Source organism: Zootoca vivipara, chromosome 10 (genome assembly GCF_965207765.1).
Source record: "Zootoca vivipara chromosome 10, rZooViv2.hap1.1, whole genome shotgun sequence".
Taxonomy (NCBI): domain Eukaryota; kingdom Metazoa; phylum Chordata; class Lepidosauria; order Squamata; family Lacertidae; genus Zootoca; species Zootoca vivipara.
In genome coordinates, this window is record NC_142593.1 from 40,673,446 (window position 1) to 40,945,410 (window position 271,965).

A 271,965-nucleotide genomic window follows, 5' to 3' on the forward strand; every position below is an offset into this window, starting at 1 on the left:
GGTTCGAATCCCTGCGACGGGGTGAGCTCCCGTTGCTCGGTCCCAGCTCCTGCCAACCTAGCAGTTCAAAAGCACGTCAAAATGCAAGTAGATAAATAGGAACCGCTACAGCGGGAAGGTAAACGGTGTTTCCATGTGCTGCTCTGGTTTGCCAGAAGCGGCTTTGTCATGCTGGCCACATGACCTGGAAGCTATACGCCGGCTCCCTCGGCCAATAATGCGAGATGAGCGCGCAACCCCAGAGTCGGTCACGACTGGACCTAATGGTCAGGGGTCCCTTTACCTTTACCTTTATGTGTTCGCCTAGTACATTTATGAACATTTATTTATATATATATGTATATGTATATATATGTATATATAGCCTGGTGTGCTATGGTCCATGGGGTCACGAAGAATTGGACACGACTAAACGACTAAACAACAACAATTTATATATATGAGACCTTAGAATTCCTATAACAATATTATGCCTATATCGCAAGGGTGGGAATTAACAGTGGCATATAAAAACCCTGCGGCTGCAACATAGTTTGGCATTGTCATCTCCTTATTGTAAGCTGAATGGGGTGGACGCTGTGTCACATAGACAGCCTTGAAATATTCCAGTTTCTATCATAATTTCTAAGATGGTGGGGGCACTGACAGATAGCTGCTTACATTAAATACCTGTTAATGTAATAGAGTTTTTAATATCTTAGTGAAGATTGGGAGGGGGGATGCAACCATCTAGTATTGGGGGGTGCTGAAGTTGATAAGCTCACAACTCGGGGTGGGGTGGAGGAAGAGTCTTTTCAGAAATGTCCGACCTGTAATGGCGAAATACATCTCCGAAACCGGTCTCCAGTACAACCCTGCACATTTCCCACGTTATCAGGATTTCTTTCAGAGTTGTAGATGCATTTGGGAGCCTTGCGCAAGCTTTCGAGGATCGCAGGCCACTTTCGTGGTGATGTCCCAACGTGTGTGTGTGTGTGTGTGTGTGTGTGTGTGTGTGTGATGTGTGACAAACATCCGGGTGAAATAAAGCCTAGCTTCGCCCGTGTCTCCTGAAATCACCGCACAGGCGATACATGCATTGAAACCAGAGAACACGTCAGAAGAGATTCTGTTCCAAAACAACTCCAGATGGCAAATCTGGCAAGTCACTTTTGTGAGGAAAGGACTGGAAAATGCTAATCACAGTACAGTATCTGCCATCTGGCTCTCAAAATGAATGGGTTGCACACGCTTCGCCCCTTATACAGGAGCGCCGCCCTGCACTTCCACCCCTCTTAGCGGTGGGAAATAAGAGTCCTTAAACTCGAAAAGGGGAGCTGGCGTGTGTCACTCTTGGATTGTTATATCTCTGCGGCTGACCGGCTTAGCTCTATGAGCGCAGAGTGGGGGCCGCTCTATGTCGACATCTCTATGGTGGATCCCATGCTTCGGATCCCGTTCGTTTGGATAGCGGAAGTGCCGATGGAGGACTGAGGGAGTCTGCTCTATCGGTGCTGAGAGCAGCAAAAGTTCTTCCTGTTTACAGCTTTCGACTGGAAATGACTCAAGCGGGGCAGCCTCGTACCGGTGAATGGTGGCAGACCGAGATCAGGCGGAGCGGAGTCCAGGTACAGAATCTGCATTAGATTTCATTTAAACTTGTGTTAAATATATATATATATAACTCATAAATACACACACACACACACACGCCGAGCACCAGCCTTAGACTGCAGTCCCTGTGCATCCTTACCTAGGAGCAAGGTCCGCGGAACTCAGCGAGACTTGCTACTACTGAGTAAGAGCGCGAAGGGCTCAGTTGCTCGTGTGGTCAAGTGCCTGCCCTAATATAGCAGACCATTTGCAAATAAATGTGTTATCAGTTCTCAAAAGAAGGCAACGGCACTATTTAGCTAGAGAAAACAATATGAATGTTTGAATGATGAAGCATGCTTAAGTTTCATTTATTTCAATGGGGCAGTGTGGGATATATTTAACATTCTCCCGAAATTAGTGGGACGTAAAGATTCTTAACTTCCGGCTACACCATAGGCAGAGTTTTCAGTTCCCCTTGATAAATCTTTAACCGCATCAGCACGAACAGGCTGGCGTTGTCGCTATTGTGGAGGATTTACCACAAACAGATCCACGAACTTGCGATTTCAAACTTGGATTCTTCACCCATCCAAATAAAGGAGCGATTTTTCAAAACCTCTGTTGCGCTACCAAAATCCCGCAGTTCCCGCAAATCTGAGGAGACAGCAAGAAAGAGGCGGACTATTGTTTTCTCTAGTAGTTGACAGATGATTAGAATGTATTCAAAGTGAACATTATTAAATGCAAATCAGGAAGGGGTGTAATCAAAAAAAGACCTACGGGATATTGCAGCTAACAAGCTTAGAACTTGCAACTCCAAAATAACTCTATGCCTCCTCTCAATGAGATTTCCCAGGAAAAAAAACTGCTACTATACATTTTTATAGCTTTATATACAATTAGCTCAAGATCATGTAGCTTCCTAACTTTTGTGACTGGTAAACATCAGCATCAGTATTTGCATTGTTATCTTTTAACTTCCCATGACTGATTGAATCAGCTAGTTTCTCGGGGAGGGGATTCTTATCAGTTAAAAATATGCTGGAACTTTTCTGGAACATGGATTTCTATTTCCAGTCTTCCACTTCTCCTGTAAAAACAAAACACTGACACCTAACCTCTCCTGATACGGTAGTATGTTAAATTTTCACACTTTTTCAGTCATTAGGACTCATTTGTCCCACTTGAACATTTCCTACTTAGGCTACGATCCTGTGCACTCTTACCTGTGTAATCATGCACAGCATTGTTTGTTCAGAACTCCTGTGGTTTAATTTTTGAATGAAAAATAAACCAGTGTATTTTATAGCCCTGCCAATGGGGACTAAGCATATAAATTGTTCATTTAAAGCAGGCATGGGGAATCTCAGGCCTTCTAGTTGTTGCTGGACTTCCAGTTTACACCAGCCCCAACTCCTTCTGGTGGACCACAGTTTCTCCACCCCCGATTTAAAGCATTTAGCCAAAGAACTGTCAAAACATACATCTTAGATGCTTATTGAAAGGTTATCTATGCTACAGTTAGGCAATTTTAGACTCTGAGCTTAATAAACTTAAGGGAGGTCCTGTCTTCCTGAAGAAATAATATTTTGAGGAAATGTAGTGATGATCACTTGCAGTAACTTACTTATTTCACTTTCTTTAAGGTTAGAATAATTTACTGCATTTGGTAGAAGATCATTCTCCAGATATGGAAGAAGATACTAGTCCTCTTCTGGTCCCTGTTGGAGGTGATGAAAATGACATTGGAGCCCTCAATATTCAGTTTAACCCAGAAGACTTTAAGTACAAAAGGTGAGAGGAAATAAATACTTAAGATCTCTTTTACTGCTGTTCATTAGTATTTTTGGTCTGGTTTCATATTTTCTTCATTTTGATGCTACTTCCTGCAATTTATCCTCCAGCTCAGTAACCTCTTAACTTGAATGTTACTTATAGAATGGCTATAACAGACTAGTTGTGTTGCATCAGGATATCTGCTGGATTTAGGTAAAATGTACAGTATTATGATTTGAACTGAATAGGTGTCTTGCTGCTGTCCTCTGTAATCTAAACAAGTTCCTGAGTTTCCGACATGCCGTAGCAGTAGCACTGATTGGGAAAAAGTGTAAAGCAGGCACCCCCAACCTTCGGCTCTCCAGATGTTTTGGACTACAATTCCTATCATCCCTGACCACTGGTCCTGTTAGCTAGGGATCATGGGAGTTGTAGGCCAAAACATCTGGAGGGCCGCAGGTTGAGGATGCCTGGTCTAAAGGCATGTTTGAGTATTGCTAAACTTGTCCATAGACCCACAATTCAAAGTGTTGGTGCTGACCTTTAAAGCCCTAAACGGCCTCGGCCCAATATACCCGAAGGAGCGTCTCCACCCTCATCGTTCTGCCCTGACACTGAGGTCCAGTGCCGAGGGCCTTCTGGCGGTTCCTTCGCTGCGAGAAGCCAAATTACCGGGAACCAGGCAGAGGGCCTTTTTGGTAGTGGCACCCGCCCTGTGGAACGCCCTCCCACCTGATATCAAAGACAAAAACAACTACCAGACTTTTAGGAGACATCTGAAGGCAGCCCTGTTTAGGGAAGCTTTTAATGTTTAATAGATTATTGTATTTTAATATTCTGTTGGAAGCCGGCCAGAGTGGCTGGGGAAGCCCAGCCAGATGAACAGGGTATAAATATTATTATTATTACTATTATTATTATTAAGAGGGGGCAAGCTCCATCTCCCATTGTCCTGGTGTATGTTTCCTGACTGCTTAGTCAGGAGTACATTGAGCAGGGGAGGTCTGCAGCGTTTTTTTAATTTTTACTCTCATTCACCTGAACGTGAGTAAAACCCTTTGTGTGATCAATGATCCTGATAAAGCAGGTTCCCCTGATCTACTCACTCCCCTCACGGACCTTTATTGCTCAACACAAACAAGGTCAGGGGATGGGGCTTGCATGCATGTCCCCCCCCCCTACACAGATTCAGGCAAACACACCTAAAGCCTAGGAGCGTTGAAGAAGAAGAGTTTGGATGTGATATCCCGCTTTATCACTACCCGAAGGAGTCTCAAAGCGGCTAACAATCTCCTTTCCCTTCCTCCCCCACAACAAACACCCTGTGAGGTGGGTGGGGCTGAGAGACTTCAGAGAAGTGTGCCTAGCCCAAGGTGACCCAGCAGCTGCATGTGGAAGAGCGGGGACACGAACCTGGTTCCCCAGATTACAAATCTACCGCTCTTAACCACTACACCACACTGGCTCTCTGAACATGCCTTTAAGTTAAGTGGCATTGTGTTCTGTTCCAATCGCAGCTTGAGATGCAATTTGCAAAGTGCAATATTGAGGCATGTTGACCCTTCTCCGGTTCAAGCTCCACAAAGAAGACTTTGCAATCAGCTGTGATTGGGGTGGCTTGATGCAAAGAGAAGGCAGTGCTCCTGCACCTTTAATTGTTGTGCAGAAGAGGGAATTTAGGCGGGTGTAGCTTGCCAGAAGACCTGATAAATTATGTAAATATGTGTGTGAATCAGCTCTAAAAAGCAGCAGAGGTGGGGAATATGATTTTGTAGTCATAATTAGTTAGCAGTGTGTTTTTGTAAAATTAGGAAGCTTGTGGCCCAGCAGCTGATACTTTTTTAGAATACTTGTTCTTGTAGCCTTAGATTCATGTGTGCGTGGGGCATAATTTGCTATACGTTAAAAGAGCATACAGCCGAAGGGGGGAGGGCAGGTAATAGAAGTCTGCATTTGAGCCACTTAGTGCTGTCTCAATTTGGGAGGTCTTCAAGGTATTGTTTAATCCATATTGTTCAAATGTTGATAGTGTTCCCTTGGTTTCCTTAAGTAGAAGCTGCTCGAGTATATGTAAATTGCTGTTTGGGGGGGGGACAGTTTCATTTATATTTATTTAGTTAGCTAGCATGACACTGTTGTTGCTAAAAGAACAAAAGTGTGTGGTTTTTGTGGGCCTTTCCTTCCTTTAATTGATCACCATCTTTGTGGTTATGATGTGGTTCCATGCAACAGATGATACAGAGCAAGTGAGATTGTATCTTTTCAAATAGTAGGCCAACTGATTTCTAAAGATATAAGAGTCAACTCTTGTACTCTTTGTGCCTTTTAAAAAGTCACAAAGAGTACAAGAGTACTCTTTTAAAAAATACTTTTAAAAGTCTTCTAAAAACTTCTGAATTTGGTTTGTAAGCGATGTTGAGGTTTTCAATCAGTGTTGCTATATTTTAGGCAGGCTTCAAGCCTAGCCACATCCCTGAATTTTTTCGGTATACGTAGAGGAAATCTTTTCATACAGAGCTTGTGAAAGTTTAAAAAGGTAAAGGTAAAGGGACCCCTGACTACTAGGTCCAGTCACGGACAATTCTGGGGTTGCAGGTATACAGCTTCCGGGTCATGTGGCCAGCATGACTAAGCTGCTTCTGGCGAACCAGAGCAGTGCACGGAAACGCCGTTTACCTTCCTGCCGGAGCGGTACCTATTTATCTAATTGCACTTTGATGTGCTTTCAAACTGCTAGGTTGGCAGGAGCAGGGACCAAGCAACGGGAGCTCACTCCGTCGCGGGGATTCAAATCACCGACCTTCTGATTGGCAAGCCCTAGGCTCTGTGGTTTAACCCACAGCACCACCCGCATCCCGCCACCTGTGAAAGCTTAGGCCTTAGTAAATTTGTTCGGTGCTACAGAACTCTGTTATATTTGTATGAAGGGTATATTCAGCCATGTGAACCCCATTTGCATTCCCTCTAAATAAGCAGGTGGCTGGGAGTCCACCTGGATCCAGGGGCGTAGGAAGAGGGGGGCGATGGGAGCGCACCGCCCCTGGCTACACAATCCCGGTAGGGTGCCATCGTGGCTGCCCCCCTTCCCGCTCTGGGTGCCCCGCCCTCACAGACGGCAGTCCCCGCCCCCATGACGTGCGCCACGCCCCTGCGGGCAGTGCACTTTGCCCCCAGGACGCACACCAGCCCCACCCCCGCCTTCTCTCCGCCCTCAGTGCCAGAGCATGAAGCTCCGCCACAGCCTGGATCCAGCATTTCTGCTGGAGGCGTAAGTGACTGCTGCAGCTAGGAGTGCCTTTTCCTAGCTTTAGCTGGTACACCAGCTGTCGTCATTCCTGGCCATGGATAGTCTGGCTTTAATGATTCATGCATTAGATTACTGCAGTGTGGTCTATGAGGGGCTGCCCTTCAAAGCTGCTTTGGTAGTTGCAGCTAGTGCAGAATGTGGCAGCTAGATTGCTGGGTAGGAGAGAGTTTCATGATGCTACAACATAAATTTTGTTTTTTGTTTTTAAATTATGTCTTTATTGTTTTAAAATAAATACATATACCGCACAGTTACATATTTCTTATATAGTCTCTTTTTACATCCCTGCGAATTGGTCAATTACTTTTTATATGATACAAGGGTCAGTCTAGTTCTGCCAGGAGGTTTCCTTTAATACCATGGTTTTTTAAGTATTCTTTAAAAATTCTCCATTCCTTAGAGGCTATTTGTTTTGTTTGGCCTCTGAACCTTCCTGTTGCCTTTGCTAGCTGCAGGTATTCTACCATTAGGGTTTGCCAATCTGCTGTGCTAGGTATTGTTGTATTTTTCCAATTTCTTGCTACTAAAATTCTGGCTGCTGTTATCCTGTACATGAACACTGTACATGAAGAATGTTCTTTTCAATTTCCCTATTTCTTTTGGCAGTATGCTTAATAGAAATATTTCTGGCCTTTTTTTGAATGTAAATTTAAATAGTTTTTAAAGTTCTTCATATATATTATTCCAAAATACACAGATGTCTGTACAATTCCACCACATATGCAAGTAAGACCCAATTTCTCTATTACATCTCCAACATATAGATGATCTATTTTTATACATTTTAGCAAGTTTTTCTAGGGTGCCATCTGTACATCATCTTCATGGTTTTTCCCCATTGCTCCATGTAAATATTATAACCCAGGTCTTGTGCCCATCTCACCATTACTGCTTTCACTTGTTCTTCCTTTACTTCCCATTCTAATAGGAGATCATATACCCAAGAGATATATCTTCCTTTACTTTGTATCAATTCTTTTTCAAATTTTGATGTTTCTCTTGCAAAACCTGCTTTCTTATAAATGACTAATCTTTGATATTGTAATGGTGCTGTTGCAGCTACTCTTGAAGTAAACATGCCCAAGTCCGCTCTGTCTTTTAAGAGTTTTATTGTGCGTAGTATTTACAGTGCAGAGATAGAAAACATGACCACTCAGTCACTCGCAGAATCCGAGAGTGGACGTTTCCTGTTGCATGCCCAGCATAAGAGTTTGGGCACCCCGAAATGCCTCCTCCCGACCTTACGTTTGGTGGTGCGCATTAATTCGGGTGCCGGAAGGGGCTGCCTGTTCCCCTCCACCTGTTGGTCAGGGTATTGCAATGGCTCTCTAATATAGCCAAGCCCTGACTCCTCCATCCCACTAACTTCCTCATTCCCCCCCATCTGACCTGCTGCTGCTGCTCTTACTGGGCAAAGTGCTGGTCAACAGGAGAGGCGGAGGCTCCCTGTATGGAGGTCCCCTGACAGATATATTTGAAATTTTTGCAGCCAGGCTGTCAAGTGCCCTTTAATTTCTTCATATTTTTTCAGCGTGGACTCGTCCTGTTTTCTTTCTAATAATAATCGATATGTGGCCCATTCCCCTTCCGTATTCTTTTTCAGAGCTTCTGCAGGCGAGGTCCACAGGGGAATCCTGGCCTACAACCTCAATTTTGATGGGACTGCTCTGGCTGCCTGTGTGCTGGCAAGCAAAATTTAAGGTGTTTTTGTTAACCTAAAAGGCTCCATTCAACTTTAAGCAACTACTGTCCCAAACAGACCTGCTCACAAATTGAGATCTTCAGAAGAGGCCCCCCGGTGGTACAGCAGCCAGCTAAGCTTCATTATGGCATCAGCCTGAGTAGAGGAGGTTTCTTTGTGATGACACCTAAATTGTGCTTCCAGTATCAAAGGCAGTGTACTGGGGGACATGAGCAAGAAAATGCTATTTTACTCATGTCTGGCTCATAGGCTTTTGATAAGCATCTGGTTGGACATTGTGGGAACCAAATGCTGGGCTCTTTTGTTCCATTATCAACCTCTAATGTTAGTCTTCTGTTGATTATGGCTTTGAAGACTATTACGTTTTTTATTTCTCTTCCAGGCCATTCCATATAGAACCTACAAATATTGTTACTGTGAATGATGATACGCAGAGAATTACAGATGAAGCTTCAGCAATGAATAAGCGGATTCATTACTACAGCAGGCTCGCGTCGCCCTCAGATAGAGCACTGGTAAGGAAAAGACAAGTAATAATAATAATAATAATAATAATAATAATAATAATTTATTATTTATACCTCGCCCATCTGGCTGGGCCTCCCCAGCCACTCTGGGCGGCTTCCAACAGAAAAATAAAACACAGTGACCTATTAAACATTAAAAGCCTCCCTAAAAAGGGCTGCCTTCAGATGTCTTCTAAAAGTCTGGTAGTTGTTTTTCTCTTTGACATCTGATGGGAGGGCGTTCCACAGGGCAGGCGCCACTACCGAGAAGGCCCTCTGCCTAGTTCCCTGCAACTTGGCTTCTTTCAATGAGGGAACCGCCAGAAGGCCCTTGGTGCTGGACCTCGGTGTCCGGGCAGAACGATGGAGGTGGAGACGCTCCTTCAGGTATACTGGACTGAGGTCATTTAGGGCTTTAAAGGTCAGCACCAACACTTTGAATTGTGCTCGGAAACGAATTATACAACTCCCAGGTGTGGGAGCGCCAAACAAACCATGAGGTGTAACCAAGGTTTGCTCTTGGCTTACCACGCATGGCTTGTTTGGCCAAGCCCCAAGTTCAGGTTCACATAAAATACTAAGCTGGACTAAGTCCCAGTATTTAGTCCCCAGTAGTGCAGCAGGAACTAGGGACCCAGGTGGCGCTGTGGTTAAACCACTGAGCCTAGGGCTTGCCGATCAGAAGGTCGGCGGTTCAAATCCCTGTGACGGGGTGAGCTCCCATTGCTTGGTCCCAGCTCCTGCCAACCTAGCAGTTCAAAAGCACGTCAAAATGCAAGTAGATAAATAGGAACCGCTACAGCGGGAAGGTAAATGGCATTTCCATGTGCTGCTCTGGTTTGCCAGAAGCGGCTTTGTCATGCTGGCCACATGACCTGGAAGCTATACGCCGGCTCCCTAGGCCAATAATGCGAGATGAGCGCGCAACCCCAGAGTCGGTCACGACTGGACCTAATGGTCAGGGGTCCCTTTACCTTTACCTAGTGCAGCAGGATAGGGAGAGAAGCAAAGAGGGAGCAGCTTTTGTAATTGTACATCAGCCCTCTTACTCATTCACACTTAACCATGGTTTGGCTTATCACTGGGCTGATTAACACCATCCATTCAAAGCACATGGCGTTCTCCTCTCCCCAAAAAATAATTATGGGGACTGTAGTTCAAGACTGCTGTGAATTGTAGTTCTGTGAGAGGGTAAACTACAGTTCCCAAGCTGCTCTAGAAGAGACCATGTGCCTTAATTGTATAATATGGGAATGAGTCAATTGTCTTATTAAATTTTATAGCTTGGGCTTCCATATTATGGACCTAGGACAGGCATCCCCAAACTGCGGCCCTCCAGATGTTGTGGCCTACAACTCCCATGATCCCTAGCTAAGAGGACCAGTGGTCAGGGATGATGGGAATTGTAGTCCAAAACATCTGGAGGGTTGAAGTTTGGGGATGCCTAACCTAGGAGTAAGCTCCATTCATTTGGATTTTACTTTTAGGATTGCAAGTGTTGGACACTTAACATTTCTCTTTTTTTCATTCTTTTCCTTTTGCCAGGTTTTTTCCCCCTTTCAGTTTTTAAAAGCTCCCCTCCCACACAACATATAAGCTCAAGTATTAAATAACTTTTGCACTGTTGCATTTCAAGTAAGCTCTGTTGAACTCAATGGGCAGAACTTGCTTAATATTGGGATTGGAGTGCCTTCTTGAATTCTGCGAGTAGAGGAGTACTGTGTTGCAGCACCAGAGACTTACACTGTCACTAAGGCCTTGTCTTCTCATCTTTTGTTAGGTGGCTCCTGATCACGTACTTCCTGCTCCAGAAGAAATCTACGTGTATAGTCCATTAGGAACTGCTTACAAAATAGAGGGCTGTACGGATGGTTACGGCAAAAACTCAAGCATAGTAACCATGTATGTGAAATGCTTTCAAAGCATGGTAGATATGAAGTACATTATTTGTCACAAATTCATAATACGTAGAAAAAGCTTCCACAATCAGTTTTAGTTTCTCATATTTTTATGTGTGCGCATGTTTTCTCCCCTCAGATTTATGATCTGGAATACAATGATGGGTACGTCTATATTGAGTATTCCCTGGGGAATAAAACAGGTAAGGCAACTTACAGGTGTGTCAAGGTCAATCTTAATGTAGCGATGTGTGGGTGTAATTTGCATCAGTGTCACAATTTGCTAATGCTTTTTTTTCATTTTGAAAAAAACAGGCCGGATTTACTTCTGGAATCGTTATTATTTTGTTAATGGGAGTATTGACACTTTACTGTTGCTACAGAGTCGTGAAATCAAGGGCAATGATACGTAAGTATGAGTTTCAGTACTCTTTATCTGTGTGATTGTGGTGTTCTGCTACAGGGACTTACTTCCACATTGACTTTTGCAGTGTAAGCAGTGGGACATGTTCTATTGCGCGTGCTCAGTTCTCGTGATGCACCGATCCTAGAGCTATTTCGCCTAGGTGTGTATACCTGAAAGTGTGCATTAAAACACACAATTCCATTGTGGCTGTGCACAGCCAGGGAAGACTGCTCACTGCTTCTAGTGCTCTTTCAATAAGGAAAACATTCCTGGTATCCTGGAGTAGCTCTTAAACAGGTCTGGCATTGGCACATGACCCTCTTGGGCAGCTGCTGGCTTCTCAGCAGGGCCCACCATCCATTCACTAGAACCTGCCCTTGGTACCCTGTCTGGGAGCCATCATCTTAATGTATTACTGCGCCCAGGAGTTGAGGACATTGTACTTCTAAGCTCAGTGACTCTAAGCTGTTCCTGCCTGTTGCAGGATGGGTTCCATCAGACAGAGATTACTGAGAACTCCTTTTCATCGGGAGCAATTCAAGCTGAATAATGATAATGGAACACTTGCTGTGTGCGATGCCGCTTTGTTCTGAAAGCAAGCTATTAACCTTTTGCTATAAATGGCAATGAATAAGGGCTACTGTACGTGAGTAGGCTGTGTGGCAGGGACTTAGGAGTCTAATGCAACAGGGAGGAACCTTTGGCGCTCTAGGTGTTGCTGGACTCCAAATTTCCATCAACCCCAGCCAGCATTCTCAATGGCTAGGGTTGATGATGATAATAATAATAATAATAATAATTTATTATTTATACCCCGCCCATCTGGCCGGGTTCCCCCAGCCACTCTGGGCGGCTTCCAACAAAATATTAAAATACAGAAATCCATCAAACATTAAAAGCTTCCCTAAACAGGGCTGCCTTGAGATGCCTTCTAAAGGTCTGGTAATTGTTGTTCTCTTTGACCTCTGGTGGGAGGGCATTCCACAGGGTGGGTGCCACAACCGAGAAGGCCCTCTGCCTTGTTCCCCGTAACTTGGCTTCTTGTGGTGAGGGAACCGCCAGAAGGCCCTCGGCGCTGGACCTCATTGTCCGGGCAGAACAATGGGGGTGGAGACGCTCCTTCAGGTGGGAATTGTAGTCCAAGTTCCCCAATTGTGGTTTCGTAGACCTACGCAGAGTCACATTTCCTGTAACGTTGGCCAAAGGTTGTTGGTTTCCCATTTCTTGTCACATACTGCAGTGACAGGAAAAGCTACAACCGATCTCACAGTTGTATCTGTCCCCCATATTACTGTTAGTTCCTTACTGTTACTTTTTAAAGGTATCGCCTCCCTCATGTGCGTGGTTGCACCGTTTTTACTACCAAAGGATCCCCAGCCAGAGAATTAGGGTTGTATCCATGAGTAACTTAGGCCCATTAATTCCAGCACTATGCCTGCTCATCAGCTGGATACGATCCCCGAGTCTGCTATTGATGCATAGCTTTAATTTAATGCAATGTTTATTCGGTCTCTGGCGCTTAATAATGATTAACTTAGCAGAAACCTGACTTCTTGTTTCTCTGTGCCATTCCTGTGACCTTCACTTGGCAATCCTAAGCGCAGCCCACCCAATATCTTAAAATCAAATTCATAAAGCCCATCTATACACAAGGTTCAGTTCAGTGCTGTGCCTTTTCTGGGCAAAATTCTCCCGCCAGAGGAACCAAATAAGAACAATAAACATCTAGTCCAGCATCTATTCTCACCATGGGCAAACAGATGCTTGTGGGAAGCCTACAAACTGACCATGAGCTCAACAGCTCACTGCCCACCTGCGATTTCCAGCAGCTGGTACTCGGAGGGACATTACTCATCTCCCTTGTTTTTAGACGGCAAGTGAAAACATGCCTTTCTAATACGCCGGCGACTCTTCTTCTGTTTGCTGCTTGGTGGTTACTTAAAATGCTATACAGTAATTGTATTTTAGATGTTTTTGTTGCTATTTTAAAAATGTAAGCTGCCTTTATTAGTGCAAATAACTTTAAAAGCAATAGGCTTTTGTTTTACTTTGTTAGGATGTTCAGCATCAGTTGTTGAGAATCTGTGATATCTTAATGTTTAGGATGGATATAGAGATCTTCAGAATGCAAAGTATGTGTAAGCAGTAATGATTAGATTATTGAATTCTAGTATTAACTCTATGCTTGATGTCTCTCCCCCCTCCCCCAGCTTTAACGGATACCTCAACTTGGGAATTCCCAGATGTTTGCAAGTATTACTTTGGATCGTTTGGCCAATGGTCTAGCCTTTTGTTTTCGTTGGTATCTCTTATTGGAGCCATGGTGGTTTACTGGGTCCTCATGTCCAATTTCCTTTACAACACGGGGATATTTATTTATAGTAAGTGTGAACTTTTCTTTTAATTCCTTGCAGCGGGCCCTTGGTTTTTCCTACCTGACAAATACGATGTAGTAGTTCACAGCAGAACTCATGGCTGCATCTGTTAAAAGCCGTTTTGGTCTATGTTTCAGTGTGTGTAATTATGTGAGTGTTTATTGCAAGTCACTTTCAACACCGTCTGCTGTAGAAAAGTGGCATATACATAAAATAACTTGTAGTGCAATCCCGCACATGTCTTCTCAGGAGGAAGACTACTTATAAGTTTTCTTATTACTATTTTTTGTACTGGCCTTGCTTGCACATCGCTTTGAATAACAGCTGCCACATTACCAGGTGCTCAGCTATGTTTTGGTTTAGTGTTGTGTCTGAAAACAGACTTGTGGTTTGTCTCTCTCCAAACAAAGCATGAGTGGGCCAAGAACATAGTCTGGTTGCAGCTCGTGATTTGTCCGAAGAGAGACAAACTATGAGCCCAGGTATGGAAGTAGCACTAAGCCAAGCCATGCTTTAGCTCGAAGTAGCATGGCATCACGACAAATGGAGCAGCTGTGATTGTTTTCCTGTGCCCCAGAATGCTGTGCATTCACATTTAAATCATAGTTAAGGTTAACTGTGGTTTAAAACGACGTGCAAACCAAACCATCGTTGTTCATTTTTATAATCATCCTGAGAATATACTCAAAGGGCACTATAAAAATACTCTAAATAAAATTTCCCCTTAGAAAACCTGCTTATAAAACTCAAATATCACACTGAATAGACTATTGCAGTGTGTGTACAAAGATCTCTGTGAGAAAACAAACTTTTCTCTGTACAGTGGAACCTCGGTTTATGAACACCTCGGTTTATGAATTTTCGGTTTATGAACACCGCGGACCCATCTGGAACGGATTAATTCACTTTCCATTACTTTTAATGGGAAAGTTCGCTTCAGTTTATGAACGCTTCAGTTTATGAACAGACTTCCGGAACCAATTACACCCATGTTTCAGTTTATGAACGCTTCAGTTTAAGTACTTCGCGGACCCGTCTGGAACAGATTAATCCACTTTCCATTACTTTCAATGGGAAAGTTCACTTCAGTTTATGAACGGTTACTCCGCGGACCGTCTGGAACGGATTAATCCACTTTCCATTACTTTCAATGGGAAAGTTCGCTTCAGTTTATGAACGCTTCAGTTTATGAACAGACTTCCGGAACGAATTGTGTTCATAAACCGAGGTACCACTGTATAAACAAATGCACAATATTTGAAATAAATTATTACAGTAGTGCCCTTTATTAAGGATGCTGATTCCTAAGAAACTCTTCAACATTGCGCATTGTGGTGCCCTGGAACTAATTTAAAAGTTATGAAAACATGCAGGTCCTTATATTTTTTGGTCATCTTTTGAGATCTGGGCATCATTCTCAGGTGACCTTCCCCCACCTAGTGCTCTCCAGATGTTTTGGGTTACAGGCTGACTTGGGTTGCATTCCAAAACATCTGAAGGACACCAGTTTGGGGAAGCTTTTCAATGTTAACATTTTAATTTTAACTTGTTTAAACCACAGAGCCTAGGGCTTGCCAATCAGAAGGTTGGCAGTTCGAATCCCCGTGATGGGGTCCCTGCTCCTGCCAACCTAGCAGTTTGAAAGCACACAGTGCAAGTAGAAAAATATGTACCGCTACAGCGGGAAGGTAAACGGCGTTTCCGTGCGCTGCTCTGGTTCGCCAGAAGCAGCTTAGTCATGCTGGCCACATGATCCGGAAGCTGTATGCCGGCTCCCTCGGCCAGTAAAGCGAGATGATCGCCGCAACCCCAGAGTCGTCCGCAACTGGACTTAATGGTCAGCGGTCCCTTTACCTTTTATGCTTTTATATACAGTACATCTTAAATATGTTTCCATACTATCTCAGATGCATCATAGGAGTATTTTTTAGAAGGCTATCTAAATTGGTTTGCACTAATCCTAAACATGTAAGCAAGTCTTAATTCTGGCTTTTAGCAAATCGGAGTAGGCATAATTGGCCTCTAATATGTTTTAAAGTAGGGACCCAGGTGGCGCTGTGGGTTAAACCACAGAGCCTAGGGCTTGCTGATCAGAAGGTCGGTGGTTCGAATCCCTGTGACGGTGAGCTCCCGATGCTCGGTCCCAGCTCCTGCCAACCTAGCAGTTCGAAAGCACGTCAAAATGCAAGTAGATAAATAGGAACCGCTACAGCGGGAAGGTAAACGGCGTTTCCATGTGCTGCTCTGGTTTGCCAGAAGCGGCTTTGTCATGCTGGCCACATGACCTGGAAGCTATACGCAGGCTCCCTCGGCCAATAATGCGAGATGAGCACTGCAACCCCAGAGTTGGTCCACGACTGGACCTAATGGTCAGGGATCCCTTTACCTTTACCTTTACTATGCTTTAAAGTGGGCCACAGTCTTAATTGTGGTAACCACATTTATCCAGCAGGTGGCAATGTAGTTCACTATAGAAAGAAAAGTTAGCCAGGCTAAGTTGCAGAATCACAGGGTGTTTTTTTTAAAAAAGAATCCTCCTTGGACTCTTGTAAGTATCTTTAAATAGATTATGCTGTTGTTGTTTTTAAAAAAGTTATTGCTACCTAATGATTGCAGGGATATATTTGACAAAGTAATGACAAAAACACAAAAGGGTTTGGAACAAGCTTGCAAGTGAACAGAGGTCTAGACATAACCAGAGCCAGCAATGCAGCAAGATCAGGCTGCTGTCCAGGGCCCCCTGATCTAGGGCAAACCTGATAGAAATTCCTTACTGCTTTCCTGAAACTTGGAAGACAAGCAAGGAAGGATGAATTGAGGGTAATGGAACTGATGCAAATGACATATTCTTACGGGGAAAGAGGCTCATTGCCTGGACACAATTTTACTCTGAAAATACCAGATCTGGAAATTTTGCAGAGAGCTTGCAAGCATTAATTCTTTGGCTAGTTTATAATTTAAAAGTTGTATTTGATGTGAGACTTGAATGTTGTATTACAGTATAAGGTATGGGGAGAAGAGAGGTGAGGGGAGAGAAGGAGGGGTAGTTGGTTGGTTGCCTTCAGTGGACTGCAGTGAGTTTTGTTTGCTTTCCATCACTACACCACACTGGCTTGCAATTCCAGGTCCACCTGGGTGCCCCTTTTCCTGACCTGGAAGCTACCTCTCCCTATTATTTCATTGTGCTTACACAGAAGCAAGGGGGAATTGCTGTGCATTTGAACCTCTCACTTCATATGCCCAAGGGCATTGCAAACAAGGTCCAGTGGTGGTGGTGGTGGTGAACATTGGCACAAATTCAGTGCTGTAGATCAGGGATGGAGAACACGGTGCCCTCCAGATGTTGTTGAATTGAGTGGGTTTGTTGGGAGTTTAACAACATCTGGAGGAGTAGAACAGAACTGTGGGAAGGTTGTTTTTTGTTGTTAAAACCTAAAACGACACTGTAGCTTCAGAAATAGTAGTCCTCTGCATGTTGCTTTCAGCTTACATCCTGTTTGTTCCAAAATACACCTCGGAAGAAACTAGCTGCAGGGCCGAGATGTTCCTAAGTTGTTTGTCTTCCTTTCTCTTTTTAGATTATGCTCATGATATTAATGTAACGGATATTGTTCCTGGTACAAATGGGAGCACTAAAGGTAAGTTTCCAAACCCCCCCTCCCCTAATTCTCTCTCTCTCTTTCAATAGATAGTATTTATACTGAGATTCAAAGCATCTTTCAATATTTAAAGAACATTTTAAAATATAAAGTAATGAAAGCAAACTGCTTAAAAGTGATAGTTAAAAAAGAATAAAATACTTTTAGAATCAGGGGGATACATTTCCAAGAGATTTTATGCAGTAGTTAGGTCTATGCTGAATGACTTAACATTAACCAAAAATAAAATTGGCTGAAAATAGTAAAATATTGCAGAAGTTTCTTTCCCAGGTTCATTTAAAAACCACATTCTGATTGCAAAAAGTAACTTCCAAAAACATTATTTATAGGGTTCTGTGTTTGCGTCAAAACCTGTGTGACAAATAATAATCAGTTTGTCGCTCCCCTCCCCCTCATTCCAGAAAAGAGTTTCATGTGAATTACGGCAGTCCTGTCAACTTTCTCTCAAAAGAGTAACTATTATGCAGACAATGGAGAGTAAACAGACTTGCAAAAATAACACTGATGACTCGGTTGTGTCCATTGGCTTTTCTGAAACATGACCGAATCCTTTGTGCTTAAGGGCATTGTAACCGGCTTGGCATGCAGCCAGTGTGGGATGAAAAGATTTGCTCTAGGAAAATTCCACAGAATACTTAGTTAGACCATGCTCTGCACATAAATCACAGCTGTTTGCTACTGACAGCTGCTTGCATCAGACCCCAGAAATGGTAATCTTGCACTTCACAGGTCACTGACTAAGGTCACACAACAATAGCAAGTTAGAGTGCTTTAACCTTAATCTGAATCAATCACATCTAAAGTGGGTGGGGACAGATTGAATGAGCCAAAGGAATGTGCAGGTGAGCAGTACTGAAACCCCTCCCTGGTGTTTACCTCTGTATGCTTGGCATCCTGCTGTTTCAAGAGACCGTGGGGTGTGCCTCTGGGGCAGAAAGTCAAACCGCTGCATTAGCAGCACTGAAGTGACCTCCCCGAAGCGCAAGCCTGGGCATAGCCTCACGCAAAACACAAACCTGTTCAGGGTACCTATTGAGTCAGCATCTTAATTTTAAAAAGGCCCTTAAACTGTGTGTTGGCTCACTTTTTTTGGCATGTTCACATGTCAGCAATCCGTAGTCCAGGAAGAAATTACACTGACATGTGAATGCTGTATACCAATAGTTGCCAACTTTTTTGGGTCCAGGGGACATGTGGAATTTTGAGAATGGATGATGTCAGGGGTGTGTGGTTTAATGCAGTGGCATGTGGTCAGTGGACTAGCTATTCCCCTAATGTTGCTGGTAAATTAGTATTAAACCCTCCATCCCAAAGCCCAGGTAGCTTCTTAGGGAGCTGCTTAGGGAGCTACCTAAGCCCAGGAAGGCAGATGTGATGCTCACGTGTGCAACTTTGGGATGTCGCAATGTCACACGTGTTATGTCCCCTCCCCTCCCCAATTGCCCTCTCAAGTTGGCACCTCTGGCCCTAACTGTTCCCTTATGAAAAATTTCACGGCATGCTGCTGATTTAATGCAGAATGGCTGCCCCCCGCAGAAGAGCAGACTTTCTCTATGTCTTCTTAGAAAAGCAAAGTCCATAGATATTCCTTATATTGTTTTCTGCAAAGTGGTGAAGGTTGTGGGTGAGTGTGAAGAGACAACATGCAGCCAAAACGGCCAGCTGTTTCCCTAAATTACAGATGTGGAATCTGTGACACTCTAAATGCTGTTGGACTCGAGTTCCCATCAGCCCCAGGTAGCATAGCCAGTGGTCTGGGATGATGGGAACTGCAGTCCAAGATCTGGAGAGCCACTGGCTGCCTTAAATGGTGAACCCAAGTGGGTCGCTCTATTTATCCCTTAGTCACACCACAGTAGGCATCTTACTCATTTTGATGTATAGGCTCTGATTTCCCCTCCTTGTTATGCTTTCCTTGAAGTAAACCACTGCTTGTTTCCCTTTTGGTTCTACAGTAATCTGCCCAGGTGATGCGGGCAAGGAAGTGCCAGGAAACAGAACCTGGACGTTTGCTTCTACCGGTGATTCAGGATTTGAGGAATTTGAACAGCTGTGGAGCAAATCGAAAACGGTCCCTCTTTACTTGGGCATCCTTGTTCTGCTATTGAATTTCAAGTCTCCCTCTTTCTTTGCCAAATTCAATGTCTTAGGTAAGCAATGATTTGTACAGGCTGTGTCGGGGCAGAATGCCTCACAGTTACCACAAGACTGTTTTCACTTAATTGTTTAGTTAATATTTCATCATTTTCCCTGAACTGAGGGTCAGGCTACACATTACACAACAGATCTGTGATCAGATCTCTCCCAATGTCTTTTATAAAGTGTAAAACATGGGTGGGCAATCTTTTTTCTGTTGAGGGTTGTTTTCTGTCAGGGAGTGCATACTCATGGTGGGCAAGACTGAAGGCAGCAGTGGGCAGAGCCAATGCCAAAAGTAGGTAGGGTTACTCTTTCTCTTCGACCTGCCCTGCTAAATAGGCTGTTGGAAGAGGGGCACGTCGCTCTTCCAGTACCTTTTTAATGCAAGAAGCTTGTGTTTAATGGCAACCAGTTTTTTTTATTTATCCTTTGCTCTTCAGGAAATTCATTTCCCAGAACTTCAGGGTTTATAAATTTCATTCAGGAATTCTGTTATTTTCTCTAAATTCTCTCCAAATTTCTTAGATTTGGAGCAGCCATTAAAAAAAGAGAAATCAAGTAAACTTGCATTAACATGATTTTCTGACCCCCCCCCCCTCCTCCATGTATTCTCTTGTTTGAACCTGGCTGAATAATTTTATCTCGGTTGCATTAACCTCAAAGCTGATTTGCAAGTGAAAAACAAAACACAGAAGAGGGCAAGTGAAGAGGGAAGTATCGGAGGCAGGGGAGCTGTTTTGGGTTGGTCCAAGCTAGAGATCGAAAAACAACACTTCTGCCCCTACTTAATTTAAATGTATCTGAGTAACTTGTGGTTTCCCCCCCATCCCTTATTGCAGGTACCGTTTCAGTCATCTACCTAGTTATCCTCGTTACTGTGAAAGCTGCTCTCTTGGGATTCCATTTAGAATTTGACTGGTTTAAATCAACCACATATTTTGTACCAGGTAAATTTTATTTTATATATATTTATATATATATAAAACAGCCGTCAGTATTGTCAGGGAATGTTATACCGTGTTTCCCCCTTTTTAAGGCGTAGTCATAAAATAAGCCATAGCAGCATTTCTAAGCATTTGAGAAATATAAACCGTACCCCGAAAATAAGCCATAGTGATAGGCGCTGTGCGGAAGAGATCACTGAGCTCCCCGAGTCAGCAGCAGCAACGCCGGCCGCAGCAGTGTTTGCTGAGTCCTTTCTTGCTTTTGGGACTTGGTTACTGTGCTGGCTTGGGATGGTGTGTGTGCAATTGCTGTTGCTGCTTCGTGTTTTTCAGCTGGATTCTCTGGGTTCTAAGCACTTTCCCCCGTTTGTTTGTGAAGCAGCACTCGGCTGCAGCCCCTGCCTCTCCCGACGGCTGCATGAATGCGAGGCTGGATTTGATCGCTATCTCCTTTTCCATTTCTTTTGTCTTTGAGCACCCGGCCCCGCCCCCTCTCCCCTTCGTGGAATGAAGAACGGAGTTTTAGCAGCATTTCCTCATTATAAAAAAAAGGTCAGGAACTTTTACTTTAACCTCAAAAATGGGATATTTCCTCTCTCTAAAAACAACTCTGACCTGAACACCAATATAACGGGGGTAGATCACCTCCAGTTTATAAATCCGCAAGTAGATCGCAGTCTCCTAGAAGTTGGGCTCTATACTTTGGCTGATTGCAAGCCTTTGCATCTTTAAAAAACAAAAACCATGCGCTTCTCAGTCTTAATTTTCCTTTAATTCATCCCCCTATACCCTCCTCCAACCATTGCCTCCTTCCATTCCTTACCCCCCTCCCTCTCTCCCCACTTCCCTCACTCCTGTGCGATCTCATTTAGTCATATACTTGCTTTTTCTGTTGTGTTGTCTATTTTATATTTAATATTATTACCCTTTATGATGTTATTTTTCCCCTTGCGATAATTATTTATTTTTTATCTTTAACTAACTTTCCTTTCCATATTTTTCCATATATAACTCAACACTTTCCCATTCCTTCTTAACTCTTTGGATAGAGTGCCCCCCCATTATTGTTGTTAATTTTACAATTCCTGGATTTTTTATGGAACCGAACAGCTCGGGTGCTTCAGAATGTGCCTTCTGTTGCTACAGGGCTATGGGGCTTCACTATTTGACCCCCCCCCCAGGTTGGGATTTTTAAAGTAGTTCTGTGGGTCCCAGGGCACAGAATCACCCCCGATCCTTTCCTTTGTCTAAACAGACCTATTCCCCCCTGACTTTGGAAGGCTGTGCTTCAAGGGTGATACCAGGGGTTTTTTAAGACCTGCGCCTCTTAAGGATTGTTACAGTCCATAACTTCCATTGCTTTCTACAGGGTTGGGGGTTTAAAGCACTGCCACCCCCACCCCACCCTGCAGGCGCTCGGAACTGGCAGCGCCAACAACGCGCCCAGCAATGTGCAGAAGAGAGCACCGAGCATCCTGAGCCAGTGGGTCCCAGTTGTACCAGCACTTTTTTTTTAAAAAAAAGACACCCCCTGAAAATAAGCCACTGTGTGTTTTTTTGAGGGAAAAAAGTTATAAGACGGTGTCTTAAAAAAGGGGAAACACGGTAGCAGTGAACATTCCCTGACTATCGAAGTGGAGAGGCACCAAGGCTCAGACAGCATCCTAGAGCCGTTACTGCAATCTGAGACAGACACTCAGGGGGAGGGAGAAGTGTCCAGCGGGGAGATGGCCCGCCCTTTCAAGTTCGCGCCTGAATTGAGACATTCCAGAGCACGTAAACGTAAGGGGAGGAGGTTCAGAGTCCCACGGTTGTTATGCTGGGCCAAGGGCAGACAAGGGGCATTAGGGGAATCTTCGTCAGACTGAGCAGACATGTTTTCTTGAAACTGTATTGCACTGTATATATCAGGCACAATAAAAGTCTTAAAGACAGAATGACTTTGGAAATCGTTTCTCAAGAGTAGCCAGAAGCGACCTTGACAAGTATGGACTTTAAAACACTCCATTTTAATCATTTGATAAGATGAAAGTGGTTTCGAAAGTATTCTTTGGCCCCTGTATATGATTCCTCTTGAATCTGTTGGTTACCAGTACAGTGCAGGCTACTATATCACTTTTGGAATTAATTGCAAGAAATGTAGATTGAGTTGGAACAAAAGGTTGTAGGTGACCATTTATGCACTGGTCATTTGCAATTTATAAGAGCCATTAACCAAGGAGCAAAATACTCAAGCATGCCATGCAGTTTAAATATTTTAAATGAAGCCTTTAAATAAAATGGGGACGCTCCGGGTGTTGTTGGACTCCAACTCCCAACACCCAGGCCCTTGGCCATAGTGGCTGGAGGTGATGGAAATTGGAGTGCAGCAGTATTGGGACCACAGCTTTCCCATCCTTGATTATAATTTATTGGACCCAATATCATTCTGTGATGGCTGATCTCAAGAATAACAGTAGTAGTTAAGAATTTTTTTTTACACCTTTACCTAGTGCAATTCTTGTTGCATAATCCTTACAACAAGCCTGTCAGGTGGGCTGGTATGATCAACCCCTATTACAGGTGCAATAATTTTAGTGTAAGCAATTGAGGTTTGACTAAGGCCACCAAGCAAGTTTCATGACTGAAACTTCCCCTCCCACCATCAAGTGCTCTTTCATTTATGCTCCTAAGCACTTTGCTTGCACCAGCCCTGCAAACACCAGGCCACCAGAATCCCCCCCCCCAACAGGCCCCACCTGGTTTGCTCTCACACCTGCATCCGTATATGGCTTTTCCTCTCCTTCAGCTTTTCAGTTCTGCCAAAGGAGATGGAGGGGAGAGGGATTGACTACGGTCTTTGAATGGGTAGAGAATTCATTTCCTCATTTGACACAGTCTCAATTCAGGAAGGGCATCAGGTGGAACAAGGGCTGTCCTCTCCCCCTTTTCTGTGATCCAGGCCTCTAGCTGTGTGGGACCAACTAGCCCTATTAACCTTCTTGCCCATAGTGATGCCTAGGATGTAGGTGGATTGACTTTCCCAGCTTGCTAGCACCTGGAGCTTGCATTGGCACTAGTCAAAATGCTCTTGAGGCCATTAGCCTCTTTTTCTTCATCCAAAAGGCTTGTAATGAGGCATAAGGGAGGGCCTCCTTCCACCTTCACTAGGAGTCTCATTCCGCTGCCAAAAAAAGAGCTCCGAAGAACTTGTTTTCCTCACCTGGTGTCTGATTAGAATTAGGTACTCTTTTCGCCTGGGGAATCGTTATGTCAGTTGCTAACATTTAATTAATTCTTGCTAGGGGAAGTAGAAACACCCTTTCTACCCACTCCCCAATGAATTTCAAAGGGGTTCAGCCCCACCCCACCCCAGTAATGCATTTGCTTTAGAGAACAGTACAGCTCTTCTCCAAGTCACAGTAGATCATTTGTCATAAACCCAAAGAGAACTTTGGGCGACTGTTCCCAACACAGCTTTCCTCCACAGAAGAACAGATGTGGAAAATATCGTATAAGAAGTCCCAATCCATGTTCTAGTGAACGGAACTAATTCTGTTCCAACATCATCTCCCCGCAAATGCCATTGTCATAAGTTTGTTTATCTGTAAAACTTGCATCCTGTACTTCTGTCAAAACCACCTGCTGCAGATACATACATAAAGAATAAAATAATAATAAATAATAATAATAATAATAATAATAGTAATAATAAACATCACATATGTTGTCTTCTCACTACAGAGGCTAATATTGACGTCTTAAAAGCCTGCACAAAAAGCAGGTATTAGGGAGCGCCAAAAGCTATGCTGTGTATGGTGCACCAAATCACAATGAAGGGAAGGGCCATAGCTCAGTGAGAGAGAGCATGTGCTTTGAATGCAGAAGGTCCCTGGTTGAGTCCGTGGCATTTCCAGGTAGGGGTAGGGATGTGCCCTGTCTGAAACCCTAGAAAGCTGCTGCTAGTCAGTTAAGACATTACTAAGCTACATGGACTCGTCATCTGCCTTGGTTTGAGGAAGCTGGTGCCCTTCTAGTCTTCAGAGGAAGGGCATTCCACAACTGGGGTGCTCTTGCTAAGAAGGCAGAATGGGCAGTTGATCCTGAGACTAAGGAACTAAGGAACGTAAGGAACTACCAGCAGGATATCAAGTCATGGGTTAGATTATGTGTTTGGTTGAGGGGTGTGTGTGCATTTTTACAGATTTGAGCAAGTTCCCCCCCCCCCTTACAATTAGCAGTATAAAATTTTTGAGGTAAATAGCAGAGTTCCTCTAAGGAAGGGAGGAAAAGAGCTATGTTAATTTGAAAGGTATTATAGGAAGAAATGTTTTAAACAGGGCCACTTGGGGAAACCAGACTGTAGGTAAGGCTGGCTGTGAGCAAGGAGAGTTTCTTATCTTCTTAAGTGTGAGCCCCACACAAAACACCACATGAAATCTAGTTTTGAGATAGCTGATGGATAGGTACAGTTTGCTGTCTTATATTTTTGTCCTGCTCTTCTACCAAGTAACTCAGAGCGGCATATATGGTTTCCCCCCCCCCCAAATGCCCTTTTATCCTCAAAACAAACCTGTAAGGTAGGTTAGTCTGAGAGATGATGACTGGCCCATGCTCGCCTGGTAGGCTTCATGGCTGAGTGGGAATTTGAAGTTGTTTCCTCTGCTCCTATAATCCATTACTCTGCCCAATCTAGTCAGTATACTACACTGGGTCTCTCAGGAAAAAGAAAAGCCCTTTCCCCCCTCAACCCACTCTGTGATGGGATGGAATACATGAGGGAAATAATTCTCTCATATCCCCAGGTTGATTTCTCTTATCTCTCTCACACATATACTTTATTTATTTATTTATTTATTTATTTATTTATTTATTTATTTATTTCAGTGTTCTAAAGAGGGTAGAAATTAGTATATGAACATGTTCCACAAGTTATTTTTCTGGAGTCCTCCCACTCTGTTTACTTGGAGAGTGAGCCAGGACAGAAGCAGGCTAGCCCAACTCCCTGAAGGCCACGGGGCTGCAGCTGTTGAGGAGAGAGAGAAAGCACTGCATGCCTTTGTTCTATTATGTATAATCTTTAGCACAGTTAAAACACTATTTAACAAATGCTTTCTCTAATCTACTTTCAGTATTCTTGTTTCCCGCCTTTCTCTCTTGTGTGTCTCTCTCAATATAGGAAGGAATGCTAAGGGGCTGTCTTCACGCAGGCAGTTGCCCCATGGTGGCCAATTCAGAGGCAACCGTGTGCACATAGCAAGGTTAAATATGTGGCATTTATTATCCCACCAATACAACCGCCTCTTTTTATGGTTTCAGTTGATAGGGAGGCAGAAAGCTCACAATCGTTGTCCGTTAGGCAGTGCACTTGCAAGAGCTGATGTAATTTAGTGACCTCATAATGTGAGCTCCCAGCTCAAATGCTATGAACTCACTAAGCAACTCGCTTTCTTTCAGCCCCTCCCATTGAAATGGAAAGTTAAACTTCCAGTTATCATAAACTGCTCCCCCCCTGTGCGAAGCTCAGGGTGCAGCATAAATTAACCTGTCAAAAATACTTTCTCCTTTTCAGGAGAAACTTGAAATACTGATTTGTTGAGCTTACCATGTAGAAAAAAGGAGTTACAGTGACCCATTTTTTTTTGTCAGTCATGTCCTGTTTTATAATTTAAGTTGCACGATTTTGTAACATACCACCATTTAGAGAAATAGAGTATTACAAAACTGGGCCAGATTTATTACTGCCCCATGTAACAGTGAGTCCCGCAGCTTTAAGTGCTTCAGTACAGATGGCAGGACCTAATATGGTTCTGTATTCCTTTTTTGGTATATTTTTTATAGGCGATGGACAAAATTCATAAAGCTAAGGTCATTTCTCATGCAAAGAAAAAAAAAGAGTTCCTGCTTGCTATAATGCAAAGCATATGCAACTTTGTAAGGAGTCCACACCGAGATTCCGGATTTGTGGTTTGGAAAATGTTTCTCCCCTCATCTCCCATCCCTTATAATAGTGTAAATAATGGCGCTAAAAAAGGCCTCCTAGTCAATGGCTGATCTTTGTGGTAAACATCATTTCCCCTCCAAACAATGAAATACGAAGTGATTGAACTTTAATTTGACAGCAGGGATAGGAAAAACCATTTGCGCTGCTAGAGGGATGTGCACTCCTCTTGGTAAAGATCCAAATAGAAAAGATGCCTCAGGGACAAAACAGATAACAAATACAGTTGCAGACAAATAGCTCGTGCGGGCCACAGTTCTGTCTGGCATGCAAACTCCGTGGAGATGGTCCAGTTTGTGCCATATGCATATTCATACATGAGTGATTTCATTTTACCTGCGAGTGCAGCTGCATCGATTTCAGCTTAGCTTGATTTAGCATGCAGCACAAAGCTGTTCCCTGACAGGCCTCCAGATGTCCTTCGTCAGAAAACACTGCTCAGATTTTGCTGTTTACTGGCACACTTAATCTGTGAATGTTTATAGTCTGCATGGTTATCCAAACAGAGCAGGGTAGCGGGTGGAGGGAAGAGGGCTGGAGAGAACGATGCGGCTTTGATGAATTGTTTGTGAATTGGAGCAGATGTCAAGCAAGCAAACTGCATTTTGGTGAATCCAGATTTTTTTAAAAAAACTTTAATCAGACCAGTCCTACAAACTTTTGCAAGTTCACCCCTGGCATTCTGTTGGATCGTGGGTGGGCAAGGTGGCTCATCTTTCAACAGCCGTCCCTGAATCTGAAGCAGGCAAGGCAGTTACCTCATGTTTCTACCCATTTTTATGAAACGGAAAGAGCACACTGGACACAATCTGCACAGCCACTAGACTAGGGCAACAGTATATATAAAAAAGGGGGGCAGTTAGAATAGTAGTCTTGATGGCAGATTTTTCTGCGTAAATTTCCTAGCCCCCCCCCCAAATACAGGCATTTTGTTGGACAGTCTTTTAAAAATCGTATTTCTGGGTTGTTGTTGTTGTTGTTGTTGTTCTTGTTCTTTAATGTTTTAAACCATTTATTTAAATAACCCTGCAACCCATGGTACATCATTTTCACAATACAAATGTAGGGGGAGAACAATCTTGGTTCATTTCATGAGTAGAAAAACAATGCTTCTTACTTATTCCAGCAGGATCAGTCCACAGAGTCCCCTGGGTGGATGGTGGAATCCCATAACCACCTTGTCCATTGAAAAAAGTATACCATTGAGCTGCAAAATTGTCCTCACATTGAGCCATTCTCAAAGCTCGGGTTTGTTTACTGCAGGCATCCCCAAACTTCGGCCCTCCAGATGTTTTGGACTACAATTCCCATCTTCCCCGACCACTGCTCCTGTTAGCTAGGGATCATGGGAGTTGTAAGCCAAAACATCTGGAGGGCCGCAATTTGGGGATGCCTGGTTTACTGTATAAACTTGAGTATAAGCCTACTTTTTCAGCACAAAAAATGTGCTAAAAACCACCCTTGGCTTATACTCGAGTAAGGCAGGCGGGCGGCGGTGGAGAAAGGCACAGGACCGGGGGTCCTGAGAAGCACTGCGACTCGCCGAACCCCCGTCCTATGCCTGTTCTGTGCGAGGCGGCGGAGAGGGAGAAGTTTAATCCTTCCTTGCCGCTTCTCCCCCGCACCTCGACAGCCGGGAAAGGCATAGGACGGTATTTATTTTTATTTTTGAAATTTACCAGTAGCTGCTGCATTTCCCACCCTCGGCTTATACTCAAGTCAATAAGTTTTCCCAGTTTTTTGAGGTAAAATTAGGTATCTCGGCTTATATTCGGGTCGGCTTATACTTGAGTATATACTTAGTATTTCTGCCAAAACGCTTTCCAAGATGTAATAACTCTTCCCCCCACCCAAAAAAGCAAGTCTGCAAAATGGTTGTGGAGCTAGATGACCACTCCAGTGCCCAACTGGTACGGCAAGGAAACGTTTAGCTGCAAAATTAAATTTCTGTTACTCAACAGTAAAAAACATAATTTTTAAAAGGTACATAATATGAATTGGGTAGTGAGAAGAATAAACTACTTGGTGTTTTTGGCTGTTAAATGAGAAATGGAAAGGTGGCACTCACCAAGAAGCACAAAAAAACAAGGGGATTAAGATTATTGATGGTTAAAACATGAAACAGAACATCTGAACGTTAAAAATCCTTATTTAAAAATACATGTGCAAGTTGGGATTTTTTTTAAAAAAAAAGTTGATAAATTTGTGGCTGTTCAAGTGTTTAAAGCAGGGGTCAGCAAACTTTTTCAGCAGGGGGCCGGCTGTCCCTCAGACCTTGTGGAGTACCGGACTATCTATATTTTTTGTGGGGGGGGGGGATGAACAAATTCCTATGCCCCACAAATAACCCAGAGATGCATTTTAAATAAAAGGACACATTCTACTTATGTAAAAATGCGCTGATTCCCGGACCGTCCATGGACCAGATTTAGAAGGTCATTGGGCCGGATACGGCCCCCGGGCCTTAGTTTGCCTACCCATGGCTTAAAGTTCAGTAAACCTGTTGACATCTTTTCTCCATTGATCAGCATCCCCCTCTCAAAGCTTGCATTGGCCGTCACTAACCACTCATGCAGTCAAATTTCAACAACCATAACCATAGCAGAACACTCTTGCAGTGATGGAATCATATTTTCGCAACATGCAAGCTGGGTTTTCCTGGAGGAATGCTCTTTCCTTTTGATAGAAGTGCTTTGTTAAAAATAATAATAATTGTGCAGCAACTACATAATAATTTTGTTCCACCCATCCTCCATAGAGACCCTTACACTCAGGGTTAGTGTTTTGCTGTTGCCTACCGATTTCTGAACTTCAAAATTCCCATGCCTGAATTGGTGTCATTTTACAGGCGGTGGAGTGGGGAAGAATAATATGACGCAGACCGTAATGAGCGGTTACAAATCCATTTGGCTGATTCTTTTAGGACAGAAAAGTTGAATTTAAAGTAGGCTAAACGAAACATGTTTTCCCTGGTATGTGTTTGTTGGTAATCAAGAAGAAGGGAAAACTTCCAAGGGCAATTAGGAATACAGTGTCCTGGAGACAGATGTGCATTGTATTGTCTTAAGAGGAGCCATCTCCTTACAGTAATAAGTGCCAGGACAGAGCTTTATCGCATTTGAGCAAGGGCAGAGAAACAGCAGGAACTCTGAATCAAATGACCTTCTGCAGCTCACATCAAAAGCAGCAAGCTAATCCAATATAGGGCACAAATGCTTATTGGAAGGCATTTCTCTGGCGCCTCTCCCATTTGCCAAAACTGATTATATCCCATCCTGAACCCATTTGTTCAATCATGTAGATTGAACGGTGTGTTCAGAGTGGTAAATAGAATAGAGACAGTAAAGGGAATTATACTGAATATATGCTTTTTTAAAAATGCTGCCTTGGACCTCCATATTGGAGGAAGAATGTAAGTTAGACATTCTGCTTATACAGTGGTACCTCAGTTTACAAACACAATTGGTTCCGGAAGTCTGTACTTAACCTGAAGCGTACTTAACCTGAAGCGAACTTTCCCATTGAAAGTAATGGAAAGTGGATTAATCCGTTCCAGACGGCCCGTGGAGTACTTAACCTGAAGCGTACTTAACCTGAAGCGAACTTTCCCATTGAAAGTAATGGAAAGTGGATTAATCTGTTCCAGACGGGTCCGCGGAGTACTCAACCTGAAGCGTACTTAACCCGAGGTATGAAGTGTAATTGGTTCTGGAAGTCCGTACTTAACCTGAAGCGTACTTAACCTGAAGCGAACTTTCCCATTGAAAGTAATGGAAAGTGGATTAATCAGTTCCAGATGGTCCGTGGAGTACTTAAACTGAAGCGTACTTAAACTGAAGCGAACTTTTCCATTGAAAGTAATGGAAAGTGGATTAATCCATTCCAGACAGGTCCGCGGAGTACTTAAACTGAAAATACTCAAACCGAGGTGAACTTAAACCGAGGTATGACTGTAAAAGGAAATCAAGGCTTTATATTTAAATTATACAAAGTGTCAGGTCCATAAGAAATTTCCCCTTTCCTGTCACTAATTTAATAGAATCATAGAATTGTAGAGCTGGAAGGGACCACAAGGGTCATCTAGTCCAACCCCTGCAAAGCAAGAATCTTTTGCACTACGTGGGACTCAAACCCACGACCCTGAGATTAAGAGCCTCATGTTGTACCGACTCAGTTTGATGTTAATTACCAACACATTGTTGCAATGTCAGTGGATGGTATTCAAACGGGGGGGGGGGGGAGAGAATTGAACACAAAAGTCCTCCTCTGCCCAAGATCAGGAATTGACGTCGGTTCAATGCATTCTCTCCTCATTCATGTTCCCTTCATAACATACAGAAGGACATATGAGAAAACATGTGTACCAAAATACCATTATTGATCTCATGGCACAGAATTAAAGAATTCAGTTTTCTGGCATCCTTCAAGTCTTCGTTGCAATTCCTGAAAGTAGTTTTGAACACCACATCCTAAAAATTAGAACACTTTCAAGACTTTGTGCCAATACTGCTGCTGCTTTTTTGTACTATCTTAGCAATATACCCAACAAAAACAGTCATGTTAGAGCATTGGTATTGCACATGTGCTATACTAGACAGACAGACAGACACACACACACACACACACACACACACTTCATTCATAAAATTTTGTGAGACCTGACAATAAGCTTTCAAGTTATATTGAAAAGAAGTGCATTAATCCCTGCTTCAGTAGTTCCTTATTTTACTTCCTGCGCTACTGAATTCGGCGTTTCATTTTTCACTATACTGGAGATAACTTTATTTTAGACTTTCTCAACAGTCAGAGCAGATTCAGGCCTTGCTCAGATGCAGTGACAAAACAGGGTTTGTTTTGAGCCTCAAGGCTCCTTCCTTAACCCTAAAATAATTAAAGTACAGGTGTACCTTGCAAGTTGAACGGAATCCGTTCCGGAAGTCCATTTGACTTCCAAAAAAGGCGCGGCTTCTGATTTGCTGCAGGAGCGACCTGCAGCCAATTGGAAGCTGCGCCGGACAATCGGCTTCTGAAAATTATTCGAAAACCGGAACAATCACTTCCGGTTTTTGATCGTTCAGGAGCCAAAACGTTCAAGTTTACAGGCGTCTGGCTTCCGAGGTTCCACTGTACTCATTCCTGCCAGTGAGCTGCATCAACACTCAGCAAATGGGTGGTTTGCTCAAATGTGTTAAAGCAATTTGGTAAAGCTTCTTGTTTGATGTGTGTTTGGCTATTACCTTTCCTCTTCCTTTTACCATGCTCAGGGCCGGCTCGCCGTAGACCCCCGGTGGCGCAGGGCACCATGGCGCCGGCTCGCCAGGAGGGCACCGCGAGCTGTGCCCGCCCGCTGGCCGGCCGGTCTGCTGCGCAGCTGCGCGCGGCGCCCACCTGCCCACCGCGCTGGGAAACGGGGAGGGAGGGCGCCGGAGAGATTGCGCTGTGCCTGCCCGCGCGCCAGCCGCGCAGCAGCGCGGCGCCCACCCGCCCACCGCGCCAGGAAACGGGGCGGAAGGGCGCCGGAGAGATCTGGCGCACCATGGCGACAGGGGCGCTTAAGACGGTGCTGACCATGCTTCCCCTCCCCCCCTATTGAGTCAAGAAAGTGATTGAGGTTTCTCCTATACGGTGCAGCTGGAGCCTTAAAATTGGCCACAGAACCAGGCACAGGATTTCAGTAAAGTGGGAGAGCAGTGGTACCTATTATAGTGGTGTTGGCAGCCGTTTTGTTAATTATAATTTATTTTTGTTTCTCCAGAGTTCAGGACTCTGTTTCCTCAGCTTACAGGGGTGCTGACTCTGGCCTTCTTTATTCATAATTGTGTAATTACACTGCTTAAGAACAACAAGAACCAGGAAAGCAATGTAAGTACAGCACGAGGGATTTGTATCTACATATATTAAGCCACTCTTGTCTGAGCTGCTTTTGCATACTAGATGTGATGTGCACAGATATAAAAGAACTCTCATTCTTGGTCCTTTCCCCAAGATTCTGCCCTGCTCCATGCTCCGTCGCTTGTTCATATCTTAACAGTTGGCTGGGTGTATAGGTGGGGAGCTACATGCACGAACAACCTGTGCATACAGCAATTGGCTACTGTTGGGGTCAGATCCGCTGTACGGAATCAGATCCGCATCTGAATCCCGAAGTTAGAGCCGTGAGACAGGGAGTGGCAGCATGCATATTATTTAGGTGAACTGAATGCCTTGAAAGAATTTGAAACGTAGGTGGAACATGTCTTCTTTTCGCATGTCCTCTCGAATGGGCAAAATGGCAGCCCCCAAACTAAAATGCATGCGCTAAAATGGGTTGCAAACCATTGCCAGGGTTTAACAGGGGTGGCCAACTTCTTTTGCTGTGAGGGCTGCTCTCAATTTGTTCATTTGCATGAAACAAAGACATCCTGCATATTCTTTTCCTGGGAATGCAAGATAACTAATCTCCACTAATGCATGTGCAGTCTTCTCATTCTGAAATTATTATCCTCAAGTCTGGGAAAGTTAGTGTCACTTCTAAAGATAAGCTGATATAAACAGCCAAAGAGTTGAAAAAGCATTAGGAAATGGGGCTTTACTGCACTGGCCTTTTCCATATTTCAAGAGTATTTGTCCTTACGACTCTAAGTTTGTTTCTCCAACCATGAGTTTTAGACCATGGAGGGGAGGATTGAATTGGAGGCTCCAGTAAGATTCACAGAAATATCTCAGAAGGTCCAGGTTGTCTGCAGTGGTAGATCTGGTCTCCATTGTGAACTACATGATCTTTGAGCTGAAATCTCTAGCTCAGATCTCAACTCATCCATAATGTCCCCATATGACTTTATACAAGCCTGCGTCTCTCAGTCTGCCTCAAACCGCCACCACCACCCCTGCCCAAATCTGTAATGTGGGGATAATATTAGTGCTTAGTCCTTACGGCACTCGAAGTTGCTGTGTGTGACCTAATGTGATCCACTAGTTTGAAACCACCCTTCCCACCATCATCAGAAACATGTAGATAATAATATTAGCTTGAAGTTGTTATGAAGGCAGCAAAAGATAGTAGCTGCGATAATTGTGGAGCGTTTCCTGATCAGGCAGGGTTCCTTTTCTCCAGTGATGAAGTATGTTTGATTTTTATCATTTATATCAGGCTTCCTCAAACTCGCCCCCCCCAGATGTTTTTGGCCTACAACTCCCATGATCCCTAGCTAGCAGGACCAGTGGTCAGGGATGATGGGAATTGTAGTCTCAAAACATCTGGAGGGCCAAGTTTGAGGACGCCTGATTTATATTCTGAGCCAGCACCTGTTCTGATAGGTTAATTATGACTCTGGTTCCATTTGTTTTTGGTAATGCCCAATTCAGTTCCCCACAAAAATTAGCATGTTGGGGAAATGGCTAGGTTTCTTCCCCTGGAGGGTTTATATAGCAAACTGAGCCATAAAATAGCCTTTATCATCCTTCTCTGTGTGGGGTGAGTGGGGAAAGATTAATCAATATAACAACTGGAAGAGTATCCCGTTAACATGCTGCAAGTTTGATAAGTTCTATTGTGAAAGTCATAGTTGTGCTCTAAAGTTGCACTTTTCTACAGTTTCGTACAAGAGGATTTTATAACAATGATTTTGCTCTGTGCCAGTTTCTATGACATCATAATGCCTCTTGAGGACTGGAACTGGAAAAATGATTGAACTGAGCAACAAAAATAAGCAGGAGTATAGAATGCATAGCTGCCAAGTTTTTCCTTTTCTCGTGAGGAGGCCTATTCAGCATAAGGGAATTTCCCTTTAAAAAAGGGAGAACTTGGCAGCTATGATAGAATGCCTTCCATACGTGGTGAAGCAAAAAACCACTGGGGTCCTTGAACTTAGAAAATGAATGACTAAGAAGAGATTTGATAGAAGCATATAAACCTACTAATGGGTTGAAATGGATAAATAGGGAATGCAAGAGCTTGGTTTTTTGTTTTTTGGTTCGCTTCGCTTCATACTAGAATTAAAAGTCACCAAATGAGATTTATGTGCTGCCAGTTCCAACTTCTCCATCCTTTGACCACACTGGCTCTTCTAACACTTTCGCAAACTAATACTAACAATCAAATGACACAGTTCTTAATCTGTGACACGGTTCCAATTAAGCTAGTGTGGGACAATGGTCAGAGTTTTGGAATAGGATTAGTGAGACCCAGGTTCAAATCCAGGAATGAAAATTACTGGGTGACCTTTATGAAGCGTTCTGGGTGACTTGTTATAATCCGCTTCAGATGGTTGTTTTGAAGATTAAATTGGATAGGATCTTGCCATATATTCTGGCTTCTCCTGCCTTCCCTCCATGGAGTCCAGAAATGTAATAAACAAGCAGGCAGGCCCAAGCCTGTTTCCTCTGCCTTGTTCCTTACATTCCTTCATACCCTTTAGCGATTTTGGTCAAATCCTGGAAGCCGTTGGTTTACATCTAGTCTGTGAAGCTCTTCCGGTCAGAGTTTCCAACTGCGTCCACCTCTGAGGAAAACCTGTGTGGCTCATGCCAATTTCCCTCAGTTGTACTTGTCATGGGGATTGCAAACAGTGATTCACAGACCTTTACCAGCTACTTATTTCTCCTCCTCCTCCTCAAGACGATACCTTCATGCTCCCTCTTCCTGCCAGGCCCAAGAGCCCTGTTTGTGGGCTAAGGCATTAGGAGAATGTGTTCCATAACCGCTGCAGGAATTTAGTGGGAATCGTGCATTTTAAGGCTGCCTATGTATTCTTCACATTTCTATTCTCTTCCCCCTTCCCTTTCTTCCCTTCCATCTCCCAAAGAATGCTTACACAATGTCTTGGGCCAAAGCCAGGGTTTTATGATGTGTTTGTACAGTTCTTTGCATGGTGGGCTGCTGATCTGTGTCTGGCGTTCTAGACGGTGACACAATACATTGTAATAACAACAGCCAAGGTCTGGACACTCGGCAGGTTGACTCCTGTATCCTCCATCAGCCTTGTAATTTTAAACAGTTGCCTGTGGCGAAGAACAACGGCCTCCAGGCAATGAGGCACAGGCCCTCTTGCTTTCTCCACCCTGCCCCACTTTCCCCACCTGCATTTCCTTTTTGTTTCTCCCACTGCTCAGCTGGAAACGCAATGCTTGGGTGGCGTCAAGAGAGGTTTGGACAAATTCATGGAGCCTAAGGGCTATCAATGGCTGCTAGCCCCAACAGTGATGCTCGGTCAGAGGCAGTACAGTGGTACCTCTGGTTACGAACCTAATTCGTTCCGGAGGTCCGTTCTTAACCGGAAACCGTTCTTAACCTAAGGTACCACTTTAGCTAATGGGGCCTGCCGCCGCTGCTGCTGCCGCCACACAATTTCAGTTCTCATCCTGGGGCAAAGTTCTTAACCCGAGGTTCTACTTCCGGGTCTGTAACCTGAAGTGTTCGTAACCCAAGGTGTTTGTAACCCGAGGTACCACTCACCCCTTGCTTTTTCCTGCAAGACCAATTGTAGTCGTTAACAGTTGTTAAGTCGTCAACAGGTTTACCACTCCTATCAGCCAGTCACCCATTCCCACCACCCTTCTGAGTAATACCCCTCCCCACCCTCTGAATATACATAAGGGTCTGGTGCAGGCACCCCCAAACTTCGGCCCTCCAGATGTTTTGGACTACAATTCCCATCTTCCCTGACCACTGGTCCTGCTAGCTAGGGATCATGGGAGTTGTAGGCCAAAACATCTGGAGGGCCGCAGTTTGGGGATGCCTGGTCTGGTGACTTCTGTTTCAGTGTATCTGAAGAAGTGTGCATGCACACGAAAGCTCATACCTATGACAAACTTAGTTGGTCTCTACTCTAAGGTGCTACTGGAAGGAGTTTTGTTTTGTTTTGTTTTGTTCCGAGGTACCACTGTAATGCTTCTGAATACCAGTTGCTGGAAACCACAGGAGAGAAGAGTGCTCTTGCACTCAGATCTTGCTTTTGAGGATGCTGGACTAAATAAGTCCTTGGCCGCATCTTGTTATGTTCTTAATGTCAAGAGAGGAAAAGAATGCTCTGAGATTAGATATGTGCAGATTTTATATTTTTTAAAAATCGATTTCAGTTTATAATGTATATATTCTCTTACTGTTGATCTTATTCATACTTTTTTTAAAAAAAAACCAACTTATTTTAGCCTTGACCTTTATTAACTATTTAATGGGTATTTTAAATGTTTTGTAAATTCTGGTAAAACAAATGTTTTTTGACCCACCCTATTCATCTGATGGTAAATTGATTTTTTAGCTAATTTTAATATTGTATTTTTGTATTGTTTTGACCAGCCCTAGGAACATATGGTGAAGGGTGGATAAGAAATCCAATGAATAGTAGGAATAATATTTAGTAGAGCTAGTGGTAGGCAATCATACCTCTGAAAATATATTCGCTAGGGAGGAAATATACTGTGATTGTCTTATCAAGAGTGCAGGCCCATAGGTTAAGCTCTGCGTGCAGAAGGACTGAGGGTTGAACCCCTGGTGTCTCTAGTTAAAGGAACTCAGGTAAATGAATTCGGTCTAAGCCTGCTTCACTTACTTCCATAAACATGCTTGCATAGACAGGGCTGCTAACTGAAAACGTGTCTGAGGGTGAACTTTGACAGAATTTGACAGCTTTTACTAGACAGTAACAGACCCTGCTATCTTGTTTGATCTTTTGTTTAGTTTCTAGCCCTCATCATTGCAGAGGTATATTTAAAAACACGTAGGTGATGTTTAAAAAGGCATTTCTGTTTGGGGTTTTGGGGATGTATGCCATCTGTGGCTGTATATGTTTGTCCCTTGCCCACAGCCGCTAGTCAGTTTTTCCTAACTGTATACTCCTCTTCCCCATTATTGATCTGCGTTTTCTCTTGCTACTGCCCTGCTCATTGCTACAATAACAAAATCCACAATAAATGAAGCATTGAATACAGTTGGACCGGACTTCCAATTAAACATGCATGGGATTGTGGCCTCTGTATGTATCCATCTTAATGTAAACCATCCAAATGTAAAATAAGCACATTTGCTGCTATGAGGGTAGTTTCTTTAAAAAATGATTAAAATGCACTATTTGACTCCATCCAAAGAGGTTTTTGTGGCAAGATCTGTTTGTGTGGTGGGTGCTTTTAATTTATTTTGTTTTGTTTCCTGCACAGCAACTCTCTTGTACAACTGGGGAGCTATCTCTGTGTGTGTTTTAGTATTAGAAGCAGCTTCCAATAGGTTTAATATAAAAGTACAGACTCCCACCCCTCCAATACAACTCCTCCCATCTTGATTTAATTATTCTGTTAACATTTACCATTTCTTGTGGAGCTGTGCTCCTATTCTACAAATTACTGGAAAATGTTCTTTTCTCAAAGTACCGTCATTGCATTGTATCCTCATAATACTTAAAATTAAGATTGAAAACAATAAGTTCTGGTCCCATTTACCCGAATGGAAATGGGGATATTCAAATCATATGCTTTCATTAACTTTGGTGGGGGGGATAGTTAATTTGAGAAAGAAGCTTCATGTAACTAAGGTTCTGCCAAATTACGCCGTTTTGTCTTAGCTGATTTTCCCCTCTGCTTTTTTTTTTAACTACAGGTCAGAGATCTTTCCATTGCCTATTTTCTGGTGGGTTTAACTTATCTCTATGTTGGGATATTAATCTTTGCTGCTTTTCCATCTCCACCATTGTCCAAAGAATGCATAGAACAGGTAAGGAGGAACTTTATTGTATACGGACAATGTTGGACGGTGCATAGAATGGATATTGCTGCTTTCCTTGTTCTTTTTAGTTCCCTTTCTTTTCAATTGGTTCTGATCTCCTTAGCATAAACACTGCACATATTTGATGGCACTAAGCCAGAATTGTGGACAAGGGCGCACATAAAGCAACACTGGGTTTGTCTAGCAAAGGCTGCACTGATTTGGTGGGAAAACACGTTAGTGCAGAGACAACACTGGGTTAGTTTCATAAACTGTGAATTGGCATAAACTGGTGATTGGCTTAAGAAGCTGATATATGAACAAGCCTTTTCCTGGCGTGCGGTTAGTTACCAGCTTCAGAGAAGCCACAATCTTTTTTATCTTCTTTAAGTTATTTTTTCTTTGGTTTTTAAACAACAAAAACAAACTTCAGAACAGACATTCAATATTTTACTCTGATTAGCCTGCCAAAAATCCAGATTATAGCCCACATTCTATGCAAGCCAGGAACTTAAACCACGGTTTGAAGTTTGTTTAAGTTCCCAGTTCAGATGAAATGGGACAGCATGGCACATTAAGTAAGACCTTTGGTTTAATTGTGGCTCATGGGAAAGGGAGGCAAGCATGGGCAAAATATTCATTACATATCTCTGCCTGTTCAGGTGATATGATTGTCCAAACTGGCTCACTGCCTAAAGTGAGACAACAGTTCCTAGCAGTAGGTCGAGTTTTATATGGGCACCTGCAGCTGCATATCCAGGAACAAATCAAATAATCATAGAATTGGTAGGTACCACAAGGGTCGTCTAGTCCTACTGCCTGCAATGCAGGAATCCAAAAATGTCTCTGAAACTGAAAAAGTCAACAGAGGGAATATTATGGGGAAGCTCAAAATAGGAGGACTATTGCTAGTCACTATGTGATTTGCCGCAGCCAAGAAAATCCCTCCTCCTTCCTCTAAATAGAGTGTAAGACCTGAAGTCTGCAGCCTGCAGAAAATAAAGGGACCAAAATTCACTTGCATGGAATTAGCATAATCTAGCCAGACATTGTTGGACTCCAGCTCCCATCAGCCCCAGCCAGCATTGGCAGTGGCCAAGGATGATGGTAGGTGTAGTCCAAAATGTTTGGACGGCAAACTGATCTAGGGTTACAGAAGACTGGTCTAGCCATATCCATAGGTATGGCTTCAAACAAATATCTGAAGTGGTCAAGAATGGTTGGTTTGCTCTGGCATGGCTGCTGTTGTGTAAGCAAGATCATAACTTTCTGGCTTGTACCACGTTTACAAGGAATTTCAAAGCTGTCAATAGATAAGGATCTTGTTTTGAGTTAGAACAGCCTATTCTCACTAACACTCGTGGTGCCTAACAAATGGTCCTGAAAATAGCTGTTTATTTGAATCCCCCTGCCATCTAGAAAAAAATCAAGCGGCAATTTTCACTTTGTTTTTATTCATATGCAGTTGTGATGCATGTATAGAGAAGATGCAAGAAGAAGCATTGCAATGGTTGTGTCAATGTATATATGCTGTTTCTCACTGGGATCCTGATTTGTGTATTGGGAGCTAAAATGGCAACACCACTACATATATAAGTGCACTACATATGCCTCTTTAGCAGTTTAGTCATGCCAGCCACATGATCTGGAAAACTGTCTTTGGACAGATGCTGGCTCCTTCGGCCTGAAAAGCAAGATGAGTGCCGCGCCGCACCCCATTATTGCTTTTGACTGGACTTAACCATCCAGGGATCCTACTAAAAAAAACAAAAAAAAACCCCAAAAACTACATATGTACTGCTAGCATTGTGTATGATACACCACTAGGACATCTATGGGTCTCAGAATATAAGAATTTGCCCCAGGTAGTAATGGGATATTATGACCTTCTTATATATGGGCTCTATATTCACTTTTTAAATTCAGGGAACCAAACTACTGTGGCTAATTGGGTTATGTTTGGGGTGTATGTGAGTTCTGTTTGAGAGAGAGGGTTTTAGCTGGGGCATAACTATCTCCAGTACAGAAGACATAACATACATGGATGAGGCCATTGTAGCATAGCCTGTACAAATTGTATACAATGGTACCTCGTCTTCCGAAGGCTTCGACTTCCGAAGTCCGCTAACCCGGAAGTATTTCCACCACGGGCGGTCTGCGCATGTGCAAAATCGCTCTTTGCGCATGCGCAAAATGGACTCTTGGACTTCCAAAGGTTTCTACTTCCAAAGAGCGCCGCGGAACGGATCGCCTTTGGAAGTCGAGGTACCGTGTATATGATAATGACTGCTGTTGATTTAGAAAATCCGCATTTGCATAATTGTGGAAGCAGAAGAAGGTACACACTATAACTGTCATTGCTGCTATCTCATTAGCCATTTCTTCTGTCAGAATTTTTTAGACAACTTCCCCAGTAATGACATCATGTCATTTCTGGCAAGAATATTCCTGCTGTTCCAGATGGTGACTGTGTATCCACTGCTTGCATACTTGGCACGAGTTCAGCTATTTGGACACCTCTTTGGAAATGTTTACCCGAGGTAAAGACAGCCCTCTTTTGCATGCATCTGCCTCCTGCCTGACCGCGATCACTGCCGTTCCTGGACGTATCATTGCTTCTCACTTGCATCTTTCTGGGCAATCATTTGGTATCAAGTAATACTGGCTTCCTACTTGAAATCCTTCTGCAGCCCATGAGCTGCATCATGTTATGCAGGAATTCCAAAGAAGTAATCCGGTACCTGTTTAAACTTATCAATGGCTGTTTTTGAGCCCACCTTTCTGACACTTTAAGTGTGTCAAGTGACTGGCATCTAAACCTTCCGGGTACAATAAGATGCAGTTCCCTCTTTCAGAGACTGAAGCTGTTCAGTGTGGGACAGTTCTTGGTCCTACCCTACCCCGTCTGTCAAGTCTGCTTTAAAACGATGCAGCCATCTTCAGACTTCATTTGCTTGCCTTCAATGTTATGTAATGCAATGGACTCTGTAGTACATTTTCCTGTCTTCATCTTTGAACTCCAGCATACTTCCTGCAGGACAGTCTGCCCTGATTTTCATGGTCTTTGCAATTCAGAACCAACGTTTTCTTTTAATTCCCAGAACTTGCAGATGTGGAAACTGCTGTTTTATAGCTCCTGGCAACAGAACTCTAGAAAAGATGTATAAAAACCAGATAGCTACAATTTTGGAGTGAAAATGCAGTCTTTAACTTACCCCTATTTGGCAATAAGTTCAGAACCCATCTTAGTTATATCTAAGGAAGAATTAAGCAGTTTATCCACTGCTCAGTAACACATTACTGACAACTTAGTTTTGTTTAGAAACACATTGTTCCTGGTCTGTTTCCTAAGTGGGGTCTGTCAACTGTCCAAAAGTTTCAGCTTTATCGGATGCCAAATATAAGCGTGTACTTCCTGATGGGGATGGGATAACTGGAGTATATTACACCCATGTTTTGGCATCTATACAGGCATCGTAATGGTCTTCAGACTCAACTTAGACTAATGGGTATGGAGCCTTTAATGGCTTGGGCTCATTTTTCCTCCTCTACGTCCTAACCTAAATGCTAAGATCTACCTAGTGTACACTTATAACCAGGCATCCTAAAAGTGCCCCAGTCCCCTACTGTAGCGCGATAAGTAACTCACAATTAGCTACCTTTACATGGAACCCAGTATCTGTTGCTTGAGGCAGTCACAGTCTATGATGTGGTGCTATGGTTGGAGTGTAGGGGCAGTATTTATTTAAGTAGTTGCGCTACTACAAGGATTAGGGCTAGTACAATGGGATGTCCCCCTCTTCCCCTGTGCACACCCCACACCGCCTCCCAAGAACTAGAGACTACCTTTGCATTTTAAGATGGGAACAGCGGAGGGAGTCTGATTCTTTCTAAGTCTTAATACATTGCAGTATTCAAAAAAAGTGAAATTAACACCTTGGGAGGAAAGGTTTTTAAAGGATGTGTTTTCTCATGTTCTCAATTTGCAGAGACTTACAAAGCAACCGAGTAGATTTTATATATAAAGGTTTTTTTAAACTTTTATTTGAATATCAAAACATACCATTTTTAAGCACATGTCATTCTAGGTTTCCTGAAAGTTTCTGAATAAGTATTTCAAACAAGTTCATTGCTTTGCTTGCATTAAGAAATTGGTCTTGTTGAGAATGTGAAAATTCCTTCTAGTTAGAAAAAAAACCTTTCCAGTTAGAAAATTCTGAGGAGTACAATAAACCTTCCCATTTGTACCATAAGAGATCTAGTTTAATGAAAATTGTTCCTTTTCATGAACCTTGAAAAGCCAAACATTTATTTAATCTAAGAAGAAATGCTCAAGATTTGCTTGTGTAGATGCGTTTAGTGTAATGCTTTCCACTCTTCTGAAGATTCTTCCTCTGGTACTCATTAGTCTGCTTGCTCAGCTCAAATCATTTCCTGGATCGAAAGCACTGCTTTTCATGTGGGAGTTCTGTTCTAGATTCTTTGGGTTTGGAGTAGTTGCAGGGATTGTTTTCGTGTTTTGCTTTTTTATATATAAAAAAACAAAAAACCCACCACCGAACCCTTGGAGCACTGCATACTCCACAAGCTACATTGTTTTCAGAAGAATTGCCAAATCATACATACCCTATTTGGGAATGAGCTGGGAAGTCCAAGCATTCAAGAGAACCTTTTAGGATCTGGCACTCGGTGAATTCAGTAGATGTCAGGCTTGCTGCGGGTAAAATTAATTGCCTTTAGCATATGAGTCATAGAAATGGAAAGACTTTCACAAGCTTACTGAAGCGAGTAAAGAATGTTGTTCTTGCAGAAACACACAATGTAGATGACTTGATTTTCCCATTCTTTTGCAGTTTCCTACACGTGCTGGTTTTGAATATAGCCATGGTAGGAGTTGGAGTTGCGATGGCTATGCTTTACCCAAACATAGGAGGAATCATAAGGTACTCCTGTATTTTGCATTTGGTCATTATGCCATACAAATGGCTTCCTGAAGACAACATACAGCCTGTTGTTTAAAGTGCAGATTGTAAGTTTGTAATAGCAGCAGGCTAAGGCAGCATTTGTTCAGGGCAGCCTAAGAAAATAAAGAATCATCATGGCCTGTTGACAAATGCAGTAGAATGAGGAGGCAGAATTTTTAAGTACTAGAGTAAATTTACAATTTCAGTCCATTGGGAGATGGGGGTGCCATTTTTAATGCTCCATATCATGAAACTGGGACGCGGGTGGTGCTGTGGTGTAAACCACTGAGCCCAGGGCTTGCCAATCAGAAGGTCGGCGGTTCAAATCCCCGTGACGGGGTGAGCTCCTGTTGCTCGGTCCCAGCTCCTGCCAACCTAGCAGTTCGAAAACACGTCAAAGTGCAAATAGATAAATAGGTACCGCTCCAGCGGGAAGGTAAACGGCGTTTCCGTGCGCTGCTCTGGTTTCGCCAGAAGCAGCTTAGTCATGCTGGCCACATGACCTGGAAAAACTTCTGCAGACAAACGTCGGCTCCCTCAGCCAGTAAAGCGAGATGAGTGCCGCAACCCCAGAGTCATTCACGACTGGAATTTACTGTCAGGGGTCCTTTACCTTTACCTTTTATCATGAAATGAATAGTGCATTAGAGAGGCAGGGAGGGATGAAGGTTCTGTCCTTGCCATTTCCCTCTTGTGCTAATTTTCTACTTGCAAGGAGCTTTCCACATGCAGTAATTTTTAAAAGCCTGATTCAACTGCCTGCTGTCTGACATACAGGGACATTGTGGACTGAGGGCTGGGTTTTTTCCCCCTACAATAAAATTTCTAAGGCAGAAATCCTATGCCCACTTAACATGGGAATAATCCCCTGTAAACTGAGGGGGATTTACTTCTGAACAGACATCTAAAGGGTTGCACTGTAAAAAGGTCAAGATCAAACCTTTGGTTTTTCTCCCCCTCCTCAGGTATTCTGGAGCAGCTTGCGGCCTGGCCTTTGTATTTGTGTATCCTCCACTCATCTACATGATCTCTTTGCACCGGGAAAATCGGCTGACGTGGTTGGCTATAGTTATCCATAGTACGATAATCCTTCTGGGAGTGGCTAACTTAATTGCACAGTTCCTAATGTGAACATAAATCTTAAGGTCAGTTTCTTTTTCAAGAGAAGATTCAATAGGTTACCTTGAGCAACAGCATTGTAAAAGCTGTGGACTGCCTATCTCTGGGGGCTGAATCCTTTCAAAGAAAAGCTGTACTTTAAAACGAAACGTCTCTTCAATAAATGGATGGTATACATTGGAACACATGGTACAGCGTGGCAAACTGAACAGCCCCGGTGAATTTCTGATGAAACATCAAGTAGAAGTGCAATTGGGAGTAATTAAGCTTAAGTTCTTATTTTTTTTTCAAAGGGAAAAAGGCACATGATAAACTTTATATATAGAAACGGTTGGTTGACTTTTCTTGCAGCATAATAGAATTAAGGGACTCGTGCTGATCTTAAAAATTCTACACCGTATTTCACACAGTGGTGACATCAGTATTATATGTCGAAACAAGTGGTTTGAAATCCTTTGCAAGTGAAATGTAGCACAGATCAAATCAAAGAACATAACTTTTTTAAAAGCTGTAACGGTTGCCTTTTAGAAAATGTAATGTACATGGTTCTTGAAAATGTACTGTTGCTGTACTATACCTGGATATGCATAAGAATTCTTTTTTTGTTGTTGTTGTTTCGAGGCAAGTAGAAATATGTTTTACCTTTCCAACGTGGAAGGGGTTACTTGTAATACTTTCTAGTGTTTACGATTACAGTGGTACCTCGGTTTATGAACACAATTGGTTCCGGAAGTCTGTTCATAAACTGAAGCGTTCATAAACTGAAGCGAACTTTCCCATTGAAAGTAATGGAAAGTGGATTAATCCGTTCCAGACGGGTCCGCGAAGTACTTAAACTGAAGCGTTCATAAACTGAAACATGGGTGTAATTGGTTCCGGAAGTCTGTTCATAAACTGAAGCGTTCATAAACTGAAGCGAACTTTCCCATTGAAAGTAATGGAAAATGAATTAATCCGTTCCAGATGGGTCCGCGGCGTTCATAAACCGAAAATTCATAAACCGAGGTGTTCATAAACCGAGGTTCCACTGTAGTACTTGAAGGCTGTTTTTAGGAAAGTTGACCTTTTTGAGCCAAAATCTGAGAGTGGGTTGTAAGATCGGCATGCATGCATGCACAAAGATTGGTCACAATGTTCTTCATACATTTGCAGCCACAATTCAGAGTACTGGTTTGACTTTTTTAAAAACCTGTGCAATCCTATAGTTACCATACACTGAATCAAGAGACCTGCTGGCAGAATGGCCACTGCACCCCCAGTTTGCTCAGCCCGGCAGGGAAGGGAGTAAATACAGAAGAAGAATCTATATGAAAACAATGGAAAGTGGCGTACACAGCTGTACCAATCCCAGAAGCCTAACTGCAGCCTGTATCACCACTTGCATGCTACCTATACTCAGAGGCTGCCAAAGAAACTGCAGTGATCAGGGTGGATCCTATCAGCCTGCCTCCCTGCATCACAGCACTCAACACCAAAAGGCACCTACTCCAGAACCCTAGTGACCCATTGCCTAAGGCAGGGGCAGTTAACCTGGTCCCTACTGCCCACTAGTGGGCGTTTCAGGATTCCAGGTGGGCGGTAGGGGGTTCTACGCCACATGTTAGTGCAGCACTGGTGGGCGGTAAGGAATTTTTACCATCAAGAAAGATGCATTAGTGGGTGGTAGGTATAAAAAGGTTGACTACCCCTGCCCACCTAGCAGTTCGAAAGCACATCAAAGTGCAAGTAGATAAATAGGTACCGCTCCGGCGGGAAGGTAAACGGCGTTTCCGTGCACTACTCTGGCTCGCCAGAAGCAGCTTTGTCATGCTGGCCACATGACCCGGAAGCTGTCTGCGGACAAACGCCGGTTCCCTTGGCCTATAGAGCGAGATGAGCGCCGCAACCCCAGAGTCAGACACGACTGGACCTCATGTTCAGGGGCCCCTTTACCTTTACCTCTTTACCCCTGGCCTATGGCATGGGTTTGGGAAACAGGAGATGGGGAGTTTGAGCCTCACCAGGAGCTGACATTCCCCTGTTCACCTCTTGTACACCTGGTGGGAGGGAACCAAAGCAAATGTCAGGGGCAAAAGAGATGGAGACTAGCTAACTACTGCATTGAATAGTTAGGCTCCTTTTGCAGAGCTGTTGTGCAAGGAGCTGGGCACTCTGCTCACCCTTCTAATAGCTGCTGACGGGAAGGGAGCCCCACACAGCTGCTGCACAGTCCAGCTACTGTACTGGATTCCTCTGCCAAAGTGCCCCTAGAAGCTTACGTGCCTTGCCCTGCTGTCCAGGGCAGCAGATGATCACCCCAGGGAGCGCACAGAGAGAGGAGCAGGCTCCTAGGAGCCAGAGCGAAGAGGCACAATTTTTGCACCTCCTGGACCTGCACCCTCAGCGGGGGCCAATCTAACCAACCCCTAGGTATGCCCCTGCTTGGGGACAACCCTATTCTAGGAAGGGGAAGAAGGCCTAGCCTACTGTATCTGAACCAATCACCAAGAGTGTTGCATGAGCCAATAGCCTGCTCCCAGATGGGCCAACCAACCTTTCTAGCCCACCCTCAGCAAGCCGTGTGACCAATGCACTCCCAACACATGATGGTTGAATAGGAAAGCCATGCCAGGTAACACTTCCCAAATTCTCCCTCTTCATACAAAGTTTGGGTATTTAAGAGTCTCTACCCCCATAGCCCATCAAGTTCCCTGCCTTCCCCCCAAGTCCTAGCCTGAGACCAGCTGATGCCAGGCTGAATTGCTTCCTAAACAGGGTCTCTTTCCCCCTCTTATCTGTTTGAGGCTCTTCCATATTGACTATTGATAGATGGTGAGAGGGGAGGGGCAGTTTTGCCTGGCAACCAATTGGAAAGGACCTTGTACTTTTCTCTCTGTTCCTCTGCTGTGGGGCAGAATGGCTGGCAGCCGACACACAACCTTCACTGCCAAGAAGAGATGCTGATGAAGGCCACTAGCGACAGATAGCTTTAGGAAGAGATACAAATTAATGGAGAGAGAGAGTGGCTCTTTGTCATGATGACTACATGCAACTTTCAGGTTCAGCGGAAGTATGCTTCCAAATTAACTGCTGGAGGGTAGCAGCACGAGAGAACTGTTGTACTCATGTTCTGCTCATGGGGATCCAAGAGACCCCTGATGTGGCCACATTGGGGAACAAAATGCTGGTGATCCTTTGGTTCTGATCCAAAAGGACAGAATTATTTTATGCTCTTAACCAGAGCAAGGTATACTCAAAGCAACAAGAGTTGGCTGCAGTTATACTTCATATCTAGATTCCTCTTTCACAAAATCTGTTCTTTAAAGGACTCTGCTGGCAGAGGCCTTATTAGTTTCAATAGACCACCAGTGTCACATTTTCAGGGTCCACATGCCTGTCTTCTAGAGTAAATGTCAATGTGATTGTTTTTTTTCATAAGATCCGGACTTTTTAAAGTGTGCTTATGTTGGACACTTGTTGTGACATGATAGCATTGATGCACATCCTGGAAAGGTTCCATGATTTCCTGGATCACGGAATTCCCTAAAGTTGGGAAACGGCTTTTGTCACCACTCTATTCTCTCTCTATGCACTCTATTTAAATGTAATAGAACTCACATATACGCAGGTGGAAACTAGGGACAGAAGGTGTCTGAACAATTGCCAGGTGTTTTTTTTTGCTGGCACAATTGTGCTGTGCTCAGGAGGCAGTTGCTGCAACCTGGGACCTGATTTTCGTCTAGTCCTCAAGGAGGCCTTCAATTGAAGCAGAAAGCAAATTAGCCAGATTATTGCATAGCCTTGTGTGCACTAATCTAGGATTCCTAGGCAGTGCCAGCAAATGGGGACAAACTCCCTAGTGCAGGCATCACCAAACTCAGCCCTCCAGCTGTTTTGGGACTACAATTCCCATAATCCCTGACCGCTGGTCCTATTAGCTAGGGGTGATGGGAGTTGTAGTCCCAAAACAGTTGGGGGGCCGATTTTGGGGGTGCCTGCCCTAGTGCCACTGACGTTTGGTTCCTTGGTCTGGCATTTGTGTCTCTTCAAAGAAATGACATGAAACAAGAATGTGAGAAACTGTAAAGAAACAGACAATAAAATAAACTGGTGCTATTTTAATGGTTTAAAAGTGTACTTTTATCTTGCGTGCAGAATACAGAATACAGTTTTGATTTTGTCATGTAGAATGGAAGATGGATCACTTGCACCCTGTTGTTACATGTGCCTGCAAAAGATAAGGTCATGTGTACTTTGCCATTGTTGGAACACATTTTACGCATGTCCATTTTGAGAAGCTAAGCTACAAAAATTAATAATGAGGTTCTGTCTCAGAACTGTACTGAAGTCTCAACACAGCTGGGACAAACCATAATTAAAGGTTATCAAATTTTGGAGGATGCTCTTTCCATTTAACTTAACGTCTGCTGAGTCATTTTAGTGGGTGGGGGAAATGTCCTCAAACTTTGCCCATGCCTCTCACCCAAACTCTCATAATTGCCCTATTATAATTCCCCGAAAGGGGCATTTATTGCAAGTAATTAAACAGCAACCTCTAGGGTATAGATGCAAGCACTAATTGATGCTATTCCAGCCGGTCCTTGTACTGCAGCTTCTTTGTGATAGAGCAAAATGCTTTGCATCTTAATTTGACTGGGATAACCAGTTCCTCTTTGGGCCTAAGAATATGATCTACTGCCTATTTTGTTTAAGAGGTGCCATCTGCCTATAAAACCATGTGTCTTTTGTGCCCTTTACTGATTCTTTCAATGACTGGTGTTTCCTCAAAATTTGACTGACAAATACATGAACGTGGGAGAAGGCAATCTACTGTATATTTTGGGAAGTTGTTCCCAATGTCCTTGGTACTGGGACATTCCCAGGGGAATTGAAGGAGGCAGAGGTGCGCCTGCTCTTAAAGAAAACATCATTACAGTAGATCCTTTAGATCTATCCAATCACCGCCTGGTTTCAAATATTCTGTTCCTTGGTAAGGTAATTGAGAGAGCGGTTGCTGAACAACTTGGTGGATTTCTGGATGAAACATCAGCTCTGGATCCATTCCAGTCCAGCTTCCGCTCTAGTCATGGGACCGAGATGGCTCTGGTCGCCCTAACAGAAGATCTCCACAGGCAGCTGGATCAAGGCAGGTCTGGGCTGCTGAATCTTTGAGACCTGTCAGCAGCCTTCGACATGGTCGATCACGAACTTCTGGACCACCGCCTCACCCATGTGGGGATCCAGGGCACTGTCCTTCAATGGCTGCGCTCCTTACTATCTGGTTGGAGACAGAGGGTGGCGCTTGGGCGGGGGGAACTGTCGTCGCTCCACTCCTTGGTGTGTGGAGTGCCACAGGGTGCAATACTCTCCCCGATGCTTTTCAACATCTTTATGCGCCCCCTCGCCCAGCTTGTCCGGAGTTTTGGTTTGGGCTGCCATCAGTATGCTGATGACACCCAACTCTGTCTGTTAATGGACGGCCATCCTGACTCGGCCCCAGAAACACTGATCAGATGTTTGGAAGCTGTGGCTGGATGGTTATGTGGGAGCCGGTTGAAGTTAAATCCTTCAAAGGCAGGGGTCCTTTGGCTGGGTCGGGATGATATGGGATTGGGGGCCCGACTCCCATATATTGTGGGGGCACAATTAGTGGCCAGCGCCGTCCATTAAGAGTTTGGGTGTAATCTTCGACACCTCCCTTTCTATGGAGGCGCAGGTTGCAGCCATAACAAAGGCGGCATTTTTTCATTTCCGCCAAGCTAAGCAGTTGGCTCCCTACCTCTCTCACCCTGACCTAGCCACTGTGATCCATGTGATGGTCACCTCCAGGCTTGATTATTGTAACTCACTTATATGGGGCTGCCCTTGAGAGTGACCCAGAAACTCCAGCGGGAGCAGAATGCCGCGGTGAGACTCCTTACGGGTTCTTCGCCGCGGGAGCACATTCACCCAGTGCTACACCAGCTGCACTGGCTCCCGGTGGAGTACAGGATCAGGTTTAAGGTGTTGGTTTTAACCTTTAAAGCCCTATAATGCCTGGGACCCTCATATCTACAGGACCGCCTCTCCTGGTATGTCCCAAGGAGGACCTTACAGGCTTCAAATAAAAACATCTTGGAGATCCAGGCCACAGGGAGTTTAAGCTGGCCTTGACCAGAGCCAGGGCTCTTTCGACCAAGGCCCCAATCTGGTGGAACGCACTTTCACAAGAGACTAGGGCCCTGCGGGACTTGACATCTTTCTGCAGGGCCTGCAAGACAGAGCTGTTCCACCAGGCATTTGGCCAAGGCATAGTCTAACCCCTTCTCTCCTTCTGTAATCCTCAAAGAACTAGCCCAATGGTTGCAATTAATTTGATTCTGAATTGATTTTAGAATGTACATTATTTTAATTAATTGACTGATTTTATGTACACTGTACTATTTTTACTTGTTGTTAGCCACTCTGAGCCTGGCTTTGGCCAGGGAGGGCAGGATATAAATAAAATTTTTTACTGTATTATTATTATTATTATTATTATTATGCATTTGGAGACCTCTTAAGATAATTGTAACCAAGTTTAAACGGCTCCTCCCAAGATTGAAGAGCAGGTTTTTGTCTGTTTGGTTACCGTTGAATGCCACTTTGAATCAAGATGGCAAACTGAGTCCTTCAGAACTGCACTTCATTTTGTTGGTTTCTTAAAATTGCTGGTCAGTGTTGTACACAAGGCTGCTGGCTGACTATAACTGAAGCATAATGCTGCTTGCTTCTTATGCTGTATGTGTGCACATGTATATAGTATCATAACAAAATTTTCAGCCAGGATTGAGAATCCCTTAGGTGTGCTGGAGGGGCGATGCATCTGGTCTTTCAGGGGTGGAGTCTGGTCATTATTGTAGCATATATATATATATATGCACTCAAATCTATCATATATCAATTGAATAAAACAAAGTAAATCAAAAGTGCATAAACAGAAAAAAGTAAAAATACAACTAGGTTTTTTATATCACAAACAATTACAATTCCATATATGTTTGTCTAGTATATGGGTATGTAAGTGCTATTATCATCCCAATAACATATATGGTTGGTTATAACCTACATTTTTTTTAAAAAATAAACACATTCCAAATATACTCGTACCTTGGAAGTCAAATGAAATGAAACCCGTTCTGGAAGTCTGTTCGACTTCCAAAACGTTCAGAAACCAAAGCGCAGCTTCTGGCCACGGAAGCCCCATTTGTCACAGTCCGGTCGGCGGGCGTCAGGACCAGAGGCAAGATGGTGGTGAAGAAGCAGGAACAGGTGCAGGGCTGAGGGTCCAGCAGCAGGCAGTTGCAGGGTCAAGGAGCAAGGCAGAGGCGAAGGTCCAAGGAACAAGAAGCAAGGCGAAGGTCCAAGGAACAGGAAGCAAGGCGAAGGTCCAAGGAACAGGAAGCAAGGCGAAGGTCCAGGGAACAGGAAGCAAGGCGAAGGTCCAAGGGTCGAGGAGCAAGGCAAAGCAAGGGTCCCAGGAGCCAGGAGCAAGGCGAAGGATCAAGGAACAAGAAGCAAGGCGAAGGTCCAGGGAACAGGAAGCAAGGCGAAGGTCCAAGGGTCGAGGAGCAAGGCGAAGGCAAAGCAAGGGTCCCAGGAGCCAGGAGCAGGGCGAAGGATCAAGGAACAAGAAGCAAGGCGAAGGTCCAAGGGTCGAGGATTCAGGCGTCGGCAAGACGAGGGTCCACGGAGCAAGGATCAAGACGTCGGCAAGGCAAGGGTCCACGGAGCAAGGATCAGGAGGCCAGATGCAACCAGGCATGGATAGCGTTGCTGTGGCAAAGAGCTGAAGGGAAAATGCTGAGCTTTTATCCCTCCCAGCTCCTGCCACCAGGTGCAGTGAGATCTCAAGTGGCCTCACCTGGGTGACTACTCCTTGCCTCTCCAGCACAAGCTGAGGACTTCACCTGTGTGGCCACGCCTTGCTTCTCCAGCACAAGCTGAGGCATGCCCCAGTCCTGCAAAGCACTACAGGCCCCAGAGCCTGACTCCTGCCCATACTCCTGACACCATTGGACGTTTGGCATCCAAAAGAACATAAAAAACCTGGAACACTCACTTCTGGGTTTTGATTATTCGGGAGCCAATTTGTTCAGGAGCCAAGACATTTGAGATCCAAGGTATGACTGTATCATCATACTTCTCGATACAAAATCTATGGCTGTAAGCAATCTGTCCATAAGTTGCAAGTGTTGTCATATCTTCAATCCATTGACTGAAGGGGGCCATAGATTTCTCTTTCCAGTGCATTAATATTAGTCTTTTGGCTGCAGTGCACGAAGGATCTATTTACATTGTCCAGTTGTCAAATCTCACGTAGCAGGTACGTAAGAGAGAGATGTGAAGTGGGAGGAGCAGAGACGTGCACCAGCGGAGTCTCAGATTGCTTGAGAAGGACTCGGGAGATGAGAAGGCTTAGGCAGCTGTGGGAAGCAAGGGACCTTCAGTCCCAACTGCCTCATAGGAGCAAGACCTGTGCTTCTTAGGCCTGGCACTATCGAGCAACCTTGTTTCTTCTAATAAAGAGTTCATGTGATTTATTGCTGACCCACTCCTGGCACCAATATTGCAGGATCAGGACTGTTTCTGAGAGAATGTGAGCGATGCCAGCCTTGCAAAGCAGCTGCATGTTCTATTCCTTTTTCTGGGGAGAGAGGTGAGTTATCGTGGTGTATGACAACCTTTACTTTAAAAGTTCCTTGATGGATGATGGCTTATCTGCTAATCAGCATTGTTAGTTTCCTTAGCCTACTCCAGCCTTCACCAAAGCCCATTTTCTTCCTTTCTTTTCCTGAACTTAACTTTTCATTGGGCAACTCCAGTGGATCATGTCCCAGCTTGTCTTTTAGCAACATGTCACATGAGTTATTTAGTTGGAGTTTGGTTTATTTTTTTTATAGAACCAAATTACTGCCATCTTTTTAAACATAAGCCTACAGAAAAAGAAGTAGAGCGCTGGCACTGAAAAAAAAAGAAAATATCTTGAAAATCATATACATACAGGGCAACCGAATGCTCCATCAGATGCAAATGCCTGCTAACTAAGGCAGGTTACTTTGGCCTTATGAAAACAAACAGAACAAGAATGGGCCCAGAGCTGATGTGACATTTTCATTGTAAGTGGGGTTTGGCATAATTAAGAAAATGGTGGTGATTAGAAGCTTTCTTGGCAGAGAGCTCCTGCTTCTTGCCATGTCAGAAGCCTTCAAAGTGCTAATAGGTAAACAGAAAATGTCTATAGTGAGGTATTTATATCTGCATGTTATTTCTTATTTATATCTGTATGTTACTTCTTGGCTATGCATAGGGGGAAAAAGCATACACAACATGCACACAATGGCCTAATTCAGTAAAATAAAAATGTGTAACAGATTGCTCAGTTTGCTCAAGAAAAGCTTTGAGACAGCTGCTGCAACGAAGAGGTTTAAGTAACACCGCTGTCTGTTTTTTTAATTCGACAGGCCCTGAAGGAGTGCCTAAACAAACCTGTCCCTTTATTTTTGCAGTTTCCTCCAGATACGCATGGGAAGTCTACCGCCAGTGGTATCTCCCTCGGCAACAAACCTCCATGTCTGAGAGAGTGCAGTACAGCTGAGAATTATTTGAACAGTTAGCGACACAGGGTCGGTTTGGGGACTGAGTTGATTCTTTAAACCTGGAACTACCTGGACTGTGGTGTTCATAGCACCTTGGCTTAAACTGCCTATACAGTGGTACCTCGGTTTAAGTACACAATTGGTTCCGGAAGTCTGTACTTAACCTGAAGCGAACTTAACCTGAAGCGAACTTTCCCATTGAAAGTAATGGAAAGTGGATTAATCCGTTCCAGACGGGTCCGCGGAGTACTTAAACCAGGCATCCCCAAACTTCGGCCCTCCAGATGTTTTGGACTAAAATTCCCATCTTCCCTGACCACTGGTCCTGTTAGCTAGGGATCATGGGAGTTGTAGGCCAAAACATCTGGAGGACCAGAGTTTGGGGGTGCCTGACTTAAACTGAAAGTACTCAAACCGAAGCGTACTTCAACCGAGGTATGACTGTAGTTCCCTCCTCAACCCACCAGCCCCAAAGAGATGGAGCCAGTGCCTGACTCAACAATGCTTTCGTTTTTGAATGCCATGACCTGCAATAGATATGCATAACTGGATCAAGGTGACCAGGTTTAGATAATTAACTTAAAACCTACCACAAGGCCTTCAAATGTGTATGTTTCAGAGCTGATTGTTCTAGGATAGAAAACAGTTTATACTTGGTAAACTGCATTCTCCCTATATCAAAGGGGTAAATGAGAGACAATGTGCCCACTGATTGGAGAATGCTGGTCAATCTCTTCCCCAGCCTTCTAGAAATACCAACCTTGTGCAGGGCTTATTGTACTTATTGCACACCTTAGCAGCCTGGCTTGCACACAGTTCTATTGAGTATAGAATAATTAAGCATGCTTTTGGGACGGTAGCTCAGAGGCTTAGTGATGGCCAATGCATGCATCTATTTGTGTGTTGTGTTCTGGGCAGGGAGACCAAATCCCAATGCATTCATAAAGCTCACTCTGTAATGTTGGGCCAGTCACACACACACACACAGCCTAACCTACCTCATAGGCTTGTTGTGAAGTTAAAATAGGCAACAGCTATGCTCACCACCTTGAGCTCCTTGAAGGACATGTAAAAATGTAAAATAAAAATTACAGAGCAGCAGCAGACCAGGCAAAGCGGCACCATTGCAATTTCACATAAGCCCTGTGCCAGCAGCCCAATACAATAAGACACATTCTGTCATTTCATATTGTTGGAGCAGGGAGATGAGCTGCCAATACAGGTTTTCCGTACCTCCACTTCTGAGTGGGATATACTGGCTGACAGGTGGGAGCTTTGGATTTCGGCAACAGTAAACTTCAGGTTTTGCAACCATTGTTTTAAAAATGATTTTAAACTTTTTTAAAGCAATGTCAAGTGCCTTCATGACCATAACTCTTGGCCACCGTTTGCCCTTCAACAACAGGCTCTAAGCATGCATCCATCTACTTTGCAACAGATGATAATTATGGATTTCACAGAGTTAAAAGCAGACAGCTGTTGCTAAACACATTTATAATTAATTTATTGCAGTCGGAACGATGTGGACAAATTTAAAATGTTTCAAGCGGTGGGACTGAAAGCAATACATGTGATCCAGCTATGGTTTTGGTTTGGAACAAGAGATGGGATTTATTCCTTTATTGTCTGTCCCCCCCCCCGCCCCCAAATCCTCTTTCCACATCTTATTTTGCCTGATCAAAATATCCAGAATAGGATGTATTTGTGTATTTTGAAGCTGTAGTATCTGAAATGCAAGACATCCATGATATTTGGTGAAACACTGAACTTGCTTCGCCAACCAGGTACTCTCCAGATGTTGACAAGACTATAATTCCCAACATCCCTAGCCAATGGCCATGCTGACTAGGGCTGATAGGAGTTGTGTAATCTAAAACTTCTGGAGGTCACCAGTTTGGTGAAAGGTAAAGTTCTAGAATCTCTTAGTAAAATAAGGGACATGTGCCTGACGGTCAAGTTATTCCCTGGACTGCTATGCCCTTTTATGATTTTAAAAAAACAACAATTTACAGCTTTTGGGAAGAACAAGTAGTTCCAGCAATTAATGAACTCTCTGCCAGTTTATTATTAACACAATGGGCTGCAAACTAAGTGAGTAGTGCTAGATTTTTAATAATAATAATAATAATAATAATAATAATAATAATAATAAATACCAGCCTTGTAAAGCCCAAAGCGAAGGAGGAGGAAGTGGATCCAAACACAATTGGAAATCCAAGGAAAGGTAAAATGCCATCAATAATACACCCTTAAGAGAAGACCATCTCTGCTTCTGTCCTAAGGGTAAGTGACCCTGCATGTAAGTCACCTTTTCCTCCTTTTTACCGGCATATCAGCCTCTCTAGAGAGGCAGGCAGTTTTCTGCTATTCCCTGTTACAGCATACAAAAGATACCGTGTTTCTCCAAAAAAATAAGACGTAGCCATAAAATAAGAAGTAGCAGGATTTTTAAGCATTCAAGGAATATAAGTCATGCCCCGAAAATAAGCCATAATGATAGGCACAGTTCTGGAGGGCGCCGATGAAGAGGTGGGGCTTCCCACACCTCCGAGCCTCCTTCCCGCTGGTGGAGCCGCCCTCCAGCTGCTGCCCGTCGTCTTTACTGCGGCACCAAGAAGAGTGTGCCAGCCCGCGAGTACGGTAGGAGGAAGCGCTTAGCAGCGCCGCACGGAGCGAGAGCGCCGAGCTGTGGCAGGAGGAGGAGGAGGCGGCATGCTGGCTCGGCGCCCCGAACCGGCTGCTGCTGCAGTGGCAAACGGAGCGCCCTGAGCCAGCGGCCTTGCCTCTGCCTGGCTCGGCCAAGTGTCCCTCAAATCCTGGCTCAGAGGCAGGCCTGGCAGGGCGGAGGCAGGTCCAAATGTAGATTGCTTATTGTAATTAAAATTATAATAAGACACCCCCTCCCCCAAAAAATAAGTCATAGCTTATAAGACAGTGTCTTATTTTTGGAGAAACACGGCACTCCTCTCTCATGGCCAGAGCTAAAATAAGGGCATCCAGGAGCATTTTTGTACTCTCACTGGCTTATTCCCCCATCTTCTAGTTGTGTGACAGAGGGAGTAAGGATTGCCATTTAACCAGAAGACCCTGGAGCTTGGACGTGTTTTGTTTAGGCCAGTTTTCAGAAATGTAAGGCTGAGTTCTCATTCACCAGCCTTTTTTTTTTAAAAAAAAAGCTGTATACTGTAGAGACTGTAGCTTCTGAACTGGGCTTGACACCTAAACCCACCTGAAACTGCTAGACTCTGCTTCCTGGCCCTGACCTGGTGTTAGGCTGATTGATGTCATCTGCTAGAAGTCCCAGGACTAGTGATGGTAATACAGGCTTAGTTCACGGGGAAGCAGTTTGCACAACCCAATCAGATGCATAAAAGCATTTGGGCTCTGATTTTTTTTCTTTTAATTCTTGGTACATAAGTTAATCCATATGCAAATATCCCCTCAATGGCCAGCTGGCTAATTGTCAAGATGCTTTTGTTTTGTTTTGCTACTACAGTGGTGCCTCGCAAGACAAAATTAATTTGTTCCGCGAGTCATTTTGTATTGCAAAATTTTCATCTTGCGGTTTTCCAATTTAAACAAATCAAAGCAAAAATATATATATGCAAAAAAAAAAAATGTCTTGCGAAGCACGGCCATAGAAAAATTTGTCTTGCGAGTTTTTTGTTGCGTGAGGCATTCGTCTTGCGAGGTACCACTGTATCTGTTTTGTGTTTCAGTTACGACAATCCCTTAATACTAGTCAATGAGCAATTTAAAATATGTAATGGCCTTAAATTAATTGCCATAAGCCCATGACCAGCACCCATCCTGAACTCTGGGAGAAATCGCAAGCTGATTAATTTACTCTTTAAATTGGCTCAAAAGTAACTCAATCTCCTTTTCCCTAGTTTGTATTCTTGATGTTTCATCTCTTCCCTTGCCCTCCAGACAGCATCAAATCTCATGCACCCTTCTATAAGCTGCAACCATTTACAGAAAAGCAAGGGAGAAAATAAGTGATTCTTTAAATATACTATATATGTTGCTTCTTCTGTCGACCAAAGATGCAACATCTGAAGCCAGGACGAAGTACTGTAAGCCTTGGAAGCAATGTTGGGAGGCCAAGGACCATGTGGACATGGAACCGTTTCTTTCTCCAAGAGCCACAGATGTGGAGCCTGCTAGACAGATGGGAGAGGGACGTGTTGCTGAACATTTATCTACTCACACAAAAGTCCCAAGGCAACACAGGCACTTGGGATCATAATGAGGATTTGGAAAAATTGTTGGAATACTTGGATTGCATGAAGGAGGGGGGAATTGTTTGACAGCTAGCGACATACACAATCCAGCACTACTAGTTCCAAGAAAGAGAAAATTGACTTTGCAAGGAGTCGGTTCCACTGAGCCAAGATCCCGCCTGCATCCACAACTGCTGCTGCTCTAGCCAGACACACTCTCTCTCTATATATATAAAAATAATGTTGTTGACATGCAAATGGCTTGGTTACGATCTACTGTTTCTAGGGCAGCAAGGTAGGAAATCACCACACAGATACTACAGGAAAGGGCATCACCGACAAGTTTCGCTAACATACTTGCAAAGGTGCTATTTAATAGCCCTTAACATTGCCCGCTGCTGCCAACAGCAGTCAGGCACATACGGTGAGGACATCGCTACTTGCTACATGAGGTAACAGCATCTGAATGTTACAGCTTTTTTTGGTAAGAGCTGCTGAACGTTACGGCAGAGGGTGGAGGTGAGGAAATCTCCACAAGGATCCTGCTTTGGGCAAGGGTAGCACATACACCAGCTTTGTGCCCTGTTGCATTCAGCAGGGCTTCCTTCTGAGTACATCTGTGTTGGATCAGGCTGTAATTTCAAAAGCAGAAAAAAAATCCATGCCAAAAACTCATTTTGCAGCCAAGATTCATAGCGTATAGATTTCCTATCTTTGCAACGTCTAAGGTGGCCAGATTCAAAAGAGAGCAGGGCTCCTGCACTTTTAAGAGTTGTGCAGAAGAGAGGATTTCAGAATCTGTAGATGGCAGGTGTCACCTGCGGATAAAGGTGCAGGGACCCTCTAACCTTTTGCATCTTACTTCCTTTGCACTTCAGACTGTACCTTTCATTCTCCCACAGGCAAACTCCCTATGGTGCCTCCATGCTAAAAACAATGCAGCAACAACAGCTGCCTATTAAAAAGTAGCATAGATGAACATAAGGGGTCTTTTCTACATGTAGGGATTAGTCATGTCTGGAAGGCTCTCAGCGCCAAGCTACACTCCTGTTGAAACATCTGCCTTCTGAGGCTCAACACTTGGTAAGTGGAGGAAAGGCATAGTCCTGCATGCTATGTCTGCTGAAATTTTTCTACGCAGCACTTAAAAGTGCAGGAGCACAGTTCTCTTTTGCATGCTATACAGAAGGCACACAATCCAGCATCTAATCAGAGGCAGATTCAGGGTAGTGCTACTGGTTCTGCCACACTGGGTGCCGATCCTAGGTGGCGCTGCAGGGCATCGCAACTATGGCATATAGTGAATTGAACAGAACGGAATGCCAGAGGTGTGGGGTGGGGAAAAGCAAATTTTGGCCTTGCACAGGGTGCCACAAAAATTTGGAAGCCCAAAGTCTGCCCCTGATCTGTAGTTCCAGGTGGAAACGGACCTCTGGCCAAGGGATTTTGTCTGAGCAATAATGCAAAGCAGCAGCTGATGATTCCTGTCTTCTGCTAAAGAGAGTTCAGTGTGGAAAGCAAGGGACTTGGCTGCTGAAAGGTGACATGTAGCATTTGGGAGCAAGTCCAGCAATGACTTTTTCGTGGTGAACCTGGATTAGTTGAGTGGAGGTGTTAAGAACATGAGGCTAAGGCAAAAAAAAAATTCAATGAGCTAGTGTTAGGGTTGCCACCTTCTTTATTTTTCTGGCAAGGTTTCTGTGCCTTTGAACAGCTGCATGGACAGGAAACAATTCAACATGGACTGTTTCCCCCCACACCCAGCATGGAGAGGCCGAGTAGAGCTTTTTATTTTTATTTTTATTATTATTCATTAATTTTATGCTGGTGTCAAACAGAGTCAAACAACATCTGAAAGGCCACAGGTTCTTCATCCGCTCTCTTAGGTGAAGGGCTATAGTTGAGTGACAGATGAATTTGTCAACCTACAGATCTATTTTTCATTTTCATATATATAGTTAACATGTTTTATGTCATTTTAAAGATAATTTTTCAATGTTTTGTGATCTGGCAACAGTTTTTCAAAATGGAATTTTAGACATGAATAAAACAACCAAGAGCATGACATGCAAGATGATTCAGAATTTCTGTATTTCCCACCCCACTAAAGTTCTGTTAAAGACCTCTCCAAAAAAATAGACAAAAGGTTAATGACTTTTTGTTGCATTGATCATTTTGCTTTCTCATTTGATGAACTGACAAAATATGTTTGGCACAAAATCAGATGAGCTCACATTGGCTGATTATGTAACATTGGTCACAAACCACACACAAATGAAAAATCTATATATTTTTAACTTCATTCTCTTCTTTGATGTTGTTAGCATTAAGAAAATGTGGTGTTACCTGAAATGTGTTTAATGGCAACATGTCTTCTGACCAATGTAACACCATTTTACATAGCATCAATGTGCTGTCATGTGTGCCGTTTAAGTCTCTTGCTAGCTAGGGCTGTCGTAATTCACTCCTGAGAATATTGTGATTCTTAGGCCTATTATTTGTACCATACCATCAGATGTAGGGTATTTTATGGAGTTTTACAAAAAATAAATAGATGTCAGCCATCAAGAGGCTTAAAAGATGACTAAACCAAATAATGGTCAGGCTGTACAGTATGTAGCTGCTAGCTGCATTGACTAAGAGTTGGAGACAGTATATATGCTCCTGAATTCCAAGTTGATGAAAATCACAGAAAGGGAGAGTGCTGTTTATGTTCTGTAAGAACTAAAGTACAGTACTGTCATTTGCTTCTTTTGTTTAGGTTTTGAACTTCACATGCTTTCACGATAACATAAAGTGTGCTAACATCTTCAGTATAATTCTGCTCCCAATTAGCAAGAAAATCCAATACAGCAATACAGCCAGGATTTCCTCCCACTTCTCAGCTCATCTGGCTTGTTTCAGTTATGCTGAATGTAATATAAAGACAAGTACTGCAGTGCAGACTATAGGTAGCTGAGCTTTCAGAACCAATTCAAAAGGCAATTTACAAAACTGATTTACAAAAAATGGCTAAGCATTCATCCTTATCGCCAAAGGATGAACAAAAGAGTTCAAGTCATTGCAAGACAAATGTAATGTAGCTCACATTAACTGAGTTCAAGTCTGCTGAATTACTTCCTAGGGAACAAAAAAATATATCCTGCTATCAACCTCTTGAGAAATCTTAGAAAGCAGATAAGGTGTTACAGAGCTGTCTCAATCTTCAGAAAAAGGTGATCCCAGGGAACTTGAGACCAGTCAGTTTGACTCTGAAAACACGGAAGATACGGTACTAGGAACAGATGACAAAGGAGTCCGTTTGTAAGCATCTTATTAGTGGAGTGATTAGCAGGAGTCAGAATGGATTTGTTCAGAAGGAATCTTGAAAGATGAATCTTATCTCTCTCTTTTTAAAGAGTGCTTATTAATGGTGGTTCATCAGCATGGAGGAAACACAATAGTCTTCAGTGTTTTTATCAATGACAGCACATTCCACACCCACATCCCGAGAATTCTGGGCATTGTAGTACAATTCTCTGCAACCCTTGACAAACTACAACATGGAAATGGTTTATTAAATATTTACAAAAAAAACTGTAAACAGATAAGAACCTTAGCAGGATTATTGTAATAACCTGCAGTTTTATAAGAGTATATATTTAAAGTAGATGAATAAATGAGCAAATTAAGTTAATTTGGATATGCAGAAAATATTAAAAATAAATTCAAGGAACTGCAGAAAGAGGGGGAAGGATGTTGAGTTGTAAAATTATTTAAGTGTATAAAACTGAAAAGAAGAAGAAGAAGAAGAAGAAGAAGAAGAAGAAGAAGAAGAAGAAGAAGAAGAAGAAGAAGAAGAAGAAGAAGAAGAAGAAGGAGGAGGAGGAGGAGGAGGTTGTTTAACAACAACTCTCATTATCTTTTATCATTGGCTAAACTGACTAGGAAGTATAGGAGTTCTAGTCCAACATCTTGGGGGGTCGCAAGATAAAAGAAAAAGAACATTGGCCTAGAGGAGTGACCTTCACTTGAGGTCTTCAGGAAGAGGCTGGATGTCCATCTGATGGGGACAGTAGTACCCTTGCGATGGGGCAGAGCTGCCCTCCTCGTACTGTCATTGCTGCAACTTGTCTGGATGGCGATGTGGCAGGGCAGAACAAGATTTATGAGTGGGTGCACCGAAGGGAGTGTCGGATTGTCTCAGCCAACGCACCCACTCAGCCCCAACGTCCTGCCTTGCCCCACCTACCGTATGTAAGCTGCAGTCACTTTGGTGTCACGAAGACATCTCTGCCCCACTGCACAGCCTGCTACCTGTTTTGGAGTGCTCTCACTTTGGATATGAGTGGGAGGTTGGGTTAGGTGACCCCCAAGGTGCCCTCCAACTTCTTTCTTAAGTCCCAGTGGGGGAAGTTCCTGATCCCAAGAGGAGCTTCACATGCTCGGTGATTCAAATCCTCAGTGTGATTGTGTAGGCTGGTTCCCACAATAACTACATTTGGCTGAAAGTGGGTTTGCACTTTTTTTTTAAAAAAAGTAAATGCTTTGGCATGTGACCCTTAAAGTAGTTTCTGAACAAACCACAGTGGCTGATCCAGCAGAGGACTGTGAGAATCACATTGTGAAGTCTGTTTTTAACTTAATCTTGTGGGTTTCCTCCCCCACTGCATCCTGTGACGTCAATTATTATTATTGATATTGTAACAAATTTCAGCCAGTGCTGGGAGTTGTATGTCCACATATGAGAAGTTTGAGTTTGGTCCAATGGACTTTTATTAGTGTTTTAAAATGAAAAATCTTGTGAACTAATGAGTTCCCTTGGTACAGCTGGCAATGGAAAAAAGTCTCCGTATGTTTATGGCTCAACACAAAGCATTGCTGACCTCTGTGAGCACGGATGAATAGTATTATTAGAAGCTCTGAAAATCCTGCCCTAGAGAGATGCTTCTCATAAATTTTAAGGCTGTATTTATCAAAGCATAGTATATGCTGCATCCATACTTGCTGCAGTTCTCTAGGATCTTACAGATCCTGGGTTGTGTTTGTTTGGCAGGTATGCTAATTCAGTGACTGTAATCCAGATGCCATCCTCTCCATAAATACTTCCACTCCAAGAGAATGGCAGTTTCCCAGCACCAAATGTTTGCGGGAAACAATGGACCATAGTCAACTATACAGTTTTGCTACTGGGAGCCTGTACAAGAAGTTCTACTAGCGCAAATGGCGCTTTCTTACTCTCCTTCTCCCGGGTACATGCCCCCCCCCAATCATCTCTGTGGGGTTGGGAGATTGCCCCAGAGCAGTGGGGGGCGGGGAGGAGGAGAAGGGAGATTGCTCCGTGTGGCAAGTGAAAATACTTGCGCTGGTGGAGCAGATGAATCTCACCTCCAGATTCTTGCTATGGTAAACACAACAAAATTGTGAGCATTGAAACAGTGGAATAGTACTTGTGTCATAGCCTCCTATTAGGCAGTGTCTCTGACATCACTGCAAGAAGCATCATAAGCCTACTTACTGGAGCCATTTAAAAAAATGCATCATCATTTCAGAACACCTTTTTGCTTCCCCCTCGCTACTTTTACCACTCAAGGATCTGTGCCTAGAGTTTAGATCTATCTTTAATGCAGGTTTAGAAGCCCCTCTCAACGTGCTTTCTTGCTCTGCCTTATGAAAGGGCACTGTCAATCAGCTGCAAACATACTTTTAGATTAGCCCTGTCATTCCTGCCCGAAACGCCACATCATATTTGACTTGAGGTGTAGGGCAGGTGATAAGGAGGTTACTGAAAATGGCTAGCATGAGTAAAAATGTATTGGGGTAGCCAATACAGTGCCCTCCAAATGTTGAGGACTATAACTCCTGTTATCTTTGGCCATGCTAGTTGGGGCTGATGGGGTTGTAGTCCTCAACATCTGGGGGGTGTCATGTTGGTTACTCCATGGGGAAAAACTTTGGCTCTAAACCTCTGTTCTAGTCATATGTAAGAACTACTGTTCCTGCATAGGAATGCATATCCCATTTAGCATCAAATGACTCATTCAGCCAATTCAATACCATGTAGATAAGCATCTACATATGTGCACATGGAACTCACTTTTAAACCAGGCTAATGGTCTGGAAAGGTTCTTCTTATTCTGGATTGGCACTCTTTGCGCTCTCTTTCCAGGAATTATAGGTGAGCTAAGCTTAGTTCTTTTTGAAAGAATAACTAAATTGCCCACAAGGAAGCCTGCTAGTTGTCAGGAACTAATTGCTGCAATAATCTATGCAATCAGAATTAATTTATCCTTCAAAATTCGCAAACTGAGCTTGAATTGTTAATTATTATTATTTTGCATTATTTCCTACTTCCAGGCACATCTTAAGATTGAGTTTTCTGCTGGACTGATGTTTTGAATCCCATCTCGAAAACTGCTTGTGCACCGAGATCTACATTTGAGCCTGTTCTTCAGGCGCCCCCAACCACCAGAAGGGAGATGGCAACCAAGGAGCAGTGGTGTAGCATAGGTTGCCAGTGCCTGGGGCAGGGCAAGTATTGCACACCCATCCCGAGGCTCTCAGGTCACAGGTGGTGGCCTCAGGGCACTTGCAGGAAGCACCCCAGCGGGCCACCTCCTCCTCCTGCCTCTTGCTGAGGGGCCCGAGGAAACAGCTGCTGGCAGCATGGAGCCACCTCCGTTGCTGAGAAGAGGAGACGTGGGACTGCACCCCCAAGAAGCCTCCTCACCCCATGCTTGGCAGGAAGGCAGCTATGAGCCACAACCTGCGTGGGGCCCAGCCCAGCCCAGCCTCCCTGTTTGCCTCCATGCCATAGCCCACCCCTATGGGCTACAGAGGATGCAGAAAAGTGATTTCCCTGAGGAGCAGCTGTTGCACTGCCTGTGTATCTTTTTCACTCTTGGTGAGCAGGTTTTGTGAAAGAGCCCTTCCAGTTTGCCCACCTCTTCAGTGGGGAGGGGAGGCGCCAAAACTACAACCCCCAGCATGCAGCTTGGGAGAAGGCATGTTTTCCAGCAGACCATGCAGCTGAAAATGAAGCAGGAACCCTCTTTGGCCGCCTTCTGCAGCTGGAATGTATGGGGGCTCCTCCATGAAATTTCAGTTTGAAAATTTGATCCACTTAGCTGAAAGCAGCTTCAGCAGTAACCAAGGCTTGGAGGTGGGGAAGCATCCCTTACCCAACTTACTTGCACCCTTAAATCTTTTGTGCTTGGGGCATGTGCCCCCCATGCACCTCCTTGGGGTGGGCACTCCACAAGTGGGACACCACCACCAAAACAGCTCACCCCAAGGAGGCTTGCCTAACGCCCACTTGACTATAATATTAGCATCAAATGACAAAGTTTTCATTTCCTCAGACATGTGAGCATTGTAATTTTTAAAAGCTTTTAATTATTTGAATCTGTGATAACTTGTAATTGATTAGAGTGTTAGACTGTCCTATATTCTTTTTTAAATAAATAAATAAATAAACAAATTCATGTTTTGTAATATTTGTATTATTTACTCCTTTGTAAGTAGTCTTGGGAATGTCAAGTGGCCCTTGAAGAGTGAGATATAAATGTCAGAAATAACTAAAGTGTGATTAGACTAATCTACCTGGAACTAAGTGTAGTTACCCAGAACTCATGAATCGAAATAACGATGGCAAGCACTTAATAGTTTAACTCCAGCGATCTTATTGTCGTAATATTATGCACATTGCACAAACTTCTTAATTATTTTTTATTACATTCCGAAATGATTCTTGTAATGTCCACTAGATTAAACCATCCTTGCACAAGTGTGGAAGTATCAGCAGGTTTATTAAAATTGAGAGGTGGAGGGGAATGGTAATGGAATGGAGTATCTTGGCACAGGGCATGGCTGGTTAGTTCGAAGCAAGAGCAGGAGCTCTCCACATTGCAACATTTTGTTTTACGGCCCAGAGTCGGTCACAACTGGACCTAATGGTCAGGGGTCCCTTTACCTTTACCTTTAGTGACTAATCATTTAGATACCACATATAAGGAAAGGCAGAAGAGAAACTCTGCTATATAGAAAGCGCTTGAACAATCATTTCTGTAATTTTATTTGCATGTAATTATTTACTCACATGGAGACCTGTAGTTGCTGTTAAATTCTTTTTACTATTAACCCATGTCTCTAATGTGTCATCCTAGTTTACCACCTTGCCAGCTGAGCTACATTTTTACAGCTCATGAGGCCATTTTCACTTAAACCAGACTTCCCCCACATATAATTCAACTGTAAAATGTTGGTTATTGCTAGAATGCAATTTCAGTCATGTAATATTGTAAAAATTTTTTTTGCTTTCTATGCCTTGTTAACAATATTAACAAGTAGCACACTCCAGACTAAAAAGCGTTCTTAATGACATACTATGAAAAATGTCTTGAACCTGAACTCGAAGGATCAGGAAACAATACAAGGAACCTTTAATATTTATAATTCGAGAACTTGTCAGTCTGCTAAATCCTGTTTAACATTGCTCTGTTGCCTTGTAGATTGACAATCTATTGCTCAACTATTTCTTGTAAGTGTCGGTGAGGCTGTAAGGTGAAATAGTTTGGACATGATGCTTGAATGCTGAGAATATCGCATTGCGTAGTTTTGTTGTAGCACAGGGGTCGGAAAAGTACGGCCCGTGGGCTGGATTAGGACCGTGAGGGTTGTTAACCCGGCCCGGCCGATGTCTGATCTCCTTGGGAAAAAAAGACAAAAAAGAGCGAAGCTGCAGTGCGTTCTCGCGCGAAGTCCTCCTTCACGAGGTGCAGGAGGAGGAAAAGGAGGCGAAGGTGCTGCTGGCGGGAAAAGAGGCGGGAGGGGAGGAGACGAGAGATTTGCGCGGGGGGGGGAGGTAAAAGAGGGTGGGGAGAATAGGCAGGAGCTCTTCCTGTTGGCTGCATGACGGCGATCTGGCCTCTGTTGCTGGTGGGAGGGCTCCCATCCCACCCCCGTAGCACAGAAGAGGTGCCGGCAGCAGGAGGCCCAGCAGGCTGCAACGCAGCACCAAACCCAAGTGAGGACACCCCCCATCCAAGCAATGACTATCATCAGTGCAAGTACGAAAACCTTTATTTTTAATTTTTATCATCTACAATACTGTCTGGCCTGCCTGGTGCTCTTGCATGAAATGTGTCTTTTTAAGATGCATCTATGGGTTATTTGTGGGGTCTGCCTGGTATTCATAGGAATTCGTAAGTCCTGTATGTGGTAAATTCTATATGTTACATAACCATATTCTATATAACAATTGCAGTGGAAGTTTCAGCTGGGCAAGGGGGTAAAATTTCTGTGGCAAAATATCATTTTTTTTTAATGTTAGCAACAACACCCTTCCTTAGGGAAAAACATAGTTCCCCTGATATGGTCATTGAATTGGTGTGTATGGAACAGCCTTCCTTTCAGCTAAAATGCAATTCTTTCCAGATTGTACAGTGTTAGGTCTGTTATTATCAGTGAGTGAATCACTGATCTCTTGGTTTTATAAATGATTTGCATTCTACAATCTCTTGCATTCAAAACAGGTAATTAAGATGACAAGGCATGGATTGCAAAACATTTTAAGAAGGGAGCCAACACTTCCTGGAATTTTAAAGCACATTTGAAATATAATTCCTCTTGTTTTATATAAAAAATATTCAGTTATTTCGGACTCTTCTGCTGTCCCAATATGTCAGCGGAGCAATTTGTGTATTTTCTATCTCAACAAACCTTATTACAATATAGCTTGAGAGATAAAAGTTCAGCTAGTAAGTTCTAGGGCTTTACAGTGATTCAGAGTCAACGTTTCTGACCAAGGCCCATCGCAATCCATTGCAGCTGGGACTCGCCTGTACGTGTTGGGTTTTATTTAATGCAAGTGTAGCTATATAGCCAGCTGTAATGGAAAACACGTGTCCAATCTCCCCCTTGCATAATTTTATTAAACTATATTGAAACTACGCCCCTGAATTTTGTTTTTTTAAATACTTATTTCATTTGTATTTTTAAGAACTGACAGACAGGGCGAGGCGAGGGGGGGGCAGGAAAGAGAGAGAGAGAGAGAACAAAAATCACATCTCCTCCTCTAAATGCCCGTGACCGCTTCCGGCAAACAGTGTGGAGAAAAACTGCGCGCGCGCGCGCGCCCCTCTGGAAGCGCGTAGGGGGCGGGAAATGAAGGGCGATTGCTAGCCTCCTGGTGGGTGGCACGGCCTGGAGAAACGTCCTTGAAACGTCGGAAAGAGAGCCCTGATTGGCCGCGTCGGAAGTCAACGAAAAAGAAAGGCAAGAACGACTGGGCGGGGCAAGATTGGTAGGATGATTGGGATGGGAGAGAATCGCTCGGCAGCGGCGTCCCGTCTTGAGCACGCCGGCGGTGTGGGCGGAGCCTTGGTCGCTCCCCTCCCTTAAAGCACCAGCCCGTCCTCCTCGAGGGCCGCATAATAGTGGCGGCGCCTCAGGAGGCACTTTGGGAAGAGAGCGAGCGTGCTCCGCGACACCCGCCGCCACCCCCACTCCTCCTCCTCCTCCTCCTCCTCGTTTCCTCCCTCGTCGCCTCAGCTGGCTCTGTGGCTGGATGCGGCTGAGCTCGGGTTCCCAGCCTCCGCGCCCCTGCCGCTGTTCGTGAGCCCGGCGCGGTCCAGACGGAGTCCCGGGCGCCGGGCGCCGCCGCGATGTTTGACAAGACGAGGCTTCCTTATGTGGCGCTGGATGTGGTGTGCCTGATACTGGGTACGTCTCGGCCGGCCGGCCGCCCTGAGGGGAAGGGGAAAGGGGAGGAGGGAGGCGGCTGCGGGGAAAGGGAGGCTTGACGCCGGGAATGCTCCTTCGCTACGCGCTTCTTTTCCCTTCCCCTTTCACACAACACCCTTGTTTCGCGGGGCTTTTTTGCGAGCTGCTGCGCGAACTACGCCAGAGAGCAGCATTCGCATATGTACCTATATAACACGTACATATATTGATATGCGGTGTGTGGAGTTTCACATGCGGTAGTGTGTGTGTGTGTGATTTAAAAAAACTCGCATTTAATAACGCGCTCAAAATATGGGTGCGTGTGTACATACATACATATGCGACAAACGTGTATTCGGGTCTGCTTGGCTTCCTTTGCATGTCGACGAGCTAAACTTCGCTTTTCCCACCTCCCGCCGCCAAGGCTTTGAGAGGAAGGGTTGGAAAAAGAGGGCGGTGGGGCGGTGAGGCAAATACTGTACTTGCTCTGCCATCTTCCCTGCTTGCCATCACATTTTATTGTTGCTCTTTTCTCAGCGCTTCTTCCATTCCTAAACTCACCTAAATTCGGAGATCAACCCCAACCCCCAGTTGTCTCACCTGAAGAAACTTGGTCACTGCAGCTTCTTCTGTCTATAGCAGGATTGTGTAGAGTGGACTAATGTAAGAATTGGTTTGAAGCACTGGTGTACACCGAAAATTAAGAAACCTGCCTCTGTACACTGATAGTAGGTAGGACAGCACTGGTAGGGTTTGTTGCCATGATGATGAAATTTACTGGAAAACTGATGATATCATTTCCCTCCTATCTGGACAGGCTTGTCCTGGTTGTTGATGTCAAAAAATGCAGATTTCCTTGATAACAGCGTCCAGCATTCTTTGTCTATAGCTGCTGTTTGTCATCCTTACAAGCTGTGAAGAAATAGGTCTTTCCATTTTGGTCACAAGATGTGAACACTCAGTTCTAGGCTTTATTTTCTGAATATTATTTTCCCTATTTCTGATCAAATGAGGAAATGAGCATCCATTAGAGAGCTAACTGGAAAAAATTGAGTACAGTAGTGTACAGGTTTTCTTTTTTCAAGAATGGTAAGATTTCTTACCATTTTGCATCAGGCAGTTTTATGTTGTGGGGCTTAGAGAGCCTTGTTATGATAAAGATTGTGACTTAAATGTAATTTTGGTACTAAATGATTAATTGCCTTCATAACTAAATGTTTAGAGACTTTTCCTTGGCAAGTGGTACTCTTGCTAGACACTCATACATTTAATTACTATAGTCGATGAGTACTGTCAGTTTGACCAATGCTAAACATACAGATTAAAGTACTGTAGTTGAAAATTTGTCACAATGCAAGAAGAGAGAGTAAGGGAACTTCTTGCTGTGTCTATTCTGGCATTTAAATGAGGGAATTTCTATGCAATCGTCTTCTGTCAAAGTTAACATAAGATCTTGAGCTATGTCTTACCTTACCTATTTGAAATCTTTTCTGATTCAGACAGCAGACAGCAGAGATGCAACAGGCCAATTTCAGTGTGACCATTTTTCTGCATGGAAGAATATATGAGAAAAATCTGTACCTCTGAATACTGTAAATGAAAAACCTACAAAGAGGAGTGGACAGGAAACTAGTATCCTGTTTGTGGCATGCTCTTATAAAACCCATGCAGGTTTCTTTCTTTTGCTAATAAATTATTGCTAGTGGCCAAGAGACTGAGTTATGCATTTGATTTGGTTTTTACCATGAACCCAGTAGCTGGTTTAAGGCTAGTTTGTACACCGCTTACTTAGGGAGTGGTTTATAAATCTTATAAATAAATATTCAATCTCAGATCTCCATCTTTTTTATATTTACCTACCTTACAGGGTTATTGTAATACTTTCAAGATCATGTATATGTGAAGCTTCTTGAATTAAGTGCTATACAAATACTTAATAGTAATAATAATATACATTTCTCCCAATGGAGAAACGTTTATGGAACTGGTTTTATACCTACTAGCCAATGCCTCTAAATAATAAAAAGATGCATGCAGCATCAATTTTCTTTTTTTTTAGTACATGCACCTTTCTTGAATACAGTGTATAGTTCATGGATGATCATTTAACTGAAAAGGGGAGAGTTCATGTGTGGTTTTCTTCAGGTTCAGTGGCGTTCAACATTTGGATGAAATAGTGGCTCATTTCAGATATGTCAAGCCACGTTTAAGCAAGTTGAACAATTGTTGGCAGGGCATAAGGAATGGCTTCTGATGAGCTGGCAAACCAGAACTGGAAAACATGGTTTAAAGTGGGTACATGAACCAGGGTTTGTGATAACAAAGATTGCATTTCCCCAAGTATAGCAAAAGAGAAGTCTCAGCAGCAAAGAGTGGGCAGAAGGTAATAGTTCTTTGCAAGCTGCAAACCTGAGATTCCAAGGGATTATATTGCAACAAAATTAATAATTTACCCATGTATACTTGAGGTTATGGTGGGTGATTTGATAATTATATCTCAAGTGGTGATGTCGGTTGTATCTTGCATCATTCTGTTTCAAGCATCACAGATGGTTAAAGTGCTGTAGATTATTATCTCTCATGTCTTAAGAAGTGAAATGGTAGCTCATATTGGGTGGCACCACTATACAGGTGACACCCAGCTGTATTTCTTCTTGTCATCAGAAACAGGTGAGGTCATGCAGGTGCTAGACTAGTAGTCTCTGATCATTGTAATGGGTTGGTTGAGGGTATATAAATTAAAATGGAATCCTGATAAAACAGATGCTGTAGTTTGGTGGTTCCTGGCTCCAGGAATCATGGGAACGACCTGTTCTTGACAGTGCTGCTCTCTGCTTGAAAGAACAAGTGTATAGGTGGAGTGTGTGTGCTCGTGCACTGTTGGATTCCACCATTTCAGCAGCAGCATGGAATGCTTTCCCCCAGCTATGGCTGTTTCTGCATAGGGATACCCTGGCCACAGTAATCCATGCTGTTAATAATGTCTCATTTGGATTACTGTAATGCTGTCTACTTGGGGCTGTCCTTGAAGATGACCAGGAAACTACAAGTAGTGCAAAATGAAGTGGCTTAACTTCTGAGTGGAGTTCCCACATCTGTTTTTAAAAGATCTGCACTGGCTGCCAATACATTCCCAGTCTCAATTTTAAGGTGTTACAGATGACTCATAAAGCCCTGAATGGTTTGGTATCTAAATACTTGAAAAAGAACTTCTCCCTGTATAGTCCTAATTTACCAGGGTTGCTCTCCTTATCATCCTGCTTGTGGAAGCTTTATAACTGGAGCTGAGGTGGTCCCCCTGCCTTGGAAGTCTTTGCTTTATGAAATCTTGCTAGATGAACATTCACTGCTGCTATTTCAGTCTGAGCTTAAAACCTGACATATTTGGCTTTCTGATTTTTAAAAATGGAATTTTTACCTTTTGTGATTTTATTGATGCTGATAGGGTTATTTGGCTGAATTTGGTGTTAGCCTGCCCTGAGATATTCAGATTAAGGGCAGGATATAAATAGCCCAGCTATGGGTTTAATACCTGACCTGGTTCTTACATTACTTAATTTCAGAGACATGAAATAGCAGGATACCTATTTCTGTGTGCTCAAGAATACTGAATGGTTTTTTTTACAAGAGTGGTTGTGATGTTAATTCAAGAGAGTGGTAAGAGACAAAGAGCATAATAACATAAGAAGTGTTTGTTGAATCAGACCAAAGACCTACCTCATCCTGCATCCTGGTCCTCATAGTTGCCAGTTGCCCTGTGGCATGGCTTTCATGTAGTAGCTTGTAGGTTGATCTGATGTGTGCATGAAATTCTTGTTGCTTGTCTGCCAGGCTCTCTATATTTTGGCTGCTGCCAGCAGGAATCTGATAGGGTGAAACCAGTGGGAGATCTGTGGTTGGTTTCTGTTGGAGTGCTTTGCACAGCAGTCCAAAAGGAAAGATTTTTAAAGCTAGGATTGGTTAAATCACTTATAGATTTTTGTGTTCTACAGGTTTGGAGTTCAATTTTGTGTTAGCCTCAGTCTTTAAATATTGTGGATATTTTGTATTGCAATCTCAGATTCTAAGTGTACTCTTACCTTTGGTAAGTAGAAGTAATGTAGGGCAGGCTCCACGAGGAATTACTCCAATTAAAGACTGATTATGGTAGGGTTGCTTTTATTTTGTGTAGTTCTCAGTTAAAGGAGACCTTTGGCCAAAAAGATTCTGATGGGTTGTGCTCCATGTTCATATTCTGTCATCCAACACCCAATCACAATATATTTTCCTTTCTGGAGGTTTCCCCCCAAATATGTCCTAGTTGTTTGAGCTTGTTCCCTGGGTCAGGGACTGGCAGATTTCAGGTTTGCAGGATGTGTTGTGTCTGTGTCTGTCTTGTCTGTGTGTCTGTCTGTTTTTACTAGAACTTTTGAGATCCACCAAGTGCTAGGTAATGGGTTGTGTTGTGTGTGTGGACATATATTTATGGGGGAAAGCCTTTTAGTTGTTGTGGGTTTATACACACACACACACACACACACACACACACACTACACAGAGTACTGGGACTCAGAAACCCTTGCTGATCTTACTGATAATCACCCATAGACCTACCAGTACATGGTGAACTGCCTTTTGATTACCTATGGTCTGAGTAATAAAAAATTTTGATGCTGCTTATTCTGTGTTTTTAAATGGTATGTTCTTAATTGGAACGGGGAAGTGGCTAATAACATTTGTCTGGATATCGCCCATGAGGGCCATGTGTTAGGAAAGCTGTTTGATCAGTTTCAGTCTGAAGTCTGGCCCTTTGGATTATTCAAAGTGCATGCAAAGTGTGTTATCTGCTGCCTTGTGGGACATCTTTGGGAGAAGAAAAGGCTAAGAGTAAACTATACACAAATCCGGAGTGGAGTTTTTAAGGCGGTTGGATGTCTTGTACACCTCCGTCAGGCAACTCCTGCAGCCAAGCTGGTTCCAAATGTATTGCTTTGCTTTGTTTTGGACCACATCAGCAAGGCTGAGAGAGGGGCGTCTTGTTGTCTGGGTAACCTAGGACTTCCATACACACAGCCCAGGCCTCTGCTTCACAGAGGAACGTACTCCATTGTCTCTCAAGACAGACAGGTGCCAACAACAGTGTGAAGTGTCTTGAACATTCAAAATGCTAAGAATTATGAGATCTTACCGGTAATTTATTGCTGAAAGACCATATTTATTTGTAGCCGAAGTCCCATGTTACATACGTTGTTCAGTAGGGAAGTTATGAATCCAGGATTTTGAAGGATACAAGTAGAATAATCCTATGTGCCATTTTCTAGAAAACACAAAGACTCACACTAGATTTAGCAATTGGGGCTGTAGTTATACCCTGTAGAAACACCTTGGCTCTAGGTGCAATGAGGAAATACATTTTTCCTATTTCCTGTCAATGACTCTAAATTACTGCTTTCCTAATGCAGCTGATGAAACAATTCTGGTGTTTAATTTACATTTGGCTTTAATTATGGTGTTTGCTTCCAAAGCTGTGAGTAATTTAAGTTCCACAGCACTTCAGGTTTGCTTGCCTACTTTCTGTAAAAATGCTGCTGCAGGGTGACTAAGGCTGTGCTCCTATACCCATTCACCTGGAAGTAAGCCATACTGAGATCAATGGGACTTCCGAGTAGACATGTCTAGTGTTGTATTGTGGAATACTGCTGATGGGGCCCAAAAAACAGGTTGTAATCTCTTTCTGCTGCATTTCCACTCCCCAGCACTGCAACAAAAAGTGATTTCCTCCCTTCATCTAAACAAGAGCAATGTGTAGTTTGTCCCTGACATAAACATTACTTTTAGTTACAGTTTGATCTTCCAGCCATTTGACTTCTTTTCTCTGTAGTTAGGTTACAGCTTCAATACAGATCTGAGATTGCTCCAGTTCTCTGTGCTCCTGCCAATGTAGCAGTCCGAAAGCATACCAGTGCATGTAGGTAAATAGGTACTGCTGCGGTGGGAAGGTAAATTGTGTTTTTGTGAGCCAGAAGTGGTTTAGTCATGACCCAGAAAGCTGTCTGTGGACAAATGTTGGCTCCTTTGGCCTGAAACGAGATGAGTGCCACACCCCATAGCTGCCTTTGACTGGACTTAGCTGTCCAAGGGTCCTTTACCTTTTTACCTTGACCAGTTCTCTGTGGGCCTGTAGACCAGTCTGTATTGCTTGAGTATTACCACTTTCCTTGTTAACTGTGAGTCCCAAGGTTCTGTGTAATACCACTTACCATACCATCACAGGGATAATAGGCTTCTGAGGCAGAAAATGTTGCTTTTCTTTTCTCTGAGCCTTTATAGGTACACCAGATGACAGAACTCTAGATGTCTAATGGTAGGACTCTAGATGTCTAGGTGTAGAAGTGATGGCAGTGCCAGCAGTTCCTAAGGCTTCTAAGAAGTTCTCTCTTTTGGGTCAGAAAGCAGAGCATAAATGGGCCGTATAAAAGGTTGCCATTTACTGTATCTTCTAATAGATGCATAACACACAGAAATATGTTATATTTGAATGCTGGGGGAAATGACAGCACTTAAGACATAAGGTTGTTGTTGTTTAGTCGTGTCCGACTCTTCGTGACCCCATGGACCATAGCACGCCAGGCACAGGCACTCCTGTCTTGCACTGCCTCCCGCAGTTTGGTCAAACTCATGTTCGTAGCTTCGAGAACACTGTCCAACATAAGACATAAGGTGCATGCCTGATAAAGGTGACAACCTAATTGTGCTGTTGCCCATGTGCCTTGTCATTCTTCTGCTGTCTAATGCTTTAGGCAGCCATTGTTTGTAGGATGCATTCTTGATACAAAAGATATCATAAACATGCTTTCAATGGACTGAAATCAATGGGAAAGCTTCTTGGTAAATGTGTTGGTGATTGCTGTACTGTACAGTTTTTTAAGATGGGGTGTGTGTGTGATCTTAAATTGGAAAGCCTTTTAAAATATTGTTGTAAATATTCCCTAAGTTCCCCAAGGTATTAAAAGATCACAGTGTATTGTAGAACAAAGCAGAAAGGCTTAAATTGCAAACACCCCCCCCCCCCCGGCCGCCTTCTTGGTCTGGCATAGTTTCTCAGTGGTTGGTCATGCCTGTGATACTCTTGCTGCCAAGAACAGCACTGGGGAGTGCTATCATTGTGTAGCATAATGGCAATCTACCATACCCAGGCCCAGAGGCAGTTAACCTTAATCATAATTCTCTGTTTGCTGCAGAGGAAGTGAAAAAAACCAAACTATGGTTTTACTAAGCCAGAGTTGGTTTTAGGTATCACACTAGTTGTTTTCTTTTGAAAGCAGGGCAGTTTAGCCTGAAGTCATCAAAGCCTATCTTACAATCACCTATTAATTATAAGAGTTTTCTATCTAATAGGAAGTTGTACATTTTGATCAAGCTATACTTGAGGGGTTTGTAGCTTTAATTCCCATCTGTTACTCATGCATTAAATTGTTAAGGACTTAACAACTGGCTCATCTGTTCTGGCTTTTTGTGTAGATAGATGCAGTCCAGTTGTTATATAGACACATTTGCCCCTTGAAACAGCCCATAAATATGGCTTGGAGAATAAATATTGGAGGTAAGGGCAGCTGAAACATGTTCTCAGAGTTGCTGATGAGAAGCACTTTTACAATTGGTTGACTAAGGAACATATTTTCAATTGGCTTGACCATGTGGGAGGTATAGAAATTGCTTTGCTTCTTGCATAGTTTTATACAGTATACCCAAATCTGTTATCATGCAGTCTGGCATTTTTCTCTTGACAGCAATTATTTCAACCATATGAAACTTTCTTTGTATTTGCGTTTCTGTTAAAAAGTGTAAAACAATAAATAAATAGCAACAAAAATAATGATATTTCCCCCTTCCCCCAATTTTTCCCATATGGACCAAATCTGGATGACTGTTGATGCCAGAACATATTGGTGGAATAAACTTTGAATATGTAGTGAATATTTAAAACCCAGTAACTAATGTTGTATGTTTACAAGTAAAACCAAATGGGCATTTTAAACCAATTTAAACAATGACCATCAAGTGATGTGACAAACTGATGAGTTGTGTGATAGAGCACTTTATGTTGGTTGATTTAGTTTAGTGCAATCAAACTGGCATTTGACAGTTAAGTGGTATGTTTGGGTCAGTGAATTAGGAGACGGTAAATAAGAAACACTGTACGGAACAATTTTGTCTGCCTTGTGTAGTCTTACTTCTTAGTATATGCTCTTAAAATATGAATAAAATCAGAAATAACTTGTGCCTATTCCAAATTTCAATGATTTAGAGAACTGTGATTTAAATAGTTCTCTGGTAAGCCTGCTTTGTATTCACGTGTGTCTAATAAGACCTCATGAACTGGTTGCTTCTGTTATGTTTTCTTGTAATACTGATAGTCTATCCTTGGCCCATCTGGGAATCTCCTGACATTACCTTGGAAGCAACAGCTTTTGTCATCTTTGTATTTAGTGGGTGTGTCTCTTCTTGGGAATGATTGAATGAGTCTCAAGGTGGTATCACTGTGAAAAAAATAAAACTCCAGAATGCCCCTTGACGCTTTAATTGACCTATAAGTGATAGGATTTTCTGCATGAGCAGGCCTGTAGTAGTTTAGCTACATGTGTTGGCAAATGGCTCTAGTTAACTCATAAAATAAAGTTGTGCTGTCATGAGCAGAGTCCTTATGATTCTGTAATACTAGTACTGTATTTGCTGCTTCATTAGATCAATTAGATAAACTGACAGCAAAGATTGACAGTAATCCCTCATCTATGCATCAAGCCCAGTTCCAAGGGTAATGCATATACACGAAAATCATATGTAATCAAACCTTTGGAGCCACCCTACAGTTGGAGCCACCCTGCAGGTGTGTGGGGTGTGGGAGAGAAAAAGCATCCCAGCACATCCAGATCCAGTGCACTGAGTGGGCCTGTGAATGGACTTTTTGAAAAGTACCGTAAGAGAGAACCTGGATGAAGTCTCCATCTTCCACACCTGTTGCAAGAATTAAAGGGTATACTTTAACTGGCATAGTCAAATGTTTTTTTTAGGGAATTTTCCATACGCCATGAAATGATGGTTTGGATTCTTACATAGTAACTTATTGCTTAGCATATATTCACACTTACAATATAACTTCAAAAGTGAAGCTTCTCAAGGAAAATTGCCGTGTCCTTTAAAATACAGAAATATTTTTATTCTACAGGAGATGGCTCTCCCTTCAAGAGTTCCTTGCGTTTGCTTTCTCCAGAGCTGTGGCTTTTTTAAAAAAGAAAATTTTATAATGGTTATTCTCACATTTTTCTGGAAAGGATGAAGGGTTAGTTTCCCACCCAAACTGCCCTTCACATTTGTTAAAACGTGCATGTGCACGCGCACACACACACACATTTATTTTAGGATGACCATTACTGGAGCTCTTTGCTACCTTAGAAATATGAGCACCTATATATATATTCTATTAAAATATTTTATTACATAAAACATACATTGCAATTTGGTTTATGTCCCACAATATAAAAATGACATGGTTTTAAAGTAAGTTCTGGAAATGTTTCCAGTCTTGCATGCTATGGAAACTCAAGTGTGCCAAGGGAAGGGATGGTTCCCATTATATCCAGAAGGGCTTTATGTTTAGTACTTTTGTTTCACAGTGCGCTTCATGTAGTACGAGGTGATAGTCTAGTCTAGTTCAGTATTGTGCCAACTCTGGCTTATGCTATGCAATAATGTGGTTGTCAAATGGCTATTAGTTTGTCTGTCCCCAGTTACTCACTCCCATAGTCCTATTGAAAGGAGAAGCCTATACTGGAAGGAGAAGCATTTGAATATTCTTCCTGTTACTCAGATGTTGTGTACAAAGTTCATGGTCATTCACTCCCTTTTACTTCTGCTTACGCAAAAGTGACAGTAGTGTAATACTTTCCATTAGGTACCATCAAAATGTTACAACGTAGTGCACAAGCTTTCAAGTTCAGCTTTTCAGTAGTTGCTCAGTTTTTTGTGATTTTTGTGATGCTTAGATACTACTGTATATTCCGGCATATAAGACGACTGGGCGTATAAGATGACCCCTGACTTTTGAGAAGATTTTCCTGGGTTAAAAAGTAGTCTTATATGCAGGAATATACAGTACATTCCTGTTTGCTTTGGATTTTCTCTGATGGACTGGCACAGCTCCAGTTTCTTTTTCTTTTTCATTCAGTGTGTGTGCACCAGTTTAGGGTGGAGACATGTTTTATTGGCTGATTTTACAGGCTTTATATGGAATAGAAAAATACTAGATTATAAAAAGAAGTCTTTCTCATGTGAGAAAGTATGCCTAATACTTGCTTGTCAACATAAAGTGTTGCTTAATAAACCTAGTGACAATATGTTAAACTTTCCAGTGTGAACATTAAATTGTCCAGTATAAAATGAAATGTGCTTTTAAAAAGGCCTCATTTATAGCTGCATTCTAGATGAAACCATGATGTGTCCCCGCCCTTTTATTGATTTTCTTTGTGCAGTTGATAAGACTTTAAATAGCTATGGTGAATACACAACATCAAAGTAATTTTAAGCTGTGATCTGCCTTGGCGTAGGGGAGGAAGTGGGCTGACCCTCTGAGCTATTGCATTGAGAGGGGAGCTCGGACAGGGTTGACATGTAAGTCCTAGGTTCAACATCTTATCATCTTGAAGAAAAAGGTATCTGGTTGAAGAGTAAGGATGAGTTGCTTTCTGTGAAGTTTGAGAGCTGCTGCAAAGCTTGGTAGATAAAACTGGACTGAATAGACTAGTGGTCTCATGTTTTATAAAGGCAAAAACTTCTGTTCCAGGTGTGGGGGACCTTTGGCCTTGCACTGTTGCTGTATTACAACTCCTGTCAATCCCAGCAAAGATAGCCAGTGGCCAAGGGTGTTGGGAGTTCAGCAACATCTGGAAGACCAGAGGTCCCCCATACTTGTTTTATTCCCACAGTACTTAGGTAGTAACTTAATTCTTTGCACTGGGGCCCAATCCAAAGGTTGTATCCAATACTGTCAGTCTGCTGACTCAAAGGCCCTTGTGCTAGTGATGGATTACTGTGTTGCACAGCATTGAGAAATAAACCAACACAATAGGTCTGCTGGTGAAACCAATGATTTGATTAATTTATGTTGCATATATTGTAGCACTTAATAAAAGCAATCTAAGTGGTTTGCAAAGAAACCTACAGAAATACTGTACCCAATAAATATTTAATCAAAGAACCATGTAGTTTAACCAAATTAGAATGTAAAATATGGTAATTAAAATTGCACTAGTGGAAAGGGCTCATCAACCTTGGGAAGGTAGCTTATCTAGGAGAAGGAAACCTCTGCTGCTGGAAGAAGTGTTAAGGAATAAACCCTAGACAAATGATGGTTGGATGGTGCCTTGTATGCCTCCTTCTGGCAACTTGGGCAAATGTCTTGCTCTGTTGTTCTTTGGACCACATCAGTGAGGCCAAGAGGGGGTTCTTGTTGTCTGGGCAGCCCAGGACCTCTATACACACTGCAGTGGCGGAGCTTCATGCTCCGGCACCGGGGGCTGGGCTGGACCCGTTCCGGGGGCGGGGCGCACCTCCCGGGGGCACGGGGTGCCTCCCGGAGGGGCGTGGTGCACATTGCGGAGGTGAGGCACACCTCCCAGAGGGGTGTAACACCCGTTTTGGGGGCGGTGTGTGTTTTGGGGGCGGGGCGGGCGCCCCCGATGGCACCCCTGATGGCACCCCTTGGAGCCCGCCACTCGGGGCTGCCCGCCCCTACCGCCCCTATCTTCCTACGCCCCTGACACACTGCCCAGGCTTGTGCCCCGGGGTTGTCACTTCAGTGCAGCTAACACAGCGGTTTGACTTCACCCCTGTACTTCATTGTCTCTCAAGACAGACAGATGCCTACTAGTAGTAGTAGTAGTAGTGGAAGTATTGTGAAACTACTTTTTATTTTACTGCCCTGTATGAATTATATATGCAAATGCAAGATTTTGGGAGAAGTCCTGTTGTGCAATTGGGAAACAATGCTAAGATTGTATTTTTTATTATTATTTCACAGTGTTTATGAACCATGTGATTGTAATAAAACCTCACAAACTGAACTATAATTCAGGATTGCTATTTTAACATACAGATAAAGCAATTAACCACTTAAGAATTAAAAGTTTGTGAAGGATAGCTTTAATTGATGGTACTGACTGAGACTTAAGAACACACATGATTATTATTTTTGAGACTACCGGTATTTTGTTTCTGGTATATTATATCTGAGAATGAAAATACGAAATATGTCTTTATTAACATTACCGTGTGCATGCTTCAGTATGTAACAAAAAACAAAAAACCAGCCCTTTATTAAGAAAGCTGCAATATACAATTTTTAAAAATCCAACAATAAATTAGCTGTGATCACCTTTTAAAAAAAATCTGTTCACAACCTTCTTCGTTTGGTTTTTGGTTGCCTCTGCTGTGCTGCTGCTGTAATCTAACTTCTTGCTTCCTTTAATGATTTGAGCTACAGAATACTGTTTACCAGGAAAATATTTCTGAAACCAAAGCTCTCTTTGTATCTATCCAAAACAAAAGAAAATGCTTGAATCTGTGAGCAAAGTTGGAGGGGGCTCTATTGCTAGAGCCTGATGCTGTTCCTGCCAGATAGCATTTATGGCTTCTGTTTGTGTTCTGCAGTAGCTCTTTTCCATGGCAAAGGATACCAGCTTCCTGCTAGAAAGCCACATAGCTGCATTCAAATTCTCTTAAATTCAGGAATACTCCCTGTGCACCCTTTGTACTTTCCTCTGTGGTTAAAAGCGGAAATGTGAGCTGATTTCACCATTGAAATGCCAACTGTTAATCAGTATCATGACAGAAAAATATAGCATGGATCAATGTGGTGGTTTCAGCTATGAAGTTGGCTTTTGTATTTGCTGCATATGCAAGAGATCGTTGAGGGACATCTTGTTATGTTAACAGAACATCTTGTTATGCTAATCGGGCATGGTTGGGCTATTTTTGCTGTGTGTGGTGCTTTTCCAGGGCTTATAAAAACTTCAATCTTAGCTGGAATATTTTCCTAATGTAAACCGATTAATTAAAAAACCAGGCATATTTTTGCCAAGGGAAGCACATTTTTCACCTTTGGATATTAACATGTTGGCACTCCTTTTCCTGTGGACTTTAACTTTCAGAACTGAGGATTTCCTTTTGGTTCCCCCGCCCTGCTTGTGTTTCCTTCCCTAAAGGCTTCTAAGCCAGGACAATTGTGTCCAGTCCTCCCAACTGAAACACATGGCTTTTTGGCTAGCGGATGCTGTGGTTAGATCAACTGGTGATAATTGACTGAAAGTTCATATTTGTGTTGGATATAATTCCAAAAGTTTTAATTCTGTAATTTATTTTTAATCTTTTGGTGCTTTGAAAAGGATTATGATTTTTATTTATGTATGTTAAGGTATTTGTATAGGGCTTTTCAGGACTGTGCGACCCTCTCAGGGTGGTTCACTTAATAAAATAATAAAACACAAATATGTAGACATAACTCAGGCTAAAAATCAGCAGGAAAATAGATATCTCCCCATATAGCAGCAGTGATTAAATTAATCTTTAAAGCCTGGACCAGCCTCAAATAGGTTAAAAGTGAATGTAATGCAGCCAGTTCTTTAAAAGCCACTAATGAAAGAGCAAAGAGCATTTCTTGTGGGAGGGAGTTCCATTCTAAGGCTAACAAATGTCCCAAAATTAGGCTGGAAAACAGATTAGAATTGAACTAAACAATCAGTATCCTAGAGAAACACCTGGAGAAGCATGAACTGCCTCCAAGGTAAAGGTGATAAGCCGTAACCTTGCAGATTTTAATGATTAGGTAGAGTAAGGATCCATAATAGGCAGATGATAGGTCTTATTTTCAACTCTCCAATACATTTGTCCACATCACCAACTGGCATAAGCTAAAAAGCAGCCAGCACCACCTCTGAGACTCCCTCTGTAAGCTCAGACAAGGAGATTGTTAGTCAGCAGGGCAGGTGGTATAGCAGCAGAATCCAAGGCTTACCTCTAGTCCTTGACACCATGTAGAGAGACTGATAGCTGTCTGGACACACATTTGCTTTCCAGCCATGTTTCAGTAATGCAGCAAGAAGTTAACAACTTCCCATTATTTTTTGATCTAACATTCACAAAAAGTACCTTGAAATTGGGTGCCTGCAGAATGGAGAGGGAGCACAGATACCTGGCTCCCTTTCATCTACCACGTCTACCTCTCACATGCCATAACATCCTCTGCTCCTTAAAATCCAAATGGTGGCCTCTTCCTCCTGCCCCCACTTCATTCCTCATCTCTAAATTCATTTTAGCTCTAACTGACTTAATTCATTGATAGAGCCACCAATTCCAATTACATATAATTATATCGTTAACATATGTGAAGAGAAATATTTTCTTTGGCTTTGTGGAAGAAAAATGATAAAGTTGGCGCACCATCTTGCATTTGTGATTCTTCTCTTGTTGAGTCCTGGAGTGCTTAAGATACAGCACTCCACCTGGCCAGGGTATAGTCCCTTTAACCCAGAGCCTTCCAAGCTGTGTGTTGCGATACAGTGTGTAGGTGTGTCGCATGAACACTTCCTGCATGCCTCCCAGGGCTAGAAAGGGGTTAGTTTAACCTCTGGTTTGCTAGTGAAACTGAATTACAGTACTGTGTCACAAAATGATGCATGTTTAAAAACTGTGTCACCAACATGAAAAGTTTGGAAAGCTCTGCTTTAACCCAATCTGCTTTGACTGACAGCAGTTGTGTAGGGTTTCCTTATTATGTGAGTTGGGGATGACAAGGTGAAGACCTTCCTGAATCCAGAAAGTATGCCATATCATAAGAATCTTGTCTTAGTTTAGACAAAATGGATCATGAGCCTGATGAAACTGGGTAGCAGCTTCTTTGTCCTTTTATTCGTCAGGTTTAATCAGACCACACGGATTAGATCTGTACCTCAAGGCTTGTGACTTCTAGTCTCAGAACTGATTGTATGCTTGTAATTTGGTTGTGAACATTATTGACGTCTCCCCCATAGTTTGTGCCACAATTGCCTCCTTCTCCATCTCTGTTGAGATTGTTCAAGAGCATTAGTGGTTGTATCATAGGATGGTAAGCTGTGAATCGCAGACAAGAACTACAGTTGCCCATATTGAATGTCTACACAATATTTGGTGTATTTTAAAATATTGTGGTATTTATGCCCCCCCCCCAATAAAGGCTGCTTGAGGCAAATGCAGGGTTGTTGATGTTTTCTAAACTCTGATGTCCATGATTAGTGCTTCCTGCTGTATCACATAAGTAAGGGGTGTGAAACCTTTTTCAGTCTGAGGACTACATTCCCTTATTGGCAACCTTCCAGAGGCCACATGTGTAGTGGGTAGACAAGTGGATGTAAATTTTACCTTCATACAATAGGCTGATTTATACACACTGTCTCACACCCCTCTCTATCTTCTATCCTGGCAAAGAAGATTTCATACCACTTCAAGGACAAATTCCAGCCAGACAGAAGCACTCAGAGGCCTAGCTCCACAACTTCCTTTAAGGAGTGTGGCCTGCGGAGAGTCCAAAGGGCCAGACAGAAAGGCCTGGAGGACCACATTAGGTTCCCCTTTCTTGACTTAAGCGATATTGTATCTTTCCTTTTTTTTTAAATGGTAAAGGATATCAAAATTCCTTCTCTCCCAGATCAATGTTCTCTTGTTTCCAGTACTGTACCTCATGTGGTCTTTATTTTTTAATAGCTCCACAGCCACTCCCAGTTCATATTTCTAAAATGTTATGAATGCTAATATAGGACACACTAGAACTTGCAATGACTTGTTTGTAATTGCTGCTGCTTCTAGTTGCATATTGTTGAAAGTGAGCAATGTTCAATTTATAGGACCTGTCTCACCAAGCTCCTTTAACAGATAGACTTTTTATTTGGTAATTTAGGAGGGGCAAATAAGGTGCACCTTCTAGTAATTCATTGGCTTGCATCCAGAGATGTTTTCTGATAGTCAAAAGGCACTTCCATGTGCACAAAACAGCCCTGCTGAATTCTCCTGATTCCCCATCCCATCGCGGCATATATATGCGTGGTGTTTGGATCAAAAAGTACAGTTGCATGAGCAGAAGGCTATTTTATTGTTTTTATTTATTAAATTTGTATACTGCCCTTTACCCGCAGTTCTCAGGGCGTTTACAACATAAAATCACAATATAAAACACCAAATGCACAATAAAATTGAAAACCAAAATAACCCAATAACCCCCATTCCCTTTCTGCTAGTGCAACCCCCCGCACTGTATCCCTTACTATTCTGGAGCCCGCCCAATTAATTATAACCAGGGGTAATCAGTAGTTTTGCTCTTAGGAGTTATACTCCTAAGGTGCTGGAGGCCTGTGAGAATTTATTTACCCTTTCCTTTCAAGGGAGTGTATGTGGTTTCTCCACCCAAATTCTACCCTTAAGAATAGCCCTGTGAGGTAAATAAAGATGAAAGATCGTGACTAACCTGAGGTCACCCAGTGAGCTTCATGGCTGAGTGTGGAGAACTTGGGTCCCCCTGGTCTTAGTTCAGCACTCTAACCACTGCACCACACCAACTTTCGTGGGTCATGTAGGCTTTTGACGCAATCTTGAACCAAAAAGCAAGAATAGTTTTTATTTCTGAGGTTAGTATGACATTTGCAGTAGTGCTAATCCTGGGATTCTGTCTCTGGATAATGAATGGTAAGCAGCTTTGCCGCGGAAGTGATGGTTTCACTGTGGTATCCTGTAAATGTGTGGTTTGTGATTGTGGGGAAGGGGGATGGGGAGAGCAATGAGACTGGAAAAGTAATGTCCTATGGTGAGAGAGTTTTACCTCACCTATCTCACTACTATTCACAATTTTTAAAAAAATGTAGGTTAGGGTTATTCCTCACTTTAAAAAAAAGTTGGAAGAGACCTTTTTTTGTACATCTCTTTTTGCTTTGGGCACTTTGGTAAATTATTTTTCTTGTTTTGGAATTTACCTTGAGATTAGAGTCTGGTTTAAGCAGTCATCAAATGATGATAATGCATACTTCAAATGTTAAGTTGCTGTTGGATAATAAATAGCACAGGCTGATGTGAACACAACAGCACAGGCTGATCCTCCAACACAATGTAGGACATTTACACATTCAGTTATGAGAGCCAAGAGGGCATGTGGGTTAGTGCCTCCACATGCTGAGGGGCACTGTACATTTGAGCTGCTAGAAGTTAAAATACCACAAGGTATAGCACAAAAAGGTACTGGGGGAGGGAGATGAATAATCCTCAGCATAACAAATACAGGGGCCCCTTTCATGTTTTTAACCTAGAAATTCTAAAATGTGTAATGAATGATAAGAGGTGGGTTAAACTTCTCAAGCTGAGCTTCACGAACCAGGCAAATCTGCCATGGAATGAGGTGAGCAATGGGCCTACCAAGGTCTGAGCTTCTCCAAGCAGTCTTCCTTAGTGTGACAAATATATTAAGAATGACACAGACACCATGCTTGTATTCCTGTGCCTGCAGCTCTGCCTTCTTTAGAGTCACAGCTACTGTCACTGCTGAGAGAACCTTTGACCATTCTTTCATCCTCAAAGCTATAGGCCAAATTGGGGCCTCAAATAGGTCTCTAATTACCTCTTCTTAAAAGTTACAACTCAAACTTCAGGGATCATAGGGCTGCAAACTTTCAGAAGAGTTGAGTACCATCTTCCAACACTTGATCCCTCAAGACTAGATTTTTCACACTACATTCCCAGCCGGACAATTTAAAAACAGCAAGTCATTTAGGGTTGCCACATGTCCTCTTTTTCCGGGACATGTCCTCTTTTTCATGGGTAGGTAAAATGAGAGTCCATAGTTAAAAGTAGAAGTCAGCAAATGTGTCCTCTTTTTTGCTCTTCAAAAAAAGACTGAGGGTAGGCAAATCTAAAACTACAGAGGAGTTTGGGTACTAACCTGCATAATCCACATTTCAGCATATTACGAAAATCTCTATGTAGGTGGACATGCAAGTGTACAGTCTGTGTGTGCTTGGGGCTGAGGGTTGTTCCTGCCTTGAAATACGCATGTTGGGATGAATGTAATATTTAAATTGGATAGTATATATGAGTCCCATCTCAATATGGGAAAGTGAAGGGGGGGGGGAATCCACAGTGTCTATCTCCCTGTAAAATATTTCACTGGGATACAACAATGTTTTGTTTTGTTTTTTTAGTTGTAGCAGTTGCTGATGTCAAGGAGTAAGCCATAAAAATAAGAAGAACCCATGGAACCCTCTGCCTCCTCTAGCAGGGAAGAGGTCTTTTCTCTTGATATACAGTATACTGAATGTCAGAGAACCTCTAAGGCAGGCATAGGCAACCTTGGCTCTCCGGATGTTTTGGAACTACAACTCCCACGATCTCTAGCTAACAGGGCCAGTGGTCATGTATCATGTGAGTTGTAGTTCCAAAACATCTGGGGAGCCAAGGTTGCCTATGCCTGCTCTAAGGTATAGTGCAACTACTGTATAGAGAGGATTCCCTCTTCCTTCCAGCTGGGATGCAGGGTGCTCATCGTGTGTGATAACTGGCTAGGCTACTGCAGTGATTCAATAGACACAGTTAGGGTAGTTCAAATTGTCCTTCTAGTCTGTAACTTCATTAATAACCAGTGTTCTTCATCAAGCTATATAAATAAATAATAAATTATTATTATTATTATTATTATTATAAGCTTTCAGAAGATTCTTCCCTTTTTTTCTGGAAGCTGAAGAAGCCTGGCTTAAAAAAAACATTGTCTCATAAAAATAGGCCCTACATTCCTTGCAGTCGTTCCAGTTCTTATTTATATTCTGTCCAAGTTTCAAATTCTTTCCCTTTTGATTATTTCCATTCCCACGTTATCAATCCAAATAAACATAGCAGCTAAATAATTTGCCTCATAACTTGCCTTATGTGGAAAGCATCATTCTGGTATCTGAACTCTGCGCTATTCTCACTTCTGCAGTTGGCAGGCCTGGTTGCTGGTATCTATGGGACAGATAGGTAAATGGGGCTTTGAAGTCTAGGCAGTTTGTGTGCACTGCATGATACTGAAAATGCTACCCTCTTGAGTTTTGCATGTTGCTCAGTAGTTTCGTCCATGCTTGATAATATATATAGAGAGATAAATATTTAACTGTGTACCTTTTTTTCCCTTCCCCCAACAGCTGGCTTACCCCTTGCTGTTCTAAACTTGGCAAAAATAAAGCCGTATCAGAGGGGCTTTTTCTGTAATGATGACAGCATCAAGTATCCGTTCCATGACAGTACCATCACATCCACTGTCCTCTACACAGTGGGGTTCACTGTGCCCATTTGCTCTGTAAGTAGCTGGCAGCTGTGTGGGGAGAGTCTGAAGTGTGTGCTGAGAGCTCATTATTTGACCAAGTCTTTGAGAAAAGAAAAGGGAAAGGCTTGGCTTAAATGTACTTGGCTGACTAAACATTTGTAGTAACAGAACGAGAAGCCTCTGTGAAACATATTAATAAAGCAGGGATGGTGAGCCTGTCCCATCGCCCCATTTCAACTCTCATTAGCCCCAGTCAGGGATGATTGGAGCTGTATTCCAAAACTTCTTAAGGACACCAGGTTGGGGAAGTTGCTCTATTTAGTTGTAAACCAATATAATTGTTGGCACAATTAGTGTGCAACTTCCTCTGGGGTAGGTTTGCGGGGACGGTAGAAGGAGATAGGATCTGCCCATGTGATGCCCACCAGGTGGAAACTCTAGCTCACATGGTCCTTAAATGCAAAATGTATGATGATATCCGCCAGCAATACCTTAATCAACTATGTATCCCAAAATGGTAACCGATGATAGAGGTTACACGCTTCCTATTACAGGGGAGAGACCAGGAGCTTACTAAGACAGTAGCTAAGTTCCTTTATTTGATCTTTTTCCGCCGAAGTACATTACAGGACCCTGCCCTTGCTGGAGACCCACAGAGGTGAAATAGATTGCCGGCCTCCTTTTCCTTTAGGCAAGTGACTGTACTGATGTTATGGCGACGTGATTGTACTGGCCTATTTGTTGTGAATGTTTGTGGATGATGCCAATAAAGGTTTTGATTGATTGAATTAGTGTGCACTGTTAATATGTGTGCTTCCTTGGGAAATGTGTACATTTCAAAATGGGAAGCCACTTTAATCACTTATTAGAATATTGTTGGGAAATTTAAATTGGTTATATTATTTAGATTTATCTTAATTTAAAGTAATTCACCTTGGAACCAATTAAGAATTTCTGCTTTGGTGTTGAAGGGACTGCTGGATGAATGAATGAATGAAGTGAGTTTAGAAAAATGTGTTCAGTTAAATAGGTAAGATTGTCTTTATATTTAAAATTATGCTGAATTAAGAATGTCTGTATGAGGTACGTTCAGTTAAAATGACCATTTGAGAGCCTCAACACTTCCTTAACTTAAATGTAAGATGTTTAGCATGACCCCTTTGATATAAGATTCACTGAATTAAGTTGTGTTCACTCCTAAATAACTGTATATGGGATTTTATCCTTGGGACCATAGGGGTGCTTGTGAGATATCCAAACCCATTTTTTACTCATGCACCACCTTTTATCGTTGAAATTCTGAGCTACTGCTATTGGAATTGCTCATTAAAGGCTCCTGCAAATATAGCGAAGTGTAGAATAGCAGAGTGTAAGAGTCTTGCTGTTAAAATAAAATGAGGACCACCATTGAAATACATTGAGCAGTTGAAATATACCTAACTGCTAAGATCACACTAATTTGTTATAGTAAACTTTTTTCTTGGAAGTAATATTTCATTTTCAGTCTACACTACCCAAAGTCAATAGTGCTCATATGTTTGCTCTTTACTTCAGACACATAACATTACAGTGTTAATACTCCAGATCTCTCTAAAAGCAAATAAAATTCTTGCCTCTTAAGCTTGTACATGCTGCTGACACTTAATGCCCAAATAGTTTACTTCAGCTGAAAAATGCTGTTGGGATATAGGAATGTCATTTGCTTTTCTGTATAAAGAAAGCCACTTCGGTTTAAACTGTACATTAATGTACAGTCTTGCCAACATTATTGTGTATAAATACACACCTCTCTTGTCATATGTAAACCTAGAAAGTAAGAAAATGATTTCATCTTTGTCAAGAACATAGAAAATATCATTTAGTTCCAGTACAGCATATTTGGAAAACAAGATTGTGCACTGAAAACCGGTGTGAGGAGAAATAGTATGCAATGTCATGTATGGGTCATTCTGCATCATGTCATAGAATCATAGAGTTGGAAGAGACCACAAAGGCCATCCAGTCCAACTCCCTGCCAAGCAGGAAACACCATCAAAGCATTCTTGACATATGCCTGTCAAGCCTCTGCTTAAAGACCTCCAAAGAAGGAGACCCCACCACACTCCTTGGCAGCAAATTCCACTGTCGAACAGCTCTTACTGTCAGGAAGTTATTCCTAATGTTTAGGTGGAATCTTCTTTCTTGTAGCTTGAATCCATTGCTCCGTGTCCGCTTCTCTGGAGCAGCAGAAAACAACCTTTCACCCTCTTCTATATGACATCCTTTTATATATTTGAACATGGCTATCATATCACCCCTTAACCTTCTCTTCTCCAGGCTAAACATACCCAGCTCCCTAAGCCGTTCCTCATAAGGCATTGTTTCCAGGCCTCTGACCATTTTTGTTGCCCTCCTCTGGACACGTTCCAGCTTGTCAGTATCCATCTTGATGCCCACAGAACACAGTACTGCAGGTGAGGTCTGACCAGAGCGGAATACTATACTCCTATTGATGCAGCCCAGAATTGCATTGGCTTTTTTAGCTGCTGCATCACACTGTTGACTCATGTCAAGTTTGTGGTCTACCAAGACTCCTAGATCCTTTTCACATGTACTGCTCTCAAGCCAGGCTTTCTGCAGTGGTTTACTTTATAGTTGCTGTGACTTCTGAATGAGAATCGATATCGTTCAGCTCCCCACCTAATTTAAGGTATTATCCACATTCAAAGCACTTTTATACCACTTCAACAGATATGTCTTTCCCCAAAGGACTCTGGGAACTGCAGTTTACCCCTCACAGAACTGCAGTTCTGAGCATTCTTAGCTACTTTGGGGGAAAGCTGTGACTGTTAAAGTAGTACATGCATGCTTTAAATGTATGGTGTGAATGTGACATAAGATTCCCCCACCTCTTCCAAGTTAATGGAGAATAACGTCTGTGAATGTGTGGTTATGATTGTGTTTCCTGAGCCTGTGATCAAGGGGGTTGAGAAAACAAAAGCTGACAACAAATTCAGGCACTCTGCTCTAACTCAGATTAACAGCTGTTTAATGAATGATAGAGATCGGCAGCAGGACTCAATTTTTTAAAAGCAAGGCTGGCTATGTACTTTAAGTGCCCGAAGCCACTGCCTTTCAGGGTCTGGCAGTGAGGCAAGAAGCTGCACAGGTGTTTTAAATTTCCCATTAACAAATAAGTCATGCAGATGAACAAACCCCGCCTCCTCCCAGATCCCAATGTGACTGTAACACTTTGGGCAGGAAAATTTTGGATTATCTAGGTAGGGGTGTAGGCATCGGAGCTAAAGCCTGCTGTCATCTCCTCCACACATACAGCCTAGTAAGAAGAATGGGATTTTCAAGACTTGGGAAGGCATGTTGAGAAAGCGTACCAAAGGCAGGGTTTAAAATCTTGGGGACACATGGGAGTAGTCCATTGACCCAGGAGACATCTTTGCTATAAGTTAATACAGTCATACCTCGGTTTAAGTATGCCTCGGTTTGAGTATTTTCAGTTTAAGTACTCCGCGGACCTGTCTGGAACGGATTAATCCACTTTCCATTACTTTCAATGGGAAAGTTCACTTCAGGTTAAGTACGCTTCAGGTTAAGTACGGACTTCTGGAACCAATTACACTCATACCTCGGGTTAGGTACGCCTCAGGTTGAGTACTCTGTGGACCCGTCTGGAACAGATTAATCCACTTTCCATTACTTTCAATGGGAAAGTTCGCTTCAGGTTAAGTACAGACTTCTGGAACCAATTGTGTTTATAAACCGAGGTACCACTGTAATGGGTAACAGTTGCCTGAGTTGGCAAGGTTCCCAATACAGGTGTAGATTGGGGATCCCTATACCTCAGTTCTTAGCTTTCTTTTCTTTTCCTTTAAAAGACAAGTTTATGAACCCGTGATCTTTCCCCTCGGTGAAAGAAACCTATAGAGAGAGGGGGAGAATAATAGGAAGTGTATTAAACAAAAACAGTAGTGATGGTTTAATAATAATGATAGCTGACACACAACCAAGCCAAGAGAGTAATAAAGGATGCCAAGAGATAACATCTTGCTTAAGACGCTTCAACAGAGGATCATAATTGTGCCTTCAGAGTTGGGCTAGGTCTTTGGTTACCAGAATTCCCAAATATTTGAAAAATGTTTCCTGTAGTATAAGATTTGACTTTTGTGCAAGAGAGACATCATCAGAGACCTCATCAAACATTGGGAGGTGAATGCACATAAGTTGGGATTTTGTATAATTTACTTCTAAGCCATATTTGTTTGTCACTCAAGCAATGCAACTTGTAGGCAGTTTCTTTGCATGTTTAATGAGAGGTCAGTCCTGGTGTGTTGATTGAGGGTTACTCCTAGTAAGTGTGCATAGGGCTGCAGAATTAGGATATTTGTGGAAAAATTATCAGGTATCCTGATTAAGCTAGAAATGAATAAAGATCAAATAGTAAAATTAGTCTCTGTGTTAAATCAAGAAACTAGGCATCTGCCTATTGAGCCATTGGCCAGTCTTTTCACTATTCTGCCAGCTTTGATTGTAAGGCCATTCTCAGGTGCTGCTGAACCAGAATCTCTGACGCTGAACAACTTGGAAAGCTCTTGATTATTGTTTAGCTAATACCTTGAGGCCTGGGTTTAGAATGCATTGCACATGAAAGTACATTCCTCAAAAAGGGGGGGGGGAAGCATGGTGAAAGGGAAGGGAAGGACCAGTGATTTCCCTGGCGCTGCTCCTCTTTTGACTCTTGTACAAATGAGTCACTTTGCCATTATTCATTAAGAGTTTGAACAGCTGAAACCATCTGTTTAAAATGCACAAACATGGAGCATTAAATTGCATGTTGTGAGCCAGTATAACTTGATGTTGATGTCTAGATGAGCCCATTTGAATGCTGTGGAGTAAACGCCCTCCTGAGCTAACTATGTCTTTATGTTGAACTAACCTTTACGTTAGACACACAATAGTGTGTGTAAATAATTAAAGGTAGCAATTTTTTTCCTATAGCAACCTGGCAAGAACAAAACTGAGCAAACATAATAACTTAACATTTTGCATTTTTTGGAAGTTTCTTTATAAAAAGAAGGCCTTTGTAAAACTTTATGGGTGTAATCTGTATATTGGGTGTATTCTGTCTTGTTCTTTATTTTGTTCATTATTATTCATCTGTATATAATGAAAGATCGTGTTTCTCCAAAAATAAGACACTGTCTTGTATTTATTTTTCCTCAAAAAACCATACTATGGCTTATTTTCAAGGGATGTCTTATTTTTTTTATTAAGTATGGTATAGTTTAACCTACAAGGTTAAACTGCCAACACTATGGCTTATTTTCAGGGTATGGCTTATATTCCTTGAATGCTTGAAAATCCTGCTATGGCTTATTTTATGGCTATGTCTTATTTTCGGAGAAACAGGGGATTTTACATTCTGAGGCTCATACAGCTTCAGGGGAATGACTGTATGTTTGGGAAAGGCTATTTCCCTCCCTGCTCCATGCTTGTGGTCCTAATCCTGCTTTCTGCCTAAGATAAATAGTGCCCCCTAAATTCTTAATGTGTTAATTCATTACAGACAAGTAACATGTCTAGTTGCTGTCTTATGTTCAGTGCTAACTAATTCCAGGGACAGTACTACAATAGTACATGTGTGACCTGTAGTAAAATGTTAATAGAGTGCACATTTGCACCATAAGAGGAGTGCCTCTCCCTTAGCAGGCATCCCATCCCTCCTGATTCCTCCCCCCACACCCCCACAGGAATGTTGACTGTTGCAGGTCTAGGGTCAGGCTGAAACTACCGGTAGGAAAGTAGCTCATGGGTTACCCTGTAATGTTATCTGTTGCAGAGTAGTATGCAGCAGCATTCACCAACCTGGTGTTCTCCTGATGGTTTGGACTACAACTCCCATCAACCCCTGCCAGCATGGCTGTGCTGACGGGCTTATGGGAGTTGTAGTCCAAACCATTTGGAGGGCACCAGGGTGGCAAAGACTGGTATAGAGCAGGGGTCAGCAGAGGGCCAGTCCACTGTGGCTCAGACCTTGTGGGGGGACGGACTATATTTTGAAAAAAAAAATGAACAAATTCCTAATCCCCACAAATAACCCAGAGATGCATTTTAAATAAAAGGACGCATTCTACTCATGTAAAAACACTAGGCAGGCCCCACAAATAACCCAGAGATGCATTTTAAATAAAAGGACACATTCTACTCATGTAAAAACATGCTGATTCCAGGACCAGGGCCAGATTTAGAAGGTGATTGGGCCGCATCCAGCCCCCGGGCCTTAGTTTGGGGACCCCTGGTATAGAGCAACCCTCAGCATTGTAGTTTGCTGTTATGCAGCTATTGCTCATTGGGCTGTGCTGAGGCAGTAGCTTACGACAGCCCTCAAATGTATTCCATAGTTAATACTGGAGATCAGAGGCAGGCCTAACACTGGTTCAGAATCACAGTCAAAGCTCCCTCATGCCTCTCAGTTTGCAACAAGTCTAATAATAATAATTATTAATTATTAAAATAGATTTTCTAGCATGCCAAATCCAGCACTCAGTTGTGTGCAGAAGCCTCACCCATCAATGACTTACAAGCAGACTAATTGCAGTTTTAATGCCCAAAATGAAACATACAATATTTTTTTTGCACATGAGGTAGAATCTGAGTTAGAGCAGAGTGCCTGAGTTTGTTGTTAACTTTTGTTTTCTCAACCCCCTCAACCACAGGCTCAGGAAACACACACATCGCAGATACACTGCAACGTTTTGTTGTAAGACTGCACTTGTATATACCAAGAGTAAACTCATTCCCACAGTGCCTGCCCTTATGTGGCAAAAATGCATCACCCATGAATAGGGGGGAGGCATTGACATGCGTGGGTGAACCCCAAGGTTTGCAGAGGTACGAAAAATCTTCAGAAAACTCAAAAGGGCGCTAGCCCCCCCCCCATGGTTCAGCAGTGATTGATTTCTCTCCCTCCCTCTTAAAGAGTAATTACATTTGCTCTGCCTGTGGCAATAAAGATGTCTACTATTCTGGGACTTGCTTTAATTTATGAACTCTCATTCCTGTATGTATGGTCAGAAAATTGAATGTGCACATTACAAACCTCCCTTGTGCAGCCTTTTCCTAAGGAATTTAGGCTGTGCCTTTAGAACCTGTTTCAGGGCTGTGCCAGGATGTAAACATTACTGCAAGTGGAATTAGACTGGGTTTCACAGGTGTAAGAGCAGGTTTTGTGGGAGTGGTGAAAACAAGATACATCTTGGTAACATGCCTGGCTAAAAAAAGAAAAAGAAAAAAACCCTCTATTTTCTACTCCTTTGAGTGACTTCCTGTTGTTGTTGACCATAATGAGCTTGTGGCAGGCAGTGTAGCCCAATGCATAGAATAATGGAAATATTTGTTCATATTTGAACTTAACTGTAACCTGCCTTGTATTACCTTAGTAATATATATCTTTCTTTTCCTCTCCATCTCCCCCCACCCCAAAGGTATTAACATATTTAAAGTATCAAATAGGATTTAAGGCTGCTCCACAGATTGCAAAGTGTGAATTTGGTACATATGGGTGATATCCAACTAAGTTATACTTGGAGTAGACCCACTGCAGTCAATAAATTTAAATAACTTACTCAGCTATGTCTAATGCATCTGGGAGCAAGGATTGGCTTTAGCTCCCTCACTAGGTGTCAAACCCACGTTTGTCTTTAATGTGCGAAGTTGTTATTATTGTAAGGATAGTCCAGACAAGATTGTGTTTGGCACATTATTTATTTTCCATTTTAAAAGTGCTGTATAAATGATCTCAAAGCAGGCCCTGAAACACTTGTTTAGGCACCAATGTTGAAAAACAAGTTTGAGAAGTTTAGATAATTAATGTGGTTAGCCAGATGGGCAGTATTGTGCACTTGTTATTGTTGGGTTTGCATGTGGCACACACACCTAGGTTCAAACTCCTGCCTCCCATTCATGAGTGACCATACTTGAGTGTCTTTGGGTAAGTTACAATCATTAAGCCTAACCTTCACTATAGGCTTGTTTGTGAGGCTAAAAAACTTCCTTGGGCAGAGAGCGGAATGCAAATGCAAAAAATAAATTACTAAAATTTCCTGTCAAAACATTTCTTAATTAAGGACTAAAGACTAATGCAAACAGACTTAATTAAGCCTTACACTTGAACTCCCTTTAAAATCTTTGCCAAACTAATTCAGTTACTGATTTGATCAGCCTGATCATCAAAAGGGCTTGTTCAAATAGAGCTTGTTGCAGCTGAATATGGAGCATGCACTAAACATTGAAATGCAAATAGAAAATGAATTTGAAAGAGACTGGAGGTACATTTGCCATGCTGAGTATTCCAGTACTACTTCTGAACTAGTTTATATTGTTCTGTGCTATCTGCACATGGGATTTTTTAATTCATTCTACTACTCCCCCATGATGAATGCAATAAAGTTTTCTATATCTAGAATCTGGGAAATTATGCAGAGATCACAGAAAATATCAGTTTGTAATTGAGTGCAAAGTTTGGCATGAGAATCTAAGCTCTAATTTAAAACAAACAGGAAAGATAAGTTTTAAAGTGTATGAATAATGTACTTTAAACTAGGTGGTGCAAGATTGGTAGTGATCAATGGATGGATAGGTTTTGCAATTTGTTCCTCTTTGATAGTTTTTCTGCATTGCACCCTTCCTTATCCACCCCCATGCGTGGCTGCATCACAAAGCTGCTTCTGAGAATTTCATGAGTGGTTTTCATTGTGCAGTATGTATGTATGTGGGTGCTGTGCATTCTCAGACATCACTTAGGGCAAAACTATACAAGGAATTAACATTACATCATCTCTTTCCTTCTCTTCTTCATAATGTTTAAATCTAACCAAAACAGAATTAAAATTATGTGATAGGATTCTGTATTATGTATTTTGTGATTTTATATTCTGATTTTAGGGATGCGGGTGGCACTGTGGGTTAAACCAGAGCCTAGGGCTTGCCGATCAGAAGGTTGGCGGTTTGAATCCCTGCGACGGGGTGAGCTCCCGTTGCTCAGTCCCAACTCCTGCCAACCTAGCAGTTCGAAAGCATGTCAAAGTGCAAGTAGATAAATAGGTACCGCTACAGCAGGAAGGTAAATGGCGTTTCCGTGTGCTGCTCTGGTTCGCCAGAAGTGGCTTTGTCATGCTGGCCACATGACCTGGAAGCTGTACGCCGGCTCCCTTGGCCAATAATGCGAGATGAGCACCGCAACCCCAGAGTCGGTCACGACTGGACCTAATGGTCAGGGGACCCTTTACATTTACCTTTATTCTGATTTTATTCTGTGAACCACTCTGAGACCTGTGAGTATAGGACAGTATATAAATTCCATCAATCAGTCATAATAGGATGTGATTTGACATTGTTTGTCTTGCTCTGTCTCATCTTTTTGACCAGTTGGACAGTGTCTGATGGGGTGTTGTCATGTCATGCATTGGCTTGAATTTAGGCATTATGAGGAAGAGGAGGACAGAGGCTGGTCCCAGCTGAGAGTCTCATCTAACTCCTTGTTCTTCCATAAGGTCTTCCTGGGTAATGGCTGTTGAGAAGCAGGGCCGTCTTAAGCCCATCCAGTGCCCTCCTCCAGAGCCTCTCCAAGGGCCCAGGAGTGCCAAGCGGACCGCGGCAGCAGCAGAAGGCCACCTCCGAGGACTCCGCGCTGCGCCTCCTTCTCGTTTCCCCAGCGCTGGGTTCCGCTCAATCGAGCTTCGCCACCAGCGCGCGCACCGCGGGACCAGCAAGAGCTGCTTGGGCACTGTGCGCGTGCTGGTGGCGAAGCTTGACTGAGCGGAACCCAGCGCTGGGGAAATGAGGCGCAGTGCGGAGTCCTCGGAGAAAGAGAGAGACGCGGCACAGCCTCTCAGCTAGTGGAGCGCAGTCCTGGCCAGATTGCTGGAACCCTGCGCTCGCTTAGCACCCTCCAGCGCCCGGCGCCGTGGTTCTCCGCGCCACTAGCCTCTATGGCTAGGACGGGCCTGTTGAGAAGTTACTGACAAATTCCTACACTGGGTAGATTGATTAATTCTGCCCATCCTCTTTGGCAGGCCAGCTTTCAACATTTCGGACAGAGAGAACATGAGTAAAATAACAGTTATTGGAAGATTTGGTACCATGCTGGAATATTTTCAGTATTAGATTAGAACTAGAAATGTGCAAAGCTCTTTTAAAGGCATACTGTGACTATGCCTAGAAAAATTAGAAACAAATGAGCTTGTTCCCAAGTTCTTGGGCTTCAGTTGAAATATGCAGATTATGACAGGAGACAAGAAAGAGATAACAGCAAAAAGAGCAGACTGTTCTTAGACTGGGAAGCTCCTCAATGTAAATTTGCAGAGCTCCTATTTGTATTAGTGAAGTTTACTTATTACTTGGACTTTGTGCATGCCATACACACAAAGTCTAGCATGCAACATGGAGCTGTCTTCCTGAGACTGTTTTTGTTTTATAAAAGTATATAATCTTAAGAAACATGGAACAGTTTTGAAATCTCTGTACATTGTTTGCTGAACTGCCATGATTGTGTGCAAGGGAGGCAGTAGATTTAGTCCCCTGTGCCTACTTGGCTCTCCATCCTCCAGTAGCATTATAAATGGGAAGATTCCCTGATATAATGATTAAAGTAGATTAAAAGTGTTAGGCTTCTATGGCAGAGATTTTTGTTGTAGAATACGTATACGTACCTTTGCTTATTGTTTTCTCTGTTTACATTTGAACACTGTACTTTGTTTGCTAGGGACAGTAGATATTCGACAGATTTCCTTCATTGGTAACCTTTTAGTGTTTATTGTTTTTGTTGATGCACAAAATAGGTTTCAGCTACTAATTAGGACATTTTTTAGCAATTTCCCCCACCCTTTTTACTGAGGTTTTTTAAAAGTCCTGTTGAATAGGAGCCACAACCTTCAGAGTTCCTGAAAGGACATATATTAATGCCTATATATTTCTGACCACTATGGAATTTTGCAATTGAGGGTTTCTGAGGGCTGATTTGACACTTAATTATGGAACAACACCTACTTCTCTACAAAAATTGTACTTTTTGACATGTGTATCATAATGGGCATATTCTAATATTGGGTTACTTGCATGGTCAATGAACCAACATTTTCCTGACGTTTGTGCAAACAAAATTTTAAGGATCACAAGTGGAACGCTGTAGTCTTGGATTCCAGTAAAGCAGAATGTTCCATGGGGTTATGTCTTTGAAGTAATGTTTGTTATTAACTGGCTTCTGTAGTTAAGTGTTCACCATTTTCAGTTTTTGTCATTTTTTATTATTTAAGAAAAATACAAGTGTGGTTCTTAGCAGATTTAATTTTGATGTTCATGCTGAGCACTTGGTGCTAAGATAGATCGCTTGTAGTTTGCTGATAAGCTGAACTACCACTTTTTTGCAGTATATCTCCTCTTCTTTAGGTTTGCTAACTTTACATGTTAATTTGTTCATTCTTTGCTTACCATTCCCAATTTTGGAATTAATTTTATCCAGTGCTTTTTCCCCCTAAAAAGGGGTTAGGGATACTCTCATTTTCCTAATCATATTGAAATACTGCCCCACAATGAAGCAAAACTTAGATTCACAAAATGTTAAGAGTTATGTGTACTCCTGCGTCCCCCCCCCCCCCCAAAGCACTGATTTTATCCAATCTCATCGCATTACATTCATTTCTAGAAATAAGTTGCAAGGCTAGATGTATATAACTGACTATGTGGTCTTACCTGCCAGCTTCATGGCAAATTATGCCTTCTCTGAGGTAGTATCTGTAGGTTGAGCAGGTCAAAATGTGCTTCTGGTCACTACCCCTCCCTCAAATTCTAGCTGCAGCAATGAAGTATGGAACACCCCAAAGTTTATAAGATTAAGGGACTAGAAGGAGTTGAAGCCTGTCTGTGCTTTTCATTCCTACATCTCTTTTGCTTATCATTCCTACAACCATTGTCTTCTGATCTGTTGTTTGGATTTAAACTTGAGTTTGCTTACTTACATTACTTACTTACATCATTTGACAGTCTTGAGCCTGCCTCAACTAAAAATAAGTTAAATGTATTCTAGCTTAGGCTTTGAAATTCTGCTTTATTTTCTCTGATGGATATTTATGGATGGTTATGATGAAGATATTTTCATATAAGGTGAGTGTGTAGAAGGCAGAGTTTGAGCAGAAGTCAACGGTAATGCTGGATGCTTTACAGAACAAGCAGTGACCAAGTTATACCAGGTTCCGCTACATTGTCTCCTCCTGTTTTGGCATCACTGATCATTCCATTTCACAAGTGTCCCTGTGTAAAAAAAAGTTGTCTTGGGATGAAGTTGCAAATCTGGTCTGTTTATGGGCAACAAGCTAACACTGAGGGCACTGGAGTTGCCATAAAACTATCTTGAAGAGTGCAAATTTTACAAATTGAATGTGCACTCACCACACTTGTGTGGGTGGAGAGATGCTGGAAAGCTCTTCCTGTTCCCTTTGTAAAAAATTTATTCTGCTAAAAGCCTTTTATGCATCCATTAAACCAGCATGTAAAGGTGAAGTGGTACTATTTGCTGCATGTCTCCTTCACGCTCTTGCTTACTGCTCTGGATGGAAAGTGCTTGGGGTTAAACCTTTTTGAAATACCCTGTGTAAAATAATTATCTTATTCTTTTTGCTAGTTGGCTTGCCTTTTGCAATTCTGACTGCGAGGAATACTCCCTTCAAACGAGGAGTGTTCTGTAATGATGAATCCATCCAGTATCCTTACAAAGAAGACACCATTTCATATGAATTATTAGCGGGGATAATTGTTCCCTTGGATGTAATTGTTGTAAGTTTACAGCTCATTTTCCTCCATTACATTGCATTTTGGAAAGTTGTCATACCTTGTTTGCTGTTGGATAACAGGATGTCAAAGGAGAGCACTCTTCCTGACCTGGAAGAAAGAAGTTACAATACTTAGTGAAAGCAAAACTGAGCAATAATAATGACATTGCTCCACAACTACCGGTATGCATTTATTTAGAAAAAAAATGCCTAATGTTAAGGTGGACTGTCAGTCATCTTCAGACATTGAAAAACAATGGTTATTAATGCTTTTTATTTTACTCATTTGCATGTAAAGCTTGCTTCATTCTAAAACCTCAGAGCAGCTAATGCAATATTTAAGCACCCACCACTCACATATAGATACATACATTATCTACTTTGCTTAGACTCCAAATGAAAGAATTGAAAATCTGGACCCACTGCTTGCTCTAAAAAGCCAACTGAAATAGGATAATCCTGCTGTGTTTTCAAAGCATGGGTAAGGGAAGAAGTTCTAAAGTTCTGGGACATCTGGGGAAACAAAAACAGCCTCATGATAAGAACATGTTAAAACTGGATCCAACTATAAAGAGAACAAAAATGAACCTTGAATATTTTGCTCTTTATTCCATATTTGATTGGTAGGCTTGAGCTTGAGCTTGATACAAACAATTTTTATCTATGCAGCTATCCACCCTAATTCCATAACATTTCCATTACCATAGCCATACCAACCTATCTTCCTATGGCTCCGCACAGGCATGAGGAAAATAGTTTAAGCCCCCTAATGGCCACTAAAAGACAGTTTTAGGCTTTTAGATGGTGCCCTTAGGCCAGTGGTGGCCAAACCTGGCCCTCCAGCTGTTTTGCGACTACAATTCCCATCAACCATGAGCACTGGTCCTGTTAGCTAGGGATAATGGGAGTCGTAGTCCAAAAACAGCTGGAGACCCAAGTTTGGCCACCACTGCCTTAGGCAGTTTGATTCTATCTGCCTTGCTCAGGGCTACAGAATAGTAAGACAATTGAGATAAGGCGGACTTTCTGCAGGAACTTAGATTATATACGTGCCTTCTTTCTGGGGCACCTCAATTTTACATGGTATGGCTGTACCTTGTATGCTCTCCCAAAGCTCCGTCCCCCCACTCAAAAGGCCAGTTTGCCCGCAGCTGGGGGTGTCAAGCCTTCTGTTGACAGGCTGCTTTCCTGATCTAAATCACTACCCAAAGCTGCTGGTACCACTGCAGATGAAAAAATAATGCAGGGGCAGCACTTCAACTAGTGTTCTCTACATCCTTGTAAAGCTAATACTGTTCATGTGGTTTTGGTTCAGGAAAAATGGCATAGAGGAAGGGTTAAACAGGCCCCCTCCTTTGCCGCCAAGCAATTCATCGGGGTCCTCATGGTTGCCTTAAAAAAAAAAGACATTTTATCACATTTTTTATATGTCATATATGTTTGCTATAGACCAAGCTATTTCCAGTGAAGTTTTTCCTTTACAGGGAAATTGATTGTGCTATACAGTAGTTAGCGAGAATGTGGTCATTTGCTCAGGTGTACTGAGCAGTCAGTGCTAACTTGTAAAAGTAGAGCCAAATTTGCTATTGAGACAAATTGCTAACTTGGTTGCAACACAGATGAGAAGGCGAGTTTGTAACACTTATTTTTCTCTCTGCCTCTCTTTCCCTGCCCCTCAGTTCAAGCAAAAATAAACTTGTCTGCAGCCTTCTTTGTTCAGAGAACCCATTTCCTTCCAGTGTCTCTAGTTATTTTTAATGTTCCCAGTTCTAAAAGCAGTTTCAACACTTTTCAGCGAAGGATGATCCTCAATGCTCCATGGGTATGATCAAGGGTAAAGGCAGGGTCTGGTTATCTCTTGCTTATGCTAGACAATTAAAGAAACAAACCTGATATATTTCTAGCCCACCCCCCTTTTGAAAAATATATTTGAAGTTTTTACATTTATCTTATGGAAAGCCAGTTACTCTCAATATGATGCTATTATAACAAAACAACAACAACAACAACAACAACAACAGAAGAAGAAGAAGAAGAAATGTGCATGCAAGCCATAGATGCAGGGAGTACTTAACACACTAAAAGTGCATTGAAATGTGTGAAGCCCTGATGACTTGTTTCGATCCACATGTGTTGAAGGGAGAAAACCCAAAGAGAGAGAGAGAGAGAATATTCTATCCAGCTCTTCATTGCAAGCAATTTCAGAGCCGGTGAAAAATTAAAAACCTAAAACATTTGCATAAAGCACTATAACAACAGAGCCAAGCAAATAATAGCCAAAATCATTTTTTGATGCATGTGTGCAGCTGGTTCTAGATAGAGCTGCACTCCCCCTGAAGAGTCAAGTACACCACCTGGGACTTCTCCCAGACTCACTGCCTTCTGTTTAAGAAAGTACAGGTGACATTGGTGGCCAGAAGTACTTCTTACAAGTTTAGTGCTGCACCTGTCAAATCCATGGATTTAGCCGCAGTGACATACGTCTTGGTTATGCCCAGGCTAGATTGCTGCAATGAACTCTTGAATACTGTTTGGAAATAGCACAGAATGTGGGGGCCAAGCGTTTGAATTATATTACACCAATTCTGTTCTGGTTATAATATGAGGTAGCTCTGACTCATTCAGTTGCCTGCATCTTTCAGGTATTCTAGAATGAGTGATACAACTGCTAGGGCTTGCGTATACTTCACATAATCCCCATAGTAGAGGTTGCCAACCTAATGCCCACAGATGCCAGTGTGCTCGCCAGTACCTTCTGTGGTGCCTGCAAAAGGTCATCGTAAATATCTCCCAAACACTTTACAATACATGGCTGTTAATTCCTGTTTGTGCTTGCTCAGCCTCTCCTGCATTGAACAAGATTCCTTAAACATGTCCACATTTTATTACATACCACCAGCTGTTTTGTGCTATGTGATGCCCCTTCAGCAGCCATTTTCTGAATGGTGCCCAGGACACTTTATCAAAATTCCTAATGGGCTTACTGGCACAAAAAGTTGGCAACCCGTATCTTACAGCCTGCTATTCAAAACTGAGAATGTGAAAACATTAAGGCACCTGGCATCTTAAAGCTTTTAAGAACTGAGGCTCCAATTCTGTAGGGTCACCATTATCATTAGTATCACTTGTTGCCTTTTAAGTCCAGTATAATTAGGCGTGCAATTGGGGCTGGCCTTACCATTGGGTGGAGTGAGGCAACTGCCTAGGGTGGCAGGGAGTGGCGGTGAGATGTTGGAGGACAGGTGTGTGGGCCACATTCCTTGTCTTCTGTTGCCTAAGCTAACCTGTTGCACTCAAGTATCATCATCAGTGTTGGAGTATAATTCAACAACCACTGGTTATTTTCTGTATATGGAATTTGTGGGGGTGCCATCCAGTCCCTGAGACAGCAAAAATACAGTGGAACCTTGGTTGTAGAACATAATCCGTTCCAGAAGACTGTTTGACTTCCGAAACAGTCGGCAATTTCAATGGAGAAAATTGAAAAATGTGCCTCAGAAGCTGTTCAACTTCCAAGGTGCATTCAAAAAAGGAAGCAATTTCTTTCGGGTTTTTGGTGTTTGAAAACCAAAAAGTTCAGCTTCTGAGATGCTCGAAAACCAAGGTTCCACTGTATTGAGACAGGGCTGCTTTTTTGTCAGTCACAAACATCAACAGATTTTGTGACATTGCCATGTCTAGTCATGATGACTGTATGCTACTCTAAGAATGGGCAGCAGCATGTATCTGAATACCAGTAAGCTGCAGAACACAAATGGAAGAGTGCTATTGCCTTCATGTCCAGCTTCTGGGTTTTCCATAGGTATCTAATTGGCCTTTCTGTGAAACAAGGTGCTGAATTTAATGGACTGAAACAACACGTTTTTCTTATAGGAAGCATCCACCTAGCTTGATTGCTTTGAGATGCTGCTGCTGTAGTATTTGTGGTGTATTTTTACTTTCCCCAAAAGTGGAAGCAAGAGACTAAACAATTAATTTGACACTGGAGTGTTTACTAGGATTTATTTTAGAAAAGCTAGATCTCTGACTACCCCCTTTTTCCTTTAATGAAGGTGACTTTAATACACTTTGTGTTGAGAAATGTACCAGTACCACGATATGTGCCCTTACCAAGCAAATATTTGCTGGTTTGACATTTGTTTTCAGCCCCTAACTTTAGCTTCCTTAAATCCACTAACTTACCTGAACTGCAGTGGGGTATGAGCCAAATATATTAGGGAATCTGCCTGGTAAGGAGGCAAAGCTCAGAAGCCCCCTAAGATTTGAAAATAGCTATTGATGACCATGGTATGTGGAAAAGTAGAGATTTAACTCTTCATAAGCCTGCATAATTACTTTGAAATTAAATGTTTATACAGCTACAAAACAATGGAGTGGCTCTGGTGTTAACAATTAGATAAGCACCTGCCCTGAAACTCTCTCAAGGTGGTAACCAAGCAACACCCAATAAATGTGACCAAGCACCTGAAACCAATCTTAGATCAAGCACCTTGCCAGCTGCATTAAAGTCAGTGAGGTCATTGTATGTCATCAGTTTCTGAGAGGAGGCATCACCCAAGTTCACATTGGAATTTCTTGGAGCAAATGTCCTAGGGCACCTCCTAAACCAGCTTCTTAGAATTCTATCTCGGATGACTGGTATACATGCTACTGGAAGGTCTGTGTACAAATGGGTCACCACCTGTGGGGGTGATGGAAGCACAGAAAACAGCCATGCTCAAATATATAACTGTTCCCAGCTGGATTATCTGGCATATTACATAGCATATCACACCATGTTTTGCATAAATTTATCACTGAGAACCCTGATCCTGACTAGTTTTTAAAGACTCTGGGAGGCCAGGGGGGGGCTTCTTTCTCACTGCATCAGCCAGTTTTCCTCAGTGTTGTTGTGGTTACTGTCCTGTATGAGGCCTGGAATAAGTGCTCCCATTGCCCACCCACTCATCCGAAAGAAAGGAAAGCAAAACTGGTGAATAACCCTGCCTTTACAGAGCCTATGGTATTCATCCAAGTCCTAGTTACACATGTAGGGTCTGTAGGATGCTCCATGTTGATGGCTGAATGTGAATTCTGAGACATCTTTTAGCCATTGGGTTTTGTGGAAAGGCTTCTTATTAACGCTAGAATCCACAGAGATTTAAGTACAAATGGAAAACGTATATTCTGGTTTATGCCCTTGTAAATGCAATAAATGCTATTCTTGGGTAGTGGTGGTGTCCCCTGATACTTAAAATCAAATTCTGTGGGACAGAGGTACTATGTGAGCAATGATCTGGATGTTGGTGTATAACCCACTATTCCCTATATTCTGTTTCAGGCTCCTAAATATTTATTTAATCATATGCTATCTAATATGCAAGCTTTTGGATATCTTAATGACCTAGTAAACACTCGTGACCCTATTGTATATGATGCCCTACTGATTCACTTGCAGCATATTGAGATGTTAGTGACAGATGGCTAACCAATGTGCATATCCAACATTTGCCACAGTAGGAATTGTGTTCATTTTTGTAGAAGGTAGATTTTTTTTGTCATTTAGCCTTGTCTGGAGATTTTCATTAAGGGGAAAATCTTCTAACCACCTTAACTTGAGTCAGGTACTTGTAGTCCATGTTGTTAGCCTACAATTCACATAATCTCTGACTTTGGCTAAACTGGTTGGGGCTGATGGGAATTGCAGTTGAATTCCCACAGTTTCCCCATCCCTGCCTTAACTGGAAATCACCCACTCTTGTGATTCTCTAACCTTGCTTATGGACCAACTACTGTTTAGAATTGTTTCCTATTCTGTTGTGCACAGACTTCTATTTTGAGAGGAGAAACTAAAATTAGTCCCAGTTATGAAACAACAAGCATGAATGCTTCTCATACAATCAACTTGCTTAAATTTGAACATCACCTCCCCCATAACAGTAAAGTTACAAAGCTGTATCTTCCTGTAGATTTCCAAATCTAGCACCTTTATTATTGTTTCAGTAAAGCTTCACATCCTGGAGGAAGGATGCTTTTTAAAAATATTCCATTTTGCTGAAACATGGGAGGTTCCCATGTTGAAATCTGGCCTTTAGCAACCCTGGCAACTGTGCTCTTGTCTAACCCTTTAACTTGGTTCCTGAGTTTCCAGAATGATCACGTTCTTGGCAAAGGAACTATTTCTTTTGAGTAGAAGGTTAAGAATGAGTGGAAACTTGATGAGGAATAAAATGTGCTGTGTGCTGCGGGTGCTACTACTGGGTCTTTTGTGAAGTAGTGTGGGAAAGGTTGTTATCTCTGGAAAAAAAGGTGAAGGGTTGCCTTCCTTTCATTCATTCATTAAACCTTTGCTTCATAATCAAATGAGAAAAGAACAGAGGTTCCTGTTTACTTCAATGATTTTTGGCTCAGCCATTCGAACCAGACATCCAAATGATTTCCAGAAATTGTTTGTTCTTTTTATTATTACTTAAATTTCACATAGTCAAAAATCAAATTTACCTATCCTGAAAATCAATAAAATGAACTAAGAAACCCCACCATATTTACCCTTGTACGGAGCAACTGTTATATCAGATATCCTCTTTTTTACTTTTAATGGTGTTTCTTTAACTCATGTCTTTCTGGTTTCTTTTTTTCTATTTCAGATAATCGTAGGAGAGGCACTTTCTGTGTATTACAACCGCTTGCACTCCAATTCATTTGTGCGGAACAACTACATTGCCGCTCTTTACAAAGCCCTTGGGACATTCATTTTTGGCGCAGCTATTAGCCAGTCTCTTACGGACATTGCCAAATACTCTATAGGTAGACTGAGGCCTCACTTTCTGGACATATGTGTACCAGATTGGCCACGGATCAACTGCAGTGCAGGTTACATTGAAAACTTCAAATGCCTTGGAAACAAAGCAAAGATTAATGAGGCGAGGTGAGTCTGTTAATTTAAGATATTTTGGCATGAAGACTTGTATGATGAAATTTCCTGGCAGAAGTGGAAATTCTAACTACTTTCTAAGTGGGGTACAGATCCCAGCAGAAGTGAGTTTTGTGGTGGTGATGTACTTGAAGTATAGCTTAGTGTATGAACTCATATTTGTCTACTGTCAGCACGCAGAATGTATTGCTGAGGTAAGTGCTTCCATGAACGAAAAACGCATTTTCCTGAATTCATTATGTTAATTGATTTCAAATAATTACAAGCTGCTGTAGTTGCCGTCAGTCCGCATATTAAGATTCCAGCGTTGCAGCACTCTCAGCTGTACCAGGAGTGGGAAGCAAATCCTGTAACATTATTAAGGCCTGCATCAGCATTTTGGTCACCACTTGTCCCTTTTGATGTAATGGCATCATCAAGAGCAGGATGACACAGGTAAGTATAGGATAAGCTGTTACAGATCCTGATGAAGGACACCAAAGAATCATGCAGATGTTTTCATGTATCCAAGAGAACATTTTGAGTCATTTGTAGACCAACACTGTTCTCCTCCACACTCCTAGTGCCATGCGGCAAAACAAGTTTGAAAAATGAGAGGACAGAAGTTTGGGCAGAAGATATGTGCCAAAAGTACTTCTTTGGATTGCAGTTCTTGAAACTATAATGGAGTTAGTTAAATTTAACCTGGACAATTAGGAGGTGATATGATAGCCAAATGATATGATAGACATATTTAAATATTTGAAGAGGTGTCATGTAGATTGTGGAACTTTTTTTCTTTAGCAGGGTCAAATTAGTAGAAAGGGGATTTTGACTAAGCTTCAGGAAGACTAAAGTTGTTTAACTGTGAAAAATCATCAGAAGGTGGTGTCTACTCTATCATTAGCAATTTTTAAGCAGAGGCTGGAAGGCCACCTATGAGTGATGCTTTGCAACAGTTTTTTTCTGCATTAACAAAGGGGGTATATGATCTTTGAGGTGCATCCCAACTCTATGGGAGATTTCCACCATTAGTGAAAGCAATAGATTTAACTTAAAACTTTGGTTTACATTAGGTAAGACTTTGCAGTCCACAAGTCTCTGGATCCTTAGGAGGATGTAGTCAACAACTGTAATGTCTAAGTAAATAAAGATCAGCATAATTTTTAATAATAAATATTGGCTGTTGTGCTTGCCAGTAAAATGAAGTTCATTCTAAAACAGGAAGGATAGCTGCGCTTGTGGGAACTGTTGGTTTCCTGTTAAACCCCAGCCAGCAGCCAAGGCATTTAAGTAGTAAAAACTTATCATTGTGTTAAATGTTTTCTTCAGGTTAGACATATAATTAAATTAGCAGAACTATATGTTTAGAAAGGTATGTGCACTCATGTATTAGAAAAATGAGTTCGGATTTGGAAGAATATTCTTTGACTCAACTTTGTCTGAATTTTAAAGATCTCTCTCTCTCTCTCTCTCTCTCTCTCTCTCTCTCTCTCTCTCTCTCTCACACACACACACACACACACACACACACACACACACACACACACACACAATGAATGAAGGGAGCATGACTGGTTTGCCTGCACAGGGCACCAAGCTTTGAGGGCACTGCAGCAATGACTTAGAACAGAAGGCAAGTGGTGGGGTGTGTGCTGAATTTTGATGTTGCACGGAGCACTGGTGAAATTTGAAAGCCCAGGGTTCACTGCTGCGCCTAATGCACACCAGCTGCAACCATTTTGTGCAGGGGTTCCATTCCTGGCCCCCACACGCATAAGCTCATTCTGCCCTGTTACACCGCCAATACATTCTGCCCCGTTCTACTCTCTTCTGGGTCCAAAAGTTGGTTGTGTGTTAGTTGGATGCTCGCTGCCCGTATATACGGTATTTCATTTAATGTGAGTGTGTTATAATTAGGACTTTCTGGGAATCTGAACTGAGAGACGTAATGAGCCTTTAGAATCTTGACTTTGAACTGATAGCTCACCTATTAGCAGCAGCTTAAAAGGTGATTTGTCAAAACTGGAAAAGCTCTATCTTATCTTCAATCTTATCTAATTTGGGAGATAATTATATTTGGTCTTTTTTGGACTAGTGGACATATATTTTGAGTGTTATGTGCCCCAGTCACACAGTGGCTGCTATTGTGGAGAAGGGATGTACTGGCAGAAAACAAAATTAGAGTGCATTCATTGTTCTCCACCCCCATCCCTGGGCAACCTCATGTTTATCACAGGAAGTCAGCAGTTAAAGGCTTAACAACACTGTTTTTGCCAATGCCAGTCCTAAGCCAAAGGCTAGGCTGCCATCTTGTACAGAGACACTTATGAAGTAGCTGTGTTTACCATTGCACTGTAAGTAACTATGCAGTTAATTCTTAATGAATACCCAGCTCCTGTACAATAGGAGACATATCCCAACTTCTTTGCAAAATTTCCACACTGGCCATTTGAGGAGAGGGTTCTTTCACATTCATCCATGCTTACTGTGTAAGTAGTTTCCTCTATAGTGGAAAAGCACATTTTCCCTCGCTTTATAAACACACATGAGATCCAAATGGCATTCTTACACATGAAGGAAGCAGCTTTGCAGTGTACAATAGGGATGTGAACCAAATGCTGTTGGCTTCCAGCTCTCATTAGCCCCAGCCGTTAGGGCCAGTGTTCACAGAAGATGGGATTTGTAGTCTGTCAACACCACGGGTTCCTCATCACTTTAAATCAGCTACATATAGGGCACTACAGCTACAGACATAAATGAGATTAGCATAAACTAAATCACATTCTCTTTTTAAAAAGAAAGAAAAAAAGAGAGGTTTAATTCATGAGTATCTGGAAAGAGAATCATAAAACCAGGTGCTCAGCCTGTAAACATTTCTGTGATTTTTCTTATCCAGGCAAGATAGTCCTCTGTGAGAAGAGTATAGATACCAGGGTAGCGTTGATTTCCACATTCTAATTTAGCACCAAAGGAGACAATGCCTCTCTGCTTCCCATTGCATATCAAAGGACCACCAGAGTCACCCTGAGGAAAGATTAAACGGATACATGTTACCCAATTTAGAAAAATCCAGCTCTTGCATTTATTGATTCTAAAAGAGTAGTTCAGTTCAGCGTAATGTTATTATGCCTCGGTCCAGTATACCTGAAGGAGTGTCTCCATCTCCATCGCTCTGCCCGGACACTGAGGTCCAGTGCTGAGGGCCTTCTGGCGGTTCCCTCGCTGCGAGAAGCCAAGTTACAGGGAACCAGGCAGAGGGCCTTCTCGGTAGTGGCACCCGCCCTGTGAAACGCCCTCCCATCAGATGTCAAAAAGAAAAACAACTACCAGACTTTTAGAGGACATCTGAAGGCAGCCCTGTTTAGGGAAGCTTTTAATCTTTAAGAAATTAGTGTATTTTAATATTTCTGTTGGAAGCCGCCCAGAGTGGCTGGGGAAACCCAGATGGGCGGGGTATAAATTATTATTATTATTATTATACGTAGTGATGCATTCAACATTCACATTTTTGAATGTCTGAAGCAAATGAGAAAACTGTTAGAAGTCAAAAAACGTAATCCAACATTATCATGTCCATGTTTGCCTTGAAGTGAGTTCCACTGAATTTAGTGTGGCTAGCTCTTAGTAAGTGTGGATAGGGGTGCAGCAGGACATAATAATCACATGCATATTTAATCAAAACTGTTCGCCTAACTTCAAATTTAGTTTGGAAATTCTTGAGTAGGGATCTGCTCCCCCCCCTTTTTTTTGCTAAAGGGCTAAATAGGTTGATAATGCTGCATGCATAAATAAATGCTGATAATTGAGGAAGGATTTTACCATTGTCCATGCTGGCTGGGCTGATAGGAATTCCAATCCTACAGCATTTGGAAGGCACCATGTTGGCTCCCCACTGCTATATACAACTATAGCTTAAATTCTCGGATCTGCCAGGCAAGATACCATACACGAAAGCTGAGGCTATTATTTCATCTTTTAACTAGGTTGGCATTCCTTAATCAGAAATTAATCAAAGTGAGCAGAGAGTCAATTCTAATTAGCAAGGGCAACTTTTAATTGGTGGAGCTGCAAATTGAGGTTTTCTTGGTTTTTGTTTGAGGGTTTCTTTTTGGTGCAAGTGTGCTACTGTAATAATGAATGAAAAAGAAAATGTCAGGTGATCTTTCCTCTTATTCATTAGCTTTTGTTCATTAACTTTTAAGATTGCAACCCTAAATATACATTCCTATAGGTAAGCATCTTGTAATTTATTGAAACTTATTTCCATGTAAACCTGTGGATTGCACTGCAGTTTATTGTACCCTTCTTTCAATATCTCATAGACACACATGTGACTTCGATTAAAGACAAATTTATTTATCTGTCAAACAGTGGATAGGTAGATGGTTAAGTTATTTAATCAGTTGATAGCTTTTTAAAGGAAGACAGAATTGGTAAATAAAAACACTCTTACCACACAAGCATCTTTTCCTCCTTTGTCATCTCCTGCACACAACATGTTACCTGTCACATACATTGGATGGTTATAATGATTCTCATCATTGCAGACACTTCTCTGAATAACAGTGACATTAACTTCATGAAGCATAGTGGATATATTCCTTCTTTCGTTACCAGTAATTCCCCATCCAGCCACTAGGCACTGTGTTCCTGCCTCAACATCATTGGAAGTGCTAGGAAGCTCAATGCATTTGACACGTTGGTTGATCTTCGCACTTTTCTCCATCTTAAAAGAATAATAAAGGGAAGCAGTACTATAAACAGAGCACAATTGAATAATCTCATTTTATACTTCCTTTTATTTTATAGTACATTGTAAGACATAACATATTTGTAATATAATGCACAACATTGGTTTCTCCTAAGGATTCAATGACAAACAGGTAGAGTTACTACAGATTCATGGAGGATCACAGATGATCCAAGAATCAGGAATTAACAGTTCCAAAATCAGAAAGCCCTACCTGCCTAACTACACAGCCGCACCCGCACAATATTACTATTATACTACCTTATATGACATTGAGTTACCTAAATGATTCAGCCTTTAGCTACTTTTAAAAAAAACACCTGCAGGAGAAACCAATCACCAGTCTCTAATGACATGTCAGTGGTGCCTATTGGGCTTGGTGGAGCTGGTGGCTGGGAGACCAACAGTAGGTGGAGCCAATGACAAGCACAGCCAACTAATTCTATTTTTGTATCCATCCTTGTTGCTGAGTTCTACAAGGGCAATATTGAGACTAAAGAGGAGGAAGCTCTGCTTTATGCTTCTTGTAGAAGTTGCTTAAGCTCAGGCTTTGGCAAGTCTCCCAGGAAAACTCATATAACTAAGCAGGCTGAATAAGAACAGCCAGATGATGATCACTAATTTTGCCAAAGAGTAACACTAACACTTTCCTATCCTTTCTAGTTGAATAACCAACTAAGGCTGTATTATGTTTCCCATTCAACACTCTGGGGCTTACCTCTGAGTAGACATGTGCATTGATTACACTGTTGCCTATTTAAAATTTAAGGCATCCTATTCACTTGACAAGAAAGATATTTAGAAATATAAGTATAAAATTTATTTTTTTGCCCCCATAATATTCACAATCTATTTAAGAGTACCTTCAAAAGCGTAATGTCATTTTCCATCGTCTTTTCATTATATTGTGGGTGACCATATCTTCCAATAATTTTAATGCGTTGTTGTTGTTGTTGTTGTTGTTTTCCAATTAGTGAATGAGCACCAAGAAAAACTATTGCTTGCGGAATTGATTTTTTCCTTTCTTTTCTGGAAAGATAAAAAAGATCAAAGATTTGATCAACATTTGCTTCTAGCAAGTGCATTAATATTTGTTTTGCACTTTCCTGTGTTTTTGGCTTTACCGTACACAATGTTCTTGAGTCTGTGCTGTCATACAGTACATTTCACAATCTGCATACTGCATACTTAGGCTGCAGTCTGAAACATACTTACTTAGGAGTAAGCCCCACTAGACACAATGGCCCTTCTGAATAAACATATAAGATTTTGCTGTTTTTTATCCATTTTGAACTTAATCGTCTATATAAATAGTACAGTATATAATACCCCATTGTTTACTGTGTGGTTGAGAAGCCAAAGTCTATTGGGCATTGCACAGAAAGGTATGAATGGAAAGCCAGCGTCTGTTTCCTGATACAGAATACGTCATAAATATCTGAAAGACTGCTTCCTTCCCAACAGATGCTCTTGGCAGTTAAAACCAGCAGAGATTCCTCTTGGTAGTGCTGCTGCCCTTGGAAGTTCAGCGGATGGCAGCCCTAAGCCAGAGGTTTTCAACCTTTTTGAGCTCCCTTGACCAGCTACATTCTTTCTGCAGCACCCCTGTGGGGCTCAGGAGCCCAGTAATGTCACCCCTTGCCTGCAGAGCTGGCAGCCCCTCACCTCTTTTCGAACACCCTGCCTTGTGGAGAGTTCCCTCAACCTCCTCTCCCCTCTCCTTGGGAATCCTCTGGGCAGCCACAGTTGCCGCCCCTGGTCTCTCAGCTGCTGCCCCCTGCCCCAAAGATAGCTGCCTCCTGACACTGCCCCACAGAGGCCTGGGAAGCACCCTCTGGCCAGCCCTAGAGGCATCATTCACCGGGGGAAGCTTGTAGCCAGGGCTGCTGCAACGAACAGCTGTGCAAGCCTTTGGGAGGCAGAGACGCAAGAGGGCATCAGAGGAGGGAGGGAAGGGAAAAGGGACAGAAGCCAGTGTTGCCCACAGCACCCCTGACCATCATTCAAGGCAACCCAGAGTGCCACAGCACACTGGTTGAAAACCACTGCCCTAAGCTGTGGAATTTCTCCTCAAACAAAGGTACATCTGACTCCTTCATTGAATAGCTTTGGCCTTTGAATTGACCCGGAAAGCTTTTTCACCTGTGGCCTTCTTGGAATATCCTAGGGGGCCTGGGGGGGCATATGGCCCCCGTTTGGAAACACTGCTCTACACCTATCAAGTTAAGACTTCTAGAAGTTAAAAAAAGCTTCATTCACGCTATATTTTTATATAGTAGTTCATTAAATCTTCTCCATTGTTTTAACCCTATGAAGGTGGGTCTATAAAAGGTTCTTTCCCCCCATCCTTGAAATCAACAGTTTGAGGAACTCTGGAGAAGTTATTTGCAGGAGTTTGCTGGCTGATAAAACATATTCACCGCTTCTCTTGTAAAATAGCTGCTACAGCTTGGTAACAGTAAATTACCTACAGGTCTCTGTATACTGACTAGCACAATAACCAAAGGGGGGGGGGAACGCTACATTCCTACTGGAATCATCATCTTCGATCATCATGAAGTGTTGGCTTGCACATGTGATGTGAGCCATTTCAGATTAAACACCACAGATAAAGCGTACACATTGAGCTGTGAGTCATCAAGTTAATCTTTCAAGCACTGGAAAATTAAATTTAGGTGCATGCATTTGTGAATCAGCCACAAATACTAAGTAGTCAAGTGACATGCAATTGTGTGTCCTTTGTAAAAGTGTTAATTTCATAATAATCTGCACTGCTTTCAACTGGGGACCACAAAATGAAAAGTTACCCAGATTTCCAACCCGCACTGCAATATCACATTGCACTTAAGTCACAAATCCATTATATACTGCAGAGTGGCTAACCCGTGGCCTTTTGTATGCTGCTGGATTACAGCTCCCATCATTACTGGCTATACTGGCCATGCTGGCTGAGGCTGATGAAAGCTGGAGTCCTGCAACATCTAGTCTTGAGTACCACAAGTTCCCCAACCCTGATCTACTGGATTTTCTTGCCATTCTCATCTTCTTGGATCTTACAGCAGGCAGCTACTACTAGTAGCAGCTCACACTAGGAGGCAATGGCTGTGACCTGACAGAATAACAACTAAAGGGCTTGCCTAAAGGGCCATGCAAAACTGATACCAGGAAGAACTTTGAAGAATAGACATGCCATACTTCTCTATACTTACGGAAAACAATGAGCTGCTGTTAACACCCAGTTCCTTTTGATCAAAGTTCCTCCGCATAAGGTTGTGTTACCTTCAACATGTATAATGAGGGCAGCCATATAAGGTCTTGAGTGTGGAACTGATTCTTTACCCCCAATTATATCTGCAGATTGACCTAAGTAGAAATAAGACACACTAATCAAATTGTGTTATATATGCTGTGCTTCAGGTTAGAGAAAGGATAATGTAATTGTGTTAAAGCACATGCTGATAGGCACATCAATGGAATTTTATGTTGATTCAATGGCATGCTGAACATTAGGACATCAGTTTATCTGACATCAGGAATCACAAGACAGAGAAACCAGTAAGAGAACACTTCAATCTCCCAGGACATTCCATACAAGATCTCAAAGTAGCTGTCTTATTACAGAATAAATTCAGAAACGGACTGGAAAGAGAACTTGCTGAATTGCAACTCATTACCAAGCTTAAAACCATGGAGAGACCTGGTTTGAATAAGGACATTGGATTCTTATCTATCTCATTATACATGATAGAGCTTTCTCCAGCCATCTCACCCCTTTTTCCTGCAAGACCAATTGCAGTCGTTAACAGTCATTAACAGTCATCAACAGGTTTACCACTCCTATCAGCCAATCACCTATTCCCACCACCCTTCTGAGTAATACCCCTCCCCACCCTCTGACTATACATAAGGGTCTGGTGACTTCTGTTTCAGTGTATCTGAAGAAGTTGTATGCACACGAAAGCTCATACCTATGACAAACTTAGTTGGTCTCTAAGGTGCTACTGGAAGGATTTTTTTTATTTTTTATTAGGACATCGGTTAATGCTCCTGAAGCCTAATTCAAACACTTTTGGCATAGTTGCTGCTCAAAACTGCAATGGTGTGATCTGCATGGGCATGCAAACTGCAAACGTTTACCGTAAATGCTGTTCCCACAAAAGTTGATGACAGATAGCCTGCAATTATTATGAGCCTGCATCACATCCATGCAGCGGCCCAGAAGTAATCACTTCTGTGGGATTGAGAGACCCACAATTGTAGTCAACCAACTGTTACTCAGGGTAGACCCGTTGGAATTAAGTGACTGAAGTTAATTGCCATTAATTTCAATGGATCTTCTCTTGAGTAAAAAACCCAGCATGGAAATGTTTTATTTTTCATCCCAACTACATGGGACTTCGACCATATGATTGAAAATAGAACATTGACGTAGAACTGATAATTCTTTTCTGCGGTGTTATACTTTCCAGATGCTATGAACAAAACATTGGGTAGGCCCAAGTCCCATTAAAATAACAGAAATTTAGTAAATAGTAAGTACCTAAATAGCAATAGTTTACATTGAATTTATTTATGCTTAAACCTTGTTCAGTCTGCTTGTTTTCTCGTTCTCTTTTTGTCTAGCTTCAGAGATGCAACAGAATGAAGTGGGAAAAGTGGATAATCTGTAACATTTCAAATGAAAGAGGTGATCACATTTTAAAAATCCCTCTGACATACTGTAAAAGCTCCCTGCAAGTAGAAAGCAAGCATGGCAGAGGTAGTGCTGGGCTAAAACCTCTCTACCTGATGTGCTTATTTTCTTCTTGCAGGGTAGGTTTTTCAGATAACACCCATCCCCCAGCAACTGGAAGTAGCTCTTTCCCTTCTGTCTTGAATGTATTATAGTCAATTTAATACAGGTGCTAGGCAAAAGCATTCCATTTTCCTAGGCTTTAAGAACTGCTTTTTAATTTAGAATAATTATGAGTTTGCAGTCTAATTGAATGGACTCTTCCTGTTTTCCTTTGTATCCTTTATTTCATTTTTTAAAAAGTATTGCACATTTATTCTATTATGCTACTTCATTAGCTGTCCTGGAAACATACATTTCTGCTGCAAGTGTGGATATAAATTATGTAGAGAAGCAAAATAAAGTTTTGCCCTGGCAGAGCAGTCCTAACTAGTGGCTTGAAAGTGCCTCTTGCCAGCCACAGTGTAAGGTGGGCAGCTCCTGCAATCTTTTTTCTGTACTAGCTCCATGCTGGTGCAGCAGAGGTGCCCAAATCAGCCTTTCTCCAGAAGCTGGATCGATGGCTGGCCTAGCTCTTGCCCAGCTGCCATGACACCCCTTTTTGGGGCACACTGTTGGCAATAGCATTGCCTCTGCTGCAACACTTTCTGTGGCCCCTTTCAATGCATGTTCTGAACTTACCAGCATGCCAACTTATCTGCCTGAATTTGAAATCTTTTGACAACAGCAAAGATTCTACCTGCTTGCCATTAGCAATCAGTGATAACTCCTTTAGATGGGGAATGGCTGGACAGCCAGGTTTTGCAAACTTGACAAGAGGGAGGTAAGTCTTGTAGGATGCAGGTTGGGTGGGTATTGAGGGATATCAGAGATCCCATGAATCTGAAGCCAGCCCTGTTTTCCTTACACTGAACGTGTCGGGGAGGGGAGACAAAACAGATGTAGAACTAACTTACCAATCTGAATTTTGAAGAGAAAATAAGCCGCCGAGAAGGACAAAACCAAGAAAAGCCCCATGGTGGTGGTAGCTGCTTTGAGTCCCCTTCAGAACATGTGCCTGCTATATATAGGTTGACTATCTGAAGGAAGTGAGCTGTGGTTCCCCCCCCCCTTTCTTTCTCCTTGCCTCTTTTTCATCAAATTATTCTACCCTTTGCCCCTCCCCTAGCCAAGATCAATAACAGCAAAAGTATCATGCACAGTTTGTGTGTGTGTGTGTGTGTGTGTGTGTGTCCTCTGGGTTATATGGACAAATAGAGAAATTTGAGAAGGTTAAGGGAAAGGCAGACAAAAATATTATAAATTAATTGGAAAAACTGAGTCTGTTTTTCCTCTACTGGAGTAAAAAAGTACAAAGTATATGCTAGGGGATATATAGCAATATTTGTTGATAATACACATAAACTACTTTTATTACTCATGTTCCAATAAGGTGTTTATATTTCTGTGGCCTCAAATAGTGTTTATAAATAATGAGATAATATTAACATATACAGTTCTGTAAAATTTGTTTGATGTTATATTTGTATATCCAGTTACCTTATATCTGCATTTTGTTCGATTTTTTCTGTTGTTCATAGCATTATTTGTAATATATAAACATTTAATAATAACAAAATGGGGGAAATGGGAGGTTTCCAAGTGTAAGGGGAAAGCAACGGGGATTCTTTCCCTGTGGGTGCCACATCCATTCTGAGCATCTTGACTAAATCTTACTTATATTAAAAGCAGTACAGGTGTACAGCTAGCAATTGAAATGCCATGCCAATTAAGACAAATATGTGGCTTGCTGCTGTGAGTCTCAGCAGCTGTTAATTTTAGAAGTGCCTGTCCTGTGTTGCTTCACATAAACATGGGAGGGAGGAAAAACAGCAAAGCACTTAGCTTTTTGCAGTGCCACATACTTCTACTCCTCCATCCTTCTAGACTTGGCTCCCCATTAAAGTCCTGGGACCAAGAGCTAGTTGACATCTGTTGTTGGTGAGAAGCTCATTGAAAGGTGCTAAGGGCTTTGCAAGTGTGATTTTAATGTTTTGCAACAGATGCCAAAATATCCAAGACCAGCACTGGCACTCTGCTACTGTTAACATGTGGATATGCCCACAGATGTCCAGGTAAATGAAACTTAACAGATGCTGGCACTTTAATGATTGCGTTAGTTCTTCACGGACTCTGGTTCATAAATGGTGTGTGTGTGTTTTATAAGGTTATATTTACACATTGTTTACAGTTGAATTTGTCCCTAATGCAACTTTCAAAGCTGTTTACCTCAAAGAAAGTTAAGTTAAAGTCCAGTTTTCTGTTGACAGGATAGATTTGCAGCATAGTCCGAAGCATCTTTGGCCAACACTAAGTCCTGTTCAGTAGAATTTACTCTCTAGAAAGTGCATAGATTACAACCACATTTTAATTCTTGTCCACTGAAATCAATGTGGAGAGTGCTTAACTAGTTGGATTGTGTCCAGAGTTATGGTTCCTATGGGAGAAGCTGGATTACTCTGTAAAAGTGAGAAGTTTTATTTGGGCTGTTTGCTTGTGCTGTTTCAGCAGCAGCTTTATGAGCACGTTGAGTGGCCAGAATATCTTAAAATTGTTACTTAAAGTAAGAAGCTGTTTTCATATGTCCATAATGACTAAATGTTGGTGTCAGTTTTCATTTTACTCAAATCATTGGTCTATATTTTTTTTTAAGTCACTGTGCTAACGTGAGCTGTCTTACTGCAATTAACATGCAACTTTAAACCTTACTGAAAGAGTGATTCCCACAACTGCACATAAATATGCACATCTAAATTTAAATCGCCTTTGTCTGGCCTAAGGAAGGACACTTGGTATTTTTAAACTTTTTAAAAAAGCATCTAGGGAGCAAAGTAAGGTTATTTTGAAATCAGCCCTCAGCAAATGTGTCAGTAAAATATAAATAGTTTACATGTTAATAACGTTTTCCCAGGGTTGCAGTTTACCGGATCTAAAGAAAAATAACTGTGTTCCTACCTTCAGATTCAGAACAAGTTGTCTAGTTTTTGTCTGTGCACAAGCTGCATTTAACTCCCTGTTCCCCTGCAAGAGGTTCAGTTAACCTGTTTTCTCTTCCGGTTTATATCTCAATATAATAAAAAATAATTTGTCATTCAAAGTGGAACTATAGTTGCTTTCAGTCTAACAGTAAGAGCAGATGGCTGAATCCAACAGTGACTGGATGAACTGTATATTTGCCTCTCTTCAATGGATCTTCCACAATAATGATAGCCTTGTCTTTTTTAAAAAAAAGTATTTTGGTTTGTTACTTTTTAATAGGGCATGTGCTGTACGTTCAAATTGGAGTAAGCAAATGTTAAAGCAATGTGTGTGGTGTTGTTGTTTAGTTGTTTAGTCATGCCCGACTCTTCGTGACCCCATGGACCAGAGCACGCCAGGCACTCCTGTCTTCCACTGCCTCCCGCAGTTTGGTCAGACTCATGTTGGTAGCTTCGAGAACACTGTCCAACCATCTCGTCCTCTGTCGTCCCCTTCTCCTAGTGCCCTCAATCTTTCCCAACATCAGGGTCTTTTCCAGGGAGTCTTCTCTTCTCATGAGGTGGCCAAAGAATTGGAGCCTCAGCTTCACGATCTGTCCTTCCAGTGAGCACTCAGGGCTGATTTCCTTAAGAATGGATAGGTTTGATCTTCTTGCAGTCCATGGGACTCTCAGGAGTCTCCTCCAGCACCACAATGTGTGGTAATATTTGTTAAATCGTACACTGCCTTATATTTCAGAGAAACCATTGGTTTTCTCAAAGTCACTTTCCAGAGGAGAGGCAGCATATAACATATATTCAGATTAAAGCACCAAGTACTTAACTTTCTAAAATATTTAAATGGCTGAAATCACTAATAAGGGTGCACCACTAAAACAGCCACTTATTTTAGCCATAGCACAATACACCCATTTGGACTGGTTGTGCATGATGGCTATGCTTTTTTCCCCCTTTCCCCCTTTTTTCTCTGTACCCATGGCAGGGGAGGGTCATGTGTGAAATGGCCATAACTAAAGCAAATGCAGGTATAAACATATATTTTTAGCATAAGGTGCCCATCTGTTCATAATGTGTCTTTAAGTTATTACAGGAGGTAGAGCAACAAAAGTTTAACCAGAGGAAAACTTTTCTATTTGTAGGTGAGGTTAGAGTGCTAACATCAAAACTGGAAGGAAGCTAAAATAACTCTGGCGTACGTGCTACATACACTTTAAAATATTTTTAGGATTTAATATGGGATTTGTATTGCCAATTGTATACATTTTCATAGTGGAAAATGATATGCCCCAGTTCTTTTGTAGAAAGGTCAGGTATATTAAGAGGAACATTCCTAGACTTGCTGATCCAGCTTCTCAGCACAACTATAACACTGAAGGAAAGCAGTGCAGCAGCACTTGACTTGACCTTGTTGTACTTGTTTTTACCATGAATAGTCAGCTGGCAAACAAAATTGCTCTGTGTGAGGGGGCACTAGTTGAAATTTACCCTACTTTTTTTCTTTGTCGTGTTGCATGTGCTTCCTAAGAAACAAACAAAAAATCACTGGGTGACATCCAAGTGTGTCAGCCCATTTGCACAATGGAATTCTGCCTGTGCAAATGACATTTCCCCTTCCTTTCCCCTGTTGCCCACTCCAAAAAAACACCCTGCATTAAAATATGAGGACACAGTAATCTACCTTGTACTGAGTCAGGGAGTTGGTTCATCTAGTTCAGTATTGTCTACACTAGGGGTAGCCAACATGGTTGTAATCCAGAAGTTGTGGACTTCAGCTCCCATCAGCCCCAGCCTACATGGCTATGAACAGTAATGATGGGGGTTGTAGTTGTTATTGGCCTTTATTGGTATAAGTTTTAAACAACAAAATCATATAACCATACAAATACATTAATAATCCTAACACATACAATATATAAAAGACTAGGTAGCCACCATTGAGTAAATCAGGCAACTTTAGAATGCAATCTTGGTAGTTTCGGGAGTATCGTCCCTCAACAAATATTGGATTACAGACTCTTTGTAAATCAATATTTTAAGCTGTAAGGAAATCACTAGGAGATCTCTGCAAAGGGTGTCGAGAAGAGGGCAACCCAAAATTATGTGATGTATTGTATCTGGTAGATAGATAGATAGATATTCATTACGGCTTTAAGCCCATATAAACAAACAAAACAAAACAGGACCATAACAGAACCAGACAACCATTACAGAATCACAAGACCATTTACAAAATACATCATAAAATGCATCACGGCGATTGGGGGAGACCAATAAATATACAAGAGAGTCAAATTTTCGATTACAGGAGCAGGATCTGTTCTAGAAGGGGATTTTTTGTAGTTCAATAACATCTGGACACAATGACTACTCGTATCTCTGGTTTACATGGATGGTTTTTCAGAGTGGAGTCTTTACCATCCCTATCTGGAGTAGCCAGGGGTTGAACTAGGAACTTCTGCATTCAAAGTACGGTATCTGTTCTACCAGTGAATTATGGTGTCTCCTACTTCACTTCTAACTCTTCAGTAACAAATGTTTGCTGACAGTTTCACAGGGTTTCTAGCATTTTGGAAGGCTTTTATGCCACATATCTCAAAACGATCCTCTTAGATGAATGTACTTAAATTTTTGCAGGATGAAACACTGAGTTTCCAAAGGATTATATTACAACAAATTTAATAATTTACCCATGCAGACTTGAGGTTACAGTGGGTAACTTGATTACAGTAAATCAAGTGGTGATGTCAGTTGATGTATATTACAGTGTCCTGTTCTGGGTGTCATGGACGGTTAAAGTGGTATAGATTATCTCTCAGTTCTCAGAAGTGAAATGGTAGGTTAATAACTGTCACAACTGTCAGGCACGCATATATGCTACCAAATTCGGTAGCATATTGGGTGCCACCACTATACTGATGACACCCTGCTCTATTTCTTCTTGTCATCTTAATCAGGTGAGGTCATGCATGTTCTGGTCCAGTGTCTGGTCACTGCAATGAGTTGGATGTGGGTGTCTAAATTCAAAACTGAATCCTGATAATACAGATGCTATGTTATCCTGGGTCCAGGAATTAAGTGTTCTTGATAGGGTTGCATTATACCTGAAATAACATGCATATCCTGGGGGCTAGATTCCATCTTTTGACTGAAACCCTTGTGTCATCAGTGGTATGCTTATCCCCAGCTATAGTTGCTGCTGGACAGAGATAGTCTGGGCACAGTAATCCATTCTCAAATAACTTTTTGTTTAAATCCATTCCAATCCATTTTCAGGCCTGGCCATGGGATTGAGAGTGAGACAGGGTGTGTGTGATCTTGCTGCTGCTGCTACTTCTTAATCTCTCTGCAGATTTCAATACCATGGTATCCTCCTGGGAATTGGGTGCACTATGCTACAGTGGTTCTGGTCCTACCTAATCCACAGGCCCTTAACAGCTTGGGAACAGTTTATGTGCAGGATCAACTTATCCCATTTGACTGCTTTGATCTGCGGACCTGGCACTGTTACAGGTGCCACATGTGCCATATAGAACTACTTCTACAGTTGGAAGAAATTGATCTTATAGTGTGGGAGCACCACCATTTTGAAACTTCCTTAGTTATTGACACCAGGCAAGCACCTTTTTTCACCACCTGGTTAAAACATTTTTGATCAGGCAAGCCTCTCCAGACACATACATGTTGACGTGTTGCATTTTTTTTTACTGTGCATTTTATTTTGCGGTATTTTAATTTAATCTTTTAAATGTTTTTAATTACTTGTTTTTAAACGATAATTTAATATCTCTTGCAAACCACTTGGAGGTTTTATTACAGTCCGTGTGTGTGTGTGTGTGTGTGTGTGTGTGTGTGTGTGTGTGTGTGTGTAAAATAAAATACTGTACATTATAAAATAATATGTATCATAAACATTTAAAGGAGAATGTAAAGGAGGAATGTAAATAGGAGAGGAATAAGAAGAGGAGAAGATTAACGAAAATGGAGGGGTAGGTAAGAGGTTTATTGGAAAAGAGGAAGAGCATGATGAACAGGGTAAGTGAGGAGGAACATTTCAAGTGGAAGGAGAGCTTGGGGCAGTGGGAAATGAAGAAATCCTGGGGTTTGACAAGTAGGAAAAAATAGCAGGAATGTGATGACATTGAAACGTTCTCTCTCTCTGTCTCTCTCTCTCTCTCTCTCTCTCTCTCTCTCTCTCTCTCTCTCTCTCTCTCTCTCTCTCTCTGTGTGTGTGTGTGTGTGTGTGTGTGTTTGGTTGTTGTTGTTGTTGTTTTTTGTGTGTAAAAAATCTTCTCCTGACTCTTATATACCTGTAATTCTAAAGGTTTTCAGAAAAAGCAGCTGGGCTATGGCTAGGGCCCTATCAAACTAGGCAGCCAGGGAGTCCTTTGGAGCCAGGGAACTGAGCTGTGCTGGGAAGCCTGGGTGGGGGCCAACATTCAGCAGGCAGTTGGAGTCAGCCAGGAGTTTCATTGCTCAGCCATGTTCTCTCTGGCTCTGCTTGCCGGCCTGATTGCCAATCTCTGCAATGACCTTTGCTCGTGTGCTGCTTACACGCCAGTGTGTGCTAATGCTCCAGTTTGGTTTCCAGCTTGGAACCACTTGTGCTGCTTGCACGAAATGCCTCTGCTACTTCATTGTTTAAGAGGGATGATCTTGTCCAGCCTCACTGCACTGCGCAAGAGATTAACTCTCCTTTTGGTTTAAATCCAAGTCTCTTCTAGGGGAAAATGTGTTTGATTATCCATCTCTTCATCGAGTTAGGAAAATATCTTTTTCCATTAAGTCTCTTGCCTCATTTTTGCTAGTTTGACTATTCTTAGGTCTTGCCTAGTCCCTTCCCCCCCAAATCATCCAAAACTGTCTTTCTTGCTTTTAATTCCAGCTACTGTTACTTTTAGTAATTACTTATGAGCTAAAACTCCATTTACAAGGAACAGTTTGAGATTATTTAAATTAAAGCTGAAATCTAACAATTCGCTAACTTACTGCTTTATATATATATTTAAAATTAGATGCTTCTACCTATGTGTACTATTGCTGTTGCTGCTGTCCCACCTTTTAAATCTAAATTTCAGTTTAAATTCATTTGGATGCTTCTATTTATTTAGGGTGATTAATGTTAAACTGACTGTTCCAAATAAAATTAATATGTAGTTGCATATCTTGAAAAAGTGCTTCAAAGGGAGGTTTTGCTACTTCAGACAAGTTACAATTATAGCACCCCCCTTTTTGTTTTGTTTTCTAGAATGCATTTTTGAAGTTGGATGTAATGATACATTTCCTTATACACTTCCCCTAATTTAATTGTCGTCACCCAGATATTTATTTTTCCAGCTTTGTTCAACAATGTATCTGCCTCACTTGAGGTCTTATTTATTTATTTAATCATATATAGAATTTAAAAATAACCTACTTTTCTAAACATGTTACATATAACTCTCAATATAGTTCCCAATTTAAAAACTTGATAAAAGGAAACACAGTGCAACTTTAAAAGATTATCATTTTCAACTAACAGTAGGGTAAATTTCTCTCCTCTAATAGTATTCCAGTATGTGAATATATAGCACTGTTCATAGTGGCAATACATCGTCCTGTGCAACATATTTAAAAACAACAACATATTTTCAAAAGGTGAAAGAGTTAAAATGGACACAGATTTCTAAGATGCATTAAGATTTGTTAATTTATTTAATTTTATTATTTTCTTCTTTCCTTTTATATTGTTCAATAGAACCATATATGACTTAGAAAGACTGTAATTGTTTTGAATATTGTGTACTGTCAGTCCATCAATTCAAAAACAAACCTTGTGCGTTAGGTTAAGTTAAGAAACAATGACTGGTCCAAGGTCACCCAGTGAGCTTCATAACTGGGTGGGGACTGGAACCCTGGTCACCCACCTCTTAGTCCAGCACTTGAACCACTACACCACACTGGCTGTCTTGGATTGTATTTAAAGCAAACTGCTACTTTGAGTTCTCCACATTGTCTGTGACTTTAGTAGTGGTCTTGAATGAGAGTGATATCCATGCTGACATTTTAACAGAAATCTTGACTCCTACCAGCAGGAATTGCTGGCCGCCCACTCTCCTATAATATGCCAAAGTTCCACTTGAACTTGTGGAATGGTTTCAACCAGCACCTTGCAGATCTGATTTATTGTTGGATTTTGTGTAGGGGAGTCTTTGAGGTGAGCGATGCATATTCATATATACCATGGGTGGAAGTTAGTATCGTTTGTGCAGGATACAATTTCACGGCCTACAATAGAAGGGAGCTCTGTCTTTCTCATCAAGTGAACCCTGCAAAGGTTTTGCTATTGAGGTAATACATCTCTGTATTTTGGAAACTATTTTCAGGCGCAAGCCCGGATAGGGATAGAGTTTCTCTTTATACAGAGCACTGAAATAAGATCTTCAGATGTTTTCAAATTTGCTGTCTTTAAGTTGGAGAACAGAAAACATTGCTTCAGTTTTTAGGTTATGTATGTTCAAAAGCAAAACGATCTGAGTAGTGGGAGGATTGATTAATTGGCTTCTTTGCATTTAGTGCAATTGAGGCAGTGCTTGGCAATCAAGCATAAAAATGGAGTTTGCACTCCTGCTCCAGCCTGACTGACTCTTAATTGCAGCATGCATCAAAAAGTTTCTCCAGAGATAGCTCTGCAGAGTTGTTTAACCAGGTGTTTGGATCAGTTTTGACTAGGAAGATGAATTGGTGGGTAGCTCATAACATTTTGCAAATATTTCAATTTGATAAAGGGTTTTCTTGTAACTTCAGAGGACTTGCTGCATAGGAAATGGTGCCTTCGGAAGCATGAAGGGTGGTTTTCTTCCAGCCCTTCTGGAATCACAAATGACAGGAATGGAACGCAGGTTTTTGAAACTGATGTTTTTAATAGAGGAGAACTCAAAAATATTGGTTAGTTACAGGAAGCAGCCAGTGCTGTATACCTGTTGCATTGAGGCCCAAGTAAGAAATTTTGAATGGTCACCAGTAACATTCCCATTGAGGGTGGCAATAATGTCAAAGTCAATTCTGAATAATAGAATCATAGAATTGTAGAGCTGGAAAGGACCCTGAGGGTCATCTGGTCTAAATTCTTTTTCCCCCTGCCCAATTTCAGTTGCTGGATTGCATTTCCTAAAACTGAAAAGACATTGCAATGGTCATTAGTGTGATATGGAATGTTGTGATGTCATATATATCGTAGATGGCTTTTAAGAAATAATAGGCCATTTGCCAGGGTCTGCTGGAGGCAGGAATGCTGGGCTAGATAGATTGTGGGCTGATCCATCAGATATGGTCATTACTCAGAGCAAGTTGTTGTTTAATGCTGGCTCTTTAAAAGAGAAAGAGAAAAATGCTCACTTGTCAGCTTTCTGAAATAATGCTTTTGGGAGAAAAAAATCCATACTTTGTGTCTTCCGTTAGCTTGGATTGTGGTTATAGTTCTGGGGTTAGAACTACAGGTTTGCTCTAATATTCATGTAGTACATTTCTTATGAGCAAAAGCGTTCTTTAATCTATCATGCACATGCTCAGAGGTGCTCTTTGTAGCAGAAATGTCATTTTAAAATAGATTCCACATGAGCTCTGGTTCAAATGTAAATCTTGGAAAGAGTACAAACTTCTCATATTTAGTAGTCTCATTGTTGATAAGCCACAGTATTTCCGTTTTATTTTAGCAGCTAATGGCAGTTGTGCCAAAATGAGTGCATGATGTACACTGAATTATAAAACCCTTGGGTTCTTAAAAATACCAATTAATCTTACTTTTACTGTGAAAATGTGAAAATAGCTTTATGCTTAGCAGGTTAGCACATGATTGAGAAAATTAGCATTTGCAGTCCAGCAGACCCCTGGCAACCAGCTGAACACAGCTTCTGGATGTGGTTGACAGAGGAATCTTAAGGGGAGTAATTGCTTAAAATGTCCTTTAAAAGCAGGTGCCTACTTCCCACTGATGGGCATTTGCAGGAACTCCATACTGCTGAAGCAAAATGTTCTGAAATGCTGTGACCAAATACTTAAATTGTGCTTAAACAGTCCATGTTGCATACAAACAGTCCTGTTAATGCAGTCTGTAAGTTTTGTAAAATTCTGTCTTCTGAATTCAGTTACCCATATTCTTCCTTTTCTCATTGAGGGTGAGGTGGGGAACTCTGCTGGAAAGCTATTTATGGAAAGAAAACAAACTCTGTTGGCCATGTTTGCACAGGACATTAAACCAGACTTTCTGCTTTGTTATGATTTATTGAGAACAAGCAGCATGCAGGTACAATTGTTCCCACTTCACTCCTCCCTTAATGTGAAGAGCAGAAACAAACCAGGACGCGTTACCTCCTAACCAGAGATTGTATTTTGTTGTTCCCTAACAAACTACAATCAGCAACACAACAACAAACCATTGCTCCACATTGGCTAGCAATCTTGACTTGCTAGGGAGAAACAAACCATGATCCTGTTTCAGATGTAACACAAAGCCAAGGCTTCCTGGGATTTTTGTTTGCTTGCTTGTTTTGCTCAAGGGAAGATCATTGCTTGATGTCAGTAAACCATGATAAGCCAGAAAGGCTGACTTCTAATTTATGTTTGATATGACCATTGTGTTCTAACCTTTGCTTCATTGTAGTCTCTGTGTCCTTGGAAAAGTCATTTCTGTATTAAGCCACAGAGGAGGATGGGAAGTCTATTTTCCACCCCAGAAAAGAATTGGCAATGATTTCTCTTGTATCATGTATTGCTCTGATAAATGTCACTACATTAGGAGATAGTGGGTGATTAGCTTGTTTTCTCTTAATGTATCTTAGAATACAGTTATAGAGAAACACTTTCATTTTTTGTACACAAAGAGCAATTACGCATTATGAACTTGCTGTGATACTCTGGTTATTTACAAATGTATGTCAATACATAGAACATGAATTGAGAGTGGTTACTATAGCTGTTCTCAGGAATCTGTGCTTGTACTTTGAGCATAAGATGGCCTGTCCTAATGATTTAAGAAGAGAATATGCTGTGCAGTTTGTTCTTTTTAAGAATGCATAACCATTTAAATCATGTTGTGACTCTGAAAACCTGAAGAATAAGACACACACATCTATATTTATCTTTCATGTTTGGCTTTTAAAAAAGAAATCCATACTCCATTCCCATTGAACAAATTATTCCTGGTATTCTGTGGGACTATACTTCCAGTAAGTTGCAGAGATAGTAACCAGCCTTTCCCAACATAAGGACAACAATGATTCCAAGAATCACAGTAAGCAGTGAACAAAATAATAGTTGTGTTGGTTAAGTTTCAGGAAGGATTACAGTTTGGCCTGTATGTTATGGCAGCTGATGCCCACTCGATATGGTGGGGCCACTAAGAGGTCACAGTTCCGGTGGTCAAGTTCTGGTTTTCTCCCCCAATATCCTCCTAGTAGACATTTAAGCATAACTATTTTACAAACAGTTAACACCTTACTAAACTGGGGGGGGGGGGATGTTTTATTTTGGTTCAGAAGGGGTCCCTGCTGCCACAATTGCTTCTCTGCTGGGATAAAAAAAAGGTTCCTCTTCACCTGTTCTGGTTCTTTTCCTATCCTACTCCTTTCCAAAGAAATAGTGGGCACTTAAAAATTGCAATTCTGTAAATACTTAGCACTAAGGGTCTGTCTTCAGAAGAAGTCCTTGCTTTCACAATTTGGAGTGTGTATTCATGCCACAATAGCTACATTACTCAGAGGGTAAGGCCCTGTGAATTCCATGGGGCTTCAGTCCCCCCTGGTAAGTATATATAGGATTGCAGCCCGAATTGGTTAAAGGACTGGTAACAAGGGACTCCAGGCTGTGGAATAAAATCCAGGAATATTAAGTGGACTAGGAACTGGTACTAGCAGTGAGGGTTATCAATTGAAGTTGGAACATTCAGGATAAAAGGAAGTACTTATTCACACAGTAAATGGACTTTGCTATCATAAGGATGTAGAAATGGTTGTGTTATGGACTTTAAAAGTGGATTAGACAAGATGAGATGGCCACCATTAGCTGCTTATCATGATGCCTCTATACTACCATCAGTATCAGAGGCAGCATGCTTTTGAATACCAGTTTCTGGGGATCATGAGTTGGAGATTACTGGATAGCTCAGTTGGTTAGAGTGTGGTGCTAATAACTCCCAGGGTTGCAGGTTCGATCCCAGGGTGGATAAAAATCAATGATTTTTTTTAAAAAATCAAAAAAATCGGATTTTTTTGATTTAAATCGGATTTTTTTGATTTAAATCGATTTTTTTTATTTAAATTGGATTTTTTTAAATAAAATGCTTTTTGAGGAAAATATATTGCCACCCAAAGGTTATTCCATCATGAAATAAAGATTAGTTTTTTAATTATGTAGAATAAGGTTGTATATGTTTAATTTTTGGGGTAAATAAATTCCATTAATCCATTCACAATGTCATGCTCTTCCAGAGGTTTTTGTAAGATTATTGGGCAGTTTCTCTGCCTACAAGATATTATCACAGGTGCTTGGTTTACTTTTGCAGTTCTCAAAACTGAATTTGACTCTTCTTCCCAGCAAAAATGTTATAACATGAACAGAGTTGAGAAAAAGACCTTAATCCTATTGTTCTACAAACCTATGAATACAGAAACAACCCCTTCAGTACTAAGTTTCAAGAAGTTCAGTGAATAGAATAGAAACAATATTTTTCTGATTGTTTGGAGTGGACAGTATTTAAGTTTTTCATGTGTAGGCTGGGCTGACAGTCTAAGTTTCTTAAAATATATATATATTGTTTTTGTTTAGCCAAATTAGTTAACAAACATGGATGTTCGTTTAAGCAAATAACATATGCTGTAATGTTATTGTTTCAGTTGAATAAATCTATTTAAATTGTTATTATTAAGGTAATGATTATTTTTCTCCTTCCTAAGTACAACAGTAAAGTTGTCCAAATATGAATGATTAACCTATTAAACTGGGGATAAAAAACTAATATGAAAAGTTGTTATTCTAAAAATCTTCATCTACTTGCATATTAAAGTTATACCAGCAAGAATTAGTCTTTATGTAGAAAACTATGATTTAAATCAAGCCTTACTGACTAGTGATTTAAATCGTGATTTAAATCGTGATTTAAATCAGTTTGATTTAAATCAAATCCACCCTGTTCGATCCCCATAGGAGACAGCTGCATACTACTGCAGGATGTTGGGTTAGGGTCCCTTCCAACTCTGTGATTCTATAAAAACTGTTGTGCACATGCCCTACCTATGAACTTCTCATATACATCTGTTTGGCTACTGTGGCAACATGGAATGTTCATTTGTGGCAAACGTAGATTTATTCCAGCATAATATGCCAGGTGGTCACTTGCTCACCTGCCCCATCTCATTATTCTGGAAACCGCTGGAAGATCCACCAAAAATGTTTCTAATGTTGTTCCATCTGTTCCAGTCCTCTCACTTTCATGCCCTTTCTCCCTGCCCTGGATTCAACCTCTGCTCTCTTCTAATTGTGGGAAATGTGAGTTTGTAGTAACAGGCTGAAATGCTTAACATAATTGGGTCACATTATTATTATGTGGAATGTAAAACTCAGGTTATTTAAACAGAAATCACATGACATTTATGAAATGTCTGCAGAGCTTCTTAAGGGGATACAGAGCTTTACAGTAAAAACAGACATACCCCAGAACTACAAAATCCAGTGTGCAGACTATGTCAATGTATTAACATCCTAACTTCCCACTGTCTTGATGGTGCTTTTCAGATGGATCCCATTAAATGTTTTTCAACATGTATATGTGCATGGGAAGAATCCATGCTAGATTATTTCCTGCTTAGTGGCCCCACAAATAGGTTTTGGTGCAAGTCATCCTTGTGTTAGAGGCTCCTTCACAGCCCTAAATAGTTTATTCTAAAAAGAAGTGTCAACATTAGACTTAATGAGCCAGAGTGAGAAGTCAAAATAAAATATGCACCCTGGGTTTGTATTATCTGACTTGTTGAAATAAACCCTTCCAGGAGAAAAATATGTGAAGCCAGTTGTCATGAAACAATAATATACATCCTGACAGCTCTGGAGGCCTGATGTATGGCTGCTACTGGGATGATTTAAGTCTTTTAAAGAATGTGATGAAGGAGAGGGGAGAGATACAATAAAGTAAGGGTTTGATGTTTCCACCAGTGGGGCACTTTCACTTTGGGGAATGCTTATTTATCCAGTGGTGGGGTTGGGGACTGGTGGGTGGGAAAGGTGGCAGGGTGGAGACCAAGGGAGTTTACGCTCACCAGCACTGGAATGAACGTTCAGGCTCTTGGCTGGCAGGGGAGACGGAATGTTCCGAGTCAGAGCTGCTTTTGGAAGAAGGGGGTTAGCTGCCTGTAAAGGAATGTTTAGCAGGCCTTTCTATTGTCTGTTTCTCCATCCCTCTGCCTCTCTCTGTTTAATGTATTAAAACTGTGGGGCAGGAGGAGGGAAGAGAGAAAACAAATGTGTGTGCAGCTGACAGGTTAATAAGTGACAGATACTATTTCCAGCTGGAATCTGGATGCCGTACTAGGTAACTTTTGCTGAAGTTTTGGCCATAGTAGTCTGTGTGCCGGGACGAGTGTGACGTGCATGTGTTTGTGATATGAATAAAGTGAAGCACAAACATGGAAGCCCCTATAATGTGGTCAACACATGAATATTTATAAAGCAGGATGCAGTTTCACAGTCAATCATGATAGTCCCCAATTTTGAGGTTAGCTCTGTCGTGAATTTTCCTAGGCAAACTGTTTGCCCTCTGCCAATCCCAACCCACCCCTCCACCGGTTTGGCAAGGATAGTAAGACCAAGCCTTACCACAGAGGTGGGGAACCTCCAGACCACAGGTCTAGTTTGGCCAGCCAGGGGTCCCAGTTCCTCCCATCAGGCTACTCCTAGGAAACCACACTCACCTGCTCCACACCTGATGTCATATATGGCATCATGTGTAGCGCAGGTACTAACGTGGCTTCAAAGGAAAAATTGGAAGCTTTAAATTGATCTTTTCATGTTACAGGAACCATACTTTGGAGCTCCCAGGTGGGCACATTCACTGAACTCTTTTCTGTGCTTGCTAAAAACATTTCCACCCAACCTTTCTAAAAACATTTCCACCCAGATGTGTAAAATATTTCCATGTGTTTTTAATCTGCCATTAATTTTAATTATTTTTTCAATGCTTTAATCAGTGTTTCTCAAACTTGGGTCCCCAGGTGTTGTTGGACTACAACTCACAACATCCCTAGCTAGCAGCACTAGTAGTCAGGGATGATGGGAGTTGTAGTCCAACATCTGGATTTGCAAAATAACTGCTTTAAATAGTTGTTTTTACTGATAACCTCATTGTGTCATTCTTTTTGGAAATGGACTTGAGGTGTTTTGTTTTTAACAGTCAAACAGTATATACATTTTATGGGGGTGGGGAGTAAAAGTGAGTTTCCAACTATTCCTTTGCTGGAGAGTGGCACACTCCCACTGCCCACCAGTTTATTTTAATGGGCATTGCGACCATGTCTTGCTCTAGGATCAGGAAAGGGCTTGCAATGAAACCCCTTTTTAAATGGTTCCTCACTTGATGCAACAGGCAGAGAAATCATTAAACCGTCATCCATGAACCTCAACAATTTCCAAGTGGTCTGTTGGGGACGGGGGGGGGGGTTGGGAATCACTGGTGCTCCGTGTACTAGTGCCCTAACTCAGTATAAAGGAGCTTCCTTTGTGAGCTTTGTTGAAGCGTTATTTTGCAAATCAAAGGTGAACTTTGTTATACAATTGCAGTGTGTCAAAATCTTAACGAAGTATGTATAAATTGTAATACGTATGTGGCCATTCTCTTGTTTTTCAGACTGTCGTTTTACTCTGGACATTCTTCCTTTTCCATGTATTGCATGCTGTTCCTAGCAGTAAGTATACTTTTTAGCAGCCAGTTATGATGGGGTTTTTTCTTTTGTTTTGCTTTAAAATTCTGTTTATGTCGCATAGCATGAAGCTGAAACATTTGCTACGTCAGCATTTCATTTGGGCTGTTTATGCAGGGGAAGCATTAAAATGAATAAGACTGGGGTGGGGTGGATGCTTGCTCTGAGATCTTTTCACTTGACGGTTGGAATATCTGGCCACTGCATGTTAGGTAGGCTTTTCCCTAAATTGTCCAGGGAGGCTTTGTATGAAGGCCAGTTCAAGCTACCCTAGGTGGAAGTCTCGGAAGGTGCATCCCAGGACCACCTGTGACATTACAGAGGGTACCAGGATGCTTTCAGTTAGTGTCAGCTATCAGCCACACCACACAGTGATTCAAGACCCGGGACTAATGCACAGCTTCTGATATGGAAGGCACCTTTGAGGTGTGACGCCCTAGGCAGCTGTCTACTCTGCCTGTATGGCTGAGCCTATCTTGAAAAGTGAGCAGCTCATAAAATGCAGCAACCACCACTCATCTGAAGCTTAGGCACTTCAATAAGCAGCATGGCCAGGCTCACTTTGCAGGGGGAGAGTCTCTTTTCCCCTTTCTATCTTTGGCAAACTAAGCTTGTAAGAAGCAGTAGGACTCTTTCTAACTGAGAGTCCTAGGCATTCTTTTTGTAACTTCATGCTTTGCTCTGGGTGATTTGGGTAGGCTTAGCATGAGGCAGGGAGTGTGATGCAGATGATGGTCAATCCAGTGCAACCAGTCTCTACTTTAAGCAAACAAAGCAAGGAGGGAAGCAGGGGATGGGAATCCGCCCACCAAACATTTTACAGGCTTCAGCAACATAAATACTAATTTGTGACTGACACCCAGTCTTGATAAGCTGCATTCTAGCTGTTTGTTGTGTTTTGTTTTTGGCCAGGAGAGAAGTAACTACCAAAGCAGATGGGACAATCTAGTCAAAATGGAGGCTTTAGATTTATGTTTGTGTATTTAAGCAAACAAATACAAAAATTGTCCACACTTTTTCAGTGGGGTGTGCAGGAATGAATATTGCAAGTTATTCCCAGAATGGCTCTGTGGACATGTAGATTTATCAGAACCTGAAAAACTAAAACTGTTAAAAACAATGCTTTAAAATTTTGCGTAAAAAGGTTTCTTGCTGTAGGATTGTTCTCAGGAGGAAAATATTTGTGTTTTTTTAAGACCACTTAATTTGCACTGCTTGTTTTATTATTTCTCTGAAGCATTTTAAAGCTGCTTTATTCCCAACAGAATAACAAGCCTGCATCTAGCCTGTAGTGACATTAATAAAAAATACCTCATTTTTTTTTTTTTGGTTGGGAGCCATAGTTAAGCATTGACTGATTCTTTCCTGAAATTAGACCCCTTCTTTTCGTTGTTTTTGGAGCCTATAAATTGTAGGCTTCCAAGTCAACCTTCTTTACAGTATATGGAATAAAATTATCCAGTCATGGACAGTGGCATTACTACTGACAGTGGTGTCTTAAAAGTCTCCGCTGGCTCTGACTGATTTGAGCTGTGCTATAGAACTGTCCTGTGTCCAGCTGCTCTGCCTGGCAGCTGCTGTCTAAGACAGGGAAATTTTCTGGCACTGCTACTAGCTGGAGATGTTTGGTACTGAAACCAGAGCCTTATGCGTGCAATGCATGTGCTCCAACACTGTCATTTCAATGCAAAGAACGTTGATGCTTCATATGCTTATCTCTATCCAAAGGTGTATTAATTATTATTTAGTCTTAGTAAGTTGAGGAGTCAGCCCAAAATCAGAGGGATGAGTGACTCTCATTATCAATTTTGCACGGCAAAGTGAACAGACGTCACACTTTTAGTAGACTTTGGTGTGCTGAGCTAGTCTTGGAATGCCTCCATGCATGCCCAGATCACAACTAGCTGCGTAAAACATTCTACAGAAAAATAGGTTGAATTGAGATGCACTAAGCTGTGTGTGGTATGTGCTGGACAATTTTGAAGACTGGTTTAGTTGTTCAGCATAACAGATAAGTCTATCTTAGGTTGACCCTGGCACATTGGCGGGGGAAATGCTACCTTCACAAGCAGACCAATCCAATCCTTGACAACTTTATAATGTACCTCGAATTACAAACACCTTAGGTTACAAATGCTTCAGGTTACAAACTCCGCTAACCTGGAAGAGTTACCTCGAGTTGGGAACTTTGCCCCAGGATGAGAACAGAAATTGTGTGCTGGTGGCGCAGCAGCAGCAAAAGGCCCCATTAGCGAAAGGACGCCTCTAGTTAAGAACAGTTTCAGGTTAAGAACGAACCGCCGGAATGAATTAAGTTCGTAACTAGAGGTACCACTGTATTCTAGTGATGGTGTAGTAAATGGGTCTCTCCTACCCCACGAGTATTAACCAGGATGAGCTAAAGAGAGCCTTGAAAATTTATATGGAACTTCTCCCTGTTTTGGAATGCTCTCAGTTCTTATTGAGTTAGTGGCTATGTCTTGTGCAATAAGAAGGGGCTTACCCTAAGGCTGGTTCTGCCTATTTTTGCAGTTTGCTGCTTACAAGATACAGATGTGATCATCTTTCCCTCTGCGTAGACATTTCACGCCTCCTAACGTTTCCACAGAGTTCTGCCAATGGCCCCATGTCAAGTCCTATGCATCTGATAACCTTTCCCTTCAAAAGTGTATTTCTGACCAGCTTCAACTTGCCATTTGCATGCTTGACTCCAGCTGCAGTTGTGTGCTGCTCATGACTCCCCAGTTCCTAACATGTGGCATTACTCACAGCCTGGGTTAATCATAACCAGACGCCTGAAATTTCAGCCTCCTGAGGGCTGGAGGAATCTGACTTATGTTAGTGTGACTGACTGTGTGTGTGTGTGTGTGTGTGTGTGTGTGTGTGTGTGTGCGTGTGTGCGCACACACACACACACACACACACACACACGAAAACAAAACCCAACCAAAAAGGCTATGATAGTACAGCCACCACATTGTCAACTAGATTACAGCTCTGCCAGGATGACTGGAGGAACCAAAAGAATTTCCCCAGACTCTCCTCAGCCCATTGACATTTACTTCAAACTATACCCCTTAACTTCTTCCAGATTGCAATAAGTTGCAGCTTCTTTTCTGCGGGAGTGTCTGCTCTGGCCTTCAAGTAGATCCCACAGTTTGTCAGTTACTTAAATCAGCTTGCTGAACCACAAGCCCAGGATTGTAATGGCCACAGTCTGTGTCAGAGTGTTAATTCCTTTTGCCCTTCCCTCTCCTGTAACACTAATGCTGCTGTAACAGACAATTTAGATTTGAATTGTGGTCTTAGAAAAGCATTTAAGACCTTTTTTTCTTTACACCTGGAGGTGGTCACTAGGGTGATGGGTATCGACAGCAACAGTGGGGGCACACCCACACATCTCCCTTGCATGTTTGCTGACTTATTTCTACTCATTGAAATATCTGGAGTTGTGTCAGTGTTTCATTTTCTGTAGCGTCCCCTTTTCAAGGGAGGTGACATGCTAGGATAAATGTGCACACAACTAGGTGTAATCTCTGTCTAAATCTTCTTTTATCAAGGGGAGAAGCTGAGCTGTTTAATCCTCTGCTCTTGAGTCCCTTCCACTGTTGGCTGATATACTGTATCCCAAGCTCTTTATGCGTGACCAAGCAACACCACAGCTTGCTTAGCTTGATGTACTTGTGTGTTTCTGTTAATTTTCTAAAATGCTTTGGATTTTCACAATAGGAAAAAGATAAGATTCCTCCCTTAATTAATTAATCAGTTAATTCATTTGAGACTTGTAACCTGTGTGCAAATATCCATGGCTAGCAATAACCCTAGCTCCAGTATTGTGGTTTCAGCAGTGAGTGTACCCATTTATCAGTTTTCACATACACACGTCACTCACTACTAACATTCCTGCTTTGCAGGGGGTTGGACTAGATGGCTCTTGGGGTCCCTTCCAACTCTACAATTCTTTGATTCTATGATTCTAACAAAATTTGCTTGCTTTCTACATGAAAGTGACATTTTTGTAACAACGTAAAGGGTAAAGGGACAACTCTGGGGTTGCGGTGCTCATCTCGCTTTATTGGCTGAGGAGCTGGCGTACAGCTTCCGGGTCATGTGACCAGCATGACTAAGCCACTTCTGGTGAACCAGAGCAGCGCACAGAAACGCCGTTTACCTTCCCACCGGAGTGGTACCTATTTATCTACTTGCACTTTGACGTGCTTTCGAACTGCTTGGTTGGCAGGAGCAGGGACCGAGCTCACCCCATCACGGGGATTCGAACTGCCAACCTTCTGATCAGCAAGCCCTAGGCTCTGGTAGTCGTGTGCAAAGTAATCCTTGGGAAGTGGGCGGGGGGACGGGACACAGAGGGAACTCAGACAAACAGTCTCCTTTTCAACTCCCTCCCATAGGGTTTGGACTTGAGTCATTTTGAAAGGGTAAGCTCTCGCACAGCTCTCAGTCAGGTCAATCTGTTTGGTAGACTTGTGAGGAGCTAAGTGGCAAAGTGAAGGAACTAGCAAAGACGCTTATGGGCTGGTTTTTATTTTGGCTATTGAATGTTCACAGATATTCTGTTATCTGGAAAAAATTTATAAAATTGCATGCTAGCATGCCTTGAGAATACTGAAGGCTGACAACTAATGAGTGAAGGTTGCTTTAACGGAGTGAGCTAATGATAGTCCATTTCCCTCCCCTTTGCTTCCTTACAGGGCACAACTGGCTGACTGCAAGGGGTTGCATCTATTTAGAGAGAACTGAATGAAGGGAATGATTCATGTTTATTCCCTTGTGGACAATTGAGAGAATGTAGTCTATTCTTTGACTGGTATAATGGGGGCAACAACTGAAGAATAAAAAGCAAAATTGACTTTTTAAAAAAAAGATTTTTAAAAAATCTAATTTCTGAAGAAACACTTTTAAAAGGGAAACATTAGCAAGATTTTAAGGTAAATAAAGTTGGTTTTATGATGTGGATTTTGATCCCTTCCCCGTTCTTGTTTGGAATCGTAACTTCTGGTTAGCTGGGCAGCTGCCCTAAATCTTACTGACTCAGGAGTGGAAAGATTTACTTGCCGTGGAAATTGGACTTGTCCTTTGCCTATGAAAATGCAGCTGTCGTCGTGTCTTTAGCATTTGCGTTTATTGAAAATGGCCTATCCCTCCCCCAACCCAGCCAAAGCGTGGAAAAATAAAAATCCTATATAGAGGTGATTCATGACTTGCTGTCCTTGTAGGTGTATCGCAGGAGACAGGGCTACATGGTCTTGTATAGTTCATGAAGAAGGTAGCATTCAGCAAATAAACTGTACCCGGAATACGAGACTCATGTTGGACCAAATACGTTCACAGGCAGTTGTCTGCGTATAAGCTGTTTGCTGAGTCTTGGAGCAGATATTTACATGGGGCTTAACTATAATCTGTGCCATTTGCATTCTGTTGACATGATCCCTTTGCTTCAGATGCTACAGAATTGCTTACTTAAACATAGTTTAAGTCTCCTTTAAACATGTTGCCTAGCAATTTAAATAAATACTCCTATTACACACCCATTGGATACTATATGGCAGCATGTTATCAGGAAGGCTAGTAGATAACCCGGTTTTATCATTGAGATTGCTTATATATATGTCTTAAGATAAGCAAAACAACATTGCTCTGAGCTGCCATGAACCCTTAACTTACAAATAAAGCAAAAAGAGAAAGGGGAGGGGATGCAAATCTCCCAGCTGCCCATGGAAACCACAGAGCAAATGTGTTGCTGTCCCATGTCCTGCCAGGGTCTTGAAGATTTAGTCCATGCATGCACCTTTTAGTCCAAAAGTTGCTATCCCATACAGTCATACCTTGTTGCGTCCGCTGCGGGTTGCGTTTTTCCAAGTTACGAACGCGGCGGACCCAGAAGTGTTTACAGTGGTACCTCTGGTTAAGAACTTAATTCGTTCCAGAGGTCCATTCTTAACCTGAAACTGTTCTTAACCTGAGGTACCACTTTAGCTAATGGGGGCTCCTGCTGCTGCCGCCGCGCTACCAAAGCAAGATTTCTGTTCTCATCCTGAAGCAAAGTTCTTAACCCGAGGTACTATTTCTGGGTTAGCGGAGTCTGTAACCTGAAGTGTTTGTAACCTGAAGCGTTTGTAACCCGAGGTACCACTGTACTTCTGGGTTTCTGCGCATGCGCAGAAGCGCTCTTTTGTGCATGTGCAAAAGCGCCGCTTGGGTTGCGGACATTTTGGGGTGTGAATGGCACCCCAGAACGGATCTGGTCCGCAACCTCAGGTACAACTGTATTTTGTAGCCAGTCTTAACATACATACTGATGAAGTGATTTGCGGTATGTCAACGGCCTCGGTGGGGGAACTGGGGAGAAGAAAAAAGAACCCATTATCCATACTTATCCACCCAAGCCTCCCTCCTTTGCATGACTGGCAGCAATTCTTGCTCTCCATAAGTAAGCTGGTAAATAGCTGTTTTCCAAGCCAGGTTCTATCTTTTTGCAGACAGATACATTTGTTCTCTGTTGCTAACGGGACTCTGTAAACAGATCCTTGAAGTTAATTTGGGAGTTAGCATGGAGGATACATGTTAGGAAAAGGTTGTCACCTTTATGTCCTACTTGCTGAGTACACAGAAGCATCTGGATGGCCGATACTGGCAATAGAATGTTGAACAGGGTAGGTCTTCAATCTGACCCAGCAAAACATTTGTGGTTGGGAATTGATCCATCATTTGGGCCTAGTGAGCAGTACCAATGCTTCAATGATGCATGTTTTCTCTAAACTGAGGTTCTCCTGTCAACCACGTACACAAGACATGAGCTGAAATCTTTGGGGAGCATAATACCAGCCAAAGTCTTTGGGATTATATGCCCTGATGGAAACTCCTTTTAGACTGTATTACTTTATTTATTTCATAAAATTTACATACTGCTTTATTGTAAAAAAACACCAACCTCAAAGCAGTTGGTTAATTGGAAGCAAGATAGGCCTACATTGTGCTTCCAGTCAATGAAGTTTATTTTCCCAGTTTCTGTTAAATGGGATGGTGGGTCTTTGTGCTCTTTGTAACTCCTCCAGCAAATAGTTGATCTAGACTCATGTAGGTGTAATTTCATGGGATTGCTAGGAGACATCCCCTGGGATTTCCATTTGTAGCCTTCTAAGTTCCTTAGATGAAGAGGAAGACTGTACTTGGAGCATACAATAAAGACCAACCAGATTTCTGTATCAGAAATCAGTGTTCTTGGAAAGAAGAAGCAGGACTGAGTAGAGAAATCTCGGTTCTCTTCTGAGAGCCAAAAAGGAAGTATATAAGGTTGCACTGTGTGGCTTCTTCCCTTTTTTCACATGCTGCCCACAAACTCAATATAAGTGGGACCTGCAACAAAATGCTGCAAGCTGCATCGAAAGTGGCTTTTCCCATCACTGTTCCCACTATATTCCCACTATATTGAAGAGAAGCAGAGGTGAAGCATTTGCTGAAATGAGCTATTAGTGGATTTGCACAATAGACAAATGACATTTTTGATATAGGATGTGGCAATCTTTAATCTACTCATTAGTTGGAATTTTACACCTTTATCTATGGTCTTGTGCTTGTAACGTGTGCCAAAATATTAACATGATGTTGCAAATCCAGGCACCCATTGTGTCCCTAGTTGGTGCAGAAAGAAGCCGTCTTATTTGCTAATGGGGATTCCTCCCAAGCCCAGAACCAGCTCTGGTGTAATTTTAGAGTCTCTGTCCATCTTCAGCTGCCCCTTCAATTTAGATGCTCGAAGACTTGACAGGTTTGCTATTAACCTGAAGGCATGGGAGTTGCCAAAGAGATAGGTGGCCACATCTTTCTAGGCTGTCGCAGAGCTGTTACTCTAGGCCTTCTTATACTTTTGGGAAATATAAAATGATACAAGGATTCTTTTTCCTAGAATGAAAGAATATATTTTCCCCATCCTGCTCAAAAGTAAGACGTAACAGTAGCTTGTGGGGCATTTTAAACAAAACTGAAAACCACCTCCCCAAGCACTACTTCTCCGAGTAAAATTGAGCCCCAAGCAGCTGCTTTTAAGTGTTCCTTTAAAAGAGAGAGATGCAATCGTGGCTCTGCCGTGTCATGTCTCTTTTGGCCCTAAGTGAAACAGAGATCTGTATCTATTTCCGTACTGTAATCTTTGTCTAATGGTAATAACCATTACTTATTAGAGTCTATAAACCATGTTTTAGTCTTATTTGAAGTGCTTGAGGAGGCAACTCTGAATAATGATCATTTACTACTTCCACATGCATAAAATATATCACAGTTGTTATGCGCTGTCTAATTGCTGGTTCAAAGCCAATCACTGAGCAACACAAGACCTAGTTTTTGCACTGATTTATAAAGAGTACATAAATATTCTAGGTCTTCATTTTCTGCATGATGACTTTTTAAAACAGAACAGTACTTGTTTAGGAAAACCATGTAAATATTATGCATGTAACAGCACATGTAACATTTTGCTATCCTTTTCTTTGTGTGAGGCACCAGGCAAAACCTTTTTTTTAATAGCCAGGCCTTTGGCTGATTGAATATTCTATGGCCTTTTAAATGTGTTTGTGTGAAGGGAGTTGTTGGTTTGTGTTTCTGTTTTATTATATATTTTATGTTCTCATCTTGTATTTTGATGCTGTGATCTTCGGATAAAGGGTAGTATACAACTTAATAATAGTAATAATAATCAGTTTTCATGTGTGACTGATGGACTGTGTACGGAAAGCTTTTACATTTTCCTCGTTTGCATTTCCCTAGCAGTAAATAGCTTATGCTGTCCCATGGTGCCTTAGGAGTCTGCCTTGTTTCAACTTGAAGCCCATAGTTTCCAAGTCACAGGAAGTAGAAGTTCTACTTTATTCTGCATCAGTCAGACATCCTCTGGAGTACTGTACTGTATCCAGTTCTGGGCACTGCACTTTAAAAATGGGATATTTCAATTAGAAACAGGTCCAGGAAATGGCAACAAAGATATTCAGGGGTGTGGAAAGCAAGTCCTATAAGGAAATGTTTAAGGAACTGGGCAAGTTTTGTCTTGAGAAGGCTGAGGGGAGAGTTATCATCACATAGAATAGGTGTGCCAGATGGCAGGACTTGATCTAATAGGCTTAAGCTACAGGAGCAGTGGAACCAGTTGCCTAGAGGGCTGGCAGGCTGGCCCTCACTCAAGGTCTTCAAGCAGAGGCTGGATAACTATTTTAGTTCTGGATTTCCTTTGTCAAACAGTGGAATATAGGATGAACCTATTTTCTTCTGGAATTAGAAGTCTTGGTGCCGGAGGTGGAGAGCTGACCTGTTGCATTATTGTAACTGAAAGCAATTTTGGTGTTGTTATTTCCAGCCCTCTCCCAAAGGACTATGTGGTCTGACAGACACAGCCTCTTCATCTTGGCAGAAAATGCTCTTAAAAACTACAGTTTTCTTGCTGTTAATAATTACAAATAAGAAACATAACGCCACTTTTAATACCGCTTGCAGTCATTTTTGCGGTTTAAGGGAACAGCACCCCACATGCATTTATTTCTACTCAGAGCTGAGGGAATGAAAACCGAATGTTTTCCTTTTCAAGCAAGTAGGGATCCTTTTTTAAACAGAGAGCTGTATTCCCTCATGGGGAACTTTCTGGGGGCCAGAGGCAAAAGTGGGTGGAGCAGTGGTTATTTATTCACTACATTTATATCTCACCTTTACTCTGTCTACTCTGAGTAAACGTCAGTTGAATACAACCCATTATAATCTGTCACTGCAGCTATCTTTGATTTTAAATCGAGAAGAGTAGGCAGCAGTTGCATATGCTCTCTTGGATGGGTGGATCTTGGCCTAAATATTTTAAACTCTTAAAAAAAACCACTTATAAATTACCTTTGCAACCCTGCTAGCAGCAGTTTTTGTCTTTTGGGAAAGAAAGCAGTTTCTAACATTTTTGGTTCATTCTTCTTTGGCCAGACAAATAGCAGTGATAAGCTTTTATTTTACTCGATTGCCCACATTATAATTTGAATTGCTGTATCTGCACAGCTTCCTAATCAAAGCATTTTGCAATTATGTTAATATTTTATTAGTTACTGTTACATGTAAGCATATAAATTGTAAAATAAACTAAATAAATATGTCATGTAAATGTAAGATGTTACAACCGTTTTAGATTACAACAGTTTTAGATTACAACCTGGAAGTGCATGTCCCTTTTTTTGGATTACAACCCATTTCTTTTTGGATTACAGCCATTTTTTTTGGGGGGGGAGGCCACATTGGCGAAAGCGCGCCTTTGGTTACAACCTGTTTTGGTTTACAACCGGACCTCCGGAATGGATTATGGTTGTAAACCAAGGTGCCACTGTATTAGAGTGAGAGAACAGAGTGTGAAAGACTCATCCACCTGCCCTACAGGCCCCATCATCCTTGACCATTGTTTATGCTGGATGGGGCTGATGGAAATTGTAGTCCAACAGCCTCTGGTGGGTCATAGGTTTCTACCCTTATCCTAAAATGAGGTGGAGTATGTAACTGACAATGAATACTCATCTTACTCTTCAAAGCAACAGCATGAAGCTCTTACATGCAGCTTTACACTAAGTGTGTTTCTGGACCTAATTCATGAAGTGGCTTTGCATTATCTTTATCATGCAGCCTGGAGTGCCCCATGAGTTCTTTAGCACACTACCTACAGCCTATATGCAGTGCTACAGCAGCTGCAGTTGGGTATACAGGCTGACAGTGACTGTGTACACACAACACCTATTCATTTCAACACTAATTATACTTCAGCAAAATTACCTACCATGGTTGTAATTGCAAAAGATGTCCTTATGAAATAATAATTAATAATAATAATAATAATAATAATAATAATAATAATTTATTTATACCCCACTCATCTGGCTGGGTTTCCCCAGCCACTCTGGGCGGCTTCCAACAGAAGAATAAAATAAAATAGTCCTTCAGATATTAAAAGCTTCCCTAAAAAGCTTCCCTAAAATATATGACCTCTTAAGTTAAAAATATATATATAAATGATTAATGGGACTCCAGAGTCGTGGCTGTAAACAGCAGGCATGGTCCCCAGTAGTTCTGCTTTCGGTTTGTTTCTAACCCCTATGGTGCTATAGAGAAGGGCCTAAAAACCACAATGGATTGATTCTAAAGAAAAGCTTGAAAGCTAAAACATTATCTTGTACACCTCTTAATCTGGGCCTAGTCCCCTAAACACATTTATTTTCTCCCCAAAGTTCTGTCTTTCACTCAATGCCCATCAGAAAAGAGTTCTGAAAAATCTAAACAGGCTATAAGCGTTAAGTTCACAATGAGATCAAGTTTTATAAGCACAGATAAGAGACTCATGTAAGAGTCTCATATATCTCATCAGTGTTTGTTCAAAATACAGTGGACGCTCGGGTTGCAAAATACAGCGGATGCTCGGGAGCGACATTCACAACCCACAGCGTTCACAACCTGCAGCGCCACGTCTGCGCATGCACGGGTCGTGATTTAGTGTTTCTGCACATGCGTGAGCGCTGAAACCCGGAAGTAACCCGTTCCGGTACTTCTGGGTTCGGTGCGGTGCGCATCCCGAAAATGCACAACATGAAGCGTCTGTAACCTGAGGTATGACTGTATTTGTATACCACCCTTCATCCTGTAGATTCCATAGATTAGCTTACTTTATTCCTGTACAACCAGACTGGATGAGATGCTAGAAAAATAGGGTTCCTAGCACAGGAGAGTAGGTACTTCCTTTGTGAATTAGCCACATGTAGAGCAAAGGAATCTCTGGAGGCCAAGTCACCAGAATTTGCTGTAAGGTAGGGATTGGGTGGGGTTAGGTCTGTTGAGGGGGTAGTATGTGAGGGGGGTCACATGTTCCCTCGGGGGTAGTATGTGAGGGGGTCACATGCTGACAGTGGGAAGAAGTGGAGCCAAAATGGTGCAGGGCACCTCCTTTGCTATTGAACACTTCCTCCCTCTAGCTTTCCCCATTTCTTCCCTCCTTGCCACCCACATGAAATTATTGATCGCCCTCTGTTGGGTTGCATGATGTAGACTGTGACAAAAGAACATTTGGGGAGGGGAAAACAACACTCCCCTTGTCATGGCTGGAAAGAATTACTTGCTGACTACTGTTCCTCTTGTGATCAGATCTTCTATTAACAATGACTCCCCAAATCCATTTACTGTACCAGTAATTGCAACCTCTGCTTGCTGCAACATTTGTAAATGCCTTTCCAAAAGCAATTCATTCTCTGCTTCCACTTGGGTCTGTGGCTTCTTCTAAAAGGTGGTGCATGTGGGAGGAGTGGAGCATTTCGCCAGAGAGTGGGAGGAACAGTGTGCTCAGGATGTATGTGGTGAAGAGGCTGTGTTTTCATTATGAGTGAAAGCTTAACCACATTCTATAAACACATCTCGGAGGGACCTGTGGGGGTATTCTAATTTAGCAAATTAAAAGCACTTTTAAGCGGAGACCACCAAAGGTAAAAGCATCTGGTACCTAAGGTAAACGGCAGCCTTCAGAGGACAAAAATGATAGTGGAGAAAATCAATTGCCATGCTGCTAATTTATGAATGTTCCTCCCTTTGCTCAGGGCCAGGCTGCATGTTACAGGGGCCTTGGCATTTCCAGCTCAATGGCAGGCGCTACTGTAAGCACTTTCCAGATGTAGTGATTTCTGTCTTCACTTTCCTGTTAGCAGGCTAGAAACGCATCACATTATTACTTCAGTTTGTAAGGCAAGTGCTTCTTAGGCCAGGGGTGGGTAACCTTTTTTAAAGGTGACCTTTTAGGCTCTGCTAGCCAGCACGCAGCAGGTGCCTCAACTTGTGGGACCCAATGTGGGACCTTGTCAACTTCACAGGCTGAAGGAGTTTTTCGAACCTGGGATTGCCGGGCTCCAGTCCTGTTTGCTACAGCTGCTCTGCCACTTCCAAGAATTTTCTTGCATCAAAGATATATGAAAATATATTATTAATTATAGTATTGTATTTATTTTGATGATTCTGGAGTACCGCTTATATGTACTACCGTACATGCCTTGTAATAGCGGGTACCTGGTGACGAATACAATCCATTGTACTTTGCTTGCCATGTATTGTCTTTGTATGCTGGCCTGGACCCATTTTTATACTTTTGTCTGTTGTTATACAGCACACTCCTTATTTTTGTGCTCAGTTGTCATCATGGCAACCTCAGATTAGAAGGCCCAAACTTTTTGCAGGCCTACTCTGAAGTAAGCCCCATGGGTTTTAAAGCATTACTGTTAAGTACACAAATACTTTTTTTTGTACAACAAAGCAATGTAGCTATTATTTTACTGGAAAGCAAGTGAAAGTGTATTTACACAGGCCCTGCCAGTTTGTTTTGGGACTGGGGGAATCGGTTTTCTCATCTCCAAACCTAGGAAGTAGGTCGCCCTATTCATGTTGAGGCACTTACTGCTTTTAGTGGTGTCCATCCTGAAACTTCAGTCTGTTTGTTTAAGGAATAGCTTGCCAGGGGGCAGGGAGAGGCAAAACGGGTGACTTAATGGAGGCTACAGGACTGTTTGTTGTTGTGTCAAAATGGGCACATAACTAGAACTAGCTAGCCGTCTTTGTGACTTGAAGCTGCCAGATCACTTGTGTAAACAATAATAAAAGGAGAAAAGGGCTGCCAATTAATGAATTGGTTGCGTGCATGTCAGCCTCCATGCATAAGTGGGTGTTTGTTTCATAGAACGCAGGGAGGCAGCGGCTGCTGTTGCTCTTTGTGATGACAAGGTAGGGGCTAGCCAAGCTCAAGCTGTTTATCTAAATTCAGAGGAGAAGGAAGCAGATAACCTGTCCTATCAGCTAACAGGCATGTAAAATGAAAGTATGCATGTGCAACAAACAGCAGCAGCTGCTGCTCTTCAAGAAAAACTATCAGTTATTTGAAGTGACAGTGTTTGGTGTAGACTCCGGAAGGCTCTTGTTGGCATTTGCCTGTCTCGAGAGACAATGGGGTGCGCTTCTGGGGGTGAAGTCAAACTGCTGGGGAATCACAGCACCTGCTGTGACTGCAGAGACCAGTAATTTGTAACTGCTGCCTCCCATGTTTTTTGCTGCATTGGCAGCAACAAAGTGACTTCTCTGGGGCTGCCCAGATAACAAAAGCTCCCTCTCTAAGCCTCGATGATGTGGTCCAAAGGAAAGCAGAGAAATACATTTGGCACCAGCTTGGCTGCAGGAGTTGCTGGAAGGGGGTGTACAAGACACCATCCAACCATCTTAGGGATTCCACTCCAGATTTGTGTATGGTTTACTCCTTAGCCTTCTGAAGATGTCCTGCAAGGCAGTGGGTATGGATTTTTACTCAGGGTTTGCTCCCAGTCTCCCAATGAGTATAGTCGTAAGGCAGTGGAGGTTTAGGATCAGCTTCCTTTTCCTCGATTGGCTACCTTCCCAGGTTGACAGGCTCCATCTGCCCCTCACTTCCCTTTACAGTACATGCAGAAACTGCTTCTTGGCTGTATAGAGTTACTAGTTCTTAGCCAGCTGCTTCATACAGCACTTGAGATTGACTGAGGTGCTTATACAACTTGAAAACTCACTGATCTGGACTGTCACCAGCATTGTCCAGAAGAGGTGAGCATTTGGATCCTCTTTTTCTTTTGGACTTGTACACCAGCTGCTTTTCTTGTTGGTAGAATGAACAGCCCAACTTGTGCCTCCTGTCTCATTGCAGCATAGCTCCACATCTTAAATAGCTGTGGCCCAAGTACCTACTTCCCTAAAGTCCATGAATAAACATTAAATCTGAGTTTCCTGTTTTGCCATCTCAGCCTAGTTTTGTAGATACATTTCTGTTCTGGGGACAGCATTTTAATCATCAGGTCAGTTTTGACAGCTTGGCAAATAGCACAAAATCCTACCACCTAGATTTGTGTCCCAGGCCCTCAAATCTCTTTGCTTATGGACCACAATCTTCTAAGGGACTGTCTTAGGTCCCACCTTCTCTCCCACTCAAAACCACATATACCACCTTCCCTCTCATGTGTGTAATGTCCCTCTGCCAACTACAGCAATTGCTTGCGTGTGGAAAAACCTTATTAGCAAAGGAATGCATTTTTCAATGTCTTCAGTGGAATTCCTAAGCTGGAAAGAAGGAAGTATGCCAGCTCTGTATTGCCAGCCTGCTCTTTTTAGACCACCAGCATGACTGCTGTCTCAAGTTCTCACTGGGACTAAATGATTTACATTGCTGTAGAAGTTAGTCTCAAAAACAAGCCTTGAGGAAACACAGTATTAGCCTTGAAAATGTACTGTGTAATTTTGCTATGTTGGACTTCAGCAGCAGCAGGAATTACCTACCTTTGCTGTTGATAGTGAACACATGTATACATTTTTGAAAAATATGCCTGCAGACTGTCTTAGAAACTTCAGTTTTCTGTCAACAAAACATAGCTGGAGTACAACTTTGGTGTGTGGAAAAACCTTTATCTGGTTTTCTAAACACTGCTCCATGCAGCTTTAAACTTCAGCTTTTTTTTTAACCAGCAGAATGAAAGATTTGGATACCAAAACTATGATGTAATAGCTGCTTTGAAAAACCAATTAGGCATTCCCCAAATATTTAACTTTGGAAAGTAGCACCTACTACTCACATAGAGCATGCTCTGTGTATATATTCATTTATCCAACCATAATGGTTCTAACAGGTACAAGGAATGGTTGAAGTCTATGGGAGTGCTAGCCACAACCTGCATCCCATTAAGTCCAGTTACTGCCTCTTTTATAAAAGGTTATGCCTTTGTTACAAGTCAGTCTGTGGATTATCCAAAGATTGATCTAGTCTGGTTTCATGGATTTGTTTTATTATGCGTTTCTGCAGCATGAGGCAATAGATAAGGTACTTGGGTAAGTGCTGGCTCCTGTCAATATTGTGGCTCATAACATCAGGCAAGGAGGAATTGATCAGTTGAATCCAGGGTGTAGTTCTGCAGGTATTATCAGTGTGGTGTCCTTCATATGTCCTCTGAGAGGACTTCTCAGTGGAGGCACTGTGGTTGTGGAATTTTCCCTGGAGAGAGCATCAGCTTGTACCAACTCTACCACTTTGGCAGTAGACAAATAACTTTTTTATTTTTCCAAGCCTTTTAACTTCATTTCACCTGTATGGTTTTATGCTGGGGGTTCTGGCTGTGCATTTTATTCTGTATTTTACTTTGTACAGTCATACCTCGGTTTAAGTACGCTTCAGTTTGAGTACTTTCAGTTTAAGTACTCCGCGGACCGATCTGGAACTGATTAATCCACTTTCCATTACTTTCAATGGGAAAGTTCGATTCAGGTTAAGTACGCTTCAGGTACAGATTTAAGTACAGATTTCTGGAACCAATTGTGTTTTTAAACCGAGGTACCACTGTATTTTTATTTGTAAGCCACCTTGAACATTTTTATTGAAGGGAAAGTATACAAATTATTTCCCATCTAGGCATTTGAATACCTGCTTGTGTTAAGCAAGGATCACCCTACTCACAGCTACTATTGAAGTAATGAATAGTTCCTTAAGTGCTATAGCTGCTAATTAAGGAGAATATGCCTCACATATTATGAAACATTGTGCAGCTTGAATCAAAAGGTGGATAATATGCAGTACACAGTATGAACCAATTTGCAAGCTCAATAGAAAGGGCATGTGTAAAATTAGGCCACAACACAGCACAATGTTCATTATGGTACAAAAGTATTGCACTTAACGTTGTCCCTAGCAAATCAACAGAATATCAAGTTATAACTACAGTATTAAAAATAGACCCATCCTATTTCTACCCACCCTGTTAACTATCTAGACTTCTGGACTTCTAAACTTTTGTCCTTTTGGTTTTAGCTTTATCTTCAGGCCAGAATGAAAGGTGATTGGGCAAGACTTGTGCGTCCTACAGCTCAGTTCGGTCTTATTGCAGCATCCATCTACGTGGGCCTCTCCCGTGTTTCTGATTACAAACATCATTGGAGTGATGTGTTGACCGGACTTATCCAGGGAGCACTGGTAGCTATACTAATTGTAAGTCCATGCAAAGTTACTCTGCCATTTGATCAATATAGCTTTCTGGGAAAACTACTTTTGCTGAGACTTAATGATGAAATGGGGTGGAGGGAGGATGCCTACACACTCCTGACGAGTTCAGGGTTGCCTTCCTGTAGTTTCCATGGGACAGTGGTGAGATGGGGAAAAGGTAGTAGTATATTCACTACTCCCAGTGTCAACTTTTCTTTTTTCACTCCTCCTTTAAAAACCATGCTGTATGGGTGGGTTAGGGTACATCTCTCTTCCCAAAACTATTTACAAAAATGAAAACCTTTCCAATTGGGACTAGCACGCATAGATTATTGGCACTTACCCCACTTCCCTTTCCCTCCCACCCCTCAGCTGATTAAGTACCCACCCTCCGGCTCACGTGAACCAGAGGCAGCCCTGCAGATGAAGTGTGAGGTTGCAGGCAATCACCTTCTCAAACTCTGTCTACCTCTCTGTCTGAAAAGCAGGCAATTTGAGCTAGTCGATACCTGTTTTCCAACATCGTAATATACCATCAACTAAACTTCCTGATACGGTGGGATGTTATGATGCTGGAAAGGAGGCAGGGAGGAAGAAGGCAATTACTGGCCATGGAGATGATTATTGTCACGGTGTGCAGCTTCTGCCTCTTCCTGTCAGCGTTGGGCAGGAAAAACTGTTTCCTCCTCCAACGCCTGGCGTGTGGAGGAAGGAGCCTTGGCTCCATCTGTGCTAAGGCAGCCCTGTGAACACTTTCCTTGGCAAGAGGTAGTCCACCCCACTATCTGCTGTATGGTGGCAGAGGGACTCAGCAGCAGTGGCTGCTTCACCTGTGATATACCACCAGGTGAATCTACCATTGTGCTGTTGCCTTCAGCTCCTCAACAACCACAATGTATTGCCAGCTCAAAATGTCTGAAACCGGTATGGCAATCTGATTGCCATACCAGTTTCAGACAATTTATTGGTATACTGCCCGGACCTATTAGGCATATTTAAATAATCATTTTGTTGTACTGTCTCTCTCTGACAGCTGTCTCACTGCCTAATGTGTTCCATTTGTTTATCCAGGCTGTGTATGTATCTGATTTCTTCAAAGACAGAGGTCGTCCATTTAAACAGAAGGAGGAGGAAGATTCACACACAACCTTACACGAGACACCTACCAGTGGAAATCACTATGGCAGTAATCACCAGCCATGATAAAGTCAACAGCTATTACCCTGTGGAATCTCCCCTTCTATAAAAAGAAAATGTCAAGCGTTTCTGACCTATGTAAAAAATAAATTAAATGCCTCTTGAAGGGACTGCTGCTGCTATACTTCTTGGATGCTCACTTTACATGTATATAGTTAACACTTAGGTATCTAAACTTTAAATCTCTATTGGTTCAAGCTTTTGCTGTAAACACACAGTATTCTGGCTGTTTTTTTTAATTAAAATAATGTGGTAACACTTATGTACAAACAGCAATGGTATGTAATATGCTTGCTAGCATGAGGCTTATGGTGAAATACATACAAGAATGTTAAACATCTCTCCTGCTTGGGAAGGATAGGCAGATTCTGTCGTTAACTTTACACTTCTGCCTCTGAAGAATAATTAGTGATGTTCACACTCCGTGTCTGGACAATACTTATAGGTAAAGACTTGCAGCAAATACAATATCTCTCTTGATTTTGGTAATGCCTGTGAAGGGAAGAAAATAATATGATGTCATAAGAGTAGCTGTACCTATTGCTGATACTAGCAACAGGGGATACATTAACAATGCACCTGAGTTGAAGCTCAGTATCAATTTCAAATTGAGTATCATTTCCCCAGTTTCCATCTCAAATGTGTGTACAGCTAATTTGAGGGGGCTGTTGGGACATCAAGGGCTTTCCAGTTAACTGCTCCATGAAAGAATTGGATCATAGCAGATAAAGGATACATGGAACCTACCATTAATACATTTGGGACACTGACTTGTTTAAGAAATTTAAAATTACCTGTGAAAAGACTCTACATTTCAAGATGCATGCAATTTATAAGAAGCTGAACATACAGACCTTCTGCAAATTTGTTTTCCAGTTCTGTGTTTCCAATGGCCTTTGCTGCTTGACACATCTGTCGAAGCAATTCTTCTAGCCGCCTCATACAGCGTATTATGCTCCCTGCATGGGCAAAAAAGGGCTTGCAGTAAAAGCAGACATTTTCTAATGAGGAATAGCAGATCCTTTCCTACCAGGTAGTTATAAAGCTGTCTACTCAAGCAGGACCGAAACATCTCAGTCCTATAGTTTTCCCCCAAACAGATAATCATAAGGTCATGAATATTAATTTTCCCAACTTATGTTATCAGAAAGGATGGTTCCAACTAATGTTATCATGTATAAGTCGACCTAAGGCAATGGTTTTAGCTTACTCTTCTTCCACAGACTTCTCACTGCAGCTCTCAGGCTACACCATCATAAGAAGCAGGGTACCAAGCTTCCTTCTTCCTAACCTACTGCATATTTTTGTAGTGTGTACATGAAGGAAATGAATCGCTTCATTTCAAATATTATGGGATACATTTAGATACATGGTGGAGCAGGTATAAGGTGTGGAAATGTGGCTAGGAATGTGTGTTCTTCTCAGTTTGTAAGTTAAAAAGAAATGAAATCGAAGTTTATCAGCCAGTCTCAGCAAGAGATTAAATTTAATCATTTGATTCCGGATCCAGCAACTCTAGTAAAAAGCCACCTGGAGTCAATTACCAAAAAGACAGAAGTCTGAGCCAAAAGAAGCTGGGATATATCCTCCAAGGGTTTGCTGCATGCTGTATTCTGAGCAAACCATCACTTTGGTTATATAGACTGACTTCTCTTACAGGGCTCATTATGAAAATGCAACCAAGAACACTTTTACATCCACAGAAGTTAAAACAGAGGATGTTGTGTATGGAGTAAAAGACATTTAAATATACTCCATCTGCCTTTCTGCTAGACATACTGAACTATATGAACTTTCTACTTTCCAGTCTCTCAACCACAACATGATGTACATGGCCACTGAAATTTCACTTAGATGGACTTTGTCATGACAAAAAGTGCCTTTCTCTCAGTATTTACTCCTTCCTTCTTCTGTTAAAGGGATTGCTTATCTGCCATATGGAAACAAGAATGTGCCATTTACTCTGCGTTTGCAAAAATGGGTGTGATGGTGGTTTGGGGTTATGCTACTATGGTCAGTGCCTTGTCTGTGTTTTATATAATTTCTACCCTACCAATGAAAATTGCTACTGTGGGCAGCTTACAAAGCTTAATTATCCCACCCTGCCTGATGCTGCATGTCAAACTTGGCTCATCAAGCAAGTCTCCGGTCTCCAGCTAGCAGCAAAAAGTTCACTTATTGGGCAAGACTTACTGCTACTACCTATCTGCATGGGAAAGTAGGGTGGGGGACATTTTTATACGGCATTTGCAAATGCAACCATCCACAGAATTGATTGCCTGCTTCACTGCAACCAAATAAATTGTGTATATGACACAAGTGACTTCAAGCCTCTCTTATTCTTTACTCCCAATAACATTTCTGCTGCGTCCAAAGTGATGACTGCTACAGCACACAATCCATGTCATCATTGCAAAGATAGCAGAAATGGCTAGGGACTGGGAAGCAATAGAAGCAACCTGGGACAAGGTGCAACAACAACTTCTCAGTCTCCCTCTTGTACCAACCACACAAGGTTAAGAGACAGTTTCAATCTTATGCATAGTTAACATTTGAGTAGTCTTTACTGAATTCAATGGAACTAAGGATCAGGCTGTCTACATTCGTGCACATGAGAGATACAAAACACAAGGGACACGCTGGGGAGAAAGAGAAAAAAGAATAGGAGCAGAAAGCATGCCCATGGGGAGGAGAGACGAGAGATAGATTCTCCCACAGGCTGCTGATTAGCTGCAAAGTTTCATATTATGCTGTGTCACGCAAACAACTGTACTACCCTACCATCCCACACCTCAGATGCATTGGTAGTGATACAAGTGCACGTACCTTCAAAGACATCTGTCATTTTGCATATGTGAGCAAACGTTGCTCCATTGGCCCACGTGTGCACGACATCCATCAAGTTCGGCCTAAACGAATTCAGGTAGTTTTCCTCGTCAATTTCCAATTTAGCTTCTGCTGACACTTTAGCGATTCTTTTTGCACATTCCTTTAAAGAGGATTTTGAAAATTCGAGACAAACCAAATGAAAGTTACCTTCCTGCAATATGCACGCCAGACAATTGACTGTTAACAAGCTTAGATTATTATTTTCAGTGGCAGCAGCGCTAGATTTATATGGCCCACTTGTTCCGTAGGTAGCTTACAAAAGAACAAGAAAATGCAATGTTCAAAAATGAGATTAAAAACATCATTTCTGATAAGAGAAAATACAACTAACAAGCCCAATTTGAAAAATAAAACAACTTGCACAGAAAGCTAAGATTCCGTTGTCACATTAGCTGTCTTAAAAAGACCATAGAGCCAGGAGAGCTGCTCCATGGAGTCAACTTCCCAGTCAGGGTGCCATGGGCAAGAAGCTGCACTTCCTAGCAGCCACCCACTTCACCTCATTTCCCAGGACCAAGGTCTCTGTCGAGTATCTTAAGGCTCAAGCAGGTACATGAAGGGAAGTGAACAGATCGTGTTGCCTCATACATACCTGCTTCACTCCTCCCTTCAAACAAGTGAGCAAGCCAGGAACACATCAGATAGTCATCATTTTCCTTTACATCTAAACCAGGAAACTATGACTAATGGCATCCAAACAAGTCAGGACATCAAGACAAATTTAAACCACCTTGGTATGTTCATTTACCATACCTTCCGGTATGGATGTAATAGGAAACTATAGTTAACTGGAGATTTCCTGGCTCCTGATGAGAGGAGCAGAGCAGCTGTGTGTGAGGTGCATTTGCAACATTTATAGACTGCTTTCTGATTAAAAATGCCCAAGCAGTTTACAAAGCAGTATCTTGGTTTGTTAATCCATAATGCAGCCACTGAGAAAGTAGAGACTGCCAGGCAGATGTCTTCATGGGCCTTCATAGGTAAACAGAAGAAAATGCTAATTTAACAGGGTCATGTAGCTCACTGGTATGCAAAAACCATATTGGATAAGTCACTAGTACGCAAAAACCCTCATTGGATAAAATATTCCAAAACCCCTCCCCTCACTCTTAAGCTATCTTAATGGTATTAAAATTCAAAACAAAACTTTAAAAGATACCAAGAAAGATTTTGGATTATATCATCCCAAACACCCCATAAAATTTAATTTTTAAATGTACCAAGCTAGCATGATGTGTAGGCATATTGAGCTGTGCCACTGCAATATCTCAAATATATACTATGGTGTATGTTTAGGTTGCGGAGCAGGAAAGGGAAGGTAACTGACTTTTAATGGCTTGTAAAACCATTTAGTAATGAATGTGGCATTTCCTATGCCAGAAAAATCTGCTGAAGTTTACCTGCATTTGGCGAAGGGGGCCTGCCAACTGTTCTGTTAGTTTGGGCATTTCACTAGACTGAAAAAAAATGAAAAAAGCATCAATATCCATTCATTTGGCATTATTTAAATTAATTTATAATTTTTCTCTAAAGACCACAAGTTATGTAGCTGGTGCACAAAGTCGTTCTGAATCAAACAGAGAATGTGCGGGATCAAATGCTTGGTGGATTGTGCTCAGCAATCCTTTAACACTCCAAAGAACCCCCCCCCTTTTTGCAGAAAATAGACCAAAAATAATAGTGCCAAACTTCAGTCCAGAATATGGGCCTCTGGATTTCCTTTCAGTGAAATATTACCCCAATGCCAATATATTACAACACATCAACTTGGAACAAAAATAAACTTTGAGATTACCACTGAACCACAGAATTTAAAAAATGCTCTTTAGATATTTGACATAGAAGCCAGTGATTACAAATAATTTATCACTGAAAAATGCAACTGAATGACGAGGGGAAAGAAATACTGTTCGCTGGCCATGCAAAAGTAGAACAGCCTTCACATGCCCTCAGTACCTGCTCCAGATGATTAGGGGGCCCCTCCAGAGCAGATTCTGGGGGGTGCGTAGGGGGCTGGAGTGGGAGAAGAGGAAAGCGAAGTCACACTGTGAGAGGAAGTCCACCTGTACAACAGTGGATTCCACCCAAGTTTCTGATACTTCTTTATTTGGCATTTTCATTTCCGCCTTTCAGAGAAATGTCTTTTGCCTCTCTACTGAATGTTGGTCAGAATATATGCAATAAACTTTGGGTGTTTCATGTGCACATCCACTTCCGCTTATGTTCTTCAGAGGGGCAGGGCCTCCCTTTGGCAGCAATATGGGATGCAATGCATGACAACACAGCTGTAGGGTGGGGGGAGAACAGAAACTGCTTTCTGAAACTTTTTGGATCCTGACCCATGACACTTTTGGAATGCACTTTATAATACGGTACATATAGTAATTAAAATAAAAACAACTAGGAAAATTAAAATAACTGAGTTTTTTAAAAAATCATTTTGAGACAAGGAACTCAGTAGGAGGAGATATCTTGATTGTTGTGGGTGCCGTTTAACCTCATTTTTCTCTGCTCTGGTCCTGTCTGCTTGACTGTCTGCTTCCAGCTTCCTCTGGTGTTACTTATCAGGAGGAAATCTCGCTTTACTGGCCGAGGGAGCCGACATTTGTCCGCAGACAGTTTTTCCAGGTCATGTGGCCAGCATGACAAAGCCGCTTCTGGTGAAACCAGAGCAGCGCGCGGAAATGGCATTTACCTTCTTGCCGGAGCAGTACCTATTTATCTACTTAATCCTGGGTGTACCATGTCCATTTTTTTTAGCTTAATAAACCATGAATCTAGGATTGTATATTAGTTTTACAAATGCTTTTTAGCCCTCTTTTCTGACTAGAAAGCAAGGAAGAAAACATTCATTTAAACATTAAAACATTCATTTAGATATAAATTATGGCTGATCAAATTTAGGTTTTTCTAGTTATACAAAATTAGCTTACATTTTCTTGAAAGACAAAGCAGCTTAGTAAAGCAGTTGCTTGTTCCGCAGATAAGTCATTGAAAAGTCCATTGAACATCATTTCCGTCAGCAACAGCTCATCAGCACTGGAAGAGGAAATGCAATTGACAGTGTTAGATATTTCTCTGTCCTTTTATACATTTGAAAGCAATTCTCTGGAAAACTGATCAGTAGTGTGAGGGACAGGGGATATCGCGAAGTCCCTCCCCTCCTGAGTTCAAGCCCATCCCCGAGCACAGGGGAAAGCAGAGAGAGTTCCGATGCCAGTGGGGAAGCAGGAAGTCGGGTCCGAGGCTCAGGCAAGGTAGAGGAGCCAGGGTCCCAGGTGGGACAGGAAGGGGCGAATAAGGGGGGGAGACCCATCCCCCCAACTCCGGAATTACGCAGAAAGAGGAGGGGAAAGAGGATGGGTCTGCCAAAGCTTTTGTGTTGGAGAAAGACGCGCCAAAAGCCATTCGGAGGTTCTGAAACCGACTGACCACATCACTCCGTGTAAATAGCAATGACTTCAGCACTGTAAATACGCAGCACCAATAAAAGAATAAAATGCAGAGCTGCGTAGCGTCGTTACTCTGAAGTAGCCCACTCCGGCCACTGTGACAGCAACCTCCGAATCCTTTTTTGGGCTACTTTGGAGTTGCCGGGATGAGCGTGTCAGAGGCGGAGAGATGGCGGCAGATCGCGGAGCAAGCCCAGCAAGAACTGCAGCAGCTGTCGCTGCAGGCGCAGGGGGAATTGAAGGCAGCTAAAGAAGAGACTAAGAAGGTCCAGGACGACCGGCTACAACTTGCGGAGCAGGTGAGAGCGCTACAGGAAAGAGAGCAGGAATTAAGGGCGGTGGCGGTAGACCTCCAAAACAAGCTGGATGCAGAGAAAAACAAGGCGGGAGGGGCACCCCAAGTCCAAGTGCTGCCAGGAAGGAGAGCCGGGACCCTAGCAAGCAAGTTCAATGGAGACCCGAGGGAATATCAGGGCTTTGAGACTGAGATTGTGTATGCTCTTGAGCTGCACCACGATGAGTTCCCTGATGATGAGCACAGGGTAGCGTTTATTGTGGAGCACCTTACCGGGGCAGCCAGGGAGTGGCTAAGACCGTTAATCGCAACAAAGAATCCTTGCATGAAGAATGTCAAACTATTTCTAGAAGGTTTGAAAACGATGTATTCGTCCGATAGTCATATGGACCAGACTAAGGAGGAACTTCATAATTTACGCCAAGGAAATATGACAGTTCGCGCGTATTGGGCGAAATTCACCATGCTGGTGCACAGATTGGGGTGGGAACTAGAGTCACCCCCAATGCAAGCGGCGTTCTACTTGGGGTTGCATGAGGAGGTGAAGGATGAGCTCTCGAGAGGTCCAAAGCCCAGTAATATGGATCAGCTGAGCAAAGCGGCTCTGGCGGTGGGGGTGAGACAGGAATCCCGGTGGAGCGACAAGCAAGCAACGCGCGCAAAGCGGGCTTGGTTCCCACGGTCGCAGGAGAAGCCACTCCCCCAACAACCCTTTCAAGCCACGCCTGGGGCCAGCCAGGACCAGGAACCCATGCAGATTGATAGCGTGCGCGCGCGGGCTTTTCAAACCCCAGCGGCGTCAAGACGCAAGGAGGGAAGGGGTGGGAATTGCTTTCTCTGCAACTCCCCCCAGCATCTCGTCAGAGACTGCCCACATCGCAGGGAGTGGCAAGGAAAGGCGGGAACGGTTGTGCCCTCCCCCACTGACGCAGTACCACAGCAGGGAAACGGGAAAGCCTGGCTGCAGGAGACAAGGGGCAGCAGCCAGGCACAGTCAGCAGACAACAGCCCCAGCCCACCCACCCGCACAGAGGGGAGCAGAGCCAGCCCACCCCTCCCAGAGCAGGAGTGGTTCTAGAAGTGACGCTCACGCTCCCAAATGGCTATCCCCTGACGGTCCTCGCCCTAATTGACAGTGGGGCGTCAGCGAACTTCTTCTCGAGAAACTTTGCAGAAGAGCACCAGATCCAGCTTCTGCAGCTGGATTTTCCTCTGCACGTGGCAACCATTGACGGCAGAGAGCTGCTGGGAGGGGCCATCACTCATCAAACCCCCCCCCATGAGAATGACGGTGGGAAGGCACTCAGAGACACTGGCATTCAACGTCACCACCATCTCAGACCCCCCCATCGTCTTGGGCATGAGCTGGCTGGCGCGCCACGACCCCTCCATCAGTTGGCACCAGAGATACATCACTTTTGGATCGGACTTTTGCCTGGAACATTGCATGCAGCACCAACCAGGGGAGGGGCCTCCAATAGCCACGGTGGCCACCATGCACGTCAAAGGGGGTGAGGCGGTACCCAAGCCGTACTGGGACCTGCAGGAGGTCTTCAGCGAAGCGGAGTCCGACCACCTACCCCCGCACAGGCCTTTTGACTGCCAGATCAACCTGGTGCCAGGGGCAACTATACCCCCAGCCAAGCTGTACGCCATGTCCGACCAGGAACTGGAGGATCTGCGCGCTTTCATCGACAAGAACCTCAAGCGGGGGTTCATCAGAGAAAGCAAGGCAGCAGGGGGCAGCCCGGTCTTCTGGGTGGACAAGAAAGACACGCAACAGCGCCGTCTTGTGGTGGATTTTAGACGGCTGAATTCAGTGACAGAGCCAGTGGCTTTCCCCATGCCCAGAGTGGATGATCTCCTGACAGCGGCACGCAGGGGCAAGATTTTCACCAAGCTGGACCTGAGGGGGGCGTACAACTTGATCAGGATCCGGGAAGGCGATGAATGGAAAACCACGATGTTCACGCCTCTGGGCTCTTTTGAATATCTGGTGATGCCCTTCGGGTTGCAAGGGGGCTCAGCATGCTTCCAGGCCTTCATGCACCACGTCCTGGGGTCCCTCCTCTTCAGGAAATGCTTGGTCTTCCTGGATGACATCCTTATCTATTCCGATGACCCAGTGCAGCATGTGAAAGATGTCAGGGAGGTGTTGCAGCGCCTGAAGGAGAACCACCTGTATGTGAAGCTGGAGAAGTGCAAGTTTCACACCAAGGAGGTGGACTTCCTGGGCTACAAGCTGTCAGACAAGGGGCTGGCGATGGACAAGGACAAGGTGCAGGCCATCCTGGACTGGCACAGCCCCAGGACGCGCAAAGATGCCCAACGCCTACTAGGCTTCGCCAACTTCTACAGGAAGTTCATCAAGAACTTCTCGCGGGTTACGGCTCCCATCACTGACTGCCTGAGAGGCAAGCAGAAGTTCAGGTGGACACCAGAGGCGCAAGCAGCGTTCGAAAGCCTCAAGAGGGTGTTCGCCTCAGACCAGAACCTGTTCCACGTGGTTCAGGACGCGCCCCTACGCGTGGAGACAGATGCTTCTGATAAAGCTGTGGGCGCCATTTTGTTGCAACTGGACGCCAACAGAGAGTGGAGACCCTGTGCCTTCTTCTCCAGGAAGTTGACCCAGCCAGAGCGAAACTACACGGTGTTTGATCGGGAACTTCTTGCGATCCACGCTGCGTTCCAGCACTGGAGACACTTCCTGGTGGGCGCCAAGCACCCCATCCAGGTGTGCACAGATCACAAGAACCTGGAGTTCTGGAGAACTGCCAGGGTGCTCAACCAGCGGCAGATACGGTGGGCAGAGTTCTTCTCGAACTTCAACTTCTCCATCCACTACATCCCGGGGGAGCAGAATGTCAGGGCGGATGCCCTCTCCCGCAAACCGGAGTACATGGAGGAGGCGCCACCAGCACCCAGGCACATTTTCCCCCCGTCAGCATGGTCCTGCGGAGCAGCAGTGGTGAGCGAGGCAGAACTCACAGCACTGACGGCAGCGGATGAGTTTGCCAACCGCATCTTCAGAGAACTGAGAGGGGGGAGGGAGCAGGCAAAAGACTTTGCAGAACGCAGGGGGCTGCTCTTCTACAAGGGTGCACTGTACCTGCCCACCACCCAGCTTAGACGTACGGTCCTCAAGCAGATGCACGACAACCCAACGGCGGGTCATTTTGGGAGGGACAAAACCGCTCACCTAGTCATGAGACACTTCTGGTGGCCAGGGGTGCGGGAAGATGTTCGAGACTATGTACGGGGCTGTGACACCTGCCAGCGGGCAAAGGTGGTCAGAGCAGCGCCAGCAGGATTGCTGGAGCCCTTAGCCACACCACACAGGCCGTGGGAAGTGGTGTCCATGGACTTCATCACAGATCTGCCTTCTTCCAGGGGCAAGACCGCAGTGTTGGTGGTGGTGGACCTCATGTCCAAAATGTGCCACTTTATACCGTGTGCCAGGGCGGTCTCTGCAGAAGAGACAGCCAAACTGTTTGTTGACCACGTATTCCGACTGCATGGATTACCCTTAAGGGTTATTTCGGATCGTGGCCGCCAATTTGTTTCCAGGTTCTGGCGGCGGCTCATGAACCTCCTGCAGGTGGAGGTCAGCTTGTCGACGGCTAGACACCCGCAGACCAATGGACAGGCGGAGAGGGTCAACGCCATTCTGCAGCAGTACCTGAGATGCTACGTCAGCCAGCGGCAAACGGACTGGGTGGATCGCCTGCCACTGGCAGAATTTGCCTACAACAATGCGGTGCACGTCTCCACAGGGGTGTCGCCCTTTAAGGCCAATTACGGGCGCGACCTCAGATCTTTCCCAGAGAGGGAGGGGGAGGAGGAGGAGGAGGGCCCACAGGCTGAGGATTGGGCAGAGGAACTGGAGACGGTGCACCAGCAGCTCAGAGAACACTTGGAGAGAGCCAAGGAAGCGTACAAGAAGGGGGCAGATCGCCACAGGCGACCGGGGGAGGTCATTAGGGTGGGGGACAAAGTTTGGTTGTCCTCGGAGGGCCTTCCCATCAGAGGGAGGTGCAAAAAGCTGGCGCCCAGAAGGTTGGGCCCCTTCACGGTCACGCAACAGGTCAACCCGGTGGCATACAGGCTGGCACTGCCAGAGGACATGAGGGTGCACCCAGTGTTTCATAGATCGCTGCTGTCGCCGTACAGGGAAAGCAGCAGGCTCCGAGGCAGTGAACAAACCCCTGAGGGAGGGGGGGAGAGGGAAGGCAGGGAGCAACTCAATGAGGCCACGGCCATCCTGGACTCAAGGAGGGGGGTGGGGGGCCTGGAGTACCTCATGGCATGGGAGGATGCTCCACCGTCCCAGAATGAATGGGTCCCAGCCACTCAGATACAGGAGGAATTCCTGGTAGAAGAATTTCACGCCCTCTTTCCCCATAGACCCAAGCCCTGGCACATGGAAAGGGAGGGGGAGGGGGAGGAAGCACGGGAGAGCAGTTCACCATGGCGCTGGGAAGCGGAGTTTGAGGAACCAGAGGATGAGGTATGGGTGTCACCGAGGTCCACCCAGTCAGAGGAAGGAGCAGATTGGCAGAACATTTTTACCCCTACCAGCTCTGACGCCACGGACTTTTTGGGATTCCCGTCCTCCCAGGCGGAAGGGGGGGGCTCGCAGGACTGGGGGGAGGTGTTCACACCAACGGGCTCGGAAAGCACTGAGTTCTTAGGCTTCCAGTCGTCACCGACACCTGGGGGGGACCTGGGGAGGGGTGAAGGAGAGCTTGGGAGGGGGGTGGATGTGAGGGACAGGGGATATCGCGAAGTCCCTCCCCTCCTGAGTTCAAGCCCATCCCCGAGCACAGGGGAAAGCAGAGAGAGTTCCGATGCCAGTGGGGAAGCAGGAAGTCGGGTCCGAGGCTCAGGCAAGGTAGAGGAGCCAGGGTCCCAGGTGGGACAGGAAGGGGCGAATAAGGGGGGGAGACCCATCCCCCCAACTCCGGAATTACGCAGAAAGAGGAGGGGAAAGAGGATGGGTCTGCCAAAGCTTTTGTGTTGGAGAAAGACGCGCCAAAAGCCATTCGGAGGTTCTGAAACCGACTGACCACATCACTCCGTGTAAATAGCAATGACTTCAGCACTGTAAATACGCAGCACCAATAAAAGAATAAAATGCAGAGCTGCGTAGCGTCGTTACTCTGAAGTAGCCCACTCCGGCCACTGTGACAAGTAGCTTCTGTTCAAAAGGCAGAAGAATTAATGATAAAGGCATTTAAGCCAGAAAGTGCCCTTCCACTACCAATGAGAAAAAGAGAGGGAGCAAGCAAGCAAGTGAAGAATCTGGATGCCGTCATAACTTTTACAGATGGCATACCAGAAAACTACAGGGGTCATGAGAAACAAAATTTGGAAACAAAGGTCAAAATGGATTAGTGCTCGCTTCGGCAGCACATATACTAAAAAAGGTCAAGATGGATTAGCATGTCATATAGTATTCAGAAGCTGAAGCTGGACTTGCTGGAGGAGATTAAGCCAGAAGAACAGAATCCACATTGCACTCTGGTGCTAGAACTATGGGGGTAAGGGTTTTGGCTTGCCAGATGGAACTACCCCCCCTCGCCTCCTCCCATGTGCTGTTCTGGAGATTCACCCAGCCCCCCAGCAACGTCTGGGGGTGCTTGGGGGAACAGGAGGGGGGCAGTGCATGAGCAGTAACCCTGGTGCAGGGCTTCCACTAACAACCCACCAGCTGAATCCTGCCCAATGTATTTAATGAGACTGATGGCTAAGCATGTCTATTTGGAGAGAAAGAACAAAATTTTAAAAGGACCCATATACCAAGTGTCCAAATAATTTTCTATGCTCTAATGGTTACTATTACAAATTCACATCATATATTGGGTTAATTCTGCCAAGCTAAACCAAGATGCCTCTTTAAAAAAAACCACCTCTGATTTTCAGATGTAACATTGGCAAGTTAATATACAATCACAGAATCCATGGAGTTGGAGGGGACCCAGAGGGTCATCTAGTCCCACCCCCCGCAATGTAGGAATCTCAGTTAAAGCATCCATGACAGATGGACACCCAAGCTCTGCTTAGGAACCTCCAAGGAAGGAGAGTCCACCTCCTGTAATGGAACACTCTGCAGAATCTAAACACTGAACACAAAGAAGTCACATAAAGTTCTAGATTTCATATTCTTCTTCTGGGTTTGCAGCTTTTTTGTACCAATCAATAGTGTTGAATATTCAAAATATATTAAGGTGTTGCTATCAGAGAGTGAGTGCCACTCCTAGATGATTTACACAAACACCATAATATTTGTTTTATAAACTAATATAGGGATCTAAAGAGTAGATGCCATGTATCTTTGACATCACATTTTAAAGTAGGATCCAGACAGTTGTTTGAGGTATGCTCACAAACTGGGCCCACCCAATACAAATTTTGACTTCACTGCCTTTGAGCAGGAGATACCTGGTGCCACCCTGATAAATGGTGGGGTAAAAGTATTTCAAATAAACTGCTTCTGAAAGGACCTGCAATTTCAAAAGTAGTTTGCTTAAGTGGCTGTGTGGGGGCTGCTGTTTGGAAGAAAACAAACCAAAGCCCTGCTGGGTTCATGGCATTCTCTGGATCTCAGCCTCACTGTGCTTTTCTGCCCTTCAAATTTACCCTGTGTTTTACTTTCAATAACCTAGGATCACTTCAATACTGCCCCCCCAATATGTTTTAACATGAGATTTCTCCTTAGTATCAGAATGTCCCACTGTATTACACAAAGATAAGAGGGAAACTGCATACAAACATCTGTTAGCCTGTCTTTTCTACAACAGTAACATATGTTACCTGCTGATTTCACAAGCAACTCGTCCTTTCATTTCTATGACGTCCGAGGAGGTTGCAAAACCCAATCTTCTCAAAACACGTTTACGACACTTGAGCTCATCCATTTGTAAAACAGTCCTGGCTTTCTTCAGTTCTCGTTTTGCTGCTTTAATGTCTACAGCAATCTGAAGTTAAACACAAGCAAAGAGGTGTTACGAGAAATCAAGCATTAAGACACTTTTGACCCTGTCTCCTGAAAAAAACCCCACCAGTTTTATTGTGATTATTAAACTTCAATCTCCACAGGCCACTTATCCACCCATATATCTGCGAAGCAAAGGGAGAAACAGATTTGAGAGTAAGAAAACAAAAAAGGTTGAAGAATTTTTCACAGCAAGAATGCATTACTATCATAACTATTGATAAGACTTCTAACCCACCCTTCCCCATAACATCCCAGGGCAGGTTACAACAGTGTGAAAATACAATATTAAAATCAGTTAGAACAGCTTACAATCAAAACAAAGTGGGTACTAGAAATATATTTCCCAGATGTCACAATGTCAGAGTAAAGAGGTGGGTCTTAAGCACCATATAATAAAAACAAGAGAATACAAGAGCCAGGCACCACTCTGTGAGGAGGGAATTCCAGAGCTTAGGGGCTGTCTTCTCCTAGGCAATCCCCCCCTACTGGAACTTCAATGGGTGGCAAAATTACCTAAAGGGCCCCATCTGCCAATCTCAATCCCCGACAGAGTATGTAAAAATGTAGGTGGTCTTTCATATATTTGGACCTAAGTTATTTAGGGCTTTGAACGCTGATGTGAGCACTCTGAACTGGTCCCTGAAATAAACTGGTAACAAGCACAGCTGTTTTAAATCAGAGGTTATATGAGTTCTAAATGATGCATTTTGGACCAGTTAAAGTTTCCAAGGGGAACCCCAATAATGTGTTGCAATAATCCAACCTGGAAGTTACCAGAGCATGAAGCAGAGTGGGCAAGCCATTTCTGTTGAAAAGGGGGCATAGCTGCTAGAGCCTCCAGTAATAATGCTGGATCCAGTAGTACCCCCAAGAGGTCCCTTTCAACACTGTCCAGAACAGGCAATCTCCCCACCTACCAGGGAACTCAGGACACCCATGCTGTATCAGGATTCAGCTTCCACTTATTGGCTCACAACTAGCACATCACTGCTTCTAAGCACTGGTCCACCCGACACCCCCCCCTCTCAATTCTGATGGGATGGAGCAAGAGATGTATGCTCAAGTATAAGACTACAGCGATTTGAGAAAAAACAAAACAAACCCAGCTGGAATTCTTAGCACTGTAAAGACTAATTGACACTATCCAGACCACATGAGGCACTACACCAAGATGCCTGCAGACACACTTCCATCAAGGACAAGAGCCAAGTCGTGGGCCTTGTGGGAAAGTGAAAAGACAGTCACCATCAGCCCGAAAACCCTAAGCCTTCCCAATTCTTTATGCCAATCTGATCTGGAAGAATATCAAATACAGCAATTTCTCAGAGCAGCTCTTATGATGATGTTTATACAACTGGTTCTTGTACTCAAATGCAATATTCACATACATGCTTGTAATTACCAAACATACACGCAGACATAAATTGTGTCTTTTGCTTTTAATGTTACTCAGAGGTGGCATCGCCCTGCCTGCAAGCATTTTGAAGGAAAAAGGCATGGTGTAGACATGTGAGCACCCTTCATATTAGATGAGATGCATATGTTTTGCTCTTGTTTTAGAGTAAGACTACATAGTGAATCTACCTTGAGCTTCTGAGTATGAAAGGAAAATCTACCATTTCCTATTCACAAAAGTGTTTCAGCAATGTGTTTCAAGATATATTCCATCCTCCTGACTCAAATTATCTACCACCAATTTAGGGTGCTGGAGGAGACTCCTGGGAGTCCCATGGACTGCAAGAAGATCAAACCTATCCATTATTAAGGGAATCAGCCCTGAGTGCTCACTGGAAGGACAGATCGTGAAGCAGAGGCTCCAATACTTTGGCCACCTCATGAGAAGAGAAGACTCCCTGGAAAAGACCTTGAACGTTGGGAAAGATTGAGGGCACAAGGAGAAGGGGACGACAAGACGAGATGGTTGGACAGTGTTCTCGAACCTATGAACATGAGTTTGACCAATGCGGGAGGCAGTGGAAGACAGGAGTGCCTGGCGTGCTCTGGTCCATGGGGTCATGAAGAGTCGGGCACGACTAAACGACTAAACAACAACAACCACCAATTTACCTGTGTACTTCTGTGGCCCATTGCTTTAAGGCTAATGGAATGATTGACAGGACCGATACCAGGACAGATTCTTTGACCACCTAGTGCAATATTATCTACTACCTGTCAGCAGATTGGCCAGATGTCTCTCTCTTCACCCCCTACCTTTTTTAAACTGGAGACGCTGGGAATTGAATCTGGGATCACCTGTATGCAAAATGGGTACTCTTATCACCCAATTATTGTCCCTACAAAATAAGATGGACTTGAAAAGCTTTTCCTTACCTGTGCTTTTCTTTCACAAAGTTTGTACACAGTTTCCAAATTAGAATCATTGTGAAGTGGGTGAGAATACATCCTGTGCTCAAACGCTTCTATTTTTTGGATTACTTTCTTCAGACCCGGATCTTTAATGCCCATGTCATCAATAGGATCCAGCAAAGGAACGCCATCAGGGAACCGTTTCTGCACTTCCTTTAAAAAAAGACAGATAAAAGCAAATGCTTGCTTGTTTATTTAAAAAAAGTGTTTAAAAGTATGATCTCTGTTGCATCATGGCCTAAAGATGATGTTTTCGGATCTCTGAGAGTTTATATCATATATTGGTTAACAGACTGGGCTACAAATAATGAACGATCGAGTTCGAATCTCACCTGTGCCATGAACTTCACAGTGGTCTTAGGTATCTGATATGGGCAATAACAACACTGACTTATCTTACAATAAGAATAACAAGATCATGAATGTGAAGTGCTTTGTTTTTGGAAAATAAGTGCTATGCACATTCAGCTATTCAAAGTTATAGTACCTGTATTGACTTCAGTACGCTCTGCCTGTTATCAAGAGGCCTCAGGTCTTTGGGTATATACAGGCGAACACTGCTGATTGCTGACAGAAGATGCACCAAAACAGGAACAACCTATTAAAACATATGGTGATGGATGAACTTAAAATGCACATTAACCTCAAATTGCTAAGCAGTTATATTGTTTTGTGCACAGCATACATTGAGCTTAGCCTAGACTTCTTTTACTTATGCTACACGTGTATTTAAATAGTGCCTATTTGCATGTGTTAAGAACTACAGTATTCATTTGAGCACTGATTTCCTACATAGTCTGTTCAATTTGCTTCACAAGTAGTTCTGCTGAAAGGGGAAGGGGAGAGGCAAGCTCCAAAAATAATAAATTCTGTTTTAAGATATGTTGGAAAATGATGACATCTAAATGATGATTTTATATTTACAACTCTTCCTGACAGGAGAACGTCTCCTACTGACCCAAATGGAGTCACTACAATTATATTCTAACAATGCTCAGTGACAGAATGTGCCTAGCTTGGGGCCAATTGGAATAGTTTCATTATGGCAAAGGCACCTTTTTTTTAAGTCCACAAAATAAATCGTCAACTCTGTGTTGGAATGAAGTGAAGGGAAAATTTCTTTAATGTTTAATGGCAGCATGAAAAATGAAACTTTTCTCCTGTCAAGCCAACAAATAGTTTAACAGACTCTCAGAGCCTGCCTAAAAATAAAAAAGTCAACAGAATATTAAGGGGCAGATCTTGGGATTTACCACTGAAGCCTGCTACAAGCTTGAATAATCTATTTTTTTTTCCAGGGCCAGGGGAGATGGGGGTTGAAGTAACTTTGCTACAGTTGCTTTAGCAAAAGAGTTCTTAATCACTGTTATGCATCCTCTGTTCTATGTAAACTCACTGTTACGCTGTCAGAGAATGGTTGAAGCACAGAAAAAGGAAGGAAGACAAGGTATGGATGTAAAAGAATCCATCTAGCTACCTAATAGTTCATGCAATATTTCTAAGTTTGGGATAAAATACACAGCCTATAAATTATAGGCCATTTCCCGTTTTTACAAATCACTTGTGAATATAGCCATGAACATTTGAAAGTTAACCCCAAATGATGGGGGGAAATTAACAAATGAAAATGCAACAGTTTTTCATTCCTTCTTGGCTAAATGTATTATTACCCAGGCAAGGAACTGCATATAAGATAGGAAAAAAGTTGTGTTTTTTTTTAAAAAAAAAAAACAAACAAAAACCAATGCATTCCATTGCAGAACTGTATGATCAACTCAAATCTAGTTACCAACTGCCTCTTGGAGGGTGGGGTGGGGTGGACTGAATTTGGAATCAGAAAAGTCTGCCAACACCTTTGTGCCGTTTTATAGAATTGTTTTAAGGTCTGCTACTTACTGCACATGGCCGTGGGCCGTTCTTTAGAAAGACGGCTGGGATATTTTTAGAGCAAGCTGAGCAGTTCAACCCTCATGGATAATAGCTGGGTTTATCTTAATCTTTTTCTATTTGGTTGTACACCTATTGCATTTATTGTACACAGCCGTATTCCTTCATACTTTAGGGATGACCCTTATAGTTATGTGAATAACTTGATTACCTATACCCAGTAGGGTATGCTGCGAGGAGCAATTTGGTTGTTATACTTTCACAACCCATAGACCACTGCACCATCTTTTACATTAAAACCACTTCTGTGATTTCCATTGAGAGGCAAACCACTCTTCAGCAGGAAATCTTCAAACGTTTGAGACCACACTTATCCCCAGGCAGTTGCATGGGACCTACTTGTTATTATCAATGTATGTCTATCATTCTTCCATACTTAGGACTGCCATATTTCAAAAAGTGAAAAGCCATACAATTGTTGTTTTAATTACTTTATTGGGGGGGGAATCTCACCTGCATCTCCCCTTTTTCATCGGGTTTTGCTGGTTTTGCAGCTTCAGTTGCGGAATTTTTTAAGCTTTCTTTGCTACAATGCAGGAGGACTTCAGCAACATAGAGTGGGTCCAGCTCACCAGTGTTAGGCTACAGTGGTAGCAAGAAACCAAGTTAGTATGAATAAGGAGTTATTCTTTAACACTAGTAAAAGAAGTGTGAGAAACAAGAATGTTTTCATTAGTTAAGTTCTAAATATTCTTTGACTAATATCAAAGTATATAGCACCACATAATGTTATTATTCTACATAAACCTGAGAATATTGATATAACTCCTTGGCTGAGGTGGACTATAAGGTTCTTGATCAAATGAAGTCAAACTATGCTATGGCAGGTTGTTAAGAATTATTAGCTTTTGCTTGTGAGCCTCTTTCAATCCCTAGCTACACAGATCACTATGGCTCTCTGCCATAATTTGACTGGAAATCTGAAGGGGGTCAAAACTCCAGAAATCTTGAGGATTATTCAAAACCACAACAGAAGCTCAGTTAGTATATTGAAGATCATGAAATGGTCTAAAAGGATACTAGCATAGTTAAATAACAGAGTCAAAGAAGCTCTTAGAGGCAAGAAGGCTTCCTTCATAAAACGTATAAAAGCTTAATGAATTATTTGTATCTTTCTTCATTGTGGAAATGGAGGGCAAATTATATAACTGCCATAATGTTTTTCCCAAGAAGGGAATCTGAAGAACTGAGGATAACAGTTTGTGACAAGAGCTGAAGTTTTAGAGCTAAAGCCTTATTGACAAACCAAAAACTGACAAATCACCAGGTCTAAATATTACACACCCAGGAGTTTTTAAAGGATTAATATACAAAACTGTTTAATTTCTAACAAAAATTATGGATAAGGAAGGACAAAATCCAGTAAAGCAGATTGTTTCAGCAAGCCTAATAAGTAGCAATATTTCTTTTAATGGACAAAATTTAGAGTAAGTGGGGGAAACCATGAAAAGTTTGCTAACTGCTTTGTTTGCAAGGTTTCCCTATCATCTCTGCTGCAAATGTATGACTTTTTAAAAAGATAAACAGGAAAAGAAATAAGAGGGTCATGCTAGCAGGTCAAACCAAAAAGGTCATTAGGATTCTTGGGAGCTTTGCTGCTTCTCCTAAAGTGACCTGAGCTGTAGATTTGGGCCAGCTATTATTTGTGGTAACTGCTGGTTTCTGCTCAACCCCCCCACCCCAATTGACTGGCATGTGCAGAAGGCTCAAGAGAGGACCTGGCCTCTCTTCCCACACCCAGTTTTTGAGGCACTCATGAACACTAAGAATCTTTCACAGTATCTTGGAAGAGGTTCTTGGAAGACCTCCTCCTTCCCCCAAGTTCTAATCCTAAGAACTTGGGAGATGGGTAGCCGTTGTCTCGCTCAAGTCCCAACCAGCATAGTGTGAAGCCAATTCAGAGTTCTCCCTGATGCATAGAAAACTTGGAAGAGGCGGGGTATTTTGCTTTATGCTGGGAGGCAACCAGGGGCAGGTATTTGCCAGAAAGGGATCTGTGGTTACTGTTGCTCACCTAGACCACAATTTAGTTGCCAATGGCTGCGTTTCAAGTATTTATATATAAAAGACAGATATAGCAAAGGCCTGTTGGCAAAGGATCAAATCAGAGGGCAAGAAGTGAAACACCTCACCTCATCATACAGCATGCTAAGGATATTTGCCTCTCACTTCCTTTTGAGAAAAGAAAAGAGGCTTTGCTTGACAGGGCATAGCATGTGAGGAGGACTATCAGAAGACATTGTAAGAATTTCACACTGTATCACAGATAGCTTTAAAATGGCCAGTTGTAAACAGAAACACATGATTTGTTCCACTATTAGATTACCCAATAATCAAAGTATTTATTCATAAAGACAGTCGTGAATAATACCATCCTATTTCGTACAAAAGATATTTACAGCAGCTGTTTTAATTTTGGCTTAAAGAGCTCTGTTTACTAGTGTCATCTGAACTGCATTTGAAAATGCAACCCATATGTGGAAAAGCAGTTTTAAGCCAACACTTAAAAACATGTGCTGTTTCCTCAAAATTGGAACAGGCTGACATATGCATAAAATACTCTAAGGGCACACAAAACAACCAATACCAGGTTACATCATCAGTACTGGCTGCACTTTAAAACAGGTAGCCAAGTATGTCATGCAGAAACTCCAAAAGGGAGTCTTCTTAAAATCTGCTGGTAACATACAGTGTGCATTATGCAGGGAAAAAGAGAAAGATGCAAGTTAAAATAATAATAATAATAAGTAGTAGTAGTAGTTATCCTGTCACCATTCTACTGTTCTTCAGTCTGTCCTTTTACACACACACACACACGTACAAAAATCCACATTATCTGGGTACCACCAATATCTTAAAAATTAATCAAAACAGCGAGTGAGAGTAGGCAGTGCTAGAAAATCTAGGGACATTATTCCCACTTTAAAGAGTTTACATGGCATCTAAATATGAAAAGTCGTTCGAATACTGGCAATAAAAAAAGCACAGGGAAATACAGGATTCCTTGAGCAGATGGCAGCATTTTAGGTATGAACTCTGAACTTTAAAGTGTCATTTTAAAATATGGCTTTTTGTCAGTCAGGTATATATTTATCTACCAGTGGAAGAAAAGGCCATTGGATATTGTTTTACCTTCACATTTGATTTCTTGGAGAAGTTCACCACCACGCCCCAGCCAAAGTCATCATCTTCATTTTTCACCTAAAACCAAAATCAAGCTTGTATATAAAGCTGCATCTGAAACAATAATTTATAACATATTCTGACCTTAAGGGAAATGACATCATTTGTATAACAGACGGTTGCAGTGAATTTGGAAAGAAAGTTGGTAATTACATTGTTCACTTCAAGGACAGCTGAGAAATCAGTGAAAATTGCACACGCCCGCCCCACTCCACCGCTCCAGCAGAAGCCCTTTTGTTTGTAGGGTGGCAAATGTGGATTCAAGGCAATAAAATTAACAATCAATAAATGTAACAGCTACATGTGTAAACAGCTGCCAAACAGCAATATGCTGGTCATTTGGGCTGGATTCAAGTAACCAGTCCTGTTAGTGGAAGTCAGCTACTGCAACAGGGCTTTCCCTGCTTCTTTTCTCTGTCCCACAACCCATTTGGCTGTGGAGGGGTAGGATAACCCCGCAAATCGTGGGCAGTTGGGTGGGATCATTTCATTATCAGTTCTCAAGCTATATCACATTAATCTCCTATGTAGTGGAATGCCTAGTATTAGAGAGGCAGCAATATGACCCATCGTGGAGCTAGCTGTGCATGGGTGACGGTAGGAAGGTATTTTCTTTATAAACAAGACTAGAAATGACTTTTCCAATTTCAGGGGGGAAATGACGAACTAAGTTTTAGAAATAATATTTTTTTCCTAATTATGCTGAATGTCCCGAAACAAACAGATAAAGCAAATACCGCACATAAAGCAAAACTCTCAGAAACATACTCCTAACAAAACATATAATTTATATGAATGAGGGAGGAGTGAGGAAACTCTAGATAACAGAACACAAATAAATACAAAATTAACAATGTGAACTTCGGAGATACTCCTCTTCTTTCCTGTGGATATTTTTCTTGGTATGACGACATGTTTTGATATTATTAATAATTTTATTGTGCTGTTTCTGAAATGTTTCATTATATAGTAGTTATTACTACTTACTGTTAATAAATGTACCTTGTGCATCTCCTTAATGGAGTGTTAAGACCCACAGGTGCAAAACCCCTACGTTATGATGGCACAGGAGCCTCGTAGAAGAACTGGGTGGTAAAATGCTTGTGTTTATTCTTTAGCAGAATGCACATTACAAAAATACAGAAGTGGAGGAGGGAAACAACTTACTTTTACCAGCCTCCCTGGCTGTAAAAATGGCAAGCAGTACTTTGGCTTGTGAACGTACTCTTCTATTTCTTTACCCAGCTTAGCCAGCTGTTGTCTGATTTTATAGTAAATGACCACATTTTCCTCATTTGGAATTTCAATCTCATTGTACTGCTGTTCCAACTTATTGACCTCTGCAAATAAATATTGCAAAATAAACAGATCATATGAAGCACACAATATTGTAGCAAACCATGGACAAGAGGATTCCTCAAGGAAACACACTATCCGTATGTATGTATGTATGTATGTATGTATGTATGTATGTATGTATAAGAATCCCCCACAGAGCATCTCCCTTTCCTTCCTCTCCTTGGCAGGGGCCCTCAATACCCCAGGGTGTTGGGTGTTACAGGGAATAACTTGTTGCAGGGCCAGAATGCCTACGGGGGGGGGGGGAGGGGGCGTGAAAGAGCATCCTTCTATCCTCTATGACAGGCATCCCCAAACTTCGGCCCTCCAGATGTTTTGGACTACAATTCCCATCTTCCCCGACCACTGGTCCTGTTAGCTAGGGATCATGGGAGTTGTAGGCCAAAACATCTGGAGGGCCGCAGTTTGGGGATGCCTGCTCTATGAGGCTGCCTCTGGGTGTTGCACCCATGCAGAGAAGGGTACTGGCTTACTATTAAAAATTATTTTGTTGGAGAATATTTGACGCTCCCTTTCAATACAATTTATTTAAGTGCACACTGAAGTGCACATGCTAGAAAATATAACACACAAAGTGTGAATGCAACGGAACTGTGCCAGCAAACAGGTGCAATGTATAGGGATGCTTGTCAGAAAGCTGCATTCGCAGCATTCAACACTTAGTTTGTTAAAGATTTGAACATCTGAAACCTTCCTTCAGCTATACACAGTGGCTGGGGATCTGACAAGCAAGCAATGAGTCCTGTATATCCAAGGAGACTTTGGGATTGTCTTCTTTCAACAACAATCTCCTGCCTCCACCCACTCCAGAAGCAAGATGTCAAATTCCTTTAGAAAGGAAGGTCATCTGTTATTAAAGACAGAAAAATCCACGGAACATTCCCAAGCTTTTAGGATCCTGGCAGTTGGAGCAAATAATGGTTTTTGTCAACTAAATTCATATTCATTAGTAACAGATTAACTGGCTCTGTGGCGAATACTGTGCAGGTAAGCCCATGGAATATAAATCACAGTCGGCAAATTGACGAAACGATTAAGTATTTCACATAACTTACTTTCAACTACTCCTGGAATAGCTCTGTAATGTTGGAATTGGTAAAAAGATTTCTCTAACATGTATTCTGGGTTAATTTCTTCCACACGCAGCAAATTTAATACCATGTTGTATGTCAAATGGAAAGCACTGTTGAGAGGGTCAGCAGATCCCTAAAATAGAGAAATTAGATAAGCAAAAGCAGGCAGCATTCATGTTTAAAACATTTTATCTTGGGAATACAAACGGAAGCCTGACATTTCGAAGCCCCAAATTATTCTTTACAGTACAGTGGTACCTTGGTTTGCGAACAGCCTAGTTTATGACCATTTTGGATTCTGACCAATTCAAACCTGGAAATTTCCCGGTTTGTGAATTTTTTTTGGATTACGACCAGTTTTTTTTTGTTTTGGATTACAAACCATTTTTTTTGGTTTATGAACTTTTTTGGGGGGGTCATGACTCTTCCCCCCCTTTTTTTGAGACCCCATTGGTGAAAGCGTGCCTTGGGTTACAACCTGTTTTGGTTTACGAACAGACCTCTGGAATGGATTATGGTCATAAACCAAGGTACCACTGTTTGTTCACATGCAATTTATATATTGCAAGCATCGTGCAAGTGTCCTAGGATGGTATTTCAAGGTAAGCGTTACAAAGAGACAGACAAACCTAGTGGATCTCTGTAACGCTTACCTGAGAATGGCAGGGAATGTGTTGCCTATGGAACAGCTGCCATTCTGCCATTCGCAGAAATGGGAGAAATTCACGTGCAAAGAAAAGTTACTGGACTAGGGCCTTTCGCACTTGAGAGATCATGTTTATCAATCTAATAAAAGCTGAGAAAAGTTTATCATTGCTTGCACTGTCTTGCATGCAATAACCTAGTTTGACCTTTCTGTGTTATCTGTAACTTCCCAGTTGTGAGTCTGGTACTGCAGAAATGCTGCTTTCACATCCTAGTTAAGAAACCAAGATTACAGCACGGTTCACACATTTGGAACTAACAGGAAACTGTGGTTTAAACAAACCACGATAGAAACAATGAACTTAAGCACACAAGGGAAAGAGAGAGGGGAGAAGATGAGGGCCTATGATAGCTCAGCTTAATAATGGTAAAAGTCGTTCTTTTCTTCCTTGAGGGTGAAAGACCTTCCCATTGATGTAGAATTGGAATACCAATGATGTAGACTGGAATACCAATCATTGTCAGCTAGTTATTTTGTAATGCTCTAAGAAGGGAGTTTATTTTGAGGCAATTTATTTATTAAATCCCATGTTTCCTCAAGGCACTCAATACGTTTACATTGCTTTCTGTTCTGTCAATCCTCACAGCAGGCCTATGACATACTTTACAATGAGAGTGTAGGGCTGGCTCAAAGTCACCTAGCATCATTGCCAAGCTGGGATATTTGAACCTACATCCCCCCAGTCCTATACTTCAACTATTCAACGAAGGTTGGACCATACGTCAAAGTTTTGCTGGTACTCAACAGAAGACAAAGCTGGTTCAAGACATCATGACAAGTCAAGGATGGCTGTGTTGGGACTGAGGTGCAAGAAGCCTCAAGCTTGTGTATTTACTCCTTCCCTCTGGGGTGGATATGAGGTGGAAATCATTCCAACCTCATAAAACTATGGTTAAACTTCACTATGGTTTGTTTGAAACAAGTCCAACTTCATATGGATGGCGGCTAACAGATTGAGATTGAATCCTGACAAGACAGAAGTACTGTTTGTGGGGGACAGGAGGCAGGCGGGTGTGGAGGACTCTCTGGTCCTGAATGGGGTAACTGTGCCCCCGAAAGACCAGGTGCGCAGCCTGGGAGTCATTTTAGACACAGGTCAACTCTGTGTCCAGGGCAGCTGTTTATCAGCTCCATCTGGTACGCAGGCTGAGTCCCTACCTGCCCACTGACTGTCTCTCCAGAGTGGTGCATGCTCTAGTTATCTCTCGCTTGGACTACTGCAATGCGCTCTACGTGGGGCTACCTTTGAAGGTGACCCGGAAACTACAACTAATCCAGAATGCGGCAGCTAGACTGGTGACTGGGAGCGGCCGCCGAGATCACATAACACCGGTCCTAAAAGACCTACATTGGCTCCCAGTACGTTTCCGAGCACAATTCAAAGTGTTGGTGTTGACCTTTAAGGCCCTAAACGGCCTCGGTCCGGTATACCTGAAGGAGTGTCTCCACCCCCATCGTTCTGCCCGGACACTGAGGTCCAGCTCCGAGGGCCTTCTGGCGGTTCCCTCATTACGAGAAGCCAAGTTACAGGGAACCAGGCAGAGGGCCTTCTCGGTAGTGGCACCCACCCTGTGGAATGCCCTCCCACTAGAGGTCAAAGAGAACAATTACCAGACCTTTAGAAGGCATCTCAAGGCAGCCCTGTTTAGGGAAGCTTTTAATGTTTGATAGATTTCTGTATTTTAGAATTTCTGTTTTTTTGGAAGCCGCCCAGAGTGGCTGGGGGAACCCGGCCAGATTGGCGGGGTATAAATAATAAATTATTATTATTATTATTATTATTATTATTATTATTATTATTATTATTATTATATCATGGGTTATGAAGCTGGTTTGTTTGAAACAAACCATAGCAAAGATTAACCAAGGTTGAATTATAACACTAAATTGCAGTTAATAAAAAATGGAAGCAAAAGCCTCTCCTCACAATTGTGCTGGTGGCAGGAGAAGCAGGTGACATAAAGGCTTACTGCAACTTGTTTCTGTCATGATAAACCATGAGGTTTACCAGGAGGACTGAACTGGCCCAAAGTTATCTCAAAACACATGTCCCACCCCCTTTGTATGGTTGTAGGATGCCAATTACAAAAGGTTATTGCAAATTGCAGGAGATGGATAGAACCAGATTGCCAACTGTAGTTTGTGACTTCAAGGAACCTGTCAGTGAAGGAAGAAAAATAAAGACTTGAATTCAGGGCTTTGAGGTGTGTTTTATTCAATGTGTGCATCTTGCATTACACCTAAAACTGATGACAGCTTCCCAGGAAGTTTCCCATTTTCACACAAACTACTTGTTGTTATGGCCTTAATGGCTAAAATAATAAACATTTAACTAACACTTTTACTTTAACATCCTTCCCGCCCAGTTTTGTTTTCTTTTTTAACTAAAAAGCACACCATAAAATACTGCACTATGACCAATTTGGCAAACACAAAGCAGTTGCCAAGTAACTTAATTTTGGCAATAAAGCAATCTGGCACCTGCAGAGTGGGCAAAGAAAAAGGGGAAAAACTAACAGCTCAACATTTTCCAGAGATGGAAAAGCGCACCAAGCATAGCTACGTAGGCTTCAAACTATATGACACAGGGTGGACCAACGCCTATCTTGCATAGTCTGTTTTTTCTTCTTCTTTACAGGAATCCCTGCATTTTGCTGCTGGGCTTTAAATTTTCAGAGAAAGAGTGAATGCTCAGGAACGCCAAACCTCCTCCCCACCGACCACTTGAAAATTGCTAGGGAACCTAATCCTGCCTGTTGTTCAGCAACTGTAATGATCTGTGCTAAAAGCTACAGTGCTTTTTAAAAGACAGATAGAATTCAAATACAGTAAGAAATAAAAGAAGCAATAAAATACAATTAAAAACTAGTATGAATAGTACACAGGGACATGTGAGAAGAGCCTGCTGGATCAGGCCAATGGGCCATCCAGTCCAGCATCCAGATCTCACAATGGCCAACCAGTTGCCTGTGGCAAACCTGCAATCAGGGTCCAAACACAAGAGCACTCTCCCCTTCTGTGGCTTCCAGCAACTAGCATTCAGAAGTGTACTGCCTCTGACTGGGGAGGCAGAGCTTCTGACATGGAGGCAGAGAGGTCATTGCCCCCTCTCCACTCATCACATCACTGACCTGATGAGCAGACCATTTGCTTTGTCTCATCATGATGCTGGGCAAGGTTTCAAACCTCTGCACCCTGGTGGGAATGAAATTCACACACTCCAAACACACCCAACTCAAGCCATTTGATGAGCAGGAACAGAGTAATGAGAAGCGCTTGGATGCTAGGAAGAGGCTGAAGAAACCCCAAGAAAACCAGGTGCTGCCATAGCCACCCCTCAAGTTCCCTGGCACCACTGCTCATGTGTGCTGCCTTCCAGACATTTCCCCCCACTGCAGCCGCCTTCTCCTGTAAGACTCTGAGCCATCATGTTCTTCATCTGCCTCCCAGCCCTAATCCTCAATGTGGAAGAGGACCTAAGGACACGTGTGCACTTAAGCAGGCCTACTCAGATGCAAGTTCTCTTCACTGCTCTGAAGCCCTGAACTGCATTTATTACCCTTCTTCTCTCTTTACTTCCAAACTATTACAGGAATGGCTGATTATCGCCAACCCCCACTACAACACCTAACTGCAGTTTGTGTAAAAGGGAAGGCAGATGCAACCTCTTTCAGTGCTGTTTCCCAGAAGGTGCAAAACTAGCAGCCTGCAACCCTAGTAATGCTGGTTCTGGCACCTCAGCCAAGTCCACTGTGATTGGCAAAATGGGGGATGGGGAGGTCCAGATCCAGTCCACCCTTTGCCACCACTGTTCTAGAAGCACTGAATAACTGCTGTCACTTCTGGTGTGTTTCTTTAGGGGCAACCCTGATTGCAAATAATTTTAAAATTTTGATAACGAAAACAACCTATAAGATACCATTGTCAGAATGCATGTAATTCTACTATATAGATAGAGGAACTACATACAGATTTAAGGACGTGATACTGTAGCTTCCTGAAATGCAAGTCCGTGATATGCTGCCTGATAGATTTAAGCCTAATGTAAAATAAGCCTGCCCGGAACAAACATTTAAAAATGGGTTTGAATTGAAATTATTCTAGCTGCTGTGCCCTGAGTAGCAAAGCATTGAACATACTGACTGCTGCTGAACTGCCCTGGCTATTCATCCATGCCAGGCTCTGGGCTGGCAGGTCACATCCCTTGGCAAACTGAGGTCAGTAAAGTTTTCAAAGCCTGCCCACACATGTAGATACTTGGAAACATATGCGAATGAGCTTGATGCAAAACCAGACAAGCCTGCAATTAAGTCTGTGTGTTCAGCTGATGTTTACACATGGGCTCTACACAGCTGGACAGATTCCACTCCCAGCAGCTTGGAGGTTTGTGTCTCTGTCTTGTCATAAACACAGAGATCAGGAGACGATTTCCAACAAGAGATTGGCTTTGGGGGGTCAAATGTAAAATACAGGCTCCTCCAGTAAGAAATAATATGAAGGAAAACTGAATGGGAATGAACACAACAGAGCAGCAGGGGTGGCTAACCTGTGGACCTCCTCATGGTGTGGGACTCCCAACTCCCTCCAGCCACTGCCAGAATAGCCAATAGTAAGGGCGGTGAGATATGTAGTTTCGCAACTGGTTAGTAACCCCTGTGTTTGAGAGGTGCTTTTGTCATGAAGTACCCACAGCGTTCTTCACAAGGGCAGCCAGTTATTTAAAATGGAGCATCTGGCAGACCGAAGCGTGGGAAGTGCCACTAGTTGTGAGCCAAAGAGGTCACAGAATCATGTTCAACTCCCACAAGTTTCAACAGATTAAAAAGACATATGTTCAGGATTCCAGCCTAGGTAAATTATATTTCCAAATGAATTGTCATTTTATAAAACTAAGCTGCTACAAAAGAAAACCCTGCAAAAAACCCAACCAACCCTGGGAAGGTTTACCAATTACTGCATGGAGTCAAGGCAGTGTACAGTCATCTGCATGTGTACTGCAGCTCTTCAGGACTGCTCTCCTTACGTGTCCCCTGAAAAATCATTCCTCTAGCTTAGGGGGGACTTTTGGGAGAACTATTCAATGAGGCATGAGGCACCATGGCCTTCTGAAAAGCAGGATCTCTCACCCTTCATGGAAATGCTTGCATGCATGCAGGCGCAGGCCTCTTGGGATCCCAGTCTATAAAATGAGCAATTCAGAGATCCATGCTTTCTTTCATTTTGCCAAACTTCTTAGGACTCAAACCTGCATTGCAAATTAAGCTTTCCAGCTGACCTTTCTTGAAACAGTCTGTTAATTGAATGGAAGTAAGATAATACTGCTCTGTTTTCCCCAATGTGGAACACATTAGCCACAACTAAGATTAACCATAAACGTTTGTTGTGCTGTAGGATAAAGTGTTGGCCCTTAACACAGTTTGCGATCTAAACCAGCATACACATACAACTTGCTCAATTTTACTTAATATACTGTATTTTTCCAGCTATAAGATGCCCCCATGTATAAGATGCCCCTATTTTGGGGACTCAGATTTAGGGGGAGATGGCCCCCATGTATAAGACACCCCCAAATATTGGACATTATTTTTTAGGAAAAGAACCTAGTCTTATACATGGAAAAATATGGTAGTTTAACCACCGCCTTCTGTGCTCACTGTCATGAAGCCTTTAGAAGCAATGCACCTCATGGATTCAAAGGAGAGGGGAAATGCCATTTTCTGACAGTTTCCCACTACAACGACAATTCCAAGTAGTGAGCATTACAGTGAGCATTACAGAGATTAATAGAACGTTATTACTGGCATCTTCCAATGAAAGCAACTAGAGTATACAAGGTGCTCATTTTCTGCCCTATAAGGAAGTACAAAATGCTGCAATCAACATGGGTCTGCCACCAAAGATGGCAGGCCAGTGTAAAGTTCCTCCTACTTCAAAACATGTAGTGCAGATTATTCCATTTCCCAGCATCTTACTATGATATTTCCTCACATCACACTTGCTGCCGTTGGTGTAGAACAGGCATTCCCAAACTGCGACCCTCCAGATGTTTTGGCCTACAACTCCCATGATCCCTAGCTAGCAGGACCAGTGGTCAGGGAAGATGGGAATTGTAGTCCAAAACATCTGGAGGGCCAAAGTTTGGGGATGCCTGGTGTAGAAACACAGTGGGACATTAGGACAAAGGGTGAGTTGTATTACAGATGTGGAACTGCAACGTGTACGGAAGTAATTGGGAAACTCACATTCTTTTTTGTGCAATGCGTTCTCCACCCTAGGGAGAACATTAAAAACCCAAAACCAAACATTCACCACATTATGCACATAATGTGCCACATCACTCTAGTCTGAATTCACTCTTATCTATAGCAAGATGTTACTATAGGGCTGTTTTGTTATCAAATGTAATAACAAAACATAACCTCCATAACATAACATAACATAACCTCCGGTTATGAAAAATGGAAGTCTAGGGCCAGCTTCTGATTCACATAAAGATTACAGGTTAAGATCTGTACTTCAGCTGACTGGAGGATGGAGGACCAATGCAAAAACCAACCAGCAGCATAACCTTGCACAAGTATTATCCTAAATGAAATACAGGATTAACATATCACTACAGTAACTACTGTTGGAGGAAAGTTAAAATTAAAGAGCAGTAATTCACATTATGCTCTTTATACACCTTTAGCAATATTCTTGTCAGAGATCAAGATACCTTAAGAAGTTGTTTTCCAATTGTTGGGCTCATCTTCTCATCCACCATCAGAATAACTATTCCCCTATCATCCATGCCTCGACGTCCGGCACGACCAGACATCTGAATATATTCGCCTGAGGTGATCTGAAAGATAACAAAATCAGACAAATAGGCACACGTGCAAAAAGAAGTCAAGGCTCTCGGTCCAAATGGGAGGGAAGCTACATGAGAGACGAGGCAGGAGGAGAGGATACAAAGGCTGAGTAAGAAGCTATATTTTTAAAGCATTTTTTGCATATAGGAAATGATGGTGCCAACAGTATTTCAGTATTCCAAAAGTAGGCTTACAAACAGAGAGAAGGGAGGCAATAGCAGAAAACTGAAGCAGCTGTCTTAAGGTTTGTGAAGTAACAAAGAACTGGTGAAACAAAGTGTGTGTATAAAAAAAATAAACAGAAGGCGAAATCCAAGCAACAACATGTAAATGTTTGGAGACAGTGTCTTTAGAATCAGCAACAAAGGAAACCCTGAAATTAAGCTCAGCATGCTAATGGTAGCTTTCTGTACTCAGACTGATGGGTCATAAACCTAAGTGATTGTACATGACTTGAACTATGTGTTACAGCATCTTGCTTATCCAGCATGCTGTATCTGCTTACCCATCGGAAATCCTTCCCATCAAACTTCCGGGCACTTGTGAACAGCACTGTTCTTGCTGGCATGTTTATTCCCATAGCAAAAGTCTCAGTTGCAAATAAGGCCTATGGAAGCAAAGCAATGAATAAGAACAAAGTAACTCTGTTTTGGAACATGAGATGAACAAGACTGAACTAAATTTCCCTACATTTGGATGGTCTATAACCCAAATTCAGAATAAAGCTAGGCGACTGAAGGCTATGGGGCATCTGGCTTCCAGATGTTTATTACCTGACCAGTGTTTTACCGCTGATCCCAAGTATATATATTTATTAGCCATGCCCTTCTGCATCAGAACAGTAACAGGCAGAGGGCTCTAAGCTATTCTGTAGCATGGGCAACAAAGAGAGGTAGATGTGTCTGTTAGTTATCAGCTGGCTTGAATGTGAGAAAGTCGCAAAAATTAAATGAAAGGATCTGTCAAAAATTCTCTTGCTCTTCAAGTCAAGGAGGAAGTTGTAGAAAAACATTTGATTCTTACAGTGTTCGTCAGCAAGAATGTTCCTTCAGCTCTCGCTCAACTCATGCCTTTGTCCCCTTTGCAGTATTTGTTGCTGAGTAGGACCTTACAATATTGCACACATTAGTTTAGTTCAGAGATAAATGCCCTGTCCGTATGACTGCATCACAAAACCCAGCAATTAACAGCTATAAAGCTCCTAAAAAGCACTTTATGGAGGAATTTGCTGTGGTTTTTAATTTATAATCTGGTGTTTCATGGTGCATTCTGTGGTGACAAAGATCCAATGTGTAAGGACACTCATAAAGTGAAGGAAAATACCAATATATGCCTAATAGTACATACCTTGATCAATCCTTCAGAGAAAAGTATTTCTATGGTTTCCTTTAGAATAGGAAGCAACCCCCCATGGTGGATTCCAATGCCTCGCTTCAAAAGTGGAAGAACATGCTCAACCTGAGAACAAATATGGATCACATATTTTACCCACAAAAGAAGGAATCCAACCTAATTGCATAGATTTCTCAGGCTTGTAAGTAGTCACTTGCCTAACTGCTTGTGGTAAGCAAGTATTTTCTCCAGGCTAACTGAAAGGAGGATTTACAAAGACTGGCTTTTTTCTTAGAGTCCGCAGATCACTAATTTAGGCATGTGTGGCTACATGAACTTCAATTTCAATGAGCTAATGAATTCATGGATTTCCTTGAAGGTCAAAAAGAGAGCAATCTAAGAGTCAGCTCTTACATCCGTTGAACACATCATCAGAACTTTGCTTTCCATAGTTTTGTCTACATTGCCTAGGATTCCAGTCAGGCCATTCAACATTATACAGAGCTTTATTTTTTAAAACTCATTTATGAATGTTAAGATGGAAACAGATGTTGTGCATTACTTTTTGGTGGCCATGTAGCATAAACTCACTTTAATGTCCCACTTTCAAAATGCACAATAATGGTCTGAGAATTCTGAACAGTCTTAATTATCCTTAAGCACTCACTTGAGGAAGTTTTTTGTCTTCATCAGACAAACAGTCAATTGCATTATTAAACACTTCTTCAACCATTCTTTTTTCTTCATCTGAAAAAAGGAAAAAATCTCTGCATAAACATTTTTGTTCTATATATAAAAAATCATGCTTGTAACCCAAAAGATACAAAAGTACCACCAAAAATCCCACTAAAAATATATATGTAGAAAATAACTTGACTCATAAATAGTAATGGGGATGTGGGATAAATAGGTAAGATGTTTCTCTTGCCATGGTACACAGCTCAGAGGCTGCTCTGGGTTCTTTAAAGAACCCTGTACACCATACCCATTATAGAATTGTAAATACAGGAAACATAAATAAGTCAGATTCTGGCACTTTTAATAAGTTTATATGAGAATACATTAAATTATACGTAAAAAAAGAACATGCAAAAATTCTGGGATCGACCATTTTTTTCATCTGTCAAACAATGAAATGCTGGAGAAATTGTTAAAGAATTGGCAGGTTACTTTTCTCTTCTGCAGTCCTGCAGTTGGTGGCAAAAGAGCTCTCCTGGGAGCATGACACATATAACTCTTACTGTGGAAAATGAGCTCAGCAGCAGTGTGCTCTTGCAATGCTCCAAGCACACAAAGAGATTCAAACTGTAATTAATTTAAATATTTTTATGAGTAAAGTGCATAAATAAAAAAAGACATTTTATTTTGCAAACTGTACTATTGTGAAAAGACACAGCATTTTTGCAAAAACCACTGTCACGTTGCGTGCTGAAATCCACAGTACAGTAACAAGATCCTAACTCTGTGAGTCAAGGGGACTAGTTTCTGTCTTAAACAACAGTTCCACATTCTACAAAGCAAACTGCTTTTGAATCAGAGGAAGTCTCAAAAGCCATGTTTTGGAAATAAAAAAGGTTAGCACACAACACCTGACTTGAGACTAAGTGTTGTGTCCAACTAAGAAGAGACCTATTGAATGAATGGACCTATGTTTATCATAGACATTCCTTTTAACGAGTCCATTCAAAGAGGAATTTAGTTGAATACAACCATAAGCCGCTTAGATCTTGGTCGTTGTTAAGTAAACCATCTATTAGAAGTATATGCAGGAAGTTGTTAGTACACACCTGTATTGAAGTCCAGTTTTGTCATTTGAAGGGCATACGCTTCACAATCTTTCTTACTGAAACTGAATATAATTACTGGTTGAAAGTTTCTTTCCATTATCATCTTTACAATCTTAAAAACATTTGATGGACCTATGAAGACAGCAAAGTCAGAAATAAGTATAAATGTTGTGGAAGGATTGGGGGGGGCAGAATATATTAATTTTCACTGCTGTAAGTGCAGTAGCTGCTTATCTCACAACACATTTTACACTGAAATGTTAATACCCACCTTTTGTTCCTCCTTTTCTGCCTTTTTGGTCCCCTTTAGCTAAATCACCTGCATCTCGAAGGACTTGCATGGCCGTGTTAAAATTATCTTCTCTAAAATCACCCTGAGGGAGGGAAAGAGAACTTTATTGACATGTAAACAACACCATCCAAATGCAAGAGAGGGGAAATCCCAGAAGTACAAAAAAATCCACCTCAGAAAAAAGCTCATTAGGAGGGGAACAACCCCAAACAGCCCAATGAGCACTGAGCATGTGCAGTAGCCACTGTACACCAAGTGGCTGTTGGAAGGGAAAGGTGAAAAACCTCATGATCCCACAGAAACTAGAAAACCCTGTATTTTAAAAGTCACAGCGCAACGGCACAGCTCCCTAGAGCAGTGTTCCCCAACCTGGGTGTCATTAACTGCCAGCGGGATTCAGGCTTTATAAGGAAATCCAACATAATTACTGCTTTGAGTCCTTAACTGTCATGATGATACAACTTGGTTTTGATGGCACATTATAATGTGCTGGCAGCACATCCAGTGATAGCTCACTGTGGGAGGGCCTTGTGGCAAACCAAGTTAGTTAATAGCTTATTCAAGGGTGATTTGAAGTTTGCTTAGTCAAAATTTGCCCAATACTTTTCTGCGGAGAAGCTTGAGTGGGTGTGAAACCCATTAGCAACTGATGTTACAAAGTTGTCTGTGTAAAAGAACAACTCATTGAGCTGTCAAGTGATAGGACTCTCAACTAAAAAAATTTAGACGCAAGGTTATAAATAAACAAATAAATGAAATATACCCCGCCCATCTGCCTGGGTTTCCCTAGCCACTCTGGGCAGCTGAATTATCTGAATTTTGGCTTCATGTTAACAAAACTACTCAAATACTACTGAATACCCTGATCTTGCTGATGGAGCAACACCTGTGGTACTGCCATTTGGTAGCGCCTATCTTTGCAAGACAAGTTTTTCAGCAATAACTGCTATGAAGATGAAATACAGAAGCAGGCTATGTGTTAATAATGATCTGAGGCTATGTGACAATCTTCCAACCCTGTATTGACCTACTCATTGGCAAAATGCAAGCTCAGCCATCCTACTCATGCCTGCCAAAATAGCCCATTCATAGTTTGTTATAACTAATACTGTTTGTGAAACTCTATGTTTTTGGAATAAAATTTTCCCATACATTCCCATAAAAACTTTGATTGCCTTTGCAAGTACTATCAATCTTTCAACAAAATTCCACATTAATATGGGTGCTAAGTAAAGTTTTGCTTGTGTTACTCAAGTAATGGTTATAAAATAGGCAAGCTAGTCATTAAAATACATTAAACTGATGGTTGTCAAAGACCTTAGCTCCAAAATTCACGTGACTATAAATCAATGGGTCACTATTCCAAGTAAATTTGGGCTTGTGGTCACCATACTGAAAAGGTTCGGAACTGTTGCCCTAGAGACCCAGGGCAGTTACAATGAAAATGAATCATACACTCAAGAGAGGCTGAAACTCTATCATGGTGTTAACAAAGAATTCAGCCTAAATAAGAATATATGATCTAATATTTAAGGAGCCCCACAAAAAAAACCACCAAACAAAACTAAACAAAAGACTGTCTCTATATCCTAATAGAGGAAGTCCTTTTCCTAGCACTGATCCCTATCATCCGGGCAGAAGAGGAAGTTATTAGCAAGCCTAGAGGAATCTCAAGATTTTCAGCTTTCTGTTCTCTTATGCTGCATGGCAAATCATTTTGGAAACTAGGAGGGGTATTCAAAAGCAGACTTTGCTATGACACAAGATTTATGTGCCATAGATAAGGCACATGTTTATGCTTATGGCTCAATATCTGCTGTTCAATTTAAAAGGTATCAAATATCATAGTGGGCTTTCACAAACTCTTAGATGTGCCTACTGGACCTTATTCTTCACCCCACATCTTTCATTTTTGCATTTAACATTACAAGTACAGGCATCACCAAAATCAACTGAACAATTCCTTACATTTTCATCAACTACAAGATGGAGTCCATCTCCCCCTGCTGGGAAGATATAATGTTGCAGCGGAGTGGGTCGATAATCTGTGTAAATCACATGGCAAGGCTGGAAGAGATAAACCCATTACTGTGTTTACAAAATTAATAGTGCCTTTATAAGCAGTACACAGTGTATTCAACATGTTCAACTTCTATATTACAACCAGATGAGCTAGGTTACCAATACAGGCTTTTCAACAAGGGGCCAAAGATGAATGACTCCCTTCCTGTGAAGGCAAGCTCAGTCACAGGATCTGCCCATTATTTGAAGTTAGGGACAATTCCTGGTTCAGACATTAAGTAAAAGTGAAATAAAAAGCTTCTGAATCCCTCCAAGGGGGCAGGGGGTGATGCATGCAAGCCAGGAGGTTGGGCTCATTCACACAGCACTTAACCACAGTTTAACATCCAAACGAAGTCACTGAATTAACTAGAAACTTCTGAGGCATCATTCTCTAGAAATCACTGCCTTCTAATGCAATATGATTCCAAAAGTTATTTCACATATGGAACTTTACCTGTTTGTGAAGATGGCATATCCATTCAGCAAACTGGCGTGCATTTGGAATAGTGGCAGAAAGGAACACATAGTGAACATTGTCTGGGAGTAAAATGATGGTTTCCTCCCATACCACACCACGTTCTAGAAACAGAAAACCCACAGGAAATGTTATAAGACAGCACACTATCACATTATTTCCATCTCGTTTCTGCATGCATGAATTAGCATCCACAATTAGCAAAAATACAATACCTGAATCCCTCATGTAATGGATTTCATCAAATATAACCCAAGCAACTTCACGCATAACCTCAGAACCTCTGTAAAGCATACTTCTCAAAATCTAAAAAGAAAAAGAAATTTGCATATGAGCCATCTAACTGAAAATTTCAATTAGGAAAGACGACTGTGACAAGGCCACTGCCATAACTCACCTTCATCCCAAAGAACAATGCAGGTTATAAGCAGAAATAAATACATTGGCCAAAATCTAAGCCCTATTTACAAATAACACTGTGATGCAAGATTCTTTTAAGGCCCAGGATTTAAAGTGAAATTGCATGAACCCTTTACTTACAAAGGATTGCAACTGCTGTGAGTGCTGGAAGGAAGCCTGCTCCCTCCCATTTCCACCTGGCCTAGGAGTCGGGGCCCAGACTCACAGCTAAAAGGCTCCTGGGAGGCCACTGGGACACTGCTGGAACAACTCTTGGGTCGGGGCAACCGGCTAAAATGGTTTACAATGTTTTAAACGGTTCTAATTTTGGTTCCTATGTTTTGTTTTTGTCGGTCTGGGGCTGGGGTTGGTTAAATGTTTAGTTGGGGCCGACGGTTATTTTATAAGAACTGTAATCTGTTATTATTGTTATTGTTTGTTGCTTGTATAGGATATTCTCTTTTTTATGTTTTGTTGTATTTTTATATATGTTGTAAGTTGCCCAGAGTGGCTGGGGAAACCCAGTCAGATGGGGGGGATATAAGTTTTAAAAATTATATTATTAATTATTACAGTGGAACCTTAGTTCTCAAACGGCTTAGCTGATGAACAAATTGGCTCCCGAACACCGAAAACCTGGAAGTAAGTGTTCCAATTTTCGAACATTTTTCAGCAGCCGAATATCTGATGCGGCTGTAGGCTATTGCTTCCAAGGTCCCTGTGCCAATCGGAAGCCGCACCTTGGTTTTCGAACATTTTGGGAGTCACAGATTACGTTCGAGAACCAAGGTTCCATAGTATAATAATAATAATAAAAGTTGCTATATGGGAATTAAGACTACAGACAAGGAAAGGTGCAATGACAGAAGGAAGTTAAAATACATTGATAGCAAAGTATATTGACTTTTCATAGTTAATTTTGCTATAGACAACTATTTATTTTATCTTCAATAACACAAATTGGGTATTGCACACTGCAATCCTAAACACGCTTACTAAAGAGTAAGCCCCATTGAACACAGTGGGACTGACTTCTTTGTAAACATAAATATGAGCCACCAACACTCCAGCAGAGAAAACCTGTGTCAGGACTAGATAACTCCTAGACAAACTTACCTCCGTTGTCATTACAAGACAAGATGCTGTGGGATTGATGGTGACATCCCCTGTCATCAGACCAACATCTTGAAATTCTTCATACATCTCACGATATTTTTGGTTACTGAGAGCTTTGATGGGACTAGTAAATATCACACGCTGTTTTTCCCTTAAAGCCAAAGCGATGGCATACCTGCAGGGCATATGTGATCGAGCATTCATTAAAAGCAAAGATACTTCAAAACATTTCTCATTGCTATTAGATCTACCGGTATCAATAGATTTGTAAAGGAGACACATTTAGAAACAAGCTACAGGCTGAAATCCAATCAATGCAAATAGTAGTCCAGTCAATGTAAAACAGGAGAATGGATGAGAAAATCTCAAGCATTCCAATTCCACACTCTTTGGTGTTTCTACAACCTGCTAGCAATCTGCCCCAAACACTAACAACCTAAGAACTGCAGATCTATAAAAATGAACAAGAGACACAAAGGATCAGATCCAGACTTTACCTTCCGTGAAGAGAACGCTGTCTTCTGCCCACAGAAAGCTTTTGACCCAGTAGAGCAGGCATCCCCAAACTGCGGCTCTCCAGATGTTTTAGCCTACAACTCCCATGATCCCTAGCTAACAGGACCGGAGGGCCGGAGTTTGGGGATGCCTGCAGTAGAGGGATCCAGCTGGTGCTGGTGGGGATTTCAGTGATTCCCCCTCCCTCTACAACCTCCAGTGCCACCCCCCAGCCCTCCAAAACAGTGTGGGAGGGAGGTGCTACTAGGGACCGGCAAAAATCACTTTCCCCTCCCTTCTACAGGCAGCCTTCCAAGAAAAAAACTTTTGGAAAACCGAATTAAGCTTTTCCAAGTGGTACAGCAAATCTAGCCATGCAAATAAAGAGTCGAGAGCCTGCCAACACCCAACCTCTCTAGACTCTCTTCTACATCCCGATTCTCCCACACCTATTCATGTAGAGAAAGAATGCAACTGCCAACACCATGAACAACAAAATTGGAGAGGTGATATACACATTTTAAAAGCAGCCCAAGATCACCTGGTTATCTGCAAGTGATTTTTTCCTTTCCACCACTGAGTATTTTGGAAAAACTTACAAAAAGCCCCCCTCCAATTGCATTTATTTTTAAATCCATCACAGAATTACTTACTCTGCACACACAGTTTTCCCTGCTGATGTATGAGCAGACACCAGCACCGACTGATTGTTATCCACACACAGAATAGCTTCTCTTTGAAAAGCATCGAGAATGAATGGATATTCCTGGGGGGGGGGGGTAGAATCAACGCATTCACCTTAATTTTTGTCAAGTATCTTAGTAGAATGTAAGTTTGTATTAAAATTTTAGAACAATTGATCATTAATCACTCCAATGCTTCTCCTGAATTCATAATAGAGTGGAGCCTTTTTAATATTATCATCATCATCATCACTATTTGAAAAGGCTTTTCACGTATGTACTTCAAACTCCAAAACATAGGAAACTGCACTCCTGATACTAATCCCCACAAGCTGGCACATTTCTGAAAGCTGTCTTGACATTATAAACACTGTACATCTCTTGGGATACTGCAATGAATGCAACTGCTAAACTATGGAAACTGATATCCCCATGTATGATGGAAATTACACTTAAAAGATCACTGTGAAGAGAGCTTTGCCATATTGCTTGTCTACATGGAATTTATGACTAGTTCAAATTGAGAAATAGAGCACTTTTGATAAACACATTATCGCTGCCTAAAAACCACCATCCTAAGTCTTCTGTTGTCTGCTAACCTTCTTCTAAGAAGCTACATTAATATATTTTGCTATACTTCATGTTAATGAAGAAACACATAACAAGAATGTAAATAAAAACCTTCACCCAACAAGGAAATATCCCAATGCTAGAATGAGAGCATGAGTCCCAGCTGATAATATTATTGTTATTCTCATTCCAATGTTAAACTGAACTTTCCAACCAATTTTAACAAAAAGGCTGGTCAAGTGAAAAGTCATAGGAAGCTGCCTTATACAGAGTAAGACCACTGGTCCATCTAGCTACATACTGTCTACTCTGACTGGCAGCAGCTCTCCAGGGTTTCTTAGCCCTATTTGCAGATGCCAGAGATTGAAACAAGGACTTTTACAAAGAACTCTGGATAATGCTTTTGTCCAAAGTGCCTTGAGGAAACAGAGTGATTCATTGCATCATCTTTCTGCAACACTCAAAAAATATGAAACCAAATATATATTTAAGGCCATATGAGTAATCCCCACAGGAAATCTGGGGTGTAGTCATGTTATTAAATGTTAACCTGCTTGAACTACTTATATACCCAGCAGTTCCAGCCAGATATCCCTCCTGCATGTGCTGTAACATTCAAAACACAAACCTTTGCAGCTTTCCCAGTTCTTGGCTTCAGGGCTATAAAATCTTCATCTGCAGGAAGAGCAACCTAAAGAAAAAATGTTTCAAATATTTACACTAATACTGTAGATGAAATTTATTAGCTTCCTGCACATTTGCAGCTACCTTTCAAACCTGTACTCCTCTCCCACCACTGATCTTCTAAGACATTTTACAATTGGCAGAAAAAGCAAAGAACTGAATGAAGACACTGCTAAAACATTGCTCAGAAAGTATGTTAGATTCTCCCTCAGTAACAAAGCTCCCAATGCCTTTGGGTTGTATCCAACAAATTTGTTTAGTGCAATGAGAACTCTCCAACTCCTCTCCCCACACCCCTCCCAAACAGAACAGAGAAGCGCAGGAAGAGAAGATGAAGGTCCAGTGCGCAGGTGGAAGTCCTTGTGCTAATGGGACAACGTTGTTGCATGCAACCCTTTGTTTCAGAAACAAACCTATCTCAAACAAATTCTTCATCAATAAACGCTACCACAAGCAATTGGCTCTATCCAATGCCAGTGCAATACCTTTAAAAAAAATTTTTTTAAAAAAATTAACTTGTTATTTAACATCCTAGTTACTCCAGGCACATTTCAAATAAAAATGGTAACAATTATGATATTGTTTGAAGCTAAAATGTGACAACTGACTCTAATGGAGAGGCAGAGGAAAGACATTTGCAGCAAATTAGTACGGTGAGATTTATGGGTGCATTTTTTTAAAAAGGCAAGTGAGATAAAGCTTTAAAACTTTGCCCTTTCCCCCCTGTTTAACTATTAATATCTAAAACAGCCCCCAACATCAATTATATGTATATCAACTATTTACCTATATAAGTCACTCTCTGTTCTCCAGCATATTCTAGTTTAGCCAACAAATGAAACAAGGACACAAATATATAGATGAATGCTGGGGGCTATGAAGACAAAGGGCAGCTCAGTTGTTTTCATTTTCAGACACTTAACATCAAGGAGCACACATCACTGAGACAAAGATAGCCCTCATTGCAAAGGCGGCCAACTATATCCTCCTTTAATTTTCCCCAATGTACGTGATTGATTTGCTCCTATAGAGAAAAGTGCAGTACTTCATTTTAAAATGTAACATCAAAACATTACTAAAAGCAGAGTTTTTAAAGTATCTACTATAAGAGCCAGGAAATTCATACAAGTAGTAACATATGCAACAAAATATAACAACCACCGACATTACACTCACCTCATGTGTACAACCTTCAACAGTCTCAACTGCTTGTACCTTTATTTTTGGCATCAGGTCTGCCAAACTGAAAGGAAAAGTGTAAATTAATACTAGCAATTATTAATGAAATACCCCATACATTTATGAAGGTAGTTGGTTTAAGTAATTATCATGATATCCTGATTAAGGACTATGAAAAAACAATGCTTGTCAACCCCTTAGCTAGTACAATCATTATTACACATTTCCCACAGTATGTCAATTCTGGAGCCAGCTTAAAAAACTGCAAGACAATTTGCCACTCATCTTGTCCCCTGGGGCAAGTGATGAATGCCCCAGGCTCAAAGCACCATAAAAACCTGTGCTACACTCCTGCATGTTCTCTGCTCTTCCCCCCTCCAACTAGCATCATAGTAGCATCCCAGTTATCTGCCCTAGCCTTTTAAAGATGGATAAACATTCGTTAATTGTTCCAATGTACACCCTGTCCCTCAAGCATTTTATCAGAGAGGCTAATCACATAATGTTAAGAACCCTTAAACTTAAACAGTAAATCTTTAAAAGCAGCAGGAAAATCAAAATGTTCAGAATAAAGCAAACTAATCATCCTGCTCTTCAAGGAAACAACAGTACAGAGTCTTACTCACTGGGGTAACAGTCTATGATATTTCGGGGAAGAGGAAAGCCAAGAAGAGAAGTGGGCAGGTGCCCATGCAATAATTATTCATAGGGCTAACCTTAGGAGACTGGAAATTGAGTTGTGGTAAAGACTGCACTATAAGTAGCTTGTCAGCCAGGACAGGAGAACTCCCTTCAAATATGTACAGTGGTACCTCGCAAGACGAAAATAATTCGTCCCGTGGGTCGTGCCGTCTTACGAAAATTTCTGTCTTGCGGAAACAAACAGCAGGCGGGAAAAAAGCGGCAAAAAAATCTTCGTCTTGCGAGGCAACAAAGAATCGCGAGATGAGTTTTTCATTGCGCGTGGCATTCGTCTTGCGAGGTACCACTGTATTAACGCAATTGATACATAATTAGGAGGTTACATCATATATTCATTTACTTAGTTCAAATTTATCAGAAAACACATTACAGTGGACGCTTGGGTTGCAAATGTGATCTGTGCAGGAGGCACGTTCGCAACCCACAGTGCCGTGTCTGCGCACGCACGGGTTGCGATTCAGTGCTTCTGCGCATGCGATTTAGCGGTTTTGCGCGTGCATGAGCGCCAAAACCTGAAAGTAACCTGTTCTGTTACTTCCGGGTTCGGCGCGGTGCGCAACCCAAAAATGTGCAACCTGAAGTGTCTGTAACCCAAGATATGACTGTATATTTATTTGGCATTGGGGGGGGGGAGGAATGATACTTTTGAGTGTCAGCAACAAATATTAATTCATGAGTACCTGGCCAAAATAATAAAGACAAAGACAAAAGAAGCCTCGACCAGAGAACTTGTGCCATCACAAGTTTGCAAAAAAGGTGATTATATAAATGCAATAGATAAAAACTCAATTTGTTAGTCAACAAAACACAACAGAAAAAGTATATCACAGCATTCAACTGAAGCAGTTTTAATTCCATTGTCCTAAAATTCCAAGCTGTGTCTTTCCTTTAGGTTAAGCAAGAGGACAAGTATTCATGGCACAAAGTTTTCAAACATGCTTTCCTTCATATGATTATTTATGGCAGAATAATGTTATATGAGCAAATGCTTACAAAACTTATGAAAGCTCAATTATGGTGCTTGTAATCTTTGCTGGCCAGTTATCATGCCACCATTCAAGCCTCTAACATGCTTACCTGAGATCTTCCGTGGTGGTATCTTCCAACTTTGGCTTCTTTTCAAAAACTGGAATGTCTGTGCTATCAACCTCTGCATCTCGTTTAGTTTTTGTTGGAAATTTAGAGGGTGCTGCAGATTTGCCATCTGATCGTTTCCTGAAAAACCAATCGACAAAAAGGGTCAATGTTAGTAAACTCTCAAAATCTAAACAAAGCTCAACAGATTTCCAACAGGATATGAAATGCTACATTCCTATTTCTTTAAATGATGCTTCATGCTGAGATTCAGATATGAAGTTCTCTCTGTAATAACCACTGACATTTGCAAATGGTAAAAATCATGTGGAAGGAAGAAAGCTGCCAGATGAGGCCATGACCTGGTGGAGTTTACATGCACTATTCCCAGAACAAGCTGCAAAAACCCAGCATCTCCAGAGTTGGTTGGCCGTGGGCCCATCACTTATCTGACACTACTAAAGGCAACAGGGCAATTGTTTTTTTAAAAAAATATTTTTATTGGTTTTTCCATGTATACACCCTCTAACAATATTTCTCTAACAATTTTCCATATCCCCCCCTCCTCTGGAATTCATTCATATTCCCAGGGCCAGTTGTTAACATCTCTAAAATTTCTACCAGAAGGAAATGTCTCATCTGTTATCCCATAGTGAGGGGGTTGCAGAACTCATTCCAAATTTGCTGTTATTTGCTGCAGGCAACACAGTCTGAAATACTGTGGGGACAGTGAAGCTAACCCTGTAGGTGTCAAGCTTCAAGTGAGGCTTCAGAGAAGATTATTGTGGGGGAAAGGGAAACGCTTCCACATGTGGGAAGCTCCTCTGGCGCCATGATATATCTTTAGGTGCCAGGCAAAAGCTTCCCTCTATAATCAGGCCTGTGGGATATTTTTAATGTATCCCTGCCCCTCGGCTGTAATGTATCTATGTGGGGTTTGTAAGTCGCTTTGGGATGATGTGTGTGGTGCTCCCAAAGGAAAGTTAACGATCCCCTATGATGGAGAGGGCACAAGAAGGGGACGACAGAGGACGAGGTGGTTGGACAGTGTTCTCGAAGCGACCAACATGAGTTTGACCAAACTGCGGGAGGCAGTGGAAGACAGGAGTGCCTGGCGTGCTCTGGTCCATGGGGTCACGAAGAGTCGGACACGACTAAACGACTGAACAAGAACACAATGACGGAGAAACGTTTAACAGGAACAGGGAACTGCAGCCTCCTCCTCTAGTTGTTTCCCAGGGCACTTCGAGTGCGTTCCTTTGCCTGCGTCCAACAACCCGCGAAAACGCAGCCATCTCCATAGGGACGGTGGAACTTCGCCCTTCCGCCTCTCCCTCTCAAGCTCTCCCCTGGATCCTCACCCGGCCTTGCCTACAGCAGCGGCAGCGGCAGTCGCCTCAGCTGTCCCCTTCGGTTTCTTCGAGCCGGAAGCGGCGGCAGGGTCCTCTTCGAACACGCTGAACAGCTCGTCCCCAAAGGCGTCCGCCATCTTTCCCACTCCCCTGCAAACACACACGCGAGGTACTCCCGCAATGCACCGCGCGCAGGACGATAGCGTCGCGCACCCTAGAGTGGCCCTTTAGGCTGAACTTCCGGCGGACGTTGAAAGGGGCCCCCGATCCTCAGAGATACGATAAAGAAATTCAGGTCGGCAGGACCGCTTGAAGGGAGCTGCGTTATTCTGTTACACCAAAAGCAACAGAAAGTTTTTTTACGCCTTTTTATAGTATTGACAACAGCAGCCGGCGTGAAACAAAGTTTTTCTTTTCATTTAGTTATAAAAAGATGCAAGTTATATAGAAAAGATACACTAATTTTAAAGGCAGGATATGGTATATTTGATCACAGTAGATTTGATCAGTAAAACAAAGGATAGTAAGACAGAGTAAAAGAATGACAGTAAAAAAAGGAATACATTTATAGTCGGAAGCTGAAACACACACGGTATACTCAGATACATTTTATTATTTGTTTCGGTAATTCTGTAACTAATGTAATTTATCACAACTACTTTAGAATGTCTCCATTTATTTCTCTTTAGGGAAGTTTTTAATGTGTGACATTTTAATGTTGGAAGCCGCCCAGAGTGGCTGGGTAAACCCAGCCAGATGGTCGGGGTACAAATAATAAATTATTATTATTATTATTATTATTACGAGCAGCTCTCCCATTCCGCCCCGCGAGACATTTAAAAAATATTATTTCTTCTTTTTATGTCAAAGTTAACATCCACCTTTCTTCCCCAAAGGGATCCTAGTGCGGCTCACTGTAAGAACCACGTTACAAGAACTGCGACACATTGCACAAAACAATTAAAAACCAGCTGAATACTAGCGAATACAGCGACAGAGAATATATCTCTGTGAGCGTAGAGGCAGAAAAGTGTTGTTGGGTTGTTGTTTTTTAAGCGGAAGAGGAGCCGGGAAGGGGGGGGGAAAGAGAGCAACCGGAAGTTCTCTTAGAACACGGCAGGAAGTGGCGTGCGCCTTTGGGCGGAAGTTCCCGTAAACACGAGTCAAAAGCTTAGGACGTGCCCGTAGCTGCCTGCGGCCCAATCAGAGAGGCTGTTCCCTGCGGGAGGCTCGCCGTACCCGGATGCCAGCAGAGCCGGCGCGAGGTCTTTGTGCGGGTTCCGCGGCGGCGGAGAGGAGCGCGCGCGTCAGCCATGGGCGGCAAGAACAAAAAGCACAAGGGCGGCAGCGGCGCCGCGGGGGCTGGGGCGGTCCATCACGCCGCGGTAGCCGCAGCCCGGGCCAAAGCGGCGGGTGCCGGCACGGCCGAGTCCGGAGCCGCCGGCGAAGCTGCCGGCAAGAGAACCTCGGCGCCCCGCCCAAGCCCCGCTGTCAAGGACCCGCGCCTGAAGCAAGGTACAGTACTGCCGGGGGAACCGTCTTCAGAGGGTGCAGGGATCTCCGCACGCACGCCTACTCAGAAGCCAGCCCCACCGGCCTCGATATGGCTTACTCCCGCGTTGCGTGTCGTGTAGGATTTCAATGGGCATCCATTAAGCTTTCCCTCTGCTCGTTTAAGGCAGAAATCCGACAGGTGAAGCGTTTTCCGTTGCTGCATCCCCAGGCTGCAAGGAAGGTTGGGACTAGCCATCTCTACAGTTCTCCCTCCACCGCCTGCGGGCAGCGTGCCTCTGAAGGCTGGTTGCTGGGGATTACAAATGGGGAGAGCGCTGTGGGGTTTGGGTCCCGCCTTTGGCCGTTGTGAGGATGAAATGCTGGAGCAGATCGGTCTTGAGCCTGATCATCTTGCCGTATTGCTTTTTGTGACCTGATTTATGCTAAGGCTGCAGGTCATGTTTGAAAAGCCATATGTTTAGATTGCTGTCATGAGCTGTAGGTGGAGCTGCCACTGAAAAGTGCTCAGAAACTTCAACGGGGCTCAAAGAACAGCAGTCGGGTGGTTGACCCAGGCTGGTCCTCCGGAGCAGATGGCTCCCTTCTTAACAACAGCTCTACTAGCTATGGGTCTGACTCCAGGCGCAGTTCAAAGTGCCTATACAGCACCGAGATCTGGGCTATCTGAAATACCACATTCCCACATACAAACCTGCCCAGATTTTGAGATCTTATGGGAAGGTCCATCTCTCTGTCCCACCACCCACACAGGCACAGTTGGTAGGTTAATAGAAGAGGGCCTTCTTGGTTGATGCTCCCAAATTCTGGCTCCCTCTGTTATCCTTCCACCAGCAGGTGAAGACCTTCTTATTCCAACAGGCTTTCGGGAACTGACTGCTTTTTATATAAGGGTTGGTGCTGTGCTGTTTTTATTATAATTATCTGTATGTTTTTAATCATATATATTAGTTTTACTTATTAATGTTTTCTAATGATTTTTGGAAAAGGTGGGGTATAAATATATAATAATTATAATAAATAATTACCCATGTAAGTGTTCGAATACATGATTCTAGCCATATTTAGGCCTCATGTCTGCTAGACCATTCATGTGTTGTTGGGCATGATGTCAATGATATATCTGTCCATGCCATTGCTTGCTTGTGCTCTAACTCCAGCATGGTCTAGTATACAGTATGTAAAAGGCTTGCACTGATAAGAAACGAGTATTCCAGTTTTTTATATCAGGAAAGCAGTGTTTTGACTTTCAGTTTTGCCTCTGTATGATATTGCTCGAATAATTTTTGTTTGGCTACACAGGTCCAAAAACCTACAGCTTTGGTTCATCATCTGACTCTGGTGCTTCTGCAAATGCAGATAAATCTATTCTTAAGGTAAGGGCATCTATTAGGAGGGAAAGGCTCATGTTTTGTTATGTTAGACTAATCTGAAGTGAAAGTATTGTGCATAAGTAATATTTAGCATTCCTTCACCTTTAAAGCATCACACGCTATTAAGTAATTTCCTTACCTAGATGCATATTTAATGCATCAATCTTTTCATGTAGTAATCTGAACAATTCATGCCTCAGTGTATATTCTATTTCAATGGGCTTGCATTTGTGCTTGGCTATTAATGCTCTGCAGCTAACAGTTTGCAAGAACTTGTTCTGGTTGTAACTATTTTTTGCCTTCGCAGGTGGTGATTAACAGTAACTTGGAAAAAAGGATTATTGGTGTAATCAATGAGCATAAGAAACAAAGTGGTGAACAGGGTATGATTTCTAGAAGACTTACAGCAAAGAAATTACAGGTGAAGTATGAGACACAAAAGTAGTAACAAATGTTTGGGAATGGGGGAGTCACTGAAAAGGTTTAATCATAATTCAAGTTAGTTAGATTTTTATAGTTTCCATGTGTCTTTTTTTTTTTAAAAAAAAACTTCATTGAAATTGATAGTGAAGACTTTTTCGTTGTATTCAGCCTTGTCCTACTGTTCATCAGCAAACAAGGAAGAAATTCCTACATGCACTGAGCTATGGCTTTATTTTGAAAGATACGTGCAAGAATATATTTATGGTTGAATTCAGTTTCTTTCTCAAACACACACTGCCTAACCATGGACAATACAAACTAAGATTCTAAATCAGTTTTTGAAATCAGAATTTGAAGCTGGCTAGCAGGCCTTGCTTGAGAAGGGAACACAGTTAACCATAGTTTCTCAGTGTTGGCATTGCCCTGAAGTCTGGTATGGGCAATTTGTGGTTGAGGGTAGAGGGGTGGGGAAAGGGAGTACATGATCTCACAGTTCACTCCAATCCCTACACAGTAACATAATTAAAGCGTTGGGTAAGGTTGCGTCTGGGATTTCCTGGACATAGTTGGAAACAGTGTCTGGGTGGAAATAGCTGAAGTGTCAGGAAAAACCCTGACACATGGCAATGGGAGTCTAGGTTTTGGAGAGCTTCCTTAAAAGTAGACCCAAAACTTCAAAGCTCCACAACTTTGGGCAAAACTTCAAAAAAAGCTGAACAATGCCCCCCCCCCAAAAAAACTTTTGTGTCCCGATTTTTACTTTTTGAAATATGGCAACCCTGGCATTGGGTCCCTCTGTAACATCTCGATACAGGCTGACTACCTCTTTGAAATGTTAACTTAATAGTATATTATATAAAACTTTTGGGGCTGATCCCAAGGAACTCTGATTGACACATGGATTTCCTCATGCCCTACACATTGGGAACAGTTCTGCACTTCCAGTGGGATAAAACAACTATGTAATAACATTAAATGGAGATTGCTTTTTCAAGTGTTTCCAAGATAAAAAGTCTCTGATTCCTTAACATACTGTTCTTTATAGGATGTATACATGGCCTTGCAAGGATTTTCTTTTAAGACTGAAGATATTGAAGAAGCTATGAAAAATACTATTTTGTATGGTGGTGATCTACATTCTGCACTAGACTGGCTGTGCTTAAACCTTTCTGATGGTAAATATAAAGGAAAAAATCTGACTTTGAAGTTTAAGAGTGCTGCTTGAAACTGAAATTGACCTTTTCCTGTCTTTATGTATTACTCCTTTTACAATTAGTTAAGAAAGTTTAGAAGCTTGCATTCATGCTAGTAACTTACCACTTGCTTACTACTTGGAACTACCATGGGGAGTTACTTTACTGCAGGCTTCCTCAACCTCTGCCCTCCAGATGTTTTAAGACTACAGTTCCCATCATCCCTGACCACTGGTCCTGCTAGCTAGGGATCATGGGAGTTGTAGGCCAAAAACATCTGGAGGGCCGAGGTTGAGGAAGCCTGCTTTACTGTGTTGCAGAGAGTTTAACTGCTAAATAAAAATTCAAGTAGGTGTTACACATATTAAAACAGGCAGTTTCAAGATTCAGACAACATATATTTGCCCTCATGTAGTTGAAATAGTTAATATAAGGCGTAGGTATAAAGGTTTTCATGAGATGAGCAGGAGGAGAATAGTGAATATATATTGGGGCTAAGTGCACTTACTTTGGGAGCAAACAATTAGTGCTGAAATTATTATTGGAGTAGAACTAAATGAAAATAATTAATGGGAGCGTTTAAACTCCTTTTTCTGTACTGGAGCATAGCAGTAGTTGCCCAATCATGGGGGGGGATTAGCATTGATTATGACTGTATGCACATGTAAAGAACATGTGCATAAGCATTATTTAAATTTCAACCTTTCTTTCTTTTTAAAATCATTTTTATTGATTTTCCAATAAAATCAGCCAATTAACATATCCATCAAATCATAATCATAATCCAATTAAAAACAATCTAAAAAAACACAACCAAATTACAATCCAAATTATTAATTTTTCCGGGTTTCCCATAGTCTGGACCTTTGAAGTATATCTCCAATATCTTCGTTTCTGCCTTCTTCTTGTTCTCATATTTTCCACATTCTGATCTTAACACTTTAAAGTTCTCTGTCCCTGGCTATGCGATTCTCAATCATGTCAGAAATCATATATCCTTTCATCCATTGAATACAGCTTTATTTGTGTATATATATATTTTCCAATTGTCTATTTGACAGCATAGCTTTTCCTGACTTCATTCCAATCTTCCAATCCGGGCTGTTGTTCGAGTCTATCGTTTGAAGTTTAATGACGCAGCAACTCCCAAGTTGTTAAATTATTCCAATCTGGGCTGTTGTCCAAGCCTATGGTTTGAAATTTAATGACATTGTTAAGTTGTTACTGATTTCCCATCGTTAAATTGTTGAGCATACTGTTTGCAATATTGCAATGTAAATGAACTGTATTCCACAGATATAAGTTATTTGGCGATCGATCAGCTTTCCTGGAGACCACACAATCCCGCCCTCTGGGCCCTAGAAGGGGGGTTGCTAGACATCCATTTAGCCTTCTCTCTCGCTCATAATAAAGAAATTCTGCAAACAGATGTACTATACGTTATCCCAAATTGTTGTCTCAAGTCATTATAAAGGCAGCTAGCAAGTATTTCCCACTTCCCTCGAAAAAGGGAGGAATTCTCACTTTTTTGTGCCAAGTAATATTAACAAGCACCATCTTGTTCTTGTTTCTTTTTTTATCTTTATCAAGGCTTTCAAGTCTAAGTAAAGCTGTGCAATTGAATACTTAATTATGAATAGAAGTCCATCTGTACTTTTAAAAAAAAGTTTCTTAATGAGGCTTGGCATAGAAAAACAATTGTAGATATTGAGAAGAAGAAAAAGAACGTACCAATCACCTCCGTAATCCAAACACCATGATGAGAATCTCTTTGAAGTCCGAGCTTAAACACCAGGGACTGTGCAGTTCTGCAGGTTTTTTCTCAGTCTTCTTCGGTCCAGACTATGTCTGTTTATTGTCCAAATCTAATTATTTTACCAAACAGATATTTCCGGCTATGACAGTGACTTTGGAGAGTGTCAGCCGTGTCGTGCTCTAGGACCCAGCGTCCTTCCGCTTGCACCTTGATGCAAGCTGACAATCTCGGACAGTCTGCGGGTCTACGAGACAGTCCTCCCCCATCCTCGGGAGTCGGTCAGGGCTAATTACCCCCATATCAACCCTGAATTACTGGCACGGCTGAGGTCTGATCGTGTGGGAGTCAGCCATTTCTTACTGCCGGAAACAGGAAGCCTAAATTTCAACTTTTCTTTTCTTTTAAAGATGCATTGCCTGAAGGTTTCAGCCAGCAGTTTGGTGAAGAACAGCAGAAAACTAGAGCAAAATTCCATTCTCCTTTGCCTCGAAGTGAAACTCCCCAGGTACCAAACAATAAAAAGAAGGAAGACGACAATGAAAAAAAGGTACTTTATTGGATATGGAGAATCTGCGTGCAGGGTTTTTTGAAGCCTTAAAAAATACAAAATCAATGAGTAAGGAAACTACTTGTCAATTTTCTTTCTTTCTTTCTTTCTTTTCTTTTTTTGCCCTGAATACTAGTGTGAGAATATTTTAAAATAATATATGGGAAAAATTATCTTGCAGGAATTAAATCAAAAGGTTCCCTTACAACTAATAAAATATTTTAGGTTTTATTATTCCTTGTTGATACCTCATATTTTCCTAGGCCATGTTCCTGTTTACAGTTTAATTTAATAAACCCTTAGGCTAGCAATACTAAACACCATGGAACTTCATTCTAATTAAATATGCAAAGGATTGCACCGCTTCAATCTAATCTATGGTCTGTTTTCGCTGACGGAAGTGGTAGAAACAGGTGTATCAGCTGATCTTTAAAGAAAACATCTCATTCATGGATTGAGAATAAAAACGTAGGACTATCTCTTCATAGAGAGCACCTGTCTTGTATCAAGAACGGCTAATTATAGAAAGTAGAGTGAATAATTCATGTATAACCTCCTTATCAAATTATTTTTACACTATCCAAAGGTAAACACAGGAAAACACAAGGATATCAGCATGAAGGAATGGATCTTGCAGTATGCAGACCAACAGAGTGACGAGGAGAACGGCGAATCCATGCAAAATTCAGAGGAAGAAAAATTTGATCCGGTAAGTTAATAAGCCATTTTATATAGATCTTTGTTCTCTGAAAAGCATGGGCAGTTTCGAATTTAACAGGCACCATCTTAGGTTAAATACTTATTGATTTCAACACAACCTCATTATGTTTACATCTACTCAAGTATCTATTAAAATATAAGTCCTTTGTCATGCATATCAAGCAGCTTGTTACATAATCGCAGGCCTAAGAAAACAGAACATGGTTTTCATAGTTCAAGAACTCTACTGTGAGTGCTTAAGAGCAACTTTCTTGAGTTGATGCAGTACAATATGCTTACCATCATTTTTCACTTTTGGAAATTAAATGAGCTCTAAAAGGAAAGTCGCTTCTCAGCTGATGTTGTGGAGATGAGCAGAGATTAAAGATCAGAGTGAGATTGGCATGAAGAGACTCTGATCTTAGTGTGTTGTGGAGGGGGTGGAGATTGCGAAGGCTTTTGTAAGCCTTCTCCCTCTTCCCATTTGAGATTGGAGGGGAAATCATTTTGACAGGTGAGCATCCCCACCCAGCTGTCAATCATGTGTTGTCATAATGACACCATGGGTAGGCCACCTGTTAGATTTGCCCTATGAAGCCACTCTGGCTCATGGAGCCAAAACTGCCCCCCCCCCACTCCTGTTGTAGACGATGTGCCATTTAATCTGCATTTGCATAATAACTAAGTAGCTCAATTGGAACAGAATGAAAGATATTTACACTTGGCTGGGAAACTTGTGGAAGCAAAAGAACAAGCAAGTTCTTCCAAGCAAGACAAAAACAAGCAAGGACAGAAGGTGGCACAAGAGAAAATAAGGCGTATTCAACAAGGTAGGAGCACTCAAAATTCATTTATCTGTAGCACGTTGGAAACAAATACTCTACTGGTATTGAATGTGAAGAAGCATGTTTATTGCTGGTGCTATGCAAACATGATTGACTTTTTTATTTCCTTTATGAGATTGATCAAGTTGTGTGTGCAAAAGCGCAATTGCTCCCATTTGTACCAAGGTACAAAGGAAAGCTAAATAAGTTCCTTCATACTTGCAGGTTCAGAATCCAGAGCCTGGCCTTTCTGTGTTACACAAATGCATATAAGGAAGTTTTCAGAATGTGACAAGACCCATGTTTCATGCCCCCTTGGCGCTCCTCAAACGTTACTAACACACATAGGAACGAGAATTTTCTGATCTTCAACCCGAAAAGAAATTCCCCCAAGCCATTTAAAGATATGCAGTCCACTCCCTTCTCTTTATCCTTCCCACTATGGTAGCCAAGATCTTACCTAACTTACGTTTCCTTCTTGGCAGAAATGGCAGTACTGGAAGAACACCCCGTGTTTAATCCTGCAATAAAAGTTACAAACCAGCCAAGTGACAAGAAAAAGGTTCCTGTGCCTCTTGAAATGGGCGGTGCATTGAATTTGCTTGAAAAAACCCAAGCTCCTCCTGAGGAACAAAAAGGTATGGAGCAGTTCATTTAAAACAACTAAAACCTTTATCGAGAATTATCTAGAATAAATTACCATCCTTGTGTAGAAATGCAAGGAAGAGAAATGCCTAAAACGGCATGAGGTGATTTTCTTTAGGTAACAGGCTTTCTGCCGTGTGTCTGTAACATCTGCAAGGCCTGTCATTTAGCCTGTGGTTGGTTTACTACCTTGAGCAGATCTGGGAAACTTTTAGAGCTCCAGATTTTGCTGAACTACAACTCCTATCAACCCCAGTAAGCATGGCCAGGGTTGATAGAACTCATAATTTGGCGGCAGCTGGAGTGCTCAAAGGATTACCAGACCTGATCTTGAGTGTGTAATAAGATTCTGAAGCACTTTCTCTAGTGGCTTAGTTTCAAAACACATCATTGCTTTGCCTTTTCTTATGCTCCTGAAAGGCACAACTACATGGGACTCTCTTCAGAAGCCATGTTGCATATGGTTTCACATAATAATCCATGTGAATTCACACATTCAAGTAACACAAAAGCCAGTATGGGTAGGTAATAGCTCCACATGGTTAGACAAGTCCTCACCTCTTTGGGAAGGGAAAAACTAGAAGGGCCTTCCCAAACAAGACCCTAAATACACGCCAGTCAGTAGCTTTAATTGAACTGATTGCCCTGGTTTTTCATAAATGTGATATAGGACAGGATTATACAATTTATATTCACCTGGATTCTTGCACAATGTGGCATCCTAGTGTTAATAGGATTATTAAGAAGTGGTGCTGGAGGTAATATCTGTGTTTTGTGTTCAGAATTAACTGTGCAAGCTTTCTCCACACCCTTTCCTTTGGACTAAGGGAGATCCTTCTACTGTATATGCATGTGTTTAGAGGCTTAGCAGGGGGCTGTATATAAATCATACTGCAGTGAGACCTGTGTAGAGTCTGAATTAGTGGTCAGGATTGAACAGGTAACACAATAATCAATGCTGACTCGCATAGTTCTGTGTTTAAATCATTCATCCTTTAATTCTGGTAATGACTTCTGTTGCCGTGCAAAATAATGAATGGCTTATCGATTGATGTTAGTGAAAAAGAAAGAACCTCAGGACGTGAGGAATTTTGATTATACTGCTCGAAGCTGGACTGGGAAATCACCAAAACAGTTTTTGATTGACTGGTGCAGAAAACATTATCCCAAGTGCCCAAACCCATCTTTTGAAAAAGTTCCAGCAGGAAGATATTGGAAATGTAGGTATGTACTGCTACTGATGTTAACTTTCCTTTTGACTTTGCTTGAAAATTTTTAATTCCTTTCCCGTTAATTTTAGTGTGGTTATCAATGGATACTTAATGACTTGCTATTTATCTACTGAATGCACATAAAAAACCCATATTTAAAACAGGTAGACTTAACACGGGTCTTATTCATACAATAAGTATTTGAAGCGTGAAGGCCGCTCCCCACAAGGCCTTTTCCACCTGGAAAGGCCCACACTCACCAGCCCTACAAGAAAGGCTCCTCATGAGGCCGGAGGAACATCTCCCAGCTATTGTTTTATTGTTTTTTTTATTTATTGATTGATTTAATAGGCTGTAAACCGCTTAGAGATTTTTATTAAAAAATATAAAGTGGTATAGAAATTTAAAAATAGTGTGGAACAAAGTCTTTGCATATGATTTTTTTTATAAAGGTGATCCTGAGCAGTTTCTCACAGTCCCTAGCAAATAGTGGAGGTGTTTCCCCCCCTCTTTTAAGCATGGGCTGGATTGATACACATATGCCTTATCACAGTTGCATGAAACTCTGCTGATGGAGGCAGGTGAAGAAGCAAACAGTGTACCATTCTAAACACCACCAACTTCAACCATCAGCATGTGATTTTATTAGGAGGGAGTTGCTAAGTGGAAACCCCACCCCCATTATTATTTTTTAAATGAGGATGTATGTTGAAACAAAATACAGTGGAACCTCGGTTTATGAACACCTCGGTTTACGAATTTTTGGTTTACGAACGCCACGGACCCATCTGGAACGGATTAATTCACTTTACATTACTTTCAGTGGGAAAGTTCGCTTCAGTTTATGAATGATTCAGTTTATGAACAGACTTTTGGAACCAATTACACCCATGCTTTGGGTTAAGTACGCTTCAGGTTGAGTACTCCGTGGACCCGTCTGGAACAGATTAATCCACTTTCCATTACTTTCAATGGGAAAGTTCGCTTCAGTTTATGAACGCTTCAGTTTAAGTACTCCGCGGACCGTCTGGAACAGATTAATCCACTTTCCATTACTTTCAATGGGAAAGTTCGCTTCAGTTTATGAACGCTTCAGTTTATGAACAGACTTCCAGAACCAATTGTGTTCATAAACCGAGGTACCACTGTAGAACAAACACATGACTATGTGGAGTATAAAGTGGGACGAGGGGTAATGGTGGTACCTTGGTTTTTGAACGTAATCCATTCTGGAAGTCTGTTCGAGTTCCGAAATGTTTGAAAACTGAATGCAGAAGTCTCAGTATGGAAAACGCAAAACGGAAGCCACGTTTCCTGTTTGACTTCCGAGGTTTTCAGTGTTCGAGTTCCGAAACGTTCGACTACAGGCGCCTTCGAAAACCGAGGTACCACTGTACCTCTGTGGTATCCCTTACAACCCCAAACATGTAGAAGGGTTAACTTTTCGAATCTTGCAGTTGAAAGCCATCCTTTATTCAAAGTAGATATGATTGCTGAATGACTTAAAATGAATTTATACACTTTGATTTAACTTCTTAAGGGTGAGAGTTACCAAGTCGGCTGATGAAACAATGACAGCAATTCCCACAATCCTTACAGAGGACAGCATGCAGGCTCAACATCTGGCTGCCACATTAGCACTTTACCAATTAACCAAAGGACAGGTGAGGTTTTGTATATGATTGAACTCTGAAAACCGTTCCTAGTGCGGACAACATTTAAAATTGTTCAGTTGTATTTATTATTATTTACTAGATTTATAACCTGCCCTTCCTCCCAAAGGAACCCAGGGAAGCACACCTTACAGGAGTTGGTTCATACTTGCCGATTCACCATTTAGTAGCTCGTGTGTGTGAACATGTAACCTTATGGGGGCTGGTGGCTCAGTAAACATGCACACTGTAAATGTCCGGGTCCAAAGCACATTTTCCCCAGTTAAGGTTTTGTTTCTTTTTGTCTCTTCTGCAGTCAGTCCATCAGTTACTTCCTCCCACATACAGGGAGGTTTGGCTAGAATGGAGTGACACTGAAAAGAAAAAGGAAGAAGAAAACAAGATGGAAACCAACAAACCCCGTGACCAGTTCATTGCTAAACTGCTAAACAAGCTGAAACAGCAACAGCCGCCGCCGCCTCTGGAAAGCAAGCCCCAAATATTGGAAGATGCAGAAGACTCTTGGGAGAACTTGGTTTCTGAAGAGGACTTTAGTGGCCTCTCTCTCGACAGCCCAGTTACAGATGACCTGGAACCTGCTAGGACCCTCTTTAAGAAACTGCAGAATACACCTAGATACCAGAGGCTTTTAAAGGAGAGGGAGCAGTTACCTGTGTTCAGATACCGACATGCCCTCATAGAAACTCTTAAAAAGCACCGAGTTGTGGTTGTGGCTGGTGAAACAGGGAGTGGCAAAAGTACCCAAGTTCCACATTTTTTGTTGGAGGACTTGCTGCACAACGAACGAAATCTGAATAAGTGCAATATTGTTTGCACCCAACCCCGAAGGATCTCGGCAGTGAGTTTGGCAACCAGAGTATGTGAAGAGCTGGGCTGCGAAAGTGGACCTGGAGGAAGAGTAAGTTGCCTTTGGGAGGGTGACCGTGTGCTCTCACTTGGGCCTTTTCAAATGATCAGTTTATAATGGGACCTGTTATCATAGGGATTTCAAGTAAAGCACTTTGCTGTGAATTTCACTTGAAGCATCTCTCCTAATGACTGGCCTACTGTTATACTGTTCAGATGCTGGTATTCTTTTGCAAAAATGATTAGTACTGCAGAGAGAAGCTATTGCATATCCTTTAAGAAAGCATCACCAGGGTAGACTAGCTGGGAGTCTGTATTTAGCACAGTAAACAAAAAACCAAACCCTGCTGAAAAAACCATATTGCATTGGCTATTTAGTGTTTAAGGAGACTAAGCCCAAGAGTGCTGTGTTTTTGTCAAATAGGTAGACTATATAAAGCAATCATTTTAAAACTAGATCCATACAATTTTTTCCAGGAGTAGGAGTTTCAATTCGAAATACAGCACAAAATCCAGTCAGTAATAAGTTTACTCCAGGCTCACCCTTTGTATACTAATCAGTTTTTCTTTCTTTTTAAATTAAGAATTCCATGTGTGGCTATCAAATCCGTATGGAATCCCGAACAGGCGACGCCACTAGATTGCTTTACTGTACAACAGGAGTTCTTCTTCGAAAGCTGCAAGAAGATGTTCTTCTTTCTAACGTGTCTCATGTTATAGTAGATGAGGTTAGCAACACTTTCCCAGTTACCTGCAGAAGACTGGAACAGTCCAAAGCAACATGTTTTCTAGAAAGCCCTTGTTTCTGTCTCATTCATTAACTCGCTTTCCATTCTGTTTTTTCCAAGGTCCATGAAAGAAGTGTTCAATCAGATTTCTTGCTAATTATCCTAAGAGAGATCCTGCACAAGCGTTCAGACCTGCATCTTATTTTGATGAGTGCCACAGTAGACAGTGAGAAATTCTCCAGCTATTTCACTCACTGTCCCATACTAAGAATTTCAGGAAGAAGTTATCCTGTAGAGGTAAACATACAATTGCACTCATATACTTGGTGTGCTATTAAAATCTAATTTTGCCTATTCTTGCAACAAGAGGCTATAAGCCTGAGTCCTTTTTTGAAAAGACTCTTTGTTTAAGAAATCTTCTTAGGAAGCCATGTGTCCATATTTCTCTTATTTCTTCAATGAAATGCCATATAATGTTTGAAAGTTATACCTGAACCAAGTAATGAATTTTTGATTTATTTTTGCTTGAACCCATGTTTTGAGGGGAGAAAATGTTTAACATGAGCTGCTCTTGTATAGTTTCACAGCACAACATGACAGAGGAGCCTTGTGCCAAAGTTTAAATTATCCATTTTTCAGATCAGCCTTTATAGGTACCTATTTGAACAAAAAAAAAAGCTGGTCCCTTCCTTTCATAATACTCAAAACCCTGCTCAGGTTTATTTAAAATAACGTTCAAAGCATAATTCGTTTTTACACAACTCTAGGTTTTCCATGTTGAAGATGTGATAGAGGAAACTGGTTTTATTCTTGAGAAAGATTCTGAATACTGTCAGAAATTTTTGGAAGAAGAAGAGGAAATAACAATAAATGTTACTACCAAAGGAGGAGGAGTTACAAAATACCAGGTGAGACGCTTTTTCCACAGGGGATTCAATTTCCTTTCATGAACAGTATTTTAACAACATACTGAAAACCCAGTGCAGAACAGTTTGAAAGTGGATTTTGAATCCAGGTTTCAGCAGTTGAAGTCCAAAATTCTATCTGCTGTTCAACACTGGCTCACTGGCTCTCTTACTAAACCCTTATAATAAAGGGTCTTTTGGGACTGCTAATGGTTTCAGTCACTGTGGAATGACATGTTGGTCTTTCATCCACAGTGTAAGCCAAGAAAGATCAGAAGAGTTAAACCATGGGTAGGCAAACTAAGGCCTGGGGGCCGGATCCAGCCCAATTGCCTTCCAAATCCGGCCCGCAGACAGTCCGGGAATCAGTGTGTTTGTACATGAGTGGAATGTCTCCTTTAATTTAAAATGGGTCTCTGGGTTATTTGTGCGGCCTGCCTGGTGTTTTTACATGAGTAGAATGTGTGCTTTTATTTAAAATGCATCTCTGGGTTATTTGTGGGGCATAGGAATTCTTTTTTTTCCCTTCAAAATATAGTCCGGCCCCCCACATGGTCTGAGGGACTGATAAAGTTTGCTGACCCCTGAATATCAAAGTAATTTGGAGGTTATGCGTTTTGACTTCCCACAAATGTTTTTAACTAGAAGTCTCATACTTGGCATTGCTTGGGAATTCTAAGAAACCAAAAAAATAGTGCAGTTTTGAAAGATTCAGTCTGCCATTGTGATTCAAAATGGCATCCAACTATCCAAACGTAGACCAAAACCCCATTGATCTCAGGAATCATTGTGCACTATGGTTGCATTATCCTAAGTGTCCAATCACATAGAGAACAGACAAGTCACTTTCCAAAATATAGCATAGATTAAATGTCTTTGAACAGTGTCATTTGACCTCAGTTTCTATGTAAAATATTTGTTTTATGTAGTAATCATAGTTAATATAGCATTAATTAGACTGTTTTTACATTTTTTATGTTTGATTTTTTATGTTTATGATTTTGTCATCCATGTTGCAGTATTATAAAACAAGCTATAAACAAATACCCATTTTGTTAACCCATTTAAGAACTTACATTTCCACTGTTCTTTCTCTTCCCCCAACCCGTTCTTAGGAACATATTCCAGTTCAGGCTTCACCAGGTATTGATTTAGGACCTTACTACCAAAAATTTAGCAGTCGAACCCGTCAAGCCATTTTTTATATGAATCCCTACAAGATAAACTTTGACCTCATCTTGGAGTTGCTTGCATTCCTTGGTATGTCTTTTTGGAATTCTTTTTAAAGCTGTTAGAAAGTTACAGACCAAAATGTTTTGTTTAATGCCATATATTAAGGCTGCTATCCTTAATATACAAGGTGAAACTCGGAAAATTAGAATAACGTCGAAAAGTGTTTATTTCAGTAACGCAACTTAAAAGGTGAAACCAATATATGAGATAGATGCATGACATGCAAAGCAAGATATGTCAAGCCTTTATTTGTTGTAATTGTAATTATTTGTTGTTAGGCGGGTCAATTATAAATGGAATGTAATAGCGATGTTTATTTTTATTTTTGTATTATTGTAACTATTTGTTTTATTACTGTGGAATTTCCAAAAGAAAGCATTTGTAAAAATTAAAAGAAAAATAAAAAAGAGTAAGTTGCATTACTGAAATAAATGCACTTTTCGACAATATTCTAATTTTCCAAGTTTCACCTGTATGTCCTTGTGGGACATGTTGGGGGGGGGGGGGAGAGACTAAGGACTAAGGATATTCTCTGGGCATCCCAGGACCTCTATACAACAGTACTCGGGATGGGTCACTTCAGTGCTGCTAACGCAGAAAAAATGACAATTACGAATTACTGATTTCTGCAGCCACAGCAGGCACTGCGATTTTCAGGTTTGACTTCACTCCCTGAGGCGCATTCCATTGTCTCTTGAGACAGACAGGTGCCAACAAGTATCCTATATATCAGGATTGGTGAATCTCACACCCATTGATCAACTGCAGCACTCTAGACGTCTCTTTCTGGATCTTGGTCACACTTCCTCACTGGCCCTGCAGCAAGCCCTCCTTGAAGACACTTGCCTGTCATAATGCCTTTTCTTGCCTGGATGGAAGGAGGGTGGGGGGGGGGGCTTAGAAACCTTGGCTTTGCAATGCAGGAACACAGCTTGCTGTGCATCCCTCCACTAACTTAGAGATAAAACTGCTTAGAGCTTCTTGTAAACTGTCCTGACAATTTAGCAATATGCAAATTCTCTTGAAAAAGGAATGTTTGCCTCTGACTGCACTCACCATTGCCATGTGACTCCCCCAGGCTAAAACCAAGGACTTTCTACCCCTGCTGTACACTTATCTGGACATAAGTCTCATTAAACTTCATGTGACTTCTTAGTTAACATACAGAAGATTGTTCTGTGTATAAATGGCCACCCTGGGCTCCTTTGCAGGGAAGGGTGGGGTATAAATTTAATGAATAAAATAAATATGATGTTGAATTGTTTGCTTTCCTTAACAGTGGGTGTCTAACCATGGAGTATTGGCTTTAAAAAAAAAATCTGAATGTGAATAGTTTTCTATTTTGTTTCCTCTACAGACAGAACTCCCCAGTTCAAAAATGTAGAAGGAGCTGTCTTGATTTTTCTGCCAGGCCTTGCTCATATCCAACAGTTGCATGACCTCATTTCAACTGACAGAAGGTTTAATATAAGGGAGAGGTAAACTAATAATTATTGAAAAACCACTTATCAGTTCGCATGGGAAATAGGTGCTGTGTGTATGTTTGTAATTTTAATTAGGTTCTGGAAAGGCTAAACAAATTCACTAGCTGAAAATATGAGCCTCACTTGTTTAATGGAGAAATTTTTAGGTGCTGCACAAGTCAGGAGGCAAAATGCTTTCTCCAGAGAAGCCCCCTTTGCTATCATTTATTTGATGGACAAAAATATTCATGTTTCTGCAACACTTATAGGAAATGCTAATGTAACCATTGTTCACTTCAGGTGTGGGGAACCCTTGGCTGTCTATATTGAGCTGCAACTGTTAAACTACAACTCCCATCATCCCTGGCCATTGCCCTTCCTTGCTAGGGGTTACAGGAGCTGTGGTTCAGCGATATCTGGAGGGCCAAAAGATCCCACCACCTGCTGCAGACCATGCTGCATGACATGGGGCGATGGTGTGTAAAGTCAGCTTCGTGTGTTGGAGGAAGGTTGAAGGTGCTGAAAGAAATATAAGCCTGAAAATATGGTAAGCCGTATGTGCATGGGATTTTTGCCTTCCCAAACTTTAAGAAGCCATCAGTTGGCGGAGGGCAGCATTCAAGCCATATTTTCTAAAATGCAGTAATGTGAGCCTTTCTTGAGTCTTAATGCCAAAATGGGTCCACATATGAATTAGCATAATGGCCATCGTTTACTTTTTATATGCATGCATGCAGCCTTGGAAATAAACACATTGTTGTTTTTTACACAATCCTTTCAGGCACCAGTTAATAGCACTGCATTCTGTTCTGTCCACCCAAGACCAAGCAGCTGCATTTACATTGCCCCCGTTTGGTGTTAGAAAGGTATGGTTTATATAACTCTCTACGCTCTGGTGATGTCTGTCTCATATTGCGTTCCAGTTTGATGTTTCCTCCTGCCTTTATTGGCGTAACAGACTGCCTTCACTTCACATCTTTCGAAACGTGATTGATGCTGCCAAATTGTACATATGCTGCCGGCGTCCCTTTTATGCTATAGAATCGTGTCTTCCTGTGCACAATGTGCACATAAGCACGATCACTTCCTCAAAGGTGGCAATCTTTTGCCCCTTTATTTGGAACCAAGTCCCTGTTAGCAAACTGGAGCTTGGTTCTGAATAAATATGCATACAGTTTGATGGCAATTGGCATGCATAACTTTTCAGAAGTAAGGGATGATAGTTACTGGGCAAAGTAATGTTTCTCCAGGAGATGGAAAGTGGGTGTCCATAGTGCTGGTAGCAAAGTCTTCAGAAATGAATAAATTGCATTGCTGAGAATGTAGAAGATCATCTATATTGATTCAGTAGATGATCATGATGAAATACAGAGTGGCTTTTCCTAGATTCTAGTGCATGATGGTTTGCTGGTCCCTAGTATGAAAGCATCATAATAAGTACATCAGCTGTTGTGCTGGCAAAACTTTCATATGAAATATTGACATTCCATCCAACATATAAAAAGCAGGACACGCACCCCATAACAATGGAAAACTGGCAGCCCGCTTACAATGAAACACTAACAATTTTTTTTGTTTCTTTTGCAGATTGTTTTGGCCACAAATATTGCTGAAACAGGTATTACTATACCCGATGTTGTTTTTGTAATTGACGCTGGAAGGACAAAGGAAAATAGGTAATACTCAATGTTGGCATTTGGTATTGAAGTCCTTTTGTAATGTGAGCGCAGTGTTCAAAACTCCCATTGTTCAAGGCGCATTTTGGGACAGGGAATTTCATTAACACAAGCAGTTTCTGAGCTCTGGGCGCAGTACTGCGTCTAAGATTTTAGAATAAAACTGAAGAGTGGAAGGAAAGGAGGACCTTTTTCTGCCTCCCCACTTCCAGCTACTCTCTGAAGACTAGAGAAGAGACCCTCTTAAGAATATTAGGGGGTGGGCAGGGGAATGACTAGACCATTTGAAAAATGAACATAATATTTTAGCTGCAGTTCATTCCTTTTCAGCTTTATATTCTTGTTATAAAAAAGTGTGCCTAGCCATTCCATTGTTGCACCCATAAGCTAGGTTAAAGGGGCCATTTGGCTCCTAGCTTTCATATCTCAATTTTTAATACTATGTGAGCATGGTCTAAAAATGCATGTACTGTAGTATGAAGTGTCAATTAACCTAAGAAATTCTTAATTCCTCAAGAGGCAACATGAGAACGGGCCTTTTCTGCGGGGGCTCTCCATTTGTGGAATGCTCTCCCCAGAAAGACTCACTTGGTGCCTTTGTTGCATATCTTTAGGCACCAAGCAAAAGCATTCCTCTTCTCCCAGGCCTTTGGCTAATTAAATAAAGTGTGGCCTTTTAAATTTGTGGAGGGTATTGTTTTGATTGCTGTTATGTTATATATTTCTGTGTTCTTGTATTCTAAAATGCACTGTGATCCTTAGATGAAAGGCAGCCTAGAAATTTAGTAAATAAATAAATAAATCTGATTAAAAGTGATTGGTAACTTGGAAAATGCACGATTATTTTCATGGCAAGACTCGATTTCTCTAACCAGAACCATGCAGTTTTATGCTGTGTCTCGGGAAAACAGTTTGCTACATTGGACCCATTAAAAATATATATATTAATACATTTCCTCTCCCTGCTGCTGCCTCCATCCAGCTTGCCTGGTCTGTCTGCTTATCCATCCTATATCATCCTGTCTTTTAAATCTTTTCTCTTGGGCCCTGGCTCTTCAATTAAACACCAATGCTCTTGTTATCTTCATTGTTCACTGGAGCAGAAGTTCCTAAGCTACTTTAATTTCTCACATCATGCATTTTAAAACACCATGCTCCCTTTTGAGGTAGATTCTATGAAGGCCAATAGGCATCTGTAATTGCTATTATTTTGATGTGACTCTAGAAATCTTCCACTTAGAATAAAAGGTGAAGCAGACCTTGCAGAATCTTGAGAAGTAGTCCACCAGATTTGCTTGCAGAGAAAGTTCTAAGCATGGCTTTAATGTAGAAGCTTTAATGGAAATTTGTGTTTCATTACCTTTAACCCAGATACCATGAAAGCAGTCAAATGAGCTCATTGGAGGAGACATTTGTCAGTAAAGCTAGTGCACTACAACGTCAAGGGAGAGCTGGACGTGTGAGGGATGGATTTTGCTTCCGAATGTACACCAGAGATAGGTAAGGCTGTCTTGGCCTTCAAGATTTAGACGCTAAGCAAGTAGTACTGTGTTAGCTCAGAACCATCTATTTAAAGTACAGCACTGAGACTGGCTTAGGTTTATTGAATTTACGCATCTTTTCCCACAGCAAAAGTCCCGAAGCTCTTTACAACGAGAATAAAATAATAATAATAATAATAATAATAATAATAATAATAATAATAATAATGCTTAAATATATTTAAAGCCTAATGATTGCAAATAATCTATTATGGTACTTCACTTGGCTATAGTTACGCCTGTGTACATAATCACATGGCAGATTTAGCAGTATGAACCACATCTTACTGTATCTCTCCTTTGCGGTTCTTGCAGATTTGAAAGTTTTGCAGACTACTCAGTTCCAGAAATATTGCGGGTGCCCTTGGAAGAACTGTGCCTTCACATCATGGTATGAGCTTTTCTGTTTCAATTATTAATACTTCTGATTTATAGGGAAATAAGAGGCTGGAGTTGATTTCTGAAGGCCTGCAGAAAAAAATGGGAAAGTTTGTTTATTTAAGAATATTTTTGAGTAAATGCGTATTTTGGTGGAGGACATATATCCATAAAGTTATACTTTATTATTATAGGATGTTTTATAGGATGCTATTGGATGCATTTACCTCTTCCTTGCTCTTGGGTCATCTACAGAAATGTAATCTTGGATCTCCTGAAGAGTTCCTCTCCAAGGCCTTAGACCCACCTCAGCCTCAAGTAGTTGGCAATGCCATGAACGTTCTACGGAAGATTGGGGCTTGTGAATTAAGTGAGCCAAAACTGACTCCTTTAGGCCAACATCTTGCAGCATTACCAGTCAATGTAAAGATTGGTAAAATGTTGATCTTTGGTGCTATTTTTGGCTGCTTGGAACCAGTGGTAAGTTGACCGCCATTACATTGACCATTTTCTAAACTTTAGACAGTATCAGTGCTCGCAATATAATTGTTAATATTGTGAACCTGTTATGGTCTTAAGGCATATATCTATATCTGTCTGTCTGTCTGCCTGTACACACCACTTTAACTGTTTCAGGGCAAACTGAAGTGAAGTTTGTAACGATACCCAAATAGGCTGTATTTTTCAATAATATATTTGAAACATTGCTCAATTAAGAGTCTGTTGGATATAGAAAATAGCTATCTTCATCATGCCTTACTTAGGAGGTTTCAGAAATTTCCAATTTGGCATTTTTTAAAAAACAGAAGGTGGAACGAGATGGATCTGGGCAGCTTTTAGGTGCCATTGCCTTTCACTTTCCAAATTTTTCAGAAATCTGTGATCACATATAATGCTAACTCCTTGCTTTCATTTTTCCACTGACGAATTATAGCTCAGCTGATTAGAGCATGGTGTTGATAGCACCAAGGCTGCAAGCTCGATCCCCATAAGAGACAGTTGCATATTCCTGCATTGCAGGGGGGTTGGACTAGATGATCCTTAGGGTCCCTTCCAACTCTTTGAATTCTTTGAATTGTGTACTAGAGGTCTGTGGTGGTGTCATCACTTTGGTTATTGTTCTCATGCAAGCTTAATGAAATAGATACTGGTGGGAATAAAGATGTAATTGCTATTGGATTTAATGTACTGTATCATATTTTACTCTGGTCTGCAGGCCACTCTTGCTGCAGTAATGACAGAAAAATCTCCATTTACAACACCAATTGGAAGAAAAGATGAAGCAGACCTTGCGAAATCATCTCTGGCTTTGGCAAACTCAGATCACTTAACAATTTACCAGGCATATCTGGGGTAACTCAAGTATTCTTTCCTAAAGCATTTCAATCAAAAGAATGCATTCTGTGATAAACCTTTCGTTATTATTATCCAGACTATACAAGGTCTCCTTAGGGCTAGCTTAACTAGTCCGCCCTCCCATTGCTGTCATAGTGCTATGCTACACTTTTGAAACTGGGGAAGTATGAAGTATACAGTGTTATGGCAGCTGAATTCTCTTCTCACTGTGTCTTCTGTTTTGGAAGAAACTGCCTTTAGTGCCAACAGAAATGGTCTGTGTTGCAAATGCAGCTGTCATAGTACTAACCTGGGGGGGGGGGGTGTTTCTAGCCAAGGAACTGTAGTAGTGCTATAATACTAAAGGTAAAGGGACCTCTGACCATTAGGTCCAGTCGTGACCGACTCTGGGGTTGCGGCACTCATCTCGCATTCCTGGCCGAGGGAGCCGGCGTACAGCTTCTGGGTCATGTGACCAGCATAACTAAGCTGCTTCTGGCAAACCAGAGCAGTGCACGGAAACGCTGTTTACCTTCCCACCGGAGCGGTACCTATTTATCTACTTGCACTTTGACGTGCTTTCAAACTGCTAGGTTGGCAGGAGCAGGGACCGAAGAATGGGAGTTCACCCCGTCGCGGGGATTCAAACCACTGACCTTCTGATCGGCAAGCGCTAGGCTCTGTGGTTTAGACCACAGTGCCACCCGCGTCCCTTCTGCTATAATACTACACCCCCACAAAAGAGGGAAGGTATCAAGGAAGCACAAAAGTTTGCAGAGCTACAAAAACATTTAGGGACGGGAAAGGGGGGGGAACCTTAAAAACAGCCTAATGAGGACTAAGCATGCTCCCTTCTGAAGCACTACTTCCCATATTCCTTGACTGTGACTGTTTTGTGTTCTTACATCATGAGTTTTTATATTATAATAATTAGGAGAGCTGGGTGTTGTTCTTTTGCCTAGATGGAAGAAAGCTCGCCATGAAGGAGGCTACCGTGCTGAAATGACCTACTGCAGGAGAAATTTCCTCAACAGAACTTCGCTATTGACTCTGGAGGTACCAGCAACCATTTTTCCATTTAAAACTCTTCAGCCTTATTTAGGGGTTTATAAGTGGCTTAAATGAACACACAAGGTGGGGAGAACACCACATGTCCACACATTATTATTATTATTATTATTATTATTTATTATCCTTTTCCTGATAGAACTCGAGGCAGCTTACAGATAAAAACTAGAACTGCTAAAAACATTGACAAGACATCCATTAAAAAACAATTAAAAAACAATATAATTAAAACCATATACATATAAAAATATGTTTAAAACATACAAATAATTCAAATCAAAACAGCACAGCACCAGTGCTTTCATTAAAAGCAGTCAATTCCCAAAGGCTTGTTGGAACAAGGTCTTTTCCTCCTCTTCACTCTGTGCAACTTAGAGGGTGACAGGAAAAAGTGGTATCTGTTTCCATGCAAATAACGCAAAATAGATGGGGCTAAACTCCATTGTCTCTTTCTGATTGGTGTGGAACCCCTTTTGCAATCAAGGCTCTAAATTGCTGTAGTAATGTGTGATATTTGGGCCCTGAACTTTTGCAATCAAGGCTCTAAATCAGGGGTCCCCAAACTATGGCCCGGGGGCCGGATGCGGCCCAATTGGCCTGCCAATCCGGCCCGCGACGACCCCCGCCGCCCGCTCTTACGGCGCACAGCGCGGCAGCGGTCTTCTGGGTTGGAGAAAAAGCGCTGAAAATCCTTTGTGCGCATGCGTATGGGCCTCTCCCGACCCGGAAGAGGTCATTTCTGGTGCACTTCCGGGTCGCGGGAGGCCCATACGCATGCGCACAACAGATTTTCGGCGCTTTTTCCACCCTGGAAGCGCGCCGCCGCGCCAGTAAGCGCCAGTGCACATGCGCACGGGCGCGCGCTCCCCCGCCCGCCGGCCCGCCGCGCGATCGGCGCGGTGGGAACCGGCCAAAACGCCGGTAAGTCTGGGGACCCCTGCTCTAAATTGCTGTAGTAATGTGTGATATTTGGGCCCTGAACTTTATAGGCTAATAACTAAACTAATAATAGAAACAGCATGCAGAAATCACAAATTTTATTATGTTTATAATATATTTAGAAACTAAAATGAAATGCAATCAAGTTTCTCACCTTTTATGTAAATGTGTTTAGTGTCTTCATTAATCAAGTGTAGTTTACCTGATAAACTAAAAGAAAATAGGCTGCCGTTGTTGGAAACTCTGTTGTTTGAATAGTGAATGGATTGTTAAAATATAGCCATTTGCATCTGTTTCAGGATGTTAAAAAAGAGCTAATCAGGGTGGTGCGGGCAGCAGGATTTGCAGCGCCCTCCTGTCATCATGAAGGGACACACTCCCTTTCGCTACAAGAAATGGTCCTCCTTAAAGCTGTGCTGACCGCTGGGCTTTATGACAATGTGGGGAAGATCATGTACACCAAGTCTGTAGATATCACAGAGAAGCTGGCATGCATAACAGAGACTGCTCAGGGTAAAGCACAAGTGCACCCTTCCTCTGTGAACAGGGACCTGCAAACCTATGGGTGGTTGATATATCAAGAAAAGGTAAGATCTGCAACATTCTGCCAAGCAGAGGGAATGGTGCAACAAATCTTGAGTTAGATGTCTTGCAGTGCTAGGAAAATTTAGGACCAGGATTTCTCGCCTTGGTTTAAGTGGGCATGACTTTCAACATCTTAGATCTATGGTACTTTGTAAAACAGTGGTTTCCAAATTATGGTCCACAGACCACTAGAGATCTGCAAGCTTCATTCAGGTGGTCCACAGCATGTCTGCGTTAAATATTCGTGTTGATTTTTAAATGTATTTTTATTTCTTATTTTATTTATTTTATTGCAGTGTGAATTTTATGGAATTCAAATTGAATACAATAAAATACACTAAAGAAGCAATTAAAAAACAATTAAAAACCATACAGAATCTAGCATAGTGCTTTAGAATTGCCACAAGAGGCAGAACAATCATTAAGTGGTCTGCCATGACCTTCATCAACTTTCACATCATCCATGGGATAAAAGCTTTGGGAACTGCTACTGTCAAATTTTCATTGTGACCCATGGCATTTGGTGTAATTGTTCAACATGCTTTCAAAGGGCAGTGTGTAACGATTCCCTGTGGCAGAAAAATGATGTACTGCTATATCAGAAGCAGCAATTGAGTCAAGTAACATAATTATTTGTGCTTGTGTTTTTCATGCAGATAAGATATGCCAAGGTATACCTGAAAGAAACTACTTTGATTTCCCCCTTCCCAATTTTACTTTTCGGCGGAGACATAGAAGTCTTGCATCGTGAACGGCTTTTGTCTGTTGATGGCTGGATCCATTTTCAGGTATGTTTAGGTCCCCTTTTATCCACCTAGCTTGGGAGAAGACTGCCAGTTTGTTAAAACAGTTTCCCATTACATCAGAGCCAGAACAAAATTAACGGCGGCAATTAGAAATATACCGAAGCGAAAAGTAAAGGCTGAGTAGAGATTTGTGGAAGAATTTTTTGAAAAAGAGAATATAAAAACAGATCTAAATGTATATAGGTATTTGTTGTGAGTATAGATAGTAATGTTAAAAGAGAAATAGCGAGTTAAAGAGGCTATATAAATGGAAGCGATATATAAATGATTGGAAGTGAATTTTTAAATGAATTTCTTTTATGTATGGTTTCCCCCCCCCCCCCATTTCTTCTTTTTTCTGATCTTTTTCCCCCCTGTTGCTCTTTTTTTGGTTCCTTTTTTCCATGGTATGTAAGTTGTGTAATCTTCTTTGCTTTTAAAAATTTGAATAAAAAATATTTTAAACTACATCAGAGCCAGAAAACCAGTTTAAATGCTTCTTATAAACCTGCTTTACAAATCAGATAAAATCATCCTGATTTTGGATATGGCAGGAAATTGATGTAGCAAATCAGTTTTTTTCTCAAGCTAGGCATGCAAAAGAAGGAAGGATGGGAAGGGTCCATTACTTGTTCTCACTCCAGCAAACCATGGTTGGTTTTGAACAGCAGTTTTATGTCTGACAATGTCTGACATAACTTGTCTGTTTGTATGTGGGAAATGTATTTTTAATATCCGATATGTTATTAACGAACTGTTCTGAAGTGGAAATGTAAGGTTTAATATTCCTATTTTTACAGGCTCCTGTCAAAATCGCAGTGATTTTCAAGCAACTGAGAGCACTCATCGAGTCTGTTTTAAAGCAAAAACTTGAAAACCCTAAAATGTCACTTGAAGGTAATTCCCCAACCCCAGCACAGCCATAAAAATATTGAACTCGGTATACCTAAAATTTATGGGATAGCAAAACATATACATCATTCTCTTAGATTTTATGTACGATGGATGAATATCATATACCACTGGGGGGAGGGAGGGAAGTCACTTTGCACAGCTTTCTTCAACTCTGATCTCTTTCTTGGTGTAAGCTAGTGCACTGCAATATTTCATCCATGGACTTCTCCCACCCTTAAGTATTCCTACATTTATTTCAATAAAGGCACCTATCTTTCATACACACAAAGGAATGTGTGCTCAGAAAGGGTCCATCTATTGAAACAAATACCATGTTTCTCCGAAAATAAGACAGAACATCTTATATTTATTTTTCCTCAAAAAAAAAACACGATTTGGTATTGTGTCTTTCATTGAACATGAGTAGAGTAGTCCTCTGTGCATAAGTTACCAAAATAAAATGCAAAACTGATAAGGTAAACTCTTACTGAAACAAGATAAACCTTTTTTAAAAAAGAAAACCTTCATTAGGCAGAATAGTGACTTAGCAGCTCAAATTTCCAGTGTAACAAGCACGCTAGTGCCATTTCTGATTTTGCCCTAGTCACAATGAGTTTATTTGATCATGAGACACACACACAATGCATAGTGTGTGTACATAGCATAGCTTCAGATAACAAGGCCTCTCCTCATTTCACTGTCTTTCATGTTCAACAGCTTAATGTGTCCGAATTCCTTAGCACACTTTCTAAATTTTATGCAAGTTTTTCTTTCTGAGCAAAAACTGAGGGAGATCGGACATCATTGCAAATACTAAACCTGAATGCATAAAATTGTTAGCACTGGCTGCTGCAGATGGTTATCTCTCAACTACTTTAGGCAAATACTTCAACATAGGAATCAAGTTGTGAATCAATGTGTGGCGGGATTTAAAAAGTGGCATTTGGTGATTGATACTAGAAAAATAGATGAACTCACTGTTAGAAATAAAAACATAATAGCTCTTGGGAGTATATTGCAACCTATTCTTTTAAACACAAGAAGGAGCATTTATGGGTTTTAAACCATAACCTGAGAACTCCATATCTACAGTCCATGTCTTTAATTGTGTGCACAATTCTAATTTGAGAAAAGTCAAGCGACCTCAGGTACATTGATATCCCAGATCTGAAGAGGCTGAACTTCACTTCCGTATCATTTCAACCCTCATCATGTTTTGTGCTGCTTTTAGCAGGCAGGGTGCAGCGTGATAATCTACAATACACATGATTATAATTCTTGATGGGGTTGGGAAATATGGCTGAATTTTCCATTCTTTGTCACTTATTGTCATTCTGTTCCCCAGATGATAAAATTTTGAACATCATCAAAGAACTGATAAAAACAGAAAACAATACCTGAAACAAGAATTTGGCTGCAACTACAGAACCACAATAATTGGAAGAAGAAAATTATATCTAAAGTAAAGAACATGCTAACTGTAAAAGAACATAATAGTATCATGTGGAATCTGCTTGGACTTTGCATATATTTTCTATGTAAATCTGTGAAGAATAGGAATGCATTGTAAAATGACAATAAAATTGGGTGGCCCTTGTTGGAATGTTTTTAAATTGTGGCATCAACACAAATGGTTTCAGTATTAATGTGATATATGTCGAGCAGAAAGTGTGAACTTATCTTGCTTATGTTTTCAAGAGCAGAATTTGAATTTATGGAATAGGTTTTAGTTCTCTTTAGGAATATGCAATTGGGGAGCAGAAGACTTTTCTTTGCCAAAGTATATGTGCTACATAATTATCAATAGGGTTTTTATCTACATCATGGTAATTTGATGCAATACATTTTACAAAATTGCTGTTCTTTGATTATTACTCATGCAGTGAGTTTGAGAGAGCAAATTACAAATCAGTATTTGTAGAAGCCATTAGTTCTGGATTTCCATTAATCCTTTAGAACCCATCCTCTTTTGCATTGACATCATGTGCCTGAATTGAGTATGTACCAAACCTTGGGAGAAAAATGTTAAAGGTCTTTTACAAATAAATATTTAGCATCTCACATCAAGAATTTAAAAGTGCGTTCTTCAGAAGAAAAGATATAATAAGGAAAAATAAAATAACCATTACTTTTTAATAAGCCTAAATCTTAGAGGAACTTCTCTCCTGCAGAGTCTTCCTCTTTCTAAGCATCCATTTGCCTTCGTCTTCTTTACAGAATTTGACTTCTCTCCCTACTTTTTAAATGTACTGCAGAAGCTACAAGACCTGTGGTCAGTCTTTAGATACCAGCGATGAATCTATAATCCAGCCAAATAAAATATTTTCCACTCATATTCAGCTGAACTCTTTCAAATCATTGTTTGGGCTCAGACAGCATAACTGGGAAGCAAAATATGAATGTATTACATTTATCTGACCGATATTGAAATATATAGGAAAGTTCCTGCTAAGATTTATGAAGGTAAAAGATATACAGTACAGGGTTATATAGCTGTATCATCTCAACAATCCTGTGATCTTGATAAGGTGGTGAGTTATTTGCCCCAGGGTCACCACAATGTGAACTCAGACCTATCAAGGTTCAACACTGAATTGCAATTTATGTTCATATTAAAATTAACAGCTACATGAGCTCCTTGTGCAATTTTCTATTCTTATTATGGATGTGGTATTTTGCAAATTGAGATGTCAGTTTTATTTATTAGCTTTAAGTAGGATAGAATATTTTGTTGCATATTCCATACGAAAAAGGCCTTTGGAAAACTTTAAGAGATTGCAAAATGTGACATGTTTCCCTTTTCACCAGCTTAAGCTTCCAGTTTTCTCATCTGGATATGCCATTGGTGATGAACCCTGGGTTTTTAATGAACCAGTCCATGAAATGATTGAGATCTGTAATGTAGTTTGGAATGCAACAAATGAAGTTCATATATTTTGTTCACACTGATGTTAACAATTATTAACACTAAAGATTGACTTTCTACATAAATTAAGGCACTACATTTCATTTTTAGAGAGTTGCACTGAAACTCATTTGCAGCTATATATGTATACTATTTTTGTTCTTGTTATGGTAGTTAATAGCTTGTTGCTGACAAGCTGTGGTGCTTGGTCAGGGCTTTACATATATTGAGGATTTGCCTTTGCCCCTTTAGCTTTATTTACTTGTTGTTTTTAGAACTGAGGCTGATTAAAAAACAGTGTCGAGTGTCTGAGGGGAAAGAACCGATCAGGTTTCGGGTTGTTGTTCCCTTCAAGTTTTAATTCTCTTACCAGTCTAAATATATAAGAAATGTATCATTTTTCTGCATGAACACAGGATAGTAAGTCTGGGAAGTAAGGTCTCTAGCACTGGTAATACAGTAATTGCTTTCTCCTTTTTCTCTTACAAAAATCTGTCTTTTGCAAAGTAGTTGCAAAGTAGTATGCTTAAAAATATGAGGTTGTTTGGCAAACAACATGCATCTTAAATTGTGGAGGTGTAAGCTATTATTTACATATATTCTGGGAACCAAAGGAAGGAAGGAGAAAGAAAGAGAAAGAAATTACATTAAATTTAATGTAGAGGATTGTATCACGCAACATACAAAACTAGTCTGATAGTTGCTTCATTGATCCAGCAGATGGAGCAATTTGCCTCTGAATAAATTGCTTTTCAGACATTAAGCTAAATAAACTTCACATCATAGGTGTGCTTTTTAAGTGACAGGTTGCAACCTGGCATGTTTCTCTGTTCTATAGAGAGGCTTGCTTATGAGGCAAATTTATGGTTTCAGCATAATGTCAAAACCACAACAACCTACCTGTATAAGGTTGAAAAAAACTCTCCTCTTTAGGATACCTCTCTGTAGTATTTGTGACAAAAACACTTGTTTTCCATTTTTGAACTCTTCGTCCCATTTTGCTGAGCTTTTCTACTTTGCAGGAGAGCTCTTGGTACTCTTTAGAAGGTCTTGCAATTCTTTGTGTCTAATGGAAGTACCTGTTGGAACAGATGCACACATCTGTCTGTTAGGGTCATAACACTGCCCTGTGATCAAGAAACAATTCAGCATTATGCAGCTAGTAGTGTTGATACTGAATTACTAGAGTCACCTGGAGTAAAGAACAGTTTATGATTAGACTGCTAGGAGTAAGCTAGTTTTTTAATGGTTGATATCCCCAAGGGAAAGAACATATTTAGTCACTGCCCTCATAATATCCCCTGCAGTTTGAATCCCTTTACTTTCTCCTCCATAAATGAATGGTTGCATTCATTCCTCGGAGTATGATGTAATATGGCAGAGAATATTTTGAGGGGGAACCTTACACTTCAGTGGTAAGCAAGAGGAATATAATAGCAGGTTGTAACAATGTTTGGGAGGGGTGCATAGAGAGTAGGCAATCTAGGGAGGTGTAAGACAAGGCAAGAACACCCCTAATTTCAACAGACACTTTCCCATGAAATTTCAGAGACTTTTGAGTATTTGAATATATAAAAATGAATTCTCTCAATCCTGTCCTACTCTCCCACAGCAATGAACAAGAAGCTGTCCAGAACAGGGCTATGCAGTTAAAAAACAACTTGATTTTTGATGTCTGTGGTCTTTAGGACAGAGAGCAGGGCTGATGTACACATATCAATTTATGATGGACTTGCACTGCTCATACTTGCAAGTTCATTGCATCATCCACATAACATTGTCCTCATCAAAATGCCACCCCAGATTTACCATTTTGTTTTTGATTCCACTTTACTTCCTACTTTAGTTGTGAGTTGCCTTTTGCTCCTATCCGAAAGAATAAAGTGCTGCATTTTGGGTACATTGTTGCATTGAGGGCAATGTCTGCCCTGCACAACTACCCCAGAAGACCAAGACCTGTGAAAACTTGCTCCTGCCCTATTCTCCTTTTGACTTGTTTTAACAGATAGCATATTGGTACATTATATCGTCAATTTAATAACAGAGTGAGATCATTTTCTCAATATGAGGACTAGTGAAATTGTTAGGTTAGCTACAACCCTGACATTTCAAATATTGTACATGTGCAATCCAAGGCACTGTGTTTAGTAGGGGGGGGACTGAAAATATGACATTTGCTAGCTCTCAAAATGAGTTCAAAGTGTCATGGATAAGGTACTTCAAAGATACGTAACAAGTTGAAACGTACACAGCAGAAAGGTCTCTCAAAACATGACATTTGTGCACCTAACAGTCAAAATATTGATAATGATTCCTCTTACTAAAAACTACCATTTCAACATTCCAAGCAGCACATGTGATGGAATGATTAGAATGGCTTGGATTTGGGGTCAAGTGTGGTGTAGTGGTTAAGAGCGGTAGACTCGTAATCTGGGGAACCGGGTTCACGTCTCCGCTCCTCCACATGCAGCTGCTGGATGACCTTGGGCTAGTCACTTCTCTGAAGTCTCTCAGCCCCACTCACCTCACAGGGTGTTTGTTGTGGGGGAGGAAGGGAAAGGAGAATGTTAGCCACTTTGAGACTCCTTTGGGTAGTGATAAAGCAAAATATCAAATCCAAACTCTTCTACTACTACTACTACTACTACGATAGCAATCAGAAAGAATTGTACTGGTTGTATACAGGGTCTTGCACATTTCAGGGGAACCATTGAACCCAATGAGACTTCTGAGTAGACATGGATAGTACCAGTATTACAGTGCCAGTTCCCAGTGAAATCTATCGATCTTACTAACTTTTCAAGTTGACTTCAGTAGAACCTAACTGCAACTTAGTCTGGATCCAAACTTGTGCTTGCAGGAAGCTTCCTTGCCATATATGTACCGTATGTATGTATGTATGTATGTATGTATGTATGTATGTAACATTCTATTGAATAATGCCATAATCTACAGCGTATCCAAACAAGAATCAGCATGGGACCATGTACTAGGGAGCAAGACATTGCTGACTGCATAATCATCCATTTGCTTTATTTCAGCCATGCGTTCCTGTGCTACTATTAAAGGTAAAATTAGAATGAACTTTGTGAGGGTCTAATACACCAGTAACTTATAAGCTGCTTGGAAATACTTTTATGTGGCAGCACGGCTTACATGTAGCAGTGACTCTACCCTGGGGGGCACTTGAAATATAGAGGCACTTTCCTGAATCGCCTAGTATCTTTGTGCCACCACTGCACATTCCTTGTAGAATTTCCATGCCATTCTTTGGGACCCAATTTGCTAAGCAACTCTTTTAACAACGGCTGTCAACCACTGAAAGTTTAAAATGGACTAATTAAGTGTATATTAAATCTAAAAGCAAATAACACAAGAGCATTGTCTCAGGAGAGGCATTCCCTTCTGTGTAAGAGAGGGGGAGGAGATGCCTCTTCTAAGGTGGAATTTTCCATCAGCCAGCTTTTTAAAAAGGTCATCCGATTAACAGAGGGCACACCTTTTTAGTGAATCAAAAAGTTTATCCCCCTGGTATAAAGCACTTCAGGCCTATTCTTAATGCAACTTTAGTAAGCCATCTTGAACTTTTAAATGGAAAAGGTGGCTTCAAGGTGGCCTGGAATAGACATCTAAGCCGTATGGAACTGCCACCTCTTAGCAACCTTTCTGGTGGCTTTCATGTGGCAGATGGACCCGAGTGCAGTAAAACCCTCGGTGCGTGTATCAGTTCGTCTGAATGAACAAACCGAGAATATAGCTTGTATCTTGGAGTGGGGATACTTGGCAGTTAGATTCTGTGGCTGTGAGGGAAGATGGCGTCGTCCTTGTCACCCTTTCTTTTCTTTTTTTGCTCGCGCGCGTTTGTGAAGGGACCTTCTCCCACCCGCTTGGCTGGGGGGTGGGGAGCCTTTCAGTCAATACGTCTGAAAAGCCAGGCCAAACTAGGAGAGCTGCTTAATAAACGAATTAAAAACACAAGCGAGATGGTTTTGAAGTGTATGATTGAATGTCTGTGCTTAAATCGTGACTATTTTGATGCCCATTCGAATGGGGAGCTCAGACGAGGCCCCAGTGGTGGGAGTGGAAATAAATATCACAAGAAAATGGCAAGCGCCTCCTCCACGGGGGACGGCGACCCCACGGGGAACTTTATCTGGAGGAAATAGGAGCTTCGGGAGGGGTGGAAGAAAGGCCCACTTGGGTCCCCTCGGGGCTTGACGGGAGCCCACACTTCCCCCGCCTCCACAAGCGGGAAAAAAGCGCCCCGCCGCCGCCGAGGAACCGAGAGCGGTTCTTTGGCCGGGAAAGCCGTCGAAGCGGAGGGCCGGGGAATCGCTGCCATCGGCGGGCGGGACCAGGGGCGGGGCGCCGCTGCCTAACATATAGCCGGCCCCGCGCGTCTCCTGCTCCTCGGCGCTGCCCGGGAGGCAGCAATAAACGCGGCAGCAGCAGCCGGAGCGGCAGCATGGTGACGACGCGCCCTAGCGAGGCTCCGGGCAGGCGGCGGAGCCCTCCGCTCAAGCGACAGCGGGCGGAGGACGTGACCCCCGAGGAGCGCCCCGAGGCCCCCGGCGCCGTCGAGGCCGGCCTCGGGCTCCGCGCGCCGGTCAAGAAGAGCAAGGCCCCCCCGGTGGGGCTCCTCTCCGGCCGGGCCGGGTCCCCTCGCCGCCGCCGCCGCTGCTGCGAGCCCATGCGAGCCCTGGAGAGGCAGACCTTCCGCGACTACGGGCAGAGCTGGTACCGCTTCCGAAAGGAGCTGGAGGGCAAGTTCCACCCGCTCGACCCGCTGGCCCAGCAGCCGCAGGTAAGCGGAGGGTGGTTGGTTGGAGGTGGTGGGGTTTTTGCTTCTACCCCCCCCCCCCGAATGAAAAACACAAAAGAGAATCGCAGGCAACTTTTGGCGAGGTTAGAAAGTGAGCATCTACTCACGTATTTTGTACACTCTTGTTCTCATCTCTTTCTGACACCGAATCCTGTAAACGTGGGAGCAGAATTGTGTCCGCTCAGACTGGGCAAAATCCCAGCTCACGTGTCCAGTGTTTTTGAGTACACTTGGTGCACAGGTAAGATATTTCATAGGTTGTTTTGGGGCGGAGACAGGAGGTGCGTTCAAGCTCTTCCCATTATGCACATTCGGTGTGATATATGATGAGTCCTAGATTTCTTTCTTTTCCTTCCATTGTGTCCGCCCCCCCCCCTCACTTTTGTGTAGGAATCAGTATGAAACTGGGTAGATTGGCATCACAGATACACATGCTAAAGAAGCTGCTTTCCAGCTGATCCTCACATAAATACAATGGGCGTAGGGGAGACAGAAGGGCAGCTGCCCCTCCCAATCAAGTAAATCAATAAAAATAACTGACTGAGGTTCTGTCCCCCCCCCCTTAACATAAATCCTGGTTACACCAATAGATGTGGTTGCCACACAAGGTGGTCAGTTTTCATGTGTTTTCTGTGCAGAAAACAAATCCTTGTAGGCTTTCTCTTTTGTCATTATAAGCTCTTCAAGACAAAAAGCAAAGTGAAAGCATAACATTTGTAGGTGAGAAAAAAAGATCCCTTGACTCCTGATTTAGCAAGGCAGGATCTTAGGCTAATTTGGGGTGACAGAACCACATGATAAGATAAAGCTTAAAGCTCCTGACAGCCAGGCTGACCCTGAGAGACATTGGGAAGTTATGATCAGAGACTATTGGGCAGAGCTGTCAGTGGAGTGGAACCTGAACTTAAAAGAGGTTGGACATTTAGAGGGAGTTTCAGAGAGTACCAGCTATACACCATGCTCTGGCTTGTGTCTAGAAAATGCATTCTAATGCAAGATATCTTTCATTTCCCACATCCAACATCACCATCTTTGTTACACATACTGTACTTTTTTTGCATGTCTTTATCATTTTTGGCAACTGCAAAGAATAGCATAATTGTCTGCATATAGTTGTCTGGCATACTGTGCTTGTGCTCTGCAATCTCATTCTACCTCTGGCATGTTGCTTTCCTGTGAGCATCTTAAGCTGATGCTTAACATTTGTAAAGCATCCCACATGCTGCTTCGAATTTACAGTACTCAGTTCTCAGTCATTTCCAGTGTAGTCTATGGAGGCTACTACTGAAAAATAGAGTATGAGTGGCTTTATAACCTCATGAAAGCATTTTCACACACAAATACTTTTTCACACTTTTTCATACTTTACTGGATTTTCCTATACATTTCACACACAATTTAACTACAAAGGAGGCTTAGGGGGAAAGTGTGCACCATGAAACGTGTGTGTCTTTTGTTGCACGTACATGTTTGGTAGGTATTGTATCAAAATAGATGTTTGTTCACCCATCATGTGAGCTGTGCAATGGAGTGGTGACAATAAAGTGCAACTAGGATCCCATATATAATATGGTATAATTAAATATTAAATACTACCAATGTTAAATGACAACATTGGTTGCGGATTATAAATCAGTCATAATAACTAGGGAAAGGAAGTTCACAACACTACTTAATATATAAAGACATAATTTGCTCTTTTTGCTTCACCGTGGCTATGCTTCTCTGATCTAACCAGGGTCTAGAATCGACAAGCCACTGCAAGCAAGAGATCATGGAATAGAAGTGGGCTTAAAAAATAAAAGTGCATCTGAACACTTGGAGATGGTGTGTGGAGAGATGAACCTTGGAAACCACCAAAATTGTTGAGCTTATTTTTAGAAACCCACTCAAATTGTTGAGCTATTTTTGGGAAACCTCCCCCCAAAATAAGCTTTTGGAGCTGTTTCTGCTGTTTTTTCTTTCACGTTGCCATACATCCAGGTTTTCCCTGACATTTTGCTGCTTCGGCAAAATCCACCCCTCGAAAACCTTTCCTGACATATGGCAAGCCTAGATTAACCCCATTACTACTTTTCATCCTCTACCCCAATATGTGCTTCATTGTTTCTACTATGTAGGAGACACTGAAGAAAGAGTAGTACATCTCTGTATGTGCCTCTGCTGAGAATATATTTTCCCATTGTGTGCAGCAGTCTGCTCTCATTTGTGAAAAGGTTGTATGTATATCTACATTCAGCATTTATGCAGTCCTTTATTTATAACTCCTCTATTTGTGCATGTGGGACGTAAGCTTTATGTTGTAGCCTTGTGCATGATGGTTTCTGCAGCCACCACAAAAATTGCAAAAATCTTGGTGCCTTAAAACAGAGTAAAGATAAACTCCATCATGAAACCAGGCAGCTCTTTTGATAATCTGGTTTCTTTGATTCCTGTCACTGGTGTTCACAAAAATCATTACACGTGGGAGAATAATTTTGTTATTTCAGTTGAAGCTAATACTGTACATAGTACTTATTTACAAGGTACTTAAATAAGTATTTATTTACATAGTACTTATTTATAAGGAATTCAGTAAATGTCCTAAAACTTTGATGTAATATTTTGGTTCTCATTAATAAGAGTCTATAATACAGTAAATGGTTGCCTCTATATTTCATTATTGCCTCTTTTTCCATCATAACCTTTTCTCTTCTCTGCTTCCCAGATAACTGCAGAGGCTCGGTGCAAACTGATCAGCTGGCTAATTCCAGTGCATAAACACTTTGGCTTCTCTTTTGAGTCCTTATGCCTGGCAGTAAACACTCTAGACCGCTTCCTTACCACCACCCCAGTGGCTGCTGACTGCTTCCAACTCCTAGGGGTCACTTCCCTCTTCATCTCTTGCAAACAGGTACAAAGACTTAGAGGCTCTCCCCTTGGTTTTTTGTGATTATGATTAATTCAGTTTATATACTTCTCTTTATCATAATAATCTCAGGGCCATGTACAACATTAGAAACACATTACAAAACACTGATGATAAAAACTTAATAAAAAAACATACTGACAGATTGCCTAATAGTAAAATACTGTAATCATAATAATAACAGCCCTCTCCTTTGTTTATTAGTGTGATTTGTTATTGCTATTGAATACATACTTTAAGAACAGCTTATAACAGAAGGGATCTCTGAACCAGAGTGATTCTAAGAGGTTCCAATAAGTTTCATGGGGATCCTGACTACAGTTGGGTCACTTGTACGTTACATGGCTTTGTACTCTGATACTAAAGATCTGTTCATAAATTTAAATATCTCAACACATTTCCATCCTAACAGATTCCGTTTTATATGAAAGAATGTAAATAATATGGCAGACATGTAGCTCAGACGCTTAGGGCCTTTCCAGAAGGTATTTCACTGCTAACAGCTTGATATCCCTTGGATCCTAAGATCAGATAAGCTAACTTAAGGAAGTTCACAGAATGAAAGTTTCCTGTACCCTCCTTCCTCCTTGCAGCCATCTGTGCCCCTCGAAAAGCCTATTGGAAAGATCAGGAGTCCTCCTGCTCAAAGTGAGAAGGAACATGTGGGGGGGGGGGAATCACCCAAACTCATGCTTGGATTATAAGATATCATAAGGACATTTATAGAAGGGAAGTTCCCCATCCCCTCCTTCCATAGGCAGTCCCTCAAACTCCCATCTCATTTAGTTCAGGAAAGATCCTTGGCCCTCCAAGAGAAGTTTTTATGTGGTCAGAGGTAGCTGCAGTTGGGAGGAGAGAACAGGAACTTTTAGTTCTGTGAAGCTAAACTAGCTTAACTTAGGCTCTAAAAAATCCCTGTGTTCACCACATTTCTCCCAAACAGGGAAGGTGTGCACAGCAGTTGTAGAGATGAGCAACAACCTTAAAAAATATAATTGTGTACAGTCAAACTGAGGCCATTTAATTCTCTTGTTTTGAATCAGGAGTAGGAAACTTTTTCTGTTAAGCACCATTTTTCCTCAGGAGCAATCTGTTGGCGGGGAGCGGTAGACTAGAGGTCTATGGGGCTGGGGGCTGTAATAGGGAGAGTCAGAATCAAAAGTAGCTAGGATGCTCCTTTCTTTATTTCTGCTTCTGCCACCCCTCTGAGCATGTGCGCACTTTCTCTGTCTACATGCCCTTTCTCCCTGTTTCTTCCTTCCTCATCAGGCATATGAAATTAGACCACAAAGTTCCCAACTCCTAATTTAGCTAGAAGAGAGTTGGGCTTATGTTAAACTCCCACCAGGCTGCGGGTGGGCAGTATATTAAAAGTGTTCCTGTTTAGTTGCATTGTGTCTGACCTTGACTAAATTACAGGTGATAATGAGAAGTGCTTTACCTTTGGGAATATAATAGCAGTAACACATTTGTACCAAAATAAAAAAAATTCCTTTGCTTCGACTCAAACCAACACGGCTACCTACCTGTAACTACATTTGTACCAGTTCTGGAAATATCCACAGGCATTGTTTTCTTTTATATTTTGTTCTAATGGTGTGCACTCTTTCCTTTGCTTGCGTGCCTTTCAGGTGGAAGTGCACCCACCCAAGGCGAAACAGCTCCTCGCTCTTTGCTGTGACACTTTCTCTCGCCAGCAGCTCTGCAACCTGGAGTGCATCATTCTGAACAAACTCCACTTCAACCTGGCAGCCCCCACCATCAGCTTCTTCCTGGAACACTTCACTCACGTGCGGATGGAGGCTTGTGAAGTTGATGCCTGGGAGGCCAAGAATGCCAAAGCTCTGGCCAAAGGTGTGGCCGAACTTAGCCTGGCCGACTATGCTTTTAACAAATACATGCCTTCCTTGCTGGCTGTTTGTTGCTTGGGCCTGGCTGATCAGATGTTGCAGCATCAGAAACCACTGGACTTGCAATTAAGTGACTATCCAGAGGGGGTTTTACAAGATTGCTTGGACAAGCTGCATTTACTGGTGTCTTTGAATGAGGACTCTTTGCCTCTGGTATTACCCCCTGAGATTTCAGATCAGTGTCTGCACTTAGAAAAATGAGCCGACCACACAAAAATACTTGAAGACCGTGCATTTGGAAGTTTGTCCAGTTTTTCAAATGCATGTACGGAAGGACCACTGATAGTTGCAATACCTCTAAAATAACAGTATTCTCTTTTTAACTTTTGTTCAATAGTCTCTTCAACAAGTTTTACATGCTATTTATTTGTAGTGGAAGCTATGTTGTTGGTTTAGAACGTAATCTACTAAGCACTGGCTTCTCTAATCTTTTAAATGTAATTTCAAATTCTTATTTGCACAGTAAACTTCTCTTATATTGCACTTGCATTATTTTAAGTAACAAATTGAAGTTGTAAACAGTGTACATTATGCCTGCTTGTATTTATTGAGATGATAGTTCGGTGCTCAGCCACAAGAAAGACAACAGTACTGTAAATGCATTTATCTAATAAAGCTTTTATCAGTAATTGTCTGTAATGGCATTGGCATGTCACATTTTCTGTTTCCTCTTATGTGGATTGAGGGTTACAGGGGGGAAAGAATTCAGCAACACCCCCCTGCCTACCACACTTCCACACATCCCTCAACTCACCCACCATTTGACTGTGTTTGGTGCAACCACCAGGTATTAAAAACAACTCAGTCCTATATTGCGTCCCTTACAGCACAATACTGTGTATATTTACTTTGAAGTAAGTCCCCTGTGCCCAAGGAAGCTTACCATCTAGTAAATGTGTTTAGAACTGCAGTTTTGGAGTTAGATCCATGTCTTGGCGTTAAATGTTGAAAATCAAGGATATGGAATCTCAGGCCTGGGGGCCAAATGCAGCCCTTCAGCCCTCTCACCAGCCCTGCTTTGCACCCTTCCTGGCTGATTCCCACTGGATTGAATGTGTCCTTGAACTCTGACAGTACTTCTCACTTCCCTGGATGGAGGACAGAAATGGATGTGCGAGAGCATGAAGAAACTAGACTATTGTACAAAGCTACAATTCATATTTATTGCTCTGCTCACTTTTGCCCTCTGGCCCTGTCTACCATTTCCATGCAGTCTCTGGAAGGTTGTCCACAAGGGAGTGCTGAACATCTTCACCATGTTCTTCTTTCCCACATTCATTCCCTCTCCTCACCTGATTTTCTCCTACCCAGAGTTATTTCTGGCCTCAAAACCTAACTGGGAGACTCTACTACTGTGTTTTGGTGCCCCCTCCGTTCTAAAACTGGTCCAGCTTCGTAATGTGGAGTCTGACCCTTACACACTTGGTTCACCTTCCCTTTTGTGTGCCATGACCAAAAAAATGTATTTTACAATAAAAAGACAAATGGGACTTGTTAGAAAATGTTGCTGTGTACCCCAACCCCAGTGAGGTGTGCTCCTGCACAGGACTCTGTAGGTAGCCTGGAATGGGAAACTTGTTGCAGTGTGCAGAGCTATGCAGGCTCTTGGGGGAGGTGGATTTCCAGTGCAGTCTTCCCACTCCCTGTAGGCTTTTGCTGTTCTAATGGATGAGATAGCAGGTGCCATGAGGCCCTGGAGAGCCAAAGAAAATACTACGTATGATGAACAAATAATCTGACCAGGTATAAGGCAGCTCCCTATGTTCCTGTAGTGCCACAGGAGTCAGGGTTGGAGCCTAAGTGTTTATACAGTAGAGTAAGGAAGGCTTCTTTTTTCCTCCTGCTTCTGCAGGGAAGGTTCCCCCCACCCCTTAAATTCATATAAGGAAGTAATAATACCACTGTATTCTGCTCTGGTCAGACCTCACCTGGAGTACTGTGTTCAGTTCTGGGCACCACAATTCAAGAAGGATACTGACAAGCTGGAACGTGTCCAGAGGAGGGCAACCAAAATGGTCAAAGGCCTGGAAACGATGCCTTATGAGGATCGGCTTAGGGAGCTGGGTATGTTTAGCCTGGAGAAGAGAAGGTTAAGGGGTGATATGATAGCCATGTTCAAATATATTAAAGGATGTCATATAGAGGAGGGTGAAAGGTTGTTTTCTGCTGCTTCAGAGAAGCGGACACGGAGCAATGGATTCAAACTACAAGAAAGAAGATTCCACCTAAAGAACTTCCTGACAGTAAGAGCTGTTCGGCAGTGGAATTTGCTGCCAAGGAGTGTGGTGGAGTCTCCTTCTTTGGAGGTCTTTAAGCAGAGGCTTGATAGCCATCTGTCAGGAATGCTTTGATGGTGTTTCTTGCTTGGCAGGGAGTTGGACTGGATGGCCCTTGTGGTCTCTACCAGCTCTATGATTCTATAAGGCCACTGCTAGGCAGAAAGCTGTCCTCCCTGTCTGCCTGCCCTCCCCTCCAAAGCAGGGCCACAGTTCACATCCTTCCATTGTCTTTCACCACCCAATGTAAAAAAAACACAAGACCTCATTTCTAAGAGTTCAGGACAAGATAAGGCCAGCAGAAGAGAATCTGAATGATGCCAGTCCCAGAGGATGTTGTGTTTTGGCTTTCATTCATTTGCACCAAAGTGCAGCAGCAACAGCCATAATAGGATTCATTACACTGTATAAAATGTCACACCACAAAAGAAACTACCATCACCGCCCTCTTTCCCCCCCTGTCTTTTTTTTCTTTTACAAAAGGACACAGACCACCTGTTATGTAGTGCAAGGTTTCCTTGTAACAGATGCACCTGACAAGCTTGGTGCATGGATGCCCTATGTCCCACCTTTGGCGATACCCATTTCAGCATACATTGACACACCCTGATGGATTTGTTTGCCATATGTCACAATATACAATGTGAGTGGCAGCTTGCAAAGAAAACCTCTGTGCATGACTTTCCGCTGGAGATGCTCCTGTGCTACAGAGTTTTAAATTGCTCTCTCCATACATAGGCTGTGCACACATTACTGGCTTAAAGTACAGCAAGGACATTCTTTTTCTCAATTCCGATTTAAGGCAATTTACGAGGAAACTCATGAAAACACAGTATTTAATAAGAAATGACAGGGCAGATACGGATTGTGGCTAATGTGTGCACACCACTTCCTAAACTGGCAGCGGAAGAGTGCACTGGATTCAGAGTAAACAGGAGTGTGTATACAACCTAAACTATGGTATTTTGGCTCAAAGGAAACTTTAGTCCACGCAGCTCCATGGACTCTAGTCCTGCATGGACTCCAGTCCTGCAATACTTAGTAATTTTAAAAATGAAAGGTCCCAGGGGCCCTAATCTTGCTGTAGCAACACATTAAACCATTGGAGTGGGAAGGCCTTCCAACTAACCAAGATACAGAGTGGACTTGTATCTTACACCGGGGGTTACATTCCCTGCACAAGCAACCTTACCTTCTGGGACTGGTGTGAGATCTCATGGGGCTACCTGAGATCTTGCAATGGCCTCCAGAGCTTGGGAGAAAAGGTAAGCAAGGTGAAGAGCTTTCACACTCTTTCTGCCCTGATAAAACCAGATGTAGAAAGAACTTTTAGGCTCTCTGCCTTTCATGCACTTAATTTGTGCCATTTCAACAGGCCAGGCACCAAGTGCATAAAGTTGGAGCGATAGAGTAGTCATGGGAGACTTCAGCTCCCTTGATATCTGTTGGAACTCAAACTCAATAATGTAAGGTTCAACCAATGGTTCGATTGTCTTATACTGTCCTATCCCCTGCCCTATCCTGCTGAACTGTGTAGATCAGGTAGCTGCAAGCCATCAAATCTCACCTAATCAAGCAATGCCCGTGAGCACTTAAACCACCACAAAGAGATGCTCAGTGATGCTTAAGGTACCAGTCCTGTGTGAGAACACTTAGCTTGGTAATCACTGGACCCCTAAGACTTACTGTACATCCAAGCAAACCTGCCTAGTACTGCGCTGGGCTGGGCTGGAAAAGGTTCAGCCAAGGGCAACCAAAATGATCCATGGGATAGAGAGAATCCCTTAAAGAAGAAGGGTTGGTGGCCCATGTTTTGTTAGCCTCCAAATGGAAAACGACCGAGGTCCCAACCAAAGAAGAATGGCAATTTAAACTGATGAAAATGTGCGCAGCTTGCAGATCTAACTTATAGAATAAGTGCACAAGAAGAACAGTCATTTAAAGAAGGTTGGAAAATGTTTATTGAATATATGGGGAGAAATTGTGTACACTTGAAAATGTTGGCATAAGTTTTGATGGAAGTAATAATGGAATTCTGAATGGTTTAGTTTATATAAAATATACAGTGATTTATGCTATACAAAATGAACCATGGAAAGAGAAGGAGGGAAGTCATAGATTGAGGTTGTTTAAATGTATATTCTCAATTGTAAAACAGAAAATGTAATAAAAAATTATTTAAATAAAAGGAAGAAGGGTTGCAGAGTTTGGGACTTTTCAGTTTAGAAAAAAGGCATGTAAGAAGTGACATGATAGATGTTTATAAAACTATGCATGGCACAGAGAAAGTGGCCGGGAAACAGGTTCCTCCCTCCTTCATAGCACTAGAACTAGTGGACGTCCAATGAAGCTGAATGTGGGAAGATTCAGGACAGATAAAAGAAAGTCCTTCTTCATGCAGCGCATAGTCCAACTATGGAACTCGCTGCCCCAGGAGCCAGTGATGGCCACCAACTTGGATGGCATTAAAAGAGCCTTAGATAAATTAATGGAGAAGAGGGCTATCAATAAAATGCTGTATCTCCACAGTTGGAGGTAGAAAACCACGGGAGGGTTTGTTCTCTGGACGGCCACTGTGAGAATTGGCCATGCACCGAATCCAGCAGCATAGGAGTCAACTCCTAGGGGCTCCCAATAAAATATTTGCCATTCAAATTGTGTGTGTGTGTGCACGCACCATGTCATGTGATCAGTTATGTGGAACGGAGTTTACCTGGGCTCCCCAATATTTTATTCCAGTTGGCAGCCCTGACCAACAGGCTGTTCTTATGTTCTGTTAGCTCCACGTGTGAAAACGGGTGGTGGTGGAGGAGGAGGAGGAGGGAATAGGTGTTTTGCACATGTTCAGAGGCACCCTCCCATCTCTAGGAGTGAGAGAACCAGGGCAGACTGAGCCCTGGAGACAACTGAAGTCCCGATCGGCTGTCCCTGGAGAATTCACGCAACTCCCCGCTCGTCGGTTGGCCGCGGCGCCAATGCTTGGCGAAAGGGCGCACTTTGGCGCGTGGGTTCCGCGCGGCGGCCTCGGCGGCGGCTGGGTCTAATCCCAGAGGGGAGAGGAGGGGAGAGGTCTGGGTTGGGCTCCCTTGTTGCCAGGCTGGAGCATGCCAAGGCGAAGGCGCCACCTCTGGCGCTCAATCGGCCGCCGGCCCGCCTCCCCTCGGCTCTCTCCTCCCCAGAGAGGCGGCCAGGCTCCCTGCTAAGGGCGGCTCAGATCGAGCCCAGCGAGCCAGCCGAGCAAGTGTCATGCAAAGCCGAGGCGGCAGGCAGGCCTGCGGCAGCCTGTGTCCCAACAGGGTGCAGGATCTTGCCGAGCGGCTGGGCAAAAAGCCGGCCAGTAAAGCGGAGAGAAAGGTGCGTTGGAAGGAGGAGGCGAGGCTGCGAAGCCCGACCGACGAGCCTCTCGCCACCTGCTATTGGCAGAAATAAACGCCGGGGAAACCTGTCTCCCTGCAAGCACCCATTCTGCGGCGGGAGACAGCGTCGCCCAGCGGTTAGAGCAGGCGCATTTCTCCCACTCCCGACCAGAAAAAAGGATATTCCAATGTGCAATCACCACTAGAAGATTGGGACTAATAGCCGGGAAAGGAGTGTCTCTGAGCACGTGCAGAGCCCTCTGCCTGCAGAACAACCACCAGCTGCCACCTGAAGTTAGGTGGAGGTGTTTCTACTGCAAAGGGCACTATTTTCAGGGAAAACTAAACTCCGGCACCTTTCGTTTTAGATGCCCTGTCCACATAAGGTTGCCCTTACAACACACTCCTAAGTACCGCTACTTTTACCCAGTAGTAAGGATTCAAACGGTTACGCCGACCTAGCCCTTTGCATGTTTACTCGGAAGTAAGTCCCCAGTGGCGCTTCACTTTTTCTAAAGTACTGTAAATGTGGCCAGGAGAGAAACCTTGAAACCTTAATGCTGTTGTTTGTGATTGTTTGCCGGCAGGTGCCACGGAATATCAACCCCAGATGCAACCCAATACCCATTTATAAGGACTCACCTCCGGATTCTGTAGATCTAGGTGAGTGCGGATTTTTTAAAAGTACTGTACCTCAGTACTTTCGTATCGCAGTTCGTGGTGTAATGCAGGGGAAACGCAAGAGAACACTGTTCGGAAACTGTCTCCCCCCAGCAAGAAAAATGCTGGGGCATCATAATAATTAATGTGGGGGAACCTTGTTCTGACAGATGAATGAGGTGATAATAAGCATTTCATATTTGTGTCAGATTAGCAGAGGAAGTCAAGAGACGGAGGAAAATAGTCACGCAGAGTTTGCCTACTTCTTTCCTTTTCTTTGATGGCATATCTGCTTAATGCTAGTCATTTAAATGGTAACTCTTCTGTGCAAGGCTGTTTGCATTTTGAATTAAAAGCTAAAGATTTGTGTTTCAGATGCCTGTGGATCTTTTGTTGGAGCTCAGTGGGTGGTATTTCACCTGGTTTTCCTCAGAGTAGGCTCACTGAAATGAATGGACATGACCCATTAACCCCAATAGTTCTTCTCGGAGTAAAAGTTAGTTGACTACAGTACCACCTATGCGATCGGAAGTAAGCATCCAGGGTTCAGTGGAAACTATCTAGGCCTGCAGCGACTATGATCCTAATAAATTAAACAGTATGCATGCGTGCGTATAGAGACAGAGCTGTCTGCTTTCTTGAACTCTCTTGGGGGCGTGGCTAGGGGAACTGCCCTAATGACCTCCTGCACTTTAGATTTTACCGTTACCTCGGGTGCCTTGCTTGAGAAGAGACAACTACTAAGGTTACTCCGTTAGCAATTTGTATTTCATAGAATCGTAGAACTGGAAGGGACCGCCAAGGGTCATCTAGTCCCAGGAATCGACACAACCAGAGGACTGGTTAATCTGGAATGAAATAGTTCACACACACGCACACGCACACACAGTTGCGTTTCTATACTGAGAAGTCTAACATAAACACTGACCTGCCTCCCCCCCCCCCCTTTTAGCGTTGGCGACCATCGATTGGCAAGACTTAGCCGACTGCACGGGCGTCTTTCAGCAAGAAGTTTCTAGAGGTGCTGCAACCCAGCAGGTAAATTGACAACCGTCGCCCCCTCATCCTCTTTGGTCTTTACGACACGCTTGCCAGACCTGGGCCCGAAGCAGACGTGATGCTGTTCACCCCATTATGCGTGAGGTTGATCCGGATCGGGACTGTGATGGAGGAAGAAGCAGCGCTGGCTCAAGACACTTTGCAAGGGGGAAATGCACCCAGACCCAATTCCACATGAAGAAGCCAACCAGTCTGGCAGTAGATTCACCTCTGATATTATCCTCTATCCCACATGGTGGCAGCAGGCCAGCATGTGTAGCACTACCCCCTCACCTGCCCCAGGCAGCGTGTGTGCCACCCTAAGGGTGCCTGTTCCACAACAGTAGGGCACCAGACTTTCATGGCTCAGACGGCCAAAGGCCTAAAGGGGTTTATTTGGGCGCAAGTACCTCCTTCTTGGATGGTTCATCATGGATGAAAGCACACTAGAATCATGGTCTTTTTTAAAAGAGAGAGAAGCGGGAAACCTCAGTTAACGGAAATGGCGCTGTTTATAGTGGGGTCCGGGGGTATGTATAGTTGAAGTTACGCATTCAAAGAACGTGACTTTCCTCAAAGAATCCTGCGAACTGACGTTTTCCCTTCACAGAGCTACAGTTCCCTGTCGAGCTACAGTTACCAGGATTCTTTGGGATGGGGGACCAATGTGCGTTGAATGTGCTTTAAGTGTATCGTGTGGATCTGCAGAAGCACCTTGTTTTCCAGTGCTTTGCAATAAATGCCGGTTGCAGCACAGGACCAGTCCGAGACATAAATGCTGCCTTTCTTTACAATGATGCTACACTGTACCACCTTTGGCAAGGGACGCGGACGAAGTCACTCCCGCTCTGCGTCATTTTGTGTGTGTGTGTGTGTGATAGGCTAGGTCAGACTCTAGGAAGTAACCTCCCTTGAACATAGCTGTCTTTCCTTCTGAATAAACGAGAGTATGATTGCGCTGCTGTTGGACAGTTTTATCTGGGAAGAAATCTGTGCCCCGCCCCCCAAGAAAATCGCCACCAGACTATATAACGTTTCAAAGCACTTTGGATGCAGCCCACAAAAAAAGCAGAAGCTAGCTCATCTCTTTTAATGAATGAATCTTTATTTGCATCAGCCACCAGCCATAGCAAAAAAACAAAATGCAGTATGCAGAGGATAAAAGTAAAAAGTTAAACTATTTAAGATCGCAACCCAGAAACCGGTAAAATCTGCGTGAGGACCTTTTGCAAACCCAAATTGACTGTCGGTTTAAGCGGTTGATGGGTTCTTATACTGCTAGGAATCTTCTCCTCTTTGAACCCACGCAAGGGGCGTGGCTAGTACGTCCCACCTGAAAAACTATACAGTACAGTTCTCGTTCAGGGTTAATTTTTGCCCGGGACTAGCGGAATGCCCCGCTCAAATGAATCTGATTGGCTGGTGAGGCCAGCCAATAAGAGTCGTAAAGGGAAGCACCGGTGGCGAAGCTTGAGCTTGGGTTTTCCAGCTTGTTTCTTACACTGAACATTTCAGCAGGGATTGCTGCTCTTGCATCTCCTCCTTAGGCACCGCTGCGTAGATAGCGCCTCTTGCTTTCTCCTTTTGCCATGGCAGTGCAAGCTTGCCGGCTCCACTGTTCAGCATGGCCAGTGGATTTTCAGGTGCGTTTTATTAAGTGCGTACATTGAAATTTGTTGAAGAAAATGCGCAGCGAGAAGGGTTTTTTTCTTCTTTCCTAACTGCCTCGTTCCTTTTGTATATTTCAGAGCCCGTGCTTGCAACCCGAACCCGAGTTTGATTTCCAGGAATTTCACGATGCAGTGGATAACTTCATATCCGGCAAGTATGCTCTGAGTCTAGTTTAAAACTGCGCCTGTCAAAGAGGAAAGGGTCGTTTTAGGACGAACGCTTAGTGTGGGGACACCTGGATTAAAAATCGGTTAAAACTTTTGGGTTTCTGCATCCTGCACGTGTCTATTCAGAAGTAAACAGTGTATTTATTGGTGTTTTTTTGTCTTTTTAAAACACTTTTACCCAATTAATCTGGGAATCCTTCTTGATTGATAATAATACTGTATCTTTAAATCAGCTAAGCACTATACTCCTCCTTACTTCACAAAATACTTTTGCTCATTGATTAGGCTTAGAGTTAAACTAGGCATGATGAGAGATCTGTGATTGGATATGTTTTGCCCTCTGATGCAAATAGCAAATTTAGGACACTGGAGAAAACTTAATTAGGAAAATGGTGAGAGAGGGAAGAGACTAAACTTCGTTTTCTCAATACCATGTTTCCAGTCAGATCTCACATAACTTTTTGCCCATTGGAAATTCAAAGCAAATCAGCTGGTGATCCAGTCATACATCTTTCAATGCCACAGCTAGTTTGACCCTCAATGTGGGTTTGTGTTTAAAGCTTTTAAACCCCTAGGCTGTAAACCTATACATCTCCACCTTGAAGGAAACTCAGCCAAACACAATGGAACTTGTTTCTGAGTAAATACGCATCAAATTTCTGTTAGACAGCATTTTTAGGTATTAATTTAGGAAAGCATTTTATATCATTTTATAAAATATAAGGGTGGTATGTGGTGTTAAAACATAAAACACAATAAAAATTAAAATGCAGGTGATAATCAAGGTGACTGACTAATTAGATTTGCTTTACACAGGTGGGCAATGTTCAGCCTCCAATGAAAAAGGCTGCTCTTGTTTATTTCAAAAGGTTCATCTAGATGAGATGTTGGATATCCATAATCAGAATCTGCCATGATTTGTATCAAAGTTAAAAGCAGCTGCAGGGAGTATGGAGACTGGTTTGGAACTGCAGCTTGTTCCTAGTCAAACCCTACCAAGCTTCTATTTACTGTAGGAGGGAAGGACAGGTTACGGGAAATAATTAAAGCCCTCAGCCCAACACACCACTCTTCCTTGCAAGGGTCCTAATTAGTCTTTCAAAAAGCAAAGCAGATATTAAACTACTTCATGTTTTGTTTGCTGTTTGTCCAAACTTCAAAGTCACAATTCATTGTGCCAAAAGCACCTTGTGTTTGACCTGCACATGTCAAGTAAGGAGTCAATCAGCTGTATCACTTGTTTCTTATTGGTCTCCCTAGATCCTTCCTCTCTGATGCCCCCTCTGCTGGACTGCGCTGATTTCCCATTCCCTGTGGATGATGGAAGATCCTACAGCCCTTGCTTTCGTCAGCCTGCAGAGGACGATTCTGCCTCTCAGATGAATGCAGAAAACATCTCTTCCACTGAGCAGTATTGGAAAGACTTAGCAAATCAGAACCAGAAAGCACTAGGGGATGCACTTGTGGAAAACAATCAGGTATAAAAATAAAATGAATATGGGGGAAAGAAAGTTACTCTCAAGCCAGCCTGACTGGTTTCTTAGCAGGAAGCCACTTACCGTAGGACAATGACCGTAGGATTTAAGTTGGAACTGTGGGAATGTTCAGGAATGTGGATGAGGAAATATTATTAAATATATCCTCTCCCAGCTGGAAAATGGCTACTGGCCAGTGAATTTATCTGGCACTTTTCCATCTCATTTGCATGTGTGGAGGAACAGGAAACTGACCTGGTCAGGTGTTCCTCCATGTGGTCACTCTGGGAACTGTTGTGACTTGACTGCACCTGTTTACATCCCACAGGAACAGCACACTGAGATGAAATATGCTTAAATGAAAGCAAGTTGCATTGGTTTCAGTGACACTTGTGTCTAAAGAAAAACCTAAATGGGTCCTACTTGAATATGAATAGCTAATGACTTGCAGATTGAGATGCCCATTTTTCAATTCTTAAACTATTTTGGATTTGCCCTACTGCAGTGTTGCAAACTTACTTATGCTATTAAATTTCATTCTATTCAATGGAGCATCCTTTTGAGTAGAAACACATGGAGTTGTGGAATTTGTTCACAGGAGAAGGATCCAGGGTCTCCTTTATCCAAAAAAATGTAAACAAATCCACCATCCAATGGTTGCTCTAATCACAGCTATTCCTGGTGAAGTGGACTTCACATCACAGATTCAAATTCTATTGAACCCGGTTAGGTGTAAATTATGCATTCAAGGATGCCAGTAGGAAAAGGATTTTTCTGCTCACTTTGGCTGGGTTTTCCCCTCTGTAAAATTGCATTTTGCAGGACTTGCAATTTTTTTTGGAAATTATCACCTAAACATTCTACAGTTGTGGCTTTTGAAATGTACTTGCAAAGTTAAATGAGTGGGGTGCTGTATAAGAATGAGAGGAGCATATTGACAAAAAATATGCATTTAAACTTTCCTCTAAGTGGCAGTACAGATCTGAATACAGCAACTAGCCATTAACAGTGGCCCACCAGAGGGCCTGATCAAGAAACCTTTTGACATCTGCTTGCCAGTACACAAACATTCCCCAGCAGCATTCCCTAACCTGGTGCCCTCCTGATGTTTTGGACTGCAATCCCCATTAGCCCCAGCTGGCATGGCCAATGGTCAGGGATGGTGGGAGTTGTAATCCAACTTCTGGAGGGCACCAAATTGGGAGACAGCTGATTCAGTAGATCACTCTTGTACTCCAGTGACTTTCAGAACTTCATCTCCTGACAGCTCCAAGCGACATTGACTCAAAAGCAGGAGGAAATTGCCTCCCTGAAGGAAAGAAATGTCCAGTTGAAGGAACTGGCCAGCCAAGCGAAACAGCTTGCCTCTGTGCTGGATGTAAGTACTGGGGTGTCTTTCTCAGTTCGGCATCTTTTCTGGCAGTCGCCTCTGCTGATCTGGAAGTCTTGCTGATGTTTCACGGGGAGAGTGGAACCTCTGTCTCTCCACTTGGCGAAAGGCACATTCATCTCCCCACAGGGGTACCAAATAAGGTTCAGGAGCTGAAACCTGGTTATTCTATAACTGGTGTTATGGTGCTGTAAATCCCAGTGGGTAACTATGTCAAATCCACAATCCTATAAGGAACGGCTTAGGGAGCTGGGTATGTTTAGCCTGGAGAAGAGAAGGTTAAGGGGTGATATGATAGCCATGTTCAAATATATAAAAGGATGTCACATAGAGGAGGGAGAAAGGTTGTTTTCTGCTGCTCCAGAGAAGCGGACACAGAGCAATGGATTCAAACTACAAGAAAGAAGATTCCACCTAAACATTAGAAAGAACTTCCTGACAGTAAGAGCTGTTCGGCAGTGGAATTTGCTACCAAGGAGTGTGGTGGAGTCTCCTTCTTTGGAGGTCTTTAAGCAGAGGCTTGACAGGCATATGTCAAGAATGCTTTGATGGTGTTTCCTGCTCGGCAGGGGGTTGGACTGGATGGCCCTTGTGGTCTCTTCCAACTCTATGATTCTATATCCTTCAGGAGTACAGCATGAGGGTTTTTAGCAGTTTATTCTGTAGGGGGTGCTGTTGGTTTAATAAACAACATTAGGCTTGTTGATCCCCCCCTTCCAGGTTGGCATACACTCATGCACTGAATGACTTAGAGAGTGCTTGATATCTTTGTTTCTTGGCAGAAGCTGATGATCCCACAGTGCAAAGACAGCACAGACCTCTCCCTTGCCAATGGCCCCAACAAGAGGAGCCTCAAGCAGGTGACCATCGCTGAGCAAGAGGAGGAGGAGATGGAAGTGAACGAAATTTTGCAGGAAATATCGGACAGATGCAATGCAGCCTTGCAGTCCGCTGATGACAAGAGAAGCCCAAAGCGCCCTCGGGGAGAGAACGAAACAATCCGCATGTACGGTGCTTTCCAGGGCTTGCAGACATGCAGCAGCCACAGTTCCCTGGACCTCCGTGGCAGTGAACTTGAGGAAGGGGTGTCCTTCACGACAGCCATCAATGAACATTGTAACATTAGGACGCTGGCCTTCCCCCAAGGCAATGCGTTTATGGTCAGGACAGCCACTGGGGGTCACAAGTTTAGATGGGTTCCCAGGTGATGAAAGAGGGATGCGATCAGCCGACTACACTTGCCTCTCTTTCCAGTGACTTCCTGCCAAAGAACCACTCATCTTCCTCTGTAGTGCTGCTTCCACCAAGGCATTTCAAGGTGGAGTCTACTGCTGACAGCTGACTGATGTCAACCAGAGGTGCTAATATTTTGCTGGAAGTCCAGACATCTGTTTAAAATAGAGAAACACAGAACACTATCTGCACCCCGCCCTTAAGCTAGCTGATGCCAAACTTATTGTTACTAATCACATTTTCTGTTTTGGATTCCTGGCCCATGATTGCACTCCCTAATTGGAAGCTATGTCCCGTAGACTTCTGTAACATCTTCACTAATCCTTGTTTGATGACAGAGGGCCATCCAACCTCAGCTTAAAAGCTTCCAGTTAAAGAGAGTCCACCACTTTCCAAGGGAGCCCATTCCACTGTCAAAACTCTTGCTGTCATAAAGTTGTTCTAATGCTTAGCTGGAATCTCCTTTCTTTTAACTTGAATCCATTGCCTCTAGAGGGCCTGATGAGAGGGGACTGTTTGATGAGAGCTTGTTTGGCTGTAGAACGGACTCCCTTGGAAGGTGGTGAACTCTCTTTTGTTGGAAGGCCATCTGTCATGGATGCTTTAGTCGAGATTACGGCATTGCAGGGGGTTGGACTAGATGACCCTCAGGATCCCTTTCCAACTCTACAATTCTGTGATGGCATTTTGATGAGAATTCTCTCCCTGCCATGTACTAGTTGGGAATCTGTGGTTTAATAGAAGCTACCTTGTTTCCTTTTCAGTGTCCCAAAGCTACTTAGGAAGACTTACTGATTTTCATTGTCTTTGCCTAAAATACATTTTAAGCAAGAGAGAAAATAGCTGATTTAATTTAAAAAGATCTTCCTCTATTTTCAATGTTCAGGTGTGGGTGCCCTTACTTATATAGTCAAAACAATACCATCCATGCACAAGATGGTGATATTGGCAGGCTCTAGGGAACCCCAGTGTCTGTAGAATGAAAAATGAAAATCATCTTATGCATGTTTAGTCTACTCAGAAATGAGCCTCACTGAGCTTCTATGGGACTTGCTCGTAGGAGTGTGTGTGTTTGGCAGCATGGTGGTGGTTGTAGCTTCAATGTAAGCAACTACCCTGCAGAGGTTGTATAAACTGAAAGAGAGCTAGGGTCCTTCATCTTGCCCCCTCCCTTTTCCCCAGACTCCTACTGTGCCATAAATTGCTTGCTTTGGTGTGTATATATATATGGTAGGCATGTAAGCGGAGATATTTTTCCCCTTGTAAACTAGCCACATTGATAGACTTAATTGCAAGGCTGCTTAATGCTCTGCTAGATGCTGCTTATAATGCACTCTAAGTCATTTTCTGTATGTGTGTGTGTGTGTGTGTGTGTGTGTGTGTGTGTGTGTATATACATATACATATACATATACATATACATATACATATACATATACATATATATATATATATATATATATATATATATATATATATATATGCTGTAATGCTTGGGAGAATGTTCTGCATGCACAATTTCCTTCTAAGTTAACACCACAACCAGAAGCATTGAAGTACATGACCCCCTCCTCCATTTTCTTCAAAAGGTCCCTTGATTAGACCCAGCAGCCTATCTAAATTTGGGGGGTGGGGTAGGGTTTGAAGAAGCCAATTTCTGATTTAGAAAGGGTGAGACTGCAGTGCTGCTATTGCTTTGAGGTATGCAGGTAGAGGGTCGGGTGTCCTCAGGGAAATCTAAGAAGGATCACTATACAAGATGTTCTCTGGTGACTAGCAAAATTTGAAGGTTTCAATGGAGAAAACACAGGAAGGGATCTTTTTCAGTCTTGGTTACTAATACATTGAGACTTCTAAACAGTCATGATAAGTTCTGTAGATCCAGACTATATACTTATTGTTATTACTGTTTTCATTGGAACAAATGTTCTTGGTTTAAGTGGCATCTGTCTAAAATTTTGCTACCCAAATCCTTTGAAACTTACCATTGAAAAATACTGAATCCAGGCATACCTTTTTCTTTTTGTGGGGGCTAAGATGTTTGAATATAATTTTTATAATACCCAAAAGTTTACAAAACCAGGCTTTGTACACTGATATCTGTATAGTCTGCATCCCCTCCACCTAGAACTCCAGTGATGCTTGTATTAGGTATTGCCTTTAATGCTTTGTAGGAGGCTTGAGTGCTGCATTTCTCATAAATGTTCTGTTCCCCTTCAATGGGCCACTGTTGGATTTGGCTCGTTTCCTTAAGCTGATCACAAGTCACTGGCATCTCACCGACTTTTATTTCGCTATTTTTCTCAGAAGTCTTTTTTTTTTAAATGAAGAAGCAGGTCACGTTCGGCCAGCCTCGGAGAAAAGGCTCAAACCATTTTGAGGTGACTTCATAACATTAAAAGCAAGAACTCCCTTCATTTGTTCCACACATCAATTTAAACCTGGTCATGTGCCGCTGTTTACATTTTCAGTATGTTTTTAGCAGGTATCTGAAGGCAGGGAGGTGAAGAAATGTAACAGTTTTCTGCAATGCTGTAGTAGGTGTACCAAAAACAGCCACCAGCAGTCCCTCCTTGCACCAGACACCTGTTCAAACTCGTCAGCTAATGCCTACTTATTTGCAATATTTACTTCACACTCTCTTAAACAAAATCTTGGGGGGGGGGGAATCAGAAGCTGTAATTGCCCTTAAGTTTATTCACACAGCTGGATCCATTTAATGAAATAATCAGCATTAACCTGGTGGCTTAGTTGTCATGAAGTTAGAAAATGTTTTTGTTTTACCTTTAATCAGGAGTTCACTAAATTAAAATCTCTTTGGCAGTCTTTGACCTGGCTTTTTCTTTCTCAAGTCTGCTCAAACTGCTATTGCTTTGACTATTTGCATCCACCCCACCTGAATTACCATATCTGGAAACTTACAAATGGTAGCTGTCGAAAGCCCTGACGGTCCAAGGCAACCATTTTAGTTGATTGCTTATTTCTTTATTATTACAGTTATATCACACTTCTCCCACCCTACCCAAGAACTCAAGGTGGAGTACATGGTTCTCCCCATTTTATCCTCCCAACAACCCTGTGAGGTAGATTAAGTTGAGGGACAGTAACTGGCCCAAGGTCACCCAGGGAGCTTGAAGGGCAGATTGGGGGCTCTCCCAGATCCTAGTCCAGCCATTATGCTGTTGTCCCCAAAGAGGCCTCTTTTCTCCCATTCACAATGAAAAAGGTTTAGTGTCAGATTTCTAGCTCACCTCACATCCTTTGAACAACTTTGCATAGTTTATATAGGAACCACACTTCCAAAACTGGTACATAAGCTAGCCAAAGTCAAGCTAAGTTCCATTGATTTCAACAGGAGCATCTGGCAGTCATTAGGGATGAGGAACCTTTTCACAAGTTATTGGTGGGTGGGACTATGGCCAGTGATGGGTGGGGATAAAGCCAGGAGTGGGCAGGGCTGGAGCCCAAAATGGCAGGGCACCCTCTTTTCTCTCTCTCTCTCTGTCACGTTCTGTTATCGTTTTCTTTGTGACCATCGCTCCACTTTACCACTTGCATGAAATGAGGCTGCAGGTTCCTCACATCCTTGCATGGTAATAAGTCCTATGAAACTTAATGAGTATGCATGTATAGGATTAAACCAGGCATCCCTAAACTTTGGCCCTCCAGATGTTTTGGACTACAATTCCCATCTTCCCTGACCAGTGGTCCTGTTAGCTAGGGATCATGGGAGTTGTAGGCCAAAACATCTGGAGGGCCGCAGTTTGGGGATGCCTGGATTAAACTGTTAACCCCTTGATTAGATCTCTCCGAATTGAAATCATTGGGACTTCAAAATGCTGGATGTTGACTGGATTGTCCCTTAGTATGAATTGTTCCATTCACACCTTCTGGAAGAAGCTCTTGCTGCTTCCCGATGACCTGTATATTGAGCATTCGTCTTATTTAATTGCACAAAGTTTGTGCATAGGCTGGATGATGTTGCATTAAGCAAATATTATCCTTGACTTTCCACTTCATTTCCCCACCACTTTCCTTGTTGCAAAAAGTTTGATGGGGGCGGGGCGGGTGAGGCAAGTGGCTTCGTTGTGCAAGTGCTCCACTTGAATTTCATGATCTTGAATATATATTTGGATATCATCCCAAAATAGTGACTTTCTGGAAATGCCCTCAGTTTCTAACATAAATAATTGTGCTGCACATTTGTGGGAAATTAAATTTGCTCCTTCACTGGCATATGAAAAATAAATCATTTACACATTTAAAATAAATACACCTATTAGGAGCCCTATAGAAACTGCAGGCTGATATTTTTGAGCACATTAGCAAGTCAAGGAAGATGAATGAGAGGTCACAGGACCAAAACAGCTGGTTGCCTCCTCTCAACTATCAGTGACATTTCAGGTTAGTTGTGCCACAGATGAAAGTGAGTCCACTGAGCAGAAAATAGAAGTGAGTGGGAGAAGTCTTTTTATTTTCATCAAATGAACTTTTGCATTCAAGACTGAGGGGTGCCATTCAGAGAGGGCAGTTGCTGCCCCTCGGACTTCCTCCCCCTCCAGGTTTCAAACCACTTACGATGATGATTAAATATGTATTGGTTGCTTAATAAAAAAAATTTTTTGTCTCAAAGCAACTTACTTTTTTTAAAAAGCATACGATACCACCAAATTAAAATGCACCAAAATATTTTAATTCTAAAAAAAAATATTATAAAAACCAGAAGATTAAAAAGCATATGATTACTCCTCAGGAAATTTTTTCTCTTGGCTTATTCTGGACTTAAAAAGCAGAATAACCACAACAGCTGTTCTTAAAAAACGGGGGGATACCCAAGGTTAGTCGTACACAGAATAGGCCCAGGAAATTCAATGTGCATGTCTAACTTGGATTCATTTGTTTCAATGGGTGCATAAGTCCGTCACTCTCTTGACTATTACTTAATTTTCACATATATATATATCCTTTTCTATGGCACACCCACTGAAATAAGGCATGTGCTGACAATCTAATTTTTTTCTTTTTTAAATAATCATTTTTATTAGTTTTACATATAATCACATTACATAACATCATATCCTCTTATTATATCTCTTTGGCTCCATTGAGCCTAATGACCTCCCTCCCTCCCTCCCACCTAAAGGTTTAGAAAATTAAATTTTACATCATCATCATCATTTTTTTGCAGTTCCCTTCCTTTCCTGTTCTTGTTATGACATTTCTTAAAATATTACGTTACTCAACCTGAATAGGTAATAATTTCATTTTACAAATCTTCAGAAAACCCTGCCAGTGGTGTTAATTGCTTACAGTTGTCTTTCAAATCTATCTATCTATCTATCATCTATCTATCTATCTATCTATCTATCTATCTATCTATCTATCTATCTATCTATCTATAAATGTAAACTGGGTATGTTCCTTCGTCTCCAATGTTCAACAAAACCGCTTGACCAATAGCGTTGAAATTTGGGCACAAAGTCAAATGTGACTACCCGAGTGACCCCATACCGTTTTCAAAGACAGATGTGTCACCTACAACAGGTAAAACCCAAACCCCCATGTTTCAGAACTCACAAATCATACGAAAGTGCATACTGGGAGCACAGGAGAGGTTGCAACCAGCACCCTCTAGCGACAGCTACACTGGTACTGCACCTAGGAAAGCTTTCCTCTCCACAGCATCTCAGCTCGGCTTTGCAGACTAGGTCGCTTTCCAGACTAGGCCGAGTGGAGGTGGGGGCCTGCTTGGGTGGGGGATGGGGGGATGAGGGGGGGGATAGGTAATGTGTTGGAACAGGGTGGAGGGATGTGCCTGTGTAAACATAACACATGTAAAACAGGGGGACTCTGAAGGTGAGGGGAGTCTGAAGGGGGACTCTGAGGCTCCATTTAACAGACTGAGCCACAGCAACACGTGGCAGGGCCAGCTAGTATAATATAAATTTGTTCCAGTCTTTTTGGAATGCTTGATCTCGCTGGTTCCAGATTCTTCCTGTCAGTTTCGCCAGTTCTACAAAGTCCATGAGTTTCATCTGCCACTCTTCTTTTGTTGGTATTTCCTGTTGCTTCCATTTTTGAGCTAACAAAATTATTGCCGCAGTTGTAGGATATAAGAACAATTTTTTTTATCTTGTGTCAGTATCTCTTTACCCACTATACCCAGAAGGAAAACTTCTGGGTTTTTAAACAAAAATGTTTTAAAGCATTTTCTTTAACTCATTGTATATCATTTCCCAGAAAGCTTTTACTTCTTTACATGTCCAGTACATGTGGTAAAAAGTACCCTCGTTTTCCTTACATTTCCAAAATTCATTTTTTGTTCTATATAGTTTAGCCAATTTAACTGGTGTTAAATACCATCTATACATCATTTTCATAATATTTTCTTTAAATGTGCTGCATACAGTAAATTTAATACCTTGATTTCATAACCTCTCCCGTTCTTCCAATTGTATACAGTCATACCTCATGTTGCGTCCACTTCAGGTTGCGTCTTTTCAGCTTGCAAATGCGGCAAACCTGTAAGTGTTTACTTTAGGGTTTCTCTGCGCACTTCATGCATGCGCAGAAGCGCTCTATCGCTCTTTGTGCGTGCGCAGAAGCACTGCTCTGCTTGTGGACTTTTTGGGGTGCAAACGGCACCCCGGAACGGATTGTGTCCGCAACCAGAGGTACCACTGTCTTGTATTCAATGTATTTAGCTCAATGTATCATTGCTGATACAGTGAGAGATTTTACTTTCTTGGGCTCCTTGATCACTGCAGATGGTGACAGCAGTCATGAAATTAAAAGACGCCTGTTTCTTGGGAGAAAAGCAACGGCAAACCTAGACAGCATCTTAAAAATCAGAGACATCACCTGGCCTACAAAGGTCCGTATAGTTAAAGCTATGGTTTTCCCAGTAGTGATGTATGGAGGTGAGAGCTGGACCATAAAGAAGGCTGATCGCCGAAGAATTGATGCTTTTGAATTATGGTGCTGGAGGAGACTCTTGAGAGTCCCACGGACTGCAAGAAGATCAAACCTATCCATTCTTAAGGAAATCAGCCCTGAGTGCTCACTGGAAGGACAGATCGTGAAGCTGAGGCTCCAATACTTTGGCCACCTCATGAGAAGGGAAGACTCCCTGGAAAAGACCCTGATGTTGGGAAAGATTGAGGGCACTAGGAGAAGGGGACGACAGAGGATGAGATGGTTGGACAGTGTTCTCGAAGCTACGAACATGAGTTTGACCAAACTGCGGGAGGCAGTGCAAGACAGGAGTGCCTGGCGTGCTATGGTCCATGGGGTCACGAAGAGTCGGACACGACTAAACAACTAAACAACAACAACAACAAATCATTACTGATTCTACCTCTGACAATCTTATGTTTTCAGTGCATGCATTCAGGCTACACAATTACAGCTGATTAGAAGGTTGTGCACCACCCTCTCCGCCAAGTGACCAAACTTTTTGCTATACAGAAAGAGACGGGGCAATGTGCTGGAAAGTGTGGGAAAGCACTGGCTTTGAGGCAATGTCATCTAACCTCCCTGCAAACAGATAAGAATGAATGTTCATTATACAGCCAACCTTGTCTAATCTCTCTGGAAACAAATCAGGATGAATGCTCAATAAACAGGTCATCTGGAAGTGACAAAGTGGCAACTGTGAAGTCTTAGGCTGTCTCAATCACTAAGTGGTTATATAAAACATAATCCTTTGTGGTAACTGAAGGTTTAGCCCACAACTAGAAAGGCTTTTGGCAAAAATAAATAGATATTCTTTTCAATTTATTGAACAATATACAGCTGTTTAAATAAAGAATATAAAAAAACCTCAGGTTACGGCCCTAAAATGGAGATTCAGCCAAGATTACATTGTTTACTGTACCTGAGACTCACCTACAGTGGGCTGTTACACTGCTTTAAGTCCGTGGTTACCGCATAAGCCCAGAAAGTTTATGAATGCAAATGAATGCAGTTTCAACAATGGCTGCATGCTTAATCAAAGCACTGACGTTTAAATTGCAACCTCTGGAATGCATGCAGTTCGTAAACAAAAAGCTCATTTCATTTTTCTGTTTACTTTTCTTCCTGGATGAAATAGAAACACCTATAAAAATACAAAGGGATAATAGAATTGGATCTCAGTAGCAGAACTAGACCGTGCTGTTCAAAGCCATAAGGAAGCTGGCATTCCTTCTGCTGGTAGGCAAAATGTGCAGGAAGGAGGATTCTTGATAGTTGAAATTGAGAAAATACATGCATTTTGGATAAGTAATGTTCTCCACAATTGCTCTTTGCTGAAGGAATGCTTCGATTGTGAAAATACATTTGCAGCCCTGCATTTCACGAGAAGAATGGCTTTTATAACCAGGACTTTCATTTTGCTCACTTGGGTTGCTTCCCTGCTAGTTTGCTGAGGCACTGGTTTTCTGTAGTCAGCTGGAAGGCGAGTGGAAACCATGGTTCCGTTTTGACATTTTAACATACCCTTTCATCTTTTGCCTTTTTAAGGTTCCGAGTCTGAGGGCGGGGACTGTGGTGTTGTTGCCGTTTTATCTGCAAGTCATAAGAAGAGCCTGCTGGATCAGGCCAATGGCCCATGTAGCCTAGCATCGTGTTCTCACAGTAGCCAACAAGATGCCTATGGGAGATCAAACTCCACCTATTTGTGGTTCCCAGTAACCACAGGGCATTCTGCCTCTGACAGTAGCAACGGATAGGCTTATCCTCCATGAATTTGTCTAATCCTCTTTTAAAGTATCCATCATTTATTCTTGGGGGAGCAAATTCAATGGTTTTAAGTGTTTGGTGTGTGAAGAATGGCCTTTTTTTTGCTTGCCCTGAATCTTCCAACATTCAGCTTCGTTTTATGTCCTTGAGTTCTAACGAGAGAGAAGAAAAAGCTTTCTTCTTTTTTCAAGTCACTCTAGCAATCTTCCTGACTGAATAACAGAGTATAAATGCTCTTAACAACAACACTGGGTTGCCTGAATACTGTTCACAAGGATATTATTTTACAATTTAAAACATTCCAGTGGTGCTGTATGGCAATATGTTGTTTTTATTGTATCACTCAGTTTCTAGAATTCTTCATTAGACTGGAAAAATGTTACTTAGGACATATCTAATTTTTATTATTATTTAAAAACACTCTTAAATGCAATTCACTCCAGTGGGAGGGCATTGGGTTTAACCATGAATTTCCCCTCTTAAAATAAATGAGACAAAGCACTTAACTTGAAAGTCCTGTTCTTGAAGAACTGCCAGTCAAAATAATAACAGAATGCTAATATAAGAGATAAAAACAAATGAAAAAAAAGATAGGTGTGTGACTAAAATTACAGCTCCTTACACATACCTATTCTTATATCATTGATACCAATTAGTTAGTAAGCTGTATTCTGGTCAGCAGCTTCATTAACGTTCTGCTTCGTTAACGTTCTGCAAGGTCAAGCACGCAGATTATGAAACATTGAATACATTGTGTACAATTAACAGGGAAATCAAACATACCAATGGAGCAGTTGCAACTTGGAAATCCCCTTGGCTGTTGGGTCCTTGTCTACATTCCGAACAATTCCCACAAGTTAAGTCAAAAAATTATTATGAGGAAATATTGAATGGGTCTTTGATTCATAGCCATCATTGTAGTTAATGTCAACTTTTCATATATTTGATGCTGCTGCTGCTGCTACTACTAATATACATCAAGCTGTCTTTGTTGGAGCAGTTCTCGGGTCATTACCTCAAAAAATGTAGAGAGATATCAATCTGTTATTTTTTCACTGACACCTAGGAAATGGTTGTGTCCTGAAATTCTACTCCATATTGATCCAATGCATAGTTAGCAGAGCAAAAACTTAAACACGATGCAGGATTCCCAAATAAATGGACCAGAGGCAATTAATATTTCATCCAGCAGAGTTTTACTGCTACTGACGGCATATGAGCATAATGGTCACAAATCCAACACATTCAGGTTTGGCACTGTCCATAAGAAATCCAGTTGCAGTAGACTTGACCTAAACTTACAATAACTTATAATAAGGCTTTACACTATACAGTGGTACCTTGGTTTATGAACACAATTGGTTCCAGAAGTCTGTTCATAAACCGAAGTGTTCATAAACCGAAGCAAACTTTCCCATTAAAAATAATGGAAAGTGGATTAATCCGTTCCAGACGATGAAAAACACCCCCTAAGGCTTCAATTTAACATGAATTTTACTGTCTGCCAAGAGGTTTCCGAGGCCTATGGAGGCCTCCACGGAGGCATCGGAGCGTCCGCAACTGGGACGCAGCCACGGAAGGGCTCCTTTCCACACAGTTTGCCTCCGTGAAGGCATCGGAGCGCTTCTGTGGCTGCGTCCCAGTCGCGGATGCTCCGATGCCTCCGTGGAGGCCTCCATAGGCCTCGGAAACCTCGGGTTACTTACTTCCGGGTTTCGATGGTTCGTAAACCGAAAGTTCGTAACCCAAGGTGTTCGTAAACCGAGGTACCACTGTATACAGAACACCACACCAGAAGAAAAAGGGATAGAAAGATGAGCGCACTGAGTGAGCGAGGGTGCATGCGCCGCTCCTGCCAAGCGTCGGCTCGTTTTTTCCCCTTTTAGCGTTCAGGTGCTGAATTCTGCTAAAGGGGGGAAAAAACCAAGCCAATGCTTGGCGGGAGCGGCGCACGTGCCCTCGCTCACTCGCCGCAGGTCCTCTCGTTCGGTGTGCTGCCTGCCATGGCCACCACGGCACGAAGCAGCCAGCTAAGCCAGGAGACGCCACGTCCAGCCTCCGCCTCTTCCCTCCCGGAGGAGCTGCCCTCCAACCACTGCCTGCCTCCTCCAGCCCTAAAAAAAGGTTAACTCTGGGAAAGGGGAAGGCGCCAGAGGGATCTTTGCACCACGGTGCCAGATATGCTTAAGACGGCCCTGTAGACCCACATCCATCGGAAATGGTAGACCTGCCTTCTGAGAGGCTAGCTATGTACATTTGTCTATTTATATGTAAATATAAATAAAATATATAAATATAAAGCATATTTACAGTATACGCTTCCCCCAATCCCCAGAAAAAATACTGCAAAGACCCATGGAGGCAACCTTTCATTTCGGTGAAAGCTAAATACAAATGAAACCTTCCCCCTGCTGCAGACCCCTCCTCCTTTTCTGCCTTACACTTAGCCATTGTCTCCACTTTTGGTCTAAATGTCCAGCATCTCGAGCCACTTAACATGGAGTATTTACCCTTATAGTTTGGTATCAGCTGTACCTTCCAGTGCTCTTAAATGCAAACATGTTCACTTTATTTAAAGGACAAAAGCAAGGAACCAGACTGTTGCCTCCTTGGCTATTTATTGCAACACCTGCAAATCCTTATCGTTTGCTCTCCTATGACGGCTATTTTGGTAGCTGTCTCAAGCTTCATACTGCAGAAGTGGCAGTTCTGTAAAAGGGAGGGAGATGCAGCCTGTTGACTTTTAACAGTATAATCCTAATATGCCAGTTGAGGGTCTATAGCTAATTACTGAGGACCCCATATTTTTCAAAAGCCAGCCATAATAATAATAATAATAATAATAATAAATTTTCTTTGGTTAAAACAGTATGTGCATTGTCTCTTTTCATGTTGTAGAGTCTTTTCTATGGATCAGTTGCATTCAATGTTTAGTGTTGCATACAGTATAAGGTTGGGAGAGACGCGGGGGAGAGAGTGGTAAAACTTCGTGTATGTGTGGGGTTTTTAACCCCCACTTTCTTGATATAGATTCAGCTGAGTTAGTTCTGGTGCCCACAATGTCTAGTGTAGTTTTGACCCTAAATTTGTATGAACGGTGTGCAAACAGAGTCATGCTTAGAACAAACACGTTATCACTGCAGTCCCTCGTTAAAATGATAAGTACCCTATCAATCTGGACCTGAAGTGCTGTTAACACACAGCAGGCATTTCGTTTTTGAATTTCTAGGCAAGAAAATGTGAACCAAGTTAAGAGATCTGCATGCCACAACCTGCAAGTGAGCTTTTGCCATATTTGCCTTGATTTACAATTGGTAGGGCTGTCTTGCGGACGGGGCACAATGCATGTGGGGTTGGGCAGATGGGAGCCAGGGTCCAATGACATCTTGAGAGCTACATGTCCCCCATTCCTGCCACAGTTCAGGCATGATAGCTGCCTGGCTTGCAGGGTGGAAAGGAAGAAGGTTCCTTTCAGCCTCACAATGATCCCTTCCACCACTTCCCTACATCAGGTGCACATGAGAGCCATTGAATCAGCTGATACGGTAGACACATAAGCTCCACTGAAGGACACATTGTGAAGTTTAAAGCCATTGATTGCCTGTATCTGAACACTGGGCAATTTCCCCTCAAGTGTGTATTTTCCCAATAAAGGGATATTACTCTATGATTTTTTTTTAAAAAAGGTTTTATGTCGTGTTTAATGTGTGTGTGTTTTGAAGCTGTATTTCTTCCAGTTCTTTCCCCTCCCTTGGTTGGCAAACTGAACAAACAATTAAAAAAAGATTACTTTCCAATGGTATTGTTGCCTTCAATCGTTAGGCAGCTTTTGAAACTGGCGTGAAATGGCAATGGGGTGTGCTGCACTTGAAATCACCTGGGCGCACATGAATGACTCAGTAATAAGAAAAGTCAATTGTAAAAAAAATACTCCCTTCAGAGGTGAAAGATTAATGTTAATACTGTTAATTTGTAATAAACCACATAGCCCTCTGGCATTCCCCCCCTCCCCCTCCAACTTGATTTTATCCTATATTTGGATCATGGTAGACAATAAAAGTACTTGGGCAGAAAGGTATATTTGCTTGCGCTTAATTTATTATATATTTATTTGTGTGTGTGTGGGTTTTTTTTAATTCCGTCAGATTCCCAACTATTAACAAGTACTGTACTTTTAACTGAGCACAGTCCGCTCTTGCCTTAATGGTTGGCCAGCTGGATTCTGTACAAAGGACAGCAATATGTCTGAGCTCCTATCAGATTCAGTAGCTAAACAATTAAATGGCATCTATCAATATTGGAACTTGAATTCAGAGACCTACTTTTGCACCATTATGAATGCTCAGATGCACCTGGATCTTGACTCAACAACTCCTTCAGAGCTAAGGCTACTGATGTGGATGAATATGCTGATAACCCAGTTGCTATCTTCCAAGGAAAGGATCTTGGGTCATCACCTAAACAGAAGTCCCCCAGATGATCATAACCGGTCAGTGAAGAAATTCAAAGGAATAATGAAAACAGAATCTGAACTACTAGCAGGAATTCAAGCCTTTGTAGGGGCTCCCCTGGTATTAGAAAACGATTTACATTGTTTAGGAGAATGTATATCATATTTTCCTATTTTATTTCCACAAGCACCTTGTGAAGTATGTTAGGATGAGAAATAGTGACTAGTCCAAGATCCAACCACTAAGCTTCATGGCTAAATGAGGATTTGAAATTTTGGTCTCTTTGGTGAACATAATATACCCTACATTGGTTCAGCTACGGTACTACTAAAATACTAGATTACCTCCAAGGATCCTTCTAACATTACAGGATTCTATTATCCTCTCTTTTGGACAATGCAAAAAAGCACCCACCCTATTTTGAGTGGTAAATTCCAGATTTCGCTTATTGAAAATAGTGCATGGAATTGAGTTTCATGATGAATAGTAGCTTTAGGGTAAAAAAGAATGGCTTGGGGATTGAGAGTTCAAATTGGCTTGTGCAGAGCTGCTCACATGCGTGGGTATGGATTGTGTGCATAAACTTCATTGAATGATAACTTGTGTACATTTGCAGAAATGTGATTTATAAATGCTAACATTATATATAAATTAAATGAGCAAAAACCAAAAGCCTGTTACAGCAGAATAAAGTCAGAACAGCAGCACTATGACAATTCAATAATGCGATGCAGGGGGGGGGGGAGAGCAAATCCATAAGAAGTCGAAACTTGGAACGCTCTAAAAAGAAATGAGGCAAGCTTGTCATAAAAGCACAAAATTTGTTAACTGCAGTACAAGTTTCTGTTTGCATATTGACAGACTTGTTGAAGAACAACACACTCCCATTGGCATGTGAGACAAAGGACATTCAAGTATAAGGAACAGAAAGTTTGATGTTCAGTGTTAAGTATTCCTTCAATAATGCTAAAAAGCTCCTTTGGGGAACAATGTGTACGCATCAATGCTATTCACAACACCCCAAATTAAGGATTAAAAAAATACAATTGGCTAGATGACCACAGAAGTCATTCCTGCCTCTCTTTTCATAGAATCATAGAATCTTCGAGTTGGAAGGGAGCCCAAGGGTCATCTAGTCCAACCCCCTGCAATACAGGAATCTCAGCTAAAGCATCCATGACAGATGGCCATCCAACCTCTGTTTAAAAACATCCAAGGAAGGACAGTCCACAACCTCTTGTGGGAGTCTGTTCCACTCCCGAACAGCTCTTACTGTTAGAAAGTTTTTATGAATGTTTAGTTGGAATCTTCTTTCTTGTAACTTGAAGCCACTGGTTCGAGTCCTACCCTCCAGAGCAGGAGAAAACAAGCATGCTCCCTCTTCCATGTGATGGCCCTTAAGATATTTGAAGATGGCTATCATATCTCCTCTCAGTCTCCTCTTTTCCAGGCGAAATATACCCAGCTCCTTCAAGCGCTCCTCATAAGGTTTTAGTTTCCAGACCCTTGGCATATGCTCCCATTTGCTTGTTTCCTTTAGGCTAATAGTTGGTATCCATCTGCCTTGAGAGAAAATGGAGCACGCCTGGGTGGTGGTGGTGAAGTCAAACTGCTGGAGAATCACAGCGTCTGCTGTGGTTGCAGAGACTGGTAACTTGAAATTGATGCCTCCTGTGTTGTTTTTGCTGCATCAGTAGCAGCAGAATGACCTCTCTGGGGCATAAGCCTGGCCAGTGCTCATGGAGCCCTGGGCTGCCCAGATGACAAGACCTTGCTGATGTGGTCCAAAGGAAATCAGAGCAATACATCTGGTAGCAGCTTGGCTGCAGGAGTTGTCAGAAGGAGGCGTACAAAGTGCCATCCAACTGTCTTAAGGACTCCACTCCGGATTTGTGTAGCATTTTACTCCTTAGCCTTTTCTTCTCCCGAAGATATCCTGCAAGGCAGCAGATACATGCCGTCCTGAGCTCTGTGAAGGAATGGCAGCATGCAAATGTGGTAAAGGTTTGGCCAATGCTAGCATGGTCATTCCGAAAAGCAGAAGCTGAACACTGCAATTTATTATCGCTGTGTTGTTGCTGCTGTTACAGTGGTACCTCAGGTTACACAGACGCTTCAGGTTACAGACTCCCCTAACCCAGAAATAGTACCTTGGGTTAAGAACTTTGCTTCAGGATGAGAACAGAAATCGTGCAGCGGTGGCGGCGCGGTGGCAGCGGGAGGCCCCATTAGCTAAAGTGGTGTCTCAGGTTAAGAACGGACCTACAGAACGAATTAAGTTCTTAACCCAAGGTACCACTGTATTTGCCATTGGCACAAACCAAAGCATTTGTAACAGGACTGTTTGTTCATTTACCATTCCTCCTCCAGATAAGTTACCTGGTAAAGCAGTGTCCCTTTTCCGCATCTGTTTGCACCTACTTAATGTAACATATGTACTTAAGAGAGATGTTTCTTAAAATAGTACAACAGAGCACGTGAGAGAGAGAGAGAGAGAGAGAGAGAGAGAGAGAGAGAGAGAGAGAGAGAGAGAGAGAGAGAGAGTTTCAGGCTCAGCACATGTCCAGGCAGCTGGCCACTTAAGCTGTAAACTCATCAGTTACTTCCATGGGAAAAAACTGTGCTGATGTGATCAGGGAACTCTGTGCAGACACCTCCAGCATATCTTGCTGGTTTGCTGCTGGGTCAGTTCAGGGAGAAACCACACAGGTAGTTTATGGGTTTGGGGCTTGTACAGGATAAACATTTTTGGCAGTAAGGTTGGACATCTCTATTTATACAGTACTAGCTGGCCCTGCCACGCGTTGCTGTGGCCTAGTCTGTGAAATGGGCCCTCAAAGTCCCCCTTCAGACTCCCCTATAGGCCCCACTTTGGCTTAGTCTCTTAAATGGGCCCTCAGAGTCTCCCTTCAGAGTCCCCTGTAGGCCCCATTGTGGCTTAGTCTGTGAAATGGGCCCTCAGAGTCCCCCTTCTGACTCCCCTGTAGGACCCACTTGTTACCTGAGGGGGGGATCTCTGGGGTAGGTACCTCTGTGGCGGGCGGGGGTCCTTGGGGAGTGGGCTACTGTTGGGGTGGCCTGGTCCCTGGCAGAGGTCTGGTCTCAGGGGTGGGCTGGGTCCCGGGGTGGTGGGATGGGTGGGTGGGTGGGTGGGGAGTGGGCGGGATTTTGGGTGTATGTTTGATTTTGTTTGGTGGGGTGGATGGGGAGTGGGCGGGATTGGGTGTATGTTGGATTTTGATTGGTGGGGTGGATGGAGAGTGGGCGGGATTTTGGCAGTATGTTGGATGTTGTTTGTTGGATGTCCACTGGAGGGGGCAATTTTTTGGTACACAAATCCAGGTTTCTACCCGTCCTAGGTGTGTGTATGGACAATGTAAGTGGATAGAGACACTCTCACATGCGCTCCCGATGTTGTGGGCAAATTTGAGGACGATCGGGTAAGCGGTTGTGGAGCAAGGTTCATTGGAACAAACATGCACCCTCTACATTTTTAGATAGATAGATAGATGATAGATAGATAGATAGATATAGATATACATACAGATATATAGGTAAAGATAAAGGACCCCTGGATGGTTAGGTCCAGTCAAAGGCGACTATGCGGTTGTGGTGCTCATCTCGCTTTCAGGCTGAGGGAGCCAGCGTTTGTCCACAGACAGTTTTCCGGGTCATGTTGCCAGCATGACTAAACCGCTTCTGGTGCACGGAGGAATATGACAAGTGCCAGAGTGCACAGAAATGCTGTTTACCTTCCCGCCGCAGCGGTACCTATTTATTTACTTGCATGCTTTTGAACTGCTAGGTTGGCAGGAGCTGGGACAGAGGAACGGGAGCTCACCCAGTCACAGGGATTCAAACCGCCGACCTTCCGATCAGCAAGCCCAAGAGGCTCAGTGGTTACCCTTTAAATAAACACACAAAAGTGACTAACCTAAGTTTGCTTTTTTACTAAATTCTCAAGAGGCAATGGTAGTAGGCTGCTTTTCTGTGCTGGCCACAGAGGAGCAACTAGCATAGAAAGATCCACAGCATACATTTTAAGGGATGGCAATGGTGTGTTTCTCTGTGTTACAATTTCCATATTGGAATTTGCTGGACTGGGGAGGGGATGAGTCTCCCACCAAATTGCCTTTCAATTAGTGCTCTTGTCAAACACAAAGAATCAGCACCACCTAGTGACAAGCAGAGTTACACACACAGTTCCAGAATCATGTTGTTTGTAGCCAGACGACAAAATTTGCTGTTATGTCTTAGAGCAGGCATCCCCAAACTGCGGCCCTCCAGATGTTTTGGCCTACAACTCCCATGATCCCTAGCTAACAGGACCAGTGGTTGGGAAAGATGGGAATTGTAGTTCAACACATCTGGAGGGCCGAAGTTTGGGGATGCCTGTCTTAGAGACTCGGGTGGTATGCACACTTCTGTTTCCACTGCACCCAGTGCACTCCCACTGCTGGCTGGGAAAGTGGTGTGTACATGACATTAGCCACAATCCTTATCTATCTTGCAGTTTCTTATGAAATACTGCTTTTTGATGCGTTTTCCCCCCAAACCAGCTTTGATCTGAACTGGGAAAGAGAACGATGTTGTCAACGTTTTAAGCTAGTGATGTCTACACAGCCTCAGTGTCAAACTACATATTAGATAGTATAAATAAAAATCTAGACAGCTGTTTCTCGTAGTGAAAATTGGTTTTGGGAGTGGAGCCGAGAAACTGCAGGGTTCCAAATAAAAGTTAACTTTTTCAAACACCTGCCTTGAGTCTTGTTGGGAGGGGAGCCTGGTGAAGGAGGAACTACAGTGGGAAAGCATTGGATCGAAAAATGGTTTAACATCCCCTTACCCACCCCAAATTACTGCCTCCTTAATCACGACAAGAAACAGCTGTCAGAGACTGCATGCATGTGCTTGTGCCTAACATGTTTGGCCATCATGCCTATGACCCAGAAAACTGGGGTGGGCAGAAAGGCCTTGAAGGAGCTTCTCTGTTGACTTGGTTCACAGAGCTGTAAAGCACAGAGCTGTAAAGCAAAGTCAAGTATGAATGGGTCAGCTCTTGGAGATGAGATCATAACCACTTTGCTCCTTCCCAGTCGTTCTGCTGCTGTGCTGAGCTAAGCCAAGCCATGGTTTGGCTTAGTGCGTAATCTGAACCCAGGTTTGTGATTTTGCTCTCCTGGACAAATGACCAGCCATAAATCATAGGACAAAGTTTCTGTAACTGGAGGTAATCTAGTAGGCTGCATCCCCCGTAATAAAGCATCCTGGGTACTGTAGTTCATAGAATGCTGCTGTGTCTTTCATTACATCCTGTGGTAGCCAATTCCATGGTTTAGCTATGTGCTGTGTGAAGAAGGACTTTCTTTCATCTGCCCTGAATTCCCTCTACCTTTCTGGTGAGTAAAATGTAATAGATGCTATCCAGTTATAGCTTTTCTTCTTGTCACTTGGGAGAAGAAAGGGCAAAACGACTGAAGTGACACACCTCTATTGGCAAATGAGCCTGTACAGCGGCCACAGCCTGCCCTCGGGTCACTCTTTACACACCTGGACACACCTGGCAAAAAAGGGATAACATTGAAAAGAGCAGCCACCCCTGTGGTTCTCTGTTAGCAAGGGCCAGTTCTATTGTGTACAGTCTCTTAGCTGCCACTGTGTAAAACCACACTCCCCTGTTCCCCCAAACCTCAAACTGTCACCACTTTGTTCCAAAAACCGGTTAAGATTCCTATAGTTCGTTGTCCCACAACACTTACAAAAAGTCAAGCACTTAAAACGCGGAAACGGGAACCTAAGGACATAATCAACTGTACACTACCCACATAATAAACAAAGGACAAAGCAATGCATATTTCATCATAGTGCAAGAATCCTGACATTTCCATTATTGTCTTTATAGCTGCATTATTTGTCAGCAAGGGTGAGTCACTCATCATGGACTAATCCGTGGCACCTGAAGGGTCCCTAGTGTGATCAAGGTAACCTTCCACATTTGAAATAATAAGCACGTAAGGAGTTTGTCATTACAGGTGTGCCTTCTCAATTTCCCTGTCCATGTTTCCAACAGCATTCCTAGGCCTCAGGGTGAGTTACATGCCTCTGTGTGTGTGTGTGTGTGTGTGTGTGTACACACACACACACACACACACACACACACACACACACACACACACACACATGAATGCAAACCACAGTCTTGGGTTAAAAACAAATTGTTTCTGGGAAGATGTTTGCTGATAACCCGTGAGACCCACTGACATTTCTCCATCAGTTTGGAAACAAGCAGCCTTTGACTGAAAGGGGCAATCAGGGTTGCTTTTTCCAGCTTTTAGCTGAACGTAGCACTGGGATCAGCTGCACACCCCATACCCAAGCATGTCCTAAATCTGTTTCGGGGGCCTAATCCGGCCCGCTGGTCGGTTTAATCCGGCCCCTGTGGCAGTTTACTTCCTGGGGTAAAATCCTAAAAAAAACCTCAACAACTTTAACCCTTAAAAAAAGTTCAACAACTTTAATCCTAATTTTTTTTTTAAAAGAACTTTGTGGTTGGCCCTTTGGTCGGCCCTCACGGCCCTTCACTTCATCAAATCTGGCCCTCTTTGAAAAAAGTTTGGACACCACTAGTAGGTATTGAGGGCCACAGTTAGGGGCAGACGAAGGGGGGGTTCAGTGGGGGGAGTCTGCCCTGGGTGTTACCACTGGGGGTGTGTGACAAAATGCTGGGCGGCACTCGCCGTGGGGCCTGCAGCATGCCCGAGCCATGTGCCTCTCCTGGGAGTGACACGGTGGCTTGGGCACCAGCAGGCTCCATGCTGCCCCAGTTGGCCCGCCGCCTCCCCCTCAGCTGTAGGGCGACTGAGTGGGAGGAGGCAGGCAGACGGCAGGCTCCTTGGAGGCCCCACAGAGCATCCTGCCCTGGCCGGCCCCACCCCTGGGCACAGGGCACGCGCACTGTCCCAGGCACCTGACCGGCTTGCTCTGCTGCTGGCCACAGTCCTTCTGGGAAATCTTCTAAGGTCCACATAATAGTGGTGGGCGAGAAGAAAGACAAAGGTGGCTAGAGCAACAAATGTAAATTCTACCTTTGTACACTCATTAATGTACACACTACCCTGGAGTAGACCCTGTCTCCCAGCTTGTTTCGGGCATTTCTAATCTTAGAGCCCAGTAGAAGCACCTGATGCGCAGCTGATGCTAAAAAGGTGCAAATACGATCAGTCCATTTGGATTGGGAGAACTGCCAGGAGGAGCCCTATGAGAACAGTATATAAATCATAATGAACTTTTATGATTCTTTAAAATAAAAGGGAGGAGTCAGGTGCAGTTCTCTTCCCGTATGTGACTGTGGGCTAAGGGCCTAGTTCAGGCTTCCTCAACCTCGGCCCTCCAGATGGTTTTGGCCTACAACTCCCATGATCCCTAGCTAGCAGGACCAGTGGTCAAGGAAGATGGGAATTGTAGTCTCAAAACATCTGGAGGCCCGAGGTCAAGGAAGCCTGGCCTAGCTCTCATTGAGGTGGGCACCTTATGTTTGGATTATACCACCTCAGACTACAGTGGGTGGAGTCTTACAATACTGAATGCTCCTGCATAGAGTATAGACCCCCTGCACAAAGAGAACTAGGGATCAGGGAACAACTTCTGGCTTCTATGTGGGGAGTTTTTAAATGTTTGACATGGAGCTCACCCTTGGGGGATTGCAATCGTCCCCTTGATTCGCACAGTCCTCCTGTTAATGTTTTAATCTGAAACCAGCCTTGTGAATACTAACTGAACACTGCACCACCAACCTCAATCTTCCCTCAGCCTGCCTGCTTTCTTACAACCAGCCCAGGAGCTGGCGCTGCCTGCAGGGCCGGCGCGTCCATTAAGGCAAACTAGGCAGTTGCCTAGGGCGCCAAAATGTAGGGTGCGCTGGTATGTCTCCCCGCTCGCAAACGCTCTCTGTGCCGCCGCCACTTTCGCTCCTGCTGCTGCTTGCTGCTGCAGAGGCGCTTCCCAGCAATGCCCTGCAGGGGGCGCAGGGCCGCTCCACACCACGGAGCCAGAAATGGGTGGGTGGGCGCTCAAACCAATCAAACGTGCACGCCCAGTTGTTAGGCAGATGGATTTTTTAAAAAAAGAATAGGAAAAAAGAGCGCATGGCCTTCGGGGTGGGGCGGGGGAGGACACGCTCCACACTCCAGGCTCCTCCCCTCACGCGCCTCCTTGGCCAATCGGCAAGCGGGAAGGCGGCGCAGCGCCAGAAGGTGATCTCGCCTAGGGCGCAAAAAACCCTAGCACCGGCCCTGACTGCCTGTCACCTTCCTCTTCCTTAGGGCCCCTCTAAGGCCTCTCCCACAATTTATTGCACAATCATGATTATTTGGGCTCATGAGGCTATCAGGGGAATTACATGCAATCACACTTTCAATACTGCTTGTGCTTGGGGCAGTCACTCCGCTTCATTTCCAATCAGTGCATACTCCATAACTTCCTGTTGAAGTCCTATATATTTTTGTTTGTTGTGCTACAGCCAGTGGCGAACGGTGCCGCTTGGCTACCCGGGGAGGCAAACGCGGAGGCGCCCCCTAGGGGCGGGGCGTCGTGATGCATGCATTGTGACATCACGACACACACATCAGGACGAACGGCACATGGCGTGCGCACTCGCCGGGATGCTGCACATGCGCAGTCAGTACGCGCTGCTGCTGGCGCACGGCGACCCCACAGGCCACTGCTCACACACAGTGGCCCGTAATGGGCTGCCACGGCCACGTGAGAGCAGCAGCCCGTAATGGGGTGCCACTCGTGGGGCAGCCAGCATGGACCGCGTATGTCCGAACGGCACGCACCAGGCGAAGGCGAGGGGCAGGGAGGGGCGCTCCCGAGCGGAGCCCCACCTGAGTGGAGCTCGGGGCAGCCCGCCCCCCCGCCCCCCTTGCTACGCACCTGGCTACAGCACTTCTCCAGAGAGCAAAAATGTGGTAGCACTGGGGAAGCAACACAGAACAAATCAATGAGGCAAAACTGGGCTTTATTTCACCCAGGTCACAGACCCATTTTGGCACCCCCCCATGCGCATTTGCGTACACACACACACACACACACACACACACACAAACTCAAGCTGGGAACTTCAATGGTGTCCCTCTGGAGGTTTCAC

At 42.4% G+C, this 271,965-nt stretch overlaps 7 protein-coding genes and 1 long non-coding RNA gene across 23 annotated transcripts; 5 read left to right on the forward strand and 3 right to left on the reverse strand.

Moving 5' to 3' along the window:
- Window positions 1-1,446: 1,446 nt before the first annotated feature.
- On the forward strand, window positions 1,447-65,302 carry SLC38A9 (solute carrier family 38 member 9). Of its 11 annotated transcripts, none has more exons than XM_088652662.1 (20): window positions 1,447-1,607; window positions 3,222-3,369; window positions 8,743-8,875; window positions 10,647-10,768; window positions 10,904-10,967; window positions 11,080-11,173; window positions 13,381-13,551; window positions 17,124-17,183; window positions 19,160-19,354; window positions 20,183-20,290; window positions 32,023-32,129; window positions 37,837-37,950; window positions 40,333-40,481; window positions 42,795-42,884; window positions 43,871-52,680; window positions 53,531-53,647; window positions 55,780-55,903; window positions 57,551-58,295; window positions 60,679-60,794; window positions 64,180-65,302. In XM_088652662.1, exons 2-15 carry the CDS (start codon window positions 3,266-3,268, stop codon window positions 44,034-44,036), a joined length of 1,677 nt encoding a protein of 558 aa, XP_088508788.1. In that variant the 5' UTR covers window positions 1,447-1,607; window positions 3,222-3,265; the 3' UTR covers window positions 44,037-52,680; window positions 53,531-53,647; window positions 55,780-55,903; window positions 57,551-58,295; window positions 60,679-60,794; window positions 64,180-65,302. The 11 variants fall into 11 exon arrangements, with proteins under 11 accessions (XP_088508788.1, XP_088508783.1, XP_088508786.1 ...); XM_088652657.1 differs by lacking the exon at window positions 60,679-60,794 and having other exon boundaries at window positions 43,871-51,463; window positions 51,550-52,680; XM_088652660.1 differs by lacking the exon at window positions 60,679-60,794 and having other exon boundaries at window positions 57,511-58,295.
- Window positions 40,953-43,985, reverse strand: LOC148684450 (uncharacterized). Its single transcript, XR_015945979.1, has 3 exons — window positions 43,846-43,985; window positions 42,568-42,655; window positions 40,953-41,091 (listed from the first exon to the last, which is right to left on the reverse strand). It is a non-coding gene; the product is annotated as an uncharacterized LOC148684450 (long non-coding RNA).
- A 2,944-nt stretch (window positions 65,303-68,246) lies between the features above and the next one.
- Window positions 68,247-154,602, forward strand: PLPP1 (phospholipid phosphatase 1). Of its 3 annotated transcripts, none has more exons than XM_035100580.3 (6): window positions 68,247-68,544; window positions 87,768-87,922; window positions 107,334-107,614; window positions 133,972-134,029; window positions 150,912-151,088; window positions 152,154-154,602. In XM_035100580.3, the coding sequence occupies exons 1-6, from the start codon at window positions 68,487-68,489 to the stop codon at window positions 152,283-152,285; spliced, it is 861 nt and encodes a 286-aa protein (XP_034956471.1). In that variant the 5' UTR covers window positions 68,247-68,486; the 3' UTR covers window positions 152,286-154,602. The 3 variants fall into 3 exon arrangements, with proteins under 3 accessions (XP_034956471.1, XP_034956473.1, XP_088508793.1); XM_035100582.3 differs by lacking the exon at window positions 87,768-87,922 and adding an exon at window positions 100,560-100,711; XM_088652667.1 differs by lacking the exon at window positions 68,247-68,544 and adding an exon at window positions 71,127-71,214.
- LOC148684451 (granzyme A-like) lies at window positions 110,363-115,778 on the reverse strand. Its single transcript, XM_088653156.1, has 4 exons — window positions 115,562-115,778; window positions 113,216-113,381; window positions 112,056-112,382; window positions 110,363-110,626 (listed from the first exon to the last, which is right to left on the reverse strand). The coding sequence occupies exons 1-4, from the start codon at window positions 115,657-115,659 to the stop codon at window positions 110,462-110,464; spliced, it is 756 nt and encodes a 251-aa protein (XP_088509282.1). The 5' UTR covers window positions 115,660-115,778; the 3' UTR covers window positions 110,363-110,461.
- MTREX (Mtr4 exosome RNA helicase) lies at window positions 152,500-197,753 on the reverse strand. Its single transcript, XM_035100579.3, has 27 exons — window positions 197,612-197,753; window positions 196,254-196,391; window positions 194,472-194,538; window positions 193,240-193,302; window positions 192,012-192,124; window positions 190,864-191,038; window positions 189,564-189,654; window positions 189,328-189,452; window positions 188,778-188,876; window positions 186,789-186,891; window positions 186,518-186,649; window positions 185,398-185,477; window positions 184,746-184,856; window positions 183,904-184,005; window positions 183,263-183,388; window positions 175,824-175,974; window positions 174,577-174,749; window positions 173,359-173,427; window positions 170,680-170,808; window positions 168,767-168,877; window positions 168,244-168,432; window positions 165,729-165,892; window positions 158,102-158,207; window positions 156,569-156,625; window positions 155,106-155,268; window positions 153,134-153,238; window positions 152,500-152,771 (listed from the first exon to the last, which is right to left on the reverse strand). Exons 1-27 carry the CDS (start codon window positions 197,737-197,739, stop codon window positions 152,719-152,721), a joined length of 3,123 nt encoding a protein of 1,040 aa, XP_034956470.1. The 5' UTR covers window positions 197,740-197,753; the 3' UTR covers window positions 152,500-152,718.
- Window positions 197,754-197,831: 78 nt separating this feature from the next.
- Window positions 197,832-226,167, forward strand: DHX29 (DExH-box helicase 29). The gene is made up of 27 exons (XM_035100711.3): window positions 197,832-199,117; window positions 200,417-200,490; window positions 200,795-200,908; window positions 201,956-202,085; window positions 204,267-204,406; window positions 204,993-205,115; window positions 205,809-205,935; window positions 206,415-206,567; window positions 207,633-207,798; window positions 209,326-209,449; window positions 209,754-210,356; window positions 210,889-211,032; window positions 211,153-211,329; window positions 211,800-211,940; window positions 213,053-213,197; window positions 214,528-214,648; window positions 215,415-215,499; window positions 216,221-216,309; window positions 217,681-217,809; window positions 218,166-218,241; window positions 218,484-218,708; window positions 219,445-219,581; window positions 220,526-220,619; window positions 221,870-222,157; window positions 222,812-222,943; window positions 223,741-223,837; window positions 225,180-226,167. The coding sequence occupies exons 1-27, from the start codon at window positions 198,916-198,918 to the stop codon at window positions 225,233-225,235; spliced, it is 4,092 nt and encodes a 1,363-aa protein (XP_034956602.2). The 5' UTR covers window positions 197,832-198,915; the 3' UTR covers window positions 225,236-226,167.
- Window positions 226,168-230,809: 4,642 nt separating this feature from the next.
- Window positions 230,810-237,013, forward strand: CCNO (cyclin O). Of its 2 annotated transcripts, none has more exons than XM_035100898.3 (3): window positions 230,810-231,543; window positions 234,269-234,454; window positions 236,101-237,013. In XM_035100898.3, exons 1-3 carry the CDS (start codon window positions 231,205-231,207, stop codon window positions 236,578-236,580), a joined length of 1,005 nt encoding a protein of 334 aa, XP_034956789.1. In that variant the 5' UTR covers window positions 230,810-231,204; the 3' UTR covers window positions 236,581-237,013. The 2 variants fall into 2 exon arrangements, with proteins under 2 accessions (XP_034956789.1, XP_088508794.1); XM_088652668.1 differs by having other exon boundaries at window positions 231,101-231,543; window positions 236,170-237,013.
- A 4,702-nt stretch (window positions 237,014-241,715) lies between these two features.
- MCIDAS (multiciliate differentiation and DNA synthesis associated cell cycle protein) lies at window positions 241,716-251,031 on the forward strand. Of its 3 annotated transcripts, none has more exons than XM_088652941.1 (7): window positions 241,716-242,009; window positions 242,599-242,674; window positions 243,624-243,709; window positions 245,458-245,530; window positions 246,808-247,025; window positions 248,290-248,400; window positions 249,198-251,031. In XM_088652941.1, the coding sequence occupies exons 1-7, from the start codon at window positions 241,902-241,904 to the stop codon at window positions 249,618-249,620; spliced, it is 1,095 nt and encodes a 364-aa protein (XP_088509067.1). In that variant the 5' UTR covers window positions 241,716-241,901; the 3' UTR covers window positions 249,621-251,031. The 3 variants fall into 3 exon arrangements, with proteins under 3 accessions (XP_088509067.1, XP_088509066.1, XP_088509068.1); XM_088652940.1 differs by having other exon boundaries at window positions 241,719-242,009; window positions 249,195-251,031; XM_088652942.1 differs by lacking the exons at window positions 241,716-242,009; window positions 242,599-242,674; window positions 243,624-243,709 and adding an exon at window positions 245,200-245,352 and having other exon boundaries at window positions 249,195-251,031.
- Window positions 251,032-271,965: the final 20,934 nt, after the last annotated feature.

Coding starts and splice junctions, on each gene's coding strand:
- MCIDAS (XM_088652940.1), top strand. CDS start 241,902: ATGCAAAGCCGAGGCGGCAGGCAGGCCTGCGGCAGCCTGTGTCCCAAC. Junction 242,675..243,623: donor TCCGGATTCTGTAGATCTAG/GTGAGTGCGGAT, acceptor CCCCCCTTTTAG/CGTTGGCGACCATCGATTGG. Junction 247,026..248,289: donor CACTTGTGGAAAACAATCAG/GTATAAAAATAA, acceptor ATCTCCTGACAG/CTCCAAGCGACATTGACTCA.
- PLPP1 (XM_088652667.1), top strand. CDS start 71,142: ATGGTAGCTCATATTGGGTGGCACCACTATACAGGTGACACCCAGCTG. Junction 71,215..87,767: donor CTTCTTGTCATCAGAAACAG/GTGAGGTCATGC, acceptor TTCCCCCAACAG/CTGGCTTACCCCTTGCTGTT. Junction 107,615..133,971: donor GCAAAGATTAATGAGGCGAG/GTGAGTCTGTTA, acceptor CTTGTTTTTCAG/ACTGTCGTTTTACTCTGGAC.
- LOC148684451 (XM_088653156.1), bottom strand. CDS start 115,659: ATGGCTGCCCTCATTATACATGTTGAAGGTAACACAACCTTATGCGGA. Junction 113,382..115,561: donor ACAGCAGCTCATTGTTTTCC/GTAAGTATAGAG, acceptor TTATCTTTCCAG/AAAAGAAAGGAAAAAATCAA. Junction 112,383..113,215: donor ATGACATTACGCTTTTGAAG/GTACTCTTAAAT, acceptor GTATAAAATGAG/ATTATTCAATTGTGCTCTGT.
- DHX29 (XM_035100711.3), top strand. CDS start 198,916: ATGGGCGGCAAGAACAAAAAGCACAAGGGCGGCAGCGGCGCCGCGGGG. Junction 199,118..200,416: donor GGACCCGCGCCTGAAGCAAG/GTACAGTACTGC, acceptor TTGGCTACACAG/GTCCAAAAACCTACAGCTTT. Junction 206,568..207,632: donor TCCTCCTGAGGAACAAAAAG/GTATGGAGCAGT, acceptor GATTGATGTTAG/TGAAAAAGAAAGAACCTCAG.
- MTREX (XM_035100579.3), bottom strand. CDS start 197,739: ATGGCGGACGCCTTTGGGGACGAGCTGTTCAGCGTGTTCGAAGAGGAC. Junction 192,125..193,239: donor GAACTGGGAAAGCTGCAAAG/GTTTGTGTTTTG, acceptor CCCCCCCCCCAG/GAATATCCATTCATTCTCGA. Junction 191,039..192,011: donor GGGAAAACTGTGTGTGCAGA/GTAAGTAATTCT, acceptor TATGCCCTGCAG/GTATGCCATCGCTTTGGCTT.
- CCNO (XM_035100898.3), top strand. CDS start 231,205: ATGGTGACGACGCGCCCTAGCGAGGCTCCGGGCAGGCGGCGGAGCCCT. Junction 231,544..234,268: donor CGCTGGCCCAGCAGCCGCAG/GTAAGCGGAGGG, acceptor TCTGCTTCCCAG/ATAACTGCAGAGGCTCGGTG. Junction 234,455..236,100: donor TCTTCATCTCTTGCAAACAG/GTACAAAGACTT, acceptor CGTGCCTTTCAG/GTGGAAGTGCACCCACCCAA.
- SLC38A9 (XM_088652660.1), top strand. CDS start 3,266: ATGGAAGAAGATACTAGTCCTCTTCTGGTCCCTGTTGGAGGTGATGAA. Junction 19,355..20,182: donor TGCCAAATTCAATGTCTTAG/GTAAGCAATGAT, acceptor CCCTTATTGCAG/GTACCGTTTCAGTCATCTAC. Junction 40,482..42,794: donor TTTGGAAATGTTTACCCGAG/GTAAAGACAGCC, acceptor ATTCTTTTGCAG/TTTCCTACACGTGCTGGTTT.